This window comes from Anolis sagrei, chromosome 10 (assembly GCF_037176765.1).
Source record: "Anolis sagrei isolate rAnoSag1 chromosome 10, rAnoSag1.mat, whole genome shotgun sequence".
Classification (NCBI taxonomy): domain Eukaryota; kingdom Metazoa; phylum Chordata; class Lepidosauria; order Squamata; family Dactyloidae; genus Anolis; species Anolis sagrei.
In genome coordinates this window covers 1905628-2193985 of record NC_090030.1, presented here as the reverse complement: position 1 = coordinate 2193985, position 288358 = coordinate 1905628, and the positions used below count along the sequence as shown (strand labels likewise).

The 288358-nt window shown below is 44.7% G+C and overlaps 7 protein-coding genes across 8 annotated transcripts in view; 1 reads left to right on the top strand and 6 right to left on the bottom strand.

Annotated features, from left to right (window-relative positions):
* Nucleotides 1-11529: 11529 nt before the first annotated feature.
* On the bottom strand, nt 11530-13599 carry LOC132762824 (voltage-gated potassium channel KCNC1-like; the record flags this gene model as incomplete). Its single annotated transcript, XM_060755997.2, has 1 exon — nt 11530-13599. A coding segment is annotated over one exon (834 nt), but the record flags the coding sequence as incomplete, so codon positions are not given.
* LOC132762823 (voltage-gated potassium channel KCNC1-like) lies at nt 13447-16763 on the bottom strand. Its single transcript, XM_067471493.1, has 2 exons — nt 14638-16763; nt 13447-13524 (listed from the first exon to the last, which is right to left on the bottom strand). The coding sequence occupies exon 1, from the start codon at nt 16761-16763 to the stop codon at nt 15888-15890; it is 876 nt and encodes a 291-aa protein (XP_067327594.1). The 3' UTR covers nt 13447-13524; nt 14638-15887.
* Nucleotides 16764-16813: 50 nt separating this feature from the next.
* LOC137097643 (potassium voltage-gated channel subfamily A member 10-like) lies at nt 16814-17719 on the bottom strand. Its single transcript, XM_067471711.1, has one exon. It carries the CDS (start codon nt 17717-17719, stop codon nt 16841-16843), a length of 879 nt encoding a protein of 292 aa, XP_067327812.1. The 3' UTR covers nt 16814-16840.
* Nucleotides 17708-31899, bottom strand: LOC132762822 (voltage-gated potassium channel KCNC1-like). Its single transcript, XM_060755995.2, has 3 exons — nt 31643-31899; nt 25650-26179; nt 17708-18561 (listed from the first exon to the last, which is right to left on the bottom strand). Exons 2-3 carry the CDS (start codon nt 26145-26147, stop codon nt 17797-17799), a joined length of 1263 nt encoding a protein of 420 aa, XP_060611978.2. The 5' UTR covers nt 26148-26179; nt 31643-31899; the 3' UTR covers nt 17708-17796.
* Nucleotides 31900-33760: 1861 nt separating this feature from the next.
* Nucleotides 33761-41013, bottom strand: LOC132762821 (voltage-gated potassium channel KCNC1-like). Its single transcript, XM_060755994.2, has 3 exons — nt 40568-41013; nt 37032-37530; nt 33761-35598 (listed from the first exon to the last, which is right to left on the bottom strand). The coding sequence occupies exons 2-3, from the start codon at nt 37506-37508 to the stop codon at nt 34738-34740; spliced, it is 1338 nt and encodes a 445-aa protein (XP_060611977.2). The 5' UTR covers nt 37509-37530; nt 40568-41013; the 3' UTR covers nt 33761-34737.
* A 10582-nt stretch (nt 41014-51595) lies between these two features.
* Nucleotides 51596-187654, top strand: OPHN1 (oligophrenin 1). Of its 2 annotated transcripts, XM_067471492.1 has the most exons (24): nt 51596-51962; nt 82778-82873; nt 87702-87763; nt 89553-89624; nt 106713-106814; nt 109951-110061; nt 111077-111181; nt 111267-111396; nt 112663-112763; nt 118781-118872; nt 123357-123435; nt 127476-127509; nt 127650-127712; nt 137362-137436; nt 142174-142258; nt 143576-143634; nt 147689-147794; nt 150450-150609; nt 166912-167059; nt 169722-170033; nt 171072-171237; nt 171816-171866; nt 176423-176475; nt 181544-182604. In XM_067471492.1, exons 1-23 carry the CDS (start codon nt 51809-51811, stop codon nt 176463-176465), a joined length of 2406 nt encoding a protein of 801 aa, XP_067327593.1. In that variant the 5' UTR covers nt 51596-51808; the 3' UTR covers nt 176466-176475; nt 181544-182604. The 2 variants fall into 2 exon arrangements, with proteins under 2 accessions (XP_067327593.1, XP_067327592.1); XM_067471491.1 differs by lacking the exons at nt 51596-51962; nt 82778-82873; nt 181544-182604 and adding an exon at nt 187543-187654 and having other exon boundaries at nt 87707-87763.
* A 37551-nt stretch (nt 187655-225205) lies between these two features.
* Nucleotides 225206-288358, bottom strand: part of AR (androgen receptor) — a 246371-nt gene continuing 183218 nt past the window's right edge. The window contains exons 4-8 of the mRNA XM_060755993.2: nt 258099-258386; nt 245863-246007; nt 236708-236838; nt 235841-235998; nt 225206-233977 (exon numbers count right to left, since the gene is read on the bottom strand). Of these exons, the coding sequence (XP_060611976.2) occupies nt 233822-233977; nt 235841-235998; nt 236708-236838; nt 245863-246007; nt 258099-258386 (878 nt within the window). The 3' untranslated portion in view covers nt 225206-233821. The remainder of the gene's footprint in view (nt 233978-235840; nt 235999-236707; nt 236839-245862; nt 246008-258098; nt 258387-288358) is intronic.

The window sequence follows — 288358 nt, the reverse complement described above, 5'->3', positions numbered from 1 at the left end:
AAGAGATAAAGGTGTTATTTATAAATAGAACATGAAAGAGAAGGAGTAGAAATAAGAGAAGAAGAAAGAGAAGGAGAAAGAGAAGGAGAAGGTGATGCAAGAATAGAAGGAGGAGAAGGAGGAGAAGGAAGGAGGAGGAGAAGAAAAAGAAGAAGAAAGAGAAAGAGGAGGAGGAGATGCAAGAACAGAAGGAGAAGAAGTAGGAGGAGAAGGAAGAGGAGGAGGAAGAGATGAACAAGTAGAAGGAGTAGACGAAGGAGAAGGAAGAGGAGGAGGAGGGGAAGGAGAAAGAGAAGGAGAAGGTGATGCAAGAATAGAAGGAGTTGGAGGAGGAGGAAGAAGAAGGAGGAGAAGGAAAAGAAGAAGAAGGAGAAAGAGGAGGAGATGCAAGAACAGAAGGAGAAGTAGGAGGAGAAAAAAGAGGAGAAGGGGAGGAAGAAGGAGGAGGAAGAGATGAACAAATAGAAGGAGTAGACGAAGGAGAAGGAAGAGTAGGAGAAGGAGAAGGAGAAAGAGAAGGAGATGCAAGAACAGAAGGAGAAGGAGGAGAAGAAACAGGAGAAGGGGAGGAGGAAGAGATGAAAGAATAGAAGGAGTAGACGAAGGCGAAGGAAGAGGAGGAGAAGGAGAAGAAAGAGGAGGAACAGGAGGTGCAAGTACAGAAGAAGGAGATGAAAGAATAGAAGGAGAAGGAAGAGAAGAAGGAGAAGATGAAATAAATAAATATAATGATGATGATGATGAAGGAATAGAAGAAGAAGAAAGAGAAAAAGAGGAGAAGGAGATGAAGAAGAAGGTGATGATGAAAGAATAGAAGGAGAAGGGGAGGAAGAATTAAGAGAAGAAAAAGAAGTAGAAGAAATAAATTCACATAATAATGATGGTGAAAGAATAGAAGAAGGAGAAGGGGAGGGAGAAGCAGAAGAAGCAGAAAGGAGAGGAGGAGAAGGGGGAAGAATTAGGAGTAGAAGATGAAATAAATAGAATGATGATGATTAAAGATAGAAGGAGGAGAAGGAGAAGAAAGGGAAGAAGGAGTGGAGGAAGGAGGAGGAGGAGGAGGAGGAGGAGGAGAAGAAGAAGAAGAAGAAGAAGAAGAAGAAGAAGAAGAAGGAGAAGAAGAAGAGGAGGAAGAAGGATTAGGAGTAGAAGATGAAATAAACAGAATGATGATGATTAAAGATAGAAGGAGGAGAAGGAGAAGAAAGGAAAGAAGGAGGGGAGGAAGGAGAAGAAGAAGAAGAAGAAGAAGAAGAAGAAGAAGAAGAAGAAGAAGAAGGGAAGAAGGAGAAGAAGAGGAGGAAGAAGGATTAGGAGTAGAAGATGAAATAAATAGAATGATGATGATTAAAGAATAGAAGGAGAAGAAGGAGAAGAAAGGGAAGAAGGAGGGGAGGAAGGAGAAGAAGAAGAAGAAGAAGGGGAAGAAGGAGAAGAGGAGGAGGAAGAAGGATTAGGAGTAGAAGATGAAATAAATAGAATGATGATGATTAAAGAATAGAAGGAGAAGAAGGAGAAGAAAGGGAAGAAGGAGGGGAGGAAGGAGAAGAAGAAGAAGAAGAAGAAGAAGAAGAAGAAGAAGAAGAAGAAAGGGAAGAAGGAGAAGAAGAGGAGGAGGAAGAATTAGTAGAAGATAAATAGAATGATGATTAAAGAATAGAAGAAGGAGAAGGAGAAGAAAGGGAAGAAGGAGTGGAGGAAGGAGGAGGAGAAGAAGAAGGAGGAGGAGAAGGAGAAGGAGAAGAAGAAGGGTGATATCGAGCAAGAGTTTAGGGGTCTTTGCCAGGAGGCAAAGACCAATCAGACTCACCAACGAGAGTCCGTAGCCCTGGCGAGACAGAACGAAGCACCCAATATTTTCTCCTGATTTTTCCCAATACAAAGTCTCACCAAGTTGAAGAAAAGCCACCGAGTTGTCTTTATTTCGTCCCAGCTGGTACGGATGTCAAACCGCAGTCCCTTGCCAAAGTCGACATGATTGGCAGAGCTGAAAGGAGTACATTTTATAGGAAATACAGAACTGTCAAATTCAAACTTCCCGCTTCCCGCCCACTTGCCAGCTTCACACTGATTGATTGGAGTCATCAGCTGGAGGGTGCAAAGACAATGGTTGAGGCGGATGGGGCACCCAGATTTTCCCTGAAGGCAGGATGTCCCATTGTTGATGAGTGATCAAGTCACCATGGGGTGCCTTCCTGGGCGGTCATGCTCCGAGACCCAAGAGGCACCATTGTTTTTCTAATGCAATAAGTCTTTGTTGGAGTTCTTAAGTCAATGGGGAATTCATCTCAGGAAATAGGAATTTCCCAAGAGTTTGTCATGCTGGGGTCACGAAAAGGTGGCTTTCTATATTTCATACACAGACACAAATATGGGGGTTCATAAGCTACACATGGGGAAAGGGGAGAGAGAAATTCATAATGACACATCTCACCGTTCATAGAGAATCTAGAATTCTGAAATCATAAAACTCCATAATCATAAAAGGGGAGTCCATGGGGCTTGGGAGGGGAGGAAGATCCAAAAAGTTTTCAAAAGTCTTCAAAAGCTGGAAAAAGTTGATAAAAGTTGTAAAATCCACGGGGGCAAATTGGGAAAGGTGCCCTGGAGTCCATTATGTCCTTATGGAAATGACTGCCAGCGCTGGAGGTTGAGGTCCACGTTGGAAAATGGAGGAAACTACAGATCCCTTCTCATCAAGGACCAAGATGACCTCTTGGGGATCCAAAGGGGTGACTGCGACAGGTTACCTGGATCGACAGGCTCTCTGGGCATCAACGAAATGGTGGCAATGATGTGGTGTCATTGGGGAGCCAGCTGGGCTCCATGTTGAGTTTTTGGAAGCAAAAAGGGTTATTCCTCGGGTGGAGGGGTTAGTGGAGCGAAAGTGAGATAGCCATTAGAATTCTCCCAGGAGAAGAATGGCAATAATTTTGGAGTGATCCGGTGATTCGCAGATACGGGGCCCAATGGGTTTCCGTATCCGTGGTTCAGAGGAGCGCAGTTTCGGCCTCCCAGGATGTGAAAATCGCATCCCGGGCAGGCCAGCAGCCATCTGGGAGAGGAAAGGTTTATGCAGAGGAATGTTTGGAGGCAATAAAAGACACAAAGTAACACTAGGAAGAGGAAAAGTTACAATTAATGGATATTTTATTGGGGGATTTGTTGCAATGTTAGGGAGGGGAGGAAAGTGAAGCAATAAGAAGGTTTCTTGGTTGTAGCTTCTGCTGTGGCCACATTTCATGGAACTTGGCCCAAGCGGACAATAGAGAACTGAGGAACTCCCTGCTGCAGGCCAGATCAGCTTGAAAACAGAGAGTTCTGGGTTCGACCTTAAGAGGAGGAAGAATTAGGAGAAGGAGAAGAAGATGAAATAAATATAATAATGATGAAAGAATAGAAGACGAAGAAGGAAGAGGAGATGAAGGCGAGGAAGAAAGAGAAGGAGAAGAAGAAAGAAAAGAACTACTACTGCTACTAATGGCAGCCCTATGATTTTCATAAGGTTTTATTTTTTGCAAGGAATACTCCTGTGTCTTCGTTTCGTTCCTTTATATCCCACGTTTTCCCCAGGAATGGGACTCAAGGTAGCTTTGCAGACTATGACAGGGAGTACAGGCTGTAAAGCAATGATGCAACCCCAGCAATCTCTCTCTCTTTCTCAAAGTCATGTTTGCAAACTGCGAAACCTCCCAATCCAGAGAAGGTGCAGACAGATCCTTGCAGATAACCGAATGCCGTTTGGCCCTGAGCCTCATCTCTGGCTTGCAACGCAGCGGTTGTAGCTGGAGGCGGGAACCTGCCCAGACTCCTCTGCTTTTTCCACTAACACATTTTTTCCTATTTGAACAGCTGCAATGCCCTCCCAGCTCTTTTGGAACCAAGGTTTCCCCCTTATTTCATCTGCAATGAACTGCAATGCAGTTTTGACACCAATGTAACCGCAATGAACATGCGAGGGCATCTTGGGAGTTGTAGTTTTACAAGGTTTTTCAGAGTCTCACTAAACTGCAATGGCCAGGATCCCATAGCATTGAGCCTTGGTTGGTGTTGCAACTCAGTGTAACCTTCACCTTGCTTCCAAACACCACCACACAAGAGCTGTAGTTTTATAGTTTATTGAGGAAAATATCGAAGTCAAAATAAAGAATAAGCATTGCAAAGTTCCAAAGATTCAGGTAAAATGCAGAATACAGTTCCAAAGATCTTTAGGTAAAAACAAGGTACAAGCAAAGACAATTGCCCCAAGAATCACAATGCAAGAAATCCCAAGCGTGCTGCTTGCCCGCCAAGGTAATCCATGAAGCTTTCAGGCTAATAAGCTACGTTGAACTGACGCTTTTCTTTAGTTTGGAAGAAGCCTAAATACTAGGCCTGGGTAACAACGCAAAAATTTGTTTCTAAAATCGATTTGTATTTGGGGGGGGGGGGGTTGTTTCGATATTTAAAATAATTACAAAATTTTCCTTTTAAAAAGTTCGATATTTACGAAATTTCATAAATGGTAAAAAATTAACGAATCGATTTCCGAAACAATAACAAATCGATTCGTTAATGGCGGACGCGACCGCGAAATACGCTAAAAAACCTCCAAAAACTTCTGAAGCTTCCCTCTCCCTCTGTTCTTGACTGTTGGTGTGATATTATAATTTTTTTTCACTAATTAAACCATAAAACTGGCCCAGACATGCGGAAATAATAACGAAACGACCTCAGAACAATAACAAAACGAATACAATAACGAAATACGAAGCATTTACAAAACGTGTTTAAAAATTCTTTTTTTAATGATTGCTCCAGAATGGTTCGTTATCATTTTGTAATTGGAAAAATTAACGAATTATTAACGAATTACGAATTAACGAAACGAAACCGCCCAGGCCTAAACATTATGCTCTCACCAACATGAAAGCATTGCAATGACCTTGGCCCAAGCTGGCTTCCTGTCTGCCGGCCAGGCGAGAGCTCCGCCTAACCCGCAAATCAAGACGAGTCTGCCGGGTCAGGTCACTATCAAGGCTTTCTGCACTTTAAGTATCAGCGTGGGAAGGAGGCAAAAGCCTCCCCACCTGTTCGCTATCTCCTTCGTTAAAATTCTTTTCTTCTGAGAACTGCTGTGTTGTTGACTCTCCACTGTCTGTGGGAGCCTCAGAAAAAGACCTAGAAGCAGGCCCAGAGATCTGAGGCACAGAAAAAGAGCCAGGATTCTGAATCCCATCATCCTCATCATCAGGGAACATCTCAGCCACAACGGTTGGACTCCATTCATTCTCCAGGGTAGTTGCACCCATTCAGAGAATGAAATGTTGCCCAACTAGAAGTAACTCAGAGGTAACTCATAGGCATGTGCGATCGATTACTACAGTGGTTCTCAACCTTCCTGATCCCACGACCTGTTACAACAGTTAACCATAAAGTTATTTTCGTTGCTGCTTCATAACTGTGAATTGTAATGTAAACATCTGATATGCAGGATGCTTTTTCATTCACTGGACCACATTTGGCACAAATATTCAATATGTCCAAATTTGAATACTGATGGGGTTGGGGTTGGATTGATTTTGTCATTTGGGAGTCGTAGTTGCTGGGATTTATGGTTAACCTACAATCAAAGAGCATTCTGAACTCCAACCATGATGGAATTGAACCAAACTTGGCACACAGAACTCCTGGAAGGGTTTGGTGGGGATTGACCTTGAGTTTGGGAGTTGTAGTTCACCTACATCCAGAGAGCACAAACAATGATGCATCTGGATCAAACTTGGCACGAATACTCAATATGACCAAATGTGATCACTGGTGGAGATTGGGGGAAATAGACCTTGACATTTAGGAGTTGCAGTTGCTGGGATTTATAGTTCACCTACAACCAAAGAGCATTCTGAAGTCCACCAATGATGGAACTGGCCCACACTTCGCACACAGAACCCCCGTGACCAACAGAAAATACTGGTGGGCATTGATCTTGAGTTTTGGAGTTGTCGTTCACCTACATCCAGAGAGCACTGTGGACTCAAACAATGATGGATCTGGACCAAACTTGGCACAAATACTCAATATGCCCAAATGTGAACACTGCTGGAGTTTGGGTAAAATAGACCTTGACATTTAGGAGTTGCAGTTGCTGAGATTTATAGTTCACCTACAATCAAAGAGCATTCTAAATGCCACCAACAATAGAACTGAGTCCAACTTCCCACACTACTGTGTTTTCTTCTGGTCTTTGGTGACCTCTCTGACACCCTTTCGCGACCCTTCCAGGGGTCCCGACCCCCAGGTTGAGAAACGCTGGATTTTTTAAAAGTTTCAAAAGTCATTACAAAATTGGGGAGCACTGGCATTTCATTCCTAAAATGTTTCTAAAGTATCATTGGTGAAAATTTTGTTACTGTGATGAAATTGCATTGCTTTTTCTGTTAAGTAATTGAGCAACTGGGAAAACTTCAGGGGCTCATTTCTCCCCCATTTTTAGAGCAATCATGATGAAACTTGCTATAATCATATCACATCTTTTCCACTGTTAGCCCACCAAATTTCAGAATGTTACACCCATCTACTAAGTTTAGGGGAATTTTTGAATGTCGTACAAACAATTTTTTTTCAAAACCTACAAGAGTGATCTACTAGGATGTTATACACAATGGGCATTGTTGTGGGATACTTTCCCTAAATGCACGGGTTAAGATGGCAACCCGAGGAAGAATATTGCACTATTCAGACTACGTTTCTCAGAACTGTATGGTTTCGGATGCTGTAGTCCCCAAAACATATAACATTTTGGGAGGCTTCGTCAAAGAAGAATGTGTGGCTTGATGTGCAGGTTTATCTCCCCTTGCCTCTGATATCCATAAAAGGAGGCCCACACGGAGAAGCCAGCGAGATACTGATTTATTTAGATGCAGCGCATGGGCTTCCAGATGACTAAGTATTTAGACATTTCCTCGAAAAGCTTGGAATAATCCTCATATAAATCACGCGGCAGCATTCAATGTGACAGCGATGGTAACGCCTTGGGAACCCATGAAAACTTTCCAACAAATTTTTGAGTAAAAAATATGCAACTGGAAAGGCACACAGACATGTGCCTTTCATCTCAAGAACAGAGAAGCATCCCGAGCTCTGAGGATTATTACCTGGGAAGGAATCCCACTGGAGCATTGCAGCGCACCCAAATCCCTGGGAGGAGTCACTCTGGACCGTGCTCTGACCTGCAAGAAGCACTGCCTGAACATCAAGCAAAAAGTGGGTGCTAGAAACAATATCATACAAAAGCTGACTGGCACAACCTGGGGATCACAACCAGATACAGTGAAGACATCTGCCCTTGTGCTCTGCTACTCCGCTGCTGAGTATGCATGCCCAGTGTGGAACACATCTCACTACGCTAACACAGTGGATGTGGCTCTTAATGAGACATGCCGCATTATCACGGGGTGTCTGCGCCCTACACCACTGGAGAAATTACACTGTTTAGCCGGTATCGAACCACTGACATCCGCCAGGATAATGCGGCATGTCTCATGAAGAGCCACATCCACTGTGTTAGCGTGGTGAGATGTGTTCCACACTGGGCATGCATACTCAGCAGCGGAGTAGCAGAGCGCAAGGGCAGATGTCTTCACTGTATCTGGTTGTGATCCCCAGGTTGTGCCAGTCAGCTTTCGTATGATATTGTTTCTAGCACCCACTTTTTGCTACTGCTTAGCTGGTATTGCACCACCTGACATCCGCCAGGAAGGAGCAGCCAATAGTGAAAGGACCAAGGCAGAGACATCTCCAGCTCATCCCCTGTTTGGGTATCAGCCAGCATGTCAACGACTTAAATCCAGACATAGTGTTCTAAGATCTACAGAGACACTCGCTGGAACACCTCAGCAAGCGAGAATCCAAAAGTGGCAGGCTCAAACCCAGAACTGATACCAGAAGAGAGACTCCCCCCTGGGCACACAGAGGACTGGGCGACTTGTAAGGCGCTGAACAGGCTGCGCTCTGGCACCACGAGATGCAAAGCCAACCTCAAGAAATGGGGCCACAATGTGGAATCCACGCCATGTGAGTGTGGAGAAGAGCCAACCAGAGACCACCTGCTGCAATGCAACCTGAGCCCTGCCACATGATGCACCAGGGAGGACCTCCTTGCGGCAACACCAGAGGCACTCCAAGGGGCCAGATACTGGTCAAAGGACATTTAACCAACCACCAAACTCACACATTTTGTATTTTCTCTGTTTGTTTGCTTTGTCCTGTTAGAAATGTAATATAATTGACTGGCTGCCCTGACACGAGAAATAAAATAAACTGGATACTAGGTATTTAGCCTGAAAAGGAGGGCAAAAAAGAAGTTATTTAATGTATTGTGTAGATAAGCTCTTAATTGCAGCCTTCAACAGAGAGAGAGAGACATGGATGCAGGTCTTCCTTTTGTTGTCCAAAGGCGCCCTCTATTGGGGAAAAGGAGGAATTGGCTGTATCAATAAAAGTTCCAATGACAGAAGAAGCAGAGAAAGCTAATTTTGTATTGTCGAAGGCTTTCATGGCTGGAATCACTAGGTTCTTGTGGGTTTTTTCGGGCTATAGGGCCTAGTTCCCCCTGTCCCATTTGGAGGGTTTTTTTAGCGTATTGCGCAATCGCGTCCGCCATTAATGAATCAATTCTAAATTTACGAAATTTCGTAAATAACGAAAAATTTTTAAAGAAAAATTCGGAATTCTTTTTAAAAACGAAACGCAATGGACCCCCTAAAAACGAACGAGTTTAGAAACAAATTTTTCTGTTGTTACCCAGCCCTAATAGGGCCATGTTCTAGAGGCATTTCTCCTGACGTTTCGCCTGCATCTATGGCAAGCATCCTCAGAGGTAGTGAGGTCTGTTGGAAATAGGACAATGGGTTAATATATCTGTGGAATGGCTGGGGTGGGGCAAAGAGCTCTTCTCTGCTGGAGCTAGGTGTGAAGACAAGAGACCATGAAAATGAACAAAATTTGGCTACCAGTATTAAAAAACTCTAAAATTACAACAGCAAAACAGCAGAGAGGAATCAACCAGGCACATCTTAACACCTCTCAAGAAAAGATTTTCCCAGGCTCAGGCAGGCCTTCAAATGCTAATGAAGGTAGTCAGTTGAAACATTCACACCTAGCTCCAGCAGAGAAGAGCTCCTTGCCCCATCCCAGCCATTCCACAGATATATTAACCCATTGTCCTATTTCCAACAGACCTCACTACCTCTGAGGATGCTTGCCATAGATGCAGGCGAAACGTCAGGAGAAATGCCTCTAGAGCATGGCCCTGTAGCCCGAAAAAACCCACAAGAACCTAAAGCTAATCTTGCTGCTTATTATAATTGGGGAATAGTTTCGGAATAGGTAAAGGGAAAGGCTTCCCCTGACATTAAGTCCAGTCGTGTCCAACTCTGGGACTCTGGGACTCATCTCCATTTCTAAGCCGAAGAGCTGGCGTTGGCCGCAGACACCTCCAAGGTTGTGTGGCCAGTGACACGACTGCATGGAGTCCCCTCACCTTCCAGTAGAAGCAGTACCTATTGATCTACTCACACTTGCATGTTTTCGAACTGCTAGGTTGGCAGAAACTGGGGCTGGGCTTCTTACTGCCTCGGGGGGATGAAGCCTGGAGGAGTGGAGGAGCTGATGCTGATATTTAATTACCTTGAGATTATTTTAAAATTTTAATTCCAATTTTACCTGAAGACTGCTGACCTTGAATCCCTCCCCTCTTTTACTGAAGGTTGTGCTGGTGTAGTTAACACAGTCTTAAAGTGAGCACAGTTTTGGGGCCTTTAGCTGCAAGCTGTTTGGAGGCCACCTAAGCTGCCTTTGGAAGTGTTGGTGCATCCAACTTTTCTTGCAATGGTTCATACAAGAAACAATTATAAGGAGAAAGCTTATAAGACTTGTGCGCCAGCTGCGACCGTACCTCGCGAAGGCTGATCTGGCCGGGGTGGTCCATGCCTTGGTCACCTTTAGATTGGATTACTGCAATGCGCTCTACGTAGGGCTGCCCTTGAAAATGGCTCGGAAATTCCAACTGGTCCAACGGGCAGCAGCCAGGATGTTAACCGGGGCTCCTTACAGAGAGAGGTCAACCCTCCTGTTCAAGGAGCTCCACTGGCTGCCGTTCATATTCCGAGCCCAATTTAAGGTGCAGGTGCTTACCTACAAAGCCTTGAACGGTTTGGGACCTGCCTACCTATGTGACTGCATCTCCATCTACGAACCCACACGATCGCTTCAGTCATCTGGAGAGGCCCTGCTTGTGATCCTGCCTGCGTCGCAAGCGCGCTTGGTGGGGACGCGAGACAGGGCCTTTTCTGTGGTGGCCCCCCGACTTTGGAACGCCCTCCCAAAAGATCTTAGACAGGCCCCTACACTGGCAGTCTTCAGAAAGAATTTGAAAACCTGGCTGTTCCGATGTGCCTTCCCAGATTAGGAACCTCCAATACTAAGTCCTAGAAGCACTTTAGTAGAACTAAGATCACTGCACACCGCACACTGCACTTATTTTATAATCCTACATTCCTCCGGCCACATCAGCACTTTTAGTCCTGTACCCACTACTATGGCCGGCCCAGTTTTAATAGTGTCTCGTTGTATTGTTACTGTTTATTGTTTATTCTGCTTAACTGTTTTTTTAATTTGCTTTATGTATTGTATTGTTGTATTGTGTTCTGAGGCTTCGGCCTGTGTAAGCCGCATCGAATCCCTCAGGAGATGCTAGCGGGGTACAAATAAAGTAATAATAATAATAATAATAATAATAATAATAATAATAATAACCTCTACATGGACAAACGCTAGCCACTGAGAAGATACACCTGGCTGTTGAGTCTGCTGAGACTGAGGAGAGGAGGCTTTTTGCACTAGAGAGGAAACAAAGTCAAGCAAAAATGACTAAATTTTTCCCTCTGGAAAAAAATGCACCAGGGGCAGTTGGTAAACCCTGAGGAGGGCCCAAGGATGACAAAGGTAGGCAACATTACTAGGACTGCTGAAGAGCTGAAGGACTGGCCGATTGACACCAAAGGGCTTTTCATAGAATCATATAATCCTAGAGTTGGAAGAGACCTCCTGGGCCATCATCCAGTCCAACCCCATTCTGCCAAGAAGCAGGAATATTGCATTCAAACCACCCCTGACAGATGGCCATCCAGCCTCTGTTTCAAAGCCTCCAAAGAAGGAGCCTCCACCACACTCCGGGGCAGAGAGTTCCACTGCTGAACGGCTCTCACAGTCAGGAAGTTCTTCCTAATGTTCAGATGGAATCTCCTCTCTTGTAGTTTGAAGCCATTGTTTCGCGTCCTAGTCTCCAGGGAAGCAGAAAACAAGCTTGCTCCCTCCTCCTCCCTGTGGCTTCCTCTCACATATTTATACATGGCTATCATATCCCCTCTCAGCCTTCTCTTCTTCAGGCTAAACATGCCCAGCTCCTTAAGCCGCTCCTCATAGGGCTTGTTCTCCTGACCTTTTATCATTTTAGTCGCTCTCCTCTGGACACATTCCAGCTTGTATGTGAAAGACCTATGGTTTAAGCATCGAATAAACTTACTCAAACTTACTCAGAAGCTGGGGCTAACAGAGGAAGCTCACCCTGCTCTCTGGATTCGAACCTGCAACCTTTCAGTCAGCAAGTTCAGGAGCTCAGCATTTTGTCCTGCTGTGCCAACTATTGTCTTGATATAATATATATGGAGCCATGGCTTCAAACTGCAAGAAAGGAGATCCCACCTGGACATTAACAAGAACTTCCTGACTGTGAGAGCTGTTCAGCAGTGGAACTCTCTGCCTCGGAATGTAGTGGAGGCTCCTTCTTTGGAGGCTTTGAAACAGAGGCTGGATGGCCATCTGTCGGGGGTGCTTTGAATGTGATTTTCCTGCTTCTTGGTAGAATGGGGTTGGACTGGATGGCCCATGAGGTCTCTTCCAACTCTTTGATTCTATGATTCTATGAGGCTGGATGGCCATCTGTCGGGGGTGCTTTGAATGTGATTTTCCTGCTTCTTGGTAGAATGGGGTTGGACTGGATGGCCCATGAGGTCTCTTCCAATTCTAGGATTCTATGATTCTATGTGATGGCAGGGTTACAAATAATAATAATAATAATAACAACAACAACAACAATAACAATAATAGTGCCATTATATGTTGTTGGCTGCAATCTTGCGAATGGACTGATCTTCACCTCGAGAAGTATGAGCATACAATTTGAAGTGTGATTCTCATAGTTTGAACACAATTGGAGCAATGCCAATGCATTGCTGGATGTCATTGTTGTGGATGTGGTCAAGACATGTGACGCCAGCTGTAGGTCATAGCATTCTCATCTGCATAACATGCTTCCTTTGCGTCCGGCCAGCATTCAGCTCCATATTTTGCGGCAGACCTTACGACAGTTCGATAGATTTTTGATTTCAGGTGGTTGGGCACCTGCTACCGATCACCTGAAACCCAACGCCACTGCATCCAAGCCACGTTAATCTGTGTTGTCACTTAGTCAAAAAGGTTGCCATCTGAAGTTATCATCAATCCAAGATACTTGAAGGTGTTGGCTTTTGGGAGATCACCCCGTCCATCCGGATTTAGCCAAAAAAGTTGAGCGTTAGATACAAGTAAATGTGGTATCAACCACTGGGTGGTCAAAACAAGGAATGGGTGGCAGGAGAGAGGTGTTCATCACTTCTGTTAGCCAAAGAGACATCTTCAGGAAGGGTCCAAGATCCATGGAAGAGGTCTTCTTATGCCAAATGGCCTTCAGGCAGCCTGCCTCTTGGCCCTCTTCTCCTTGGCCAGCACAGCTTCGTAAAAGCCCTTGAGCTTGACAATCAAGACGACCGTCAGGACAATGAGGGAGAGGACCCCTGTGATGGCTGTGAGGGCCCCCACCACTTGCCCAAATTTGGTCACTGGGTACACGTCTCCGTACCCGATGGTGGTCAAGGTGATCAAGGCCCACCAAAGGCCATAGGTGATTTTGTACATTTGGACACCGGGCTCCCCCATCTCTGCGTAGTAGCAGAAGGAGCCGAAGAAAAAGACCTGGAAGGTGAAAACCACCACGAAGAGGAAGACCTCCTTCAGGATTGCCTTGGCCAGGCTGGGCAGGATCCTCAGCATCAGAGGAGTCTCCACCAGGCGGAAGACCTTCAGGAGCTTGAAGATGTAGACAATGCGGAAGAGACCAAGCCATGCAATGAGATACTTATCTTTTGATGAGAGGAGTTCAATGAGGACCGGGAGGAGGCAGAGGAAGTCCACCACGTTCAGAGGACTCAGGAGGAACTTCTTCTTGCTGGGGCAGATGGCCAGCCGGAGGAAGAATTTGCAGGAAAATAAGAGGATGAAGAAGAGCTCCAGGTAGAGGAGGGGAGTGTCCGCCTTGTGCAAAAAGGTCCATTGGTGCAGGTGGGGGACAGGGGAGGTTTCATTAACGATGGCAAAAAAGCAGGTGGTGTCTACATTGGCCAGGATGACGAGACCGATGTTGAGGAGCAAGGAAAAGACAGCCAAGCCCTGCAAAGAGAAAGGGAATGCATGGTTGGACGTCAAGCCAGAGCCCTTACAAGCTCCTATCCAGACACACTTCCATTAACCAAGCCTTTAACAAAGACACTCCTATGTATTGTCGAAGGCTTTCATGGCTTGAATCACTGGGTTGCTAGAGGTATATAGCCAAGTTCTAGAAGCATTCTCTCCTGATGTTTCACCTGCATCTATGGCAAGCATCCTCAGAGGTTGTGAGACTTCACAACCTCTGAAGATGCTTGCCATAGATGCAGGCGAAACATGAGGAGAGAATGCTTCTGGAACATGGCCATGCCTCTCAATCTCTGAGGATGCTTGCCATAGATGCAGGCGAAACATCAGGAGATAATGCTTCTAGAACATGGCCATACCTCTCAACCTCTGAGGGTGCCTGCCACAGATGCAGGCGAAACATCAGGAGAGAATGCTTCTGGAACATGGCCATACCTCTCAACCTCTGAGGGTGCCTGCCACAGATGCAGGCAAAACATCAGGAGAGAATGCTTCTGGAACATGGCCATGCCTCTCAACCTCTGAGGATGCTTGCCACAGATGCAGGTGAAACGTCAGAAGAGAATGCTTCTAGAACATGGCCATACCTCTCAACCTCTGAAGGTGCCTGCCACAGATGCAGGCGAAACATCAGGAGAGAATGCTTCTGGAACATGGCCATGCCTCTCAACCTCTGAGGATGCTTGCCACAGATGCAGGTGAAACGTCAGAAGAGAATGCTTCTAGAACATGGCCATACCTCTCAACCTCTGAGGGTGCCTGCCACAGATGCAGGTGAAACATCAGGAGAGAATGCTTCTGGAACATGGTCATGCCTCTCAACCTCTGTGGGTGCCTGCCACGGATACAGGCAAAACGTCAGGAGAGAATGCTTCTGGAACATGGCCATACAACCAAAAAAAAACTTACAACAACCCAATCTTGGAGTTCTCATGGACAATAAGTTAAACATGAGCCAGGAATGTCATGTAGTGACAAAAAAAAAGCCAATGGGATTTCGGGCTGCATCAAGAGGAGTCCTAGCGCCTAGATCCAGGGAAGTCATGCTCCCCATGCTTTATTCTATTTGCCTTGGTCAGACTACGTTACCTGGAATCATACTGTGTCCAATTGTGGGCACCACAACTGAAGGGAGAGGTTGACTCTAAGCTGGAATGTGTCCAGAGGAGGCCGACTCAAACGATCAAGGCTCTGGAGAACAAGTCCTATGAGGAGCGGCTTAAAGAGCTGGCCATGTTTAGCCTGAAGAAGAGAAGGATGAGAGGAGACATGATAACCATGTATAAGTATGTGAGAGGAAGTCCTAGGGAGGAGGAAGCAGGCCTCCTTTCTGCTGCCCTGGAGAGTAGAACGCAATGGAGCCATGGCTTCAAACTACAAGAAAGAAAGGAGATTCCACCTGAACGTGAGGAAGAAATTCCTGATTGTGAGGGAGTCCTGTTCAGCAGTGTGTGGTGGAGGCTCCTTCTTTGGAGGCTTTGAAACAGAGGCTTGATGGCCATCTGTCGAAGGTGCTTTGAATGCCATTTTCCTGCTTCTTGGCAGAATGGGGTTGGACTGGATGATGGCCCACCAGGTCTCTTCCAACTCTACGATTCTAGGATTCTATATGATGGCAAGGGTATAAATAATGCAATTATTATTATTGTTATTGTTATTGTTATTGTTATTGTTGTTATTGTTATTAGAGTTGGTTACATGACATCGAATACTGCCATTATATGTTGTTGACTTCAATCTTGCGAATGGGCTGATCTTCATCTCGGGGAGTATGAGCATACCATTTGAGGTGTGATTCTCGTAGTTTGTCCACAATTGAGCAATGCCAAAGCATTGCGGGACGTCATTGCTTTTTAAAAATAATTGTTTGGATGTCATTGTTGTGGATGTGGTCAAGACATGTGACACCAGCTGTAAGTCGTAGCATTCTCATCTGCATAACATGCTTCCTTTGCGTCCGGCCAGCATTCAGCTCCATATATTGCGGCAGGCCTTATGACAGTTTGATAGATTTTTGATTTCAGGTTCTACCGATCACCTGAAACCCAACGTCATTTCATCCAAGCCTGTGTAGTGACTTAGTCAAAAAGGTTGCCATCTGAAGTTATCATCAATCCAAGATACTTGAAGGTGTTGGCTTTTGGGAGATCACCCCGTCCATCCGGATTTAGCCAAAAAAGTTGAGCGTTAGATACAAGTAGATACGGTATCAACCACTGGGTGGTCAAAACAAGGAATGGGTGGCAGGAGAGAGGTGTTCATCACTTCTGTTAGCCAAAGAGACATCTTCAAGAAGGGTCCAAGATCCATGGAAGAGGTCTTCTTGTGCCAAATGGCCTTCAGGCAGCCTGCCTCTTGGCTCTCTTCCTCTTCTCCTTGACCACCGCAGCTTCGTAAAAGCCCTTGAGCTTGACGATCAAGACAGCCGTCAGGACGATGATGGAGAGGACCCCTGTGATGGCTGTGAGGGCCCCCACCACTTGCCCAAATTTGGTCACTGGGTACATGTCTCCGTACCCGATGGTGGTCAAGGTGATCAAGGCCCACCAAAGACCAGAGGTGATTTTGTCCATGTGGCTATCGGGCCCCCTCATCTCTGCGTAGTAGCAGAGGGAGCCGAAGAAGAAGACCTGGAAGACAAAAACCACCACGAAGAGGAAGACCTCCTTCAGGATCGCCTTGGCCAGGCTGGGCAGGATCCTCAGCATCAGAGGAGTCTCCACCAGGCGGAAGACCTTCAGGAGCTTGAGGATGTAGACGACTCGGAAGAGGCCAAGCCAGCCAATAAGGTATTCAACTTTGGATGAGAGGAGTTCGATGAAGACCGGGAGGAGGCAGAGGAAGTCCACCATGTTCAGAGGACTCAGGAGAAACTTCTTGCTGGGGCAGATGGCCAGCCGTAGGAAGAATTTGAAGGAAAATAAGAGGATGAAGAAGAGCTCCAGGTAGAGGAGGGGAGTGGCCGCCTTGTGCAAAAAGATCCAGTGGTGTAGATGGGAGATAGGGGAGGTTTCATTAACGATGGCAAAAAAGCTGGTGGCGTCTACATTGGCCAGGATGACGAGACTGATGTTGAGGAGCAAGGAAAAGACAGCCAAGCCCTGCAAAGAGAAAGGGAATGCATGGTTGGACGTCAAGCCAGAGCCCTTATGAAATACAGTATCAACCACTGGGTGGTCAAAACAAGGAATGGGTGGCAGGAGAGAGGTGTTCATCACTTATGTTAGCCAAAGAGACATCTTCAAGAAGGGTCCAAGACCCATGGAAGAGGTCTTCTTGTGCCATATGGCCTTCAGGCAGCCTGCCTCTTGGCTCTCTTCCTCTTCTCCTTGACCACCGCAGCTTCGTAAAAGCCCTTGAGCTTGACAATCAAGACGGCTGTCAGGAGGATGAGGGAGAGGACCCCTGTTATGGCTGTGAGGGCCCCCACCACTTGCCCAAATTTGGTCACTGGGTACATGTCTCCGTACCCGATGGTGGTCAAGGTGATCAAGGCCCACCAAAGGCCAGAGGTGATTTTGTCCATGTGGCTATCGGGCCCCGCCATCTCTGCGTAGTAGCAGAGGGAGCCGAAGAAGAAGACCTGGAAGACAAAAACCACCACGAAGAGGAAGACCTCCTTCAGGATCGCCTTGGCCAGGCTGGGCAGGATCCTCAGCATCAGAGGAGTTTCCACCAGGCGGAAGACCTTCAGGAGCTTGAGGATGTAGATGACGCGGAAGAGGCCAAGCCAGCCAATAAGGTATTCAACTTTGGATGAGAGGAGTTTGATGAAGACCGGGAGGAGGCAGAGGAAGTCCACCACGTTCAGAGGACTCAGGAGGAACTTCTTCTTGCTGGGGCAGATGGCCAGCCGTAGGAAGAATTTGAAGGAAAATAAGAGGATGAAGAAGAGCTCCAGGTAGAGGAGGGGAGTGGCCGCCTTGTGCAAAAAGGTCCAGTGGTGCAGATGGGAGATAGAGGAGGTTTCATTAACGATGGCAAAATAGCTGGTGGTGTCTACATTGGCCAGGATGACGAGACCAATGTTGAGGAGCAAGGAAAAGACAGCCAAGCCCTGCAAAGAGAAAGGGAAGGCATGGTTGGACGTCAAGCCAGAGCCCTTACGAAATACAGTATCAACCACTGGTTGGTCAAAACAAGGAATGGGGGGCAGGAGAGAGGTGTTCATCACTTATGTTAGCTAAAGAGACATCTTCAAGAAGGGTCCAAGAGCCATGGAAGAGGTCTTCTTGTGCCAAATGGCCTTCAGGCAGCCTGCCTCTTGGCCCTCTTCCTCTTCTCCTTGGCCACCCCAGCTTCGTAAAAGCCCTTGAGCTTGACGATCAAGACGGCCGTCAGGACGATGAGGGAGAGGACCCCTGTGATGGCTGTGAGGGCCCCCACCACTTGCCCAAATTTGGTCACTGGGTACATGTCTCCATACCCGATGGTGGTCAAGGTGATCAAGGCCCACCAAAGGCCAGAGGTGATTTTGTCCATGTGGCTATCGGGCCCCCTCATCTCTGCGTAGTAGCAGAGGGAGCCGAAGAAGAAGACTTGGAAGACGAAAACCACCACGAAGAGGAAGACCTCCTTCAGGATCGCCTTGGCCAGGCTGGGCAGGATCCTCAGCATCAGAGGAGTCTCCACCAGGCGGAAGACCTTCAGGAGCTTGAGGACGTAGACGACTCGGAAGAGGCCAAGCCAGCCAATAAGGTATTCAACTTTGGATGAGAGGAGTTCGATGAAGACCGGCAGGAGGCAGAGGAAGTCCACCACGTTCAGAGGACTCAGGAGAAACTTCTTCTTGTTGGGGCAGATGGCCAGCCGTAGGAAGAATTTGAAGGAAAATAAGAGGATGAAGAAGAGCTCCAGGTAGAGGAGGGGAGTGGCTGCCTTGTGCAAATAGATCCAGTGGTGCAGATGGGAGATAGGGGAGGTTTCATTAACGATGGCAAAAAAGCTGGTGGCGTCTACATTGGCCAGGATGACGAGACTGATGTTGAGGAGCAAGGAAAAGACAGCCAAGCCCTGCAAAGAGAAAGGGAAGGCATGGTTGGACGTCAAGCCAGAGCCCTTACGAAACACAGTATCAACCACTGGTTGGTCAAAACAAGGAATGGGTGGCAGGAGAGAGGTGTTCATCACTTCTGTTAGCCAAAGAGACATCTACAAGAAGGGTCCAAGACCCATGGAAGAGGTCTTCTTGTGCCATATGGCCTTCAGGCAGCCTGCCTCTTGGCCAGACACACTTCCCTTCACCAAGCCCCTAACAAAGACATTCCTATGTCTTGTCGAAGGCTTTAATGGCTCGAATCACTGGGTTGTTGTAGGTTTTTTGGGGCTATATAGCCATGTTCTAGAAGCATTCTCTACTGACATTTCACCTGCATCTATGGCAAGCATCCTCAGAGGTTGTGAGATTAGGGTTAGGGTTAGGGTTATAATTGTCTCCTGTGCTATTTTAATAATATAATATAATATTTATAATATTATAATGTAATGCAATATAATAATAGTATATTATAATTATATGTTTATATTACATGCAATATTACTAATAATATTACAATATAATGGTATAGTACAAAATAGTAATATTTAATACTGATATTGTACTATAGTAATAATATAATTGTCTCCTGTGCTATTCTAATAATATAATATATATTTATAATATTATAATATAATGCAATATAATAATAATTTGATATTATAATTATAAGTTTATATTACATGTAATATTACTAATAATATTACAATATAATGGTATAGTACAATATAGTAATATATAATACTGATATTGTACTATGCTAATAATATAATTGTATCCTATGCTATTTTAATAATATAATATAATATAATATTATATATATATATATATATATATATAATAGTATAATGTAATGCAATATAATAATAATAATATGATATTATAATTATATATTTATATTACATGTAATATTACTAATAATATTACGATATAGTGGTATAGTGCAATATAGCAATGTTTAATGCTGATATTGTACTATGCTAATAATATAATATATTTATGTAATATATACCTGTAAGCCGCTCTGAGTCCCCTTCGTGGTGAGAAGGGCGGCATATAAATGTCGTAAATAAATGAATAAAATAAATATTAGCATTAGGAGTGGGATAGAGCAGGAAGGCTGGAGAAAAACAGGCTTCGGTGTTGAAATTCTACTCCTTCCAAACTTTGGGTGCATCTACACTGCAGAATGAATGTAGTTTGTCACCACTTTAACTGTCACAGCTCAATGCTTTGGAACCCTGGGAGCTGTAGCTTTGCAAGGTCTGAAGCTTTCTCTGTCAAAAAGGGCGGCTACCTCATCACACCACAAATCTCCACATCCCATAGCATGGAGATAAAGTTAATCTGCATTAAATCTTCAGTGTAGGTTTTGACCTATAAAGCCCTAAACGGCTCTGGCCCAGTTTACCTGTCCGAACGGATTCTCCCCTATGAACCATCAAGGCTATTAAGATCTTCCGGGGGGGGGGGGCTGCTCTCGGTCCCACCACCCTCGCAATCACGGTTGGTGGGGACGAGAGACAGGGCCTTCTCGGTGGTGGCTCCCCGGCTTTGGAACTCCCTCCCACTAGAGGTTAGATCTGCCCCCTCCCTCCTGACGTTCAGGAAATCACTAAAAACCTGGCTCTGGAATGTGGCATTTGGGGACTGAACCTAGAACCTTCCCTGGTGATGAATTATGATGAACCGTGACTACGAGCATGACTATGACTTGGACTGGATTGACGATTTGGCGTAGGAAACTGTAATGATGTTATGATGATGTTTTTATGGTACTGTGTTGTACTATTTTAATATGTAATGATTTGTACTTGTTGTTCTTTTATATGATTGTACTTTATATATGCTGTAAACCGACCAGAGTCCCTCGTCGAGGTTGAGAAGGCCGGTATAGAAAACCTCTAAATAATAAATAAAGTGTAGATGAGTGGTTTTCAACCTGGGGTCCCCAGATGTTTTTGGCCTACAATTCCCAGAAATCCTAACAGCTGGTAAACTGGCTGGGATTTCTGGGAGTTGTAGGCCAAAAACATCTGGGGACCCAAGGTTGAGAAGCACTGGTGTAGATGCACCCTTTGTTGGGCCGAAACATCCACCACCATCGTCATCCCCACTGACATCCTCTACTATGTCTTGATGTAGAAGTCCCAGCAGCCCTGGCCAGCATGGCCAATGGCAAGCCCTACGGCAGTGGTTCTCAACCTGGGGTCCCCAGATGTTTTTGGCCTTCAACTCCCAGAAATCCTAACAGCTGGTAAATCAAACTCAACCCCTCGAATCAAACTCGGCCCCCCCAATCAAACTCAGCCTCCCCCGAATCAAACTCAACCTGCCTCGAATCAAACTTAGCCTCCCCCGAATCAAACTCAGCCTCCCAAATCAGCTGGGCCTCCCCCGAATCAAACTCAGCCCCTCGAATCAAACTCCCCCCCCCCAATCAAACTCAGCCTTCCCCGAATCAAACTCAGCCCCCGAATCAAACTCAGGCCCCGAATCAAACTCAGTCCCCCAAATCAAACTCAGCCTCCCAAATCAAACTCAGCCTCCCCGAATCAAACTCATCCTCTCCCGAATCAAACTCAGCCCCGCAATCAAGCTCAGCCCCCGAATCAAACAGCCCCCCTGAATCAAACTCAACCTCCCTCGAATCAAACTCAGCCTCTCCCGAATCAAACTCAGCCCCGCAATCAAGCTCAGCCCCCGAATCAAACAGCCCCCCTGAATCAAACTCAGCCTCCCCCAAATTAAACTCAGCCTCCCCGAATCAAACTCAGCTCCCCCCGAATCAAACTCAGCCCCCCGAATCAAACTCAGCCTCCCCAATCAAACTCAGCCCCCCCAAATCAAACTCAGCCTCCCCAATCAAACTCAGCCCCCACAAATCAAACTCAGCCCCACGAATCAAACTCAGCCTCCCCAATCAAACTCAGCCCCCCCCAAATCAAACTCAGCCTCCCCCAAATCAAACTCAGCCTCCCCAATCAAACTCAGCCCCCACGAATCAAACTCAGCCCCCCGAATCAAACTCAGCCTCCCAAATCAAACTAAACCTCCCCAATCAAACTCAGCCCCCATGAATCAAACTCAGCCCCCGAATCAAACCCCAGATGTTTTTGGCCTACAACTCCCAGAAATCCCTGCCAGTTTACCAGTTGTTAGGATTTCTGGGAGTTGAAGGCCAAAAACATCCGGGGACCCCAGGTTGAGAACCAATGCCCTACGGGAAGCTGGACTTTCACAACAACACAAAGGTTGCACAACTCCCATCTCTGTGTCACCCAGCAAGAAAACATCAACAGATGTGGCCAGCTGTTATGCTATTTCCCCAAAAACAATGGATGTTCCTTCTTCACCTCCCCTTTCCCAAAAGCATAAATGATCACAAACCCAACTGAATCTAGTGAATTGAGCAGGAAAGAAGGAGGGAGATACTTTTGAAACCTGGCTCTCGTGGAATCCGTCTCCACTAAATCCCCCAAACTCATGTGATGAGTGGATTGAATGGGACTATGATTGGGGTCCGGCTAAGGGCCTATTAAAGTCTAGCATGACTGAAGACACCATCCTAAAATTGGAAATGGCATTATGGAGACACAAAAGAGATGAAGATTTTATTAACTTTGGAATCAAAAAACCGCTGAACTGATGTTAAGTAACCTGGGAACTTTTGGTGCAAACAACACATATTTTTTTGTTGAGCACACAGTAATCTTGACCCGGCCTTTTAAATTGCCTTGAACAGGCAGGATTACTTTTAATATATATGTGTTATGGCCAGGCCCATAGCCGGGGGGGGGGGGGGGGGGGGGGGGGGGCTTGAGGGGCTTCAGCCCCCCCTGAAATTCTCAGGGTGTCTTACGGGTACATTATTTAAACTGTTATGTTTATTCATATCATGATATGATCACCATGCTCAATATATCTGATATGCATGGGGTTTTTGGGATAATGATACAAAAGGTTTGCTAGGGTAGATCCTCAGCCCCCCTCCCCCGAATCAAACTCAGCCCCCCAAATCTAACTCAGCCCCTGAATCAAACTCAGCCTCCCCGAATGAAACTCAGGCTCTCCCGAATCAAACTCAGCCTCTCCTGAATCAAACTCAGCCCCTCGAATCAAACTCGGCCCCCCGAATCAAACTCAGCCTCCTCCGAATCAAACTCAGCCCCCCGAATCAAACTCAGCCTCTCCTGAATCAAACTCAGCCCCTCGAATCAAACTCGGCCCCCCGAATCAAACTCAGCCTCCTCCGAATCAAACTCAGCCCCCCGAATCAAACTCAGCCTCTCCTGAATCAAACTCGGCCCCTCGAATCAAACTCAGCCTCCCCCGAATCAAACTCAGCCTCCTAATCAAGCTCGGCCTCCCCCGAATCAAACTCAGCTTCCCCCGAATCAAACTCAGCCCCCTGAATCAAACTCAGCCTCCCCCGAATCAAACTCAGCCCCTGAATCAAACTCAGCCCCCCCCTGAATCAAACTCAGCCCCACAAATCAAACTCAGCCCCCATGAATCAAACTCAGCCCCCTGAATCAAACTCAGCCTCCCCCGAATCAAACTCAGCCCCTGAATCAAACTCAGCCCCCCCCTGAATCAAACTCAGCCCCACAAATCAAACTCAGCCCCCATGAATCAAACTCAGCCCCCTGAATCAAACTCAGCCTCCCCCGAATCAAACTCAGCCCCTGAATCAAACTCAGCCCCCCCCTGAATCAAACTCAGCCCCACAAATCAAACTCAGCCCCCATGAATCAAACTCAGCCCCCTGAATCAAACTCAGCCTCCCCCGAATCAAACTCAGCCCCTGAATCAAACTCAGCCCCCCCTGAATCAAACTCAGCCCCACAAATCAAACTCAGCCCCCATGAATCAAACTCAGCCCCCTGAATCAAACTCAGCCTCTCCCGAATCAAACTCAGCCTCCTCCGAATCAAACTCAGCCCCCCCCCAATCAAACTCAGCCTCCTCCGAATCAAACTCAGCCTCCTCCAAATCAAACTCAGCCCCTCAAATCAAACTCACCCCCCCAATCAAACTCAGCTCCCCCCGAATCAAACTCAGCCCCCCAAAACAAACTCAGCTCCCCCCGAATCAAACTCAGCCCCCCGAATCAAACTCAGCTCCCCCCGAATCAAACTCAGCTCCCCCCGAATCAAACTCAGTCTCTCCCGAATCAAACTCAGCCCCCAAATCAAACTTAGCCTCCCCTGAATCAAACTCAGCCCCCAAATCAAACTCAGCTCCCCATGAATCAAACTCAGCCCTCCCCCCCAAATCAAAATCCTGGCTACAGGCCTGGTTATGGCGACAATTTTTATGCTTATATTGTTTTGCTAATCTTATGTTTATTTTGTTTACTCTGTATGGTATTGATGATGTTACTTGGAAACCACTCTCGGGGAGATGGAGCAGTATATAAAAATGTATTGTCGAAGGCTTTCATGGCTGGAATCACTCGGTTCTTGTGGGTTTTTTCGGGCTATAGAGCCATGTTCTAGAGGCATTTCTCCTGATGCAGGCGAAATGTCAGGAGAAATGCCTCTAGAACATGGCCCTATAGCCCGAAAAAAACCCACAAGAACATAGTATATAAAAATGTTTTATTATTATTTATTATTTACATAGTCCGAAACAATGACTCCTTACATTAAGGAAGTAAACAATATCTGTTTTATGTATTGTCGAAGGCTTTCATGGCTGGAATCACTAGGTTCTTGTGGGTTTTTTCGGGCTATAGGGCCATGTTCTAGAGGCATTTCTCCTGACGTTTCGCCTCCATCTATGGCAAGCATCCTCAGAGGTAGTTTTGGAATTGATGGAACTTCAGCAAGTCTGAGCTGAATGCCAAGTTGTCAGAACAATCACGAAACAACAACAGCAAAAAGTTCTACATAAGGAGACCCTTTTCTCTTCCAAATGTGTGCCGGATCTGCAAGGAATGCAGGATCTGAATATCCGCTGCCTCCTTCCAAGAAGCTAATAGATGGAAAGGGGAAGAGTATGTAAGTGAGTGAATGAATGTGAGTGAATGCTGAGTATGTGTTTCCCCTTCTGTCTGCGGAATCAATATAGCTATTAGAAAACCAGTACTGAGTCTGTGGGCCCTTCCAGACAGGCCCTCCTCTATAACAGGATCTGATCCTGGGTTTTCTGTTTATCCCAGATTATCTAGCAGTGCGGAGTCAGATAATCCAGTTTAAAGCAGAAAACCTGAGATCACATCCTGGGATATAGGGAACGTCCCACTGAAAATGGATTAAAGAACTTTTTTTTCAGGTTCAAAAAGTATTCATGGCACTCAAGGCCCTTCCACACAGCCATATAACCCAGAATGTCAAGGCAGAAAATCTCACAATTTCTGCTTTGAATTGGGTTATCTGAGTCCACACTGCCATATATTCCAGTTCAAAGCAGATACTATGGGATTCTCTGCCTTGATATTCTGGGTTAGATGGCTGTGTGGAAGAGCCCTCCTTTCAGGCCTTGTCTTTGAAGATGGAAGCAGAGCATTAGGCCTGGGTAACAACGGAAAAATTTGTTTCTAAAATCGATTCGTTTTTTGCGGTTTTTTGCGTTTCGTTATTTAAAATAATTACACAATTTTCCTTTTAAAAAGTTCGATATTTACGAAATTTCGTAAATGTGAAAAAAATTACAAAACATTAATGAATCGATTTCCGAAACAATAACGAATCGATTCGTTAATGGCGGACGCGACCGCGAAATACGCTAAAAAACCTCCAAAACCTTCTGAAGCTTCCCTCTCCCTCTGTTGTTGACTGTTGGTGTGATATTATTATTTTTTTCCACTAATTAAACCATAAAACAACCATAAAACTTGCCCCAGACATGCGGAAATAATAACGAAACGACCTCAAAACAATAACGAAATGAATACAATAAAGAAATACGAAGCATTTACAAAACTATTTAAAAATTCGTTTTTTTAAAAAATTGCTCCAGAATGGTTTGTTATCGTTTTGTAATGGAAAATATTAACGAATTATTAACGAATTACGAATTAACGAAACAAAACCGCCCAGCCCTACAGAGCAAGACCTACCATCGCCCATCGGGAAGAGTGGGGCTTCTCCAGGAGGGTCCATATTTGGAATTTCCGGTGGGTCATTCCCTCCACTTGGCTCGTTCCCTCCACTTGGCTCAGAAGACCCTGGCCATCACCAGCTTCCTCTGCATCTCCAAAGTCCTCACATTCTTCTAGTGGGTCCTCCGTCTTGCTGAGCCTCATCCAGCAACAGTGGGGCAGCTGGGAGACTGTGATTTGCCAGAAGGCCAGTTCCTCCTCCAAGGCGGACCTGCAGATATCTGCCGGGCAGTGGAGGTGCCTGGTCCGGCAGTAGCTCAGCACTTGGCGGAAGAGCCGGGGGCTTCGGTCAAAGAAGAACTCCTTGGCGCTGGCGTCGTAGTCAAAGGCTGTGGAGGCCTCGGCTTCAGTGAGGCTGTGCAGCTTGGTCCTGGGGAAGGCCCTCAAGGTGCTGCGGGAGGTCTCGAAGCGGACCCCTCCCACGTTCAGGACCATCGTTTCTGGAGGATCCGCCATCTTGGACAACCCACCAGATGTCCTCAGATCACCTGGAAACACAGTGGCAGCTGGTCAAGCCATTCATTTATTTATTTTATTTATTTATTTGCTTCACTTTTATACCGCATTTTTCAGCCCTTGACAGGCGACTCAATGCGGTTTACAGTGCAATTAAAACACAGCAATACAATAACAGGGGCGACGACGTCGCTCCACAACAATTAACCTCAGACAAGACAAATCAACAAACAACATATATAACGCCTCCGTTAAAGTCAGATCCATTCTCATAGTCATTGTGCCGTTCCTATATTCAATTACCGTCTTCCTTAATTAGTTGCATTGCTTAGCCAAACGCTTGTTCATAAAGCCAGGTCTTGACCATTCTCCGAAACGCCAGCAACAAAGGAGCCTGTCTGATGTCTGTTGGCAAGGCATTCCATAGCCGAGGGGCCACCACTGAGAAGGCCCTGTCTCTCGTCCCCACCAAGCGCACCTGTGACGCAGGCGGGATCGAGAGCAGGGCCTCCCCAGACGATCTTAATGTTCTAGTCGGTTCATAGGTGGAAATGCGTTCGGAGAGGTAAGCGGGGCCAGAACCGCTTACCTCATTCACCTTAACTCTCATTTCGAACCCAACCATTCAAAATCTTCAGGAGAGATAAAGTGGGATAATAATAATAATAATAATAATAATAATAATAATAATAAGTATTATTTATTTATTTCACCGTTTTATATACCGACCTTCTCACCTCTCTTGAGGGACTCAGACCGGTTTCCAACCATAAAAACACATACAATCAGTAAAAACATCATAGTTCATATTACAATAACACATTAAAACAACAAATATATTCAAAACTACAGTGGCCAGTCGTCATACTAAAATCAATTATACATCATCATCCATCCATATCTTAGGGTGTTGTCTCACTCGTCGAAAGTCTGTCTCCATAAACACGTCTTCACCTGTTTCCTGGATGTCAGGATAGAAGGGGTGGTTCTGATCTCCAGTGGGAGAGAGTTCCAGAGTCGCGGGGCCACCACCGAGAAGGCCCTGTCCCTCGTCCCCACCAGCCGCGCTTGCGAGGCCGGTGGGACCGAGAGCAGGGCCTCTCCAGATGATCTTAGTAATCTTGATGGTTCGTAGGGGAGAATACGTTTGGAGAGGTAAACAGGGGGAGAGAGTTCCAGAGTCCAGGGGCCACCACCGAGAAGGCCCTGTCCCTCGTCCCCACCAGCCGCGCTTGCGAGGCCGGTGGGACCGAGAGCAGGGCCTCTCCAGATGATCTTAGTAATCTTGATGGTTCGTAGGGGAGAATACGTTTGGAGAGGTAAACAGGGGGAGAGAGTTCCAGAGTCCAGGGGCCACCACCGAGAAGGCCCTGTCCCTCGTCCCCACCAGCCGCGCTTGCGAGGCCGGTGGGACCGAGAGCAGGGCCCCTCCAGACGATCTTAATAATCTTGATGGTTCGTAGGGGAGAATACGTTCGGAGAGGTAAACAGGGCCGGAGTCGTTTAGGGCTTTATAGGTTAACACCAGCACTTTGAATTGTCCTCGGAAGCTAATTGGCAGCCAGTAGAAGTAGAAGTAGTTTTTCAAGTGTTTCCAAAGTATGGTGACACTCTCACAAGGGTGTTCTTGGAAAAGTGTCTTCAGATGAAGCTTGTCACTATTTCCTTGTGCCGAGGCTGAGAGATAACAGTATGCAACACAATTTTTGGGTTATCAATGTCATCTCCTAATTGGTTCTATCATCAAAATATGGGAAAGTGTATTCAACTGCCAAAACTATGTCTTTGCAGGACATCCTGCTATAGCACATTTTGTTGTAGTTTTTCAATGAAGATCTCATTGAGTCTCAACCAATCCAACCGAGTCTGTGGCAGCCACAAAAAAGAAGTTTCTGGAGTATAACAACTCCTTCCAAAGTAAGGACCACATAATTAAACAGGAATAACACATTCAAATGGAACATTTTTCAAATTTTAATACATGCGTAAGGCCACCCAATGGACTTCCAAGGTTGAACTATGGTCTTCCCAGCTTTATCTACACTGGCCAATGAATGTGGTTTGAACTGCATATGGTCAGGGTTAGACCCACATAATGTAGTTTGAATGGCCCCAGAGTCCTAGTATGACACTGAAAATCGCTACACAATGTTATCTCTCATTTTCTCAGCAAGATGCCATCAGGAAGGGTTGGCAGTGGCCTTTCTCCTAGGCTGAGTGGAGGGTCACTTTCTAGAATGACTGGATGGGTTTCCATGGGTCCGAATCCAACTCTCTACCCATTGCACCATGCTGGCACTCTCTCTCTAGTGCAATGGTTCTCAACCTGGGGGTCGGGACCCCTGAAGGGGTCGCGAGGGGGTGTCTGAGGGGTCGCTAAAGACCATCACAGACAGTATTTTCTGTTGGTCATGGGAGTTCTGTGGGAAGTTTGGCCTAATTCTATCGTTGGTGGGCTTCAGAATGCTCTTTGGTAGTAGGTGAACTATAAATCCCAGCAACTACAACTCCCCAATGTCAAGGTCTATTTTCCCCTAACTTCACCAGTGTTCACATTTGGGCATATTGAGTATTCGTGCCAAGTTTAATCCAGATCCATCATTGTTTGAGTCCACAGTGCTCTCTGGATGTAGGTGAACTACAACTCTAAAACCCAAGGTCATTGTCCACCAAACCCTTCCAGTGTTTTCTGTTGGTCATGGGAGTTCTGTGTTCCAAGTTTGGTTCACGTCCATTGTTGGTGTAGTTTAGAATGCTCTTTGATTGTAGGTGAACTATAAATCCCAGCAACTACAACTCCCCAATGTCAAGGTCTATTTTCCCCTAACTTCACCAGTGTTCACATTTGGGCATATTGAATATCCGTGCCAAGTTTGATCCGGATCCATCATTGTTTGAGTCCACAATGCTCTCTGGATGTAGGTGAACTACAACTCTAAAACCTAAGGTCAATGTCCACCAAACCCTTCCAGTATTTTCTGTTGGTCATGGGAGTTCTGTGTGCCAAGTTTGGTTCACGTCCATTGTTGGTGTAGTTCAGAATGCTCTTTGAATGTAGGTGAACTATAAATCCCAGCAACTTCCAAATGTCAAGGTTCTCAACCTGGGGGTCGGGACCCCTGAAGGGGTCGCGAGGGGGTGTCTGAGGAGTCGCTAAAGACCATCACAGACAGTATTTTCTGTTGGTCATGGGAGTTCAGTGGGAAGTTTGGCCTAATTCTATCGTTGGTGGGCTTCAGAATGCTCTTTGGTAGTAGGTGAACTATAAATCCCAGCAACTACAACTCCCCAATGTCAAGGTCTATTTTCCCCGAACTTCACCAGTCTTCACATTTGGGCATATTGAATATTCGTGCCAAGTTTGATCCAGATCCATCATTGTTTGAGTCCACAGTGCTCTCTGGATGTAGGTGAACTACAACTCTAAAACCCAAGGTCAATGTCCACCAAACCCTTCCAGTATTTTCTGTTGGTCATGGGAGTTCTGTGTGCCAAGTTTGGTTCACGTCCATTGTTGGTGTAGTTCATAATGCTCTTTGAATGTAGGTGAACTATAAATCCCAGCAACTTCCAAATGTCAAGGTTCTCAACCTGGGGGTCGGGACCCCTGAAGGGGTCCCGAGGGGGTGTCTGAGGGGTCGCTAAAGACCATCACAGACAGTATTTTCTGTTGGTCATGGGAGTTCTGTGGGAAGTTTGGCCTAATTCTATTGTTGGTGGGCTTCAGAATGCTCTTTGGTAGTAGGTGAACTATAAATCCCAGCAACTACAACTTCCAAATGTCAAGGTCTATTTCCCCCAAACTGCACCAGTGTACATATTTGGGCATATTGAGTATTTGTGCCAAGTTTGGTACAGAACCACCATTGTTTGAGCCTACAGTTCTCTCTCTGGATATAGCTGAACTACAACTCCCAAACTCAAGGTCAACGCCCACCAAACCCCATCCTCCAACCAATCCTCCCATCCCAACCCCACCAGTATTCAAATTTGGGCATATTGGGTATTTGTGCCAAATTTGGTCCAGTGAATGAGAATACATCCTGCATATCAGATATTTACATAACGATTCATGTTGTTGTTGTCGTTCATTCATTCAGTTGTCTCCGACTCTTTGTGACCTGTATTGTTGAAGGCTTTCATGGCTGGAATCACTAGGTTCTTGTGGGTTTTTTCGGGCTATAGAGCCATGTTCTAGAGGCATTTCTCCTGACGTTTCGCCTGCATCTATGGCAAGCTTCCTCAGAGGTTGTGAGGTCACAACCTCTGAGGATGCTTGCCATAGATGCAGGCGAAACATCAGGAGAAATGCCTCTAGAACATGGCTCTATAGCCCGAAAAAACCCACAAGAACCTCTTTGTGACCTCATGGACCAGCCCATGCCAGCGCTCCTTGTCGGCCGTCACCACCCCCAGCTCCTTCAAGGTCAGTCCAGTTTCATCAAGGATGCCATCCATCCACCTTGCCCTTGGTCGTCCCCTCTTCCTTTTCCTCTTCCTCTTCCGTTTCATAAGAGTAGCAAAATTACAATTATGAAGTAGCAACGAACATAATTTAATGGCTGGGGGTCACCACAACATGAGGACCTGTATTAAGGGGTCACGGCATTGGGAAGGTGGAGAAACACGGCTCTAGTGCCTATGAAGGCAAACATTCCCAAACAAAAGGTTCTTGTGGGTTTTTTCGGGCTATAGAGCCATGTTCTAGAGGCATTTCTCCTGACGTTTCGCCTGCATCTATGGCAAGCATCCTCAGAGGTTGTTGTTGTTGTTCATTCGTTCAGTCGTCTCCGACTCTTCGTGACCTCATGGACCAGCCTACGCCAGAGCTCCCTGTCGGCCGTTACCACCCCCAGCTCCCTCAAGGTCAGTCCAGTCACTTCAAGGATGCCCTCCATCCATCTTGCCCTTGGTCGGCCCCTCTTCCTTTTGCCTTCCACTTTCCCCAGCATAATTGTCTTCTCCAGGCTTTGCTGTCTCCTCATGATGTGGCCAAAGTACTTCAACTTTGTCTCTAGTATCTTTCCCTCCAGTGAGCAGCCGGGCTTTATTTCCTGGAGGATGGGCTGGTTGGATCTTCTCGCAGTCCAAGGCACTCTCAGCACTTTCCTCCAACACCACAGCTCAAAAGCATCGATCTTCCTTCGCTCAGCCTTCCCTAAGGTCCAGCTCTCACATCCGTAGGTGACTACAGGGAATACCATGGCTTTGACTAGGCGGATCTTTGTTGCCAGTCTGATGTCTCTACTCTTCACTATTTTATCGAGACTGGACATTGCTCTCCTCCCAAGAAGTAAGCGTCTTCTGATTTCCTCAGAGGTAGTGAGGTCCAAAACAAAACTCTGGTAGAGAAGCTGGACCCAGTCCTCCAGTCCTTAGAGAATGTGACCTCTCTCGTCCTTCATCAATGAGCATATTGCCATCCTTTCTTCCCTCGATCCCTCCCTGACCCCCTGGTCAACATCGTTTCCCACCTTGCCCTGTCTGTCTCCTACCTGTGAAGGGAGTATTCAGGGCTCAATTCCTACCCAAAACGCAGCCCCTCCTGAGAAGCGTCCCAGAGCAATTGTGTGGATCATAACTTCTCCGCAGCCTTTGAGGCGTGAGCCGTGGGTGGCCGGAGAGTGGGGAAAGAGGGGAGAAAGAGGAGGCAAACAAGGGATGAAGCAAGTTGCAGGAAAACAGGATGTTCGGTGGCCCAGCTCCAAGGTTGGCGTGGTGGGACGCCAGAAAACAAAGCCAACCAGCCCAACAAAGAAGCCCTTGGAGCTGCACCTCCTCCCATTCCTTTCTCTCTCTTTCCTATCAGCAACTGCTTCAAGTGGATAATTTTTTGGAAAAAAAGCAATTTTTATGAAAAAGCAAGTCAACAATCCCCCCCCCCCCCCCGCTGTTTCACAAAGAGACCTGGTTGTCTTGGATGTCCTGCAGAGTCTAAGCTCTCTTGGCTCCATTCGGAGTGGTTGTGTAACAAGAGCATAAACCCACATAAAACTGAGAACAAATTGTTTCTCTCTTCCCCCCCCCCCCCCCCCTATTTTACTAGAGCCAAAGCTTTCCTCTGTTTCCTCTCCCACTTCTTCCAAAAATGATTAATTCCACCTTTCATCATGCCTGCTTTCTACAGGCCAATGGGACTGAATCCTAGTTGGAGTAGGCTCATTGAATCAACGGAATTTGCCTCCACATTGAGTGACAAATTAACAACTGATTGGATTGACTTCAGTTGGGAGTTGCAATCCTATTGTAAGCTCCAACTAAATTAGACTGGAGCTATTGAATCAATGGGCTTAGCTCCATATTGACTCCTCCATCAACAATCTGCTGAATGGGTCTACATTGGTTGGGAGTAACAACCTGATTCTAAACTCCAACGAGACCACAATAGACCCATTGAATGCAAGGGATTTATTTCTATGTTGACTTGCTAGCTAACAGTTGATTGACTGGGTCTACTTCAGTTAGGAGTTACAACCTTATTATTGCAAGCTCCAACTAGGCTAGATTGGAGCTATTAAATCAATGGACTTGACTTCGTGTTGACTCCTCCATCAACAGTTTGCTGAATTTGTCTACACTGGTTGGGAGTAACAACCTGATTGTAAGCCAACTAGACCACAGTAGGTCCATTAAGTGGAAGGAATTTACTTCCATGTTGACTTGCCACTCAACAGTTGAGTGAATGTGTCTATTTCAGTTGGGAGTGACAACCTTATTATTGTAGGCTCCAACTATACTGGAGTGGAGCTATTGAATCCATGGATTTAACTCCATGTTGACTCCTCCATCAAGAGTTTTTTGAATGGGTCCACATTTGTTGTGAGTAATAACCTGATTGTAAGCTCCAACTAGACTACAGTAGGTCCATTGAATGGAAGGGATTTAATTTCATGCTGACTTGCCACTCAACAGTTGATTGAATGGGTCTACTTCAGCTGGGAATGGCAACCTTATTGCTGTAAGCTCCAACTAGAGTAGACCAGACCAGTTGAACCAAAGGGATTTACCTCCATGTTGACTGATCAGTTGGCATTTTTTTCAAAGGGTCTACCATAGTTCGGAGTTACATACCTATTGAAAAGCTCCTACAAGAGTACCAGATCTTCTCAATCACATGTTGACTCATTAGTCCTTTTATTCATCGGCTGTACTCTGGTTGAGTGTGTCCAACAGGATTGAGACCATTGACAAATAACCCAACAATGGTCATGGCTGCCATCACCTCTGTCCTTTTGGAAGGACTCTGCTGTTGGTGAAAGTGCACCCAATGAGCCATGTGTAACTTCTGTTGAAGAATGACCTGGAGAACCTAGAAAGGACATGTCTTCTCAGATGTGGGTAGGTGTAATGTCAGGTATTAGGGTTCCTATTATACTTGAAGATGATGTCTTTCAATGTAAGTCTGGCTGAGCTCTAGAATCTCATTGTCTCTAAGTCTGTGCTATGTCACACGTCTATTGGGAGGAAGACGTAGTAAAGGAGGGAGTCGTTCACATACATCTTGAACTCATCAGAGGATATAACTAATGCATGCCATGGAAACCTGGACTTCAGTGGCCTTTGGACAATAAGCCCCGAAAGACTGAGATGTGAAACAGAGAGCAGACCTTGGCAAGGAGCTAGAACGTTTATTTGAAAAAGTGCAACCCCAAAGTACAGGCATATAATTAATTTTGGAATAAAGTGGTGCATGAAAGCAAAATATGACATATTATATAGTCAGTCTTCGACATTTGCTGGAGTTAGGGTAAAAGGCCCACTACGAATATGAAAAGCCAGAAATAAGACATGTGTGTATGAGACCAGAGCTTCCAAAACACCAGGCTCTCCCACCCAGATTTGCAATTGATCCTAGGATTCATAGCCCATATTTGCCCATATTTGCTCGAGTATAATACACCATCAAATCTAAACATGCCTCAGTTTTGGCTATATAATTTAGCTGGAAAAGGTGTGCATTAGACTCAAGTAAATATGGTATAATACTGCTATTAGCATGTTAAAATACCAGATGTTTGGTTGACCAGATGAACAGACTGCTACTAGGAGGCAATTCCATAACTTTGCACTTAAAACTACTTTAACAGGACACTGCAATTATTAGCAGTTCGAATCTAATACAAATCTGAATTTTGGCTATGTAATTTAGCCAGAAAAGGTGCATATAAGACACGAGTAAATATGGTAACTTCCCAGCTGTGGGTATATATCAGCCTCATAAATTTTGTTTTGCGGTATGGATCATCTACTTATTTTGGGATCCCTTTGGTATACAAAGCCTAGGAAGTTGTGTTGATCCACTGGAAGAAACCCATAACCCACAGCAAGGCAATATCTTTATTAGGACCAACTCAAATATCTTATATCTGTAGTCTAGGCTGCCGTAGTTCAGAGTGCAATGAGTAAAGCTCAGGGGTGATGGATACTGAGGTGCTGAATATTACAGGCTTCTAGAACAAGAATCACCAGGAGAACATCAACCTCTTAGAAGGTGTCTCTCCACAAGTGGCCTTGTATATGTCCTGAAGTGTTGTTCTGCAAAAGAAGACGCTTGTAAACATGAGTCGACCTGGCAATACCAACTTGGGAGTCAGTTTCCGGAATGGTGTATGTGAGATCTTTGGGGGATTGTTGCCTCTTCCCGACCAATGGCTGGAACTTTCTTGGAGGACCTCAATGCTGGTGGTGTTTTCTTCATCCGTTTCACCTTCTCCTTGACAACCGCAGCATCATAACAGTCCTTGAACTTGATGTAGAAGAGGGCGATGGGGACGGCGATGGTGAGGATGCTGCTGACAGCTGCACAGGTCCCAATTACTTGGCTGCATGTCGAGTAAGGGTACATATCTCCATAGCCCACAGTGGTCAAGGTGATGGCCGCCCACCAGAAGGAGCTGAAAAGGTTGTCAAAAAAATTCTCAGGCGACGCCTGTAGAAACTCTGCATAAAAAACGAGGATCCCAAAGAAAATAATTTCCAAGACAAAGACCATCAGGAGGATGAGAGCCTCTCTCAGGAGGCTTCTGGAAGTATAGGACAGGACCCTGAACATCATTGGGGTCTCCAGGAGCTTCAGCATCTTCAAAAGTTTGGGGAAGTACAGAATGCGGAGAAAGCTACTCCAGTACATGGAGCGGCTGCTTGTTACTCGAGAGATAATCTCAATGTAGGCAGGAAACAAAGAGAGGAAATCAGCAATGTTAAGAGGGTTCATCAGGAATTTCTTCTTGTTTGGACAGAACGTGGCTCGTATAGTGAATTCAAGAGTGAACCAGAGGACACAAGAGAGTTCCAGGTAGAAGTAAGGACGAAATATCTGTTTGGGGGAATCGTTGGGGTGAGGGAGTTTCTTGGTTTCTTCATAGTGATAGATCATACCAATGTCAGAGGCGATCAACAGCGCCAGGATGCAGATGCTGATGTTGAAGAGCAGGCAAATGGCAGCCAAGCACTGCAGGGAGAGAAGAAGTCCAGCCATTATCATCCATATCCTCATGTACCATCATATATCAAGGTAGAAAGCTCCTTGGCCATAGATGAGATTGCTCCTCAATAAGGTATTGCTCCATCTATCTTCCTCACATATTTCATTTATGAAGGTTCTGGAGATGATTGATGTTGAGGATAAGGCTGTATGCTTTTGTTTTAGCATAGGATCAAAAATCATGAAACATTTAGGATCGTGTTTGGTGGACCATCTCAACTCAATTTGGGGATGAGGAATTGAAGGATTTCTGGTAGGAAATTGTGGTGATAGGGTGTTGGAGATGTATATCATCTTCACCACTACTATGACCATCACAATAATCATGATCATGACCATGATCATCCTACCCTGCTCTTTAACTAGGAATATCTGTCTGAAATTTGGTTGGTTCTTCCTAAAAGAGAGGAGACATATTGAATCAACTTTTGGTGTGGGAAGTGAATATTTCCTGGATATTGTGATGGAAATAGAAATATTGAAGTGATATGGCACCATGAAGAGAGAAGCTGAGGCCCCTTCTTTACTGTCCTTATAGCCTAGGATTCGATCCCAGATTATCTGTTTATCCCAGATTATACAGCAATGGAGACTCATATAATCCAGTTCAAAGCAGATAACCTGGAATATAAGGACTGTGCAGAAATCCACCGAAGAGTGGCGTGAAACCCAATCACAACTAAATATTGACTTGGGTCCTTTCTCACAACATCTGCAGAAGATCCAGGTTCCTCCTGACTGTTCCTCAAGTTTCACCTTTCTGCATTGAACACTCTAGATTGGTTACCTTGGTGCTGAAGCTGGAATGGGGTTTTTCAAAGAGAGCCCAGATTTTGGGCTGCCAGCGGGCCCTGCAGCTGTCTACCATATAGAAAACATTCAAAGATATTAAGAATATTCAGGAAAAAAACTCTGTGCTTGTCTCTGAGCTCCCTCTTCCAACATTCCCCTCTCTTCCTGTGTTATCGCCCTTCTCTTAAAAGTCCTTTTGAACTCTTACCTACTATTTTCTCAATTGCCGCTCTGAAACTGCCTCTCATGCTGTGCTGTCAGGCTTTTGTTTTGCTTATCAAAAGGCTAGCAGAGAGAGTCATAAGAGAACAAAAACTTCATTTACCTCTCCCTCCTGTTCTCAATTCTACAATGTAAAAATAACCTCTCTCTATATGTTGTTGTAGTGACTGGCTTGACCTTGAAGGAGCTGGGGGTGGTGACGACCAAAAGGGAGCTCTGGCATGGGCTGGTCCAGGAGGTCACAAAGAGTCGGAAGCGACTGAATGAATGAACAACATATGTTGTTGTGAGTTTTTCAGGTTGTAGATTGAACTCCTGAGATTACAAAGTTACTTTAAAAAATGGGGAAGGACACCTTTCTGCATCAAATGCTCTGGATGGGTTACCTTGGCGCTGAAGCTGGAACGGGGTTTTTCAAAGAGAGCCCAGATTTTGGGCTGCCAGCGGGCCCTGCAGCTGTTCCTATTCCCTTCAGCTTGTTCCAAGAAGCCCTGCATATCCTCCTCCTCTTCATCCAAAACTATGGGCTCGTCAGCGTTCTTTAGGGCTTGCTCACAACAAGGAGCAAAGGCGGCCCCTTGGATGCCCCAAAAGGCCATCTCCTCCTCCAAGACCGACTCGCAGACCTCTCTGGGGCAATGGAGATGCTTGGTGCGGTAATAGTTCAGCACCTCGTCGAAGAGGTCAGCATTTCGGTCGAAGAAGAACTCTTTGCGGTTGGGGTCATAGTCCAAAGAGGAGAAGGCCTGTGGCTCCGTCAGTTGGCAGAGTTTGGTGCCTGGAAAAGCCTGGAGAGTGGACAGATACGTTTGGTAGCGGACGCCTCCGATATTCAAGGTGACTTTCTCCTGAGCGGGCTTCATCTTCGACGTCTCTTGTATTAGCCTGCTGAAAAAGAGAAGCATGAAAAATGTGGTCTTTATATCTTCTGGAGCTTTAAGTTTGCAAAGGTGTCCCTTGAATTAGGGGGGGGGGGATCCTCTATATCTGGTTTCAAAGATTGCATATTGAGGCTCTGAATGAACGAAGCTATATATCCTGCCCCATCTCTCAAAGGGACTTGGAGAGGCTAAGACATTAACATAAATAAATGTTCTGTCCCTGGTTTGAAAGTTTCATTCCCTGTTTAATTGTGCAAAACTTACACTGAAAGTAGTTGTTCTACTCCAGAAACTTGATTTTGAGGCTTCTACAAACTAGGTTGAAAGTAGTTGTTCTACTCCAGAAACTTTGTTTTTGAGGCTACCACAAACTAGGTTGAAAGTAGTTGTTCTACTCCAGAAACTTGATTTCGAGGCTACCACAAACTAGGTTGAATTGGTTGACACTCAATTTATTTATTTTATTTACAGTATTTATATTCTGCCCTTCTTCTCACTCTGCAGGGGACTCAGGGTGGATTACAATGTACATATACATGGCAAATATTCAATGCCATAGACACGCAACATATATAGACAGAGACACAGAGGCTATTTAACTTTCCAGCTTCATGAGGGTATGCTTTTTGAATTCTGGCCACTGGGGGAGCTGTTGCTTCACCATCCACTTGTGACACAGATGGAGTACTTCCTCATTCTTTTGCACGCTGCTGGAGAGTTTTTATGGCGTTGTAAATTAGTTAATTTAGCCTCCCCGCATAAGCGGTACCTAAATTTCCTACTTGACAGATGCAACTGTCTTTCGGACTGCAAAGGTTGACAGCAAGCTACACAAAGATTGGAAGCTCACTCTGACCTGGGCTAGCTTTGAACTCATGACCTTTCATGACCTGCAGCCAGCTGCGCCACAGTCCTGGTACAATGATGAGACATCCATTGGAAAACTAGAGCAAAATGTCCTATTACAGGATGTCCTGCACAAACAAAGATTTGGCAGTTTAATCAACTTTTTCCCTATCATAGAACCAATTAGGAAATGACATGTATTATCCAGGAACAAAAATTGTGTTACATAGTGTAATAGTAGTGATTTTCGTGTGGAATTATGGAAAGATGTCTCCTTAATGTTTCAAGGCTACTATATTTTTGCACCAACTTGTGCAAATATTTGTGCCACCTTTCCATGCTCAGCTGAGGGCCCTTCCATGCTGTACATTTATATGAATCAGATGACACTTGAACTGCTGTGGCTGCATCCTGTGTAAACCTGGGATTGGTAGTTTTCTGGGGTTTTGGATTTTTCTGAATAGGGATTCCAAACTCCTTGCCCTACACTACAAATCCCAGAATCCCATGCAGTGTTGACGTAAAAGAGATGGTCCTATTCTTCAATATGAGAACTGCATATTTTGCATTATAGAAAGAAGGTTTCATTTCCACATGATACACCTCTTCCTCTCAAATGGAAAAATAAATACTTGTGTTGTGTAAACATAGAGTAAAACAACAAAGCAAAAGTAGGTTATGGTTCACTACTTTGCAACAATGACCCCTATCATCACCATCACCATCTTCATCATCATCATCATTTATACCCCTCTTTTTCTCTGCACAAGGAAAATCAAAGTGGCTGTATTAGAATGCATTATTATGTTTATGTTTATTTATGTTTAGTTTATTTATACCTTGCTTTATCTCTCCACAAGGAAACTGAAAGTGGCTACGTATTCATTATTAGCATTAGAACATATGCTGCTGCTGATGGTGGCTATGTATCTATTATTATTATTATTATTATTATTATTATTATTATGTGTTGTTGAAAGCTTTAATGGCTGGAATCACTGGGTTGCTGTGAGCTTTCTGGGCTGTTTGGCAATGTTTCAGCAGCATTCTCTCCTGACATTTCACTTGCATTTATGGCAGGCATCCTCAGAGGTTGTGAAGTCTGTTGGGAACTAGACAAGTGAGGTTTATATATCTGTGGAATGATGTCCAGTGTAGGAGAAAGAACTCTTATCTGCTTGAGGCAATTGTGAATGTTGCCACTGGCCACCTTGATTAGCACTGAATGGTCTTGCATCTTCAAAGCCTGGCTTCTTCCTGCCTGTGGGAACCCCTTGGTTGGGAGCTGTTAGCTGGCCCTGTCTGGAATTCCCTTGGTTTTTGAGTGTTGCTCTTTATTTACTGACCTGATTCTAGAGGGTTTTTTTAAATACTGCTAGCCAGATTTTGTTCATTTTCATGGATTATTATTATTATTATTATTATTATTATTATTATATTTATGCCCTGATTTTTCTCTCCACAAGGAGACTCAAATTGGCTATGTATCCATTATTAGTATTAAAATGTATTATTATTATTAATAATAATAATGTTTATTTATACCCTGCTTTTTTCCCACAAGGAGACTCAGAGCAGCTATGTATTCATTATTATTATTATTATTATTATTATTATTATTATTATGTTTATGCTTATTTATATCCAACTGTTTCTCTCCACCAGGAGACTCAAAGCAGCTACGTATTCATTATTATTATTATTATTATGTTTATGCTTATTTATACCCAACTCTTTCTCTCCACCAGGAGACTCAAAGCAGCTATGTATTCATTATTATTATTATTATTATTATTATTATTATTATTACTATTATTATTATGCTTATTTATACCCAACTCTTTCTCTCCACCAGGAGACTCAAAGCAGCTAAATCTACCAGCAACCTGGCTAACAACAACAACACCAACAACATGAACATTGTGTAGCTCTTTGAGAAGACAGACTGCAAAAGCACCAAGCAAACAGGGTCCTTTCCAACGAGAGAATAATGGAATTCAGATCAACTCCTCATCCTATGAAGCAGTGCCATTCTGGTTCAATGTAGAGTGCATAGATCGCATGCTTTTGCTCCTGTTATGAAGTTGGGACTAGTTTATGTGTGGAGGACAGCACTACATCTTTCTTCCTTTTCCTCCTTCTAAAATAGCAGGACTCTTCCCAGGTGCAACCCAGTTTATGACTTTGATCCTTACCTTGAATTTGGTGGATGGGTCAGCTCTTCTCGAAGCTGCAGCCGGCCAGAGGAAAAGCAAGCGAGAAAGAGGAGAAAGGGGCTGCTCCGCTGCAGCCAAAATCCCAGCCCATCGCTGGAGGATGCCAGAAAACACAGCTAGCTTCATCAAACAGAAGAAGCCACAGGAATGCTGCCTGGATCCTTCCCTCGATGCTTTGCTCCTATTTTCCTGGGAACTTCATTGGGACAAGGCAAAGAAAAGGCCTCCGGACAGCATATTCTGTCCTTCTGCTGAGCCACCTTTTCCTTTGTCCCGGGACATTCCTGCTTTTGGACACACATTCACAAGTTGCTGGCACAAAGCTGAGCCAGAATTCACCCAGAAGGAAAACAAAGGGGAATTCATCTTGCTTCATTCTTCCCGAGCCATCTTTTTCTGGGAACAGCCCGATATTTTGTGTTTTCTGGGAAGATGATTTCAGCCAGCTGTCAAATTAAAAGCTTTGCAAGATGGTGCAGCCAGGACAGTTCAAATGCAACAACACTGCTATAAAACACACCTTTTTGGGTGAATTTTAGGGAGGTGGGATTGTTATTATTGTTATTACTTCACTTAATAATAATAATAATAATAATAATAGAGATTATTGCCATGGTTTATTATTTATTTATTTATTTATTTATTTACGACATTTATATGCCGCCCTTCTCACCCCGAAGGGGACTCAGAGCGGCTTACAAGTCATAAGTACATACAACATACTACATAATACATAACTCGCATAGTACTATTCCATCATTCATAACACTAGTACTACATAATATTACATTATTGCTAGGGGAGGGGCGCTGATGTCACAGGGGACAAGATGGCAATGTCCTCCTGGCTCCCCTTCTTTATTCTGGCCCCAGAGTGGTTGGTCCTGAAAAGGTCTGTTGGTTGTTTTGCTTGCTTCCTTGCATGTTGCAAGTCGCTTCTGGTCGCTTCTGGAGTGAGAGAATCAGCCGTCTACGAAGACATTGCCCAGGGGATGCCCGGATGTCTTGCAATCCTGCGAGGAGGCTTTTCTCAAGTCCCATACTTTGCTGCTGAGTATGCATGCCCGGTGTGGAACACATCTCACCACGCTAAAACAGTGGATGTGGCTCTGAATGAGACATGCCGCATTATCACGGGGTGTCTGCGCCCGACACCACTGGAGAAATTACACTGCTTAGCTGGCATTGCACCACCTGACATCTGCCGGGAAGTGGCAGCCAATAGTGAAAGGACCAAGGCCGTGACATCTCCAGCTCATCCCTTGTTTGCGTATCAGCCAGCACGTCAACGACTTAAATCAAGACATAGTTTTCTAAGATCTACAGAGACACTCGCTGGAACACCCCAGCAAGCGAGAGTCCAAAAGTGGCAGGCTAAAACCCAGAACTTCAACCAATGGCTGATACCAAATGAGAGACTCCCCCCTGGGCACACAGAAGACTGGGCGACTTGAAAGGCACTGAACAGACTGCGCTCTGGCACCACGAGATTCAGAGCCAACCCTAAGAAATGGGGCCACAAAGTGGAGTCCGCGACATGCGAGTGTGGAGAAGAGCAAACCACTGACCACCTGCTGCAATGCAACCTGAGCCCTGCCACATGATGCACAATGGAGGACCTTCTTGCGGCAACACCAGAGGCACTCCAAGGGGACAGATACTGGGCAAAGGACATTTAATCAACTACCGAGCTTGCAAATTCTGTGTTTTGTCTGTCTGTTTGTTTGTTTTTGTTAAAAATGTAATACAAATGTCTGGTTGCTCCTGACATGATAAATAAATAAATAAATAAATAAATAAATAAATAAATAAATAAATCTTTATTTGTACCCCGCTACCATCTCTCCAAGGGACTCGGTGCGGCTTACATGAGGCCGAGCCCACAATACATCAACAAAAACAACAACAACAGCAATACAAAACAATAAAATGAAACCCATAAACAAAAAACAAGCAATAAACATTAACAATAGCACAACAACGCTTAAAAACCTATGGCTGAGCCAAATGTAATAATTAAAATATAAAAAAAATAATGCTGAGCATGATCAGGTGAAATATATAACTAGGATAGAATTTCAGAGAGGAAAGGCGTGTGCAGACAATCCTAGATCATTGATAATGATCACAACATCTTCTCTATTCACCACCATTCGTATCTATTTCGAGCATGAGTTGACCAATGTACTATTGTACATTGACTATTGTATGAACATAGTTATTATTATTATTATTATTATTATTATTACAATGGCTTCAAACTACAGGAAAGGAGATTCCACTTGAACATTAGGAAGAACTTTCTGACTGTGAGAGCTGTTCAGCAGTGGAACTCTCTGCCCCAAAGTGTGGTAGAGGCTCCTTCTATGGAAGCTGAATGGCCACCTGTTGGGGGTGCTTTGAATGCAATTGTCCTGCTTCTTGGCAGAATGGGGTTGGACTGGATGGCCCACCAGGTCTCTTCCAATTCTATAATTCTATGATTAGTCACACTAATTAATCCTTAATTCTCGCAACACAAAAACTTCATTTTTGTCCCCAAATTCATCCACTCCTATCCCTCTTATGGAACCCTGGGATTTACAGTTTGATGGGGAGGAACTTTGGGAAGAACAGTCTCCAAAATGACAAATCTCATGACAACCTGGCAACAGAAGGGGAAACCTTGCCCTTATTTAGGAGTGTTGCAGCATAGATTGGAGAGATTATATCAAGAGAGATCCTTTCAGGAGGTCAGAAAAGTACCTTTATTTCCAGCTGGGACTCTGGTGAGGAGTTGTGTCCAAAAGCAAACCAGAGCCCCAATATAGGCATTGACTATGGCTTTTATACCCTCCAATTGCAGGCAAACAAAGAAACATGCTTCTACATACATTGACATCATTCTCTGCGTCACTTTAGCATCATAGGAATATCAAATTCTATCTTCCAACATACAAAAGGCATGTATTGTCGAAGGCTTTCATGGCTGGAATCATTAGGTTCTTGTAGGTTATTTCGGGCTATATGGCCATGTTCTAGAGGCAATTCTCCTGACGTTTCGCCTGCATCTATGACAAGCATCCTCAGAGGTAGTGAAGTCTGTTGGAAATAGTAAAATGGGTTTTACTATTTCCAACAGAAGATCCACCCAGAGGAAAAGTGTTCCTGCCATACATCAAGGGAACCACTGACCCCAGAGGGAAGCTGATGAGGAAACACAACATACAAACAATCTACAAACCCACCAAGAAAATCCAACAAATGCTACGTTCAGCAAAGGACAAGAGGGATCCCCTCACCTCTGCAGGAGTCTACCTTTGTATACCATGCACCTGTGGACAAGTCTACATAGGAACCACCAAATGCAGCGTTGCCCAAACACAAATCAAGGAACATGAAAGGCACTGCAAACTACTCCAACCAGAGAAATCAGTCAGAGCAGAGCACCTGAGGAACCAGCCTGCACACAGCATCGTATTTGAGAACACAGAAATGCTGGACCACTCTCACAACCACCATGTCAGACTACACAGAGAAGCCACTGAAATCCACAAGCATGTGGACAATTTCAACAGAAAGGAAGAGACCATGAAAATGAACAAAATCTGGCTACCAGTATTAAAAAACTCTAAAATTACAACAATAAAACAGCAGAGAGGAAACAACCAGGCACATCTTAACACCTCTCAACAGAACATTTTCCCAGGCTCAGCCAAGCCTTCAAATGCTAATGAAGGTGGTCAGTTGAAACATTCACACCTAGCTCTAGCAGGGAAGAGCTCTTTGCCCCACCCCAGCCATTCCACAGATATATAAACCCATTGTCCTATTTCCAACAGACCTCACTCCCTCTGAGGATGCTTGCCATAGATGCAGGCGAAACGTCAGGAGAAATGCCTCTAGAACATGGCCCTATAGCCCCCAAAAAAACCCTACAAGAACCTATACAAAAGGCATGTCTCTGTATTTCTTTCTAAGAGCAGCATACAGCTTACAGCTTACATTCATCAATCAAGGGGCCTACTTTGACTTGTCAGGAGGGAGGGGTATTGGCTCATTTTGTACCAGTCTCTCTCTCTGGAATGTATAGATAACATGCCCCCTTTCTGGAATGTTCACCTCCCTCTTTCTGTGCCTGGACCCAGATTGCTTGTCCTGTCAGCTTGGGTTTCTGATACAGAGAGAACTTGATTTTTCTATACATTTCAGTGCTTGTAAAGTACATACAATTTATACATAAATAAATATCTATTTTTTCCAATATCTCCTCATCAGCAGGGCAACTGAATGTCCAAAGCCCTGCATGCATCTTGTTCGGCTGGTTCTGAGCTAGTCATTTAGGGAGAGGAAATCCAAAAATTCCCTTTTGCAAAGAGGCTATTCATTCATGCCATCCACAATTGGGTAAAAAAGAGGAGCTGCTTCATCAGCTCCATTGGCTGTCTGTCCATTTCTGAGCACAATTTAAAGTGCTGGTCTTCAGCTATAAAGCCCTATATGGTTCCGGCTCAGTTTATTTGTCCGAACGTATCTCCCTCTATGACCCACCTCGGAGTTTATGATAATCGGGGGAAGCCCTGCTCTTGATCTCACCACCCTCATAAGCGTGATTGGCAGGGATGACAGACAGGGCCTTCTCGGTGGTGGCCACTCATCTGTGGAATGCACTCCCCAGTGAGATCAAGGCGACTCTTTCTCTGCTCTCCTTCAGGAAGAAAGGTTGAGAAGGATGGGATATATATATATATGCTCTGTTCGTTTTGAGTGACATCATAACTCAAAATCCGCTGGATGAATTGCCACCAAAGTTGGCCACTAGACACCTACTAACCCAAGGACTGACCATCACTCAAAAATTGATTTTGTCATTTGGGAGTTGTAGTTGCTGAGATTTATAGACTTACAACCATAGAACATTCCGAACTCCACCAATGATGGAATTGAACCAAACTTGGCACACAGAACTCCCATGACCAACAGAAAATACTGGAAGGGTTTGGTTGGCATTGACCTTGAGTTTGCCAAATAGTCACTGTTGAATATTTTTATGTTGTGTAAATGCTATTTTAGATTGTAAGTCACTTGGAGCACCTTGGTGGAGAGCCACTAATTAAGAAATAAAGTGAAGTGAAGTGAATTTGGGAATTGTACTTCGCCTACATACTGAGAGCACTGTGGACTCAAACAATGATGGATCTGGACCAAACTTGGCACAAATACTCAATATGCCCAAATGCGAACACTGGTGGAGTTTGGGGAAATTAGAATCTCGATATTTGGGAGTTGTAGTTACTGGGATTTATAGTTCACCTACAACCAAAGAGGATTCTAAACCCCACCAATGATAGAATTGGGCCAAACTTCCCACACAGAACCCCCATGACCAACAGAAAATACTGTGTTCTTGTGGGTTTTTTCGGGCTATAGAGCCATGTTCTAGAGGCATTTCTCCCGACGTTGCTTGCCATAGACGCAGGCGAAACGTCAGGAGAAATGCCTCTGGAACATGGCTCTATAGCCCGAAAAAAACCCACAAGAACCTAGTGATTCCAGCCATGAAAGCCTTCGACAATACAGAAAATACTGTGTTTTCTGGTGGTCTTTGGCAACCCTTCTGACACTCCCTCGCAACCCTCCAGGGGTCCCGACCCCCAAGTTGAGAAACACTGTGTGAAGGCCATCCAGTCCAACTCTCTTCTTCACCAGGGCAAGAAAGCATAATCAAAGCCCTCCTGACAAAAGGCCATCACACACTCACACACATACACACATACAGACACACAGATATGTATATGACAGATGTTATATCATAGATTTGAGAGGGACCTTTAAGAAGGGCCATGATATGCTGCATGTTCCAGAGTAGGCAAACCAGACAATCTTGACGTCAACATTGACAAAGAAACAACAAGAAATGATGTTTACCCACAAGCAGAAAGAAATCACATATATTACAAACCAACACTTTCTCATTACTTTATTTTCCAGATCACCAGACTGGGCCACAGCAACACCTGGCAGGGGACCGCTAGTAATAAATAATAAATATTGATAATAAAGGAGCATGACTCTTGGAAGTTCTAGGACGGAAAATGTTCCAAGGGTCCAAACTGGGGGAAAAGGAGATTTCAAGTAATGAATGTATTGTCGAAGGCTTTCATGGCTGGAATCACTAGGTTCTTGTAGTTTTTTTCGGGCTATAGGGCCATGTTCTAGAGGCATTTCTCCTGACGTTTCGCCTGCATCTATGGCAAGCATCCTCAGAGGTAGTGAGGTCTGTTGGAAATAGGACAAAGGTTGTATATATCTGTGGAATGGCTGGGGTGGGGCAAGGAGCTCTTCTCCGCTGGAGCTAGGTGTGAATGTTTCAACTGACCACCTTCATTAGCATTTGAAGGCTTGGCTGAGCCTGGGAAAATGTTCTGTTGAGAGGTGTTAAGATGTGCCTGGTTGTTTCCTCTCTGCTGTTTTGCTGTAGTAATTTTAGAGTTTTTTAATACTGGTAGCCAGATTGTGTTCATTTTCATGGTCTCCTCCTTTCTGTTGAAATTGTCCACATGCTTGTGGATTTCAGTGGCTTCTCTGTGTAGCCTGACATGGTGGTTGTTGGTGTGGTCCAGCATTTCTGTGTTCTCCAATACTCTGCTGTGTGCAGGCTGGTTCCTCAGGTGCTCTGCAATGGCTGACTTCTCTGGTTGAAGGAGTCTGCAGTGCCTTTCATGTTCCTTGATTCATGTTTGGGCAATGCTGCGTTTTCCCAGGCTCAGCCAAGCCTTCAAATGCTAATGAAGGTGGTCAGCTGAAACATTCACACCTAGCTCCAGCAGAGAAGAGCTCTTTGCCCCACCCCAGCCATTCCACAGATATATAAACCCATTGTCCTAATTCCAACAGACCTCACTACCTCTGAGGATGCTTGCCATAGATGCAGGCGAAACGTCAGGAGAGAATGCCTCTAGAACATGGCCGTATAGCCCGAAAAAACCTACAAGAACCTAGATTTCAAGTAATTGTTATGGAGAATACAAGGCTATCAATTGGGAACAGCAGAGGGAGCCCTCCTCAAGTGCCAGATAGAAACACAAGATAACGAAGGAACAATGGGGGCAATAATGAAGTTTGGAACAATGTTTAGAACAATTAGCAGCCTTGACCTCCAAACGGATACATTTATTTACGTGTCAGATCACTGAAGCTGTGATTCCTTGTTTCCCGTTGTGGAAAGAGGAAGCGAGAGGGTTGAGATGACACATCCGCTTCCCAAAGAGGCGCTTGGATACGCTGCGCATGAAATCCCAGCAGAGATGGCGCTGGGCCTTCGCCAAACAGGATGCACAGCGGACTTTTGGATGAGCACAAGAGCATTGCTGGATCCTGTTGTTGTCGAGCCATGATACTCCTCCACCCCCCACCCCCCAGGAAGATTTCTAGTTCACCAAGAACTCAGAAAGAAATATATGGCTTTTCCTTTCAAAAAAATATCCTTTTTGGGTTGTTGTAGGTTTTTTCGGGCTATATGGCCATGGTCTAGAGGCATTCTCTCCTGACGTTTCGCCTGCATCTATGGCAAGCATCCTCAGAGGTAGTGAGGTCTCTTGGAACTAGGAAAAAGGGTTTGACCAAGGTGGGACAAAGGACTCTTGTCTGCTGGAGCTAGGTGTGAATGTTTCAACTGACCACCTTCATTAGCATTTGAAGGCCTGGCTGAGCCTGGGGCAATCTTTTGTTGAGAGGTGATTAGATGTCCCTGATTCTTTCCTCTCTGTTGTTGTGCTGTTGTAATTTTAGAGTTTTTTGAATACTGGTAGCCAGATTTTGTTCATGTTCATGGTTTCCTCCTTTCTGTTGACATTGTCCCCCCCTCGATGGACTGTCACCTTGTCGTGGTGAGGGGGCTTGCGTGTTCCGATGAACCTGTGGGCACAACAACTGGAGTCGTGCACTCCCAGGAGTGGCCGCGGGGGAGGTCCCAGACCAAGCACAGTCCGAAGACCCAAAGACCTCAACGGCGGAGCAGGCGGAGGATAACATGGCACATGTTACAACGGCTGCGAAGGCGGAAGAAGGCTGCAACAGACTGAGAAGCCATGGTCATTGTGTTAAACTACATCACCAGTGGAACCTCATCTGTGAAGACTGTGTGTTGTTCAGTTGTGCACTGACCTCCACACATTAAAAAAACCCACGCACAGGCGTCTTCCAAAGAAAGTAAGTAAGTAAGTAAGTAAGTAAGTAAGTAAGTACATTGTCCACGCGCTTGTGGATTTCAATGGCTTCACTGTGTCGTCTGACATGGTGGTTGTGAGTGGTCCAGCATTTCTGTGTTCTCAAATAATATCCTGTGTCCAGGCTGGTTCCTCAGGTGCTCTGCTATGGCTGACTTCTCTGGTTGGAGTAGTCTGCAGTGCCTTTCATGTTCCTTGATTCGTGTTTGGGCAATGCTGCTGCGTTTGGGGATCCCTCTGTAGACTTGTCCACAGCTGCATGGTATACAATGGTAGACTCCTGCAGAGGTGAGAGGATCCCTCTTGTCTTTGGCTGAACGGAGCATTTGTTGGATTTTCTTGGTGGGTCTGTTGTTGTTGTGTACTTTCAAGTCGTTTTAGACTTAGGTTGAACCTGAGCGAGGGCCGGGTAAATGACCTTGAAGGGCTGTATCCGGCCCCTGGGCCTTAGTTTGAGGACCCCTGCTCTAAACTCTACCGTATCTAGCCCTTTAATAAATTGTATCTATTTTTCATGACTTTTTGCATAACTTGTATCTTTCTGTGTATCTATTTCTTATATATAAAATGTATAAACTTCTTTATAAAATGTAACAAGATGTATTCCAGGGACAGTCGCCTCTCCATTGCCCTGCTGAGATAATCCCTTGAGAACAGAAAGGTTGTGCAAAGCCCTCTGGCCATTTCCCAGGCCAGTTCAAAATCCATTGTTCCTGTATATGTAGAGATAACTAATATTTATTGATATTAGTTATTATTTACTTATAATATATATATATATATATATATATTAATTATTTATAATAAATGTTGGTATGTGTTATTTAATCATTATTTGAGTAATAATACATATTGATATTGATTATTTAGTTATAATGAATCTTGGTATCTGCTATTTAATAAGTATTGATATTTATTAGTAGTCATAATAATTGTTGGAATAAGTTATTTAATAAATATTGATATTAGTTATTTATAATAAATATTGGTATGTGTTAATTAATAAGTAGTAATATCAGTAATTACTGAGTAATAATACATATTGATATTGATTATTTAGTTATATTGAATATTGGTATCAGTTATTTGATAAATATTGATATTGGTTATTATTTATTTATAAGAAATATTTGAATTAGTTATGTATACTAGTTATTATTTAGTTATAATTAGTTATTATTGTGTTGATAAATAATGAGTTATTATTTAGTTATAATATATTGATATATTGATAACTAATATATTGATAACTAATATTTATTGATATTAGTTATTATTTATTTACAATATATATATATATATATGTGTGTGTAATATCTATAAACAATATAATAGAATATTTTAGTTATAATAAATATATTGATATAATATATTGATATTAGGTATTATTTCGTTATAATAAATATATTATATTGATATAATTATAATTTATAATCAATATTAATTAATTAATTAATTTGTCGTGTCAGGACAACCAGTCAAATTATATTACATTTCTAACAGAACCAAAACAAACAAACAGACAAAATACAAAATGTGTGAGTTTGGTAGTTGATTAAATGTCCTTTGACCAGGATCTGGCCAATAATCAATATATAATCAATATAATATAATATATATAATCAATATAAAATAATAAATATATTATATTATATTGATTATATATTGATTATTGGCCAGATACTGGTCAAAGGACATTTAATCAACTACCAAACTCACACATTTTGTATTTTGTCTGTTAATATAATCAATATAATATAATATAATATATATAATCAATATAAAATAATAAATATATTATATTGATTTTAGCTGTTATTTAGCTACAATAAGTATTAGTATGAGTTGTTTAATACCTATCGATATTAGCTATAGTTATAATAAATATTGGTTCGAGTTATGTAACGAGCCTGGAGGCCCCGCCCTTCGGCCAGAGTGAACCCTCTAGCATCCTGGGATCTGTAGTTCGCCACTGATGCTGAGGCTGCCTCCAGTTCGCCCCGCCCTAGGGTTCCCCAGGCTTTGTTGCGGAATGGTCGCGCTATAAGAGGAGAGGAAGGCGTGATTCAGGTGGAGGCGGGAGAAGAACAAAGGCGGAGGAAGAAGAAGAAGAGAGGAGAAGGAGAAAGAGGAGGAAAAAGGAGGAGGAGAAGCAAGAGAAGAGAAAGGAGGAGAGAAAAGAGGAGAAGGATAAGGAGGAGAAAGAAAGAGGAGGCGGAGGAAAGGGAGGAGGAAGAGAAGGGGAAGCAGGAGAAGGAGGAGGAAGGAAAAGAGGAGAAGGAGGCGAAGGAAAGACAGAAGGAGGAGGAGGAGGAGGGAAAAGAGGAGGAGAAAGAGGAGGCGGAGGAAAGGGAGGAGGAGGAGAAAGAAGAGGAGAAGGAGGAGGGAGAAGAAAGGGAGGAGGAAAAAAAGGCGGAGGAAAGGGAGGAGGAAGAGAAAGGGAAGCAGGAGGAGGAGGAGAAAGAGGAGGAGAAGGAGGAGGGAAAAGAAAAGGGAGGAGGAAAAAAGGCGGAGGAAAGGGAGGAGAAAGAGGAAGGAAAAGAGGAGGAGGGAGAGCAAGAGGAAGAGGAGGAGGAAAAGGAGTGGAAAGGGGAGAAGCAGGAGGAGGAGGCGGAGGAAAGGGAGGAAGAGGAGAAGGAGGGGAAAGAGGAGGAGGAGGAAAAGGAGGAGAAGCAAGAGGAGGAGAAACAAGAGGAGAAGGAGGAGACAAAGGAAAGGGAGGAGGGAAAAAGGCGGAGGAAAGGGCGGAGAAAGAGTAAGGAGAAGAGGAGGAGGGGAAGCAGGAGGAGGAGGAGGAGGAAAAGGAGAAGGAGGAGAACAAGGAGGAGGAGGTCCTGACGTTGTGTCCTTCTTGGGCTTGACTAGCCCAGGAGCCTCAGCATCTTCTCCTTCCTTCCTTCCTTCCTTCCTTCCTTCCTTCCTTCCTTCCTTCCTTCCTCTGCTCTGCCCAGGAGCCTCCCTGTGGCCATTCATTCTTCTCCACCCTCCTCTTCCTCTTCCCCTTCCTCTGGGCCATGGGCCACCCTCCCTTGGAGTTCGTGGACTGCTGGCCGGACAGCCCCGACTTCCGCGAGCGGCTCAAGTGCTACGAGCAGGAGCTGGAGAGGACCAACAAGTGCCTCAAGGAGGTCATCAAGGACGGGAGCGCCCTCATCGGAGCCATCCGCAGTGAGTGACCACTCAGGGCTACCCAGGGGACAGCCACCCAGGGGACACCCAGCCCCCTCCTCCCCTCTGCCAGCCCCCTCACAAACAGACATGGCTTCTTAGTGCAAGGGAGGGGCACACACCCCCATCCCTCTGTCCTTCAAAGGCCTCTTTGGGCCCAGGCACAGAGAACCCGCGGATACAGGGGGACAAGGATGACACCTTTGTCACACTATAGCATACAATCCGTAGATACAGGTGGACAAGGATGACTCTATGTCACACTATGGCACAGAATCTGTGGATACAGGGGGACAAAGATGACACCATAGTCACAGAATGATATGGAATCTGTGGATACAGGGGGACAAGGATGACACTATGTCACAATATGACACAGAAATCGTGGATAAAGGGGGACAAGGGGGACACTATGACACAGAAACCGTGGATAAAGGGGGACAAGAATGACACCTTTGTCACACTATGACATACAATCCGTGGATACAGGGGGGCAAGGGCGACACTGTCACACTATGGCACAGAATATGTGGATAAAGGGGGACAAGGATGATACCTTTGCCACAGAGTGATATGGAATCTGTGGATACAGGGGGACAAGGATAACACTATGTCACAATATGACACAGAAACCGTGGATAAAGGGGGACAAGGATGGTACTATATTACACTATGACATGGAATCTGTGGATAAAGGGGGACAAGGATGACACTATGTCACAGTATGACACAGAATCCGTGGATACAGGGGAACAAGGATAACATGATGTCACACTATGGCATGGAATCTGTAGATACAAGGGAACAAGCATAGCACCATGTCACACTATGACATGTAATCCATGGATACAGGGGGACAAGGATGACACCTTTGTCACATTATGACACGGAATCCATACGTACAAGGGGACAAAAATGGTACTATGTCATACTATGACGCAGAATCCGTGGATACGGGGCACAAAGATGACATGATGTCACACTATGACATGGAATCTGTGGATACAGGGGGACAAGGATGACACTGTGTCAGACTAGGATTTGTATGATATGTCTTTTGTAAGATGCCTTCACTGTGTCTGGTTGTGATCCCCAGGTTGTGCCAGTCAGCTTTCGTACAGTATTATTTCTAGCACCCATTTTTGCTTGATAGTCAAGCAGTGCTTCTTGTAACTCAGAGAAAGGTCCAGAGTGACACCCAGGTACTTGGGTGCACTGCAATGTTCTAGTGCTGTGGTTCCCAACCTGTGGTCCATGGACTACCAGTGGTTCATAAGAACTAAAATATGCTCCACGGCCTCACCATTACTACACCGTTGCAACGAGACCAACTGGTCTCGCAAAACCCTCCTCTAGCACCGAGGCTTATTAAATATGGTTTTCTGCTGGGGCAAGCAGAAGGCAACTACAGGATGGTGTATGTTCTGTATCAAAAACTGGAGCTGATGTGGTCTACCCAATGCAGTTTTCTGAATCAGCACCCCAAATAAACAAACCCAATGTAAAGTTGATCAAAAAAGATTCGTAACCCTTCTGGTACTAATGTTGGAGAGTGGTCCCTGGTCAAAAAAGGGTTAGGAACCACTGCTTCAGTAGGATTCCTTCCCAGATGATCCCCAGAGCTCGAGATGTTTGTTTGGAGGTGTTAGCTGGCCCTGATTGTTTCCTGTCTGGAATTCCCTGTCTTCTTAGTATTGCTCATTATTTACTCCCCTGAGTTTTTTAAGACGTCTAGCCAGATGTTGTTCATTTCCATGGTTTCCTCCTTTCTGTTGACATTGTCCATGTGCTTCTTGTGGACTTCAATGGCTTCTCTGTGCAGCCTGACATGGTGGTTGTGAGCGTGGTCCAGCATTTCCGTGTTCTCCAATAATATGTGCAGGTTGGTTCATCAGGTGCTCTTCTATAGTTGACTTCTCAGGTTGAGCCAGTCTGCAGTGCCTTTCGTGTTCCTTGATTTGTGTTTGGGCAATGCTGCTGCGTTTGGGGGTCCCTTTGGAGACTGATTATTGTTCTGTGTACTTATACCCCATTTTCTCTCTCCACGAAGGAGACTCAAAGCAACTTACATTAAATGCACAATTTTAAATTTTCGAACATAGAAGTTTTTCGCCAGCTTTCAGAAAGAAGGACAGCAAGGTATCTTCTGTTGCACTCCAGGCCAGGAAGCCCTCTGACCTTAACACCACACAGCTGAGTAAAATACAAGCAGTTTATTGTAGATATTTAAAAGCAGTAAAAAGCAATCCACAAAAATAGGTAAATCCAATTTATTTATTTGTCATGTCAGGACAACTAGTCAAATTATATTACATTTCTAACAGAACAAAGCAAACAAATAGACAAAATACAAAATTTGTGAGTTTGGTAGTGGATTAAATGTCCTTTGACCAGTCTCTGGCCACTTGGAGTGCTTCCGGTGTTGCCGCAAGAAGGGCCTCCATGGTGCATGTGGCAGGGCTCAGGTTGCATTGCAGCAGGTGGTCAGTGGTTTGCTCCTCTCCACACTCGCATGTCGAGGATTCCCCATTTCTTGAGGTTGGCTCTGCATCTCGTGGTGCCAGAGCGCAGTCTGTTCAGCGCCTTCCAAGTCGCCCAGTCCTCTGTGTGCCCAGGGGGAGTCTCTCATTTGGTATCAGCCATTGGTTGAGGTTCTGGGTTTGAGCCTGCCACTTTTGGACTCTCACTTGCTGGGGTGTTCCAGCGAGTGTCTCTGTAGATCTTAGAAAACTATTTCTAGATTTAAGTTGTCGACGTGCTGGCTGATACCCAAACATGGGATGAGCTGGAGATGTCTCTGCCTTGGTCCATTCACTATTGGCTGCTACTTCCTGGCGGATGTCAGGTGGTGCAATACCGGCTAAGCAGTAGCAAAAAGTGGGTGCTAGAAACAATATCATACGAAAGCTGACTGGCACAACCAGATACAGTGAAGACATCTGCCCTTGCGCTCTGCTACTCTGCTGCTGAGTATGGATGCCCAGTGTGGAACACATCTCACCACGCTCAAACAGTGGATGTGGCTCTTCGTGAGACATGCCGCATTATCATGGGGTGTCTGCGCCCTACACCACTGGAGAAATTACTCTGCTTAGCGGGTAAATCCAATTACGTAGAAAGATAGATAGGAACAAATAGTGCAGGAAATTAGTCCATCAAAGTTCATGAAAACAAATACTCGAACTTCCAAGGTAAACCCCCAAAACTTGAGCATGAATCAAACAAGGCACTTCAGCATGGGAATTACAAGGCACTTAACACAGGACTCTATCCAAGGGACCTTGACTTAATTCCAACATTGCTTCATCTGGCTACAGATTCTGTACTTGGCACTTTTATCCCCTAATCTACTCTATATCCCAAATGGCCAGGAATTGATTTCTTCTCAGCCTTGAATCTGCTATCAGTCTCTCCAGCAATCTGGCAGAGCGCCTGAGAGCTTGGTTTGTTTTTCTTTGCTGTCTGAAAGCACTTCTCCAATCTATTTGCTGAGTCTTTCTCAGGCTCAGAGCCTTGGGAATTCTCTGGTAGCAATTCAGGCCCAGGAAACAGACCATCATCCTCAAACCCTTCAGGAACATTCCCATCAGAAAAGTCATTATGAACAGGAATCCCATTGTCATTCTCTGCATCCAGAGCAACCTCATCATTAGACACATGAACCTCATTGTCACTCCCAACATCCAAAGTACCCTGATCATTAGACACAGGCTGAACTCCAACATCTTCTCTATCACATCTATAGAATTCTTTTAGATCTGACGCACTTGTGGAGAGAAAAAGCAGGGTATAAATAAACATAACAATAGATATGCCCATTCTTTTGTATGGTGGTGATTTCCATGGCCAGTGTGGCACATGGATGCATTCGTTCTCCTTTTCAAGCACAACAGTCAATTGCCATGTCCGCACTTCACAGCAAAAGATGCTTGACTTGACCTTTGGAAACTGTAAGGAAGGGCTCTCTGGCATTCCAAGGAAAGCCACGTGCATGAAGACATCCATGTGCGCATGAGATATGGCTTGGCTGGAAGGATGCATCTTGCTAAACAGTTGTGAAAGCCAAGAACTCCATGTTCTGCTCTGATCCTCCGCTGCACATCTCCGCTCAAGCTTTTGGAGGTCTTTGGCTTTGCAAGAGCTTTGCAAGAACAGCCCCAAATCTGTGCGTCTGTTTTTGGGGGTGGGACGGAGCCATCGCTGCTGCTCCATCTGTTTACCATCTCCGGCGCATAGGTTTAACCACAAGGCGGTCTCCGCACCATCTGCCCAGACTGCCTTGGAAAGCTATTAGGGTCCCTCTTTTGTTTTGGAGGGATCGGTGACGGAATAGTTTGAACACATTTCGCTTGTAAGCTCACTACTCTTCTTTCAAAGTGGTGCCATGGCAAGGGGCTTTTGGGGAAAATATGGCTTTGAGTTGACAAAGGGTCTCCGGAGCAGGTCCGTGTCTGCACTTGCCACTTAATCCAGGATGAAACCAGTGGTTTTGTGGTGCGGATGATGGTATTGCAAGTCCTGGATGCAGTTCAGGGCCTGAAAGGTGCAGAGGCCGGCCTTCAACCAGTTCCAGGTTGACAGTATCAGTGGAAAATGTAGGTTTGTTTGGGTTGCTGTGAATATTTTGGTCTGCATGGCCATGCTCCAGCAGCATTGTCTCCTGATGTTTCACCTTCATCTTCAGAGGTTTCTTCAGAGGTCTGTTGGCAGTGAGGCAAGTGGACTGTACATATCCCTGTGGAATAATGTCCAGTGTGAGAGGAAGAACTCTTGTCTGTTTGAAGCAAGTGTGAATGTTGCAATGAGCAAGCTTGATTAGCATTGAGTAGCCTTGCAGTTGCAAACTCAATCAGTGATGGTATTTATTTATTTATTTGGTTTACTTTTACCCCGCCCTTCTCACCCTGAGGGGGACTCAGGGCGGCTTACATATCCAAGGCACAATTCGATGCCCATAACATACAACAGTAATAAAACAAAATAGCATAAATTAGAAATCAGCAATAATACATTACATCTATAACCGATAAAACCAATAAAACCAATAAAAATTTCATACAAACCAATACAAACCAATTACTCCTTATTGCCGGTTCATGTTCGCTATCTCATAGTTCAAAGTTTCCATTTCGCATTTATCAGTCCTGTTGGTCCTATTTGTCTGGTTGTCCTTACCTAGTTAGCAGATTGCCCGAAGGCCTGGTCCCACAACCACGTCTTTACCTTCCTCCTGAAGGACAGGAGAGATGTCGATGCCCTGATATCCCCCGGGACTGAGTTCCACAGGTGAGGGGGCACCACTGAGAAGGCCCTGCTCCTCGTCCCCACCAGCCTCACTTGGGAAAGCAGTGGGGTCGAGAGCAGGGCCCCCTCAGATGATCTTAAATTGCATAGAGGTAGCCTGGCCTCTGTTGCCTGGAGGCACCCTCTGCTTGGGAGGTGTTCACTGGCCCTTGATTGTTTGCTGCCTGGAGTTCTCCTGCTTCTGAGCTTGATTAGCATTGAGTAGCTTTGAAGCTGTATAACCAAGTTGTTGTTGCCTGGGGGCATCCCAAATTTTGTTTCATAGTCTTATGAGATGGGCCTTTGTGTTGCAATGGATTGGGCCGCCTCTTTTCAAGCACGGGGTGGTGTCACCAAATGTGTCCAAAGGCGTCACCTGCTGCTTTCCTCATTCTGTGGCTCATAAAAGTTGGAAAGAAATGCAAGGTTGAGTTGTAACCATTCGTGGCAAATTCCAGAAAGTAAACACAACTCTGGTTTCCTCCTTTGCAAAACATCTCACCTGATTTGTTTCTTCTCGGCGTGTCAGGATTCTCTGGGCAACTTTGAAACAGCTTGTGTTGTTTTGTCTCTCGGTTAAGAGATTGTTGCAAAAGAGTTGCAAGGAAGCATGGCGATAATAAATACAGAGCAATGCTTTGAGAGCATTGCTTTCCTCCGCACAGAAAAAAGGAGAATGGTTTCAAAACCTTGCTGTTGTTGTTGTTGTTATTATTATTATTATTATATTTATTTATGCCACACTTTATCTCTCCCAAAGGAGACTCAAAGCAGCTTACAAATATGAGCATACCATTTCAAATATACAAAGATGCAAACATTAAAACAAAATGAAACATAACAGTATTAAAATTGGGCTATTTTGTTAATATTTTTTATAATATTATGAATTGATTAAGTTATTGTGTCAGAAGCAAATTGAGAATACAATGTGTATATATATATATATGTGTGTGTGTGTGTGTATTTGTTGTTGTTGCTTATTCATTCAGTCGTTTCCGACTCTTCGTGACCTCATGGACCATCCCAGGCCAGAGCTCCCTGTTGGCCGTCACCACTCCCAGCTCCTTCAAGGTCAATCCAGTCCCTTCAAGGATGCCATCCATCCATCTTGCCCTTGGTCGGCCTCTCTTCCTTTTTCCATTTTCCCCAGCATCATTGTCTTCTCTAAGCTTTCCTTTCTTCTCATGATGTGGCCAAAGGACTTCATCTTGGCCTCTACTCTCCTTCCCTCCAATGAGAAGTCAGGCTTTCTTTCCTGGAGGATGAACTGGTTGGATCTTCTCGCTGCCCAAGGCACTCTCAGCACTTTCCTCCAGCACCACAGCTCAAAAGCATCTCTCTTCCTTCGCTCAGCCTTCCCGAAGGTCCAGCTCTCACATCCGTAGGTGACTGTGGGGAATACCATGGCTTTGACTATGCGGATCTTGGTTGCCAGTGTGATGTCTCTACTCTTCACTATTGTATCGAGGTTGGACATTGCTCTACTCCCAAGAAGTAAGCATCTTCTCATTTCCTGGCCACAGTCTGCGTCTGCACTCATCTTTGCGCCTAGAAATACAAACCCTGTCACGGCCTCCATGTTTTCTCCCTCTATTTTCCAGTTGTCAATCATTCTTGTTGCCATAATCTTGGTTCTTTTGACATTTAGCTGCAATCCGGCTTTTGCGCTTTCTTCTTTCGCCTTGATTAGAAGGCTCCTCAGCTCCTCCTCGCTTTTGGCCATCAGGGTAGTGTCATCTGCATATCTGAGGTTGCTAATGTTTCTTCCAGCCATTTTCACCCCCGCTTTGCCTTCCTCAAGCCCCGCACATCCTCGCATGATGTGTTCTGCATACACATTAAAAAGTTTGGGTGAGAGGATGCAGCCTTGCCGGACGCCTTTCCCAATCTTGAACCAGTCTGTTGTTCTGTGGTCAGTTCTGACAAGGTCTAGTTAGCTTAGCTGAAAATCGAGAAGGATTTGCAGCCCAGCATCTTTGCGCCTAGAAATACAAAGTCTGTCATGGCCTCCACATTTTCTCCCTCTATTTTCCAGTTGTCAGTCATTTTTGTTGCCACAATCTTGGGTTTTTTTATGTTTAGCTGCAACCCAGCTTTCGCCCTTTCTTCTTTCACCTTGTTGAGAAGGCTCCTCAGCTCCTCCTTGCTTTCCGCCATCAAAGCGGTATCATCTGCATATCTAAGGTTATTAATTTTCACTCCAGCCTTGCATTCATCAAGCCCCGCACATCACATGATGTGTTCTGCATACAAGTTGAATAGGTTGGGGGAGAGGATACAACCCTACCATACTCTTTTCCCAATCTTGAGCCAGTCTGTTGTTCCATGGTCAGTTCTGACTGTTGCTACTTGGTCCTTGTACAGATTCCTCAGGAGAGATATAAGGTGATTTGGTATACCCATCCTACCAAGAACTTGCCACCATTTATTATGTTCCACACAGTCAAAGGCTTTGGAATAGCCAATGAAACAGAAATAGATGTTTTTCTGACACTCCCTGCCTTTCTCCAGTTGCTGGCCACTTGGAGTGCCTCTGGGGAACGGTGACCGAGGCGTATGCATCGATGCCCAGCCATTTGGCAACGGCTTCCAAAGGCCTGGCATCATCCTCTGCCTCCTTTTCCTCCTCCAGTCCTGCAGAACTTGGCTGTTGCAACAGTCGCCAAGGCCAAACGCTGTTTGCCAGAAGAGAAATCCTCATCCGTTTGGCTAAACAGGCTGCCTCTTGGTTAGGCACCTTTCAGCAGACGGAGGAGATGATCTTTGAATGGGAATTGGATCCTACAAGAAATGCCAAGCGTCGTAGTTAGGCTAGGCTTCCAGATAAGTCAGCATGTGCATTTGAGTGAGCTCAGTATATCCTATTTTGCTCACTACCTTTTGCATGGAGTTCTTTGCAGCCTGTGTCTAGATGATGGAAAATTCCAGGTTCTGTGTCTCTGGAAAATAGACGAAAGGGCACTCTGGGGGTTTACGATGCCTGTGAAATACGTATTACATTGTGCCAGAAGTGCAAGCAGAGCTGTCGAGTCTTAAACAGGTGGAACATTTGCGACCTTTGCATTAGATTTCTTCAAAAAGAGCAGAAGCAAGCTTTCAGTCACTTTGAGTCTCCTTCGAGAGAGATGAATCAAGGAATACGTATAATAATAGTAATAGTAGTAGTAATTATTATTTGAAACATAACAGGATGAGTACACAACAAACAAGGTCACTATGCTGGCTGTTCTTCTGCCAACCTAGCAGTTTGAAAACATGCAAATGTGAGTAGATCAGTAGGTACCGCTCTGGCGGGAAGGTAACGGCGCTCCATGCGGTCATGCTGGCCACATGACCTTGGAGGTGTCTACGGACAACACTGGCTCTTCGGCTTAGAAATGGAGATGAGCACCACACCCCAGAGTCAGACATGACTGGACTCAATGTCAGGGGACTACCTTTACCTTTACCTATGCTGGCTGTTGTATTGGATCACATGTCGGACACTTCCCAAGTGTCTAGCACTATGTGATGTATCAGTCTATAATAAATGCAGATCCTAGTAGGGTCGCCTTTTGCAGTTGACAAGTGGTAATATTGTCAGTACTGATTGTGTTTAAGTGCAGGCCAAGGTCTTTAGGCACTGCACCCAGTGTGCTGATCACCACTGGGACCACTTTTACTGGCTTGTGCCACAGTCTTTGCAGTTCAAGTATTATTATTATTAGTAGTATTAGTATTAGTATTATTATTCAGAGCCTCAATGCAGAGTTTTGGAGTTTATATACTCCAAACTTTGGCTCATTCTCAGCTGACAGGTGGGAATATTGTCAGTGCCGATTGTGTTTAAGTGCAGGCCAAGGTCTTTAGGCACTGCACCCAGTGTGCTGATCACCACTGGGACCACTTTTACTGGCTTGTGCCACAGTCTTTGCAGTTCAAGTATTATTATTATTAGTAGTATTAGTATTATTATTCAGAGCCTCAATGCAGAGTTTTGGAGTTTATATACTCCAAACTTTGGCTCATTCTATTTTTGTGCCGTCTGTCTCTCTCTTCCAGAAATGGCAAATATGTATTAAGTACTAACAACAGTATTTTATGTTGTAAAATGGTATCACGATGCCAACACTGTGCCTTGGTTGGGATACCATTTTACTACACTCAATGACTCATTGGGCTACTTAGATTAATAGGACGTAAAATATATGTCTTTGATTAAGAACAAGAAAGCGTCCATCAATCCTTGTTATTGTTGTTGTCATTGTCTGAATGATGGCGCCTCTGATGCAAATCGTATCATGGGATTTTCCTGGCAAGAAAATGAGATATTGCACTGAGTCTGGAGCCAGCTTCAGCTGAAAGCATTGCTTCCCAGACTCTGGCCTTCCAAGTGTTTTGGACTTGAATGCCCAGAATCTCCAGTCATTGGCCATGGAAGCAGAGGCTTATAGAAACTGAAGTTTGGGAGTTGCTGATTGAGATGATGGGTTATGATTTTTTTTTTGTTGTATCAGGGGCGACTTGAGAAACTGCAAGTTGCTTCTGGTGTGAGAGAACTGGCCATCTGCAAGGACGTTGCCAAGGAGATGCCTGGATGTTTTTGATGTTTTACCATCCTTGTAGGAGACTTCTCTAATGTCTCTGCATGGGGAGCTGGAGCTGACAGAGGGAGCTCATCTGCGCTTTCCCTGGATACGCACCTGCGACCTGTCAGTCTTCAGTCCTGCCGGCACAGGGGTTTAACCCATTGCGCTACCGGGGGGTCCTGGTTATAATAATAATAATAGTAATAAATATTCTTTAATGTATTGTCGAAGGCTTTCATGGCTGGAATCACTGGGTTGTTGTAGGTTTTTTTGGGCTATATAGCCATGGTCTAGGGGCATTCTCTCCTGACGTTTCACCTGCATCTATGGCAAGCATCTTCAGAGGTAGTGGACTCTGAGGATGCTTGCCATAGATGCAGGCGAAACGTCAGGAGAGAATGCCTCTGGAACATGGCCATATAGCCTGAAAAAACCCACAACAACCCAAATATTCTTTATTTATATTCTTCTCTATCTCCTGGAGGGGACTACAGAATACATATATGGCAAACATTCAATGCCATTATGCAATTAACAAGAAAGACAGACTGTACACAGACAGAGGCAAAGGCTTCCCGCTTCCCACTCCAACATCTGGAGGTACTCTTGTTCCATTTTCCATGCTGAGGAGCTTGTTATCTATGGATGTCTTCCTGAGCAAATTGCCGGCATATCTGCATGGGTGCTTTTTACCTCTCCACCAAAGCGGTACCTTTTGATCTACTCAACTCAAACTAGCATATATTCCGGCATATAAGACGACTGGGCATATAAGTCGACCCCCAACTTTTCCAGTTAAAATATAGAGTTTGGGATATACTCGCCGTATAAGACTACTCCTCTTCCAACACGCACCAAATAAATAAGTTAAAAGCATCAGATTTGATTTCAATATGGTAATTTTCCTATGACTGTCCCTCCTTCTCTGCCTCTCAGATCTCACACATGCGCACCTACACCACTTCACTGTAGTCTTCAGGAGCGAGATCTGAGAGGCAGAGGAGGAGGGACGGGAATAGGACACAAGGGCAGGCCAGACAGGTAAAAAAGGTATGTTTGTCTGGGCCCAGAGCCACTCTATCTCTTTTTTGCCATACCCCAGGCACCCCAGACACCTGCAGCTTGCTCCACCCTTCACTTACACCTTCCCAGTGAGGCGCCCCTTCACCTCACCATCGGGACCGCATTAAGTCCACGAATCTTGATGAATGGATTTTCTTCTGCCCTACTTGGACAGCGTCTCCCTTAATGCTTTCATACAGTCGCTGCATATGGTAAGGACGCATCCACTGCCATTTTTGAGCTCCCCCTGCAATATGCAGCAACCACAGATTCTCCAATCCGGATTGGAAGTTTCAATGCCCGCTCTATAAGACGACGCCCGGCGTATAAGACTACTCCCGCATATAAGACGACTCCCATGCATAAGGCTATTCCAACATATAAGATGACACCCGTGCATAAGGCTACTCCAACGTATAAGACGACACCCGTGCATAAGGCTACTCCAATGTATAAGACGACTCCCTTGCATAAGGCTACTCCAACGTATAAGACGATACCTGCGCATAAGACTACTCCTGCGTATAAGATGACACCTGTGCATAAGACTACTCCCACATATAAGACAACACCCGTGCATAAGGCTACTCCAATTTATAAGACGACTCCCTTGCATAAGGTTACTCCAACGTATAAGACGACACCTGTGCATAAGACTACTCCCACATATAAGACGACACCCATGCATAAGGCTTCTCCAATGTATAAGACGACTCCCTTGCGTAAGGCTACGCCAACGTATAAGACGACACCTGTGCATAAGACTACTCCTACGTATAAGATGACACCCGTGCATAAGGCTACTCCAATGTATAAGACGACACCCGTGCATAAGACTACTCCCGCATATAAGACGACTCCCACGCATAAGGCTACTCCAACGTATAAGATGACACCCGTGCATAAGGCTACTCCAATGTATAAGAAAACTCCCTTGCGTAAGGCTACTCCAACGTATAAGACGACACCTGTGCATAAGACTACTCCCACATATAAGACGACACCCGTGCATAAGGCTACTCCAATGTATAAGACGACATCCTTGCATAAGACTACTCCCACATATAAGACGACTCCCACGCATAAGGCTACTGCAGTGTATAAGACGACACCCGTGCATAAGACTACTCCTGCATATAAGACGACTCCCATGCATAAGGCTACTCCAACGTATAAGATGACACCCGTGCATAAGGCTACTCCAATGTATAAGACAACTCCCTTGCGTAAGGCTACTCCAACATATAAGACAACTCCCTTGTGTAAGGCTACTCCAACGTATAAAACGACACCCGCGCATAAGACTACTCCCACATATAAGACGACACCCGTGCATAAGACTACTCCCGCATATAAGATGACTCCCACGCATAAGGCTACTGCAATGTATAAGATGACACCCATGCATAAGACTATTCCTGCATATAAGACGACTCCCACGCATAAGGCTACTCCAATGTATAAGACGACACCTGTGCATAAGACTACTCCCACATATAAGACAACACCCGTGCATAAGGCTACTCCAATGTATAAGACGACATCCTTGCATAAGACTACTCCCACATATAAGACGACTCCCACGCATAAGGCTACTGCAGTGTATAAGACGACACCCGTGCATAAGACTACTCCTGCATATAAGACGACTCCCATGCATAAGGCTACTCCAACGTATAAGATGACACCCGTGCATAAGGCTACTCCAATGTATAAGACGACACCTGTGCATAAGACTACTCCCACATATAAGACAACTCCCTTGTGTAAGGCTACTCCAATGTATAAGACGACATCCTTGCATAAGACTACTCCCACATATAAGACGACTCCCACGCATAAGGCTACTGCAGTGTATAAGACGACACCCGTGCATAAGACTACTCCTGCATATAAGACGACTCCCATGCATAAGGCTACTCCAACGTATAAGATGACACCCGTGCATAAGGCTACTCCAATGTATAAGACAACTCCCTTGCGTAAGGCTACTCCAACATATAAGACAACTCCCTTGTGTAAGGCTACTCCAACGTATAAGACGACACCCGCGCATAAGACTACTCCCACATATAAGATGACTCCCACGCATAAGGCTACTGCAATGTATAAGATGACACCCGTGCATAAGACTATTCCCGCATATAAGACGACTCCCACGCATAAGGCTACTCCAATGTATAAGACGACACCTGTGCATAAGACTACTCCCACATATAAGACAACACCCGTGCATAAGGCTACTCCAATGTATAAGACGACTCTCTAGCGTAAGGCTACTCCCGCATATAAGACGACTCCCATGCATAAGACTACTCTAACGTATAAGACGACACCCGTGCATAAGACTACTCCCACATATAAGATGATTCCCATGTATAAGGCTACTCCAATGTATAAGACAACACCCATGTATAAGACTACTCCCGCGTATAAGACAACCCCTGACTTTTGAGAAGATTTTCTTGGGTTAAAAAGTATGCCAGAATATACGGTACTAGGTAGGCAGGAGCTAGAGCTAATGGTGGGAGCTCATCCTGACTTGCAGCTTGAACTGAGGGCCTTCTGGTCAGCAAGATTTTCTACCACGATCCCTTACAGGGCCCCTTACCATTGCTATTATGCAATCCTTACAAAGATATTTGCTGCTGTTATTTTCTTTTTGCACATTGAAACACTGAACCCCAAACATCATTCTATGTGCATTATAAGTCTCATTTTTGAGCCTGAGATACAGACTCAGGGTAGGTTTCTAAGGCGAAAAGGCAGCTGAGTGATGGGAACCAATGTTTTTGAACTGCACTGAATTTAATTTTAGTGGGGAGCATTGAGGTCCCCTTTCGTATACCCCAAAAAACTCTTGCACTTTTCCTTAAGGACTTTTAGGTTGCCCTTATCTGTATATAGCAGGCTTGTGGCTGCCGAATGTCCGGAGGCCTTGAATGCTGACAAAAGCCTTGGGAGACAGTGTCTTAAAATAACAAAACCAGCTTTTCTGGTAAACATCACGACTTGTGGCTTTGCAAGCGGCTGGCGTAATTGCAGGAGGCTATTTCTGTCTTTGCATGCCACCCAACTTCTTGTATTAGGAGCCGTTGTGTTGAGGTGCAGCGCCTGAAGCCCCTTCTACACTGCCATAGATAATCCAGATTATCTGCTTTGAACTTGATTATGTGGCACTGTAGAGCAGGCATGGGCAAACTTTGGCCCTCGAGGTGTTTTGGACTCCAACTCCCACAATTCCTAACAGCCGGTAGGCTGTTAGGAATTGTGGGAGTTGGAGTCCAAAACACCTCGAGGGCCAAAGTTTGCCCATGCCTGGTGTAGACTCATATAATCCACTTTCAAGCAAATAATGTGGATTATTCAATTATATGGCAGTGTAGAAGGAGCCAGAGTGTTGGATGGAGGTTGTCAGGTATTATGTTCTGCAGTTCATGGTGGTTGGCGATGGAAGGGTTAATGTAAGTCTTAGTTCTAAAGGGTTGAGTAATCTGTAAGTAAGAGTTTATAGATGAAAGCAATTAAGGGTGGAGGTTTTCAAGAAATAGGTTGCAGCTGGGTGTTTCTGGATATAACTGATCTTTGGGAAAAAAGTATTTGTATTATTTTGGTGGTAGATGCTGCTGGTTTCCCCCCAGGTTTGTGGATTTTCGATATCCTGACTTGTTTCCTGAAACTTTGGAATCCTGGAACCTTGAATCTTTGGACTGGCATTTGACTATGGGATAGACTCTTGATTCCTGGACTTTGCTCATTGAACTCTCTGAATTTGACCACTGGACTGGACCCTTTGACTATGGTGTAGTGTTTGCTATCAGTTTTTGTTTTGTATTCTGTGGCTGAGTGCCATCTTTATGTTTTAGGTTTTGCACTATTAAAACAGCCAGAAAGTAAGTGCACTTTTAATTAAATTGTTTTATACAAACTGGGTTTTTGTTTGGTTCATCTCTGCCTCTGTAAAGGCAGAGCCCTGGCATCGTGACAGAGATCATAGAATCATAGAATCATAGAATCAAAGAGTTGGAAGAGACCTCATGGGCCATCCAGTCCAACCCCCTGCCAAGAAGCAGGAATATTGCATTCAAATCACCCCTGACAGATGGCCATCCAGCCTCTGCTTAAAAGCTTCCAAAGAAGGAGCCTCCACCACACTCCGGGGCAGAGAGTTCCACTGCTGAACGGCTCTCACAGTCAGGAAGTTCTTCCTCATGTTCAGATGGAATCTCCTCTCTTGTAGTTTGAAGCCATTGTTCCATTGCGTCCTAGTCTCCAAGGAAGCAGAAAACAAGCTTGCTCCCTCCTCCCTGTGGCTTCCTCTCACATATTTATACATGGCTATCATATCTCCTCTCAGCCTTCTCTTCTTCAGGCTAAACATGCCCAGTTCCCTAAGCCGCTCCTCATAGGGCTTGTTCTCCAGACCCTTGATCATTTTAGTCGCCCTCCTCTGGACACATTCCAGCTTGTCAATATCTCTCTTGAATTGTGGTGCCCAGAATTGGACACAATATTCCAGATGTGGTCTAACCAAATCCCAGAAGATCAGGGATCGAATCAACATTCAGTCATGGAAACTCGTTGGGGAGCTTTGGGTGAATACAAGAAGATCCTGGGATTGGGAAGAGAGAAGTTGAGTTGGCCTGAAGCCACATCAAACAACACTTACCAAAAGGAGCAGTTAATGGGCTCCATGTTTTAGCCAGAGTCTTACATTCAGCTCTCTAAGGTGCTGAATGTATTTTTGTGGGTGAGGTTCAGCACTCTGGAGAGCTCCTCGAAAGGCCAGACTTTCCTGCCAAATCCCATGGAGTGAATCTATGAACCTGTGGTTACCATGGGGTGGATCTATAGCTCTTTTTGGCCACATATTTCAGATATTTATAACACACATGCAAGGATTCCCCTTGGCTGGGTTGAGAAGCAGTTGAATAAGGAAAAATGCATCTCTCCGTAAAAAAGGGAAGATGGACACTTTGCTTTGGAAGTACAGGAGTGAAGAAGAAGTGATTCCACCAGTTTCCAACTCCTTGCCTTGACTCGGAGGCTGTAAAAACATGGACCTCATTCCCCTGATCAGTACAAGCTCTTTCTGAGTTACAAGCATCCAACTTACAAATGACTCCTAGTCAAGAATGGGACTGAGATAAGAGAAATTGAGAGGAATCTTCCCCTCGGAGAGAAGAGATCCACTCCTGGAAGAGTCGTTATTATTGTGGGGAAAAGGATTCTCAGCTGAACCATTATTCGAATTCTTGTTTCCACAACAAGCTCTGGAGAACAAGCACTATGAGGAGCGGCTTAAAGAGCTGGGCATGCTTAGCCTGCAGAAGAGAAGGCTGTGAGGAGACATGATAAAAAGGTAAAGGTAGTCCCCTGACATTAAGTCCAGTCATGTCTGACTCTGGGGTGTGGTGCTCATCTCCATTTCTAAGCCGAAGAGCCAGCATTGTCCGTAGACACCTCCAAGGTCATGTGGCCGGCATGACTGCATGGAGCGCCGTTACCTTCCCGCCGGAGCGGTACCTATTGATCTACTCACATTTGCATGTTTTTGAACTGCTAGGTTGGCAGAAGCTAGGCTGACAGCGGAAGCTCACGTCGCTCCCCGGGATCCATAAATACATAAGAGGAAGTCATAGGGAGGAGGGAGCTTCAAACTACAAGAAAGAAGATTCCATCTGAACATTAGGAAGAACTTCCTGACTGTGAGAGCTATTCAACAGTGGAACTCTCTGCCCTGTAGTGTGGTGGAGGCTCCTTCTTTGGAGGCTTTTAGACAGAGGCTAGATGGCCATCTGTTGGGAGTGCTTTGAGTGTGATTTTCCTGCTTCTTGGCAGAATGGGGTTGGACTGGATGGCCCATGAGGTCTCTTCCAACTCTCTCATTCTATGATTCTAAGCTACGTTTACAAAATACAATGATCCCAGGGACAGGAAGTGAGGGGGAATCTCCTGAAGAAGGACACAGACAGCAAAGGAAATGCCACAGGGGTATTCGTCCTTCCTTATATTATCCAAAGCTTATATCTCTGTCTGTCTATCTGTCTGTCTCTCTCTGTATCTCTATTGGAGTCCCCGGTGGCACAGTGGGTTAAACCGCTGAGCTGCTGAACTTATTGACTGAAAGGTCACAGGTTCAAATCCGTGGAGTGGGGTGAGCTCCCACCCTTAGCCCCAGCTTATGCCAACCTAGCAGTTTGAACATGCAAATGTGAGTAGATCAATAGGTACCGCTCCAATGGGAAAGTAACAGCACTCCATGCAGTCATGCCAGTGGCCACATGGCCTTGGAGGTGTCTATGGACAATGCCGGCTCTTCGGCTTAGAAATGGAGATAAGCACCACAATCCCAGAGTCGGGCATGACTGGACTTAATGTCAGGGGAAAACCGTTACCTTTGCCTATCTTTCTCTATCTCTCTAGTATGTTGGCACCTCACCAAACGACACCTCCCCTGATCCCACAGCATTGAGCCACCACAGTCATCGTGATCCCAAACTGCATCCATTTTCCAGTATAGTTGCATCCTCCTCATCCATATTTCCTGGGCCAGACAAAAAGGGGATGTACTCCATGTTCTCTCCCAAATCCTATGACTGAAGCAATGACTTCATATGCTTCACGAGAGGCCCCTTGGCTTTGCTGGGCCCAGCAGAGGTTCATCTCTCTCTGGCTTTGCAACAAGGACTCAGAGTGTGGAGCAGACTCTGGCCAATGTTTGGCAGCCTGGCTGCTTCTCCTTCTATGTTTGCTTTGTTTTGCATTTTATAACATGCTGCTGAGTGTGGAAATGAGAGTGTGGATCCCTTTGGGCATGCTCTTTGCAGATTTTCAGACAGGATTGACAATGTATTGTCGAAGGCTTTCATGGCCGGAATCACTGGGTTGTTGTAGGGTTTTTCGGGCTATATGGCCATAGTCTAGAGGCATTCTCTCCTGATGTTTCGCCTGAATCTCTGGCAAGCATCCTCAGAGGTAGTGAGGTCTGTTGGAACTAGGAAAAAGGGTTTATAAATCTGTGGAATGACAAAGGACTCTTGTCTGCTGGAGCTAGGTGTGAATGTTTCAACTGACCACCTTGATTAGCATATAATGGCCTGACAGTGCCTGGAGCAAACTTTTGTTGAGAGGTGATAAGATGTCCTTGTTTGTTTCCTCTCTGTTGTTGTGCTGTTGTAATAGGGAAGCTGATGAGGAAACACAACATACAAACTATCTCCAGACACACCAAGAAAATCCAACCAATGCTCCGTTCAGCAAAGGACAAGAGGGATCCTCTCACCTCTGCAGGAGTCTACCGTCGTCCATGCAGCTGTGACAAGAAGTCTACAGAGGGACCACCAAACGCAGCGCCCAGACACGAATCAAGGAACATGGAAGGCACTGCAGACGACTTCAACCAGAGAAGTCAGCCATAGCAGAGCACCTGAGGAACCAACCTGGACACAGCAGATTATTTGAGAAGACAGAAATGCTGGACCACCCTCACAACCACCATGTCAGACGACAGAGAGAAACCATCGAAATCCATAAGCTTGTGGACAATTTCAACAGAAAGGAGGAAACCATGAAAATGAACAAAATCTGGCTAAAAGTATTAAAAAACTCCAAAATTACAACAGCAAAACAACAGAGAGGAAACAAACAAGGACATCTAATCACCTCTCAACAAAAGTTTGCTCCAGGCACTGTCAGGCCATTATATCAAGGTGGTCAGTTGAAACATTCACACCTAGCTCCAGCAGACAAGAGCCCTTTGTCATTCCACAGATATATAAACCCATTTTCCTAGTTCCAACAGACCTCACTACCTCTGAGGATGCTTGCCATAGATGCAGGAGAAACGTCAGGAGAGAATGCCTCTAGAACATGGCCATATAGCCCGAAAAACCCTACAACAACCCAGGATTGACAATGTTGTGGGTCTCAGTTCCAGTGTTGCTTTGCAAGTACCCTTTTCTCCTTTCCTTTCTCTTCCTTGAAAGAGGTGGAGCATGGAGTGAAGACGTTGCCTGGGAAAAAAAAGGTTTGGCTGAGTCTACTTGGGGAGTTTGTCAGGTTTCCCCATTTGGACTGACTTGGAGAGTGACTCACTTGGCTTCCTGCCTGAGTTAAGATCTGGAAAGGAAAATCTGACATTGCAAAGAGAAGCTCTGGGAAGGAGGCCTAGCCCTGCAAAGGTGGCCCTTGTTTTTGCAACGAGAGACTCTTCCAATTGGGAAGTTGCAAGTTGCATGACTTGTCGCTCGTTGCTCTAAAGCAGGCATGGGCAAACTATGGCCCTCCAGGTGTTTTGGACTTCAGCTCCCACAATGCCTTGCCTCAGGCCATTTCCTTTTCCCTTTCTGCCACTTAAGCAGCTAGAAAAGTCAATCTGCACCACTGGCAAATACATTTTCACCTACGCAAACTCGACAAAATATTCTGTGGGGATTTTCTTAATAATCCAAGCCATTCAATGATATTCAATGATAGCCATTCAATGAGATACAGTGAAGACATCTGCTCTTGCGCTGTGCTACTCTGCTGCTGAGTATGCATGCCCAGTGTGAAACACATCTCACCACACTAAAACAGTGGATGTGGCTCTTCATGAGACATGCCGCATTATCACGGGGTGTCTGCGCCCTACCCCACTGGAGAAATTACACTGCTTAGCTGGTATTGCACCACCTGACATCCGCCGGGAAGTAGCAGCCAATAGTGAAAGGACCAAGGCAGAGACATCTCCAGCTCATCCCCTGTTTGGGTATCAGCCAGCACGTCAACGACTTACATCTAGACATAGTTTTCTAAGATCTACAAAGACACTCGCTGGAACACCTCAGCAAGTGAGAGTCCAAAAGTGGCAGGCTCAAACACAGCACCTCAACCAATGGCTGATACCAAATGAGAAACTCCCCCCTGGGCACACAGAAGACAGGGCAACTTGGAAGGCGCTGAACAGACTGCGCTCTGGCACTACGAGATGCAGAGCCAACCTTCAGAAATGGGGCTACAGGGTGGAATCCTCGACATGCGAGTGCGGAGAAGAGCAAACCACTGACCACCTGCTGCAATGCAACCTGAGCCCAGCCACATGCACAATGGAGGACCTTCTTGCAGCAACACCGGAGGCACTCCAAGGGGCCAGATACTGGTCAAAGGACATTTAACCAACTACCAAACTCACAAGTTTTGTATTTTTCTGTTTGTTTGCTTTGTTCTGTTAGAAATGTAATATAATGAACTGGTTGCTCTGACACGACAAAAAAAAAAAGATATCCTTTTGTTGGAAATTATTATAGCATCGTCCTGGGAATTCCAAATTCCTAGGGTTTATACCAGGAATAGAGTTGTGCCTGAAATTGCCATTTGCAAAATTCCTGAAGAGGACGCTTCTCTTTCTGGTTGGGATTAAGAATGGCATTGAGTTCTATATATGGACTTGGCTTGGCTCTGCGGCCTGACAGAAGTCTTTTATTGTCACCCCAAAATGGTCCAGTTGTGTTCAAAGGCATGTCGCCTCTTCCCTCCACCATGAACTATGCAAAGAATTTGGGGGCCTTGGAGGTTCCTGCATGCGCTTCTGCCTCCGTTCAGCGCCGTCTCTGCTGCAGCGTATTCCGACTAATGTGCTTTCTATTCACCTGTCAAACGCAATCAGGTTTATGGATCTCTCTTTGCTGTGTTTACCAAATATTGCTTTATGGCTACAGTGCAGAAATGTGGCAACTTCTCTGCCTCAAAGCCATTTCCTCGTCCCAAAGGGCTTTTGAGGTGGAAGCTTCAAGAACGATCGACTAGGAAAACTCAGCAGTGTTTGTTTTGCTCCAGTTCCATAGCAGAAAGCCAAGCCGTGTCTGTTATCTTAGTGCCTTTTGTTGGTTTATCAATCGCCTTGGTGTTTAGATATTTCATTCTGAGGCAGCATTTAGTATTATTTAGTATTCTTTGCTATTGCCTGTTACATACAGCTTCGATATCTATTAAAATGTGTTATCGAAGGCTTTCATGGCCGGAATCACTGGGTTGCTATGTGTATTCCGGGCTGCCTGGCCAAGTTCCAGAAGCATTCTCTCCTGACGATTTGCCCACATCTATGGCAGGCATCCTCAGAGGTTGAGAGGTCTGTTGGAAACTAGAAAAATTGGGTTTATATATACCTTTGGGATTATGTCCAGGGTGGGAGAAAGAAAGAACTCTTCTCTTGCCAAAGGCTTTCATGGCTGGAATCACTAGGGTGTTGTAGGTTTTTTCGGGCTATATGGCCATGTTCTAGAGGCATTTTCTCCTGACGTTTCTCCTGCATCTATGGAAAGCATCCTCAGAGGTAGTGAGGTCTGTTGGAACTCTTGTCTGTTGGAATGAAGTGTTGCCATTGGCCACCTTGATTAGCATTGAATGGACTTGAAGCTTCAAAGCCTGGCTGCTTCCTGCCTGGGGGAAATCCTTTGTCAGGAGGGGTTAGCTGGCCCTGATTGTTTCCTGTCTGGAATTCCCTTGTTTTTTGACTGTTGCTCTTTATTTGCTGCCCCAATTTTAGAGTTTTTTTTAAATACCGGTAGCCAGATTTTGTTCATTTCCATGGGTTCCTCCTTCCAGTTGAAATTTCAGTGGCTTCTCTGTGTAGTCTGACATGGTTGTGAGAGTGGTCCAGCATTTCTGTGTTCTCCAATATTCTGCTGTGTCCAGGTTGGTTCATCAGGTGCTCTGCGATGGCTGACTTCCCTAGTTGGATTAGCCTGCAATGCCTTTCGTGTTCCTTGAATCGTGTTTGGGCAATGCCGTGTTTGGAATCCCAACAAAGGATTCCCCCAGGCAGGAAGCAGCTAGCTTTGAAGCTGCAAGGCCATTCAATGCAAATCAAGCTGGCCAGTTGCAGCATCCACACTTGCCTCCTACAGACAAGAGTTCTTTCTCCCACCCTGAACATCATTCCACAGGGATATATCTATATCTACCCCACTGGTGTGTCACAGGTGCATTTTTTGTGGAAGGTATTTCTTTTGGAATTGTATTGTTCGTATCATAGAATTAAGTTATTTGAATCTAGCTCTCCGTCCCTTCGTGAAGTTCCTAAGATACTTTTCTGTGCCAAATGTTGTTTTGTTTTGGGATAACCGATTTAGAGATTTGAAACCGGCCAACAAAGCTCTATCTGTTTATGTGCCGATATCCAGGTCTCTGTGTTTGAGCCAAATGTCCTAAGGAAAGTAGATGGTAAAGTTGGTAAAGCTGGAAAGTTGGGTTGCTGAAGACCTAACTGTTCTTCTAGGCAGAGTTTAGGGAGTCTCTCTGGGTCCATTTCAAGAATAATAGCCAACCATTAAAGGCTTTTGTCAGAACTTGGCACTGGAGAGAATGGACCCCAAAGGATGCTATGATGCTCATCAAGATCCGAGCCAGCGTCCCTCCTTTTGGATCCTCTTGTGTCTCCAAGGACTTGCTATGAATCTGTCCTCCTTCCTTGTTCCCAACCCCTTCTCAGAGCGTCATGTGGAGCATGGGAAGTGCAGTCTCTGCCCCATATGAGCCCAAGCGGGAAGAAGAATGGGCCCTTTGTGGGGTGCTTCCTCCTCCAGCAACGTCGCATAAGGAGCCCCTTTGTGAAGGCAACCCAGAGGCAGATGTTGTTGCAGCCAGAGCGGGGAGGATGGCCTGCTTTCAAGCATCCCGATTGGTCGCCACTCTTTCTTGTCACCGGATGGGAGACCTAGTTCTTTGCTCAGCAGGACGTCGCTAGGGCACGTGGTGAGGCAACGATTTGGTTGGGTGAAGATGGAAGGTGTCACTGCTTTGCTGGGATGCAACTGCACTGTAGACGGAATGCAGTCATTTTTGCAATTCAGTCTTTCATGACTGGCATCACTGAGTTGCTGTGAATCTGTTGGGGTTGATTTCAGCGTGCTTTTCCTGTATGGCAGAAAGGGATTGGTCCCTGGCGTTGATCCTATTATTATTATTATTATTATTTGATACACAACAAGATGAGTCCACAGCAGACACTCTGCTGGCTGTTGTATAGGCTCACACGTCGGACACTTCCCAAGTGTCTAGGACTGTGTGATGTATCGGTGAATAATGTGTGCAGATCCCAGTAAGGTGGCCTTTTGCAGCTGGCAGATGGTAATTTTGCCAGTGCCGATTGTGTTTAAGTGCAGGCCAAGGTCTTTAGGCACTGCACCCAGTGTGCCAATCACCACTGGGACCACCTTTACTGGCTTGTGCCAGAGTCTTTGCAGTTCGATCTTTAAATCCTCATATTGTGTCAGCTTTTCCTGTTGTTTCTCTTCAATCCTGTTGTCGCCAGGGATTGTGACATCAACGATCCATACTTTGTTTTTTAACACGATCGTGAGGTCAGGAGTATTATGCTCCAAAACTCTGTCTGTCTGAATCCAGAAGTCCCAGAGGAGCTTGACGTGTTCATTCTCTGTAACCTTTTCCCGCTTGTGATCCCAGCAGTTCTTTGTCGCAGGCAGATGGTGTTTGTGGCACAAGTTCCAATGAATCATCTGAGCAACGGTGTTGTGCCTCTGCTTGGAGTCTGTCTGCGCGATCTTCTTGCAGCAGCTGAGGATGGGATCTATTGTTTCATCTGCTTCTTTGCAGAGTCTACATTTGGGTCTGTCGTCGACTTTTCAATTCTGGCTTGGATGGCCTTGGTTCGAATGGCTTGTCCTCGGGCTGCCAGAATCAGGCCTTCCTTTGTCTCCTTTTGTTTGTGAGCCACAGCCATGTTTCTTCTTTGTCAATTTGGCTCTCATATTCTCCCAGGAACTGTCCATGGAGAGCCTTCTTCTTTGGCCAGTTTTCTCTTCTGCTCTGGATTGTGTTTTTACGGTATTCCCTCTTTGTCTTTTGCACTTGAAGCAGTTTTCTACTATTGACTTCCCTCAATGTTGGTTCTTAACTTCCTTTCACTCGTGCATGTTTCTCTTCTTCTATTGCTTGTTTCCCTTGCAGAAGCCCTCTCTCTGTCTCCTGATTTTCTGGGCAAATTCTGTCGACATCACTACGCGGATGTAATGCATAGTGGATTGTCATCAGTTTTCTTGTTTTTCTGTCCAGAATTATTATTATTATTATTATTATTATTATTATTATTATTATTAATAATAATAATATTATTATTGCAAGGGCTGGATGGCCATCTGTTGGGGGTGCTTTGATTGTGCATTTTCTGCATGGCAGAAAGGGGTTGAACTGGATGGCCCTTGGGATCTCTGCTGCTGCTGCTGCTGTTGTTGTTGTTATTGTTGTTGTTGTTGTTATTATTGCAAAGGTTGCATGGCCATATGTTGGCGTGCTTTGATTGTGCTTTTCCTGCATGGCAGAAAGAAGGGGGTTGGACTGGATGACCTTTGGGTCTTCCACTGAAATACTGTTTAGTTTATGCCGGTTAAAAAGCTTGCCCATGTCTGAGATAGATAGATAGATAGATAGATAAATAGATAGATAGATACGAGTATACATTCATGCGCACACAGAGAGACAATATAATTATATATAATATAATATAACCCTGGTGGTACAGTGGGTTAAAGTGCTGAGCTGCTGAGCTTGTTGACCAAAAGGTCACAGGTTCGAATCCAGGGAGCAGCGTGAGCTCCCGCTGTTGGCCCCAGCTTCTGTCAACCTAGCAGTTCGAAAACATGCAAATGTGAGTAGATCAATAGGTACCGCTCTGGGGGGAAGGTAACGATGCTCCATGCAGTCATGCCGGCAACATGACCTTGGAGGTGTCTATGGACAATGCCAGCTCTTTGGCTTAGAAATGGAGATGAGTACCAACCCCCAGAGTCGGACACAACTGGACTTAATGTCAGGGGAAAACCTTTACCTTTACCTTAATATAATAATATTTCTTGGGGCTCCACAAAACATTTTTACTTTGAAAAGGACGCTGTGGCTGAAAAAGTTTGAGAAATCCTCTGATTGATCAACATGAGATTGATGCTAAACTAAATTGGCCTTCATTCTATCCGTTTTCTCTCCTTGATCCATTTCCATTTCATGGCTGATGGAGAGTGAGCTCTGTTATGTTATGTTTTGTTTTGCTATGGATGTGAAAAGGGTAAACAAAGCAGAGAGAATGAAAATGGGTCCAATTTTGGAGGAGTTTTATGGGTCCCATGGACTGCGAGAAAAGACCAACCAATGCCTCCAAAGCCATTCAGAGAAGACCTCCTTCAAGCCGACTAGACGGAGAGGGTCTTATTGCGGACATGTCACAAGATGTTGTGACTCACTGGGAATAACAGCATGCCTGTTAAAGCACAAGGCGGGAGGAAGAGATTCTCCTTTGTTTTGGTGCAATTTATTTATTTGTTGTGTCAGAGCAACCAGTCCATTATATTACATTTCTAACAGAACAAAGCAAACAAACAGACAAATACAAAACTTATGAATTTGGTAGTTGGTTGGATGTCCTTTGAGCAGTCTCTGGCCACTTGGAGTGCTTCTGGTGTTGCCGCAAGAAGGTCCTCCCTTGTGCATCATGTGGCAGGGCTCAGGTTGCATTGCAGCAGGTGGTCAGTGATTGGCTCTTCTCCACACTCGCATATCAAGGATTCCACTTGGTAGCCCTATTTCTGAAGGTTGGCTCTGCATCTCGTGGTGCCAGAGCGCAGACTGTTCAGCGCTTTCCAAGTCGTCCCGTCTTCTGTGTGCCCAGGAGGGAGTCTCTCATTTCGTATCAGCCATTGGTTGAGGTTCTGGGTTTGAGCCTGCCACTTTTGGACTCTCGCTTGCTGAGGTGTTCCAGCAAGTGTCTCTGTAGATCTTAGAAAACTATTTCTAGATTTAAGTCATTGACATGCTGGCTGATACCCAAACAGGGGATGAGCTGGAGATGTCTCTGCCTTGGTCCTTTCACTATTGGCTGCTACTTCCCGGCGGATGTCAGGTGGTGCAATACCGTCTAGATAGTGTAATTTCTCCAGTGGTGTAGGGCGCAGACACCCCGTGATAATGCGGCATGTCTCATGAAGAGCCACATCCACTCTTTTAGCGTGGTGAGATGTGTTCCACACTGGGCATGTGTACTCAGCAGCAGAGTAGCACAGCGCAAGGGCAGATGCCTTCACTGTGTCTGGTTGTGATCCCCAGGTTGTGCCAGTCAGCTTTCGTATGATATTGTTTCTAGCACCCACTTTTTGCTTGATGTTCAGGCAGTAAGTAAGAGCACGGTCCAGAGTGACTCCTCCCAGGTATTTGGGTGCGCTGCAATGCTCCAGTGGGATTCCTTCCCAGGTGATCCTCAGAGCTCGGTGCAATGACATTAGTCTTGTTTGAAGTGCTTCCAACGGATGGACGGATGGCATCTGTTCCAAGCCTGGTCTCTCTCGCTCTCTCTTGTCTTCTCCATAATCAGATTAAGAGTTTGCTCATCAAGCCCTCCAACAGCTAGACAGATGGAGGCTGGACGGCTCCGCTTCGGGGTCCCCCCCCCCTCTTTTCCATAGGTGTTGCCAGGAGCTCTTTCTTTCCCCCATCATTGTGCAAAGACAGATGGAAAGGGTTTGTGCAAACGGGCCAAAGAGTGTTGGTTTGGAGGGCTGCAATGATGAATCGGAGGAAGAAACCAAATGGGAACGGCATGTTGTTCTGTGGGCCCTCCCTCCTTCTCTCCCTCCTCCGCCCCAAACCTGGCTGTCAAGCTTTTCCAATGCCGTGATGTCATGTTGAATTAAGGCCAACGACTTTTGCAAATCATTCCTCTTCATTTTGCAAAGAGACCAAACCAAACCTCCTTGCAGCAACTTCTGTAATGTTATTATCCGGCTTTTATTTCACTCCCAGTTTGACCCAAAATCAACTGAGAAGTCTGACACGGCGCTCACCTCACTTTGTGCGCATTCACATTGAGTCCCTGTGGCTGAGAATACAGCCGTCTTCTCATTTAGGTTGCATCCACACTACAGAACGAATGCAGTTTAACCACCTTGGCTCAATGCTAGGGAATCCCTCGGAGTTGTCATTTGCACTCTTTGGCAGAGAAGGCTCAAGGCCTTGCAAAACTACAACTCCCATGATTCCATAGGATGGAGTCAAAGTGGTACCAAGCAGCATTAACACTATGTAATGCAGTTGTTGTTCCCAAACCTCCTCCAAACCACACCAGGACGTAAAGTGGGTCATGGGTACAGATTAAATGGGTACAGATTCATTCCGTCTATGAATCTGCACGCTCTCTTCGTTCATCTGGAGAGACCCAGCTCACGATCCCACCTGCGTTGCAAGTGCGGCTGGTGGGGACGAGGGACAGGGCCTTCTCTGTGGTAGCCCCCTGACTCTGGAACTCCCTCCCCAAGGACATCAGGCAAGCCCCTACGTTGGCAGTCTTTAGGAAGAGCTTGAAGACCTGGCTGTTCCAGTGTGCTTTTCCAGAATAGGAAAACCCCAGCAACACGTCCCAAAAGCACTTTATTAGAGATTAAGATTGTCCGCACATTGCACCTATCCAAAATTCCTTATATATCACTCAGCACACTTTAATCTGTACCCATTACATTTGCCCGGCCTAGTTTTTATTGTACCACGGTGTGCTGTTTTATTGTTTACTGTTATTGCTTTAACGTTTTTGATTTGCTTTGGTTTATATGTAACTAGCTGTACCCTGCCATGCGTTGCTGTGACCTATAGTAAATCTTTTCAAAGTAGAGGTAGATATCTGGTCTATTATGAAAGAGAGGTACCTACCTATTCCTTCCCCCTTTTTCTCCCCCTTTCTCTCCTTTCTTCCTTCTCTACCTCTTTCTTTCTTTCTTTCTTTCTTTCTTTCTTTCTTTCCTTCCTTCTTCCTTCCTTCCTTCCTTCCTTCCTTCCTTCTTTCGCTCCTTGGTTTCATCCTTCTCTCTTTCCTTCATTCCCTCCCCCTTTCTTCCTTTGCCTCTTTTCTTCCCTCCATGTTTCCTTCCTTCTTTCATTTTTTATTTCCTTTTCTCCTTCCTTCTTTACCTCTTTCCTGCCTTTCCTTCCTTTTATTTTTCTTTCCTTTCTACTTTCTCTTCTTGCTTCCTTCGGTACCTCTTTCTTTTCTGCCTTCCCTCCTTCCTTTCTTCCTTCCCTATGCTTACCAAACCCTTCTCATGGGAGTCCTGTGTGCCACGTTTGGTTTAATTCCGTCGTTGGTGGAGTTCAGAATGCTTTGATTATAGGTAAACTATAAATCCCAGCACCTACAACGGAGGGGGGTGGGAGGAGGAGGAGGAGGAGTGCAGGGACGGGCGTCGGTGGGTGTGGGCGGGGCTTTGGCAGAGGGGGGTGGGAGGAGGAGTAGGAGTATAGGGGCGGGGCCTCAGTGGGTGTGGGGGGGGGCTTTGGCGGAGTGGGGAGGGAGATGCGGAGGGTGCATTGGCCGTTTGGTGATGTGCGTGCGCCGGGGACTTTGCGCCATTGTGCATGCTCAGTTGTTTTGTCATTTTGTGAGTGTGTTGTTGTGTTGTTTTTTTGTTTTGATTCGATTTGTTTGTACCTTGTGGGTTGAGGTACGTGCATGGGAATTTTGGTTAATTTTCGTTGGGGGGGGTTTGAGTTTTGCTGTCCCGTTGGACGCCCCTTACAGATTTATATATATAGATTGTTATATTGTGGTTTTGTTGAGGCCTTGGCCTTTGTAAGCCACATCGAGTCCTTCGGGAGATGCTAGCAGGGTATAAATAAAGATAATAATAATAATAATAATAATAATAATAATAATAATGGGGGGGGGGTCAGAGTGCCAGGTTTGGTCCAAGTCCATCAATTGTGGAGGTCGCAGTGGCCTGTGGGAGCCAAATTGGATGAAGGTACTGCAAATCCCATAATCCATAGTCCATCCTTCCCCAAACCAGGGACAGCTGGTCACCTCTCTACAAGGGATTCCCTCAGGCACTGACAAGCCATACCTAAAAAATGTCAGGCCATCAGATGCTGGTCAGGATAATAATAATAATAATAATAATAATAATAATAATAATAATACTTTATTTGTACCCCGCTACCATCTCCCCAAGGGACTCGGTGCGACTTACATGAGGCCGAGCCCACAACAATACAAGCTATAACAACAACAATACATGCAATTAAAATAAACCACATAGACAGTAACATAAGCATTGACAATAGTACAACACACTTTTAAAATGGGTTGTTGTAGGTTTTTTCGGGCTATATGACCATGGTCTAGAGGCATTCTCTCCTGACGTTTCGCCTACATCTACGGCAAGCATCCTCAGAGGTAGTGAGGTCTGTTGGAACTAGGAAAAAGGGTTTATATATCTGTGGAATGACATAGGTTGCTGTAGGTTTTTTCGGGCTATATGACCATGGTCTAGAGGCATTCTCTCCTGACGTTTCGCCTACATCTACGGCAAGCATCCTCAGAGGTAGTGAGGTCTGTTGGAACTAGGAAAAAGGGTTTATATATCTGTGGAATGACATAGGTTGTTGTAGGTTTTTTCGGCCTATATGGCCATGGTCTAGAGGCATTCTCTCCTGACGTTTCGCCTACATCTACGGCAAGCATCCTCAGAGATAGTGAGGTCTGTTGGAACTAGGGAAAAGGGTTTATATATCTGTGGAATGACATAGGTTGTTGTAGGTTTTTTCGGGCTATATGGCCATGGTCTAGAGGCATTCTCTCCTGACGTTTCGCCTACATCTATGGCAAGCATCCTCAGAGGTAGTGAGGTCTGTTCGAACCAGGGAAAAGGGTTTATATATCTGTGGAATGACATAGGTTGTTGTAGGTTTTTTCGGGCTATATGGCCATGGTCTAGAGGCATTCTCTCCTGACGTTTCGCCTACATCTACGGCAAGCATCCTCAGAGGTAGTGAGATCTGTTGGAACCAGAAAAAAGGGTTTATATATCTGTGGAATGACCAGGGTGGGATAAAGGAGGCTGCTTGCCATAGATGCAGGCGAAACATCAGGAGAGAATGCCTCTAGACCATGGCCATATAGTCTGAAAAAACCTACAACAACCCAGTGATTCTGGCCATGAAAGCCTTCGACTATACACTCTTCAAATCTCTTGCTAGGCCAAATGTAATTAAAAAAATTAAAATGATGCTGGTCATGGACGGCCAATTGAAACATTTCCTCCTGGCTCCGGCGGATGGGAGTTCTTTCTCCCACCCTGGGCATTATTCCACAGATGTGTAAGCCCCACTGGCCTAGTTTCCAACAGACCTCACAACCTCTGAGGATGCTTGCCATAGATGTGGGCAAAACGTCAGGAGAGAATGCTTCTTGAACATGGCCAGGCAGCCCGAAAAACCGACAACCACCCTGTGTCAATTCTGCAGTGTGGATGCATCCCAAGTGGCTTAGAGAACAAGAGAGGCCATTGTTGGCCTTGTCAATGGCTTCAACTCACAGTGACCCGCTCAGTGAGAGATTTCCAAGACGAACCACTCCGCTCAAGCCTTGCCAAGCCATTGCAGCTTCCTCAGTTGAACGAATCCACTTGTTCTATCGTCTTTCCCACTTCCTACTGTCTTCTTCTTGGCGTTACTGGTATATACACATATACACACCTACATATACGCCTACACACATATACATATACACTTACACTCATATAAACACACATATACACAATATACATATACACAGAAATATGCATATACACATGCACACTTACATACAGACATACACACACACATATATATGCAAGCACACACAAATATACACATATAAACACCTACATATACACCTACACCCATATACATATACACTTCGCTCAAGCCGTTCAGTGAGAGATTTCCAAGACGAACCACTCCGCTCAAGCCTTGCCAAGCCATTGCAGCTTCCTCAGTTGAACGAATCCACTTGTTCTATCGTCTTTCTCACTTCCTACTGTCTTCTTCTTGGCGTTACTGGTAGTTTCCTGAATTTCCATTTCTCTCATTTTGTGCCATTCACAGGCTATTCCTCCGCCGTGCAGAAGTTCGCTCAGACGCTCCAGTCCTTTCAGTTCGATTTTATCGGGGACACTCTGACCGATGATGAGATTAATATTGGTAAGCGATTCCTTTGCACTTTGGTTGGCGATGCTTGAAAGCTTTGCACGCTCCAGGGAGTTCGGCTTGTTTACTCTTTGCCGTCCAGTGGGCTTTGGCTTACGGTGACCCCATAAGCAAGGCTTTGTCCAAGCGAGACGGTCATTGACGGGCAGATCGAGTCTTGCAAACTCAGGGCAGCCATTGATGGACTCTGGACCCATCTACTAGGCTTGGGCGGTTTCGTTCGTTAATTTCGTAATTCGTTATTAATTCGTATTTAAATTAGCTTACGATCCAATATTGAGCCATGCAGGAATTGTGTGAGGAGTAATAAAGATTCGAAACAATTTTTTCAATTTATTTCATAATTATTTCGTAATTATTTCATAATTATTTCGTAATTATTTTCGCATGTCTGGTGCAAGTTTTATAGTTGTTGTGTGTTTTATCACACCCACAGTCAACAACAGAGGGAGAGGGAAGCTTCGGAAGTTCCCCTTGTCCCATTTGGAGGTTTTTTTTAGCATATTGCGCAATTGCGTCCGCCATTAACGAATCAATTCGTAATTTTACGAAATTTCGGAAATTTCGGAATTTTTTAAAGGAAAATTTCGGAATTATTTCGTAATTATTTTTGCATGTCTGGTGCAAGTTTTATAGTTGTTGTGTGTTTTATCACACCAACAGTCAACAACAGAGGGAGAGGGAAGCTTCAGAAGTTCCTCCTGTCCCATTTGGAGGTTTTTTTTAGCATATTGCGCAATCTCGTCCGCCATTAACGAATCGATTCGTAATTTTACGAAATTTTGTAAATTTCGGAATTTTTTAAAGGAAAATTTCGGAATTATTAAAAAAAACGAAACACAAGGGACCCCTAAAAACGAAACGAGTTTAGAACCAAATTTTTCCGTGGTTACCCAAGCCTACTATCTACTCAGCATCTGAATCCACATATAATTCAGCATCTGAATCCACATTTTCTGCTTTGAACTGGATTATATGGCAGTGTAGATCCAGCGTCAGTCTTGGGGGAATTGGACCCTGCGTCCCATGCAGTTTTCTTCCAACGAACTCTTATCCATTCCCCTGAACTACACGAGAAAGTTGAGAGAAGCTCCAAATTAATATATTCTTCAATCTATTTGTCAATATATTTGGGGGGGGGGGTCAAAGGCAAGACCGCCTTTATTTGCAAGGTCCCATTACATAAATTAAGCATACAATCTATATAAATAAAAATGTAATGTTCGTTTGTGGGATTAACATAACTCAAAAACCACTGGGCAAAGAGACACCAATTTTGGACACAATACACATATAAGGCCAACGAGTGTCCATCACTCCTAAAAACACACAAAAAAACCAGCAGAATGGACTTTAACCCCCCCAATAAACCATATATACATATACACATACGTTCATACAGATATACACATGCACACATACAGACACACATATACATATGCAAGCACACACAAATATACACACCTACATATACACACATATACATATACACTTACACGCATATAAACAGACATATACACAATATAAATATACACAGAAATATGCATATACACATGCACACTTACATACAGACACACACATACACATATATGCAAGCACACACAAATATACACATATACACACCTACATATACACCTACACCCATATACATATACACTTACACTCATATAAACACACATATACACAATATACATATACACAGAAATATGCATATACACATGCACACCTACATACAGACACACACACACATATATGCAAGCACACACAAATATACACATATACACACCTACATATATACCTACACCCATATACATATACACTTACACTCATATAAACACACATATACATAATATACATATACACAGAAATATGCATATACACATGCACACTTACATACAGACACACACATACACATATATGCAAGCACACACAAATATACACATATACACACCTACATATACACCTACACACATATACATATACAGTTACACTCATAAACACACATATACACAATATACATATACACAGAAATATGCATATACACATGCACACTTACATACAGACACACACATACACATATATGCAAGCACACACAAATATACACATATACACACCTACATATACACATACATACATATACATATACACTTACACTCATATAAACACACATATACACAATATACATATACACAGAAATATGCATATACACATGCACACTTACATACACACATAGAATCATAGAATCATAGAATCAAAGAGTTGGAAGAGACCTCATGGGCCATCCAGTCCAACCCCCTGCCAAGAAGCAGGAATATTGCATTCAAATCACCCCTGACAGATGGCCATCCAGCCTCTGCTTAAAAGCTTCCAAAGACACACACATATATATGCAAGCACACACAAATATACACATATACACACCTACATATACACCTACACACATATACATATACACTTACACTCATATAAACACACATATACACAATATACATATACACAGAAATATGCATATACACATGCACACTTACAGACAGACCCACATATATATACGCAAGCACATACGAATATACACATATACACACACATACATTGATGTACTGTTGGGCTTGGCCTCATGTAAGCTGCTCCGAGTCCCTTGGGGAGATGGTGGCGGGGTATAAATAAAGTTTTATTATCATACATATACACCTTCACGCATATACATATATACATACATACACACATATATGCATATACACAAGCACACATATATACACAATATACATATACACATATAAACACAAATACACAATTATACACACATAAATACACACACATATATACACAAATATATACACAGACATAAACACATATATACACACACAAAACACATATACACAGACTGGGCCACAGCAATGTGTGGCAGGGGACAGCTAGTACATATATATATATATAATATTTCCACAGAGGAGGTTGTGTGGAAGGTGGTCCTTTTCTACAGTGATAGCCATCAATGTGCTCCTCTTGAACCTCCTGACGCTGCTGGGACTCCAACTCCCACTATTTATTTATTTATTTGGTACACTTGTATACCGCTAATATCTCAGCCTATACGGCGACTCATTGCGGTTTACAGCATATTTAAAACTACAATATTCCAATTTAAAATATAAAATTAAAATATAAAATACATACATATACATACATAGTATTGGGCCACCAATACAGACCAGAACATCTCATAATTAAAGTCACAATCCAATTCGTTGTCCGAGATTGCTAATCCATGATCAAAACATCATCGCGTCGGGTTAGCCGAAAACTTGCTGGAACATCCAAGTTTTCAGTTTTTTCCGAAATGCCATTAGCGAGGTGGCTGATCTTATTTCAGTAGGGAGGGCATTCCAAAGCCGCGGGGCCACCACAGAAAAGGCCCTATCTCTCGTACCCGCGAGCCGCACCTGTGAAGCAGGCGGGATGGAGAGAAGGGCCTCTCCCGAAGATCTTAGGGTCCTGGTGGGCTGATAGGCCGAGATGCGTTCGGATAGGTATGTAGGGCCAGAACCGTTTAGGGCTTTAAAGGTCAAAGCCAGCACTTTGAATTGGGCTCGGTAGCTAATCGGTAGCCAGTGGAGCTGGTACAGCAGAGGAGTTGTATGCTCCCTGCGCCCTGCTCCTGTTAATACCATGGCTGCCGCCCGTTGGACTAGTTGGAGCTTCCGGGCCGTCTTCAAAGGCAACCCCACGTAGAGAGCGTTGCAGTAGTCAAGGCGGGATGTAACCAGAGCGTGGACTACCGTGGCCAAGTCAGACTTCCCAAGGTACGGTCGCAGTTGGTGCACGAGTCTTAACTGTGCGAATGCTCCCCTGGTCACCGCCGAAATGCAGGATGATGGGAGTTGCAGTCCCAAATGGACTGGAAGGTGGTCCTTTTCTACAGCGATAGCCATCAAGGCGCTCTCCTCTTGAACCTCTGGGTCCTGTTGGACTCCCAACTCCCATTATCCCTCACAAATGGAGGGTGATGGGAGTTGTAGTCCCAACAAAAGTGCTGGACATCAATAGCCATCTTTTCAAACTGTAGCTCTCCCTCCAGATGCTGCCAGATTACAACACCCATCATCCAGTGTCCAAGGCAATCCAGGTGCATGACAGGTGTGCAAATGCACCTGGAGGAACCCCACCAGTATAAGATGCATTCCCTCCCGTATTATGAATCTATTTGCCGGTATTGACGTGAATATTTCATAGTCCATATATAGCAATGAAATAGGTCTATAATACTGAAATTTTAGGGAACTTTGATCTTCTTTTGGGCATCAGTGTAATGTTGGCTTTTTGTCACGTTTCTGTTACCTCCTTTTTCAAAAATATATGTTAAGTGGTTGTGCTATTTCTCCTGTGAAAGCTTTGTCATAAATTGCAGTGAAGCCATCTGGTCCGGGGGCTTTATCTAATTTCAACCCTTGGATGGCCAATGTCATTCATTGCAATTGGATTGTTTAATCATTTGTGTTCCTCCTTTGAGATAGTTGGAAGACTCTCTTTTTGAAGACATTCTTGTCTTTGTTTCTGTGCTATTCCTCTTTTTTTAATATAAAGTTCTTTAAAATATTTTTGGAAAGCTTGCTTTATCTTTTGTTCTTCTTTTATTTCTTGCTCATTTATTTTAAACATTTGAATATTTTTTCTTTTGCATCTCTTTTTAAAGTTTGTTTGCCATCCATTTAGAAATAACTTTTAAAATATAGATATACTCTAATGGTATTGGTAACTGAGTATTATGTTTTGGCTTCCTGGATTCAATCCTTTGATCCGTTGTTTGCCTTCCTTTCCTTTCCAGCTGAATCCTTTAAGGAATTTGCAGAGCTACTCCAAGAGGTCGAACTGGAAAGGTCCATGATGGTAAGGCCCATTGCTCTTCCTTGATGGTCCCAAGGGTTTGGAGGTCTTCATTTGGAGAGTATTTACAGCATTCGGGTCAGGAAGAGACCCAAAAGACTGGGGTGTTGTGTGTTTTCCGGGTTATGTGGCCAATATGTTCTAGCAGCATTTTCTCCTTGCTAAATTGCAACATTCACACTTTCCTTAAACAGACAAGGGTTCTTCCACCCTGGACATTATTCCATACACACACACACACACACAGACATATATATACATATACACATACATACACACACACATACATTCCACTTGTCTCATTGTCAACAGAACTGTTGTGGCTCAGCGTCTTGACAGTGAAGCTGCTACCGGTTGTAGGAGAAGGAGGAGTGATGCTGAGTTAGAGCTGGATCAGCGTCAGCAGAAGCGTATTCGAGATATATTCTTGGCACCTAGCGACACGGAAGATTTTGCAGGGTTTGGACCCGAGGATCTGGGAGAAGGGGATTACCAGGGAGTAAAGCGGGTTGCCAATGAATCTGATAGTGATGAGGAAACTTTGAGTAAACGGCTTAAAGATACAGCTGACAATTCCAGTGCAGATGAACTGGAAGCCAGTAATGAGGAGATGGAGGAGGAATTGGACTGGACTCAGGCTAGGGAAATTCAGGACATATGTAATCAGCCCACGTCCAGTGACAAGTTTGAGGGATTCCAAAATACATGGCAGGAAGGTACATCTTGCAGTTAACACAAGAAGACAATGGATTCCCACCAATACAAAAAACACAAATCCACTAAAAGTTGTGGTACATAAATCACAATGGTCGATATTGCCTAACAGTTTGCCTAACATAAAGACTCTTTATGTTATGTATGTGTAATCTTTGTAAACAACTGGTTGTTGTTCATTATATACTGGGTTATGCCTATACCATTTAATTTTGCCGTTTGTTGAATATTGTAATATACAAACTGTTAGGCAATATCGACCAGGAAGGTACATCTTGGCAGGATCCTGGATTAGATCAACAATGGCAGCGTTGGTGAGGTAACGAGCTAGCAGCTGAGGGAAATGACCCAGATGATAGCGATGATAGCCAATCAAGCGATAGTGACTGCTAATAAAAATGGGAGCTCTGGGATGTGTAGCTTTGCAGAGGACAAAGCGTTGTATCTGGTCTTTGTGCTGCCTAACCTCTGTTTGGGTCCTGGGTTTCCAGTTATTGTGTCTTCTTGTGCCTTGACTTTGGATTGGACTACATGAGTGACTTCTCCTTGCCCCTGACTTTGGAAACGTTCCTGGACCACGCAACTGCTTTCTGGACTTTGTTTACTGCTCTTGCCTGTGTATGGCCAAGGACCGTTTGACTCCGTGTTTATCAACGCCAGCATTTGCTCCTGCTTTCCTTTTTCCCTGAGTTTGAGTCCTGGGATAATCCGGCTTTTCTCCCTCCTTTGTTTACTTGCCTAAAGGCCTTTTGTTTTGTTAACTAGCACTGCTGTTCAAGTGCTGTTAGTCTACCAGAAACTCATTAAAGACTTTTGTTAACCCTTAAACTGCTGTGTGAGACAATCTTTGGTGCCCAATCACAACAAGAACTTCTGAAAATGATCGCCACAGATGCAGGCGAAACATCAGGAAAGAATGATACTGGAACACATTGACCAGATAGCCTGAAAAACCCACAGCAACTCTCCTGAAACCCAGGACAGATTTGGGTGTCCATCTTCTGACCTGGAAGGCTACATCCAATGTTCTCAAACTGAACGAGGACTTACGGAATTTGTGTTTGCTTTCCTTCCGTAGGTGCAAAACGCTAGCGACCTGTTGATCAAACCGTTGGAAAACTTCCGCAAGGAGCAGATTGGAGTCGCCAAAGTAAGTTTTTTCCCCTTTCTTTATGGGCTGAAAGCAAGTTCCTCTGAGGCTGAGAGAGTGTGACATACCCAAGGTTTCTGAGTAGGATACCAGAGCTGAATTCAGTCTCTAGTCTCCAAAAATCCAAGTGCATTATGCAAACCACACTCGGCTTTGAGTGATTCCAAGGAAGTCTGCACTTGCCTTCTTCTGAGGCTGAGGGAGTGTGACTTTCCAAAGGCCATTCTTTGGATTTTGGTGCGCAAAGGGGGATTTGAACCCTGGTTTCTCAGGTCAGTGTAGACTCCTATAATGCTGTTTATTTGGATTGAGCTGGATCATATGGCCATGTAATGTAGTTCAATCTGCATTCATAGAATCATGGAATACTAGAGTTGGAAGAGACCTTTTGGGCCATCCAGTCCAACCCCATTCTGCCAAGAAGCAGGAATGTTGCATTCAAATCACCCCTGACAGATGACCATCCAGCCTCTGCTTAAAAGCTTCCAAAGAAGGAGCCTCCACCACACTCCAGGGCAGAGAGTTCCACTGCTGAATGGCTTTCACAGTCAGGAAGTTCTTCCTCATGTTCAGATGGAATCTCCTCTCTTGTAGTTTGAAGCCATTGTTCCGCGTCCTAGTCTCCAAGGAAGCAGAAAACAAGCTTGCTCCCTCCTCCTCCCTGTGGATTCCTCTCACATATTTACACATGGCCCTCATCATGTCTTCTCTCAGCCTTCTCTTCTTCAGGCTAAACATGCCCAGCTCCTTAAGCCGCTCCTCATAGGGCTTGTTCTCCAGACCCTTGATCATTTGAGTCGCCCTCCTCTGGACACATCCCAATATCTCTTTTCAATTGTGGTGCCCAGAATTGGACACAATATTCCAATTGGACACATTATAACAGGGTAGACGGGGCCTCTGAATCCTGGTTCCATAACACTATGCAACACTGTCTCTCCTTCTCTTTGATGTCAAGGGGCTTAATAATAATAATAATAATAATAATAATAATAATAATAATATATTTATCGTGTCAGGTGCAAACCAAACAATTGTATTGTATTAAAAACACACAAACACACAAAGTTTGCAAACTTGGCATTCTATTAAATGTCCTTTGACCAGTATCTGGCCACTTGGAGTGCCTCTGGTGTTGCCGCAAGAAGGTCCTCCATGGTGCATGTGGCAGGTCTCAGGTTGCATTGTACGAGGTGGTCTGTGGTTTGCTCTTTTCCACAATCGCACGTCATGGACTCCCCTTTGAAGCCCCATTACTTAAGGTTGGCTCTGCATCTCGTGGTGCCAGAGCACTGTCTGTTCAGCGCCTTTTAAAAGTTGTCCAGTTTGCTGTGTGTGTCTCATTTGGTATCAGCCATTGATTGAGGTTCTGGGTTTGAGCCTGCCACTTTTGGACTCTCGCTTGCTGAGGTGTTGCTATGAGTGTCTCTGTATATCTTAGAAAACTATTTCTTGATTTAAGTCATTCACATGCTGGCTGATACCCAAACAGGGGATGGGCTGGAGTTGTCACTTCCCTGGTCCTTTCACTATTGGCTGCTACTTCCCAGCGGATGTCAGGTAGTGCAATACCACCTAAACAGTGTAATTTCTCCAATGGTGTAGGGCGCAGACACCCCATGATAATGCGGCATGTCTCATTAAGAGCCACATCCACTGTTTTAGTGTGGTGAGATGTGTTCCACACTGGGCATGCATACTCAGCAGCAGAGCAGCATAGCACAAGGGCAGATGTCTTCACTGTGTCTGGTTGTGATCCCCAGGTTGTGCCAGTCAGCTTTCGTATGATGTTGTTTCTAGCACCCACTTTTTGCTTGATGTTCAGGCAGTGCTTCTTGTAGGTCAGAGCACAGTCCACAGTAACTCCCTGGTGTTTTGGTGTGCTGCAATGCTCCAGTGGGATTCCTTCCCAGGTAATAATCCTCAGAGGTCGGGATGCTTGTCTGTTCTTAAGCTGAAAAGCACATGTATGCATTTATTAAATTAGATCTATTTTGTATTTATTGCTGACTTTTGAAATGTTCAAGAAGGATCGTATTTATACACTGAATAATAAGTACACTAATTATGATATTTAAATTGTGGTAATGTATTTAGAAACAGATGGCCAAAGAGAGAATTCGAGTTTTCAATTCCTAAATGAATTAGGAATCAGCTGGTTTTCCCTGTAGTAGGCAGTAAGGGCACCACAATTCAAGAGAGATATTGACAAGCTGGAATGTGTCCAGAGGAGGGCGACTAAAATGATCAAGGGTCTGGAGAACAAGCCCTATGAGGAGCGGCTTAGGGAACTGGGCATGTTTAGCCTGAAGAAGAGAAGGCTGAGAGGAGATATGATAGCCATGTATAAATATGTGAGAGGAAGCCACAGGGAGGAGGAGGGAGCAAGCTTGTTTTCTGCTTCCTTGGAGACTAGGACGCGGAACAATGGCTTCAAACTACAAGAGAGGAGATTCCATCTGAACACGAGGAAGAACTTCCTGACTGTGAGAGCCGTTCAGCAGTGGAACTCTCTGCCCCGGAGTGTGGTGGAGGCTCCTTCTTTGGAAGCTTTTAAGCAGAGGCTGGATGGCCATCTGTCAGGGGTGATTTGAATGCAATATTCCTGCTTCTTGGCAGAATGGGGTTGGACTGGATGATGGCCCAAGAGGTCTCTTCCAACTCTTTGATTCTATGATTCTATGATTCTGTTCAACCATCTCAAAGCTCCCTGCTTGGGTGGTGATGGCACGATCATCAGCATAGATGAATCTCTCTGTCCCTTCTGGCTTATCATTTGTGTAGATGTTAAACATGGATGGAGGAAGCACGCTCCCCTGAGGCAAGCCATTCTTCTGCTTTCGCCATTTGCTTCTTTGACTCTGAAACTCAACAAAAAAGCTCCTGTTTTGTAGCAGATTTCCTATGAGGCGGGTGAGGTGGTAATCCTTTGGGATATTATACATTTTTCTCAGGAGGAAATATTATTATTATTATTAGTTCTCATGGTTTTAAGAAAGGCAAAGCATTTCTGCTGCTGTTTATTTTGAAACTAGGTAAAGGATCATATGAGTTTGCTCTGGGATGCAGGGACAGAACGACAATTCAACTACTAAGGCTTGCATCAGAGTAAAGCAAGAACTAATTCAAGTGGAAGGGATTGTGGTAAACACAAGCGACTTTGCAAGCGGAGAAGCCCTCCCTTGCATTTAGTGGAAAAGTTTTGCGTTCTCCCTCAGCTGGTATCAAAAAGTCAAGGCTGCGGATGAGTCAAAGCTCTTGGCTTGAGACCAGCTTGGAAACGGAGACCTCTTGGAGGAGCTTGGATCCGTCCCAGCCCATCTGGAGCCTTCTAAGGAAGACCACAGCGAAAACCACAAGCCCCCCCCCCCCGACCTTTCCATGTGTTTTAATGTTCTAGGATGCACAACAACACAAGGAAGGTACAGCACTGTGTTGGGCTCCGGCTTGGTTCCTCCTCCTGCTTGAGTTTGAAGATCTTCTTGGCAGAAAAGCATCACCGGACACCGCCCTGTGTGCAAACATTTTCCTTTGCACTTGCAAAAAACACATTGGGTTGCTTTTCGTGTTAATCTGCAAAACATTCCTCATTCAAACAGGGCGGAGGACAGATTCCGTATCAGCACTGTTTATTAATGCCTAGGCCAGGGCTTTCCAAACATTTCATGTTGGAGATGCAGTTTTGAGTTGTGTATCATTTCGCAACATAGAATCCTAGAATCAAAGAGTTGGAAGAGACCTCCTGGGCCATCATCCAGTCCAACCCCATTCTGCCAAGAAGCAGGAATATTGCATTCAAAGCACCCCTGACAGATGGCCACCCAGCCTCTGTTTAAAAGCTTCCAAAGAAGGAGCCTCCACCACACTCCGGGGCAGAGAGTTCCACTGCTGAACGGCTCTCACAGTCAGGAAGTTCTTCCTCATGTTCAGATGGAATCTCCTCTCTCGTAGTTTGAAGCCATCGTTCCATTGCGTCCTAGTCTCCAAGGAAGCAGAAAACAAGTCTGCTCCCTCCTCCTCCCTGTGGCTTCCTCTCACGTATTTATACATGGCCCTCATCATATCTCCTCTCAGCCTTCTCTTCTTCAGGCTAAACATGCCCAGCTCCTTAAGCCGCTCCTCATAGGGCTTGTTCTCCAGACCCTTGACCATTTGAGTTGCCCTCTTCTGGACAAATTCCAGCTTGTCAATATCTCTCTTGAATTGTGGTGCCCAGAATTGGACACAATATTCCAGGTAAAGTGGTCTAACCAAGGCGGAATAGAGCATGAGGAGCATGACTTCCCTGGATCTAGACACTAGTATTTTGCTTTTGTCCCTGTGGCTTCCTCTCACATATTATACATGGCCCTCATCATATCTCCTCTCAGTCTTCTCTTCTTCAGGATAAACATGCCTAGCTCCTTAAGCCGCTCCTCATAGGGCTTGTTCTCCAGACCCTTGATCATTTTAGTCGCCCTCCTCTGGACATATTCCAGCTTAGAGTCAATATCTCTCTTGAATTGTGGTGCCCAGAATTGGACACAATATTCCAGGTAAAGTGGTCTAACCAAAGCGGAATAGAGCATGGGGAGCAGGACTTCCCTAGATCTAGACACTAGGCTCCTCTTGATGCAGGCCAAAATCCCATTGGCTTTTTTTGCCACCACATCACATTCCTGGCTCATGTTTAACACAGTTATTTGGCTCCTTAAGGACACATCTGCATAATTTTGAATCGGTTTTAATGGTTATTAACTGGGATTTTTAAAATACTCTTTATATTCAATCGTGTTTTAATGTTTGCATATTTGTATATTTCAAACCAGCTGTCCCCTGCCATGAGTTGCTGTGGCCCAGTGTGTGTATATGTGTTTTGTGTGTGTATATGTGTGTGTATATATTTGCATGTATGTGTATATATGTGTGTTTGTGTATATGTATATGTGTGTATGTGTGTGTATATATATATATGTTTGTGTATATATATATGTGTGTGTGTGTAGTTTTGCACATGTTGTAATGTATTTTTTGTTTCTTAGCTTTTTACGTGTATTCTACTGTGTTTTTCAAGGTTTTTATGAGTGACGGTCACTCATTGGCCTGTTGGGTGTCTTGTGTCCAAATTTGGTGTCAATTCGTCTAGTGGTTTTTGAGTTATGTTAATCCCACAAATGAACATTACGTTTTTATTTATATAGATTGTATGCTGGTGCTTTTATCTTAAGCTGCTTTGGGTCTCCTTCGGGAGAGATAAAGCGAGGTATAAATAAACAATAATAATAATAATAATAATAATAATAATAATAATAATAATAATATTGAGAGCCAAATTGACAAAGAAAAAACATAGCTGTGGCTCACAAGTGGGATTCTGAAAAAGGAGACAAAGGAGGGCCTGATCCTGGCAGCCCAAGAACAAGCCATTCGAACCAAGGCCACCAAAGCCCGAATTGAAAAGTCAACAATAGCTCCCAAATGTAGACTCTGCAAGGAAGCAGGTGGAACAATGGATCCCATCCTCAGCTGCTGCAAGATGATCGCACAGACAGACTCCAAGCAGAGACACAACACCGTTGCTCAGATGATTCATTGGAACTTGTGCCACAAACACCATCTGCCTGCGACAAAGAACTGGTGGGATTACAAGCTGGAAAAAGTTACAGAAAACGAGCACATCAAACTCTTCTGGGATTTCTGGATTCAGACAGGCAGAGTTTTGGAGCACAATACTCCTGACCTCACGATAATGCTAAAAAACAAAGTATGGATTGTCGATGTTGCAATCCCAGGTGACAGCAGGATTGAAGAGAAACAACTGGGAAAGCTGAGACGATATGAGGATTTAAGGATCAAACTCTGGTGCAAGCCAGTCAAGGTGGTCCCAGTGGTGATCTGCACACTGGGTGCAGTGCCTCAAGACCTTGGCCTGCACTTAAACACAATCGGCGCTGACAAAATCACCATCTGCCAGTTGCAGAAGGCCACCTTACTGGGATCTGCAGGCATTATTGGCCGATACATCACACAGTCCTAGACACTTGGGAAGTGTCCGACGTGTGATCCAATTCAGCAGCCAGCAGAGTGATCTTGTTTGCTGTGGACTCATCTTGTTGTGTTTCAGATAATAATAATAAAATCTCAATATAAACATTAGATTGGCATAAAACCTAGAACTATCTCAAAACAAACCATTAAAACCAATTCAGAATATGAACACATACAATATAAAAGCACTACATAAAAGAATTGGCACCCACACCTTGCCTATTAAAATCCAAGACTATTCAATACAATGTCACACATCAAAGATAAACAAGGTATTCGAATTTTGATACATTAGCTAGGTTCATTGGATCCATGTAAAAAAGGATTGGGAAGTCAGTTAGGTCTGTGCCTGTTTTACTAGCTAACAAACCAAACCACTAACAAACTATCTCCTCATTGGGTTGCTGTGAGCTTTCCAGGTTGTCTGGCTAGGTTTCAGCAGCATTCTCTCCTGATGTTTCATCTTCATCTGTGGCCAGTGGCATCTTCAGAGGTCTGTTGGAGGTGAGGCAAGTGGAGTGTGTATATGCCTGTGAAAGAACCTTTGTCTGTTTGAAGCAAGCGTGGATGTTGCAATTAGCAAGCTTGAATAGCATTGAGTAGCCATGAAGCTTCAAAGCCTGGCTGTTGTTGCCTGGAGGCATCCTTTGTTTGAGAGGTGTTAATGGGCACTTGGTTGTTTGCTGTCTGGAATTCCCCTGTTTCTGAGAGGTGTTCTTTAGGTACTGTCTTGATTCTCCAGGCAACAACAGCCAGGCAACCTCTAGGCAGAGACCTGCACTGGTCGACTTTGCAGATTCATGGCCACTCCATGCCAATCAATGGCCACTCAATGCCAATTTTCTAAGATCTACAGAGACACTCGCTGGAACACCTCAGCAAGCGAGAGTCCAAAAGTGGCAGGCTCAAACCCAGAACCTCAACCAATAGCTGATACCAAATGAGAAACTCCCTCCTGGGCACACAGAAGACTGGGCAACTTGGAAGGTGCTGAACAGACTGCGCTCTGGCACCACGAGATGCAGAGCCAACCTCAAGAAATGGGGCTACGAAGTGGAATCCTCAACATGCGAGTGTGGAGAAGAGCAAACCACTGACCACCTGCTGCAATGCAACATGAGCCCAACCACATGCACAAGGGAGGACTTTCTTGCGGCAACACCGGAGGCACTCCAGGTGGCCAGATACTGGTCAAAGGAGATTTAACCAACTACCAAACTCACAAGTTTTGTATCTTTCTGTTTGTTTGCTTTGTTCTGTTAGAAATGTAATATAATGGACTGGTTGCTCTGACACAACAAATAAATAAATGCCAATCAAGCTGGCTAATTGCAACATTCACACTTGCTTCAAACTGACAAGGATCCTGGACATTATTCCATAGGTAGACATACACTCCACTTGCCTCATTCCCACAGACCTCTGGACAAACCACTGAGGATGCCTGCCACAGATGCAGGTGAAACATTAGGAGATAATGCCATACAACCTGGAAAACACAGCAAATCAGTGATTCCGGACATGAAAGCCTTTGACGACACAGATCTCTTCCTCCATTCTTTTTGGAGGAGCAAACCGGCTTCCCTCCCCCTTTCCAGATTTGCTCCAGACCGGACTTGGACCGGTGCCACTTTCGAGGGAGGCACACTTTCCAAGCGCCAGGAATTTCTACAAAGCAGACAATGCGCCAAGAAGCGCCAGGAGGGAAGAGCTTTATCCGGGGCTCTTCTTGCCCACTGAGCAGACTTTCAATCCTTTCTGTTGCCTTCTCCGACTCGCTTTCAGACGGCTTTTTGCGGAGCGTTCAAAGGCCCAACCCTCTTGTTTGTTCGCTTGTATAAACAGGCGCTGGCTTGTTCGCTTCCTCCTTGTAATTCGTCTGTAGCGAGCAGGATCCCAGGAAATGGAGGGATTTCTGATGGTTATTGAACACAAGCTGCAATTTATTTATTTATTTTATTTGCTTTACTTGTATACCGCAGTTTCTCAGCCTAACAGGCGACTCAACGCGGTTTACAACAAAGGTACAACAGTCAACAATATACAATTTAAAACCATAAAAGCATAATACACGATATTGACACAACAATAACACCCCAATGCATCTCATGACTAAAATCGTGATCCAGTTTCGTCGTCCATATTTCCATTCCTGTAATCATCACATTCATTGCACCGAATTAACCAAAAGCCTGTTCGAACATCCAGGTTTTTAATCTTCTTCGGAACACCATCAGCGAGGGGGCTGATCTTACCTCCATGGGAAGGGCGTTCCAAAGCCGAGGGGCCACCACAGAAAAGGCCCTGTCCCTCGTCCCCGCCAGCCGCACTTGTGAAGCAGGTGGGATGGAGAGCAGGGCCTCCCCAGAAGATCTTAGGGTCCTGGTGGGCTGATAGGCAGAGATACGTTCGGATAGGTAACTTGGGCCAGAACAGTTTAGGGCTTTAAAGGCCAACGCCAGCACTTTGAATTGAGCCCGGTAGCAGATCGGCAGCCAGTGGAGCTGGTGCAGCAGAGGAGTGGTATGCTCCCTGCGCTCCGCTCCCGTTAGTATCATGGCTGCCGAGCATTGGACTAATTGGAGCTTCTGGGCCGTCTTCAAAGGCAACCCCACGTAGAGAGCGTTGCAGTAGTCTAAACGGGATGTAACCAGAGCGTGGACTACCGTGGCCAAGTCAGACTTCCCAAGGTACGGGCGCAGTTGGCGCACGAGTTTTAACTGTGCGAATGCTCCCCTGGTCACCACTGAAACCTGGGGTTCCAGGCTCAGCGATGAGTCCAGGATCGCACCCAAACTGCGAACCTGCGTCTTCAGGGGGAGTGCGGCCCCATCCAACACAGGCTGTAACCCTATGCCCTGTTCGGCCTTACGACTAACCAGGAGTACCTCAATCCATGCTTTGTGTAGCTTCTCAGATCTTGCTGCACTGTAACTTCCATCATTTCTGGGCATTGGCTGTGACAAATGCAAGGGACTCCACTTTGGCAGGAAAAACGAAATGCAGAGATACAGAATGGGGGACAATGAGACCTGGCTCGAGAGCAGCACGTGTGAAAAAGATCTTGGAGTCCTCGTGGGGAGGAAGGGGAACATGAGCCAGGAATGTGATGTGGTGGCAAAAAGAGCCAATGGGATTTTGGCCTGCATCAACAGGAGCATAGTGTCTAGGTCCAGGGAAGTCATGCTCCCCATGCTCTATTCTGCTTTGGTTAGACCACACCTGGAATCACATTGTGTCCAATTCTGGGCACCATAATTCAAGAGAGATATTGACAAGCTGGAAAATGTCCAGAGGAGGGCGACTCAAATGATCAAGGATCTGGAGAACAAGCCCTATGAGGAGCGGCTTAAGGAGCTGGGCATGTTTAGCCTGAAGAAGAGAAGGCTGAGAGGAGACATGATAGCCATGTATAAATATGTGAGAGGAAGACATAGGGAGGAGGAGGGAGCAAGCTTCCTTTCTGCTTCCCTGGAGACTAGGACGCAATGGAAGAATGGCTTCAAACTTCAAGAAAAGAGATTATGATATAGACATTATATTTATGGGTTGCTGTAGGTTTTTTTCGGGCTATATGGCCATGTTCTACAGGCATTCTCTCCTGATGTTTCGCCTGAATCTATGGCAAGCATCCTCAGAGGTAGTGAGGTCTGTTGGAAATAGGAGAAAGGGTTTATATATCTGTGGAATGACCAGGGTGGGACAAAGGACTCTTGTCTGTTGGAGCTAGGTGTGAATGTTTCAACTGACCACCTTGATTAGCATTTGATGGCCTGGCAGTGCCTGGGGCAATCTTTTGTTGAGAGGTGATTAGATGTTCTTGTTTGTTTCCTCTCTGTTGTTGTGCTGTTCTATTATTTTTATGTTAAGCAATATTTTATGCCTTTATTATTAGAATTGTCATCATTTTACTAGGTTGACATGGGAAATGGGATAGAACTGACCTTGTGTCTTGACGGCCTTGTCTCCATTTCCCAGATTTGCTCAGCCTCATGTGCTTAGCCCAACTATGTCAGAATAAAACAAATGCCAGACAACAGCAATATAAACCTGGCTTTGAGCGTTGATATAATGTGATGCTGCAGCTCAAAAAGCCAATGGGATTTTGGCCTGCATCAATAGGAGTCTTGTGTGTAGGTCCAGGGAAGTCCTGCTCCCCATGCTCTATTCTGCCTTGGTTACACCTCACCTGGAATTACACTGTGTCCAATTCTGGGCACCACAATTGAAGGAAGATGTTGACTCTAAAATGGAACATGTCCAGAGGAAGAGGGCGACTTAAAATGATCAAGGGTCAGGAGAACAAGCCCTATGAGGAGCTGCTTAAAGAGCTGGGCATGTTTATCCTGAAGAAGAGAAGGATGAGAGGAGGCATGATGAGGGCCATGTATAAATATGTGAGAGGAAGCTACAGGGAGGAGGGAACAAGCTAGTTTTCTGCTGCCCTGGAGACTAGGACGCAATGGCTTCAATGACAGGAAAGGCAATTCCACCTAAACATTAGGAAGAACTTGTGTGAGCTGTTCAGCAGTGGAACTCTCTGCCCCGGAGTGTGGTGGAGGCTCCTTCTTTCATAGAATCATAGAATCAAAGAGTTGGAAGAGACCTCCTGGGCCATCTTCCAGTCCAACCCCATTCTGCCAAGAAGCAGGAATATTGCATTCAAATCACCCCCGACAGATGGCCATCCAGCCTCTGCTTAAAAACTTCCAAAGAAGGAGCCTCCACCACACTCCCTCCGGGGCAGAGAGTTCCACTGCTGAACGGCTCTCACAGTCAGGAAGTTCTTCCTCATGTTCAGATGGAATCTCCTTTCTTGTAGTTTGAAGCCATCCTAGTGTCCAGGGAAGCAGAAAACAAGCTTGCTCCCTCCTCCTCCCTGTGACTTCCTCTCACATATTTATACATAGCTACCATGTCTCATCTCAGCCTTCTCTTCTTCAGGCTAAACATGCCCAACTCCTTAAGCCGCTCCTCATAGGGCTTGTTCTCCAGACCCTTGATCATTTTAGTCACCCTCCTCTGGACACATTCCAGCTTAGAGTCAATATCTCTCTTGAATTGTGGTGCCCAGAATTGGACACAATATTCCAGGTGTGGTCTAACCAAAGCGGAATAGAGCATGGGGAGCAGGACTTCCCTAGATCTAGACACTAGGCTCCTCTTGATGCAGGCCAAAATCCCATTGGCTTTTTTTGCCGCCACATCGCATTCCTGGCTCATGTTTAACTTGTTGTCCACGAGGACTCCAAGATCTTTTTCACACGTACTGCTCTCAAGCCAGGCGTCCCCCATTCTGTAGCTTTGCATTTCGTTTTTCCTGCCAAAGTGGAGTATCTTGCATTTGTCCCTGTTGAACTTCATTTTGTTAGTTTTGGCCCATCTCTCTTCTTTGGAGGCTTTCAAACAGAAGCTGGTTGGCCATCTGTTGGGGGTGATTTGAATGCAATATTCCTGCTTCTTGGCAGAATGGGGTTGGACTGGATGGCCCAGGAGGTCTCTTCCAACTCTAGGATTCTATAAGGCTGGCGCAGGTCCCGTGGGACATAATGCAGAGCTTTATTTTGCAGCCACCAAAATCCACCGACAAGCCACTTTGGGCTTTCTTTCTGCTGCTTTTGAGCTGGCTCCGACTCAAAGCCTTGCGGTGTGTTGGTTTGTGAATTAGGGCCGAAGGAAATCCATTTGATGGGTTGTGAGAGTTGCCAACGTGTTGCAGGCACAGCTGTTTTGGGTCCCGAACGGGAGGCAGCGTGTGCCTCTCCCCTCCTCCTTTCCTCTCTTTCCTTCCTGGTAAGCTCTTCTCTTTCTTAGAAAGAGGCTGAAGGACTGAAGCATTCGAGGAAAGCAGATGGCATCCCATCCCTTTGGCAGCTCTGTTTCCTCGAAGCTCTTGGCCACCAAAGCGATGAGCACTCCGTTCGCCCCGATTCTCCGTTTGCACAAACAGCCAAGGAGGAAACCACTTTGGGACACAGCCTTGTGTTGATTGTGTGTTTACTAAGTGCTGCAATGCTTCATCCATGAAAGAAAAGTACTTACTACTTACTTAGACGATCCCTCGTTGTTCGAATAACATTGTCCTCCAAGTTCGGTGTCCTGGCGGTGGGCCATAGGTGACTGTGGAGCCCTATTCTTGATCTTCATCTTCTCCCACAGTGAGGACATTGGAAGGCAGTCCCAGTTGGGGTTGGCTTGACGTGCCTTCCTCTTGGCACATTTCTCCCTTTCATCCTCCATTCGTGCCTCTTCAAATTCTGCAGCACTGCTGGTCACAGCTGACCTCCAGTTAGAGCGCTCAAGGGCCAGGGCTTCCCAGTTCTCTCTCGTTGTCATGCTACAGTTTTTAAGGTTGGCTTTGAGCCCATCTTTCCATCTCTTTTCCTGCCCACCAACATTCCATTTTCCATTCTTGAGTTCGGAGTAGAGCAACTGCTTTGGGAGACGGTGGTCGGGCATTCGGACAACGTGGCCTTCAGTCCAGCGGAGTTGATGGCGGAGGACCATCGCTTCAATGCTGGTGGTCTTTGCTTCTTCCAGCATGCTGACATTTGTCTGCTTGTCTTCCCAAGAGATTTGCAGGATTTTTCGGAGGCAATGCTGATGGAATGGAGTTGCATGTGACGTCTGTAGACTGTCCATGTCTCGCAGGCATAGAGCAGGGTTGGGAGGACAATAGCTTTATAAACCAGCCCCTATGGATGTCCCGGTCCTCAAACACTATGCTTCATTCGGAAAAATGCTGCACTCGCAGATCACAGGGGATGTTGGGTTGAAAGAAAAGTACTTGTGCATTAGAATATGAAATATATCAGGAGGAAGCCCAAGTCAGAGGTGGGCATCTTTCGGGCTGTTGTTGTCATTATTATTTCTATGGGATGTAACTTCATGCATATTTGCATGAAGTATTTGGTAGAGGTGTGTAAAATTCCATTGGATAATTTGGATTTTGGATAATTTTGGAGATATGGCAGCTGAGAAATGGACTGGGAAGGACCCCTTTGGAACCTTCCCAGCAAAGCCTCGAGAAGGGAATGATGCTGGGGAAAGTGGAAGGTAAAAGGAAGAGGGGCCGACCAAGGGCAAGATGGATGGATGGCATCCTTGAAGTGACTGGACTGACCTTGAAGGAGACCCTGGGGGTGGTGACGGCCGACAGGGAGCTCTGGCGTGGGCTGGTCCATGAGGTCACGAAGAGTCGGAGACAGCTGAACAAATGAACAACAACAACAACAGAAAGAAAAATGGACCACCCAATCTTTTGGCTAAAATTTCCAGAAAGATTTGTTGATTCTGACTTAGGAACTGGAGAGGGAGTTCCACAGCTGAAGGGCCACCACTGAAAAGGCCCTGTCTCTCATTCCCACCAATTGTGCCTGCGAAGGAGGTAGGACCGGATGAACTCAATCTCCAAGAAATTTGGCAGTCTTGCAATCATAACTGTGTCCTCCAAGGCAGCCAGTTTCATCCTGATAGCCATGAACATGATGGAGAGATGAGCCTCTAAATGTCCCCCATTGGCGCCAAAAGAACGAATATTCCTGTAACGGAAACAGAATCCCGAATTCCGGGTCCAAAAAAATCCTGAATTTCCCAATTTTTTCCAAAAGCAGAATGGGGGGCATCAAAAAATGGAACTGAAAACAGTATGGATATCTGCCATTTTGCACACCCCTAATATTAATTACACAACAAAGGTGTCCCTCTTGAAGTATTTAAAAATCTTCTCCAGGCCAATCATAGAATCCTAGAGTTGGAAGAGACCCCACCGGCCATCCAGTCCAACCCCATTCTGCCAAGAAGCAGGAATATTGCATTCAAATCACCCCTGACAGATGGCCATCCAGCCTCTGTTTAAAAGCTTCCAAAGAAGGAGCCTCCACCACACTCCGGGGCAAAGAGTTCCACTGCTGAACGGCTCTTACAGTCAGGAAGTTCTTCCTCATGTTCAGATGGAATCTCCTCTCTTGTAGTTTGAAGCCATGGTTCCATTGCAGAAAACAAGCTTGCTCCCTCCTCCTCCCTGTGGCTTCCTCTCACATATTTATACATGGCTCTCATCATGTCTCCTCTCAGCCTTCTTTTCTTCAGGCTAAACATGCCCAGCTCCTTAAGCCGCTCCTCATGGGGCTTGTTCTCCAGACCCTTGATCATTTGAGTCGCCCTCCTCTGGACACATTCCAGCTTGTCAATATCTCTCTTGAATTGTGGTGCCCAGAATTGGACACAATATTCCAGGTAAAGTGGTCTAACCAAAGCGGAATAGAGCATGGGGAGCATGACTTCCCTGGATCTAGACACTATGCTCCTCTTGATGCAGGCCAAAATCCCATTGGCTTTTTTTGCCGCCACATCACATTCCTGGCTCATGTTTACCTTCCTGTCCACGAGGACTCCAAGATCTTTTTCACACGTACTGCCCTCGAGCCAGGCCTCATCATCCCCCATTCTGTATCTTTGCATTTTGTTTTTTCTTCCTAAGTGGAGTATCTTGCATTTGTCAGTGTTGAACTTCATTTTGTTGAACAATCATCCCATCTTCCATTTGGAAACTTGTTTTGCTTGGGAACTCTGGCTTGGAACTCTAAATGCAGACAGAAATGGCTTGTTTTTGTTGCCTCATCACACTGCTGACTCACATTCCTGGTGTATACATGTGTGAATAAAAATACACACACTGCAGCAAAGTCTTTCCTGCATGTGTATCCTTTCCCCTTTTTGTGGTTTCCTCTTGCGGCTTGGCACCCAGCTCCGTTTCTAAGGCTTTGTTTGGTTGCGGGTGATGCCAGCTCCTCGGTTGTCTCTCCATGAAGTGTGGCGAGTTCCGCTTCATGCCCACTTTGCTTCAGGACTCGTTGGCTTCCTGTTTTGGGCTTGTCGGTAGTTGCTGACATGGAGCATCGTTGGCAGGTTTTGCATTTGCAAGAGTGTTGTTGCTGTTGTTTTGCAGTGTAAATATGGCCAGTTCCCCCATTGTACAGTTCTGCATTTTCCATGCAGCTCTACCCAGTGTAACCCCCTCATTGTTGACATCCACGAAATGCAAAGAGACAGAATGGGGGATGAGGAGGTCTGGCTTGAGAGCAGGACATGTGAAAAAGATCTTGGGGTCCTCGTGGACAGCAAGTTAAACATGAGCCAGGAATGTGATGTGGCGGCAAAAAAAAGCCAATGGGATTTTGGCCTGCATCAAGAGGAGCCTAGTGTCTAGATCAGTGGTTCTCAACCTTTCTAATGCCGTGACCCCTAAATATAGTTCCTCATGTTGTGGTGACCCCCAACCATATTTTTGTTGCTACGTCATAACTGTACTGTTATGAATTCTAATGTAAACATCTGATATGCAGGGTGTATTTCCATTGTTACAAATCGAACATAATTAAAGCATAATGATTAATGATAAAAACAGTATGTTTGGGGGAGTATGGACAATGGATGAAGGGACTGGAATTACCGCCAACCGATTCAGCTCTGACTTTTTGGGAATTGCATTTGTGTGAATTATAGTTCACCAGGCACCAAAGAGCATTCTGAACTCCACCAACAATAGAATTGAACCAAACTTGACATACAGGACTTGCATGACCCACAGAAAATACTGGAGGGGTTTGGGAAAAATAGACCCTAACATTTGGAAATTTCATTTGTGTGGATTTATAGTACACCAGGCACCAAAGAGCATTCTGAACTCCACCAACAATAGAATTGAACCAAACTTGACATACAGGACTTCCATGGCCAACAGAAAATACTGGAGGGCTTTGGGGAGGCATTAACAAAAGATTAGATTTGTCCTACCTTCAGTTCCTGAAGAGCCTTCTTTGCTGCCTGGGCAAGGGAAAGAGGGCTGGGAGCCCCTCGCCCCTTCAGAGGTCGAAGGGCGCGAGAGGCAAGCAGGAAAGGCTCCTCCATGGCCGCGGCCATGGCGAGGGCCTTACACTCGCCCCTTGCGTCCTCCGAGGCCAAAGGGTGCAAAAGGCGAGTGGGAAAGGCCACCTCCATGGCCGCGGCTGTTTGGCTCACACAGTAGCCGGCAGCCATTTTGGGGGGGGGGCAACCGAGGCGGCTTCGCGACCCCCGGAAAATGGCCCAGTGACCCCCTTGGGGGTCGCGACCCCCAGGTTGAGAACCGCTGGTCTAGATCTAGGGAAGTCCTGCTCCCCATGCTCTATTCCGCCTTGGTTAGACCACACCTGGGATATTGTCTCCAATTCTGGGCACCACAATTCAAGAGCGATATTGACAAGTTGGAATGTATCCAGAGGAGGACAACTCAAATGATCAAGGGTCTGGAGAACAAGCCCTACGAGGAGCGGCTTAAGGAGCTGCCCATGTTTAGCCTGAAGAAGAGAAGGCTGAGAGGAGATATGATCGCCATGTATAAATATGTGAGAGGAAGCCACAGGGAGAAGGAGGGAGCAAGCTTGTTTTCTGCTTCCTTGGAGACTAGGACGCAAGGGAACAATGGCTTCAAACTACAAGAGAGGAGATTCCATCTGAACATGAGGAAGAACTTCCTGACTGTGAGAGCCGTTCAGCAGTGGAACTCTCTGCCCCGGAGTGTGGTGGAGGCTCCTCCTTTGGAAGCTTTTAAACAGAGGCTGGGTGGCCATCTGTCAGGGGTGCTTTGAATGCAATATTCCTGCTTCTTGGCAGAATGGGGTTGGACTGGATGGCCCAGGACGTCTCTTCCAACTCTTTGATTCTATGATTCTATGATTGTATGACTGTGAGAGCTGTTCAGCAGTGGAACTCTCTGCCCTGGAGTGTGGTGGAGGCTCCTTCTTTGGAGGCTTTTAAACAGAGGCTGGGTGGCCATCTGTCAGGGGTGCTTTGGATTCATAATTCCTGCTTCTTGGCAGAATGGGGTTGGACTGGATGATGGCCCAGGAGATCTCTTCCAACTCTATGATTCTATGATTGAGCTTTGTAGAGGGACAGGGCCATGCGTTGTGTCGAGCCTTGTCTTCTAGGCTTGGTTTTTCCTCCTTCACTTCTTTTTTCCCTTTGGAAACCGTTGCAGCTCACAATCGAAACCTGTTGCAAACCCTTCCTTTCTAGGAGCGCAAGAAGAAATTCGAGAAGGACGGAGAGAGGTTTTACTCCATGCTGGACCGCCATTTGAACTTGTCCTCCAAGAAGAAAGAGTCCCAGTTGCAAGAGGTAAGCAGAGAGGTTGCCCAGTTGCAAAGACTGGAAGCCCCGGTTGATAGGAAGCTGTGTTGGATTCAGCCAGGAATGCAACTCCCACAGTCCATAATCATGGCTGACCTGGCTATGGTTGCTGGGATTTGCAGTCCAACACTGTTCGGAGGGCCGAATGGCATCTACTTCTTCGGTCCACAATTTTGTGTCCCAATTGTTAAACTTGGCCACGTCTATTAGGGCTGGGCGGTTTCATTTCGTTAATTCGTAATTCGTTAATAATTCGTTAATTTTTTTAATTACAAAACGATAACGAACCATTCTGGAGCAATTTTTTAAAAAAACGAATTTTTAAATACGTTTTGTAAATGCTTCGTATTTTGTTATTGTATTCGTTTCGTTATTGTTTTGAGGTCGTTTCGTTATTATTTCCGCATGTCTGGGGCAAGTTTTATGGTTGTTTTTTGTTTAATTAGTGAAAAAAATTATAATATCACACCAACAGTCAACAACAGAGGGAGAGGGAAGCTTCAGAAGTTTTTGGAGTTTTTTTAGCGTATTTCGCGGTCGCGTCCGCCATTAACGAATCGATTCGTTATTGTTTCGGAAATCGATTTGTTAATGTTTTGTAATTTTTTTACCATTTACGAAATTTCGTAAATATCGAACTTTTTAAAAGGAAAATTTTGTAATTATTTTAAATAACGAAACGCAAAAACCCCCAAAAAACTAATCGATTTTAGAAACAAATTTTTCCATTGTTACCCAGGCCTAACGTCTATTATTGGGCTGGTCCATTGGATCTCAAAAGCTGGAGATTTTCTTTCTTTTGGGGGCAGACAGTGTAGATGACCATAATAATAAGCTCCACGATGGAGCTTCAATGAAAGACATCAAGTACATGTATCATCTCAGACTGGGTTCAGTTTCTGGTCCTTCCAGAATTCCTAGTAGGAATTCTAATAACCGCTGTGAGTCGCCTAAGGACTGAGAACAGCGGTATACAAATAAAGTAAATAAATAAATAAATAAATAGTAGTAATTCCGTCCAAAGACATAGTCCAGAGCTAGCCAGGATTATTATTATTATTATTGTTATTGTTATTATTATTATTATTATTATTATTATTATTATTATTATTAGAAACACAACAAGATGAGTCCACAGCAGACAAGACCACTCTGCTGGCTGTTGTATTGGATCACACATCGGACACTTCCCAAGTCTCTAGGACTGTGACGTTTGGGTGAATAATGTGTGCACATCCCAGTAAGGTGGCCTTTAGCAGATTGTAATTTTGTCAGCGCCAATTGTATTTAAGTGCAGGCCAAGGTCTTGAGGTACTGCACCCAGTGTGCTGATCACCATTGGGACCACCTTTACTGGCTTGTGCCAGAGTTTTAGCGGTCCAATCTTTAAATCCTCGTATCGTGCCAGCTTGTTGTTGTTGTTGTTGTTGTTGTTATTCCTATTTACTTGAAGCTAATGCACCATTGACTCTAACGCGCACCTCCGTTTTCAAAACCCTGAAACCCAAAAAAAGTGTTTACCACATTACACTTATCTAATGCACACCCTAATTTTGGGAAGGTAATTTAGTCCAAAAAGGTGAGCATTAGAGTCGAGTAAATACGGTATTTATACCTTGCTTTATCTCTCCCCAAAAGAGACTCAAGACTTTGGTGGCTTCCTAGGCCCATTCTGTCTCCCTCTCTTGACTGTAGCTTCCTCACTCTCCAAAATGCAATTTTCTGCATTTTTTTTTCCAAAACAGGAAGTCCACTCTCTATTTTTGATGAATAAAGCAAGCTAAAGGAGGGGAACATGCAACCTCAAGCTCTATGTGAGCTGGAAGGAGCATTGTGTGATTCGTTATCCTTCTGGATACTCTCAAGCCCAATGTTTTTTATGGGTATTGTGTTTCCTAGTCAAAACAGACTCTTCGAGGAGCTTCTTTTGGTTTGTAGAAACCATACCAAGAGTTTCCACAAAAAAACCAAAACAAAACCATCTACCGCCAGTCAGAAACACTAAGGAAGCCTTGTTTCATCATCAGATCATACTTGCCCATTGATCAATGGCTTCCTATTTATTTATTTGTTTATTTATTTACAGCTTTTCTATTCCGCCCTTCTCCTCACCCCACAAGGGACTCAGGGCGGATTACAATGTACACATATACGACAAACATTCAATGCCAATTTTTGACATACAAACATATACAGACATACACAGAGGCTAGGTTCTTGTGGGTTTTTTCAGGCTCTATGGCCATGTTCTAGAGGCATTTCTCCTGACGTTTCTCCTACACCTATGGCAAGCATCCTCAGAGGTAGTGAGGTCTGTTGGAAATAGGAAAATGGGTTTATATATCTGTGGAATGACCGGGGTAGGACAAAGGACTCTTGTCTGCTGAAGCTAGGTGTGAATGTTTCAGCTGACCACCTTCATTAGCATTTGAAGGCCTGGCTGAGCCTGGGAAAATGTTTTGTTGAGAGGTGTTAAGATGTGCCTGGTTGTTTCCTCTCTGCTGTTTTGCTGTTGTAATTTTAGAGTTTTTTTTTTTTAGTTTTTTACACAGAGGCTATTTAACAGGGGAGCTGTCGCTTTAATTGTCCATCTGCGACGCTGATGAAGCACTTCCGCATTCCCCGCATGCTTCCCCGCTGGAATGCTTTGCTGGAGTCTTCTTTATGGCCTCATAAATCGGTTAATTTAGCCTCCCCACACTTTTTTAAGGTGGTACCTAATTTTCCTACTTGACAGATGCAACTGTCTTTTGGGTTGCAAAGGTCGACAACATGCTACACCCAATTGGTTGGAAACCCACTCCAATCCGGGCTGGCTTCGAACTCATGACCTTTTGGTCAGAGTGATCTTAATGCAGCTGACACTCAGCCAGCTGCGCCACAATCCTTCCAGCCTTCATCTCTTTCGATTCCTCATTCATTTTATCAAGAGTGAATGAAGTTCAAGTAAAGTTCAGCTAAGAAATTGGAACAACGTGATTCCAATAGTGGTGGAAAGGCACAAAATGCATGGGTTTTGTTTGGAGAAATTATTGTTCTTGGTTGTTTGTGGTGCTACGGCCTCCATGGACATTGCAATAGCATGTTGCGTGACCTCTTTCTTTTTGTCACATTCCTCATCCAGGCGGACTTGCAAGTGGATAAAGAGCGCCACAACTTCTTTGAGTCCTCTCTGGAATATGTGTATCAGATCCAACAGGTGCAAGAAAGCAAGAAATTCAGTATCGTGGAGCCGGTAAGCATGGCAGAAATGTGGGGATGAGCCTTGGTGATGAAGCAATCCCTAGAATCATAGAATCAAAGAGTTGGAAGAGACCTCCTGGGCCATCATCCAGTCCAACCCCATTCTGCCAAGAAGCAGGAATATTGCATTCAAATCACCCCTGACAGATGGCCATCCAGCCTCTGTTTAAAAGCTTCCAAAGAAGGAGCCTCCACCACACTCCGGGGCAGAGAGTTCCACTGCTGAACGGCTCTCACAGTCAGGAAGTTCTTCCTCATGTTCAGATGGAATCTCCTCTCTTGTAGTTTGAAGCCATTGTTCCATTGCGTCCTAGTCTCCAGGGAAGCAGAAAACAAGCTTGCTCCCTCCTCCTCCCTGTGGCTTCCTCTCACATATTTATACATGGCTATCATGTCTCCTCTCAGCCTTCTCTTCTTCAGGCTAAACATGTCCAGCTCCTTTAGCCGCTCCTCATAGGGCTTGTTCTCCAGACCTTTTATCATTTTAGTCGCTCTCCTCTGGACACATTCCAGCTTGTTAATATCTCTCTTGAATTGTGGTGTCCAGAATTGGACACAATATTCCAGATGTGGTCTAACCAAAGCAGAATAGAGGGGTAGCATGACTTCCCTAGATCTAGACACTATGCTCCTCTTGATGCAGGCCAAAATCCCATTGGCTTTTTTTGCCGCCACATCACATTCCTGGCTCATGTTTAACTTGTTGTCCACGAGGACTCCCAGATCTTTTTCACACGTACTGCTCTCGAGCCAGGCGTCCCCCATTTTTGGTATTGTTAGGTATGATCAACAAAACATCAAACATGGCTCGTTTTCATACGAGAGTTTGTATACATATTATACACATGTTTTTCAAGGCAGCGCTCTTGCTCTGAGATTCCTCTCACGGATCTCTTGAACCCATGTGGAGAATTTCGGGTTTTGGATTTTGGAATTCTGGGTGTCTTACTGTTGGATTTGTCACAGAACAAGCTCCTCATATAAGCTGTCCTTTGTTCCTTCTCCAGGTGCTGGCCTTTCTTCACAGCCTCTTCACCTACAACAACCTGACCGTGGAGTTGACCCAGGACTTCCTTCCATATAAACAACAGCTCCAGCTCAGCCTGCAGAATGTGAGTTTGCTCAAACCACTCAAGATCTCCCTTCTTTTTTTGTGCTTCTCTAGAAGTACTTCTGACTTTCCTCATCCTTCAACAGACAAGGAACCATTTCACCAGCACGCGAGAAGAGTTGGAGGACCTCAAGAAACGGATGAAGGAAGCCCCCCAGACCTGCAAACTTCCTGGGAAGCCAACCATAGAGGGATACCTATATTCCCAGGAGAAATGTAAGTGACTGGTACTTTGGTGAGATAATGTTGAAGATCTGCCTCCCAGATCCAGGCATTGATGTTGAGGGTCCACTGGAAGATGCTGGAGGATTTGCAACTATGTCTGAAGTATCTTAGTGGTGGATTCCTACACTGGAAGTGAGTTGGGCTAGATGATCCATGGAGTTGCCTCCAATTCTGTGGTTCACTGAACAGATGACCAGGACAATCCTGGTTAGGACTCACTCTGATTGGTATCCATGGGCCCACCTTTTGTGTATATTGACGTGGGTCAGTCCTACATGAAGCAAGTCATAGGACAGTATCAAGTCAAGACAGCATTGACTATCTGCCAGAAGCATTTTTGTCCAAATGCCTTTGGATTCCCATCTTCACAGTTAGGGTTTCACTCATCCTATTCCTCTGGCCAAGAGGGTCTCAAATTATCTTTTGGCAAATTAAGCTGGCAGGTTAGATAAGAAACCCAAAAAGACCATAGAATCATAGAATCAAAGAGTTGGAAGAGACCTCATGGGCCATCCAGTCCAACCCCCTGCCAAGAAGCAAGAGTAAACTTTGAGCAGAGGTGGGGATGTGTGATCTCAAGCTTCAGCACCTAGCAGTGACTATTTGAACAGATTGTATTGAAGGCTCTTTCACTCATAGAATCATAGAATCAAAGAGTTGGAAGAGACCTCATGGGCCATCATCCAGTCCAGCCCCATTCTGCCAAGAAGCAGGAAAATCGCATTCAAAGCACTCCCGACAGATGGCCATCCAGCCTCTGTTTAAAAACTTCCAAAGAAGGAGCCTCAACCACACTCCAGGGCAGAGAGTTCCACTGCTGAACGGCTCTCACAGTCAGGAAGTTCTTCCTCATGTTCAGATGGAATCTCCTCTCTTGTAGTTTGAAGCCATTGTTCCATTGCGTCCTAGTCTCCAGGGAAGCAGAAAACAAGCTTGCTCCCTCCTCCTCCCTGTGGCTTCCTCTCACATATCTCCTTTCAGCCTTCTCTTCTTCAGGCTAAACATGCCCAACTCCTTAAGCCGCTCCTCATAGGACTTGTTCTCCAGACCCTTGATCATTTGATCAATATTAGACTCAGGTTGAAACTTTTCTTGTATATATTAGCAGTGTTTTTACCTTTGTTTGTGTGCATCTAGCATGGCATTTGTCCTGCTTTTAAGTTATCAGTTTATGAATCTGTTGTGCACTTTTTACTATTAAGCAAATTGGGTCTTTGGACTGCAATAAAGTTTCGTCAAACCCTTGCTTTGCTCTAGGGGCATTGGGGATCTCATGGGTCAAGTACTACTGCCAATATGAGAAGGAGTCCAAGATGTTACGGATGACGCCCATGGAGCAGAAGCCAGGAGCCAAGCAAGTAAGTGGCTTCCTCTGCTGGTTTCTTAGCAAACAGTTGTCATAAGTACTTTTAGAAACATTAAATAGGTTCTTTTATTCTGCTTTCAGTGAGACAGGTTGTGTGAGGCACTTTCAGAGAAAGAAGTAGACACAGTAGACACCAGTAGTGGGTTTTATAATAATTATATTGGTTGCATAGACAAGGGGGGATACTGTTGGCGTGTAGCAGAGTATCCAGAAGCTCAGAATAATGGACTCTGGAGTCTCTGGTAAAAGCAGTTTTTTACTTAAGCAGCTCAAAATAGACAACATACACCATCAGCAGACAGACGTGAAGAAGACAAACCGAAAGAGATAGGAACTAATCCAAACTGCAGCTGGAAGGAAGTTTCTCTCTGGCACTCCCTAATCTTTCACAGAGCAAGAACTCAGGGTCACATTCTCACAGCTTGTTACTTTGCTGTTTAACCCTTCTGTGTCAAACTACATCCTGGCAATGCAATTCAATTATTACAATCACAATCCTATCATATAAAATTACATTTAAACACACATCATACATGAATTACACACTGACAAATACTGCATCTACATTGACACATATACTCTATTCAATCATTCATTCCTCATTCATTCCTCACGCATTCTTACCATTCTCCTTGTTGAATATGATCCGCTTCTTGAGAGGAGACAGTGGCTGTTCATGATGGTGTTCAGAAATGGTGTTTAGTTGGTCTAACAAACTCCTTCTGAGAGAGAAGGGTCCTTTTATGTAGTACTAGCCGTCCCCTGCCACGCGTTGCTGTGGCCCAGCCTGGTGATCTGGAAAATAAAGTAATGTGAAAGTGTTGGTTTCTAATATATGTCATTTCTTTCTACTTGTGGATAAACAGTATTTCTTGCTGTTCCTTTGCCAGTGTTGATGTGGAGAGTGTCTGGTTTGCCTTCTCTGGGACATACAACATATCATTACCCCTCTTTAAGGGTCCCTTTCAAATCTATGATACTGCATCTGTCATATGCATATATGTGTGTGTGTGAATGTCTGGATGGCCCTTTGTCAGGAGGGCTTTGATTATGTTTTCTTGCCTTGTTGAAGGGAGTTGGACTGGATGGCCTTAAGGCAGCATTTCCCAACCTGGGAAGTCAAGACCCCGGGGAGGGGGGGGGGGGGTCACCAGGAGGGTGTCAGAAGGGTCCCCAAAGACCACCAGAAAACACATTATTTTCTCTTGGTCATGAGGGTTCTGTGTGGGAAGTTTGCCCCAATTCTGTCGTTGGTGGGGTTCAGAGTGTGCTTTGATTGTAGGGGAACTATAAATCCCAGTAACTACAACTCCCAAATGTCAAGGTCTATTTCCCCCAGACTCCATCTGTGTTTATATTTGGGCATATTGAGTATTAGTGCCAAGTTTGGTCCAGATCCATCATTGTTTGACTCCACAGTGCTCTCTGGATGTTGGCGAACTACAACTCCAAAACTCAAGGCCAATGCCCACCAAACCCTTCTAGTGTTTTCTGTTGGTCAGGGGAGTTTTGTGCGCCAACAATTCAATTGTTGATGGAGTTCAGAATGCTCTTTGGTTGTAGGTGAAGTATAACTCCCAGCAACTACAACTCCCAAATGACAAAATCATAATTTTTTGAGTGATGGTCACTCCTTGTGTCGTGAGACGTTTTGTTGCCAAATTTAGTGTGATTTCGTTCATTGGTTCTTTTGTTTTTAAGGTACTCATTATGCACAGAACATTTAGATAGATAGATATATAGATATATAGATAGATAGATAGATAGATAGATAGATAGATGTCTTGATGCTTGTAGGTAAACAGTATTTCTTGCTGTTTCTTTGTCAGTGTTGATGTTGAGATTGTCTGATTTGCCAACTCTGGAACATGCCACATAGAATTGCCCTTCTTTAGGGGTCCCTTTCAAATCTAGGATACTATATCTGTGTGTGTGTGTGTGTGTTGTGTGAATAATCTATATCTCTCTATATCTCTGGCTGGATGGCTCTTTGTCAGGAGGGCTTTGTTTACGTTTTCTTGCCCTGGTGAAGGGAGTTGGACTGGATGGCCTTCAGTATTTTCTTTTTTAAAAACGTAAACAAACATTTGCAAGGGTTTGTTGCATATAGTGCAATACTTTCTATCTATTAATGTTCTATAACCATTTATCTCATAATATATTTCTATTAAGGGGTCACAGTCTACTATCTAAATATTACATAGAAAGATGTCATAGATTCTTACTTCACATCCACTTCTTACTTGTCTACAGTCTTATAGGATCCTCTATATACATTTTTAATTTAACTTTACATTAAGGTGTTGAATCATTGGTTGCCATTCATTAACAAAGTTGTCTAATGTTTCTCCTCTTAATATTACAGTTATTTTGTCCATTATCAACATATCTATAATATATTTTTCCCATTCTTCTAAAGGAGGTATATCTGGGGTTTTCCAATATCTAGCATATACTATCTGGGGTTTTCCAATATCTAGCCTTGAGTATTTTCTATTGGTCATGGGGGTTCTGTGTGGGAAGTTTGCCCCAATTCTGTCATTGGTAGTGTTCAGAATGCTCTTTGATTGTAGATGAACTATAAATCCCAGTAACTATAACTCCCAAATGTTAGGGTCTATTTCCTCCAAACTCCACCTGTGTTCCTAGTTGGGCATATGGAATATTCGTGCCAAGTTTGGTCCAGATCTATCATTGTTTGAGTCCAAAGTGCTCTCTGGATGTAGGTGAACTAAAACTCCCAAACTCAAGGTCAAGGTCCATCAAACCCTTCTAGTGTTTACTGTTGGTCATGGGAGCCCTGTGTTCCACATTTGATTCAATTCCTTCATTGATGGAGTTCAGAATGCTCTGTGATTGTAGGTGTACTATAAATCCCAGCAACTACAACTCCCAAATGACAAAATCATTTTTTTTGAGTGATGGTCACTCCTTGGGTTAGTAGGTGTCTTGTGGCCAAATTTGGCAGCAGTTCGTCCAGTGGTTTTTGAGTTCTGTTAATCCCACTAACGGACATTACATTTTTATTTATATAGATTTCCTGTTGATGTGGTTCTGAAAGTTGTAAATTGCTGACAGACAGATTCCATCAGTTCCTGGACAGATGTTGATTTTGCTTAATTGGCTTTCCTTATCAAGGAGCCTTGTAAACATTTCTGTAAAGAGCCACAGTGTTGACTTTCTTACTTAGAAAACCCATCGTCTTTGGCAATGTAAACAAGTTGTTTTTTCTCCAAGACTTCATCAAGTCAGCAATGTCAACAGTTAATCATTTGTTTCCAGTCTCATCAGCAATTTTTAATTACAGTCCACGAGTTCTTCACCTTTTTCTTGTAGTTTCCCAGCCCTCATTCCTTAGAATGGTATCTATGGTGTGAGGACAGGTGACATGGACAACGTTGACCATCCTGTTGGTGATATACACCTCACTTCCATCTTTCTATTCTTGTTGGGAAGGGAAGCATTTGCTACTTGCCCAGTCCAACAACCCTCTTCCCTCAAGAGACTCACTTTCCTCCAAAGTCAATAATAATAATAACAACACTTTATTTGTACCCCGCTACCATCTCCCCGAGGGACTCAGTGCGACTTACATGAGGCCGAGCCCAAATACAACAATACAAGCAACGAACCACAATACAAGTAATTAAAATAAAAACATAGACAATAAAATATACAACATATCAATAAGACAGCACACAATTAAAAACAGTGGGAAGGCCAAATGTAAAATTAAAATTGGAAGTGATGCTGGGACATGGATGAAAAGGCGATACTGGTGTTTGTGGAAGGGCATACAAGCAGACCTGAAGAAATGTAAAGTGCTTTGGAGGACAAAGTGCTATGGGATCATTATTCCAGGAAGGCACACTGGAACAGCCACATCTTCAAGCTCCTCCTGAAGACTGCCAGAGTTGGGGCCTGTCTGATGTCTTTGGGGAGTGAGTGCCAGAGTCAAGGGGCCACCACCGAAAAGGCCCTCTCTCTTGTCCCCACCAAACGCACCTGCGAGGCTGGTGGGATCGAGAGCAGGGCCTCTCCGGATGATTGAAGGGATCGTATATGGAGATGTGGTCACGCAGGTAGGCAGGTCCCAAACTGTTCAGGGCTATGTAGGTAAGAACCTGCACCTTGAATTGGGTCCGGTAAATGAATGGCAGCCAGTGGAGCTCCTTGAACAGGAGGGTTGACCGCTCCCTGTAAGGTGCCCCAGTTAACAACCTGGCTGCCGCCCGTTGAATCATCTGGAATTTCCGGGCTGTTTTCAAGGGCAGCCCCACGTAGAGTTCATTGCAGTAATCCAGTCTAGAGGTGACTGAGGCGTGGACCACTTTGGCCAGATCCGCCTTCCCGAGAAGAACAGATTAGGAGAAACCCAATGAATCATGGAAGTAAGCTATATATCATGTTTCAGGAATGGGTCATCTCTAGCTGGAACTCATCAACATAACTCCTCCTTGTCCTCCTCTTTCCCAAGTTTGAGACTCAAGGTGGTTTTGGTGGGAGAAGGCATTAGGGATGCTGGACCAAAGGCATTGCCAAAGTTGGCCAACTATGTGCTACGGACGTCCTCATGGAATGGAAGATGGTCCTTCATGACTTCTTTCACTTCCATCTTATTGTTATTGGGAAAGGAAGCATTGGCTACTTGCCCAGTCCAACATCCCCCTCCCCTCAAGAGACTCACTTTCCTCCAATACCAGTTGTTCTTCTTGACTAGGAGAAACCCAATGAATCATGGAAGTAAGCTATGTGTCATGTTTCAGGAATGGGTCATCTCTAGCTGGAACTCATCAACATAACTCCTCCTTGTCCTTCTCTTTCCTTAGTTTGAGACTCAAGGTGGTTTTGGTGGGAGAAGGCATTAGGGGTGCTGGACCAAAGGCGTTGCCAAAGTTGGCCAACTATGTGCTAGGGACGTCTTCATGAAATGGAAGATGGTCCTTCATGACTTCTGCCACTTCCATCTTTCTATTGTTGTTGGGAAGGGAAGCATTTGCTACTTGCCTAGTCCAACAACCCTCTTCCCTCAAGAGACTCACTTTACTCCAAAGCTGGCTGTTCTTCTTGACTAGGAGAAACCCAATGAATCATGGAAGTAAGCTATGTGTCATGTTTCAGGAATGGGTCATCTCTAGCTGGAACTCATCAACATAACTCCTCCTTGTCCTTCTCTTTCCTTAGTTTGAGACTCAAGGTGGTTTTGTTGGGAGAAGGCATTAGGGATGCTGGACCAAAGGCGTTGCCAAAGTTGGCCAACTATGTGCTAGGGACGTCTTCATGGAATGGAAGATGGTCCTTCATGACTTCTGCCACTTCCATCTTTCTATTGTTGTTGGGAAAATAAGCATTTGCTACTTGCCTAGTCCAACATCCCCCTCCCCTCAAGAGACTCACTTTCCTCCAATACCAGTTGTTCTTCTTGACTAGGAGAAACCCAATGAATCATGGAAGTAAGCTATGTGTCATGTTTCAGGAATGGACCATCTCTAGGTGGAACTCATCAATAGAATTCCTCCTTGTCCTCCTCTTTCCCTAGTTTGAGACTCAAGGTGGTTTAGGTGGGAGAAGGCATTAAGGATACTGGACCAAAGGCGTTGCCAAAGTTGACCAACTATGTGCTAGGACGTCTTCATGGAATGGAAGATGGTCCTCCATGACTGCTGCCATTGGGGAAAAAAGCCCATAATTCCTTGTTGGATGCTGAGTTGCAACTCCCCAGTCTTACCGTTCATATGTAGTTGTGGATGCTTGTAGGTGGTGATACTTCTTGGGTGGTGGTGATCGTTATCAGCCTCAAGGCAAATACACTAATTAGGATTCTATTCTCATGGCTTCCAAACAAACAGGTCTAAGAACCTCCATTAATCATCCTCTGACTTTGCAAGACTGCCTTGGCCCACTTCTTTGTCCTGATGGATTTGCATTGATTTCAACACTACGCTGTGTTGGCTCTTCTTTGTTTATTAGTTCTACAAAGAGGTTGGCTCTCACTGTCTCTCTTCTCAGGGTCCCTTGCACCTGATGCTCAAGTCGTGTGTGAGGAGGAAGACCGACTCCATAGACAAACGGTTTTGCTTTGACATCGAGACACTTGAAAGGTGAGCAGGAGCAGAGAACCGCTGAAGATGACATGGCAGCTTCATTGGCTCTTGGGTCGACTCTGTCTGAACAAATATGAAGGTCCACCATCATGTATCATGTCACAGTGTGGGGCCATTTCCTTGAGAGTCTTTGTGGTTGTATGGTATCAGAAGGAAAGTCAAACTGAACGTAGTCTGAAGTTAATGACTGGATTTGAAGGACAGAAGCTCCTCTTGCTGTCAAATGGTACGGGGGTTGAATGAAAAGTAATGCCTCCACCTTCGTAATTCCTCAACAGATGGCAGTACTGGTATGCAACAGGTACTGGCTTGTTCAGTAGACTCTCCTCTACAGTTCCATTTTGGCAGAAAGCCTTAGCCTTGAACGGTTGTGTTGTTAAAGTGCGAACTATGGAACCCTGCACAGACTGTCGGTCAATGTGACTTAAGCAACGTGCAGTCATTGAATTCTTGACAGCAGAAGGTGTCACCCCAAAGGATATTCATCAGAGAATGCAAGCTGTCTATAGTGATTGTGTTGATGTGAGTACTGTGTGTCGTTGGGTGAGTAAGTTTAAAGATGTTGAGGTGGGAACAACTGACTTGCATGACAAACAAAGAGTTGGACATCCTGTGACAGCAACCACCGAGTTTCACAAGCAAAAGGTTGACAGAAGGATTCAGGACGATTGTTGTATCACTCAGAGAGAAATGTCAAGCATAATCGGCATTTCTGTTCCCGATAATGAAAGAACATCTGTGGGAACATCACTATGCTTCTGATGAAGACGTTGAGAGAACTGTGAGATGCTGGTTGCGGAAACAGAGTGTTGACTTCTTCCGTGACAGCTTCAGAAAACTTGTCCATCGTTGGCAGAAATGTATCCAATTGTCTGGTGATTATGTAGAAAAGTGATAGTTAAAGAGCACATTCGAAGGATTATTTCTGCATTTGATTTATGAAAATATTCCCATCCAAACTCAAGTAACAAAGGTGGAGGCATTACTTTTCATTCAATCCTTGTAGAAAGGGTTCCTATGGCCTACTTTGAAAAGAATTGAAGATGACATCTAGGAGAGAGTGGTCCATCCGTTTTGCCAGAAAATGGGTGGTCTAAGGAAATCAAGAGTGTTGTTAAGTACAAATAACAACCTTTGGATTGTCGAAGGCTTTCATGGCCGGAATCACTGGGTTGTTGTAGGTTTTTTCGGGCTATATGGCCATGGTCTAGAGGCATTCTCTCCTGACGTTTCGCCTGCATCTATGGCAAGCATCCTCAGAGGTAGTGAGGTCTGTTGGAACTAGGAAAAAGGGTTTATAGATCTGTGGAATGACCAGGGTGGGACAAAGGACTCTTGTCTGTTGGAGCTAGGCAAAAGGGTTTATATATCTGTTTATATATTTGTCAGACTACACAGAGAAGCCATTGAAATCCACAAGCATGTGGACAAATTCAACAGAAAGGAGGAAACCATGAAAATGAACAAAATCTGCCTACCAGTATTAAAAAAAACTTAAAACTTACAACAGCACAACAACAGAGAGGAAACAAACAAGGACATCTAATCACCTCTCAACAAAAGTTTGCCCCAGGCACAATCAGGCCATTGTATGCTAATCAAGGGGGTCAGTTATTATTATTATTATTAACTTTATTTGTACCCTGCTAGCATCTCCCGAAGGACTCGATGTGGCTTACAAAGGCCAAGGCCTCAATACACAACATAACAACACAACCTAAACATTCAACAGTTGAAACAGTCATACAACAGTTGAAACATTCACCCCTAGCTCCAGCAGACAAGAGTCCTTTGTCCCACTCTGGTCTTTCCACAGATATATAAACCCCTTTTCCTAGTTCCAACAGACTTCACTACCTCTGAGGATGCTTGCCATAGATGCAGGCGAAACGTCAGGAGAAAATGCCTCTAGACCATGGCCATATAGCCTGAAAAAACCTACAACAACCCAACAACCTTTGGGACTTGATTTGACCCCAATAGTCACAACAATCAATGCCCTCCTCCAAAGAAAATAGAAGGTGGACAATTCACTCTCATACAATCTGTGTGTTTTGCTTCTCTTGAATTTCCGAACGTTCTCCTTATTGATTTTCTGGACGTTCTTCCATATTGAAGTTTGCAAATAAATGGAGGCTGCTGTTTGTATATTTTGAAAGAAAGGCAAAAGTAGATTTTATGGAAGCTGCACAAGGAATATTTTAAGGAATGTACGAGGGTGGGCATTAGGGCTGGGCGGTTTCGTTTCATTAAAAATTCGTTAAAAATTCGTTATTTTTTTTGTTAACGAAGCGATAAGGAACCATTCTGGAGCAGCTTAAAAACGAAACGAATTTTTCAATTCGTTTCGTAAATGCTTCGTATTTCGTTATGTATTCGTTTCGTTATTGGTTTGAGGTCGTTTCGTTATTATTTCCGCATGTCTGGGGCAAGTTTTATAGTTGTTTTTTGTTTAATTAGTGAAAAAAAATTATAATATCATACCAACAGTCAACAACAGAGGGAGAGGGAAGCTTCAGAAGTTTTTTTAGTGTATTGCGCGATCGCGGCCGCCATTAACGAATCGATTCGTTATTGTTTCGTTATTGTTTTGTAATTTTTTTTACCATTTACGAAATTTCGTAAATATCGAACTTTTTTTAAGGAAAATTTCGGAATTCTTTTAAATATCGAAACGCAAAAAAACCCAAAAAACAAATCGATTTTAGAAACAAATTTTTCCGTTGTTACCCAGGCCTAGTGGGCATCATATGGTGTAAGCTTCACAGTGAGTGGCGACGGAAGTCCGAGGTGGTGTTGGGAAGGAGAGATAGCTGTGTTTGTTATTGTTGCATTTTGTTTGTTTTTGTCTTAGCTGCAATTCTTATATCATTTTGTATAAATAAACTAGCTGTGCCCTGCCACGCGTTGCTGTGGCCTATAGTAAAACTTATCAAAGTTGAGGTAGATATCTGGACTATTATGAAAGAGAGGTCCCTACCTATTCCTTCCCCCTTTCTCTCCTTTCTTCCTTCTCTACCTCTTTCTTTCTTTCCTTCTTTCACTACTTGGTTTCATCCTTCTCTCTTTCCTTCATTCCCTCCCCCTTTCTTCCTTTGCCTTTCTTCCCTCCCTGTTTGCTTCCTTCTTTCACTTTTTATTTCCTTTTATTTCACCACCATCATAACAATAACAATAATGCAATGCATTGCCTCCGGGACCTGACACCTCTCCCATTCCCCCTAAAAGGGTCTCAGAGGAAGAATAGCATCATAATAATCATAAAAATAGCAACCTTTACCCGCCACGTGTTGCTGTGGCCAATCTTCCCTCTTTCTCTCCTTCTTTCCCTCCTTCCTTCCCTCCCATCTTTCCTTCTCCTCTTCCTTCTCTATCTCTTTCCTTCCTTCCCCCTTTTTCTTTCTTTTCTGCTGTCTCTCTTTTCTTTCCTTCCATCTTTCCTTTTCTTTCCTTTTCTTCTTCCTTCTTTCTCTAACTTTCCTTCCTTCCCCCTTTTTCTTTACCTCCCTTTCTCTTTCTTCCTTCTTTCCTTCCTTCCTGTCTTTCCTAGATTTTGACAGGGCGGGAAGGGGCGGGGTGGGGTTTGGAGGTGGCGTGAAGTAAAAGGAGGTAAGATTGGGGTGGGGGAGTGATGGAGCGTGGGGTTGCGTGTGTGTGTGCAGCGGCGGGGGGAGTGATGGAGCGTGGGGTTGCATGTGTGTGTGCGGCGGCGGGGGGAGTGATGGAGCGTGGAGTTGCGTGTGTGTGTGCGGCGGCGGGGGAGTGGGGTTGCGTGTGTGCGTGCGGCGGCGGGGGGAGTGATGGAGTGTGGGGTTGTGTGTGTGTGTGCGGCAGGGGGTGTGTGTGTGCGGGAAGCGGCGCGACGGGGCTTGGAGTGAGTTGTTTTTCATTTTGAGTAGATATGTTTGTACCTTGTGGGTTGTGTTATGGGCATGGGAATTTTGGTTAAGTTTCGTTGGGGGATTTTTGAGTTTTGTTGTTTTGCCATTTTGTGGGTGTGTTGTTGTGTTGTTTTTCATTTTGAGTAGATATGTTTGTACCTTGTGGGTTGTGTTATGGGCATGGGAATTTTGGTTAAGTTTCGTTGGGGGATTTTTGAGTTTTGTTGTTTTGCCGTTTTGTGAGTGTGTTGTTGTGTTGTTTTTCATTTTGAGTAGATATGTTTGTACCTTGTGGGTTGTGTTATGGGCATGGGAATTTTGGTTAAGTTTCGTTGGGGGGGTTTTGAGTTTTGTTTCCTCGTTGGATGCCCCTAAAAAATTTATATATATAGATATTTTTTAAAAAAGAGAAAATTCAAGTTAGAGAGAATGTTCAGAACTTCAAGAGAAGCGAAACACGCAGATTGCATGAGAACTAGTTGGAGAAGTTGACATGATACTCCCAGTGGTGGTTCAAATGCTTTATTTTTAGGTATCGGAAGAAACATGATCAAAACCATTTAATATTGATTTTCTCTGTTTTTGACCTCCCGTTTGCAGACCTGGGCCCATCACCTTGCAGGCTTCATCGGAAGCCAACCGTCGGCTCTGGATGGAGGCCATGGATGGAAAGGAACCGGTAGGAAACACTACGCACCGTCCAAGAGCAAGTCAGCCAGGTCCCACAATTGAGGGGTTCTGGGAGGGGGGGGGGAGATGTCTTAGCCGGGAAAAGGGGATACAATGGCTTGCCAGGAAGCCTATCAGGGCTGAGAAGAAAAAAACAAACATCTTCACACTCCTGGCATAGATAGAACTGTAAGTGGGGCAGAAGGGGAAAGAACATCAAAGAATTATTGTCCAGCCATTTGCAGTTTTCAGGGTTTTGGCTGGTTGAAATAAATGGAAATCCCAGAGGACCTCAGTGTCCAAAGGGACAGATTGTATGCCAGAAGGCGATCCTGTTGGAGCTCAGATTGTGATTGTGTTCCAGGATCAGGGATCAGCCACTGCCAGAAGGGACAGAGAGTTTCCTCTATGCTGATGATCGTGCCATCACCGCTCAAGCAGGGAGCTTTGAGATGGTAGAACAGAAGCTCTCCGAAGCTCTAGGTCAGTGGTTCTCAACCTGTGGGTCCCCAGGTGTTTTGGCCTACAACTCCCAGAAATCCCAGCCAGTTTACCAACTGTTAGGGTTTCTGGGAGTTGAAGGCCAAAAACATCTGGGGACCCCACGTTGAGAACCACTGCTCTAGGTGCTCTTACTGCCTCTTACAGGGAAAACCAGCTGATCCCTAACCCATCTAAAACACAGGCATGTACCTTTCACCTTAAGAACAGACAAGCATCCTGAGCTCTGAGGATTATTACCTGGGAAGGAATCCCACGGGAGCATTGCAGCGCACCCAAATACCTGGGAGTCACCGTGGACCGTGCTCTGACCCACAAGAAGCACTGCCTGAACATCAAGCAAAAAGTGGGTGCTAGAAACAATATCATACAAAAGCTGACTGGCACAACCTGGGGATCACAACCAGACACAGTGAAGACATCTGCCCTTGCGCTATGCTACTCTGCTACTGAGTATGCGTGCCCAGTGTGGAACACATCTCACCACGCTAAAACAGTAGATGTGGCTCTTAATGAGACATGCTGCATTATCACGGGGTGTCTGCACCTGACACCACTGGAGAAATTACACTGTCTAGCCGGTATTGCACCACCTGACATCCACCAGGAAGGAGCAGCCAATAGTGAAAGGACCAAGGCAGAGATATCTCCAGCTCATCCCCTGTTTGGGTATCAGCCAGCACGCCAACGACTTAAATCAAGAAATAATTTTCTAAGATCTACAGAGACACTCACTTGAACACCTCAGCAAGCAAGAGTCCAAAAGTGGCAGGTTCAAACCCAGAACCTCAACCCGTGGCTGATACCAAATGAGAGACTCCCCCCTGGGCACACAGAAGACGGGGCGACTTGGAAGGCGCTGAACAGACTGCGCTCTGGCACCACAAGATGCAGAGCCAACCTCAAGAAATGGGACCACAAAGTGGAATCCACAGCATGCAAGTGTGGAGAAGAGCAAACCACTGACCACCTGCTGCAATGCACCCTGAGCCCCGCCACATGCACCATGGAGGACCTTCTTGCAGCAACACCAGAGGCACTCCAAGTGGCCAGATACTAGTCAAAGGACATTTAACCAACTACCAAATTTGCAAACTTTGTGTTTTGTCTGTTTGTTTCTGGTAGAAATGTAATACAATTGACTGGTTGCCCTGATATGACAAATAAGGGTGCTTTGGATGTGGAGAGTGATGTCAATGAGTTTCAAGATGGCAATGGTTTGGTCAGTGATCTTGATGCAGAGAATGACCAGGAGATATCTGTTCGAAGTGTAGTTTCCCATGAGAATGTCCCTGAGTGGTGTGGGGGATGATGGTGTACTTTCTGAATTGTTACCAGAGAGTTCCCAGTTCAGCACCTGGCCCAGCTGCCGAAATTAATGAGCAAATGTATAGACATGGGGAGATTAGTCAAAACAGGAGAGCTGAACAATGGCTTTGGCGGTCTGCCAGGCTTTGAGAAAAAAAGATAAGTTCTCAGTTAAAATGAAACCAATTTCTGAATGCTAGAGACATAGCATTGTTTACTTCTTGGGAGGAAAGCAATGTCCAATCTTGATAAAATAGTGAAGAGTAGAGACATCACACTGGCAACAAAGATCCATTGCATAGTCAAAGCCATGGTATTCCCTGTAGTAGTCACCTACAGATGTGAGAGCTGGCTCTTTGGGAAGGCTGAACGAAGGAAAAGAGATGCTTTTGAGCTGTGGTGTTGGAGGAAAGTGCTGAGAGTGCCTTGGACCGCGAGAAGATCCAATCAGTCCATCCTCCAGGAAAGAAAGCCCAGCTGCTCACTGGAGGGAAGGAGACTAGAGACAAAGTTGAAGTCCTTTGGCCACATCCTGAGGAGATAGCAAAGCCTAGAGAAGGGAATGATGCTGGGGAAAGTGGAAGGTAAAAGGAAGAGGGGCCGACCAAGGGCAAGATAGATGGATGGCATCCTTGAAGTGACTGGACTGACCTTGAAGGAGCTGGGGGTGGTGACGGCCGACAGGGAGCTCTGGCATGGGCTGGTCCATGAGGTCACAAAGAGTCAGAGATGACTGAACGAATGAACAACAACAAAGAGACATAGCTAATGAGGAGATAAAAGTTCCAAGTGCAGGATATGTAGTCAGATGAAGCATTGTTTGGAATCAAGACATGCTCTATATTCATGTCTTGGTTTCATGTTTCCTGATTCTTTGCATTTTATTTGGAAAGTTTTGCCTTGGTTTTTATGGACTTTGCTGGACTGTTACTCTGAATTACTTTGTTCCTGCTTATCTTCCTACTTAACTGGATTGACCTATTTCTTTAAAGTGGTTTTTACCTTTTAGCTTTTTAATTATCTTCAATAAAAGGATTGTTTTCCGTCCAATGGTGTGGGGTTTAAAGTCAGAGGGATTTTCCTGTCCTGAGTGCAACAGATCCTTTAAGTAACCTGGACCCAAACTATGTAGGGCGTTATTATATAATATATTAGATAATATAATATTATAAGAAATTATAATAATAAGAAATAGTATCTTCCCTATTCCCTTCACTCATTTGCAGAATGGTTTGCAATCCATGTTGGGTGTCTTTTCGAAAACATTATGCTCGTATTGTCGAAGGCTTTCATGGCTGGAATCACTAGGTTCTTGTGGGTTTTTTCGGGCTATAGAGCCATGTTCTAGAGGCATTTCTCCTGACGTTTCGCCTGCATCTACAGCAAGCATCCTCAGAAGTTGTGAGGTCTGTTGGAAGTAGGAAAAATGGGTTTATATATCTGTGGAATGGCTGGGGTGGGGCAAGGAGCTCTTCCCTGCTGCAGTAAGGTGTGAATGTTTAGCTGATCACCTTCATTAGCATTTGAAGGCCTGCCTGAGCCTGGGAAAATCTGTTGCTGGGAGGTGTTAATCTGTGCCTGGTTGTTTCCTCTCTGTTGTTTTGCTGTTATAATTTTAGAGTTTTTTAATACTGGTAGCCAGATTTTGTTCATTTTCATGGTCTCTTCCTTTCTGTTGAAATTGTCCACATGCTTGTGGACTTCATTGGCTTCTCTGTGTAGCCTGACATGGTGGTTGTTTGTGTGGTCCAGCATTTCTGTGTTCTCAAATAAGATGCTGTGTCCAGGCTGGTTCCTCAGGTGCTCTGCAATGGCTGACTTCCCTGGTTGAAGTAGTCTGCAGTGCCTTTCATGTTCCTTGATGCGTGTCTGGGCGCTGCGTTTGGTGGTCCCTATATATATAGGGACAGATATATAAACCCACAGATATATAAACCCATTTTTCCTACTTCCAACAGACCTCACAACCTCTGAGGATGCTTGCCATAGATGCAGGCGAAACGTCAGGAGAAATGCCTCTAGAACATGGCTCTATAGCCCGAAAAAGTCCACAAGAACCTAATTATGCTCGTATATTGCAACAAACGAGTTCCATGCAAATCTGGTATCCTAAATCCTATTTTTTAAGTGTTTGGCAAGTTCTAGGTAAATGGGAGATGCCAGGAAGAGAGATGTGTGAGCAAGTCTAGTTTCCAATAGGCTCACTCAAGCCTTTACCTTCCTCTCTTGCTTGTTTTGCAGATCTACCACAGTCCCATCACAAAGCAGGAGGAAAGTAAGTCGGGCCATCTGCATCTGTGTATGGATGTTGCACCTTGGGACGTCCCCTACTGCCCTCTCTTGACCATAATAAGTATGGCAGTGATTTGCCTTGGGTCACTTCTGAAATGTGTTCTCCTTTTTGCCTCCCCACAGTGGAGCTGAACGAAATCGGCTTCCGGTTTGTCAGGAAATGCATCAATGCCGTTGAGACCAAAGGTAAGTCTTACTGGTCTTGGATTAGTTCGGGAATGGAGCCTGAATTCCGCCTTGGCAGGCTTGGCGAGGATTCAACTTCAACCCAATTGATATAGACTCCTTGCAAAAAAGAAGATGCAGCAATTGAGCCACCAAGTCCCCTTGTCCTGCCCCTTACATTAAAGGAGACTCACACCACGTTAAAGCCATTTCTTTCCATGGGATAGTACTGTTCTGCATCGAGTCCATAGGATGCAAGAGACAGTACTCCAGGTTGGAACCACTCCTTTCCATGCAATATTTATTTATTTATTATTTTATTTGCAGCTTTTCTATTCCGCCCTTCTTCTCACCCCGCAGGGGACTCAGGGCGGATTACAGTGTACACATATATGGCAAACATTCAATGCCAATTTTTGACATACAAACATATACAGACATACACAGAGGCTATTTAACTTTTTCTGGCCGCCAGGGGAGCTGTCGCTTTCATCGTCCATCTGCGATGCTGATGAAGTACCTCCTCATTCCCCGCATGCGTCCCCGCTGGAGTGCTTCTTTATGGCCTCATAAATTAGTTAATTTAGCCTCCCCACACTTTAAGGTGGTACCTAATTTTCCTACTTGACAGATGCAACTGTCTTTCGGGTTGCAAAGGTCAACAACAGGCTACACAATTGGTTGGAAACCCACTCCAACCCGGGCTGGCTTCGAACTCATGACCTTTTGGTCAGAGTGATCTTAATGCAGCTGACACTCAGCCAGCTGCACCACAATCCCGGTGCATAATATTGTTCGGCATCAACCCCCACAGGATACTTACTTACTTAGGCGATCCCTCGTTGGACGAGTAAGATGGTCTTCCATCATGGGTTTCCTTGTGGGTCCGCATGTGGCTGTGGAGCCCTATTCTTGCTCTGCATCTTCTTCCGCAGTGAGGGCATCGGTTTCCAGGTGGAAGGCGGTCCCGGTCGGGGTTGGCTTGACACGCTTTCCTCCTGGCACGTTTCTCTCTTTCACCCTCCACTCGTGCCTCCTCGAATTCTGCAGCACTGCTGGTCACAGCTGACCTCCAGCTGAAGCGCTCAAGGGCCAGGGCCTCCCAGTTCTCAGTGTCTATGCCAGAGTTTTTAAGGTTGGCTTTGAGCCCATCTTTAAATCTCTTTTCCTGCCCACCAACATTCCGTTTTCCGTTCTTGAGTTCGGAGTAGAGCAACTGCTTTGGGAGACGGTGGTCAGGCATCCGGACAACGTGGCCTGTCCAGCGGAGTTGATAGCGGAGGACCATCGCTTCAATGCTGGTGGTCTTTGCTTCTTCCAGCACACTGACGTTTGTCCGCTTGTCTTCCCAGGAGATTTGCAGGATTTTCCGGAGGCAGCGCTGATGGAATCGTTCCAGGAGCTGCATGTGACGTCTGTAGACAGTCCACGTCTCACAGGCATATAGCAGGGTTGGGAGGACAATAGCTTTATAGACAAGCACCTTGGTATCCCTACGGATGTCCCGGTCCTCAAAAACTCTCTGCTTCATTCGGGAAAATGCTGCACTTGCAGAGCTCAGGCGGTGTTGTATTTCGGCGTCGATGTTGACTTTGGTGGAGAGGTGGCTGCCAAGGTAGCGGAAATGGTCGACATTTTCTAATGTTACACCATTAAGCTGTATCTCTGGCATTGGAGAGAGGTTGGCTGGTGCCTGCTAGAACAGCACTTTGGTTTTCTCGATGTTCAGTGACAGGCCAAGCTTTGTGTATGCTTCTGCAAAGGTGTTGAGAGTGGCTTGTAGATCTTCTTCTGTATGTGCACAGACGACATTGTCATCAGCATACTGGAGTTCTATAACAGATGTTGTTGTGACCTTGGTTTTGGCTTTCAGTCTGCTGAGGTTGAATAGCTTGCCATCTGTCCGATAGATGATTTCCACTCCGGTGGGAAGCTTCCCATCAACAAGGTGAAGTATCATGGCGATGAAGATGGAGAATAAAGTTGGGGCAATAACACATCCCTGTTTGACACCCGATTCCACCTTAAATGGGTCACTTTGGGAGCCATTGCTGTCCAAGACTGTTGCCATCATGTCATCGTGGAGGAGCCGCAGGATGTTCACGAATTTGCTTGGGCACCCGATTTTGTGGAGGATGGTCCAGAGAGCGCTGCGATTCACTGTGTCGAATGCCTTTGCAAGGTCGATGAATGCCATGTACAGGGGTTGGTTTTGTTCTCTGCATTTTTCTTGGAGCTGTCGTGCAGTGAAGATCATGTCCACAGTTCCTCTGGAGGGGCGGAAGCCGTTCTGGGATTCTGGGAGAGTGTCTTCTGAGAGGGGCAGAAGGCGGTTTGCAAGGATTCTTGCGAGGATTTTTCCAGCAGAGGTTAGAAGGGAGATACCTCGATAGTTTCCGCAGTCTGTTCTTTCCCCTTTTTTGAAGAGGGTGATGATGGTGGCATCCTTGAAGTCTGCTGGGATTTTCTCGGTCACCCACACTTTTTCTATGAGCTGGTGGAGTTGGTGTGTCAGCGCAGGTCCTCCCTCTTTAAAGATTTCAGCAGGGATCCCATCCGGTCCGCTGGCTTTGTTGTTCTTTTGTTGGCTGATGGCATTGCTGACTTCTTCCAAACTAGGCAGTGCTGCAAGCTCATCCCTGGTTTGTTGTTGCGGGATTTGTGAGAGGACCTCTTCGGCCACACTGGAGCTGCGGTTTAGGAGGCTTTGGTAGTGTTCTTTCCAACGTAGTGCAATTGACTTTTGGTCCTTCAGGAATTTGGTTCCGTCTGATGAGCGTAGAGGCTGTATGCCATGGTTTCTTGGCCCATAGATGACCTTTGTGGCTTTGAAAAATCCTTGAGCATTATGGGTATCTGCCAGGTGTTGGATTTCTTCAGCCTTCTTTGTCCACCAGATGTTCTTGAGTTCTCTTGTCCTTCTTTGAACCTCAGCTTTTGCACTGGCGTAGATCTTTTTCTTAGCAGCACAGTTGATGTCTCTCTGCCATGTTTGGAAGGCTTTCCTTTTCTTGTTGATTAGCTGTTGGATCTCGATGTCATTTTCGTCAAACCAGTCTTGATGTTTCTTGGCTTGGTATCCAATAGTTTCTTCGCAGGCTTGGATGATGGAGGTCTTCAGTTTGTTCCAATGTTCCTCAACATTTTCGGGGTGTACTGTGGGTAGATGGTCCTTGAGTGCTGTTTGGAGATGGGCTCGCCTGGAGGGCTCCTGAAGGGCTTGGGTGTTCATTTTGCGCCTTGTCTTCCTTCCTTGGAGTCTGCGCTTGGGGGCGATCTTGATAGCCATCGTGGATCGGATTAGCCTGTAGTCGGTCCAGCAGTCGTCAGCACCTGTCATGGCTCTTGTGAGGAGCACGTCACGGCGGTCTCTGGCACGTGTGATTACATAGTCTAAGAGGTGCCAGTGCTTTGACCGGGGGTGCTTCCATGATGTCTTGAACTTGTTTTTCTGGCGGAAGAGCGTGTTGGTGATGACAAGGTTGTGCTCCGCACATTTGGTGAGAAGCAGGATGCCATTTGAGTTGCTGTTTCCAACCCCGTCTTTTCCTATGGTGCCTGGCCACAGGTCGAAGTCTCGCCCGACTCTTGCATTGAAGTCCCCCAGGAGAATGATTTTGTCCTCCTTAGGTATCCCCGATAGGACGGTGTCCAGCTGACAGTAGAATTTCTCCTTGATGTCTTCATCGGCGTCTAGTGTTGGTGCATAGGCACTTATGATGGTTGCCCGTTGGTTTTTGGCAAGATCAATTCGGAGGGTGGAGAGTCGTTCGTTGATGCCAGTGGGTGCTTCGGACAGATGTTTCATCAGAGCATTTCTGATGGCGAAGCCAACTCCGTGCATTCTTTGGTCTTCTTCGGGCAGTCCCTTCCAGAAGAAGGTGTAGCCTCCTTTTTCTTCCTTCAGCTGTCCCTCTCCTGCTCTCCGGGTCTCCTGAAGGGCTGCTATGTCGATGTTAAAGCGTCCCAGCTCCCTTGCGATGATGGCAGTTCTGCGTTCGGGGCGTTCACTGCCACTGTTGTCCATCAGTGTTCGTACGTTCCACGTACCGAAGTTCATTTTTCTTTTTTGGCCGCAGGATGGTGACCCCACTGGACGCGGCAGTCCAGTCAGGGATGAGAGAGGCAGACTATGTTTAGGGCACCTTTTCTAGCCCCCTCCCCGTGTGGGGTGAGCAGAGTGGGTCCTCAATAGGGCTGCTCAGTCGCGGATACAGCTGCCGAACTACTCAACTGCCTCAGTCCTTGAGGTAGAACGACTGAGTCCGTACGCACCGCCCATGTGCCAGTCTGTGACTAGGGGCTTCCAGATTTCACAGTCCTGCCCCCGTCGCCACTCGCTGATCGCCATGGGACTTTGGTTGCTTGGTTTTTATTTTCTTTGGAAGACGCCTGTGCGTGGGTTTTTTTAATGTGTGGAGGTCAGTGCACAACTGAACAACACACAGTCTTCACAGAGTGAGGTTCCACTGGTGATGTAGTTTAACACAATGACCATGGCTTCTCAGTCTGTTGCAGCCTTCTTCCGCCTTCGCAGCCGTTGTAACATGTGCCATGTTATCCTCCGCCTGCTCCGCCGTTGAGGTCTTTGGGTCTTCGGACTGTGCTTGGTCTGGGACCTCCCCCGCGGCCACTCCTGGGAGCGCACGACTCCAGTTGTTGTGCCCACAGGTTCATCGGAACACGCAAGCCCCCTCACCACGACAAGGTGACAGTCCATCGAGGGGGCCCACAGGATACAAGAGATTGCTGACAGTTGGGCAATGAAACAGGATAGGAAACTGGATTGTTGTAAGTTTTATGGACTGTTTGGCCATGTTCTAGAAGCATTCTCTCCTGACGTTTTGCCCACTTTTATGGCAAGCATCCCTAGAGGTTGTGAGGTCTGTTGGAAACTAGGAAAATTGGGTTTATATATATGTGGAATGATGTCCAGGGTGGGAGAAAGAACTCTTGTCTGTCGGAGGTCGGTGTGGATGTTGCAGTTGGCCACCTTGATTATTTATTTATTTTATTTGCAACATTTATATGTCGCCCGAAGAGGACTCAGAGCAGCTTACAAGATATATATACACACACACACACACACACACACACACATACACACACACACACACACACACACCAACCAAACCAAACCAAACCAAATCATTTATTTCGATCATTGACCAGCACAGGAAATAGTCACATTTTCATACAAACTTGGTATGTTTGGTTCATTAAAAATATAAATATAACTACTGAAGCACGCACACACACACACAATATATTATATTATTAGCCTAGTGCAATATCAGTATTATATATTAGGTAAAGGTTGTCCCTTGACATTAAGTCCAGTCATGTCTGACTGGGGGTTGGTGCTCATCTCCATTTCTAAGCCGAAGAGCCGGCATTGTCCATAGACACCTCCAAGGTCATGTGGCCGGCATGACTGTATGGAGCGCTGTTACCTTCCCGTCGGAGCAGTACCTATTGATCTACTCACATTTACATGTTTTCAAACTGCTAGGTTGGCAGAAGCTAGGGCTGACAGCGGAAGCTCACGCCGCTCCTCGGAATCGAACCTGTGACCTTTCGGTCAACAAGCTCATAAGCTCAGCGCTTTAACCCACTGCGCCACTGGGAGCTCCATTATATATTACTATATTGTATTATACCATTATATTGTAATATTATTAGTAATATTACATGTAATATAAATATATAATTATAATATCATATTATTAGTAGTATTATATTGTATTACATTATAATATTATAAATATTATATGTATATACAATATATTACATTATATTATATTATTAGCATTTGATGGCCTGGCAGTTTTTAGGCGTGCCTTGTTCCTGCCTGGGGGAATCCTTTGTTGAGAGGTGATTAGCTATCCCTGATTGTTCCTTGACTGGAATTCCCCTGTGTTTGAGTTTTGTTCTTTATTTACTGTCTTGATTCTGGTGTTTTGTAACACTGGTAGCCAGATGTTCATTTTCATGGTTTCCTCCTTTCTATTGAAATTGTCCACCTGCTTCTTGTGGATTTCAATGGCTTCTCTGTGTCGTCTGACGTGGTGGTTGTGAGAGTGGTCCAGCATTTCTGTGTTCTCCAATAATACGCTGTGTCCAGGTTGGTTCCTCAGGTGCTCTGCTATGGCTGACTTCTCTGGTTGAAGTCGTCTGCAGTGCCTTTCATGTTCCTTGAATCGTGTGTTGGGCAATGCTGCTGCGTTTGGGGGTCCCTATCTACAGGCCTGTAGTGAGGGGGTGGTTTTAGGGGTTCAACCCCCCCCCCAAAATGTTTCAGATTTTTTTAAAAAAAAACCCTGGTTTACTCATGAATTTTAACTGGTTACCCAAATCCCCATGCTGCTAAGTCTATGAGATGCAAAAAATCAAGAGTCCCTCCAGAACTGCAAGCACTATCTCAAGCAAATATTGACAATTTATTCACACTGTCATTACTTGCAGCAATAGCCAATGTAGTGAAGGAACCAAGTTGGGTGTGTGTGTGTTGAATGCTCTCATTAAGGAGGCCAGACTTGGTGGAGGTGGTTGACAGGGGCGAAGCTGCAGGCTATTGAAGGTTGCTCTGCCCCCTGCAGCTGTGCTCTTTGCTTCAGTGTGAGCTAGGAGGCAGGTTTCAACCCCCCCCCCCTGAAATTTTCAACCTTCCCCGAAATTTTCAAGCCCCCCCCCCAAATTTTCAACCCCCCCCCCCCCCCCGCCGAAATTGTCAACCCTCCCCGAAATATTTTTCTGGCTACGGCCCTGCCTATCTATGTAGACTTCTTGTCCAGAGCTGCATGGTATCGGGCAGGCTCCTGCAGAGGTGAGAGGGTCCCTCTTGCCCTTTGCTGAACTGTAAGACTGTAGGTTTTATATAGCAATATTAAACGATCACTCACAAGCCGGTTTTGCTTGGAAATGAATATATTGCTTGTATCTCCGCAGCAAAGAAAGACACTACTGACTTTTCCCCACCACCACTTCCTTTGATACACCTTTCCTGCCCATCTCCCCCCCTCTTCTCAGTTTCCTTATTAGAGTTTGTTGCTTCACAAGTTCCAATACAAGGTTTCCAGCGTTCTCTGCTGGCTTCAAATTATCACAGAGAGAAAAGGCAGCCAGGATGATTCAGTCAGGATGTCACGGAGGGAATTAGTGATGTCTTCATGCAGTCAGAAATTGACTACTGACATGAACGGAGCATTTGTTGAATTGGGTTGTTGTAATTTTTTCAGGCTATATGGCCATGTTCTAGAAGCATTCTCTCCTGATGTTTCTCCTGCATCTGTGGCATCAGAGGTTGTGAGGTCTTTGTTGGATTCTCTTGGTGGGTCTGGAGATAGTTTGTAGGTTGTGCTTCTTCACCAGCTTCTCTCTGCGGTCAGTGGTTCCCTTGATGTTTGGCAAGAACAGTTTCCCTTTGGATGGATCTTTGTCTTGACTCTCATGTCTTGTCCTTGGCCTTGAAGCTCTTCTGATGTCTGAGGTGGAGTATCCATTGGCCTGTAAAGCCCAGTTTAGGTGGTTCAGTTCACCTTGAATGAGGTGGGCTTCGCAGATTCTTTTTGAACTCTCTCCTAGGGCTTTAATGGTGCTTCTTTTTGACTTGGCTGATGAATGGGAAACTTGGATGGTTCCCATCACACCTGTTGTTCAGTTGTAACCAGAGGAGTAAAGTGTGAGAAGAGGTAGGAGCTGTAAACACGGTTGCTGGCCCATGCTCAGAGTTCCCTCCATTCAGGACATTTCTGCCTCTTTTCATCCTCGGAATATGTGATGAGCTCCATGCCTCTCCATGCTTGAGAAGAAGCTGAAGTGTCCTTCAAGAGGGAAATGTCTCCATATGATAGGAAGGTTAATCACAATTTTGGACTTTTGCTAATTACTATTATTATTATTGTCGGAGGCTATCATGGCTGCAATCACTGGATTGTTGTAGGTTTTTCGGGCTATATGGCCATGTTCTAGAAGCATTCTCTCCTGACATTTCTCCTGCATCTATGGCAAGCATCCTCAGAGGTTGTGAGGTTGGCCATGTTCTAGAAGCATTCTCTCCTGGCATTTCTCCTGCATCTATGGCAAGCATCCTCAGAGGTTGTGAGGTTGGCCATGTTCTAGAAGCATTCTCTCCTGACATTTCTCCTGCATCTATGGCAAGCATCCTCAGAGGTTGTGAGGTTGGCCATGTTCTAGAAGCATTCTCTCCTGACATTTCTCCTGCATCTATGGCAAGCATCCTCAGAGGTTGTGAGGTTGTGAGGATGCTTGCCATAGATGCAGGTGAAACATCAGGAGAGAATGCTTCTAGAACATGGCCATATTATGATGATGTTTATTTCTAGCCCATTTTTTCCTTCCACCAAGAGACTCAATTCACTCTCCTTTCAGCACTGCCTCGAGTCTCACTTTGGGAAGACGGCAGGCTATAAATAAAGAGATGGATGAAGGTGAGAGGCTACAAAGTCCCTGCTCTTGATGTTGGTCGTGCAGATGTTGCGCACATCTGGAGTTTCATTGCACCAATAAAAATATGTTTTCCTGGGCTTTGATGTGGACCTGAGACCTCAGGGGAATGCTTAAATTAATATAGTTTCCTGAAACGATGCCAATAATTCCAATGCAAAGTTGTTTATGGACCTGGCAGACCTGCGGAGTTTTAAATCATAGTCTCTCATTTTTGGACTTGTAATTCACACTTTTTGCTGGTAACAATTTTCATCCCATTTCGAAAGAGCGGCACAAGATGGCACTGTGGAGCTTCCTACGTCCATAAGGCTAGGCTTAGAATCATAGAATCATAGAATCAAAGAGTGGGAAGAGACCTCCTGGGCCATCCAGTCCAACCCCATTCTGCCAAGAAGCAGGAATATTGCATTCAAAGCACCCCTGACAGATGGCCATCCAGCCTCTGCTTAAAAGCTTCCAAAGAAGGAGCCTCCACCACACTCCGGGGCAGAGAGTTCCACTGCTGAACGGCTCTCACAGTCAGGAAGTTCTTCCTAATGTTCACATGGAATCTCCTCTCTTGTAGTTTGAAGCCATTGTTCCGCGTCCTAGTCTCCAAGGAAGCAGAAAACAAGCTTGCTCCCTCCTCCTCCCTGTGGCTTCCTCTCACATATTTATACATGGCTATCATGTCTCCTCTCAGCCTTCTCTTCTTCAGGCTAAACATGCCCAGCTCCTTAAGCTGCTCCTCATAGGGCTTGCTCTCCAGATCCTTGATCATTTGAGTCGCCCTCCTCTGGACACATTCCAGCTTGTCAATATCTCTCTTGAATGGTGGTGCCCAGAATTGGACACAATATTCCAGGTAAAGTGGTCTGACCAAGGCAGAATAGAGCATGGGGAGCATGACTTCTCTGGATCTAGACACTAGGCTCCTCTTGATGCAGGCCAAAATCCCATTGGCTTTTTTTGCCGCCACATCACATTGTTGGCTCATGTTTAACTTGTTGTCCACAAGGACTCCAAGATCTTTTTCACACGTACTGCTCTCGAGCCAGGCCTCATCATCCCCCATTCTGTATCTTTGCATTTCATTTTTTCTGCCAAAGTGGAGTATCTTGCATTTGTCACTGTTGAACTTCATTTTGTTAGTTTTGGCTTGTTATAGGTTTGCAAGGAATCATTCTTGGCTCCTCCTCTTTTGGTTTTCTTTCCCATCCAGGAATCACCACCGAAGGGGTCTATCGAACTGTCGGGAGCAACATCCAGGTCCAGAAGCTGCTGAATGCCTTCTTTGGTAAGGAAATGTTGTCCCTTGCCAATGCATTTGGTAAAGCAGTCACCTGCAAACCCCAACGCAACACTGAAATCACCCCAATTCCAATCCTGTGTTTCATTTTGTCATGGGATTTGCTGGTTGTGAGTTATAGTTTCCAAATCATGACCTCCCCAAACTGCTGCAAGCTGGATAGCAAGTGTCCCAGAAGCAACCATAAAATACAGCAGGATCCTTTCACAACAAACACATGTACTTCAGTCCGTCTATCCGCAGAGTCCAACTGCCAGCATCTGACCTTATCTACACACATAGAATCCTAGAATCCTAGAGTTGGAAGAGACCTCCTGGGCATCATCCAGTCCAACCCTATTCTGCCAAGAAGCAGGAATATTGCATTCAAAGCACTCCTGACATATGACCATCCAGCCTCTGTTTCAAAGCTTCCAAAGAAGGAGCCTCCCTCCACCACACTCCGGGGCAGAGAGTTCCACTGCTGAACGGCTCTCACAGTCAGGAAGTTATAGAATCCTAGAATCCTAGAGTTGGAAGAGATCTCCTGGGCCATCATCCAGTCCAACCCTATTCTGCCAAGAAGCAGGAATATTGCATTCAAAGCACTCCTGACAGATGGCCATCCAGCCTCTGTTTCAAAGCTTCCAAAGAAGGAGCCTCCCTCCACCACACTCCGGGGCAGAGAGTTCCACTGCTGAACGGCTCTCACAGTCAGGAAGTTCTTCCTCATGTTCAGATGGAATCTCCTCTCTTCTAGTTTGAAGCCATGGCTCCATTGCGTCCTAGTCTCCAGGGAAGCAGAAAGGAAGCTTGCTCCCTCCTCCTCCCTGTGGCTTCCCCTCACATATTTATCCCTGGCCCTCATCATGTCTCCTCTCAGCCTTCTCTTCTGCAGGCTAAACATGCCCAGCTCCTTAAGCCGCTCCTCATAGGGCTTGTTCTGCAGACCCTTGATCCTTTGAGTCGCCCTCCTCTGGACACATTCCAGCTTAGAGTCAATATGTCTCTTGAATTGTGGTGCCCAGAATTGGACACAATATTCCAGGTAAAGTGGTCTTACCAAGGCAGAAGAGAGCATGGGGAGCATGACTTCCCTAGATCGAGACATTATGCTCCTATTGATGCAGTCCAAAATCCCGTTGGCTTTTTTTGCCGCCACATGACATTGTTGGAGTAAAACTAACCCATTTCGTGATGGTCTAATTACATCTGTTCTCCCTGATTTTACTCATCAGTTACTTCTAAACCCACCGCCTTAAATAATTGATGCCGTGTGACGTCTGTATGGGATTTCGTGCCTTCCTCTCAACACGGAAACTAGGAAAAGATGAATGCGATCGCAGTGCTTTTCTAATTGGAGAATCAAACATAAAAGGGATTCGTTCTCCCTTCTGTTTGGGATGCTTTCTGTAGGATTCTTTGATGGAGTCGATGTCCTCAGTTGTCCGTTTCTTGGATAAGATTCCATTTGCTCGTCCAAAACAACGATAATATGTAACACATTTGAATTCAGGGGTTGAGATTTGCATTTATCTCCTCGATCTGGAAGAAAGCGCTAAGCTGAGCAAATCTGAATTTTGCATGGAAGGAACGATAAAAAGGCCTATTCACGCAATTCCTCACATATGATATATTCTGCGCAGAATGTTGCATTTTTCGGGGGAAAAATGCAGCCTTGGTTCTTTTTTTGCAAAAAGATAATCTAATGCAGTGTTTTTCAATCTGGGGGTTGTGACCTCTGGGGAGGAGGGTCACAAGGGGGTGTCAGAGGGGTCACCAAAGACCATCAGAAAACGCAGTATTTTCTGATGGTCATGGGGGTTCTGTGTAGGAAATTTGGCCCAATTCTATCCTTAGTGGGGTTCAAAATTATCTTTGATTGTAGATGAACTATAAATCCCAGCAACTACAACTCCAAAATGTCAAGGTCTATTTTCCCCAAATTCCACCAGTTCACATTTGGGTGTATTGAGTATTGGGTATCCATGTCAAGTTTGGCCCAGATCCATCATTGTTTGCACAGTGTTCTCTGAATGTAGGTTAGCTACAACTCTCAAACTCAAGGTCAATGCCCACCAAACCCTTCCAGTATTTTCTGTTGGTCATGGGTGTTATGTGTGCCAGGTTTGGTTCAAGTCCATTGTTGATGGAGTTCAGAATGCTCTTTGATTCTAGGTGAACTATAAATCCCAGCAACTACAACTCCCAAATGTCATCACCTAGTTTCCCCAAATTCCACCAGTGTTCACATTTGGGTGTATTGCATATTGGGTATCCATTGCGTATTGGGTATCCATTCCCCAAATTCCACCAGTGTTCACATTTGGGTGTATTGCGTATTGGGTATCCATGTCAAGTTTGGTCCAGATCCATCATTGTTTGCACAGTGTTGTCTGAATGTAGGTTAGCTACAACTCTCAAACTCAAGGTCAATGCCCACCAAACCCTTCCAGTATTTTCTGTTGGTCATGGGTGTTATGTGTGCCAAGTTTGATTCAATTCCATTGATGGTGGAGTTCAGAATGCTCTTTGATTCTAGGTGAACTATAAATCCCAGCAACTACAACTCCCAAATGTCATGGTCTATGTTCCCCAAACTCCACCAGTGTTCACATTTGGGCAAATTGAGTATCCATGCCAAGTTTGGTCCAGATCTATCATTGTTTGCACAGTGTTCTCTGGATGTAGGTGAACTACAATTCCCAAACTCAAGGTCAATGTCCACCAAACCGTTCCAGTATTTTCTGTTGGTCACGGGAGTTCTGTGTGCCAAGTTTGGTTCAAGTCCATTGTTGGTGGGGTTCAGAATGCTCTTTGATTGTAGGCAAACTATAAATCCCAGCAACTACAACTCCCAAATGACAAAATCAATCCCTCCCCCGAACCCCACCAGTATTTAAAATTGGGCATATTGGGCATTTGTGCCAAATTTTGTCCAGTGAATGAGAATACATCATGCATATCAGATATTTACATTAGTATTCATAACAGTAGCAAAATGACAATTATGAAATCGCAGTGAAAATAATGTGATGGTTGTGGGTCAACACAACATGAGGAACTGTATTAAGGGGTCACAGCATTAGAGAGATTGAGAACCACTGATGTAATGTATATATACATACAAACATATATAAAGATGCCATTTTTCCTTTCTTGGTGCATTGAGATTGCTTTTATCCCATTAGGGTAAATAGGAAAAGTGTGCCCACTCTTTGCATCCTTGTGTAACCCTATAGCAATAGTGCTTTTGGGGATAATTTGCAAGGCTCAATTGACACATTTATGGGGTGGTGAAGGAGCTCACTCGGGAGCCTGTTAAATGCTCCCCACCAAGATATATTTGCAGGTGGGCTCACTGCTTGCTGATACCACGAACAAAGGAAACGAGAGATAGCGCCAGATCAGTTGTGCCAGCATTTTCGACCAACGATTTCATGTTACGGTCTTGGGAAAAGAAAGGGAAGGGAAACAAGAGCAGGAGAGGAGAGCAATGGACGAAGGGGCCGCCGGCTTGACAAGGGCATAAACTTGAAAAATGGCAACCAGACTATGACAAGACCTTAAAGATGGAAGGGACGGTTCGGGACGAAAACTGAGCCGGGTTTCAGAGACCGGAGGGAACAATGAAGTCATGAGAATGAGGTCAGGCTGAAGACGCCAAGCAAAGCCAGCGAGATTAAAGGACTGGCTGTGCATTGGACCCCAGAATATATATATATATATACACACAGACACACACACACACACATACACATATATACAAACATATATATATATATATATACACACACATACACACATACACACGTGTGTGTAGATGCATATGTATATGTGTACATGTGTGTTTATGTATATGTGTATGTATACATATGTGTATATATGCATATATATGTTTATATGTGTATGTGTGTGTGTCTGTATACATATGTATGTGTGTATATATGTATATGCATATATGTGTGTATATATATGTGTGTATATCTGTGTGTGTATGTATACGCATATATGTATGTGTATATGCATATATATGTTTATATGTGTTTATATGTGTGTATATATGTGTGTGTGTCGGTATACATATGTATGTTTATATGTATATGCATATATGTGTGTGTATGTATACGCATACATGTATGGGAATATGCATATATGTGTGTATGCCTATCAATGTGTATGTATGTGCATATGTATATATGTGATTGTATATGCATATATATGTTTATATGTGTTTATATGTGTATGTATATATGTGTGTATGTCGGTATACATATATATGTTTATTTATATGCATATATATGTGTATATATGTGTGTGTATACGCATACATGTATGTGTATATGCATATATGTGTGTATGACTGTATCAATGTGTATATATGTGCATATGTATATATGTGTATATATGTGAATGTGTATGCATATATGTGTGCATTTATATGTGTGTATGTATACGCATATACATTGCATTGAACTACAATCTGCACCATCATCATAATCAACATCATCACCGTGTTTATAGCTGCTTTGAATCTCCTTATGGAGAGGAAAGTGGGATATAAATAAACATGATGATGATGATGATGATGATGATGATGATGATGATGATGCAGATTGCCATTCAATGCAAAGAGCCGCCTTTGATTGGGCATCACTTTGGCCAATGAGTTTTAGTCATCCATAAGTTGTTGTTCATTTCAAAGGATATTACTGATTGTGTTTCCCTTTCTCTCCCTTTTCCAAGATCCTAAATGCCCCGGAGATGTGGATTTCCAGAACAGTGACTGGGACATCAAAACAATTACAAGCTCGCTGAAGTTCTACCTCAGGTACGTTTCGCCACTGATTATTATTATTATTTTGCGTCATGCTTGAGCAAAAAGTGGGTGCTAGAAACAATATCATACAAAAGCTGACTGGCACAACCTGGGGATCACAACCAGATACAGTGAAGACATCTGCCCTTGCACTTTGCTACTCTGCTGCTGAGTATGCATGCCCAGTGTGGAACACATCTCACCATGCTCAAACAGTGGATGTGGCTCTTCATGAGACATGCCGCATTATCACGGGGTGTCTGCGCCCCACACCACTGGAGACATTACACTGCTTAGCCGGTATTGCACCACCTGACATCCTCCGGGAAGGACCAAGGCAGTTTCAGTGTTGGAAGTCATGGTGAAGGCTGCACGGGTGTGGGGATGAGGGTTTGTTTTGTTTAGGATAGGGGTTTTGGGATGAGTGTATGGTCTGATGTGTGTAAAATGCTATGTGCTGATTTCCTGAATGTTATGGGAAAAAATTGATTAGAAAGCATTGACTGAAAGTAGTGGTAAATAGGCAGAAATAGCAAGTCTATATGTATTAAGTTATGTAAATGATAATAATTTGTACTCAATGTCAAAATTAACTGGTTGATTGCATAAGGTAGATAGGCATGTACACGTCAAAAATATTGGTACCTGATTATATCTGCCACGATTTGCTTTTCTGTTATGTACCATAATCAAAATAAACAGCTTTATTAAATAATAATAATAATAATAATAATAATAAAATGACTTAAATCAAGAAATAGTTTTCTAAGATCTACAGAGACACTCGCTGGAACACCCCAGCAAGCAAGAGTCCAAAAGTGGCAGGCTCAAAACCAGAACCTCAATTAATGGCTGATACCAGATGAGAGACTCCCCCTGGGCACTCAGAAGACTGGGCAACTTGGAAGGCGCTGAACAGACTGCGCTCTGGCACCACGAGATGCAGAGCCAACCTTCAGAAATGGGGCTACAAAGTGGAGTCCGTGACATGCGAGTGTGGAGAAGAGCAAACCACTGACCACCTGCTGCAATGCACCCTGAGCCCTGCCACATGCACCATGGAGGACCTTCTTATAGTAACACCAGAGGCACTCCAAGGGGCCAGATACTGGTCAAAGGACATTTAATCAACTACCAAGCTTGCAAACTCTGTGTTTTTGTATGTTTGTTTGTTCTGTTAAAAAATGTAATACAACTGTTCGGATGCCTGACACGATAAATTATTATTTTGTTAATTGCACTAAGACCGATGACTTGAAAAGAGATTCAACCCCTCTTTCCAGCTTCTCCCAAATGAATGAATGGTTGCCTTGTTTTCCTCCTTTGCAGGAACCTCTCTGAACCCGTCATGACGTATAAACTGCACAAGGAGCTGGTCTCGGCTGCCAGTAAGTCTCCAAAAGGCGTTTTGGGGGAATAGGGTTGGTCTAGATGGCCGTTAGGGTCCCTTCCAACACCAAATATATGCAAAGAAGTCATTTGTGCCTCGTATGTCGTAAGAATCGTGCATATGGGGCGATATTAAGAAACACGAGAGGGGGGAGCCCATGTCAAAAAAATTAGAATCAAAACACTCACCGATGACTTTTGTTACAATTTGTTGAAACTTTTAAAAATTCCCAAAAATCAGTAGATGTGTGAATTTTTCTGAAACTTGGTGAATTTACAGTGCTAAATGGGTTCTACCAACATAACAAGTTTCATGCTGATAGCTCTAAGAAAGAGGGAGAAAAGAGCCTCCGAAGTTTCCCCATTGGACAATTACTTAACTAGTTGAAGTTTCCGAACAGTCTTCAAGGGCAACCCCACGTAGAGAGCGTTGCAGTAGTCACCAGAAATCATTATAATTACAATATGGTATTTTGGATACACTTTAGAAACGATTCGCCACCACCTCTCCTATTTTAGTAATGAATATTGAAACTTTTTCTCGTTGATCGCAGACGCGTAATAGCCATCATTCCGTCTCTGACAATATTTATTGCGGCACTAATTGGATTAGACGAATGCTTAAGCCCGCTGACGATATCGCAAACGAAGCGTGGTCAGAGCATTTCTGCATGAATTAACTCTGCTTTCCCAAAACAATAAACACCCACAGACCCATCCGTTATATAGGAAGAGAAAGCAAAGGAAATAACCTCTATTGATCGCTGGAGCCAATGGGAGCTCGGTGCATCCACACTGTTGAATTAATGCAGTTTAGCACCACTTTAACTGCTTTAATGCCCGGAACTGTACTTTTATGAGGTGTTAGACCTATTAAAGTCCCACTCCTACGAATCCCATAGCGCTGACCCACGAAACTCTATAGTGGTGCTAAACTGCATTAAATCTGCAGTGTAGACGCACCCACTTGGAGCAAAGAATCTGGTCCAGGCTTCGATGGGAAGCTTTTGAAGATAATGAATTTGATTTTGGAGAGAAGATGCTGCTTGCTGCAATCTGGGAATAGGACAAGAAAGGGATATTTTAAAAAATTATGTGGATATATATATATTTATGTGTGTGTGTATATGTATGTATGTATGTATGTGTGTGTATATATATATATATATATAGTGTGTATGTATGTGTGTATATATATAATGTGTGTGTTTATATATATATTGTGTATATGTATATATGTATACACACAATATATATATATATACACAGTATGTATATACACACATATACGCACACACACAAACACACAACATATATATATACACACACAATATAATATATACACACACAATATATATATATACACACAATATATATATATATATACATACAGACACAATATATATATTGCATGTGTGTGTATATATATACACACAATATATATCTATATATTGTGTGTGTATATATATATATTGTGTATATATATATATCATGTGTGTGCATATATATATATTGTATGTATGTGTGTATATATATATATTATGTGTGTGTATATATTGTGTGTATATATATACACACACATACACACAATATATATATATATATATACAATATATATATGCACACAATATATAGATATATTGTATATATATATATTGTGTGTGTGCATATATATATATTGTATGTGTTTGTGTGTGTGTGTAATAATAATAATAATAATAATAATAATAATAATAATAATAATAATAAACCTTTATTTATACCCCGCTACCATCTCCTGGAGGACTCGGTGCGGCTTAGAAGAGGCGGAGCCCAAATATATCAGTTAAAAACAACAATAACAATACAACAAAATAAACTCAAAAACAAAGCAATAAACGTATAATCTATGTCTATCTCTCTCTCTCTCTATATATATATCTAGCAATTAATTCCATACATTTTGATTGTCTGCTGTTTCTGGCCTTGCCTTGCCACCTCTTTGCCGGTTTTATGCTCTTTTAAGCGGATCCTAGTAATTCAATAGGATTCAAAGTGATGCGATAGTCGGGCCCATAAACAAGAGAAATGGCAAATATCAACCCTTGAGCAGATCATCAAAGGCCCTCTTCATGCAGCACATTATCAAAGGCCCCTTTTGGGTTTGGTTTTTTTCCAAACAATGCGTTAAAAATACATAAAAGTGAATGATGACTACGCTCGGTGCAATGCACTTGTGGAGCCGGTGACTAACAGACGGAAAAACGTGACTCAGAGAAAGAGGAAACCAATGCTTTTCAGTGGGGAACAAAGCCCTTCCCAGATGCAGCCAGGTTGCAGTGGGGAACACAGTAAAATGAGCAATATCTCTATTTTGGGGAAAAAAATGATTCAGTTCTTGTTGCATGCTTTCAAGTCATTTCTGACATATGGTGACCTTAACGTGAAACTATCCTAGGACTTTCTAATAATAATAATAATAATGTATTGTCGAAGGCTTTCATGGCCGGAATCACTGGGTTGTTGTAGGTTTTTTCGGGCTATATGACCATGGTCTAGAGGCATTCTCTCCTGACGTTTCGCCTGCATCTATGGCAAGCATCCTCAGAGGTTGTGAGGTCTGTTGGAAGTAGGAAAAATGGGTTTATATATCTGTGGAATGACCAGGGTGGGACGAAGGACTCTTGTCTGCTGGAGCAAGATGTGAATGTTTCAACTGACCACCTTGATTAGCATTTGATGGCCTGGCAGTGCCTGGAGCAAACTTTTGTTGAGAGGTGATTAGATGTCCTTGTTTGTTTCCTCTCTGTTGTTGTGCTGTTGTAATTTTAGAGTTTTTTAATACTGGTAGCCAGATTGTGTTCATGGTTTCCTCCTTTCTGTTGACGTTATCCACATGCTTGTGGATTTCAATGGCTTCTCTGTGTAGTCTGACCTGGTGGTTGTGAGAGTGGTCTAGCATTTCTGTGTTCTCAAAAAATCTGCTGTGTCCTGGTTAGTTCATCAGGTACTCTGCTATGCCTGCTATAGCATCTAATCACCTCTCAACAAAAGATTGCTCCAGGCACTGCCAGGCCATCAAATGCTAATCAAGGTGATCAGTTGAAACATTCACACCTATCTCCAACAGACAAGAGACCTTTGTCCCACCCTGGTCTTTCCACATATATATAAACCCATTTCCTAGTTCCAACAGACCTCACTACCTCTGAGGATGCTTGCCATAGATGCAGGCGAAACGTCAGGAGAAAATGCCTCTAGAACATGGCCATATAGCCCGAAAAAACCTACAACAACCCAATGATAATGATAATAATAATAATAATAATAATCATCATCATCATCATCATCATCTGCTTTGGAGGCTGAGAGTGTGCACCTTGCTGAAATCAACTCAATGGGATTCCATGTATGACCAGGGATTCAAACCCAAGTATCCAGAGGGTGCATCTACATTGTAGCCTTAATGCAGTTTGACACCACTTTAACTCCCCTTGCAGTTCTGCAAGGTCTTGAGTCTCCTTGTGGAGAAAAATAAGGGGGTATAAATAATAATATTTTTTTTCTATTTCGTAAAGCTGGTTAATCAGCAGACATCGAAGGCTTTCATGGCCAGAATCACTGGGTTGTTGTGCGTTTTCCGGGCTGTCTGGCCATGTTCCAGAAGCATTCTCTCCTGACATTTCACCTGCATCTGTGGCAAGAATCCTCACAGGTTGTGAGGTCTGTTGGAAACTATTTAAATTGGGTTTATATACCTGTGGAATGCCCAGGGTGGGAACTCCAGACAAACAATCAGGGACAGCTAATCACCTCTCAACAAAGGATTCCCCCAGGCAGTACGAAGCCGAGCCTTGAAACTGCTAGGCCATTCAATGCTAATCAAGGTGGCCAATTGCAACATCCACATCTACCTCCGACAGGCAAGAGTTCTTTCTCCCACCCTGACAACAGACAACACTGGTTCACTGCCTTGTTATTGTAATATTTATTGAAATGATCCTGCTCGCTATTAACCAAATCATTCCATTTTTTGACCCTGATTCTAACCATCTTTTCCCTCCTTTTCTGTAGAGTCTGAGAACTTGGATTATAGGCTGGGAGCCATCCATGCCTTGGTTTATAAGCTGCCCGAACAGAACTTGGAAATGCTGGAGCTTCTCATCCGGCACTTGGTCCAGTAAGTGAATGGGAAATGCAAGGCGGGATTGGGACCCTAAACTCATTTCCCATTTGGGGAGCAAGGGAGCAAAATGTTAAGTATAAGTACATAGCTAAATGTGGTTGTGGACACAACACACAGTAGAAGAAATAATACAATACAGTAGAAGAAACATCTAATTCACCATGGAAAATGAAAATGGAGGAAGATTGCCTTTTCTAGATATCCAAGTCATCCGCAAACCAGATCAACAATTGGATCACACTGTTTACAGAAAACACACACACACAGATAGATATCTACACAAAAACTCCAACCATCACCCAAGTCAAAAAAGAAGCACCATTAAAGCCTTGGATTGTTGTTGTTCATTCGTTCAGTCGTCTCCGACTCTTCGTGACCTCATGGACCATCTCACGCCAGAGCTCCCTGTCGGCCGTCGCCACCCCCAGCTCCTTCAAGGTCAGTCCAGTCACTTCAAGGATGCCATCCATCCATCTTGCCCTTGGTCGGCCCCTCTTCCTTTTGCCTTCCACTTTCCCCAGCATAGTTGTCTTCTCTAGGCTTTGCTGTCTCCTCATGATGTGGCCAAAGGACTTCCACTTGGTCTCTAGTCTCCTTCCCTCCAGTGAGCAGCCGGGCTTTCTTTCCTGGAGGATGGACTGGTTGGATCTTCTCGCAGTCCAAGGCACTCTCAGAACTTTCCTCCAACACCACAGCTCAAAAGCATCGCTCTTCCTTCGCTCAGCCTTCCCGAAGGTCCAGCTCTCACATCCGTAGGTGACTACAGGGAAGACTATGGCTTGGACTAGGCAATGGATCTTGGTTGCCAGTCTGATGTCTCTGCTCTTCACTATTTTATCAAGATTGGACATTGCTCTCCTCCCAAGAAGGAAGTGTCTCCTGATTTCCTGGCTTCAATCTGAGTCTGCAGTAATCTTTGCACCTAGAAATACAAAGTCTGTCATGGCCTCCACATTTTCTCCCTCTATTTTCCAGTTGTCACTCATTCTTGTTGCCATAATCTTGGTTTTTTTGACGTTTAGCTGCAACCCAGCTTTTGCGCTTTCTTCTTTCTCCTTGGTGAGAAGGCTCCTCAGCTCCTCCTCGCTTTCGGCCATCAGAGTGGTGTCATCTGCATATCTGAGGTTGTTCATGTTCCTTCCAGCAATTTTCACCCCAGCTTTGCATTCATCCAGCCCCGCACATCCTCACATGATGTGTTCTGCAGAACAAGCCTTGGCAGACCATGCAAAAAGAATCTGCGAACCCCACCTCCTTCAAGATGAACTGAACCACCTAAATTGGGCCAAGGGAGACTCCACCTCAGACATCAGAAGAGCTGCAAGACAACTGAGAACAAGCCATGAGAGTCAAGACAAAGGTCCACCCAGAGGGAAAGGGTTCTTGCCAGACATCAAGCGAACCACTGACCGCAGAGGGAAGCTCATGAAGAAGCACAACATGCAAACTATTTACAGATCCACCAAGAAAATCCAACCAATGCTCCGTTCAGCAAAGGACAAGAGGGATCCTCTCACTTCTGCAGGAGTCTACCATTGTATACCATGCAGCTGTGGACAAGAAGTCTCCAGAGGGACCCCCAAACGCAGCAGCAGCATTGCCCCAACACGAATCAAGGAACAGGAAAGGCACTGCAAACTACTCCAACCAGAGAAGTCAGCCATAGCAGAGCACCTGATGAACCAACCTGGACACAGCATAGTATCTGAGAACACAGAAATGCTGGACCACTCTCACAACCACCATGTCTGGCTACACAGAGAAGCCATTGAAATCCACAAGAAGCATGTGGACAATTTCAACAGAAAGGAGGAAACCATGAAAATGAACAAAATCTGGCTACCAGGATTAAAAAACTCTAAAATTACAACAGCAAAACATCAGAGAGGAGACAATCAGGAACATCTAATCACCTCTCAACAAAAGATTCCCCCAAGCACTGCCAGGCCATTATATGCTAATGAAGGTGGTCAGTTGAAACATTCACCCCTACCTCCAGCAGACAAGAGTCCTTTGTCCCACCCAGGTCATTCCACAGATACATAAACCCTTTTTCCTAGTTCCAACAGACCTCACAACCTCTGAGGATGCTTGCCATAGATGCAGGCGAAACGTCAGGAGAGAATGCCTCTAGAACATGGCCATATAGCCGGAAAAAACCTACAACAACCCGAACATTACATTTTGATTTATATAGATAATTAGCTAGTCTCAAAAAACAAAAACTACATTACAACGCATGTGCAAAACCACATATATACACAAATATATACACACACATACACACACACACACATATATATACACACACACAAACACATATACACAGACTGGGCCACAGCAACATGTGGCAGGAGACGGCTAGCATATATTGGTTTCAGTGATTTTAAAGTAGAGATACACATTAAATTTGATGTTGCATTAGATTCGAGTCAGTATGGATATATTCATTAGGGAAAGGCACAGAATTTGCTGAGTCCGCCAGCTTTGGGCAGAAGCATCCCATAGAATCACTTGGAGGACCTCCTTCATTGGATGCAGGGTAGATGAAATGAGGGGCCATACGTCATGTTCAACCTGACCTGAGATATTCAGTATTTCACACCCCTTTTCTTTCCCTTGATCCTCTTCTCGCTCTTTTGTCGGCAGCGTCTGCGAACACAGCAAGGAGAACCTGATGTCCCCGTCCAACATGGGGGTGATCTTTGGCCCCACGCTCATGCGGGCGCAGGAGGACACCGTGGCCGCCATGATGAACATCAAGTTCCAGAACATCGTGGTGGAGATCCTCATTGAGCACTTTGACAAGGTAGGGGTGCCTTCCGGAGACGACGGAGAGCCCTTTCTGGCCCTCCACTCCCAGGGCTCACCGAGATAGGCATTGAAGAGATTTCCGCCTACAGGTGAACTATAAATCCTAGCAACTACAACTCCCAAAGGCCAAAGACTATTTCCCCCAAACTCCACCAGTGTTCACATTTGGGCATATCGAGTATTTATGTCAAGTTGGGTCCAGATACATCATTGTTTGAGTCCACAATGCTTTCTGGGGATAGGTGAACTACAACTCCAAAACCCAAGGTCAATGTCCACCAAACCCTTCCAGTATTTTCTGTTGGTCATGGGGGTTCTGTGTACCAAGTTTGGTTCAATTCCATCATTGGTGGAGTTCAGAATGATTGTAGGTGAATTATAAATCCCAGCAACTACAACTCCCAAATGACAAAACCAATCCTCCCATCCAACCCCACCAAATTGGAGCATATGGGGTATTTGTGCCAAATTTGGTCCAGTGAATCAGAAGACAGTAAGGCAGTAAGAGCACCTAGAGCTTCGGAGAGCTTCTGTTCAACCATCTCAAAGCTCCCTGCTTGAGCGGTGATGGCACGATCATCAGCATAGATGAAGCTATCACAATGAAGAACAGGGACACCAAAGACCCAGAATAGGGACTGAGCCTTTCCAATGTGCAACGTGACTCCTTCCGGCTTAAAGACAGAGAAGACAGTGATTCCTGAGTGCTTTGGCTCCAATTAAAAATGCTCAGAAAACCCATTGAGGGTGATTTCAAGCAAATCGCATTGAGGGGCCGCAGTTTTGTGTCTCACTCCTCATCACTGCCTTCTGTACCTACACCCAGTCAGAGAAAACGAGCTCTTTCTCATCTCCAGAAGGAGCTGGTTTTTAATTAAAAGTAAGACAACTTCTTCCCAAGTCTTTAATTTCTGCCGCGATAAGGTTAAGCTAGTAACGTTTTATTAGAGTGTTGCCTCGCAGTCGCAAATGTTTCGACTCCCAATGTAAGCAAACACTTCAAATGAGTTTTCGGGCAAGTGCGGCGTATATATTATTTGCGCCGTGAATTATGAAGACTCGAAGGACCAGTGGGTCGTTGGCACGGGTGATTGCTCCTCCGGCGGCTCTAAAGCTGATCGCCACGGTGAAATTAGAAAAGTTGATCCCGCTAGAGAGACACATATTGTCGTTGTCACGAAAGCCCCCGACTCTGCGCACTTAAGATTAGGACCACATCGCAGAGCCTCTGAATCATTTAAATTGGGCTTTTATTACACAGTTAAGTCGGTGCAAAACCCCGCCGGGAACAAGGGAGGCATTTCGGAAAGGTTTAGATGGAGGTGTCTTGAAAACGTCTCTGGATTTATGGTTCAACCAACCAAGGTAACACTGCAAGAAGAATAAAAACAAGAGAGAGCTCTGCGCCATCAAAATAGAAATGCTCCCTTCATTAAATGTATCCTCTGGGTTGCAATTATCCGAAATTTCCATTCGAAATACACACCAAGGAATTGTGGAGCAAATAAAAGATTTCTGATTGTGAAAAGTTTTCCAAGTCTTCTTCTCTAGACCAGGGGTTCACAAACTTTTTCAGACTCGGAGCCTTTTTGAAGCAAAAGTTCTCGTGAACCCAGTATCAAATTCCTGTTAAAACCAGTATCAGTTGCCTGGTATACCATCAGCTGGATGGTAGATCATCTCAGCTGAGTGGTAGACCTGCATCAACTGGTTGGTAAACCAGTATCAACTGCCTATTAAAACCAGCATCAACTGCCTGGTAAACCAGCATCAGCTGGGTTGTAGACCAGCATCAACTGCCTATTAAAACCAGTATCAACTGCCTGGTAAACCAGCATCAACTGCCTGGTAAACCAGCTGGGTTGTAGACCAGCATCAACTGGCTGTTAAACCAGTATCAACAGATGAGTAAACCAGCATCAACTGGGTGGTAGACCAGCATCAACTGATGGGGAAACAAGCATCAACTGCCTATTAAAACCAGCATCAACTGCCTGGTAAACCAGCATCAACTGCCTGGTAAACCAGCTGGGTTGTAGACCAGCATCAACTGGCTGTTAAACCAGTATCAACAGATGAGTAAACCAGCATCAACTGGGTGGTAGACCAGCATCAACTGATGGGGAAACCAGCAACAACTGCCTGTTAAAACAAGCATCAATTGCCTGGTAAACCAGCACCAGATGGGTTGTAGACCAGCATCAACTGGCTGTTAAACCAGTATCAACATATGAGTAAACTAGCATCAACTGCCTGGCAAAACATCATCAACTGGGTAGAAGACCAGCATCAACTGATGGGTAAACCAGCATCAACTGGCGGTTGAAACCAGCATCAGCTGCCTGGTAAACCAGCATCAGCTGGGTTGTAGACCAGCATCAACTAGCTATTAAAACCAGCATCAGTTGCCCGGTAGACCAGCATCAAATGCCTAGTAAACCAGCACCAGCTGGTTGTAGACCAGCATCAACTGGCTGTTAAACCAGTATCAACAGATGAGTAAACCAGCATCAACTGCCTGGCAAAACATCATCAACTGGGTAGAAGACCAGCATCAACTGATGGGTAAACCAGCATCAACTGGCGGTTGAAACCAGCATCAGCTGCCTGGTAAACCAGCATCAGCTGGGTTGTAGACCAGCATCAACTAGCTATTAAAACCAGCATCAGTTGCCCAGTAGACCAGCATCAAATGCCTAGTAAACCAGCACCAGCTGGTTGGTAGACCAGCATCAACTGGCTGTTAAACCAGTATCAACAGATGAGTAAACCAGCATCAACTGCCCTACAAACCATCATCAGCTGGGTGGTAGACCAACATCAACTGATGGGTAAACAAGCTTCAACTGCCTGGTAGACCAGCATCCAATGCCTAGCAAACCAGCATCAGTGGGGTGGTAGACTAGCATCAACTGGCTGTTAAACCAGTATCAACAGATATGTAAACCAGCATCAACTGCCTGGCAAACCATCATCAGCTGGGTGGTAGACCAGCATCAATTGATGGGTAAACGAGCATCAACTGCCTGGTAAACCAGCATTAGCTGGGTTGTAGACGAGCATCAACTGGCTGTTAAAACCAGCATCAGTTGCCTGGAAGACCAGCAACCAATGCCTAGTAAACCAGCAATAGCTGGTTGGTAAATGAGCATCAACTGGCTGTTAAAACCAGCATCAGTTGCCTGGTAGACCATCCAATGCCTAGTAAACCAGCATTAGCTGGTTGGTAAATGAGCATCAACTGCCTATTAAAACAAGCACCAACTGCCTGGTAAACTAGCATCAACTGGGTTGTAGACCAGCATTAGCTGGTTGGTAGACCAGCATCAACTGGCTGTGAAAGCAGTGTCAACAGATGAGTAAACCAGCATCAACTACCTGGCAAACCATCATCCGTTGGGTGGTAGACCACCGTCAACAGCCTGCTAAAACCAGCATCAACTGCCTATTAAAATCCGCATCAACTGCCTGGTAAATCAGCATCAACAGATGGGTAAACCAAGAGCATCAATGTCCTGGTAGACCAGCATCAGCTGCAGTTCCAGCATCAACCACGCTTCCTTGTTTTGGATGTAACAGGAAGCCCTGCTTTGTATGCCGAGGAACTTCGGGTACACAAAGTATGAACAAAATGAAACTTGGATGCTGTTGCTGAAACGCTCTCCCTGCCCAACTCTATATTTTTTTTTACAGATACACAAGAGTCTTAAACATGGGATTACGAGGGCAACAATGCTCCTAGTCTGTTGTCTCACCTAAATGTTCTGCCAGTCCTTTGTGATCTGTGGAAAGTAAGGGTGGTGCTGTAGTGGGACGGCACTGGTTTCCGCCCTCTGAAATCTTTAAATCACATCAAGAACAAAGGAACTGTTGAAGAGGAAGGGACTCGTTGCTTTCACTTTGCCCCATTTTGATGTATCTCAGATGTATCTGGCAAGGCGCTCTATATGTTTTTGTCTGCCATTCTTGCAATCCCTTTTTTTTTTGGCACCAACCTCCTGGTTGTAAATTGCAGCGTCCAAATGGGAAGATCAACAGCCATGATGGATCAAGCTGTTCCAAAGAGGCTGCCTGTCAAATGGTAGGAATGAAGATTTATTTGCCACTTAACTCGGTGGAAGAGAGACCAGGCGTCTGAAAGGAACCGAGGACTTTGCAGCGTGCCTCTTGCCAGGAGCCTGCCTTTCCCCCAAATCCCATTATTGCCCCAGTTGTGATCCCAAAGGGTTTGGACCACCTTTGGACAAGGGAAAGGAGGACTGGGGAGGAAAAACTGAACATCATTGGTGGCTGCATTAGAGCTCCATACTTCTTGAACGGTCCTGTAGACATGTGCGCGGATTTTGTTTCCTCCGTTTCCTCCGGTACTTCGGGAACTCGTAACGGTAAGGGCCCTCCCAGTATGAAAACCCACCCAACATGGAACCAGTCTCAGCTCCTCCTCCCCTGTTCAGCATCACGGTTGAATCTTTTTTGAATTGTCCTTTATTTTCCTGATTCTTTCTATTTAGTGGGACTGACTAGAAGTTGGGGACCTGAGGTGAGTGGGGTGCATGTGCATTTGGGGGCTTGGAGACGGAGAGTCACCCTTTCACCTTCTTTCTTCTTCCCCTCCTTCTAATTCAAAAAATATTTCCAAAATATATTAATTATTATTTGTAATAGTAATTCCGAGGGGCCCCCAGTAGTGCAGTGGGTTAAACCGCTGAGCTGCTGAGCTTGCTGACCGAAAGGTTGCAGGTTCAAATCTGAGGAGCAGTGTGAGCTCCCGGTGTCAGCCCCAGCTTCTGCCAACCTAGCAGTTTAAAAACATGCAAATGCGAGTAGATCTATCGGTACCGCTCCTGTGGGAAGGTAACAGTGCTCCATGCAGTCATGTCAATGGCCACATGACCTTGGAGGTGTCTATGGACAATACCTGCTCTTCAGCTTAGAAATGGAGAGGAGCACCACCACCAGAGTTGGAGGCAACTGGATTTAATGTCAGGAGAAAAGTTTTACCTTTACTAATAGTAATTCCAGCAAACAAAAAGAGAAGGGTACCTCTCCTCTAGAGTAGAAAGTAGAAACAGGGTTTTAAAGGTAAGTTTAAGGTAACTGAGCTCCAAGTCATCACTCTTCCTTCCCTTTTGTAAAAACCACTGTTTCTCATCTGACCGTTTTTCAAATGTCATACCAAACCAGGATCAAACCAAGATTATGCAAACTATGGTTTCTGATCTTTGCAATGAAACAGTCAATTATACTTTGTGACTTTTGGAAATGGAAATCTCCACAACCTTTTGGAGATTTTATGATCGTCTGAAAGGCACGACCTTGTTAGAAGTCATAACCTTTTGGGAAATGATGTCATCACCTCTTGGTAAAAAGCATGACTTGTTAGAGTCATAACCTTCTGGGAAAATAGCATTCATGCAAGGCAATTAGGTTTCTCGGCTGTTAAACCGATGTGCCTAAGTATGTCGTTGAACTCTTAGGGACAAAGATATGCCAATGTACAAAAACACACACATATATAGCAGAGTTTTGGAAGTGTTCCTTTAGTTGCCCAAAAACATCTATTCTCCCTTAAAATATATCTGCCTTTAAATCATGCTCTCAAGAGACAAAAATAAGCAGACTTCTTTAAAAGTAATATAGTTGGTTTACTCACAATTTTCATGTATTCAGCGTACAGGTACTTTGCATATCAATCCAGTTACAAATAGATTTGAAGTAGTTTCACCTTTCTTAAAAAGTCTAATGGCTTCTGCGCTACATTCCGTTCCTACTGTCTTCTAAAAGGATACATCTGTTCCTATTGAAGTCCAAAGCATACAGTCTGAAAGCATACTGTTCTAAAATGGAGTCTGAGCCCTGAACAAGCCCAGATATGATCACATGATCTGCAGCTCCTCCCACAACAACGAGCTAAAGAGTAAACATCAAAGGTTGAGAACATACTGTTCTAAAATAGAGTCTGAGCCCTGAACAAGCCCAGATCTGATCACATGATCTGCAGCCCATCCCACAACAAAGAGCTAAAGAGTAAACATCAAAGGTTTAGAACATACTGTTCTAAAATGGAGTCTGAGCCCTGTACAAGCCCAGATCTGATCACATGATCTGCAGCCCCTCCCACAACAAAGAGCTAAAGAGTAAACATCAAAGGTTTAGAACATACTGTTCTAAAATAGAGTCTGAGCCCTGAACAAGCCCAGATCTGATCACATTATCTTCAGCCCATCCCACAACAAAGAGCTAAAGAGTAAACATCAAAGGTTTAGAACATACTGTTCTAAAATAGAGTCTGAGCCCTGAACAAGCCCAGATCTGATCACATTATCTTCAGCCCATCCCACAACAAAGAGCTAAAGAGTAAACATCAAAGGTTTAGAACATACTGTTCTAAAATGGAGTCTGAGCCCTGTACAAGCCCAGATCTGATCACATGATCTTCAGCCCCTCCCACAATAAAGAGCTAAAGAGTAAACATCAAAGGTTTAGAACATACTGTTTTAAAATAGAGTCTGAACCCTGAACAAGCCCAGATCTGATCACATTATCTTCATCCCATCCCACAACAAAGAGCTAAAGAGTAAACATCAAAGGTTTAAAACATACTGTTCTAAAATAGTCTGAGCCCTGAACAAGCCCAGATCTGATCACATGATCTGCAGCCCCTCCCACAACAAAGAGCTAAAGAGTAAACATCAAAGGTTTAGAACATACTGTTCTAAAATGGAGTCTGAGCCCTGAACAAGCCCAGATCTGATCACATGATCTGCAGCCCCTCCCACAACAACGAGCTAAAGAGTAAACATCAAAGGTTTAGAACATACTGTTCTAAAATGGAGTCTGAGCCCTGAACAAGCCCAGATCTGATCACATTATCTGCAGCCCCTCCCACAACAAAGAGCTAAAGAGTAAACATCAAAGGTTTAAAACATACTGTTCTAAAATGGAGTCTGAGCCCTGAACAAGCCCAGATCTGATCACATGATCTGCAGCCCCTGCCACAACAAAGAGCTAAAGAGTAAACATCAAAGGTTTAAAACATACTGTTCTAAAATGGAGTCTGAGCCCTGAACAAGCCCAGATCTGATCACATGATCTGCATCCCCTCCCACAACAAAGAGCTAAAGAAAAACACCAAAACAATAAACACACATACAAGACAGCAATCCGGCTGAATTGTGTACACAACAAATAACTAGTGGAGGCTTGAGAAGGTTGCAAAGGCTACAAAGTCCTGATTCTCTTCCAGATAGAAGAAGTGGATGAAGAACTGCATTGGCCGAAGACGGGCCATACTTCCAATGCTAAGTTAACATGCCGATGCAATAAGAGTTTGAAGAATAAACATTATAATGACAAAACTCCTTCCTCCTGAAACGTAGTTATTTATCCAAGAGAGATGTTTTCCTTTGATATTTTTGAATCTGTCTGGAAACATCCTCCGAGTTGATAGATCGTGCAAATTGAAGTTAACACATCATTGAAGGCTTTGATTGGCAATGACAACCCTATCAGCCGTGCATCTCCACGTTCCAATCCCTGTTGCAAACAATAACGGGTGTTTGTTTGTGTAATTTAGCAGAAAACGGTATTTCTCTGTGTTAACCGTGCGGAAAACCATCTGCTTTCTCATTTATTCGTAAATCAGGCAAACAGGGTTGCGTTCAGGCTCAATCTGTTAATTTGTTTCTGCTGCGTCTCACTAATGAATTGGATGTGGCTTGAAAGGAAATGGAAGCGACGAGGCAAGGAAGAAGCCCGCCCTTGAAATTGAAAATGAATATGCAAACAGAAGGGAACGAGGAAGGGTTTGTGGATGGTTAATGATAGCAAAAGGAAGTCTCCAGTCCATCCCGCCGCCCAGGGATCTCGTTTGCTTCGAGCTCTGAAACTAAAAGCAAACTATTCCATAGTTCTAAAAAGTTGACATTCGATTAGTAGGAATCCACTAGGCCTGGGTAACAACGGAAAAAATTGTTTCTAAAATCGATTCGTTTTTTGGGGGGTTTTGCGTTTCGATATTTAAAATAATTACAAAATTTTCCTTTTAAAAAGTTCGATATTTACGAAATTTCGTAAATGTGAAAAAAATTACAAAACATTAACGAATCGATTTCCGAAACAATAACGAATCGATTCGTTAATGGCGGACGCGACTGCGAAATACGCTAAAAAACCTCCAAAAACTTCTGAAGCTTCCCTCTCCCTCTGTTCTTGACTGTTGGTGTGATATTATAATTTTTTTTCACTAATTAAACCATAAAACTGGCCCAGACATGCGGAAATAATAACGAAACGACCTCGGAACAATAACGAAACGAATACAATAACGAAATACGAAGCATTTACAAAACGTGTTTAAAAATTCGTTTTTTTAAAAAATTGCTCGAGAATGGTTCGTTATCATTTTGTAATTGAAAAAATTAACGAATTATTAATGAATTACGAATTAACGAAACGAAACCGCCCAGCCCTAGTGGCGGGGTATACATAAAGATTATTATTTATTTATTTATTTATTTAGAGCCTTTATAACCCGGTCTTCTCGACCTCCGAAGAGGAACTCAGGCCGGCTAACAGCAGGAAATTCATACACAAGTAGGATAAAACATAATAGCATCATAATACATTAATACATAAAATACATTAAAATACAGATCATAAAATTACAAAAAGCCAAATTGTCTAAGTAAAGTCACAAATTCATCTCCATCTGCCGGTGTGGTCAGCAGTTATTGACTCAATCAACATTCTGCAAATGCTATATTCCAAAGCCAGGTTTTTACCAGCTTTCTGAAAGTCAGGAGGGAAGGGGCAGATCTAATCTCCAGAGCTGAGGGGCCACCACCGAGAAGGCCCTGTCCCTCGTCCCCACCAGACGCGATTGCGAAGGAGGTGGGACCGAGAGCAGGGCCCCTCCAGGAGATCTTCTAATTAGAATTTTATTAATTTTGATATAGATTACAGCGAAAGAGTGAGAACAATAAAGTATAGGAAAGTGAGGAAATGAAGAAAAAAAGAGGAAAAAGAAGAAACAAAAAAGTATACTACAATCCCAAATAACCCCTAAAAACAAAATTCTACAAAAATACACAAAAAAAGAATAACAAAAAAAATGACTTCCATTCCATCTTCTTGGATCATATCTTCTTATTATTCAAAAATATAAAATAAGTTCAGAAGATCTTAACAACCTTGATGGTTCATAGGGGAGAATCCGTTCGGACAGGTAAATAGGGCCAGAGCCGTTTAGGGATTTATAGGGATTTATTTATAGGGATTTATTATTATTATTATTATTATTATTATTATTATTACTATTATTATTATCTCCTGTTTCAGGCTCTTTTGTTACCTCTGAGAGTATATTTTGTTATCCTGTGTTAATAATGTAATCATCGTTACTGTATCAAACCTGCATATAATTTAGAATTTTGTGCAACATACCCTATTTACTTGAATATAACACTCACCTTTTTTTGGCTAAATGACCTTCCCAAAATCGGGGTGCGCATTAGACTCGTGTAATCTTAGTGCTGAGCCAAAGCCAAAGGGGAAGCTGCTTGAGGAGTGCCTGGAGCTTCTATTTGAGGGATGCCATCTCTAATTTAATGGCCATAGCTCAATGCGATGGAATCCTGGGAGTTGTAGTTTGGTCAGGCATCAGCATTCTTTGGCAGAGAAGAGTCAAGACCTCGTAAAACCATAGCCCCCATGACTCCTTAGCATTGAACCTGTCGGGGTAAATAAACAAAACACCTGCTGGGTAGGTATGTGAATTATAGTTCTTCACATCCTCCCTGAGTTGAGCAAGTGACTAATTGTCTCAAGGCAAGCAGTTGAATCAAACCAAAACACTGCAGAGTCTTTATCTGTAGTTAGCAGAGATATACAGCATAGTCTCTGACCCTGTTTGTTGCTTGAGGAGCGCCTGGAGCTTCTATTGGAGGGATGCCATCTCTAATTTAATGGCCATAGCTCAATGCGATGGAATCCTGGGAGTTGTAGTTTGGTCAGGCATCAGCATTCTTTGGCAGAGAAGAGTCAAGACCTCGTAAAACCATAGCCCCCATGACTCCTTAGCATTGAACCTGTCGGGGTAAATAAACAAAACACCTGCTGGGTAGGTATGTGAATTATAGTTCTTCACATCCTCCCTGAGTTGAGCAAGTGACTAATTGTCTCAAGGCAAGCAGTTGAATCAAACCAAAACACTGCAGAGTCTTTATCTGTAGTTAGCAGAGATATACAGCATAGTCTCTGACCCTGTTTGTTGCTTGAGGAGCGCCTGGAGCTTCTATTGGAGGGATGCCATCTCTAATTTAATGGCCATAGCTCAATGCGATGGAATCCTGGGAGTTGTAGTTTGGTCAGGCATCAGCATTCTTTGGCAGAGAAGAGTCAAGACCTCGTAAAACCATAGCCCCCATGACTCCTTAGCATTGAACCTGTCGGGGTAAATAAACAAAACACCTGCTGGGTAGGTATGTGAATTATAGTTCTTCACATCCTCCCTGAGTTGAGCAAGTGACTAATTGTCTCAAGGCAAGCAGTTGAATCAAACCAAAACACTGCAGAGTCTTTATCTGTAGTTAGCAGAGATATACAGCATAGTCTCTGACCCTGTTTGTTGCTTGAGGAGCGCCTGGAGCTTCTATTGGAGGGATGCCATCTCTAATTTAATGGCCATAGCTCAATGCGATGGAATCCTGGGAGTTGTAGTTTGGTCAGGCATCAGCATTCTTTGGCAGAGAAGAGTCAAGACCTCGTAAAACCATAGCCCCCATGACTCCTTAGCATTGAACCTGTCGGGGTAAATAAACAAAACACCTGCTGGGTAGGTATGTGAATTATAGTTCTTCACATCCTCCCTGAGTTGAGCAAGTGACTAATTGTCTCAAGGCAAGCAGTTGAATCAAACCAAAACACTGCAGAGTCTTTATCTGTAGTTAGCAGAGATATACAGCATAGTCTCTGACCCTGTTTGTTGCTTGAGGAGCGCCTGGAGCTTCTATTGGAGGGATGCCATCTCTAATTTAATGGCCATAGCTCAATGCGATGGAATCCTGGGAGTTGTAGTTTGGTCAGGCATCAGCATTCTTTGGCAGAGTAGGGTAAAGACATTGTAAAACCATAGCCCCCATGACTCCTTAGCATTGAACCTGCCGGGGTAAATAAACAAAACACCTGCTGGGTAGGTATGTGAATTATAGTTCTTCACATCCTCCCTGAGTTGAGCAAGTGACTAATTGTCTCAAGGCAAGCAGTTGAATCAAACCAAAACACTGCAGAGTCTTTATCTGTAGTTAGCAGAGATATACAGCATAGTCTCTGACCCTGTTTGTTGCTTGAGGAGCGCCTGGAGCTTCTATTGGAGGGATGCCATCTCTAATTTAATGGCCATAGCTCAATGCGATGGAATCCTGGGAGTTGTAGTTTGGTCAGGCATCAGCATTCTTTGGCAGAGAAGAGTCAAGACCTCGTAAAACCATAGCCCCCATGACTCCTTAGCATTGAACCTGTCGGGGTAAATAAACAAAACACCTGCTGGGTAGGTATGTGAATTATAGTTCTTCACATCCTCCCTGAGTTGAGCAAGTGACTAATTGTCTCAAGGCAAGCAGTTGAATCAAACCAAAACACTGCAGAGTCTTTATCTGTAGTTAGCAGAGATATACAGCATAGTCTCTGACCCTGTTTGTTGCTTGAGGAGCGCCTGGAGCTTCTATTGGAGGGATGCCATCTCTAATTTAATGGCCATAGCTCAATGCGATGGAATCCTGGGAGTTGTAGTTTGGTCAGGCATCAGCATTCTTTGGCAGAGAAGAGTCAAGACCTCGTAAAACCATAGCCCCCATGACTCCTTAGCATTGAACCTGTCGGGGTAAATAAACAAAACACCTGCTGGGTAGGTATGTGAATTATAGTTCTTCACATCCTCCCTGAGTTGAGCAAGTGACTAATTGTCTCAAGGCAAGCAGTTGAATCAAACCAAAACACTGCAGAGTCTTTATCTGTAGTTAGCAGAGATATACAGCATAGTCTCTGACCCTGTTTGTTGCTTGAGGAGCGCCTGGAGCTTCTATTGGAGGGATGCCATCTCTAATTTAATGGCCATAGCTCAATGCGATGGAATCCTGGGAGTTGTAGTTTGGTCAGGCATCAGCATTCTTTGGCAGAGAAGAGTCAAGACCTCGTAAAACCATAGCCCCCATGACTCCTTAGCATTGAACCTGTCGGGGTAAATAAACAAAACACCTGCTGGGTAGGTATGTGAATTATAGTTCTTCACATCCTCCCTGAGTTGAGCAAGTGACTAATTGTCTCAAGGCAAGCAGTTGAATCAAACCAAAACACTGCAGAGTCTTTATCTGTAGTTAGCAGAGATATACAGCATAGTCTCTGACCCTGTTTGTTGCTTGAGGAGCGCCTGGAGCTTCTATTGGAGGGATGCCATCTCTAATTTAATGGCCATAGCTCAATGCGATGGAATCCTGGGAGTTGTAGTTTGGTCAGGCATCAGCATTCTTTGGCAGAGAAGAGTCAAGACCTCGTAAAACCATAGCCCCCATGACTCCTTAGCATTGAACCTGTCGGGGTAAATAAACAAAACACCTGCTGGGTAGGTATGTGAATTATAGTTCTTCACATCCTCCCTGAGTTGAGCAAGTGACTAATTGTCTCAAGGCAAGCAGTTGAATCAAACCAAAACACTGCAGAGTCTTTATCTGTAGTTAGCAGAGATATACAGCATAGTCTCTGACCCTGTTTGTTGCTTGAGGAGCGCCTGGAGCTTCTATTGGAGGGATGCCATCTCTAATTTAATGGCCATAGCTCAATGCGATGGAATCCTGGGAGTTGTAGTTTGGTCAGGCATCAGCATTCTTTGGCAGAGAAGAGTCAAGACCTCGTAAAACCATAGCCCCCATGACTCCTTAGCATTGAACCTGTCGGGGTAAATAAACAAAACACCTGCTGGGTAGGTATGTGAATTATAGTTCTTCACATCCTCCCTGAGTTGAGCAAGTGACTAATTGTCTCAAGGCAAGCAGTTGAATCAAACCAAAACACTGCAGAGTCTTTATCTGTAGTTAGCAGAGATATACAGCATAGTCTCTGACCCTGTTTGTTGCTTGAGGAGCGCCTGGAGCTTCTATTGGAGGGATGCCATCTCTAATTTAATGGCCATAGCTCAATGCGATGGAATCCTGGGAGTTGTAGTTTGGTCAGGCATCAGCATTCTTTGGCAGAGAAGAGTCAAGACCTCGTAAAACCATAGCCCCCATGACTCCTTAGCATTGAACCTGTCGGGGTAAATAAACAAAACACCTGCTGGGTAGGTATGTGAATTATAGTTCTTCACATCCTCCCTGAGTTGAGCAAGTGACTAATTGTCTCAAGGCAAGCAGTTGAATCAAACCAAAACACTGCAGAGTCTTTATCTGTAGTTAGCAGAGATATACAGCATAGTCTCTGACCCTGTTTGTTGCTTGAGGAGCGCCTGGAGCTTCTATTGGAGGGATGCCATCTCTAATTTAATGGCCATAGCTCAATGCGATGGAATCCTGGGAGTTGTAGTTTGGTCAGGCATCAGCATTCTTTGGCAGAGAAGAGTCAAGACCTCGTAAAACCATAGCCCCCATGACTCCTTAGCATTGAACCTGTCGGGGTAAATAAACAAAACACCTGCTGGGTAGGTATGTGAATTATAGTTCTTCACATCCTCCCTGAGTTGAGCAAGTGACTAATTGTCTCAAGGCAAGCAGTTGAATCAAACCAAAACACTGCAGAGTCTTTATCTGTAGTTAGCAGAGATATACAGCATAGTCTCTGACCCTGTTTGTTGCTTGAGGAGCGCCTGGAGCTTCTATTTGAGGGATGCCATCTCTAATTTAATGGCCATAGCTCAATGCGATGGAATCCTGGGAGTTGTAGTTTGGTCAGGCATCAGCATTCTTTGGCAGAGTAGGGTAAAGACATTGTAAAACCATAGCCCCCATGACTCCTTAGCATTGAACCTGCCGGGGTAAATAAACAAAACACCTGCTGGGTAGGTATGTGAATTGTAGTTCCTTCACATCCTCCCTGAGTTGAGCAAGGGACTAATTGTCTCAAGGCAAGTGAGATCAAACCAAAACACTGCAGAGTCTTTATCTGTAGTTAGCAGAGATTTACAGCATAGTCTCTGACCTTGTTTGTTGCTCACTGCTTTAATAAGACACTTGAGCTCTGGTTTTCATCCAAACTTCTTTGGAAGCTTTAATATTCACTTGTTACTTATGTATAGCTATGTATAACATGCCAAAGAGTCTGCATTGGAAGTGGACATGCACATGTCTGCCACTTACTTTTATATGCATAGGGACAACAGGAAATGATACAATTCTCGTCATGCCTGTCAGATGGTAATGTCTCAGCCGTCCCTCTAGATCAGTGGTTCTCAACCTTTCTAACACCATGACCCCTAAATATGGTTCCTCATGTTGTGGTGACCCCCAACCATAAAATTTTCGTTGCTCCTTTATAATTGTAACTTTGCTACTGTTATGAATTGTAACGTAAATATCTGATATGCAGGATTATTATTATTATTATTATTATTATTATTACCCGTACCTTGGGAAGTCGGATCTGGCCACGGTGGTCCACGCTCTTGTCACATCCCGGTTAGATTACTGCAACGCACTCTACGTGGGGTTGCCTTTGAAGACTGCTCGGAAACTTCAATTAGTCCAGCGAGAGGCAGCCAGATTGCTCACCGGAGCATCATACAGGGAGCATACCACCCCCCTGTTGTGTCAGCTCCACTGGCTGCCGATCCAGTTCCGAGCACAATTCAAGGTGCTGGTTTTGACCTATAAAACCCTACACGGTTCTGGCCCAGTGTATCTGTCCGAACGGATCTCCCTCTATGTCCCACCCCGGAGCCTAAGATCTTCTGGAGAGGTCCTGGTCTCGACCCCGCCTCTATCACAGGTGAGATTGGCGGGGACGAGAAGCAGGGCCTTTTCGGTGGTGGCCCCCCACCTGTGGAACTCACTCCCCGGGGAAATTAGATCTGCAACATCGCTCCTCTCTTTTAGAAAAAAGTTAAAAACATGGATCTGGGACCAGGCATTTGGTCAGGCGGGCAGATAAAGAGAGAACTTTATGGATGGCTAGGAAATGACTAACGGACTGGACACGAGGAACTCTGGAAACGAAACGCTGATTATAAGAATGTTTTTATATGATATTTTATATAATATGTTGGGCACCGGTTGCTGATGTTTTAACTGTGATGATCGTTTTAATTATATTTCTGTATATTTGTTTTTGTATATTTTTGTATACTATGTGTAATGTATAAAGGCATCGAATTCTGCCTTCTTTGTAAGCCGCCCTGAGTCCCCCTTCGGGGGTTGAGAAGGGCGGGGTAAAAGTACCAGAAATAAATAAATAAATAAATAAATATTGTTTTCATTGTTACAAATTCAACATAAAATTTGTTGAATTTGTAAAAAAAAAAGTTCACCTACATCTGGATAGCATTGTGAATCCAAACAACTATGGATCTGGACCATACGTGGCACAAATACTCAATATGCCTAAATTTGAACACTGGTGGAGTTTGGTGAAAATAGACTCTGGCATTTGGGAGTTGCAGTTGCTTTGATGTATAGTTTCCATGCCATTAAAGAGCGTTCTGAACTTCACCAACAATTGAATTGAACTAAACTTGGCATACAGAATTCCCATGACCAAAAGAAAATGCTGCAGAGGTTTGGGGCCAAAGGAGGCAGCCTCGCGACCCCTCCGAAATGGCCAAATGACCCCCCTGGGGGTTGCGACCCCCAGGTTGAGAACCACTGCTCTAGATCCACATCTCCAATTGCTTAACACTTTAATGGACTGTGCTGGGACCACATGACTATTAGAACTGTATTTTTCACACAGTTATGCACAATGGAGTTAACAGACAACACATTTCTATCTAACACAGAACCAAGGCAATTAAAGCGGATTAATTCAACAGCAGAGATGCATCCCAAGGTTCTCCTTGAATTCGCTGGAAGTTTTTGTGTTCTAACATTTTTGTTTTTAAATAAGGAATTCTAAGCAATGGCCAGATGTCAGAGAGGGAACTTTATGCTGCTGTGCATTACATTTGGTAACAAACACTTTTTTTGCTTTCGGGGTTTTGACCATTGAGGTGCGCATTAGATTTGATGGTGCATTCGAGTAAATAAGGTAATTAGGAAATGCTAGGTGGATGGGACCGGATGTTGAAAGGTTGTATTCTTTTCCATTCTTTCTCCAGATATATTCTGGGCCGCCTGAAGACAACGCCGCACCACCAGTGCCTCCTCCACGTGTGGCCACTCGGCGCCACAAGCCCATCACCATCTCCAAGCGTCCACTGCGGGAGAGACCGGTCTTCTTTGGCGGCTCCGTGGAAGAAGGCGAAGGTTGGTGGAGCTTGTCTGTGTTTCCGTGTCTATATGCCAAAGAGTGATCTGGTGGTCAGGATCCAAAGATCTGGGTTTGTCTTCCTGTGGCAAAAGCTTGGGAGGAAACATTCAAATGATGTCCTCCACCATCACCGTGTTGCAATAAGTTTCTTGCTCTTCAGAAATGCCACTGGCATAATCTTGCAAACAGGTCTTTTTGGTCCCAACTAACCATGGAGGATGACTTCCAATCCACATGGAAGCAGGCGGTAGCATCCAAAATCTCCTCGTTGGGATTTTCTCCAGGTCTACTATTAGCTATGGATTACAATAATAGAATCCTAGAATCAAAGAGTTGGAAGAGACCTCATGGGCCATCCAGTCCAACCCCATTCTGCCAAGAAGCAGGAATATTGCATTCAAATCACCCCTGACAAATGGCCATCCAGCCTCTGCTTAAAAGCTTCCAAAGAAGGAGCCTCCACCACACTCCGGGGCAGAGAGTTCCACTGCTGAACGGCTCTCACAGTCAGGAAGTTCTTCCTCATGTTCAGGTGGAATCTCCTCTCTTGTAGTTTGAAGCCATTGTTCCGCGTCCTAGTCTCCAAGGAAGCAGAAAACAAGCTTGCTCCCTCCTCCCTGTGGCTTCCTCTCACATATTTATACATGGCTATCATATCTCCTCTCAGCCTTCTCTTCTTCAGGTTAAACATGCCCAGTTCCCTAAGCCGCTCCTCATAGGGCTTGTTCTCCAGACCCTTGATCATTTTAGTCGCCCTCCTCTGGACACATTCCAGCTTGTCAATATCTCTCTTGAATTGTGGTGCCCAGAATTGGACACAATATTCCAGATGTGGTCTAACCAAAGCAGAATAGAGGGGTAGCATTACTTCCTTAGATCTAGACACTATGCTCCTCTTGATGCAGGCCAAAATCCCATTGGCTTTTTTTGCCGCCACATCACATTGTTGTCTCATGTTTAACTTGTTGTCCACGAGGACTCCAAGATCTTTTTCACACGTCCTGCTCTCGAGCCAGGCGTCCCCCATTCTGTATCTTTGCATTTCATTTTTTCTGCCAAAGTGGAGTATCTTGCATTTGTCCCTGTTGAACTTCATTTTGTTCATTTTGGCCCTTCATCTCTCTAATCTGTCAAGATCGTTTTGAATCCTGCTCCTGTCCTCTGGACTATTGGCTATCCCTCCCAATTTGGTGTCATCTGCAAACTTGATGATCCTGCCTTCTAGCCCTTCATCTAAGTCATTAATGAAGATCCTGAACAGGACCGGGCCCAGGACGGAACCCTGCGGCACTCCACTTGTCACTTCTTTCCAAGATGAAGAGGAAGCATTAGTGAGCACTCTCTGTGTTCGTCCACTTAACCAATTACAGATCCACCTCACCGTAGTTTTGCCTAGCCCACATTGGACTAGTTTCCTTGCCAGAAGTTTCCTTGCAATCAAGCCAAAGCACTTATTAAACAACGTATCACAGACACAGAGCGCCAACTAGATCTGGCCTCAGCTCCAACCTTCCTTATCGGTGAAGACAGCAGATATCTTGCCTCCCCTATGGCATATTTAACATACTTAGAGGTTCCTATTCATCAGAGGGCTTTCACCCTGGCCCGATGCCACGCTCTCCCATCAGCTGTACTCGAAGGAAGGCCGCTACCGGAAGATCCCTTTCTCAGAGAGACTCTGCTGCCCCTGTGACTCAGGTCATGTGGAATCAATAGAACATGTGCTCCTCCAGTGCCCGTTCTACAGGGATACCCATGCCAGGCTTATCTTACCCTTGATAGACAAGCACCCAGGCCATTCAGGACAATTTTATACCTCCCTGCTACTTGCGGATACTAATTCAGCTACAACCTACAATGTCGCAAAGTTCTGTGCAGCAGCATACACAATCCGCCAGGGAATGACTAGTTCCAAAAGTCAACTGTGTGTCCAGTAATCTTCTTCCCTGAATCTACAATTTGGTGATGGATCTGGGCATTGTATGTTTTTACCCTGTTTCCCCTTCTGCTCCCTCACCCATATTGTGTTTTTAGTAGTTGTATTTATATTTTTAATGTACCAAACATGCCAGGTTTGTCTGGAAATGTGACACTATTTCCTGTGCTGGTCAATGACCGAAATAAATGTTTTGATTGGTCCCAACTGGAAAAAGTCAGGAGACATCATCTTCAGAACTTCCCAGTTTGGTGCACTAAATGAGATACGTCTGCCCAGGAGTAAGAGAACCACAGAGATTGGCAGGTGGAAAGTGATATGAGGTCGTAAATAGTTTGAGTAAATAGCTAGAGACGCAGTAAATCATTTGGAAACACAAACACAGGTTGTTTATCTCAGCGGCCAAGTTTCGAGAGAGTCACCCAGTACAGTTGTGGTATTCAGGCGGATACCAAACCGGGTCCTTCTCCTAAGTCATAAATCCAGGAAACTATTTCCTGTGAGAGCCTGAGCATTAGGCAATTCCAAGAGTTTGCAGTGACAAATATTCCGAGCAAGGCAAGGGATTCAGAGACCTATCCTCTCATACTATTCTTAGAAGAGTCCCGTGCATAGGTTGGCATGCAAAGATTTCAATGCATATATGTCCTCCCTGCAACTTGGAACTTGTCTTGCTACTTTGGCCCATTATTTCTCCTTACTCTTTGGGTTCCCTTCTGTAGAGCTTGGCCAAAGCCCGACTCCAAATGGCATGGTCATGCCCCACTACAACGAAGCCCCCAAGCCACTCCAACGCAACCGGTTGCCTTTGCCCCGGTCGGGAGAGCAGGACTCTGCAAAACCCGTCTTGGATGGCAAGTCGGAACAGTGCGCAGAGGTAGATGTGGGGAAACTGGTGTCCCGGCTCCAAGATGGTGGAACAAAGTTTGCCCACAAAGCCGCCAATGGAGTGGCACCAGTTCCTGGCTGCCTGAAGGCCTCCAATCTCCATGTGAAAAGGCCAGCTCCGAGACCTGGGATGATGGTCAAAGAAGGTGAGTCTGAGTTGCAGGCTCAAGTGGGTGGGTGTTGGTCAAAGTAGGTGAGTCGGAGTTGCAGGCACAAATGGGTGGGTGATGGTCAAAGAAGTTGAGTCTGAGTTGCAGGCACAAGTGGGTGGGTGATGGTCAAAGAAGGTGAGTCTGAGTTGGAGGCGCAAGTGGGTAGGTGATGGTCAAAGAAGGTGAGTCTGAGTTGCAGGTGCAAGTGGGTGGGTGATGGTCAAAGAAGTTGAGTCTGAGTTGCAGGCACAAGTGGGTGGGTGATGGTCAAAGAAGGTGAATCTGAGTTGGAGGCGCAAGTGGGTGGGTGATGGTCAAAGAAGTTGAGTCTGAGTTGCAGGCGCAAGTGGGTGGGTGATGGTCAAAGAAGGTGAGTCTGAGTTGCAGATGCAAATGAGTAGGTGATGGTCAAAGTAGGTGAATCTGAGTTGCAGGTGCAAGTGGGTAGGTGCTGGTTAAAGTAGGTGAGTCTGAGTTGCAGGCACAAATGGGTGGGTGAGGGTCAAAGAAGGTGAGTCTGAGTTGCAGGCTCAAGTGGGTGGGTGATGGTCAAAGAAGGTGAGTCTGAGTTGCAGGCTCAAGAGGGTGGGTGATGGTCAAAGTAGGTGAGTCTGAGTTGCAGGTGCAAGTGGTTAGGTGATGGTCAAAGTAGGTGAGTCTGAGTTGCAGGCACAAGTGGGTGGGTGATGGTCAAAGAAGGTGAGTCTGAGTTGCAGGTGCAAGTGGTTAGGTGATGGTCAAAGTAGGTGAGTCTGAGTTGCAGGCACAAATGGGTGGGTGATGGTCAAAGAAGGTGAATCTGAGTTGCAGGTGCAAGTGGTTAGGTGATGGTCAAAGTAGGTGAGTCTGAGTTGCAGGCTCAAGTGGGTGGGTGATGGTCAAAGAAGGTGAGTCTGAGTTGCAGGCTCAAGTGGGTGGGTGATGGTCAAAGAAGGTGAGTCTGAGTTGCAGGCACAAGCGGGTGGGTCATTCTTTTTGTTCAGTTGTAGTTGCCTTTCATGATGGCCGATATTTGTAACGTTGCCAACCCAGGTGAGTCCGAAAGCTTCGTCAAAGCACGATCGCCTGGGGAGAAGCCGGTGATCACGCGTCCCCCAATGAGACCCCCGGATCCTCCGTGCAAAGTCCCTACACCCCAGAAACCAGAGCCAAAGCCTGATCTCATCGTAGGAGGACCTGGGGAGGCATCTTCCTCTGTGTGAGTATCCCATTAGAATTGGGTGGGATGGACTTCTGACCAATGACCTGCAGGAAACTTGAGAAAAAATATCTCCTGTGTCTCTGGCCACTGCCTCCAATTTACATTTATTTGCCCTGGCTAGTAAACAAATACTTTTCCTACTTGGTGATTTTGAAGGCATATATGTTAACGATCTGATGCAGTCATTAAGGATGTAATTCTTCCCTACTTTTCTTCCCAAACAAAGCAATTAGTAATGCTTACGATTGTCTTCATGCTATGAAACATTTAGGCAAGCTGGGACCTACGTTGTGCAAAATTCACACTTTGATGCTTTTTGTGCAGAACTTTTTGCGCAGAATGGATTGTTTTATGGAAGATGGAGCCATCTTGTTCTCTGCTGCTCCAGGGTGCATCTACACCGTTGCTTGATGCAGTTTGACCTCACTTTAACTGCCATGGCTCAGTATTATGGAATCACAAGAGATTTCGTCTTTTAGACTTCTCTGCCAAAAAAACTTGCCAAACTACGAGTTTAGCTTTATTGTTACATGAAAAGCGAATGGATCTATATTGGTGTTGTTGTTTTTTTTCAGGGTGGCCTCCAGAACAAAATTCTTCGAATCAGCTTCTTTCAGGAGAGGCAGGTAAGGAGTGGATGGGGGGCTTTCAACCTTTACGAAAAGTGAGGCATTCTGGGATTGGGAGTGGAAATTCTCCAAAGCTATTTAGGACTTCTGCTGAAATCAGGGATCAGAAAAGTCATGCTCCCCATGCTCTATTCCGCTTTGGTTAGACCACTTTACCTGGAATATTGTGTCCAATTCTGGGCACCACAATTCAAGAGAGAGATTGACAAGCTGGAATGTGTCCAGAGGAGGGCGACTCAAAGGATCAAGGGTCTGGAGAACAAGCCCTATGAGGAGCGGCTTAAGGAGCTGGGCATGTTTAGCCTGAAGAAGAGAAGGCTGAGAGGAGATATGATACCCATGTATAAATATGTGAGAGGAAGTCACAGGGAGGAGGAGGGAGCAAGCTTGTTTTCTGCTTCCTTGGAGACTAGGACATGGAATAATGGCTTCAAACTACAAGAAAGGAGATTCCATCTGAACATGAGGAAGAACTTCCTGACTGTGAGAGCCGTTCAGCAGTGGAACTCTCTGCCCCAGAGTGTGGTGGAGGCTCCTTCTTTGGAAGCTTTTAAACAGAGGCTGGATGGCCATTTGTCAGGGGTGATTTGAATGTAATATTCCTGCTTCTTGGCAGAATGGGGTTGGACTTGATGGTGGCCCAGGAGGTCTCTTCCAACTCTTTGATTCTAGGATTCTATGTATTCAGGATATTGCATTTTAATGCTCCATTAGTAGAGAGATACATTCATTTACATTAGCCATGAATTCTGTAATTTGGGAATTGTTTTGTTCAATGGCTAATATGGAAAATTGCTAGAAATGGCACCCAAAATGTGAAAAAGTAAAGTTGGAGAGATGAGCGATTACTTCTCAAAATACAGTTGGAATTGATTGTTCAGAAATGTTTACTTCTATGGGTTTGCTCTTCCCCACAATTTCCTATTCCCACAATCTTGCACAACAATGTACATCCCACAATGAAACAAGGTTTGTACTGTATAATTATACAATAGGAATGAGCAAGTAGCTCTGAGAGGCTGTTTTCTGGCTTCCAGAAGAAGGCAAATCATTTCCCCAAAGCTCCCAACTTCCCTGGGCGAGTATTGTATATCACTTAGGGCTTTTTCAGAGCCAGCTGTTTCCCCAACTAATGGAAATATGAACACACAAGTGTAACGCAAACCACTTTTAATTGGTGGAAAGGCTAGAAACTTTGCTTCTTCTTCACGGGAGGAAGTCTGCAAACTCTTGTTAGGATGTTTCTCAGCACCATCAGCCTCCAGATCTTTCTTCTTGCAGGAAAAAGAAGGAGTAAGAAACATTGTTTGTTTTCTGTTGGGAAAAGAAAACATACGCTATGTACGCATTGCAATTGATAATCCACCCACAAACACAATTGTTGTTGTTCATTCGTTCAGTCGTCTCCGACTCTTCGTGACCTCATGGACCAGCTCACTTCCAGAGCTCCCTGTCGGCCGTCACCACCCCCAGCTCCTTCAAGGTCAGTCCAGTCCCTTCAAGGATGCCATCCATCCATCTTGCCCTTGGTCGGCCCCTCTTCCTTTTACCTTCCACTTTCCCCAGCATCATTCCCTTCTCTAGGCTTTGCTGTCTCCTCATGACGTGGCCAAAGGACTTCAGCTTTGTCTCTAGTCTCCTTCCCTCCAATGAGCAGCCGGGCTTTCTTTCCTGGAGGATGGACTGGTTGGATCTTCTCGCAGTCCAAGGCACTCTCAGCACTTTCCTCCAACACCACAGCTCAAAAGCATCGATCTTCCTTGGCTCAGCCTTCCCTAAGGTTCAGCTCTCACATCCGTAGGTGACTACAGGGAAGACCATGTAGTAACCTACGGATGTGAGAGCTGGACCTTAGGGATTAGAAAAGGATTAGAAAACACAATTAGAAAAGAAAATTCTTCCCCGCAAGCTCTGGTTCCCTCAATGAGTTTCCAAACTTTTATTCAAGGGTGTTCCTCAAAATATATCTAAGGTTTGAAGAACCTATGTGTGAAGATGCTAGCCAATTGTACAAAGGTGCGTTGCTGAGGTTGGCAATAATGGAGGTACTTTACCTCAGGCACTTTTTCATCCCACCGCTGCCACCAATTGAGAAGATGCGCAAACCAATTGTGCAGATGTGGATGATTATGGAGGGAATTAATCTCAGGCCTCAATTGTGTATAAGAATATATTATGTTGTTGTTCATTCGTTCAGTCGTCTCCGACTCTTCGTGACCTCATGGACCAGCCCACGCCAGAGCTCCCTGTCGGCCGTCACCACCCCCAGCTCCTTCAAGGTCAGTCCAGTCACTTCAAGGATGCCATCCATCCATCTTGCCCTTGGTCGGCCCCTCTTCCTTTTACCTTCCACTTTCTCCAGCATCATTCCCTTCTCTAGGCTTTGCTGTCTCCTCATGATGTGGCCAAAGGACTTCCACTTTGTCTCTAGTCTCCTTCCCTCCAATGAGCAGCCGGGCTTTGTTTCCTGGAGGATGGACTGGTTGGATCTTCTCGCAGTCCAAGGCACTCTCAGAACTTTCCTCCAACACCACAGCTCAAAAGCATCTCTCTTCCTTCGCTCAGCCTTCCCGAAGGTCCAGCTCTCACATCCGTAGGTGACTACAGGGAAGACCATGTAGTAACCTACGGATGTGAGAGCTGGACCTTAGGGATTAGAAAAGGATTAGAAAACACAATTAGAAAAGAAAATTCTTCCCCGCAAGCTCTGGTTCCCTCAGTGAGTTTCCAAACTTTTATTCAAGGGTGTTCCTCAAAATATATCTAAGGTTTGAAGAACCTATGTGTGAAGATGCTAGCCAATTGTACAAAGGTGCGTTGCTGAGGTTGGCAATGGCAGGGTCCAATAATGGAGGTACTTTACCTCAGGCACTTTTTAATCCCACCGCTGCCACCAATTGAGAAGATGCACAAACCAATTGTGCAGATGTGGATGATTATGGAGGGAATTAATCTCAGGCCTCAATTGTGTAGAAGAGTATATTATAGAGGAGGCCAATTATTAGTTGTAAATTAAGGTAACTGCCACCAACGTGAGGTATTTGAGTTACCACCAATGAGATCTGGCTCTACAGACGCAGGTTAGATGAGATGAGACGGTTTTTAACAAAAGATAACAAGTTTATTGTGTACAAAGCGTATGGTTGCAGGCTGTTAAATAACTTATAGAACTTTGAATATCACTTGGTTTGTAATACAGTCCACTCTTCCAAATAACACAGCTCGTGGCTAACTTTTACTGAGGTGAAGCTCTTTAGTGGACAATGTTTCCTACTACGAGTAGCCTTCCAATTTGATCTTTCCTTGATCAAATCTCTGATCTCTAGTCCTTCCTTGACTAGGGATCCTAACAAGCTTCCTTTAGTCTTCTTTGACTAAAGAAACTGGCCAGGTTTCTCTCTTCAGCCCTCCTAGACTGAAAAACCTCCAGCTGCTCACACACACCTCTCTCCCAGGCTTCTCAAGCCTCCACTCTCTCTCACACTGGCCCTTTTCCAAAGACGCACATAACTTTTCCTGCTTGGCTCATAGAATCAAAGAGTTGGAAGAGACCTCATGGGCCATGGGTGATATGTTGGGATTCTGGGCAAGTGCAATGTTCAGAAGGTCTTAAACTCAATAAAGTGCTCCTGGGACTTGGTATTGGAGTTTTCCTATTCTGGAAAGGCACATCGGAATAGCCAGGTCTTCAGATTCTTCCTAAAGACTGCCAACGTGGGTGCTAGTCTAATGTCTTTGGGGAGGGTCTTCCAGAGTTGGGGGCAACCACAGAGAAGGCCCTGTCCCTCGTCCCCACCAAACACGCCTGTGATGCAGGTGGGATCGCAAGCAGGGCCTCTCCGGATGAATGAAGGGAACGCGTGGGTTCATAAACGGAGATGCGGTCACACAGGTAGGCAGGTCCCAAACCGTTTAGGGCTTTGTAGGTAAGCACCTGCACCTTGAATTGTGCTTGGTAGGTAAATGGCAGCCAGTGGAGCTCCTTAAACCGGAGGGTTGACCTCTCTCTGTAATGGGCCCGAGTTAACATCCTGGCTGCTGATTGTTGGACCAGTTGGAACTTCCGAGCCATCTTCAAGGGCAGCCCCACGTAGAGCGCATTGCAGTAGTCCAGTCTAGAGGTGACCAAGGCATGGACCACTCTGGCTAGATCAGCCTTCGCGAGGTACGGTCGCAGTTGGCGCACGAGTCTCAATTGTGCAAAAGCCCTCCCAGACACCGCCGACGCCTGAGCCTCAAGCATAAGCGATGAATCCAGGAGGACTCCCAAACTGCAGACCTGTGGCTTCAGGGGGAGTGTAACCCCATCCAGCACAGGTTGCCACCCTATACCCCGGTCAGGTTTTTGATTGACCAGAAGGACCTCTGTCTTGTTGGGATTGATCTTCAGCTTGTTCCTCCTCATCCAGATAGACACAGCGGCCAGGCACTGTGCTTCTTTCCAAGTTGGAGATCATGTTGCAAAGCTTTTCTGGTGGCATTCAAGGAGATTTCTATTTGTAAGCCGTTTTTGCACCTGCTTTCTTAACCATTTTTTCTCCTTTTGTTTCCAGCTCTTCTTCACCTCAAGGCAGGCTCCCGAGCGACGAAGGCTGAGGCCCAAATGGTAGGCTTCATTTTTCACCAAAAAAAGAACCAGGAGAACATGGTTGCTGCGGGTGGGCTCTTTCTTGCGGGAAAGATGGGAAATAAGAGTGGGACGATCCCAACATAAGATTTGTGTTTAATAGGAGGGCGCACGACTTAAAAAAACCCTTCTTCATTTGTTTTAACAAAAATTACGCAAGCCATATCTATTAGGCCTGGGTAACAAGGGAAAAATTTGTTTCTAAAATCGATTTGTATTTGGGGTTTTTTTTTGTTTCGATATTTAAAATAATTACAAAATTTTCCCTTTAAAAAGTTCGATATTTACGAAATTTCGTAAATGTGAAAAAAAATACAAAACATTAACGAATCAATTTCCGAAACAATAACGAATCGATTCGTTAATGGCGGACGCGACCGCGAAATACGCTAAAAAACCTCCAAAAACTTCTGAAGCTTCCCTCTCCCTCTTTTCTTGACTGTTGGTGTGATATTATAATTTTTTTTCACTAATTAAACAAAAAACTTGCCCCAGACATGCGGAAATAATAACGAAACGACCTCAGAACAATAACGAAACGAATACAATAACGAAATACGAAGCATTTACAAAACTTTTTAAAAATTCGTTTTTTTAAAAAATTGCTCCAGAATGGTTCGTTATCGTTTTGTAATTGAAAAAATTAACGAATTATTAACGAATTACGAATTAACGAAACGAAACCGCCCAGCCCTAATATCTATATTTGCTTGGGTACCTGGCATTGCACAGGTTATTTGCAAAAAGTTGATTTTGTAATTTTTACAAAATGCATAATTTTGTGGGTGAACTACAACTCACATCATGCCAGGTTAATAATAATAATAATAATAATAATAATAAACCTTTATTTATACCCCGCTACCATCTCCCGAAGGACTTGATGTGACTTACAAGAGGCCGAGCCCAAATACATCAGTAAAAAAAAAACAACAACAATACAGACAATAAAATAAACTCATAAACAAAGCAATAAAAAGTAACAATAACACCACGACACATTAAAAACCTATGGCAGGGCCAAATGTAATAATTTAATTTTTTTAAAAAATGCTGGGCATGACAAGGTGACATATAACTAGTAGGCTTGGGCGGTTTCGTTCGTTAATTTCGTAATTCGTTATTAATTCGTATTTAAATTAGCTTACAATCCAATATTGAGCCATGCAGGAATAGTGTGAGGAGTAAATTAGATTCGAAACAATTTTTTCAATTTATTTCGTAATTATTTCGTTATTATTTCGTAATTATTTTGTAATTATTTTGTAATTATTACGTAATTATTTCGTTATTATTTCGTAATTATTTCGTAATTATTTTGTAATTATTTTGGCATGTCTGGTGCAAGTTTTATAGTTGTTGTGTGTTTTATCACACCAACAGTCAACAACAGAGGAAGAGGGAAGCTTCAGAAGTTCCCCCTCTCCCATTTGGAGGTTTTTTCAGCATATTGCGCAATCGCATCCGCCATTAACAAATCGATTCGTAATTATACGAAATTTCGTAAATTTCGAAATTTTTAAAAGGAAAATTTCGGAATTCTTTTAAAAAACGAAACGCGATGGACCCCTAAAAACGAAACAAGTTTAGAAACAATTTTTTTCCGTTGTTACCCAAGCCTAATAACTAGGATAGGTACTTGGAGAGAGATGGAGCGAGCAGACAATCCTAGATCATTAGTAAAGTGCGATTAGGGACATGTTGCTAAGGGTTTCCTTATTCTGGGAAGGCACACTGGAACAACCACGTTTCCAGCCCCCTGAAACTCCATCAGTACTTAAAGTTTGTTGTGTCGGGCAGGTTTGCTCTAGATGCATCATTGGTGGGGTTGAGTGTATTCTACACCTCTCACTATGGTGAGTCAGTCCCCTCAAACCCCTCCAATAGGTTGAGTTCATCATGTGGGTTCTGTGTGCCAAGTTTGATCCAGGTTCATCATCAGTTGAAGTCACCTGGCTCGAGAGCAGTACGAGTGAAAAAGATCTTGGAGTCCTCGTGGACAACAAGTTAAACATGAGCCAGGAATGTGATGTGGTTGCAAAAAAGCCAATGGGATTTTGGCCTGCATCAATAGGAGCCTAGTGTCTACATCTAGGGAAGTCATGCTCCCCATGCTCTATTCCGCTTTGGTTAGACCACACCTGGAATGTTGTGTTCAATTCTGGGCACCACAATTCAAGAGAGATATTGACTCTAAGCTGAAATGTGTCCAGAGGAGGGCGACTCAAATGATCAAGGGTCTGGAGAACAAGCCCTATGAGGAGCGGCTTAAGGAGCTGGGCATGTTTAGCCTGAAGAAGAGAAGCCTGAGAGGAGATATGATAGCCATGTATAAATATGTGAGAGGAAGCCACAGGGAGGAGGGAGCAAGCTTGTTTTCTGCTTCCTTGGAGACTAGGACACGGAACAATGGCTTCAAAGTACAAGAGAGGAGATTCCATCTGAACATTAGGAAGAACTTCCTGACTGTGAGAGCCGTTCAGCAGTGGAACTCTCTGCCCCAGAGTGTGGTGGAGGCTCCTTCTTTGGAAGCTTTTAAGCAGAGGCTGGATGGCCATCTGTCAGGGGTGATTTGAATGCAATATTCCTGCTTCTTGGCAGAATGGGGTTAGACTGGATGATGGCCCATGAGGTCTCTTCCAACTCTTTGATTCTATGATTCACACATGAATCACAACTCCCAGAAATTAAGGTCAGCCCAAACCCCTCCAGTAATCAAATTTCAGTATATCGCATATGTGTGCCTGTTTTTCACTCCTTGCGTTCTCAGGTTTAATCTATTTTCCTGGGAAAACTCCCCATGTGCTCAAGGCCTTTTTTCTCAAGGGGACTGGAATTTTCACTTTCCTCTGTTGCCTGGGAATGAGCACAGGAATCCAAAACATCGGCCACATCTTCCTGTAATTCTCTCACAGACTCCTCATTTTGAAACCCATCAACCCCCCCCCCCCCCCCATCCTCTGATCCGTCAGAAAATTCCTCTGGTGCTTGCTGGACTACAACAATAACCAGTACATATTTTCCCCAAGGATGAGTTGCCTGAGGGCTGAGAAAAGCGGTATATAAATAAAGTACATAAATAATAATAAAAAAATAAATAAGTTTCAGAAAGATTTGTTCATCCAAATTTTTTTAAAGAATTTTAAAAATTTTGCTCTAATTTTTATAAAACCCAAGAGATATACCTTCTGGATTTTTTTTCTAAAACAATAGAAGGAGCAGGGCATAATTCCTGCCATCTTTCAGAAAGATCCCCTCATCCACCATTTTTTAGGATTTAGGATTTTTTTAAAAAAAATTATCTCCTAATTTTTTTTATCATATCAGATGCAACTTGAGAAACTGCAAGTCGCTTCTGGTCTAATTTTGTGAGAAAATTAGAGAAAATTTTGTGAGAAAATGTGAGAAAATTGGCCGTCTGCAAGGACATTGCTCAGGGGATGCTCGAATGTTTTATCATCCTGTGGGAGGCTTTTCTCATGTCTCTGCACAGGAAGCTGGAGCTGACAGATGGGAGCTCACCCCATCTCGTGATTTGAACCACTGACCATCTGGTCAGCAGTTCAGCCAGCACAAGGGGTTAATCCATTACGCCACTGTGACTAATGAGAGGAGGAGACAAACACAGCCTGCAGGGGGGAAAAACACGGGTGCAGTTGTTGTTCCCAAATCCCTGGGATTGTTCCAAACTGTAGTTGGCTGAGAAAGAGCATTTATTGATTGATTGATTTCAGTTACTTCTACCCCGCCCTTCTCACCCCCGAGGGGGGACTCAGGGTGGCTTACGAAAGGAGGCACAATTCGATGCCTATGTCACATATACATACATATATAAAAGCAATTAAGCAGTTAACCGGTTAAAAACATCTGTACATAACACAATAGTAAACTAATCCCATGCTCAGTGTTCAGAGTTCCGTAAATCCATTCCGTTCCGTCAATTCCTGCTCATCATCAGGTCTTTCTTTAGCTGCCAGACTGTCCAAAAGCCTGGTCCCACATCCAGGTCTTCAGTTTTTTTTTCTAAATGAAAAAAGGGATGTCGCTGATCTAATCTCCCCGGGGAGTGAGTTCCACAGGTGAGGGGCCACCACCGAGAAGGCCCTGCTCCTCGTCCCCGCCAGCCTCACTTGTGATAGAGGCGGGGTCGAGAGCAGGGCCTCCCCAGAAGATCTTAGACTCCAAGGTGGGACATAGAGGGAGATCCGTTCGGACAGATACGGTGGGCCGGAACCGTATAGGGTTTTGTAGATCAAAACCAGCACTTTGAATTGTGCTCGGAACTGGATCGGCAGTGATGCATCTCCCCTGTCTTTCCCTTTTCATAGAATCATAGAATCATAGAATCAAAGAGTTGGAAGAGACCTCATGGGCCATCCAGTCCAACCCCATTCTGCCAAGAAGCAGGAATATTGCATTCAAAGCACCCCTGACAGATGGCCATCCAGCCTCTGCTTAAAAGCTTCCAAAGAAGGAGCCTCCACCACACTCCGGGGCAGAGAGTTCCACTGCTGAACGGCTCTCCCAGTCAGGAAGTTCTTCCTCATGTTCAGATGGAATCTCCTCTCTTGTAGTTTGAAGCCATTGTTCCATTGCGTCCTAGTCTCCAAGGAAGCAGAAAACAAGCTTGCTCCCTCCTCCTCCCTGTGGCTTCCTCTCACATATTTATACATGGCCCTCATCATATCTCCTCTCAGCCTTCTCTTCTTCAGGCTAAACATGCCCAGCTCCCCAAGCCGCTCCTCATAGGGCTTGTTCTCCAGACCCTTAATCATTTTATCCCATTCAGTCTCAGTCTACTTTGGAAAAAAAATCAATGATACATTCACTATTTTTCTCCAGAATCCCCAAGGGAACAATTTTACGGCGGGGCTCAATTTAGAATTGTAGATACAGTTCGTTAGTACAAATGTATACAACTTACTAATTGCCTTCTGAAATTTTGCACACCCCTAATGTTTACTGTTCTTTGGTGAGACTGATACAGAAGGTATCTGAGAGGTCTGTTCTTCTGAGCATTGAGACCTTCCTTGTCTTCTTCCCTCAGACGTTTTCCGTTCCCGTCCTGGCTGGTTCCAGGTTGATCGGTTCTAGATCTTCTGATGTTCTCCAGAACCATGTCCTTGGAGACTTCTGCTGCTGCGGGAGAAGTGGGAGAATAGTTCCATCTTGGTGTTGGGAAGACACACCGTTGGCTCGATCTCTCCTCGTTTCTGCCGTTTCTTGTGTCCAAAGAGCATGGCTTGGCATGCCCATGTTTGCATGATGCAGCTGGATAGTCAACAGTGCAGAGCCATTCCAACACGCTTCTCCTGCCATCATCTCCTTGACCGTGAAGACATTCCTTGATGTTGATGCACTGGCCATGTCGGGTTACGTTCTCCACCCTCTTTTCTCTCTTAATTTGTACAGACTCGAGGTGTCATGTGTTGTATATATCGTTCAGACATGTGGCAACCATTCCACTGTTGATGGAAGGCAGAAGACGCAGATGGGCCCATCTCTCAGCCAAGCTTCCATCCATCTTCGCTCCTTGGCTTCGGGGCGGGAATGCAGACAACCTTTCTCTGCTCTTCATATGAATGTGAAGTCTTTTCAAGCTCCGGCTCTCCGAATGGCACCAGGAGGCTGGAAGAATCTCTCTCACGTTCCGTCTGATGGCATTTTTGGTAACCTCCAAAGCAGCTGTCGCTCATGGAGATGTCAAGAGGTCCAAATACCTTTCCTTTGGCTCCTTTTCGACGTGAGGAATGGCTTCCAGCTTGACTTGGACTGAGACAAGATGATTGTTCCGTGACATTATTTTATAAATATACATCATTGCCTTGCCAGCAGCCCTGCCATTGGGGTAAGAGAGGGACCATTGGGATGCCAGTTTCTTTTGCTTACACACACGGCAGATTTGGGAGAGTGGCACAGGGATTTGACACATTTCATCCCAATGGCTCATTTTCCTGGACTCAACATGGGTCCTTGTGGTAAAGGGTGGACTTTTGGAGCAATAGGTGTTGCTCTGATATCATGTCTTAACCCCAAAAGGCCACCCAATTTGGGGTGTGTGAGTCAATTCTGATATGCATTAGATTCAGGAGAACCTTTCTTCTTTTTCCAATGGGAAATGGCTTGGAGATCAACATTTTGTTACACTTAGGAGTGAAAAAATGGGGGGTCATTGGGGGGGGGGGGGTGTTCAAATGTAATTAAATTATATTGGGGACATTTAGTGACAGTCAATTTGGGGGGGGGGTGCAGTGAAAATACCGAGGTCCAATGTCCCTTGGGGGGTCCAATTTTGGTACCTACATTCCAAAGTATTGCTCCCCCATCTTCTTTACAGAATCTCCATTCCATCCAATGTTTACCAGGAAAAGCCCTTCTATGGACTCCGTTGCTTTTATAGAACATGATTGGAGTCTCTACACAGTTTTTGGGAACCAAACACACATGGTCTAGATCAGACATGGGCAAACTTTGGACCTTCCTCCAGATGTTTTGAACTTCAACTCCCACCATTATTATCAGCCTCGGGCCCTTTCTTATTCCCCTTCAGCAGCCTCAGTCCTTTTCATTTCCCACTCAGTAGCCCCAGTCCTTGTCCTATCCCCCCTTAGCAGCCTCAGTCCTTTTCATTTCCCCCCTCATCAGCCTCAGTTCTTTTCCTCTCCCCCCTCAGCAGCCTCAGTCCTTTTACTTTACCCCCTCATCAGCCTCAGTCCTTTTCATTTCCCTCCTCAGCACCCTCAGTCCTTTTCATTTCCCCCCTCAGCATCCTCAGTCCTTTTCATTTCCCTCCTCAGCATCCTCAGTCCTTTTCATTTCCCCCCTCAGCATCCTCAGTCCTTTTCATTTCCCTCCTCAGCACCCTCAGTCCTTTTCATTTCCCCCCTCATCAGCCTCAGTCCTTTTCATTTCCCCCCTCAGCATCCTCAGTCCTTTTCACCCTCAGCATCCTCAGTCCTTCCCCCCTCAGCGTCCTCAGTCCTTTTCACCCTCAGCAGCCTCAGTCCTTTTCCCTTCCCCCTTCAGCTGCCTCAGTCCTTTTCATTTCCCCCCTCAGCAGCCTCAGTCCTTTTCTTTTCCTCCCTCAGCAGCCTCAGTCTTTTTCCTTTTCCCCTTCAGCTGCCTCAGTCCTTTTCATTTCCTCACTCAGTAGCCCCAGTCCTTGTCTTATTCCCCTTCAGCAGCCTCAGTCCTTTTCTTTTCCTCCCTCAGCAGCCTCAGCAGCCTCAGTCCTTTCCCCTTTCCCCTTCAGCAGCCTCAGTCCTTTTCTCCCTCCCCTTCAGCCTCAGTGCTTTTTGTTTTCCCTTCAGCAGCTTCAGTCCTTTTCGTTTCCCCCTCAGCAGCCTCAGTCCTTTTCTTTTCCTCCCTCAGCAGCCTCAGTCTTTTTCCCTTTCCCCTTCAGCTGCCTCAGTCCTTTTCCTTTCCCCCCTCAGCAGCCTCAGTCCTTTTCCCTTTCCCCTTCAGCAGCCTCAGTTCTTGTCCTATTCTCCCCCAGCAGCCTCAGTCCTTTTCCTTCCCCCCTCATCAACCTCAGTCCTTTTCCTTTCCCCCCTCAGCAGCCTCAGTCCTTTTCCTTTCCCCCCTCAGCAGCCTCAGTCCTTTTCCTTTCCCCCTTCACCAGCCTCAGTCCTTTTCCTTTCCCCCCTCAGCAGCCTCAGTCCTTTTCCTTTCCCCCTTCACCAGCCTCAGTCCTTTTCTCCCCCCCCCCCCCTTCAGCAGCCTCAGTCCTTTTCCTTTTCCCCCTCAGCCACTTAAGCTAAGGGGGAAGGAAGGGACCTGAGGCTGTTAGGAATAATGGAAGGTGAAATCTGAAACATCTGAAGGGAGGGCTGAAGTTGGCCCATACCTGGTCTTGATGGTGCACTTGAGTTGTCCTTCTCAGGCAACACTTTCCCGAAAGCACTGCCCATTTTCTGTCTTTGGTCCTGCTTCCCTTCCAAGGCATAATGTTGGCTTTTGCAAGATTTTGGGAGAACTTGCTCCTTGTCACCTTCAGACACATGCTATGTTCAGTCTCATAAGTTCTTGCTTGTTGACGACGACAATTACAAATGCACTGCACACCGAGTTGGATCTTTTCTCTCTATGCTATTCTTCATATCCAACCGCTTGACATGGATCCTTCGGTGGTGCTTTAGTTGTGTTTCCCTGCATTGCACTGTAATAGGTGGACCCCAGAATGGGTGGGGAAGGGCTATTGAGGACCCCAAAACCAGATCAGGGATGCTGATCCCTCCAAGTGATCTGTCAATATTGTGGTTGATCCTTCTTCAGCTAGTGAAATGATCAAGCATTAAGAAATATCAGTATCGATTGTTGTCAAATCATGATTGCCCTGGGAATCATGAAGGTTGCCTGTCCATCTTTTCTCTGCTGATGTCTTTGAGAGTAAGTGACACTGAACCCATGGGAGATATGTCTATGCGGACACATGTGTTTCTGGGTGGAGTGATTTCCCATTTTGGGAATGTGTTAATAAAATGATGCACAGAAATAATTTCATTTCTTCCTGGTATGTGGGGATAAACCCAGCAAATGTTTACAGTCCTTCCAAAGCAGAGACCCCAGATTGGCTTGGATTGCAGCTCCCATGATTCCTAATGGTGAGGGATGATGGGCGCAGCAGTCGAGCCACATTTGGAGGACCACACTTTGACCATCCTTCCTAGTCTTTTTCAAAGCTTTGTTGTTTCTGGCTTGGCTAGTTTTGGACCAAACAAAGAAGCAAAAGGGGATCAGGATAAACTCATTATCCTCAACCCATCATTCCAAGGAATCAGATCAAGAGTTGTGCAAAAAGGTGTAGTCGGTGTTTACGGTGAAACCCCAAAAGATACAGTGGAGATGAACTGAACAGCCTTTGGTATGTGAAAGGAGGTCCTTTTCTGCTGAATCCTTGGGGTTATTTCCTCTACATAAAGATCTGGGGACCATATTGATAATCAGGATCGCTTTCCTGTGTTTACATCGGTGTATCTGGTGCCTGCTTTTATTCCAGATGTCCTGCAATTCAGCTCAGTATTCCGTGAATGTCCAAGCACTTAAGATCTCTCCCACCTGATGTGTTGTGTTGGTGAAAATGTGTAGAATAGTTGTGACGTTGCTTATAAAGTTTCCATGGATTAAAAAAACAAAACCCTTGTCTGTGGATGTTATTTCTGAAGGCTTAAAGGTGTGCCATCTAAATACAATGCAGAATGTGGCAAGGAATATCAGGATGCATGTATGCAAAAGTTGCTGGATAGTTAATCCAGTTCAGTGAAGGGTCTCCAGAAGGATAAAGGGAGCAGAAATAGGGAAGTTGTCATCTCGTACATACAGGAAGTCAATAGTCCACACTAGGCTTGGGCGGTTTCGTTCGTTAATTTTGTAATTCGTTATTAATTCGTATTTAAATTAGCTTACGATCCAATATTGAGCCATGCAGGAATAGTTTGAGGAGTAAATTAGATTCGAATTTTTTTTCCAATTTATTTCGTAATTATTTCGTAATTATTTCGTAATTATTTTGTAATTATTTTGTAATTATTTCGTAATTATTTCGTAATTATTTTGGCATGTCTGGTGCAAGTTTTATAGTTGTTGTGTGTTTTATCACACCAACAGTCAACAACAGAGGGAGAGGGAAGCTTCAGAAGTTCCCCCGGTCCCATTTGGAGGTGTTTTTTAGCATATTGCGCAATCGCATCTGCCATTAATGAATCGATTCGTAATTATACGAAATTTCGTATATTTCGAAATTTTTAAAAGGAAAATTTCAGAATTCTTTAAAAAAACGAAACGCGATGGACCCCTAAAAATGAAACAAGTTTAGAAACAATTTTTTCCGTTGTTACCCAAGCCTAGTCCACACACATTAAATACTAGGCCTGTGTGATCAATGAAATAATAATAATAATAATAATAATAATAATAATAATAATAATAATACCACACCTGGTATATAATTAGACCACACCTGGAATATTGTGTCCAATTCTGGGCACCACAATTGAAGAGAGATATTGACTCTAAGCTGGAATGTGTCCAGAGGAGGGCGACTCAAAGGATCAAGGGTCTGGAGAACAAGCCCTATGAGGAGCGGCTTAGGGAACTGGGCATGTTTAGCCTGAAGAAGAGAAGGCTGAGAGGAGATATGATAGCCATGTATCAATATGTGAAAGGAAGCCACAGGGAGGAGGAGGAGGGAGCAAGCTTGTTTTCTGCTTCTCTGGAGACTAGGACGCGGAACAATGGCTTCAAACTCCAAGAGAGGAGATTCCACCTGAACATGAGGAAGAACTTCCTGACTGTGAGAGCCGTTCAGCAGTGGAACTCTCTACCCCAGAGGGAGTGTGGTGGAGGCTCTTTCTTTGGAAGCTTTGAAACAGAGGCTGGCTGGCCATCTGTCAGGGGTGATTTGAATGCAATATTCCTGCTTCTTGGCAGAATGGGGTTGGACTGGATGATGGCCCAGGAGGTCTCTTCCAACTCTAGGATTCTATGATTCTATACAGGAAAGGAGATTCCACCTGAACATGAGGAAGAACTTCCTGAGTGTGAGAGCCGTTCAGCAGTGGAACTCTCTGCCCCGGAGGGAGTGTGGTGGAGGCTCCTTCTTTGGAAGCTTTTAAGCAGAGGCTGGATGGCCATCTGTCAGGGGTGCTTTGAATGCAATATTCCTGCTTCTTGGCAGAATGGGGTTGGACTGGATGATGGCCCAGGAGGTCTCTTCCAACTCTTGGATTCTAGGATGCTATGAGTCTTAAATCATGCCAGTCCAGGTTTGACTCCATCCACTCTTGATGCTGTTTTCATAAGTTATTTTTGCTTGCTTAGAAACTCCTGCCATGATCCGCTTCCCATTGGGAATCAACTTGAGCTGCAATCGTGTATCTTTTCGAATTCGTTTTGGCCGCTCTGTGTTTTGTACGAGCCCCTTGAGCAGAAACCTCTCCTCAACCCTTTTCTCTGCTCTTTGGCTTCTAAAACTCGGGAACGGACTCCCTAAAACTCCCAACTTCCCCTGATAAATAACATACATCTCATTTTGGATTTTTTTTTCAGGTCTAGCTGTTTCCCTGGTTAGTGGAAGTCTGAACACACAACTCTGAGACAAACAACTTTGTTATGGGTGGAAAGACTAGGAAGGTATTTACTTCTCTGGAGGAGGTGAATCATATGCAAACTCCGATTGAAGGCTTGTTCTCTTTTGGGGGAAAAACAACGTGCTCACCTGAATTGATAACAAAAAATTAAAAAAATATCCACTCCTGGGTTGAATGTATTATTTCCTCTTTAAATATGGGGTAAATATTTTGAAAGTAGGTGTTCAGAACTTTGTTTTTGGGACACAAACAATACCAAATTGTTTGAAAATTCATGAGATATTAATTGATAAACTATAGCAAAACAGGCTATAGCAGGATGTCCCAAAAAAAAAAACCACCATTTTTGCAGGGTTGCTGTAGGTTTTCCGGTCTGTCTGTCCATGTTCCAGAAGCATTCTCTCCTGACGTTTCGCCCGCATCTATAGCATGCATCCTCAGAGGTTGTGAGGTCTGTTGGAACTAGGAAAGTGGGTTTATATATCTGTGGAATGATGTTTGGGGTGGGAGAAAGAACTCTAAAAAAAGACACTGTTTTTGCAGGGTTGCTGTAAGTTTTCTGGTCTGTCTGTCCATGTTCCAGAAGCATTCTCTCCTGACGTTTTGCCCACATCTATAGTATTCATCCTCAGAGGTTGTGAGGTCTGTTGGAAACTAGGAAAATGGAATGATGTTTGGGGTGGGAGGAAGAACTCTAAAAAAAAAAAGACACCTTTTTGCAGGGTTGCTGTAAGTTTTCTGGTCTGTCTGTCCATGTTCCAGAAGCATTCTCTCCTGATGTTTTGCCCGCATCTATAGCATGCCTCCTCAGAGGTTGTGAGGTCTGTTGGAAAATAGGAAAATGGAATGATGTTTGGGGTGGGAGGAAGAACTCTAAAAAAAAAAGACACCGTTTTTGCAGGGTTGCTGTAAGTTTTCCAGTCTGTCTGTCCATGTTCCAGAAGCATTCTCTCCTGACGTTTCGCCCACATCTATAGCATGCATCCTCAGAGGTTGTGAGGTCTGGAAACTAGGAAAATGGGTTTTATATACCTGTGAAATGATGTTTGGGGTGGGAGAAAGAACTCTAAAAAAAAGACACTGTTTTTGCAGGTAAGTTTTCCGGTCTGTCTGTCCATGTTCCAGAAGCATTCTCTCCTGACGTTTCGCCCACATCTATAGCATGCATCCTCAGAGGTTGTGAGGTCTGTTGGAAACTAGGAAAATGAGTTTTATATACCTGTGGAATGATGTTTGGGGTGGGAGAAAGAACTCTAAAAAAAGACACTGTTTTTGCAGGGTTGCTGTAGGTTTTCCAGTCTGTCTGTCCATGTTCCAGAAGCATTCTCTCCTGACGTTTTGCCCGCATCTATAGCATGCATCCTCAGAGGTTGTGAGGTCTGTTGGAAACTAGGCAAATGGGATTTATATACCTGTGGAAGGATGTTTGGGGTGGGAGAAAAAACTCTAAAAAAAAAGACACTGTTTTTGCAGGTAAGTTTTCTGGTCTGTCTGTCCATGTTCCAGAAGCATTCTCTCCTGACGTTTCGCCCGCATCTATAGCATGCATCCTCAGAGGTTGTGAGGTCTGGAAACTAGGAAAATGGGTTTTATATACCTGTGAAATGATGTTTGGGGTGGGAGAAAGAACTCTAAAAAAAAGACACTGTTTTTGCAGGTAAGTTTTCCTGTCTGTCTGTCCATGTTCCAGAAGCATTCTCTCCTGACGTTTCACCCGCATCTATAGCATGCATCCTCAGAGGTTGTGAGGTCTGTTGGAAACTAGGAAAATGGGTTTTATATACCCGTGGAAGGATGTTTGGGGTGGGAGAAAAAACTCTAAAAAAAAAGACACAGTTTTTGCAGGGTTGCTGTAAGTTTTCTGCTCTGTCTGTCCATGTTCCAGAAGCATTCTCTCCTGATGTTTTGCCCACATCTATAGCATGCCTCCTCAGAGGTTGTGAGGTCTGGAAACTAGGAAAATGAGTTTTATATACCTGTGGAATGATGTTTGGGGTGGGAGAAAGAACTCTAAAAAAAGACACTGTTTTTGCAGGGTTGCTGTAGGTTTTCCAGTCTGTCTGTCCATGTTCCAGAAGCATTCTCTCCTGACGTTTTGCCCGCATCTATAGCATGCATCCTCAGAGGTTGTGAGGTCTGTTGGAAACTAGGCAAATGGGATTTATATACCTGTGGAAGGATGTTTGGGGTGGGAGAAAAAACTCTAAAAAAAAAAGACACTGTTTTTGCAGGTAAGTTTTCCGGTCTGTCTGTCCATGTTCCAGAAGCATTCTCTCCTGACGTTTCGCCCGCATCTATAGCATGCATCCTCAGAGGTTGTGAGGTCTGTTGGAAACTAGGAAAATGAGTTTTATATACCTGTGGAATGATGTTTGGGGTGGGAGAAAGAACTCTAAAAAAAAAGACACTGTTTTTGCAGGGTTGCTGTAAGTTTTCCGCTCTGTTTGGCCAAGTTCGAGAAGCATTCTCTCCTGACGTTTTGCCCACATCTATATGCATCCTCAGAGGTTGTGAGGTCTGTTGGAAACTAGGAAAATGGGTTTTATATACCTGTGGAAGGATGTTTGGGGTGGGAGAAAAAACTCTAAAAAAAAAAGACACCGTTTTTGCAGGGTTGCTGTAAGTTTTCCGGTCTGTCTGTCCATGTTCCAGAAGCATTCTCTCCTGACGTTTCACCCGCATCTATAGCATGCATCCTCAGAGGTTGTGAGGTCTGTTGGAAACTAGGAAAATGGGTTTTATATACCCGTGGAAGGATGTTTGGGGTGGGAGAAAAAACTCTAAAAAAAAAGACACAGTTTTTGCAGGGTTGCTGTAGGTTTTCCGGTCTGTCTGTCCATGTTCCAGAAGCATTCCCTCCTGATGTTTTGCCTACATCTATAGCATGCATCCTCAGAGGTTGTGAGGTCTGTTGGAAACTAGGAAAATGGGTTTTATATACCCGTGGAAGGATGTTTGGGGTGGGAGAAAAAACTCTAAAAAAAAAGACACTGTTTTTGCAGGTCAGTTTTCCGGTCTGTCTGTCCATGTTCCAGAAGCATTCTCTCCTGACGTTTTGCCCACATCTATAGTATTCATCCTCAGAGGTTGTGAGGTCTGTTGGAAACTAGGAAAATGGAATGATGTTTGGGGTGGGAGGAAGAACTCTAAAAAAAAAAAGACACCGTTTTTGCAGGGTTGCTGTAAGTTTTCCAGTCTGTCTGTCCATGTTCCAGAAGCATTCTCTCCTGACGTTTCGCCCGCATCTATAGCATGCATCCTCAGAGGTTGTGAGGTCTGTTGGAAACTAGAAAAATGGGTTTTATATACCTGTGAAATGATGTTTGGGGTGGGAGAAAGAACTCTAAAAAAAAGACACTGTTTTTGCAGGTAAGTTTTCCGGTCTGTCTGTCCATGTTCCAGAAGCATTCTCTCCTGACGTTTTGCCCACATCTATAGTATTCATCCTCAGAGGTTGTGAGGTCTGGAAACTAGGAAAATGGGTTTTATATACCTGTGGAATGATGTTTGGGGTGGGAGAAAGAACTCTAAAAAAAAAGACACTGTTTTTGCAGGGTTGCTGTAAGTTTTCCGGTCTGTCTGTCCATGTTCCAGAAGCATTCTCTCCTGATGTTTTGCCCGCATCTATAGCATGCATCCTCAGAGGTTGTGAGGTCTGTTGGAAAATAGGAAAATGAGTTTTATATACCTGTGGAAGGATGTTTGGGGTGGGAGAAAGAACTCTAAAAAAAAAGACACTGTTTTTGCAGGGTTGCTGTAAGTTTTCCGGTCTGTCTGTCCATGTTCCAGAAGCATTCTCTCCTGACGTTTCACCCGCATCTATAGCATGCATCCTCAGAGGTTGTGAGGTCTGGAAACTAGGAAAATGGGTTTTATATACCTGTGGAAGGATGTTTGGGGTGGGAGAAAGAACTCTCGTCTGTTGGAGGTAGGTGTGGATGTTGCCATTGGCTATCTGGATTTGCATTTGATGGCCTAACAGTTCTAAGGTCCGGCTTCATACTGCCTGGGGGCATCTTTCTCCCACCCTGGACCTTCCACAAATATATAAACCCAATTTGCCTAGTTTCCAATCCACCTCACAACCTCTGAGGATGCTTGCCATAGATGTGGGTGAAATGTCAGGAGAGAATGCTTCTAGAACATGGTCAGACAGCCCAAAAAACCTACAACTGTGTCTTTTTGGGACATCCTGCTGTAGCCTATTTTGCTATAGATCCTTTGGAAACCTGCCCACGCTTTCCGCCTCCCTTCCATAAACGTTGTCCCATCCTGGTCGCCTCCTCCTTGGCGGCCCTTTTGGCCACATATCTCCATTTGTGCACTTTTATGTCAATGCAGATGAAAGAGGGAACATTAGGGGGATAGAAAGGGGGTTATTTATGGGCTCCTTTTAGATAAAATCAAGCGCCATAAGGATGCAGAGAAGGGGCTCGGAGCCCCTCGGCTGTCTTCGGCTCCCGGCGGTCGGTTAATTTATTAGGCTGGAAAAGTTGCTTTGCAAAGCCAAGGGGCCCAAGGCGAGGGAAGGCGACTCTGTGAGCTTTTCTGCAGAAGACACTGGCTTGAAGGCTTCTCCTCCATGCAAACCTCCACCCAGGATCTCACAAGAAAGGGCAGCAACATGGAGGCAAGGAGGAGAGATGGGCCATTGGTGGATTTTATTAGCACTAAATGAAGCATAGTAGGGCTGGGTAACCACGGAAAAATTTGTTTCTAAACTCGATTCGTTTTTAAGGGGTCCATCGCGTTTCGTTTCTTTAAATAATTCTCCTCAGCCTTCTCTTCTTCAGGCTAAACTTGCCCAACTCCTTAAGCCACTCCTCATAGGGCTTGTTCTCCAGACCCTTGATCCTTTGAGTCACCCTCCTCTGGACACATTCCAGCTTAGAGTCAATATCTCTCTTCAATTGTGGTGCCCAGAATTGGACACAATATTCCAGGTGTGGTCTAATTATATACCAGGTGTGGTGGTATTATTATTATTATGTATTATTATTTCATTGATCACACAGGCCTAGTATTTAATGTGTGTGGACTAGGCTTGGGTAACAATGGAAAAAATTGTTTCTAAACTCGATTCGTTTTTAAGGGGTCCATCGCGTTTCGTTTCTTTAAATAATTCCGAAATTTTCCTTTTAAAAATTCCAAAATATACGAAATTTCGTAAATTTCGAATCAATTCGTTAATGGCGGACGCGATTGCGCAATATGCTAAAAAACCCTCCAAATATGCTAAAAATATGCTGAAAAAACCCTCCAAATGGGACAGGGGGAACTTCTAAAGCTTCCCTCTCCCTCTGTTGTTGACTGTTGGTGTGATAAAACAAACAGCAACTATAAAACTTGCACCAGGCATGCGAAAATAATTACGAAACAATTTCGAAACAATTACGAAACAATTTCGAAATAAGTTGAAAAATTGTTTCGAATCTATTTCACTCCTCACACTATTCCAAAATGGCTCAATATCGGATCGTAATCTAATTTAAATACGAATTAATAACGAATTACGAAATTAACGAACGAAACCGCCCAGCCCTAAAGCATAGTATTCTCTCCCTTCTTCTGGAAGAGAAGTTGTCCACAGCCTGGAATAGGTAAAGGTAAAGGTAAAGGTTTTCCCCTGACACTAAGTCCAGTTGTGTCTGACTCAAGGGGTTGGTACTCATCTCCATTTCTAAACCAAAGAGCTGGCGTTGTCCTTAGACAGCTCCAAGGTCATGTGGCCAGCATGACTGCATGGAGTGCCGTTACCTTCCTGCCAGAGCAGTGATCGGCACACTGGGTGCAGTGCCTCAAGACCTCATGTGGCCGGCATGACTGCATGGAGCACTGTTACCTTCCCAATCTATTGATCTACTCACATTTGCATGTTTTCGAACTGCTAGGTTGGCAGAAGCTGGGGCTAACAGCAGGAGCTCACCCCACTCCCCAGATTCAAATCGCCAACCTTTTGATCAGCAAGTTCAGCAGCTCAGCGGTTTAACCCACTGTGCCACCGAGGGTTTACTGACATTTGCATGTTTTCAAATTGCTACATTGGCAGAAGCTGCAGCTAACAGCAGGAGCTCACCCCGCTCCCCAGATTCAAATTGCCAACCTTTCGGTCAGCAAGTTCAACAGCTTAGCGGTTTAACCCACTGTGCCACCAAGGGTTTACTCACATTTGCATGTTTTCAAACTGCTACGTTGGCAGAAGCTGCAGCTAACAGCAGGAGCTCACCCCACTCCCCAGATTCAAATTGCCAACCTTTCGGTCAGCAAGTTCAACAGTTCAGCGGTTTAACCCACTGTGCCACTGAGGGCTCCTAACGATTAGGATATGCTATTATTATTATTATTATTATTATTATTGACACAGAAGCACAGTATGTCTCAGCAAACGAGATCTATATGCTGGATTTCGTATCACAAAATGACAAGTCAACACACTTCTGATATTATTATTATTATTATTATTATTATTATTATTATTATTATCTGTCTCTCCTTGTGGCTCCAAGCGGGTCACAGCACAGTCAAAACACACAAACACAGGTGATTTGGGGAAGTTTGGAAGTTGTAGATCACCTTTGCTGCCAAACCCAAGTTGCTGAGCAACATATATTTGCATTGCATGAGAAACCAAAAAATGCCATGTTTGGGGCTCCTTAAACATTGTCTGGAAGCCTTGAGAAGCATTCATGCCAATTTGTCATCCCGGAGAAAAAGGATCAAGGCTCGCAATTGCAAAACAGTTGTCCTTTTGCGAGAAGAATGCTTTGCCCATCCACGTAATGGAGGCAGCGTTCAAGGCCTGCCACTCTGCAGGAAAGGAAAAGGCAGGTGGCTCTTTTATGAAATCGTTGGCTCAGATGCTGCTGGCTCCGACCAGAGACCTTTTCTGGTTTAGCGGCTACTGTAAATCTATAGCAAAGTGCAGCAAAGAGCAGGCAATGCTCCATTGGAGACGTCCGGGGTTGGTAATGGACACTGTTTGCAGCATTTACTATTGAGTTTCTTGGACTAGCATTGTTGTGGCTTCAACAGCTTTGAGGCAAGGGGCTGGGGTGGTGGTGGGGGGCATCCTTGAACCAAAACAATGCTTCCTAACATCTATACAATATTTGTTTTTGGTTATGCTCTCCCCTTCTCCCAGTGGAGTGACTTCCGCTCCTTGGAGACATCCAATAGATAGAGAAGGAAGAAAGGGGAGAAAGTGGAAGGGAAAGAAAAGGGGGTGAGGAGGCAGGGAAGAGGAAGGGAAGGGAAGGAGAGAAGGAGCATAACACCCCCGTTACGTCAACGCCACTGGCTACCGATCTATTTCCGAGCACAATTCAAAGTGCTGGTCTTGGCCTATAAACCCTATACCAGTGTTTCTCAACCTTCCTAATGCCGTGACCCCTTAATACATTTCCTCATGTTGTGGGGACCCCCAACTGAAGTCAATACGGACTTTAGGAGGGTCTCCCCAGTAAAGGAGACCCATAGGACCGCACCAAAAAGGGTCCCTAACCTTGGTGAGGACAGAGAAGATGAATTCCGGCAACAAAAAAAATATTAAAAATAATAATAATCCCACCAAAGTGGAAGAAGATGGCGACCGAGGTTCTTTATTAGCGATTCAGCTGGATTGGATGCAATTGCGGGGATAGCTCACCCACAAGAATACCAGTACATTGATCAGAGGCAAATTTATAGCAAATTCAAAGTTGCAGAGTTCAAACTCCCCGCCCCGGCTTCCCTGTTATTCCCTGCCATGATTGGGCGATGGGCATACAGTTGGGAGGCGGCCCTCCCACTCCCGGTGACTCTGGACCAATCAGGAAGCTCCAGTGGTCTGTTGGAACCAATGGGGAGACCTCTGCCACCTGGTGGCGACAGCCAATCAGGAGAGATGGAGGCGGGATGAGGGAGCACAAAGGAATCTGGGAAAGGAGTAAACAAAGGAAATGTCATGTGGCCGGCGAGAGAAAGGGGAAATCTCAAGCCAGCCTGATCTATCAACATGTGTAGACTGGGGTGACTGTTTCTTGGTGGAGATAGCTGAGTTAATCAGAGCGAAGGCAAAAGGTTTTTTGAGGACCTTTTGTCCTTCAGGAGGAAATATGATTAAGATTTTTGCCAAAGGGGCAAGCGGAGGGCTGGGCAATTCCTCCGAAGGCCACCAGCTGCCCAGGCTATTGTTCATGCAAAAGGAAGTTGTGGATAAAAATCATGGAATGTTTGGGGCTTTTGTGGAGTTTCTTCATGTATATAGGGGAAACAAAGGTCAGAAGAAAAGGGGAAAGGTTTCTGCCACACACACAAAAAATCAGAAAACACATCTCATACATCTAAAGCTCATAAAAGGCAAGATTTCATAAGGTTTGTCCATGTGGGGGGAAAGAGTGTCCATAGGGAATGGCTAAAATGCAAGCGTGTTGCACAAAGGTCCTGGCAGGAGTTCTTGACTGGCCCAAATGGACCTGGTGTCTCTGGAAACAAGCTTTGCTCCCCGTCCTTGGAGAACTACAGCTCCCGAGAGAGGCAGAGACCCCAAGGTCTAGCTATTCCCGAAGTTTCATGGGGTCCTCATTGTTGTTAAGGCCTTGGCAAATTGACCAAGACTTAACTCCTATTGTGCAGTCTGGTACCTTTGTCCTCTGCAGAACTATAAGTCACCATCCCTTGTTGGGGGGGGGGGCATGCTCGACGTCACAACCATCGCATTATTTTGCTACTTCATAACTGTAATTTCGCTCCTGTTGTTAATTGTAATGCAATTATCTGATAAGCAGGACGTATTTCCATTCACTGGACCAAATTTGGAATAACTACCCGATATGCCCAAATTTGAATAGTGATGGGGTTGGGTGTGTGTGTGTGATTGATGTTGTCATTTGTGAGTTGTAGTTGCTGGGATTTAGAGTTCACCTTCAATCAAAGAGCATTCTGAACTCCAGCAATGATGGAATTTAACCAAACTTGGTACACAAAACTACCATGGCCAACAGAAAACACGGGAAGAGTTTGGTGGGCATTGACTTTCAGTTTGGAGTTGTAGTTCACCTACATCCAGAGAGCACTGTGGACTCAAACAATGATGGATCGGGACCAAACTTGACATGAATACTCAGTATGCCCAAATGTGAACACTGGTGGAGTTTGGGGGAATCTGTACAAGGACCAAGGAGCAACAGTCAGAACTGACCACGGAACAGGAGGCGGGTTCAAGACTGGGAAAGGCTGCATCCTCTCACCCAACCTTTTTAACGTGTATGCAGAACACATCATGCGAGGATGTGCGGGGCTGGAGGAATGCAAAGCTGGGGTGAAAATTGCTGGGAGAAACACTAACAACCTCAGATATGCAGATGACACCACTCTGATGGCCGAAAGCGAGGAGGAGCTGAGGAGCCTTCTAATCAAGGTGAAAGAAGAAAGCGCAAAAGCTGGGTTGCAGCTAAACATCAAAAAAACCAAGATCATGGCAACAAGAATGATTGACAACTGGGAAACAGAGGGAGAAAACGTGGAGGCCGTGACAGACTTTGTATTTCTAGGTGCAAAGATGAGTGCAGATGCAGACTGTGGCCAGGAAATCAGAAGACGCTTCCTTCTTGGGAGGAGAGCAATGTCCAGTCTCGATCAAATAGTCAAGAGTAGAGACATCAGACTGGCAACCAAGATCCATTGCCTAGTCCAAGCCATGGTCTTCCCTGTAGTCACCTACGGATGTGAGAGCTGGACCTTCGGGAAGGCTGAGCGGAGGAAGATCGATGCTTTTGAGCTGTGGTGTTGGAGGAAAGTGCTGAGAGTGCCTTGGACTGTGAGAAGATCCAACCAGTCCATCCTCCAGGAAATAAAGCCCGACTACTCACTGGAGGGAAAGATACTAGAGACAAAGTGGAAGTCCTTTGGCCACATCATGAGGAGACAGCAAAGCCTAGAGAAGGGAATGATGCTGGGGAAAGTGGAAGGCAAAAGGAAGAGGGGCCGACCAAGGGCAAGATGGATGGATGGCATCCTTGAAGTGACTGGACTGACCTTGAAGGAGCTGGGGGTGGTGACGGCCGACAGGGAGCTCTGGCGTGGGCTGGTCCATGAGGTCACAAAGAGTCGGAGACGACTGAACGAATGAACAACAAACAACAGACCTTGACATTTGAGCAGAGGTAGTGACCTCACTACCTCTGAGGATTCTTGCTATAGATGCAGGCGTAACGTCAGGAGAGAATGCCTCTAGAACATGGCCATATAGCCCGAAAAATCTACAACCCAATGATTCCAGCCATGAAAGCCGACAATTTGGAATTCAATTCCAAATCGAACGAGATTTGAACCATTTCTTTTGATCAACCAAGCCTAGTGGGTACAGCTAGTTGATAATAAAGGTTTTGGGCATGGGTTAATTGTGTCCTTGTTCCAAATCCTGAGTATGGCGAACTGCAGGGACCTTCCATGGTGGGGAAGGAGTCTCATTTGGAGAAGGCCGTGCCCTCCTTCGGCCTCTCCTCCTGACAACGACGGTGAGCCAAATGCTAAAGCCAATTCCGGGTGCCTTGGAAGCAATGCAGGCATTCCACGCAGGCACAACCAACAGGCATCAATGCTCCTTTGCTTTCCTCGCACAAATTGATGAATTTTTCCGGCGCCGTAATCTACAGCTTTACCGCAAAGCCTGGAGAGCCTCAAAGCAGCTTTTGTTGACAGCCTGGAGATCTATGATTGAGCCTTCGGACCAAGAAGCTGTGAGCAAAAGGCTTGGTCATCCTCTGGCCCTGTCATTTCTGACAAATCTTCTCGAGAGTGGCTTCAACTCTTCCAAAGCCTTGTGAATAGGTTTGGAATGGGAGGAGGGCAGGCATCGGATCCTTGCCTTTGTAGCTTTCGGCAGCCAAGAGAAGCCGACCGCGGCTCAGCGCTTGGCTGCTTATGTAACTCCAGAGTCATGATTAGAAGGAGAGGAAAGGCTCCAAGCCATTCCTGGGCTTCCAGGCGGTCCCATGACTCTTTCCCAGCTGTGCAGCCATCCATTCCCAAAAGGAACCGTTCTGGTTTCAGCTGAATCCCATCCAATCCCCAGCTCTGCCGTCCAAGATATCCCCTTCCACTCAAGCCATGGATAACATTTTTCCTGTTCCTGGTTTGAAAGAGTTATTTCCTGTTTAATTGTGTGGTACTTACTTTGGAAGTAGTTGTTCTACTCCAGGAACCTTTTTTGTGGATGCCACAACTTAGGTTCAATTGGGTTGCTGTGAGTTTTTCAGGCTGTATGGCTATGTTCCAGTCAGGGGCGGCTCGTCCATTACGCGAAGTAAGCGGCCGCAGAACACTTTTTTTGCCAGGGGCACAGAGGCGCCTCTGTAAATGCCCCTCGACCACCACTTGAGGAGCGCCCCCTCAGCTCACAACAGCCCTAGCAGTCTGGGGGGAGCCTTGGCTTTCTTGCCTTGCTGCTGGGGGATCCTCTACCCAAAGGGGCCGGGCCCTTGAGTCTCGCCTAGCCCCTCTCGTTCCTGCTCCACCTGGCCACTGGGTGCGCAAGCAGAGCCAGCATTCAATCGTTCTCCGTGTTCGATCCCTTCCCCATGACCGGCTCCCGATTCCCCGGCACTCCACCCGCCTCCTCTCCTCTCCCCAATCCGTGGGTGGGCCAAGGGGCGGAGCTGCCACGTCTGGCCCGCTTCGGGTCCGGAGGCGTGTCTGAAGACCCCGGCGTGTGCACCAAAAGTCGCCTCTTCTCCTGACTTCTTCTTCAGCCATTGGGACCAAGAGAGAGAGAGAGAGAGAGAGAGAGAGAGAGAGCCCCTCCGGCTGGAGGTATCTCCCACCTCCGCTCCCTCCTTTGTTTTTGCGCCTACCTTCAGGAAAGGTGGGCATCTCCACCTTTCTCTCTCTCTCTCTCTCTCTCTCTCTCTCTCTCTTGGTCCCAATGGCTGAGGAGAAAGTCAGGAGAAGAGGTGACTTTTGGTGCACATGCCAGGGTCTTCAGGCATGCCTCTGGACCCAAAGCGGGCCAGGCAAGGGAGCAAGTGCGGCAAGTGTAGTTACTGGGATGTATAGTTCACCTACAATCAAAGAGCATTCTGAACTCCACCAATGATGGAATTGAATCAAATATGGCACACAGAACTCCCACAACAAACAGAATATATATATATCAATGAATAGTGGGGGGGGGGGAGGGGGGGCAAAATACTGTTTGCTTACCGTTGAAAATTACCTAGGGCTGCCTCTGGTTCCAGTAGCATTCTCTCCTGACATTTCACCTGTGTCTGTGCCTAATGGCATCTTCAGATGTCTGTTGGAAGTGAGACAAGTGGAATAATGTGTGTGTGTGTGCCTGTGGAATAATGTCCAGGGTGGGAGAAAGAGCCCTTTCCTGTTTGACACAAGTATGAATATTGCAATTGGCAAGCTTGGAGCCCCCGGTAGCACGGTGTGTTAAAGCGCTGAGCTGCTGAACTTGCTGACTAAAAGGTCGCAGGTTCGAATCTGGGGAGCGGCATGAGCTCCTGCTGTTGGCCCCAGCTTCTGCCAACCTAGCAGTTCAAGTAGATCAATAGAATCATAGAATCTATTGATCAATAGAATCATAGAATCATAAAATCAAAGAGTTGGAAGAGACCTCATGGGCCATCCAGTCCAACCCTCTGCCAAGAAGCAGGAATGTTGCAGATGGCCATCCAGCCTCTGTTTAAAAGCTTCCAAAGAATACATAGAATCATAGAATCTTAGAGTTGGAAGAGACCTCCTGGGCCATCCAGTCCAACCCCATTCTGCCAAGAAGCAGGAATATTGCATTCAAAGCACCCCTGACAGATGGCCATCCAGCCAAAGCTTCCAAAGAAGGAGCCTCCACCACACTCCGGGGCAGAGAGTTCCACTGCTGAACGGCTCTCACAGTCAGGAAGTTCTTCCTCATAGGTACGGCTCAGTTGGGAAGGTAACAGCGCTCCATGCAGTCATGTTGGCCACATGAGGTCTTGAGGCACTGCACCCAGTGTGTCCATCACCACTGGGACCCCCTTGACTGGCTTGTGCCAGAGTCTTTGCAGTTCGATCTTTAAATCCTCAGATCGTGTCAGCGTTTTCAGTTGTTTCTCTTCAATCCTGCTGTCACATGGGATTGCAACATCCACAATCCATACTTTGTTTTTTAACATGATCGTGAGATCAGGAGTCTTGTGCTCCAAAACTCTGTCAGTCTGAATTCGAAAGTCCCAGAGGAGTTTGATATGTTCATTATCTGTAAATTTTTCAGCCTTGTGGTCTCACCAGTTCTTTGTCACAGGCAGATGGTCTTTGTGAGACATGTTCCAATGAATCATCAGAGCAACGGTGTTGTGCCTCTGCTTGTAGTCTGTCTGTGCGATCTTCTTGCAGCAGCTGAGGGTGGGATCTATTGTTCCATCTGCTTCCTTGCAGAGTCTACATTTGTGATTTGTCATCAACTTTTCAATTCTGGCTTTGATGGCATTGGTTCGAATGTCTTGTTCTTGGGCTGTCAGAAGGAGGCTGTAAGGAATCAGGGAAGGCCACCAGTTTGTTAAAGAAGCATGCACCTTCTGCCAAAGCTTTAATATCTGAATTGCTATGAGTGTTATAAAGCAGAAGCCTCTTGGCTTGGAATCACAGGCTTGAGTCTCTCTTGTATGAAATAAAGTAACAAGTTTATTCAAACACTTCAGGCTCCAATGTTTGTAGTTACAATTACTATTTTTGTTGCAAACTTAAGTTTCAGTCACATATAGTATACTTGTTGCACTTTCCTGAAATAGGCTTTCAATGTTTCTCATTTATCAAGATGATATTTGCTTTACACATACAGGACTAAAAGTACTTTCCAATTCAAGCACTACTGGCTTTTCTTTAGGTCCTCAAAACTTGTACTCTATTTGACTAGCGGCTTACTTTTCTAACAGGATTTATTAACTACCATTCATGAACAGGAATCCCTAACTCTCTGTCCTTCACAAACTGCAATCCCTACTCAACTAACTCTCTTTTAAAACTCTCTCTCTAACTCCCCTCCTTTTTGAACTTAACTCCGCCCCTTTAGAATGTCCGGCCCTGCTCTTCCCAACTGTCATTTTGTCTCCCAACCTTTTGAAATCCTGGGGCTATGCTAATCTGCATATGACCAATCAGCCTCCATATGCAAATAAATCCGGTCCCTCTGTTGCTATCCTCTCTTGTCTATAATCTTCCTTATCTGCCCCCTGCGAACATAGATCTATGTACTAAAATTTTCAGACAGAGTAACAAATTCGCTACATACGCCCCTTCCCTATAAAAATATTGCTGGAGGTGAGTGTTTTTAACCTCATCGAAAGCAATATTGTTAACTTATACCTTATCTAACAATCCTATATTCAATTCACATTTAAAACCATATATTTAAATACTTACATTTTTATCATATACCACATGAAAACATTCTTTAATAATGATACTATACAGTTACTCTACCAATATAATTTTACATAAACACATATATTATATATCTTAACAACATATATCACTAATATACATTACCAATAGTCATCTTCTTGCACCCGGTTTATCCAATAAGTCTACATTTAATTCACAGTTTAAACCATATATCCAAATACTTACGTTTCCATCACACATTACATGGCATCATTCATTAGTAACAGTATAATTATCATATAATTTCTTACTACAATCCTGCATAAACATATGCAGTGCATGTTTATATTTTACCAATATACTTTACCATATCTTTACATTTTATATCAATGACCTCAAAAAGAATTTTCCACTTACATTTTAGTATACACATTAGGTCTTATCAATGCCTATGTGAGTTTATCTGACTACATTAGACTTTAAAAGCTAAATCCTTTTCCATGGAATCAGTATTGATGAAACACCTTCCAATGGAACTAACATGTTAACACTAAACCTATATCTATATAGCTTACCTGAATAAAACTATCCTGGAGTCCTCCTCCATGTCCATGACAAAATGTCCACCTTGACATAGTCACATCCTTCAATATACTATACATTGAAGTGAAATTGTGGAGCCTCTACTCCCACTTTCAAACTTGACAGTTTGCCTGTCCCCCGGGCTCTCATCACCTATAGAAGCCCAAAACTCAGCACTCTTTATCTCACAGGCTGCTATCTTAGACCTAAATCTTCCTCTTGAAGACTGGTTCTACCTTTAAAACACTTTCTCAAAATGGATTTCTGTCTTTACCTAAGACACACAACTTTACCTTTCATTAACTTTATCTTCTATACAAATGCCGTAAAACTTTTTCTCCTCCTACATTTATAGTATAATTTCTTAATTTTTTTCTAATAGGCATATTTCTTTTAAAGGTATCCTAGTATTTTACCAATAAACCTTCAAATTGACTTTTGTATTTTCTTATCAATTTTATATAACTTAGACCTATCTGAGATCATCCTCTATCTATTCAATTCTCCATATCAACATCAAATATCCTTGTCCAAATGTGTTTCTATCCCATTAAAATATACGGATGGGAAGTTATGAGTTTTACATCATCCGTATTGATCCTATGAGTTATTAGCTCCTTTTTACCTGGCCCATTCTCAAATACATTTGGATGTTGCTTCAATATACATCTCAACTGACACCTTTGTCCCTCTGACAATTCTAAGCAATTAAATACATCAGGTATTTCCTCTTTTCATTTAACTCTCCTCACCCTTTTCACCAGATAATTTACATTAGACAGTTTCTTAACTATTATATAAGCTAAACACAGGTTGTTCATTACTAAGAGTCTCTCGGTCTTCTCTGAAGTTACAACGCTGTTGTAGAAAGTTCTCTTTTTTTTGTTCTTCTTTACTGCTAGAGTTTTTGTCTTTAACCTGGTCTTCCAATTATCAGGAACAGTTCTGCTTTTATTGAGTTTCAAGGCTTGAACAATGGCTTGCTCTAACATAGCATTAGATCTTAGTGAAGAATCTGGAATTCCTCGAACATCTTTTCTTTGCATTGAAGAGAACTCGCCACCGTTGGATGAATGAACAAGAACACCTTCTCTCTTCATTGCAATCTCATCACTGCAGTCTGGACGAACCTCCAAAGCTAGAAATTGTAGCTTTTTCCTTTTATCACCATTAACATAGTCAGTGTATATTATTTCTCTTGACAGTCCATCAGATTGGTTTTTATCATCTTTCTCTGGTGTATGATTAGATCTTCTCTTTACGTTTATTTTCTTTTCAGTTGTAGGCATTTTAAAGTGTTCAGGTTTGGTAAGGAGGATCTTATCTAATGGTTTATCCTCAGCAAAACGTCTCTCTTCTTTCAGCTTTTTTTTCTCCTCAGAGTTTACCCCTTGCTCTGCAAGATCCATTGTCTCTATATTCTCATCACTGGCTCCAGCTTCCCTGGCAACCATGATGTGCCCCTTGGTAACTTTCTGTACCACTCCTTTGGCCACGCCATCCAGCCTTGAGCCAGCTCCGCCATCTTTGTCTTTCTCATCCACTTGAGCCACCTTCCTGGCTACTTCCCCGAGCACTGTGGCTCTCCTGAGGAGGGACAAATGGCCTGGAGTCCCTGGCCGAAACTTCTGATGCCATTCCACAGCCTGTGCCACGACTTCTATCGCACTGTCTAAATCTCCTCTGCTCCTCAAACATGTCGCCAACATCAAAACTAGGTTTGAGTCATGCCTCAGCACTTCCATATCTCTTACAATCATGTATGCTTCAATGACATGGCCTTGACCCAACTTTTGTATTGCTATATCCAACTTCTCACATTCATTCTCTAATTCAGCCATGCTTTCTTTCTCAGCCTCTTTTTGTTCCTTATCTTTTCCTTGTTGTTCTGCCTCAAATGCCCTTTGCACTTTTGGGTGTGACTCTCCACCTATGACTAAAGCTGTATCTTCAGCCTTGGTAACTGCCATATTGGTTGCTTCTGAGGTAAATTTTTCTCTTGGAGTTTCTGAATCTTCTGGTTATACCAGCCTCTGGTGTATTAAACCACAGTTCTTACTGGATAACCTTTTTCACAGCACTTCTTTAAGCACTGGACCACCTCAGCCACAGTCCACAGCTACTTCTAGGCACTAGATTAGATGTATTCTATGCATCACGTCACTTTCTGAGGCACTAGATTAGTCTTGTCACACGCATCCCGTCGCTGTCTGAGGCACTAGATCTCTTATATGGATCCCGCAACTTCCTTGAGGCACTAGATTTTTTATATGGATCCCACAACTTCCTTGAGGCACTAGATTTCTTATACGGATCCCACCATTTTTTTAAACACCAGATCAGTCTTCTTCTATGGATCCCGCCTCTTTCTGAGGCACTGGATCAGATATATTCTACTCATCCCGCAGCTTTCTGAGGCACTGGATCAGATATATTCTACTCATCCCGCAGCTTTCTGAGGCACTGGATCAGATATATTCTACTCATCCCGCAGCTGCCACCATTTATGTAAGGCGAGGGAGGGAGGACACCAGTTTGTTAAAGAAGCATGCACCTTCTGCCAAAGCTTTAATATCTGAATTGCTATGAGTGTTATAAAGCAGAAGCCTCTTGGCTTGGAATCACAGGCTTGAGTCTCTCTTGTATGAAATAAAGTAACAAGTTTATTCAAACACTTCAGGCTCCAATGTTTGTAGTTACAATTACTATTTTTGTTGCAAACTTAAGTTTCAGTCACATATAGTATACTTGTTGCACTTTCCTGAAATAGGCTTTCAATGTTTCTCATTTATCAAGATGATATTTGCTTTACACATACAGGACTAAAAGTACTTTCCAATTCAAGCACTACTGGCTTTTCTTTAGGTCCTCAAAACTTGTACTCTATTTGACTAGCGGCTTACTTTTCTAACAGGATTTATTAACTACCATTCATGAACAGGAATCCCTAACTCTCTGTCCTTCACAAACTGCAATCCCTACTCAACTAACTCTCTTTTAAAACTCTCTCTCTAACTCCCCTCCTTTTTGAACTTAACTCCGCCCCTTTAGAATGTCCGGCCCTGCTCTTCCCAACTGTCATTTTGTCTCCCAACCTTTTGAAATCCTGGGGCTATGCTAATCTGCATATGACCAATCAGCCTCCATATGCAAATAAATCCGGTCCCTCTGTTGCTATCCTCTCTTGTCTATAATCTTCCTTATCTGCCCCCTGCGAACATAGATCTATGTACTAAAATTTTCAGACAGAGTAACAAATTCGCTACAGAGGCCCTCCTTTGTCTCCTTTTGTGAGCCACATCCAGGTTTTTATTATTATTATTATTATTATTATTATTATTATTATTATTATTATTTTAGCACCACTTTGCCTGCCGTCCCTCAATGCTATGGAACGGTTGGAGCTGAGCCTTCACTGCCAAAGGGGAGTGGTGCCTCACCAAACTAAAACCAAACCAAACCAAACTACAACTTTCAGGATCCCATAGGTAAAGGTAGTCCCCTGACATTAAGTCCAGTCATGTCTGACTCTGGGGTGTGGTGCTCATCTCCATTTCTAAGCCGAAGAGCCAGCATTGTCCGTAGACACCTCCAAGGTCATGTGGCCGGCATGATTGCATGGAGCGCTGTTACCTTCCCACCGGAGCGGTACCTATTGATCTACTCACATTTGCATGTTTTCAAACTGCTAGGTTGGCAGAAGCTAGGGCTGACAGCGGAAGCTCACGCCGCTCCCCGGAATTGAACCTGCGACCTTTCGATCAACAAGCTCAGCAGCTCAGCGCTTTTACCCACTGTGCCACCGGGGGCTCCTTCAGGATCCCATAGTATTGAGCTATAGCTGTTGAAGTGGCATCAAACAGCATCAGTGTCCAAGGTGAATTCCAACAGCTGAGCAATCCAGAAAAGGCTCCGAATTGGCAATGCATTGCTTCTGCTTGCAAATGGAAAGGGAAATGGTTTCTGAGAGCAAATGTGGTGAGAGAGGAATTGCTTCTTTCTGCAGCACAACAACTTGCAAGAGTCCTGTCATTTTATGCAAATTAATGGGAGGGGGGAAAATACACACACACAATGTGAAAAAGAGTCTCTGGCTGCTAAGCATCTCCTTCATGTTGTGCTCGGGTCAGGCAAATGGCTGCAAGATGTTTTTTGTTGTTGTTTGGAAGAGAAATCAATCCCCACGAAGAAGAAGTCGTGTTTCCCTGTTTGGGTGAGAAGGGAGAGCTGCCTCCTGGCAAACTGGAGAGAGCCAAATGGAAGCGGAAAGGAAGCCAAAGAAGAGAGCCGGCAGAGCGCTTCCTTGCAATCTTCCTTCTGCCCTCGGGGTCTCGGAGAGAAAAGGTGGAGAAGTTGTCAGGTTTGCAGCTAAGGCCAAAGCCTCTCCCGCTCCAAAGACAGACCATTTTCTTGCCTTCGCTAAACATGACTAACTGAGTATTGTGCTGGACGGGGTCACACTCCCCCTGAAAGCTCAGGTACGCAGTCTGGGAGTTATCCTGGATTCATCGCTGAGCCTGGAACCCCAGGTCTCAGCGGTGGTCAGGGGAGCTTTCGCACAATTAAAACTTGTGCGCCAGCTGCGTCCGTACCTTGGGAGGGCTGACTTGGCCACAGTAGTACACGCTTTGGTTACATCCCGCTTAGACTACTGCAACGCTCTCTACGTGGGGTTGCCTTTGAAGACTGCCCGGAAGCTGCAGCTAGTCCAACGCGCGGCAGCCAGACTACTAATGGGTGCTGGGTACAGGGAGCACACCACTCCGCTGTTACTCAAACTCCACTGGCTGCCAATTAGCTTCCGAGCACAATTCAAAGTGCTGGTGTTGACCTATAAAGCCCTAAACGACTCCGGCCCTGTTTACCTCTCCGAACGTATTCTCCCCTATGAACCATCAAGATTGTTAAGATCATCTGGAGAGGCCCTGCTCTCGGTTCCACCGACCTCGCAAGCGCGGCTGGTGGGGACGAGGGACAGAGCCTTCTCGATGGTGGCCCCTGGACTCTGGAACTCTCTCCCCCTGTTTACCTCTCCGAACGTATTCTCCCCTACGAACCATCAAGATTACTAAGATCATCTGAAGAGGCCCTGCTCTCGGTCCCACCGGCCTCGCAAGCGCGCCTGGTGGGGACGAGGGACAGGGCCTTCTCGGTGGTGGCCCCTGGACTCTGGAACTCTCTCCCCCTGTTTACCTCTCCGAACGTATTCTCCCCTACGAACCATCAAGATTACTAAGATCATCTGAAGAGGCCCTGCTCTCGGTCCCACCGGCCTCGCAAGCGCGCCTGGTGGGGACGAGGGACAGGGCCTTCTCGGTGGTGGCCCCTGGACTCTGGAACTCTCTCCCCCTGTTTACCTCTCCGAACGTATTCTCCCCTACGAACCATTAAGATTGTTAAGATCACCTGGAGAGGCCCTGCTCTTGGTCCCACCGGCCTCGCAAGCGCGCCTGGTGGGGACGAGGGACAGAGCCTTCTCGGTGGTGGCCCCTGGACTCTGGAACTCTCTCCCCCTGTTTACCTCTCCGAACGTATTCTCCCCTACGAACCATCAAGATTGTTAAGATCATCTGGAGAGTCCTTGCTCTCAGTCCCACCGGCCTCACAAGCGCGCCTGGTGGGGACAAGGGACAGGGCCTTCTCGGTGGTGGCCCCACGACTCTGGAACTCTCTCCCACCGTAGATCAGAACCGCCCCTTCTATCCTAACATTTAGGAAACGGGTGAAGACGTGGCTGTGGAGTCAGGCCTTCGAGGAATGAGACAACACCATAGGACCCTGGATGGAAGTTGATGTAGATCCATCTTATTAGGACGACTGACCACTGTAGTTTTATATTTAGTGTTTTTAAAGTTGTTTTGTAATTTGTGATATATGATATTTTAATGAATGTATATGTTTTTATGGCTGTAAACCGGGCTGAGTCCCTCGACGAGGTTGAGAAGCTCGGTATACAAAGCTGTGAAATAAATAAATAAATAAATATTGGATTGTTGTAGGTTTTTCCGGGCTGTATGGCCATGGTCTAGAGGCATTCTCTCCTGACGTTTCGCCTGCCTCTATGGCAAGTATCCTCAGAGGTAGTCAGGTCTGTTGGAACTAGGAAAAAGGGTTTATATATCTGTGGAATGATGTCCAGGGTGGGACAAAGGACTCTTGTCTTCTGGAGCTAGGTGTGATTGTTTCAATTGACTACCTTGATTAGCATACAATGGCCTGACAGTGCCATTGGAGTGCTCAAGGGCCAGGGCATCCGAGCTCTAAGTGTCTATGCCAGAGTTTTTGAGGCTGGCTTTGAGCCCATCTTTGAATCTCTTTTCCTGTCCTCCAGCATTCCATTTTCTGTTCTTGAGTTCGGAGTAGAGCAACTGCTTTGGGAGACGGTGGTCGGGCATCCGGACAACGTGGCCGGTCCAGTGAAGTTGATTGCAGAGGACCATCACTTCAATGCTGGTGGTCTTTGCTTCTTCCAACACACTGACGTTTGTCTGCCTATCTTCCCAAGAGATTTGCAGGATTTTCGGAAGGCAGAGCTAAAGGAATCGTTCCAGGAGTGGCATGTGATGTCTGTAGACAGTCCACGTCTCGCAGGCATATAGCAAGGTTGGGAGGACAATAGCTTTATAGACAAGCACCTTGGTATCCCTACGTATGTCCCGGTCCTCAAACACTCTCTGCTTCATTCTCTGGCTTCAAACTACAAGAGAGGAGATTCCATCTGAACATTAGGAAGAACTTCCTGACTGTGAGAGCCGTTCAGCAGTGGAACTCTCTGCCCCGGAGTGTGGTGGAGGCTCCTTCTTTGGAAGCTTTTAAGCAGAGGCTGGATGGCCATCTGTCAGGGGTGATTTGAATGCAATATTCCTGCTTCTTGGCAGAATGGGGTTGGACTGGATGGCCCATGAGGTCCCTTCCAACTCTTTGATTCTATGATTCTATGAGTATATACAGTATGTTGTGAGTCTGTGGCATTGAATGTTTGCCATGTATATGTGCATCGTGATCCCTATGGGGCAAGAAGAGCGGAACATAAATACTGTAAATAAATAAATAAATAAATAAATAAATAAATAAATACTTCTTTCTGCCAAACAGCAATTTGCAAGAGTTCTGTCATTTTGTGCAAATGTAACCACACTGTAAAAATAATAATGTATTTATTTGGCCTGTCATACGACCATTTCAGAATAGAACACGAGTTGTTCTGTTGCGCGCTGGGCTTGAAGCGAATTGCTTTTAAAACAGGACGTGCAGCTTTAGCCCATCGGGAAGCCAGGGGGCCCAAAGAGAAATTCGTAAGGATTTTCACCATAAACAGTCTTTAGAGGACTTGTAAAATATAACAAAGTCTTTTATTGGTGAACAATCAACAGAAACTTCTTTTGTCTTCAAAAGGTTAAACAAATGCTTCCAGGCTTTGTGCAACTGGTGGCTTCTAACTGTTACTTTTACTCTAAAGGAAAATCCCTTTCCAAACTTCTCCCAGGCTAACTGTGAACCTAAACCTAACTGACGTGGGTGTCACTACCGGGTTGAACTGTGTCTCAAAGCACCGAGTGGACCTACCAGTAGGCCTGGAGTCACTTCAGCTGGAGTTCTTAGATATTCAAAGCTGTTTTTCCCTCCGAAATTCCTCAGAGCTTTAGGGCTGTTTCCCTGGGAATCTTTGGGAATCCTTTTTGTTGTAACTCAGCGTGTGCCTCATGTAGCTACTAGTGATAGTAGGAGGAAACGAGGCTTGGAAGAAGAAGACACTCAGCAACAGCTGAAGCGCATTAGGGAATTGTTCTTAGAGCCTACGGATGAGGAAGACTTTGAGGGGTTTACTCGTGAGGAAATGGAGGTGGAGGATTACCGTGGTGTAAAGCGAGTAGCACGCAGCTCAGACAGTGATGGGGAATCTATTTCCAAACGGCTTAAAGATGTAGCAGATTGCGGGGAGTTTGACAGCGAGGATGAAGAGCTGGATTGGACCAGGGTCCAAGAAGTGTTAGATGTGGTTAATGCTCCAACTTCCAGCGATGAGTTCCATGGTTTCACAGACACTTGGGTTTCAGATACTGCTTCGCAGGATGCAGTCCGAAGTGCAGAATGGCAGCAATGGAGAAGTCGTGATTCACCTGTGGAAATGGATGCACCTGGAGGTGAATCCAGTGACTCTGATGAGATTTAAGGAGTAGCTTGGGAGCAGTCTAGTTGCAGAGTTCAAAGTGTCGTGTTTCCGTGTGCCTTGTTCCTAAACTCTTGCCTTGAGTTCCTGCTTACAGCTTCGTGGCTTCCTGACTGTGTTGACGACCTTGCCGGAATTGGAATTGTGAGTCTTATCTCCTGCCCTGACCCTTGGACTGCCTTGACCACTCTACGCTCCTGCTTATCCCCTGTGACTTCGTTGGACCGCTCCTCATGCTGAATACTGCTTAATGATTTGTTTGGACTTCGGAATTGACTGAGTTTTGACGCTGACTTCAAGCCTTTTGCCTGTGTTATTCTTGCTTTCCTTTTCGCAGCGCTGACTGCCTGGACCTTTGTTTATTTACATTCCTGCTGGCTGCAAGCTCTTTTGTGTTTATTGCTCTGCTTTTAAGAGCCCTTTTTCATGTGTTAATTGACATTAAAGACCTTCTGTTAACTCTTTAACTGCTGTTCTGCATTGCTGGTCCGCCTGGGTCTTGACACTTTTGCTCTTACGACTGTTCTTCCCCGGGAGGTCTTAAGGGTTGAAGCCTTTGTACAGGAGAAAGTCTGTACACGTCCTGTACATTGACTTTCCTTGCTGAGACTGACTGAAAATGGCTCCCTTCCCTCTCAATTGTCCTGAACAGGGGGCGGAACCAAACTTAACGATGATGGACAGGGGGCCTGCCCTATAACTGCAAAGTTTAACAGGAAGCCACCCTTCTGTAGAGTCCCAAGCCTTGGGCTGCAAGCAAACACTTAATCCAAGGCAAATAAAGTGGGAGCTTCTGATACAGCTGTGCCAGCACACGAGTAAAAAAGAAGACAAAAAGGTGAGGACAGCAGCTGACCTTCTGTTTACAGTCACGAGTCTTATTTTCCTGGTTCTTCTTTCAGGAGCGTCCGCACTGTAGAATGAATGTCGTTTGATCCCCCTCTTGCTATGGAACTGCGGGGGATCGTTGGCAAGAAGGCCAACGACCGTCTCAAACTACAACTCCCATCCAGTTCTTGTGGGTTTTTTCGGGCTATATGGCCATGTTCTAGAGGCATTTCTCCTGACGTTTCGCCTGCATCTATGGCAAGCATCCTCAGAGGTGAGGTCTGCTGGAAATGGGGAAAAAAGGGGGTTTATATATCTTTGGTTAGACCACACCTGGAATATTGTGTCCAGTTCTGGGCGCCACAATTCAAGAGAGATATTGACAAGATGGAATGTGTCCAGAGGAGGGCGACTAAAATGAGGAAAGGGTCTGAAGAACAAGCCCTATGAGGAGCAGCTTAAGGAGTTGGGCATGTTTAGCCTGAAGAAGAGAAGGATGAGAGGAGACATGATAGCCATGTATAAATATGTGAGAGGAAGCCACAGGGAGGAGGAGGGAGCAAGCTTGTTTTCTGCTTCCCTGGAGACTAGGACGCCGAACAATGGCTTCAAACTACCAGAGAGGAGATTCCATCTGAACATTAAGAAGAACTTCCTGACTGTGAGAGCCGTTCAGCAGTGGAACTCTCTGTCCCGGAGTGTGGTGGAGGCTCCTTCTTTGGAGGCTTTGAAGCAGAGGCTGGATGGCCATCTGTCAGGGGTGATTTGAATGCAATATTCCTGCTTCTTGGCAGAATGGGGTTGGACTGGATGGCCCAAGAGGTCTCTTCCAACTCTTTGATTCTATGATTCTATTAATACATTACAACTCCCATGTTTGCATAATCATAGTCAGTGAAAGTGGCACCAAACTGCATTAATTCTCGTGTAGAAGAGGCACTTTGGAAAGCTGTTCTAGTGATGCTAGACGCTGGTCATTTTGGGGCAATTCTTGATTCTTACTTTCCAGTTTCTTCCGTCCCTATATTTATACCCTTTTTGAACTCCTGTTTATTCAGGGGTGAAAGAGCAAAAAATATAATAAAATAAAATAAAAGGGGGGGATCTTTCTCGTTGTTGTTGTTGTTCCTGCCATGCATTTCCCCGTTGACACTGCCTGGTAACAGTGCCTTATTTTAGTTATTATTATTATTCCAGCTATTATGGCAAAGAGGTTGCTAATGCAATGCTGAAGAGTAAATTGCAGCCCTGCCTTGTCCTACGCGGCAATTTTACTTCCTGGAGTAAAGTGCTACGTACACAGCATTATTTCTGGAAAACGAACTATTTCAGACTTCAGGGAAAACAAAATACTTTTGTTCGGTTTGCCCCCGCCTTCACTCCAGGAACACAATTGCGATGGAGGGCTGATGGACACATCAACGCATGAACACGTTGGGCTTTGGGCAAACACGGCCCAAACTTTGTCACCTTTTGCTCACACAGACCCATTAAAAGGGGACACGGTTCTGCCCTGCAAGTCTGAAATGAGCCCCGAGATGTCCATGAAGTGTGTCTTGATCAGTGTTTCTCAACCTGGGGGTCGGGACCCCTGGGGGGGGGGTTGCTAGGCGGTGTCAGAGGGGTCGCCAGAGACCATCAGAAAACACTATATTTTCTGTTGGTCTTGGGGCTTCTGTGTGGGAAGTTTGGTCCAATTCTATCATTGGTGGTGAACTATACATCTCAGCAAGTACAACTCCCAAATGCCAAAGACTATTTTCCCCAAACTCCACCAGTGTTCACATTTAGGTGTATTGTGTATTCGTGCCAAGTTTGGTCCAGATCCATCATTGCTTGAGTCCACAGTGCTCTCTGGATGTAAGTGAACTACAACTCCAAAACTTAGGGTCAATGCCCACCAAACCCTTCCAGTATTTTCTGTTGGTCATGGGTGAACTGTGTGCCAAGTTTGGTTCAATTCCATCATTGGTGGAGATCAGAATGCTATACATTGTAGTTGATGGGATGTATAGTGTATGTATATCTTCCTGCCAGTTAACCTCAACCTTGAAGGTTAACTGGCGTGTGTGTGTGTGTGTGTATGTGTGTACATCTCAGCAAGTACAACTCCCAAATGCCAAAGACTATTTTCCCCACACACACAAACACACACACATATATACACATACACATACACACACACACATAGGCTTTTAATAAACTAAAGGGCCATGTGCCTATATAGCAGTGTTTCTCAACCTGGGGGTCGGGACCCCTGGGGGGGGTTGTGAGGGGGTGTCAAAGGGGTTGCCAAACACCATCAAAAACACACCGTATTTTCTGTTGATCATGGGGGTTCTGTGTGGGAAGTTTGGCCAAATTGTATCATTGGTGAGCTTCAGATTGCAGGTGAACTACAAATTCCAGCCAACTATAACTCCCAAATGTCAAAATCTATTTTCCCCAAACTCCACCAGTGTTCACATTTGGGCATATTGAGTATTTGTGCCAAGTTTGGTCCAGCTCCATCACTGTTTGAGTCCACAGTGATCTCTGGATGTAGGTGAACTACAGCTCCCAAACTCAAGGTCAATGCCAACCAAACCCTTCTGGTGTTTTCTGTTGGTCATGGGAATCCTTTGTGCTAAGTTTGGCCCAATTTCATCATTGGTGGAGTTCAGAATGCTCTGAACGTGTGTGTATGTGTGTACATCTCAGCAAGTACAACTCCCAAATGCCAAAGACTATTTTCCCCACACACACAAACACACACACATATATACACATACACATACACACACACACATAGGCTTTTAATAAACTAAAGGGCCATGTGCCTATATAGCAGTGTTTCTCAACCTGGGGGTTGGGACCCCTGGGGGGGGGGTTGTGAGGGGGTGTCAAAGGGGTTGCCAAACACCATCAAAAACACACAGTACACACACACACAAACACACACATATATACACATACACACACACACACACACACATAGGCTTTTAATAAACTAAAGGGCCATGTGCCTATATAGCAGTGTTTCTCAACCTGGGGGTTGGGACCCCTGGGGGGGGGGGGTTGTGAGGGGGTGTCAAAGGGGTTGCCAAACACCATCAAAAACACACAGTACACACACACACACACACACACACATGCCAGTTAACCTTCACGGCTGAGGTTAACTGGCGGGAAGATCACAACACCAGCATCTCCATGGAAAGGTTACGCTGTGCTCGAAAATGTGTACTTTGGATTAAGTCGGCTCTTTTGTGAGTGCCTCCTGCGAAAGGATGTTGTGTCGTGTTGGTGGGGAGACCAAGGCTGGAGCGGGATTAAAGGGCACTCGGTGCAGAAAGTGGAAAGACACCAAGGGATCGCCTATCGCCTCGAGGGGAGGAACCGGTACGCTCCGGCCTTGGACACAACCTCCCCACTCTGTAGAAATCCTCATTCGCTTGGCCCATCGTCTAGCCTTCTTTTATATCATAGAATCATAGAATCAAAGAGTTGGAAGAGACCTCATGGGCCATCCAGTCCAACCCCCTGCCAAGAAGCAGGAATATTGCATTCAAATCACCCCTGACATCGATCTGCCTGTCTCGCTCTCTCTCTACTAGGCCTGGGCGGTTTCGTTTCGTTAATTCATAATTCGTTAATAATTCGTTAATTTTTCCAATTACAAAACAATAACGAACCATTCTGGAGCAATCATTAAAAAAACCGAATTTTTAAACACTTTTTGTAAATGCTTCGTATTTCGTTATTGTATTCGTTTCGTTATTGTTCTGAGGTTGTTTCGTTATTATTTCCGCATGTCTGGGCCAGTTTTATGGTTTAATTAGTGAAAAAAAATTATAATATCACACCAACAGTCAACAACAGAGGGAGAGGGAAGCTTCAGAAGGTTTTGGAGGTTTTTTAGCGTATTTCGCGGTCGCGTCCGCCATTAACGAATCGATTCGTTATTGTTTCGGAAATCGATTCGTTAAATATTGAACTTTTTAAAAGGAAAATTTTGTAATTATTTTAAATATCGAAACAAAAAAAAACCCCAAACACAAATTGATTTTAGAAACAATTTTTTGCGTTGTTACCCAGGCCTACTCTCTATATATACACATTCATGAGGAGTGTGCAAAAATTTCGTTTTTAATTCGTATTTTGTATCAAATTTGTTAAATTTGTGCATACAAATCGATATTAGAAACAGGCAGGAAAGGTGGTGGGGATGGGAATTTAAGAATTGAAATACTCCCCAATTTTATTTATTTATTTATTTATTTATTGTGTGTGTGAATCATATAGAATCCTAGAATCATAGAATCAAAGAGTTGGAAGGGACCTCATGGGCCATCTAGTCCAACCCCATTCTGCCAAGAAGCAGGAATATTGCATCCAAATCACCCCTGACAGATGGCCATCCAGCTTCTGTTGAAAACCTTCCAAAGAAGGAGCCTCCACCAAACTCCCTCTGGGGCAGAGAGTTCCACTGCTGAACGGCTCTCACAGTCAGGAAGTTCTTCCTCGTGTTCAGGTGGAATCTCCTCTCTTGTAGTTCGAAGCCATTCCTCCATTGGGTCCTAGTCTCCAGGGAAGCAGAAAACAAGCTTGCTCCCTCCTCCTCCCTGTGGCTTCCTCTCACATATTTATACATGGCTATCATATCTCCTCTCATCCTTCTCTTCTTCAGGCTAAACATGCCCAGCTCCTTAAGCCGCTCCTCATAGGGCTTGTTCTCCAGACCCTTGATCATTTTAGTCACTCTCCTCTGGACACATTCCAGCTTGTCAATATCTCTCTTGAATTGTGGTGCCCAGAACTTGGGTCTCGCTCCAGGAGAACAGCAGAACACAAATGCAACAAAAGAAACAAACAAGCTTCCAAAATTAGTCAAGACTGATCATAGAATCATAGAATCCTAGAGTTGGAAGAGACCTTGTGGGCCATCCAGTCCAACCCCATTCTGCCAAGAAGCAGGAATATTGCATTCAAATCACCCCTGACAGATGGCCATCCAGCCCCTGTTTAAAAGCTTCCAAAGAAGGAGCCTCCACCACACTCCGGGGCAGAGAGTTCCACTGCTGAATGGCTCTCACAGTCAGGAAGTTCTTCCTCATGTTCAGATGGAATCTCCTTTCTTGTAGTTTGAAGCCATTGTTCCATTGCGTCCAAGTCTCCAGGGAAGCCGAATGGAAGCTTGCTCCCTCCTCCCTGTGGTTTCCTCTCACATATTTATCCATGGCTATCATATCTCCTCTCAGCCTTCTTTTCTTCAGGCTAAACATGCCCAGCTCCTTAAGCCGCTCCTCATAGGGCTTGTTCTCCAGACCCTTGATCATTTTAGTCGCCCTCCTCTGGACACATTCCAGCTTGTCACATATATCCATTAGGGCTGGGCGGTTTCGTTTTGTTAATTCGTAATTCGTTAAAAATTCGTTATTTTTTTTGTTAACGAAGCGATAACGAACCATTCTGGAGCAACTTAAAAACGAAACGAATTTTTCAATTCGTTTCGTAAATGCTTCGTATTTCGTTATGCATTCGTTTCGTTATCGGTTTGAGGTCGTTTTGTTATTATTTCCGCATGTCTGGGGCAAGTTTTATAGTTGTCTTTTGTTTAATTAGTGAAAAAAAATTATAATATCACACCAACAGTCAACAACAGAGGGAGAGGGAAGCTTCAGAAGTTTTTTTAGCGTATTGCGCGATCGCGGCCGCCATTAACGAATCGATTCGTTATTGTTTCGTTATTGTTTTGTTTTTGTTTTTTACCATTTACGAAATTTCGTAAATATCGAACTTTTTTAAAGGAAAATTTCGGAATTCTTTTAAATATCGAAACGCAAAAAAACCCAAAAAACGAATCGATTTTAGAAACAAATTTTTCCATTGTTACCCAGGCCTAATATCCATCTATATCTATGGCCGGATGGCTCTTTGTCAGGAGGGCTTTGATTACATTTTCTTGCCCTGGTGAAGAGAGTTGGACTGGATGGCCTTAATTATGGGGGTTCTGTGTGGGAAGTTTGGCCCAATTCTGTCATTGATGGGGTTCAGCATGCTCTTTGATTGTAGGTGAATTATAAATCCCAGTAACTACAACTCCCAGATGTCAAGGTCTATTTCCCCCAAACTCATATTTGGGCTTATGGAACATTCATGCCAAGTTTGGTCCAGATCCATCTTTGTTGGAGTCCACAGTGCTCTCTGGATGTAGGTGAACTACAACTCCCAAACTCAAGGTCAATGCCCACCAAACCCTTGTAGTGTTTTCTGTTGGTCATGGGAGTCCTGTGTGCCAAGATTGGTTCAATTCCATCGTTGGTGGAGTTCAGAATGCTCTTTGATTGTAGGTGAACTATAAATCCCAGTAACTACAACTCCCAAATGTCAAGGTCTATTACCTCCAAACTCCATCTATGTTCATATTTGGGCATATGGAATATTCGTGCCAAATTTGGTCCAGATCCATCTTTGTTGGAGTCCACAATGTTCTCTGGATGTAGGTGAACCACAACTCCCAAACTCAAGGTCAATGCACACCAAACCCTTCCAGCATTTTCTGTTGGTCAAGGGAGTCCTGTGTGCCAAGTTTGGTTCAATTCCATCGTTGGTGCAGTTCAGAATGCTCTTTGATTGTTGGTGAACTATAAATCCCAGCAACTACAACTCCCAATGAGCAAACTCAATTTTTTGAGTGATGGTCACTCCTTGGGTTAGTAGGTGCTGTGGCCAACCTTCTCTCCACCTTTCTTTCTCGCCTTCCTTCGTTCTCTCCCACTTTCCTTCGTTCCTTGCTTTTTTCCTTTCCTTCTCTCTTTCCTCCCTCCCCCCCTTTTCTTTTCCTTCTTTCTCTCCTTTCTTCCTTCTCTCCCTCTTTCCTTCCTTCCTTTCTTTGCTCTTCACTTCCATCCCTCCTCCTCTCTTGAAACATAGTTCTAAGGAGAGAATGCTTCTAGAACATGACCCTACAACCCGAAAAACTGAATATTCTTCTCTCATTCCCACTTCTTCCCTTTGTCCTTCGCTTGCTTCAGCAGCTCCAAAATGAGTGCAAAGTGCAGAAGTCGTTTGCAATAATAATAATAATAATAATAATAATAATAATAATAATAGGTTGTTGTAGGTTTTTCATGTTGTATGGCCATGTTCTAGATTAGTGTTTCTCAACCTGGGGGTCGGGACCCCTGGAGGGGTCATGAGGGGGTGTCGGAAGGGTCACCAAAGACCATCAGAAAACACAGTATTTTCTAAGTTCTTGTGGGTTTTTTCGGGCTCTATGGCCATGTTCTAGAGGCATTTCTCCTGACATTTCGCCTGCATCTATGGCAAGCATCCATAGATGCCAGCTTGCCATAGATGCAGGCGAAACGTCAGGAGAAATGCCTCTACAACATGGCCATAGAGCCCGAAAAAACCCCACAAGAACTTAGTGATTCCAGCCATGAAAGCCTTCGACAGTACAGTATTTTCTGTTGATCATGGCGTATCTGTGTGGAAAGTCTGGCCCAATTCTGTCATTGGTGGGGTTCAGAATGTTCTTCAATTGTAGGTGAACTATACATCCCAGTAACTACAACTCACAAGTGTCAATGTCTATCTTCCCCAAACTCCACCAGTGTCCACATTTGGGCATATTAAGTATCTGTGCCAAGTTTGGTCCAGATCCATCATTGTTTGTATCCACAGTGCTCTCTGGATGGAGGTGAACCACAACTCCCAAACTCAAGGTCAATGCCCACCAAACCCTTGTAGTGTTTTCTGTTTGTCATGGGAGTCCTGTGTGCCAAGATTGGTTCAATTCCATCGTTGGTGCAGTTCAGAATGCTCTTTGATTGTAGGTGAACTATAAATCCCAGCAACTACAACTCCCAAATGTCAAGTCTGTTTTCCCCCAAACTCCATCTGTGTTCATATTTGGGCTTATGGAACATTCGTGCCAAGTTTGGTCCAGATCCATCATTGTTTGTATCCACAGTGCTCTCTGGATGGAGGTGAACCACAACTCCCAAACCCAAGGTCAATGCACACCAAACCCTCCAGCATTTTCTGTTGGTCATGGGAGTTCTGTGTGCCAAGTTTGGTTCAATTCCATCATTGTTGGAGTTCAGAAGGCTCTTTGATTGTAGGTGAACTATAAATCCCAGCAACTACAACTCCCAAATGACAAAATCAATCCCCCCCAACCCCACCAGTATTCATACTTGGGTATATCGAGTATTTGTGCCAAATTTGGTCCAGTAAATGAAAACACATCAGATATTTACATTACAATTGATATCAGTAGCTTGGCCACGGTGGTCCACGCTCTGGTTACATCCCGTATAGACTACTGCAACGCTCTCTACATGGGGCTGCCTCTGAAGACTGCCCGGAAGCTGCAACTAGTCCAACGTGCGGCAGCCAGATTACTAACAGGAGCTGGGTACCTGGAGCATGCTACTCCTCTGCTGCATCAGCTCCACTGGCTGCCAATCGGCTTCTGAGCACAATTCAAAGTACTGGTGCTGACCTATAAATCCCTAAACGACTCCAGCCCAGTTGACCTGTCCGAACGGATTCTCCCCTATGAACCATCAAGGTTGTTAAGATCTTCTGGAGGTGTCCTGCTCTCGGTCCTACCACCCTGGGGGGGGACGAGAGACAGGACCTTTTCGGTGGTGGCCCCTCGGCTCTGGAACTCTCTCCCGCTAGAGATCAGATCTGCCCCCTCCCTCCTGACTTTCAGAAAGATGGTAAAATCTTGGCTCTGGAACTTCGCATTCTCAGATTGATGATCGAATCAATAACTGTTGACCACAAGGCGGATGGTGGTGAATTGGTGATTTGCCTTGACGAATTGGCTTTATGTAATTCTTGATCTGTATTTTAATGTGTTTTAATGTATTAATGTGCTATGATGTTATTATTAGGGCTGGGCGGTTTCGTTTCGTTAATTCGTAATTCGTTAAAAATTCGTTATTTTTTTTGTTAGCGAAGCGATAGCGAACCATTCTGGAGCAACTTAAAAACGAAACGAATATTTCAATTCGTTTCGTAAATGCTTCGTATTTTGTTATGTATTTGTTTCGTAATTCAAGAGAGATATTGACAAGCTGGAATGTGTCCAGAGGAGGGCGACTAAAATGATGAAGGGTCTGGAGAACAAGCCCTATGAGGAGCGGCTTAGGGAACTGGGCATGTTTAGCCTGAAGAAGAGAAGGCTGAGAGGAGATATGATAGCCATGTACAAATATGTGAGAGGAAGCCACAGGGAGGAGGAGGGAGCAAGCTTCCTTTCTGCTTCCCTGGAGACTAGGACGCAATGGAACAATGGCTTCAAACTACAAGAGAGGAGATTCCATCTGAACATGAGGAAGAACTTCCTGACTGTGAGAGCCGTTCAGCAGTGGAACTCTCTGCCCCGGAGTGTGGTGGAGGCTCCTTCTTTGGAAACTTTTAAGCAGAGGCTGGATGGCCATCTGTCAGGGGTGCTTTGAATGCAATATTCCTGCTTCTTGGCAGAATGGGGTTGGACTGGATGATGGCCCAGGAGGTCTCTTCCAACTCTTTGATTCTATGATTCTATGATTCTATGATTTGAGGTCATTTCATTATTATTTCCGCATGTCTGGGGCAAGTTTTATAGTTGTTTTTTGTTTAATTAGTGAAAAAAAAATTATAATATCACACCAACAGTCAACAACAGAGGGAGAGGGAAGCTTCAGAAGTTTTTTTTAGCGTATTGCGCGATCGCGGCCGCCATTAACAAATCGATTCGTTATTGTTTCATTATTGTTTTGTAATTTTTTTTTACCATTTACGAAATTTCGTAAATATCAAACTTTTTTTAAGGAAAATTTCGGAATTCTTTTAAATATCGAAACGCAAAAAACCCCAAAAAACGAATCGATTTTAGAAACAATTTTTTCTGTTGTTACCCAGGCCTAGTTATTATGCTTTCGTTTATTTGTATATTGATTCTCTGTTGTTAGCCGGCGTGAGTCCCTCCTCGGAGGTCAAGAAGACCGGGTGATAAAAGCTCTAAATCAGTGGTTCTCAACCTTCCTAATGCCGCGACCCCTACATACAGCCCCTCATGTGGTGGTGACCCCCAACCATAATATTGTTTTCATTGCTACTTCATAACAGCCATTTTCCTACTGTTATCAATCATAACGTAAATATCTGATATGCAGGATGCATTTTCATTCACTGGACCAAACTGGGCACAAATACCCAATGCACCCAAATGTGAATGCTACTCGGGGTTGGGGGAGGATTGATTTTGTAATTTGGGAGTTGTGGTTGCTGGGATTTATAGTTCACTTATAATCAAAGAGCATTCTGAACTCCATCAGTGATGGATTTGAACCAAACTTGGCTCCCATGACCAATGGAAAACACTGGAAGGGTTTGATGGGCATTGACCTTGAGTTTTGGAGTTGTAGTTCACCTACATCCAGAGATTACAGTGGACTCATGCAATGGTGGATCTGGACCAAACTTGGCACGAATACTCAATATGCTTGTTAAGGCCTTGGCAAACTGACCAAGACTTAACCCCTATTGTGCAGTCTGGTACCTTTGTCCTCTGCAGAACTATAAGTCACCATCCCTTGTTAGGGGGGGGGGGGGCATGCTCGACGTCACACCCATCGCATTATTTTGCTACTTCATAACTGTAATTTCGCTCCTGTTGTTAATTGTAATGCAATTATCTGATAAGCAGGACATATTTCCATTCACTGGACCAAATTTGGAATAAATACCCGATATGCCCAAATTTGAATAGTGATGGGGTTGGGTGTGTGTGTGTGATTGATGTTGTCATTTGGGAGTTGTAGTTGCTGGGATTTAGAGTTCACCTTCAATCAAAGAGCATTCTGAACTCCAACAATGATGGAATTTAACCAAACTTGGTACACAAAACTACCATGGCCAACAGAAAACACGGGAAGGGTTTGGTGGGCATTGACCTTCAGTTTGGGAGTTGTAGTTCACCTACATCCAGAGAGCACTGTGGACTCATGCAATGGTGGATCTGGACCAAACTTGGCACGAATACTCAATATGCCCAAATGTGAACACTGGTGGAGTCTGGGGAAAATAAATCTTGACATTTGGGAGTTGTAGTTGCTGGGATTTATAGTTCATTACAATCAAAGAACATTCTGAACTCCACCAACGATGGAATTGGCTCAGACTTCCCACATGGAATCCCCCTGACCATCAGAAAATACTGTGTTTTCTTATGGTTTTTGGCGACCCCTCCGACACCCCCTCGTGACCCCCTCAGGGGTCCCGACCCCCAGGTTGAGAAACACTGCTCTAAATAAATAAATAAATGACAGTTATAAAGTAGCAATGAAAATGATTTTATGGTTGGGGGTCCCCACAACATGAGGCACTCTATTAAGGGGTCGTGGCAATAGGAAGGTTGAGAATCACTGTTCTAGAAGCATTCTCTCCTGAAACATAGTTCTAGAACATGGCCATACAACTCGAAAAATCTACAACAACCCATTGATCCAGGCCATGAAAGCCTTCAACAATATATTTAAAATTCATATTTATTGAAAATCCGCGAAACGGCGAGTCCACGGAAAGCGAACCGCAAAGTAGCGAGGGAACACTGTTCTAGAAGCATTCTCTCCTGAACCATAGTTCTAGAACATGGCCATACAACCCGAAAAATCTACAACAACCCATTGATCCTGACCATGAAAGCCTTCAACAATATATTTAAAATTCATATTTATTGAAAATCCGCGAAACGGCGAGTCCGCAAAAAGCGAACCGCAAAGTAGCAAGGGAACACTGTTCTAGAAGCATTCTCTCCTGAAACATAGTTCTAGAACATGGCCATACAACCCGAAAAATCTACAACAACCCATTGATCCTGGCCATGAAAGCCTTCAACAATATATTTAAAATTCATATTTATTGAAAATCCGCGAAACAGCGAGTCCGCGAAAAGCGAACCGCAAAGTAGCGAGGGAACACTGTTCTAGAAGCATTCTCTCCTGAAACATAGTTCTAGAACATGGCCATACAACTCAAAAAATCTACAACAACCCATTGATCCTGGCCATGAAAGCCTTCAACAATATATTTAAAATTCATATTTATTGAAAATCCGCGAAACAGCGAGTCCGCGAAAAGCGAACCGCAAAGTAGCGAGGGAACACTGTTCTAGAAGCATTCTCTCCTGAAACATAGTTCTAGAACATGGCCATACAACCCGAAAAATCTACAATACCCCATTGATCCTGGCCATGAAAGCCTTCAACAATATATTTAAAATTCATATTTATTGAAAATCCGCGAAACGGCGAGTCCACGGAAAGCGAACCGCAAAGTAGCGAGGGAACACTGTTCTAGAAGCATTCTCTCCTGAAACATAGTTCTAGAACATGGCCATACAACTCGAAAAATCTACAACAACCCATTGATCCTGGCCATGAAAGCCTTCAACAATATATTTAAAATTCATATTTATTGAAAAACCGCGAAACAGCGAGTCCGCAAAAAGCGAACCGCAAAGTAGCGAGGGAACACTGTTCTAGAAGCATTCTCTCCTGAAACATAGTTCTAGAACATGGCCATACAACCCGAAAAATCTACAATAACCCAGTGATCCCGGCCATGAAAGCCTTCAACAATATATTTAAAATTCATATTTATTGAAAAACCGCGAAACGGCGAGTCCGCGAAAATCGAACCGCAAAGTAGCGAGGGAACACTGCACAAGAAAGATTTGTTGGGAAAAGAAGAAAAGAAAAACAGTGTTTGTGCTTCCCAATTAGTTTTGGGAACCGGCTTGCTTAATTTAACACCGAGCAGTTCTGAATCTGCCTTTCCTTGAAAACAAAACGACAACACAGACCAAGCCGGCATCCATCCAGTGTTTTGAGCAAAGAATGTGTCTTGATAAAGAAGACAGCATTCTTTATTACTCGGAGATCAGAGGTCAGGCTTATAATGAAGCCGGAATCGAAATATATTCATACGGCGGGGAGGGGAAAAGCCCACTTGTTTTGCAGGAAAGTCCACCGTCCTTTGGAAAAGCTTCCATTTAGAACTATGTTTCAGCAAAGGCACAAACAAAAATCCATTAGTAGAAAAAATCTGTAAAAGCTTATCTGAACCATTTGCTCATTTTCTCTCGGAATAGATTAGCTTGGCTTCCCAGACCCGCTCCTGCCAAATGATTATAATAATCATAAAATAAAAAATAAAATAAGAGCAAGGATAATTAAATAAACCAAGTCGGCTCTCGCAACCGGGGAGGAATGGGTTCGGTTTGTTATTTCTGTTCCCTGTTTTTCAACCTCGCGGGGAGGAGTAATGAGTAGGCCTGGGTAACAACGGAAAAATTTGTTTCTAAAATCGATTTGTATTTGGGGGTTTTTTTTGTTTCGATATTTAAAATAATTACAAAATTTTCCTTTTAAAAAGTTCGATATTTACGAAATTTTGTAAATGGTAAAAAATTAACGAATCGAGTTCCGAAACAATAACGAATCGATTCGTTAATGGCGGACGCGACCGCGAAATACGCTAAAAAACCTTCTGAAGCTTCCCTCTCCCTCTGTTCTTGACTGTTGGTGTGATATTATAATTTTTTTTCACTAATTAAACCATAAAACTGGCCCAGACATGCGGAAATAATAATGAAACGACCTCAAAACAGTAACGAAACGAATACAATATCGAAATACGAAGCATTTACAAAACATTTTTGAAAATTCGTTTTTTTTAATAATTGCTCCGGAATGGTTCGTTATCGTTTTGTAATTGAAAAAATTAACGAATTATTAACGAATTACGAATTAACGAAACGAAACTGCCCAGCCCTACTAATGAGCCCACAAAGCCATGGGGAGACCGGCCGCAAAAAGAAATATGGAGGCAGACAAGTAGTTATTTTTTTTCCAACAACCAAAGTTCTGAGTTTTTATTGTATTGAGAGCAACAATAGGATTTAAGATTAACCCCCCCCCCCAAAAAATAAACAAAGAGAGAAGGAGCAACATGAAACACAGCATGAAGTTGGCCCTGATGTCCAGGAGCGGCGAGATGCCAACCGACTCAAACTCTTCCAAAGCTCTTCGCTTTCAAACTCACACGAAGCTCTACTCGAGCTTTACGGACCTTCGCAACTCTCACGCGCGGATGGAGTGTGACTTGTCTTTTCGCGAGGTGCAATTCACCGAGGAAAAAAAGAAAACCGTTCCGAGCGAATAGGTCAATAGTCACAATGGAAAAACTCGGTTCTGATCAAGCCTACGTTCCTCCCGACTGACTTGATGTAGCATCGTTGTCACTCCGATCGGCTAAAAAAAAAAGGCAACGTCCACTCCTTGCGACACAAAAGCACCGGCGTGCGCTGGGCCCACAGCAAAAGAATAAGGATTCGTGAGCTTTATTTTTTTTTTAAAAAAAGAGAGACAACTTTTTGGTGTCTCCTAAAGTTGAGGACCCTTCCCAACCCCTTTTGTAGCTTACTCAACTGTTCCGCGTTTCAGCTGGTTTAGATACTCCGCTTAGCTGCGTGAAGACAACTGCCAACTCTACAATCCTGAACAATAATGGCTGTTGGCCAACAGCCCCTATCTAAGGCATATATCTCTATTATCTTTTTTAAAAATATCTCTGTATATGAAGGTCTTAATATTTTGGCTTTTTTTATATATTTTTTTAAAAAGTGCACATACAAACACACAAAACATTTCTTTCATTGTTTTTTTTTAAAGTGCCACAATCATTACAGAATACCTTGCAAACTGCATTATGCAAATTATGTAAATGTTTGTCAGGGACGTTGGCTTTCTTGGCTTTGTTTTGACCCCGACGGAGAGGGCATAAAGCAATGTGCACAATGCAGAACGCCTTTTCCCAAACTTACAAAGGATTGTGGGGTGAAATATCCCACGGAGCTGCAAGATAGGAGAGGTTCACATTGGCCTTCATGCCTTGCTGGAAAAGCCAACGCACCTCAATTGGCACGCATCCGATTTGTGGCAACGTCACATTTCACGGGGCCACTTTCGAGTTGCAATCCCAGCCCAAGCTCCTTGTTTAGCGGGAGAGACACCATCAGAAGTGTCGGTCTTCTACTTCTGAACTTTGTCCCCTGAAAAGGAAAGTTCTCCTTCCTCTCTCAAATTTCTAGCATTGCATCTCAGGACTCTTCCATTAGGGATCTTTGCCTTTCCAGCACTTTATTGAGACCCCCCCCCCCCCCAAACTTAGGTTGGATCTGCACTTCCATATAATACCATAACTGCATTAAACTGGATTATATGGTAGTGCAGATTCACATCATCCAGTTCAATGCAGTTAATCTGTTTCCCGAAACAGCATTATATGGCAGCTTCAGTTTAAATTTAATTTTTTTCTTCCATTTTGTAACCACACTAAAAATAAAAAAAATAGTGATATGACATTTCTTTGTGTAGATTTTCAACCTGAACATTCTCCTGATAGTCTTTACTGACTTCAGTTGTTTCAGTTTGCTCTCTGAGTTGGAATCATATCCCACCCCCCACCCCAATCTACACAGTCATATAATGTAATTTCAGAATTAATTGAACTGGATAATAATAATAATAATAATAATAATAATAATAATAATTCACATAAGAGCTGACTTAGAAGATTTCATTGGAGCAGAGGCCAACAACAAGGTGTCCAGCAACTCTGTAAGTGCGATTACACTGGATCAGTTTCAATTGGTGAGTACTGTTGATGTGGACAAGCTTCTTGGGCAAGTAAGGAAGAGAACCTGCTTTCCTGATCCCTGCCCATCTTGGCTAGTCATCCAGGGAGAAGATGCGATTTGATCTCAAATGCAACAAATTCTTATGCATCTCTCAGGGAGGGAAAACTTCCATCCTGTTTAAAAGAAGCAGTAGTTAGGCTGCTGCTGAAAAAGCCCATCCTGGATATGGTGGTACTGACTCATATTATGAAGTTCAATCTGCTTTATATGCATCTATACTGACCATATCATGCAGTTCAGACTGCATTACATGGCAGTGTAGATGGGGCCATAGAAGAGTTGGAAGAGACCATAAGACCATCCAGTCCCCAGCCTTGCAAAATGTCTCCTCCAACAGGCAAAATTGACCCTATCCTTCTTGGTCATAAATCATTGGTTTCAAAACCCACCACCATTATATTTTCTTCATCTTCTTACTGAAATTTTAACTCACTGCAGTGCTAGAATTTTGGGAAGTGAAGGACAAATCCGTGCCAGAAGCAGTGTTTTCATTTGGGGGCCATGGACTTATAGGAGCCTGATGCATGCCAAGGTTGCAACTTGAAAGGTGGTGACTGCAGCATATACAATCTTTATAGAGCTTGGCTGTTCAAGGTGCACTGATGGCTTTTGTCCACCATCTTTTCCATCTTTTCCCCAAAACAGTGTCAATCCCTCCCGTACCACCCTGGTTCTCTGAAACCTTTAGTGCTATCGAATGGGGAGCAGGTCTGAGACAGCTTCCCTTTGCTCCCCTCCTCCCCCAAGTGCAAATCATGTGTCCCCTCCCCGCAAACCTATTATTTCCACAGTAGAGATCCTCCGCAGCACAGGATCGGTCAAAAATCAGGCATCCAAACTCAGCACGCAAGCAAAGGCCTTCTAAAACACACAGGAGGAAAACAGCGCTCAATTCTCCCCTGCGGAAAGACTGGGACCAAGGCAAAGAAGGGTCCCTGGCCCCCAGGTCTGATTCATTTCATGTTTTGCAAATACAAACTCTTTTTTTCCTTAAAAATCTCTTCCCGTTTATATATACACGTTCTTTGGTAAATGCCACACATTCTTTGGGTGAAATAAAAAACCTGCTGCAAGCGAAGGGCAAAAATGGCTCAAGCTTTACACAAAGTGCGTTTGTATAAAAGGCGGCTTTCCAGGGAGCAAGTGTCCCAAACGGAAGCCTTTCCTGATAAACAACAATAGCAAAAACAGCAACAACAACAAGAGTGAGAACAAAAAAGGATATCAATACACGTAAGGCATCTCAAAAGCAGCCTAGAAGGTTGCAGTGGGCATAGCCTTCCCTCCAATCGCTGTCTTGAAAAGACCACAACAAAATCTCTGTAATAATGGAGAGAGGCCATCACCAAATTGGACAACCGAGCGCAGCCCAATGTTCTACTTGGTTTCCTAAGGGGGAAAAGAGACAATGGGAATAGCCTTCAAGAGATAGCCTTCAGTCCATCTGAATCTGAGAAGAACGGAGACAGAAGATATCTGGTATGTCTCTCAACCAACATATATGTGAAAGGGGTCCAATGCATCCTTCTAACATCATGGGAGGTGCCTAAGTTAAGAGGCAACCCAAAATAGAGGCATTGTTCCCATTGTGAGACCCATTGACACTATAGCCACTGAACTGGTTGACTTTCCCAATGTGTTGGCGCATCATGCAATTGTTGATTCAATTGATTGACTTGAGTCCATCTGAATCTGAGAAGAACAGAGACAGAAGATATCTGGTATGTCTCTCAACCAACATATATGTGAAAGGGGTCCAATGCATCCTTCTAACATCATGGGAGGTGCCTAAGTTAAGAGGCAACCCAAAATAGAGGCATAATTCCCATTGTGAGACCCATTGACACTATAGCCACTGAACTGGTTGACTTTCCCAATGTGTTGACACATCATGCAATTGTTGATTCAATTGATTGACTTGAGTCCATCTGAATCTGAGAAGAACAGAGACAGAAGATACCTGGTATGTCTCTCAACCAACATATATGTGAAAGGGGTCCAATACATCCTTCTAACATCATGGGAGGTGCCTAAGTTAAGAGGCAACCCAAAATAGAGGCATTGTTCCCATTTTGAGACCCATTGACAGTAGTCACTGAATTGGTTGGCTTTCCCAACATGTTGACTCGTCATGCAATCATTGATTCAATGGATTGACTCTAGTTGGGACTATCCAAGAACATTCCAGCTAATGCTCCAACTTCCCTTTGTTTCTAAGGACAAATGGATACAATGGGATTGCCCTTCAGGGGATGGCTATCTGTCCATGTTTACAAAAGTTAAAGGGTATTTTGGCCCTGGATCAGAGAAAGGACGGAGCTGAAAGGTGTCTGGTTTATCCCCCAGTGAAGGAGAGATATGAAGGTGGTGCAATGAGCATTATGGGACATACCAAATTTAAGAGGTAGCCCATAACAGAGGCTCCAATCCTCTTGTGAATCCCACTGGCAATAAAATCATTGTGTTGGTTGGGTTTCCCAATGAATGCACTGGGACTCACCATTCAATAGTTGACTCAATACTTAAATTAAGAGGCACCCTAACATAAAGGCGTCAATCCCCTTGAGTCTCAATACAATAGGACCATTGAATTGATTGGGTTTCCCAACGTGTTGACCCACCATTCAACAGTTATGTTAATGGGTCTACTCTACTTACTAACCATTTGGCTATGGTGATCTACAAGCAAGATGGCAATGATCTCAAGGCTACCTATTGATGCACCAAAAAGTGCCAGGCAGAGAGGCATCCCCTCACTTTGCTTTAGTGTCCTTTTCCTCCCCAGGAAAGTATTTTTTTTTTTTGGCTCTTTGAAGAGCTTTAAAAGTAAGTCACCGATCAGGCAATTGGACAGCATTGCGCTCACCAGGCTGCCTTAAAAGAAGGGCACTTTTTGACATGGCAAAACAGAACGTCCCCCAAAGTACACAATTTTAAAAAATGCATAATAACATCATCATCATCATCATTATCAACAATAACACCAACAAAAACAATAATGCATAAAAGGGGTAATAAAAAAAGAGAAGGGTCTAGGATGGCTAGGACGCTGTCAATGCTTTGGGCGCTCCTTAAAGCTGCCGCAGCAATATCGAAACAAGGGAAGTTGATAGTCCTACCACATCCCCACCACCCCTTCCCCTAATAGCCAGTATTTACATGACATTCACTACAGGCATTCTGGATTTTAAAACACAGAGTTATGCCCCAAATAACCTCACGGACTGTAATGCACAAAAAGCGGAGACGTTCTCCTTCCCGACTCTCAACGATTTCAATTGCCAAGCTCAAGAGAATGGGCAAGTCTGAAGAATCCCACGAAGATTCGTACCCGCGTTTGCAGGCGGCTTCTGATCCAGGGCCAGCGAAAATGCCGGAGGGCTCTCCATTGTCTTTAAAAGAAGTTCAGGACCACTTTCAGAGGCAGCAGTGTGCAAAAGGAGGCTTTCTCTCTCCAAAAGCTTTGCACAAAGAGGGAAAAGTACCTTTAGTTGTAAGGCACAGAAGGATATGTGGCCATGTACATGTTGAGACGTATCCAAGACCCAAATTCCCTTCTGTGGTGAGCAAACCTTGTGTGAAATTCCACAGAGAAGACTCAACGCAAACAGATTGCAGTTCCAGTTTGGTACAAACATCCTTTGCAAACAATTTACAGTTGTTTTAACCACCGAACCATATTCAACATCTGTGTGTATGCTAGGACTTCGTTCAGCTCTTCGGGACAGATGCACAATACATTGTATAAACAATACATCCATTTCCAATCTAGAATTTTAAGACACCTGGACAAGTTGGGGATTTTTCCACATTTGTTAGTCCAAACCCTGGAAAGAGGGTTGCGTTCTCATTTCTAAGTCCTCTGCTGTCACTTCACCCAAGCAAGAAAGGGGAAGCTAAAGACCTTTGCAATATCCACAACATTAGCATAGATATGGTTATAAAGATATATACTATTTATATATAAAAACAGGTAAAGCAGGCAGCGTGGTAAATTGGTTGAGCCAACGGCTGCTCCAAAATCAGCTCAGTTCCATATCAGTGTGTTCATCTTCTATTTTCCATAATTTTCCTTAAAGGAAAAGAGTGGGGAATTACCCCTAGACATCCCCAATTGGCAACACAGCAAACCCAAGTACGTCTACCATTGTTAATTGAGTCCTTCTCAAAATGGTGGGCAAAAGTGATGTTGTATTAACTCCTGATACTATTTTAAGAAGGGGAATTTGAGAGTAGTACAGGATTCTTGTGGAGAACTACTGGTTGCATGTGTTCATGAGTTTTGTGGGCTTGACGTATGGTTTGGAGAAAACATTGCCCACAAATTATGTCAATTTTTAGAAAAAATGGGGATGGGGCAGTGCGGCCCACTCGTCATGCTTTACCAATGCAATAAAGCCACAAAAGAGGCCTTATAATAAAATAACGAAATTACAACACGTCTTTATGCGTGGTAGCACTAGAGGACTGCGATCATCTAGTCATTGCATTAAACATTTCAGCATTTAAAAAGTCTTGTTGCTTCTCCTGATCCATGAAAGCACTATTCAACCCATATGCAACCATTCTCAAAAGTCTAATGTGCGTGTTGTGCGCCTTGTTATGCTGAGAAAAGGCAGAATGAACCAACGGGATGGAGAAATACAATGTCGTTATCATCAGCATAAAGAGAACAGGTGAAACACCCATGAACTCGTTTAGTTGCTGAAGGGGACAGGTCAAACAACAGGTGTCTTTTCTCCCCATCAAAAAATGATTGAAAATGGCTCCAGCTATTCAAAACAAAGAAGAGCTAAAAATCCAATTTCTGTCAACATCTGCAGTCAGAAAATACACACATCTGAGCTCAGCTTGATGGGAAAGAAGGATGTCTTTTTACAAGATAGGGTTGCTTCACGGTCTGCGAGTATTTGGCACAAAAGATCAGATTCTATGACTGCTGGAGAGGACAAAAAAGGGCCCTCGTATCTACTCTCTTTCCCTGCAAAAGGGACTCAAAAGTAATGTGCAGTTTTCAAATGAGGGAACCCTCCAAAAAGTACAGAGTTCTTGTTTGGCTTGGCTTTGGGGACCATCACTGCCATGCTTGAAAAACGCCCCCAAGGAGGAGGAGGAGGAGTAGGAGGTCTTTAGAGGCCTACGTTGTGTACGAGGTGGCGCAAAAAGGAGGTTTCCAGAGGTCCACATCTGGACGGACAGCACCAGGACCCAAAGGGCTGTGTTGGAGGATCTTCTACGATGCAAAAAAAGAGGAGCATTCAAAACTGGAATGTGTTCACATTCACTGGGCAAGGCTTGAATGTTTCCTTTAGGAAAAAAAAACCAATGTCTAGGCTCGTGGTCCACAGAAGACAAAAAAATCATCCAAACTGTCCTCTGTAGTCTTCCGGGCATTGGGAACGGTAAATTCCCCCACAAGTCCTTCTCGATTTGTTTAAGGTGTTGGGTCTTCTTTTTTTATGGGCATTCGGTCCAGTTTAAAATTGGGCACTTTGTGTTGAGTCAATGCTGCCCCCCCCCCCCCGTAAGTCATCATAAGTCTTCTCCAAAAATAGCAGAGAAATGTGGGCTTCGCAGTGAAGCCATGGTGGCAGGCGAGAGATACAGCATCGCGGGTCACGTTGGAGAAACAGTGTGTTCGGAGAAGGGCGAGTTGGAGAGTCGGTGGTCATGGACAGAACAAAGATGGCTGCCCGTGCATAGCCAAGGGTGCAAATGGTCCGTACACGTTTTGTCCTCATGAAAATGGAGTCTGTGTGATGCCCATAGTTGTGGCAACACACCCTTTACTTCTTCTTTGCAAAAGCATCATATTACTATTACATTATCTCGGTCTGCTTCTTTTTCAGCTTAACCTTCAGGTCCAGGGGTTTTACCCATCATTGTTTCTACAAAGACACAATTAGAGTATTTCTCTTGCAATCCTGGACAGAAACGAGCAACCCAGTCAGGAAAAAGGAGGTGGGGGAAAAAAGAAAACCCCTTAAAAGACAAAACTGGATTTTTTTAAAAAACAAAAAAACAGAAAATTACCCAGTATGAACCCTTGCTTTTTTTTCCACTTTGAGTTGATTTTTTCATTATTATTTTTGTTGGTTTTCTTAAAAAAGAGAGAGAAAGAAATGGCTGTAAAGAGGGCAACTCAAAGCTGAGTTGCATGTGATGTGCACATGTCTGTGAGTGTGTGTCTTTTGGACATCTAATGCGACCACAGCAGCGCATGCACACAGGGCCACGAAAGACACTGTAAGGTACTCACAGGCGCATGAATGTAAACAAGGGCCGCGGGCCCCATGCCACAACACCACACGCACAAAACACAAGGCAGAATAGGTTGGGAGGCTTTGCGAGGAGAGGTTGCCCAGGAAAGAAAAGTCAAAAGGAACGAGGAAAAAGGACAAGGAACCCCAGCAGGTAGTCTGTTTCGTTCTTTGTGTTGCGGTGGCTGTGTGTCTCCGTGAACACACAGCTTCCCAAGGCACTGCAGTTGTGGTAGTGCAGAGACTGAGAGGCAGGCAGCGGCTGGAGGGGTCTGCAGGGGACGATGGGCCTTGGGGTTGCCTCTCCCTCTCACTGGCTGTGGAAGTAGATGGGCTTCACTTTCCCAGAGAGGATCTTGGGCACTTGGACCGAGATGATCTCCGCCATCATTTCCGGGTAGTCCACGCTAACCATGTGGGACTTGACCAAGAGGTCGAAGGTGAACTGATGCAGCTCTCTTGCAATCTGTGAGAGAGAAAGAGAGGCACTGGCAAGTGGGACCTAGAAAGCTCTTCCAATTGGCAATTTGGAGTAGAGGATGTAGCATTCTCAGTAAGAAAGAGCTCCATTGCCTCACCAAACTACAATTCCTATGATTCCATGGGATGTAGCCATTGGGGTTAAAGAGGAATTACAATGCTATATTTCCATAGTGTGGAAGGACCCTGTGACCCTTGGGGCTCCCACCCATCCTTTCAGGTCTCTCATGACATCAGAAAGTTTGTTTGTTTATTTATTTATTTATTTGGGGGCTGGACATGGTGTTTATGTCGTTGAGACCAACCTACTCCATAGCTAAAGCTTTCCTGAATCCTCCATCTTTTGAGATGGGACTGAATCGAGCCACAGTGAGATGCAAATAATATTTTACCACCACCACCACCACCACCATTACTACTACTACTACACTGAGGTATAATACTGTCTGGGCTACTAACTAATTGTTTCCAAACCCTGTTTTGGAGGTGAAGATGGAGAGGGAATGATGAAGGTCAGTTCTTGTGGGTTTTTTCGGGCTATATGGCCATGTTCTAGAGGCATTTCTCCTGACGTTTCGCCTGCATCTATGGCAAGCTTCCTCAGAGGTGAGGCCTGCTGGAGCTGGGAAAAAAGGGGTTTATATATCTGTGGAATGACCAGGGTGAGACAAAAGGCTTTTGTAAGTTGGGCTAGGTGTGAATTTTTTCAATTGACCACCTTGATTAGCATACAATGGGCTGACTGTGCCTGGAGCAAACTCTTCTTGAAAGGTGGTTAGATGTCCCTGCCTGTTTTTCTCTCTGCTGTTTTAATTTTAGAATTTTTTAATACTGGTAGCCAGATTTTGTTCATTTTCATGGTTTCTTCCTTTCTGTTGAAATTGTCCACATGTTTGTGGATTTCAATGGCTTCTCAATGGTGGTTGTGAGAGTGGTCCAGCATTTTTGTGTTCTCAAATAATATGCTGTGTCCAGGTTGGTTCATCAGGTGCTCTGCTATGGCTGATTTCTCTGGTTGGAGTAGTCTGCAGTGCCTTTCATGTTCCTGAATTCTTGTTTGGGCAATGCTGCGTTTGGTGGTCCCTATGTAGACTTGTCCACAGCTGCATGGTATACGGTAGACTCCTGCAAAATCTGGCTACCAGTATTAAAAAATTCTAAAATTAAAACAGCAGAGAGAAAAACAGGCAGGGACATCTAATCACCTTTCAAGAAGAGTTTGCTCCAGGCACAGTCAGCCCATTGTATGCTAATCAAGGTGGTCAGTTGAAAGATTCACACCTAGTCCAACTTACAAAAGCCTTTTGTCTCACCCTGGTCTTTCCACAGATATATAAACCCCTTTTTTCCCAGCTCCAGCAGACCTCACCTCTGAGGAAGCTTGCCATAGATGCAGGTGAAACGTCAGGAGAAATACCTCTAGAACATGGCCATATAGCCCGAAAAAACCCACAAGAACTGAGTGACTCTGGCCATGAAAGCCTTCGACAATACATGGAATGATGAAGGTTGGCATGTTTTCCTCCTTCTGCTCCCATCTCCCCAAATCACTTAATTTCGGAATGTTCCACTACACTTGCTCACAGTCTGAAAAAATATCTTTGGTGTGCTGAATTTTATGCCCCTTTTTTACTTAAGGAATACTACAAGTGCAAATTTCCTACATTTTTTCCTTTCTTGGCTGCTACTGTTTTCAGTCCTCCTTACAAGTTTGTTGGTCCTTGGCCTTCCCCTTTCGCTGTGCCCCAAACTGAAGGAAAAGCTGAGCCAAAGCAGATCCTGTGTAAGATATGGCCCAAGGTTGTGAACTGTCTTTCTGCGTGTGTGGCCTCCCCTCCGCTCCACTTACAGGCTGCACTGAGTCGAGGAGCTTTGTGAGCTGGTAGAAGCGCCGAGAGCAGGATGTGGGATTCTTCCTCTTGCAAGCAATGATACGATCAAGTTCCTTGATGTAGTTCAGGCGCAGTTCATCAAAGAACTTCTGGTTCTTCAGACCATCCACTGGAACTGGAGAGTAAGAAGAGTTAGGAGCAAAGAAGAAAACACAATCAGGGAAGAAAGGGGATGTTGCCCTCTGTTCTACCTCCTCTTCATGTAACATCTGTGCATGATGCAGAGCTATGCTATACGAAACCCTCCAACTTACTGATAACTCCTTGAAGTCTCATCAGAAGGTCATAAATACTTCAAAATGAGCTTGGAGAAGTGTCAGGCTACCACAACATAGGTGTAGGGGTTCCTCATCGATCTCAGTGTTGATTGAGATATTGTCAGAGATTTCAGTGATCCAGCTTGCTAGCTGTGATGCTTAGAACAATCATCTGGGAGGCTTTGGGTGATGTGGGGAGGAGGAAGAGACGCCGACACCCCAATGACTGTTAACGTTGGCCAAGGTAGACTTGAAATCTACTGGTTAGTCTCAATTACATCACTTGGTCAATGGGTGACTCAAGGTGTAGGTAAAATCCAATGGGTTAATGGGTCTACTCCACTTGGGACTCACAATTGGCTCATCTAGAGTACACCTGTTGAACCAACCATTGAGTCATGAGCCAACATATAAGCCAAAGGTCACAATATCTTGCTAGAAAGCCTCTTTTAGTATAGGTTGGGAAAAAGAGTTTTCAACCCACTTGGACCTCTACTAGTGGAAATTAGAGAAACATTGCCTCCCTCTGTCTCAGAAAGAAGCTAGCATGGAAGTGAGGCTGCTTACTAATACTGAAGAGGAGCAGAGCCTTCATGCAGAGGAATTCCTGGGGAGTGATCTGAAGCCATCCAAATTCTTGGGACAAGTGCCGCATCCTGACGCATTGGCTGTACATCCTGGATTTGTGCATCCGGTACCTAAGAGGCGGAGATAACAGCAGAGGCCAGGAAATAAGTTGAAAATGAAACTGAGGAATAATGCCACAGCTCAGTTGGGGAGGAAGAAATGTGGGTGTACTCTCAAAAGGAGCCTACGAGCCTTTTCCTTCCCCCAGGTGCCAGCGCAACTAGAACATCCCTGGTAGAATTTACTTCTGTACTATATAGGACAATGCGTGCGTAACTGTTTATTCAAAGTAGGTATGCTCATTGTCTAAAAAGTCCTTCCTCCATGAACAGTTGCAATTCTCCTGTTCACTTCCTGATACAAAAAGGCTCCCTTGGGCCAAAAACAGCCCAGGATCTCCATCACTAAATTATGGAGAAGTTGGCCCTGGGTACGTTTTGCCAAATTGCATTTTATTGCAGTCTTTTTCATCCCAATTTAATTTGTCGAATGCATTTTCTGCATCATGTTAGTGCTAGCTACCTGTTTGTCATTATGGTGCTGATCTGCAACTGAACCCTTGAATTTAGACTCCACGGTGGCTTGAGAAGGGGATCTGGGCCTCAGGAAATTACCCTTACTACTTTTTTGCTTGTCTATCAGGAAATCCCACCTTTCAGCCTCTTTAGCAGCAAATTTTAATAGTTTCAGCCTCTTACCAGGACAGGTGTCATGCCACCATGTGAGCCCCATTAGCACCCCTATCCCATCGCCTCTGATGGCCCAGAGCCTGTCCTGAGCCCCAGATCCTCCTCCACCGGCTGTTATCACAAACACCAGGTGGCAATAGGATGGATAATTGCGAGGAAGTGCTGGTGTCTCTCTGCTAACATTCCACATTGGTAAATTACTATCAGAACAGCACTTCCATTGTGCTGCTTTTGGCATACAACAGCCTCCTCTTGTTCCAGCCACAATTTATTCCTGCTTGTTTTACCGTTCACTGAGCTGTCTGAATATTCCCCAGCATAATTTATTCACCAGGTTAGGCAGAACGCTGCAGGGAAGAAGGAGAGCCACAAAACAGTGGATGTTCATGACAGACAGGTGCAAAGGCTAAGAGTTTGCTTTTGCAGACAGGTTCCCTCCATATGCTTTGAACATTGAATCTCCGAGTCCCAACTAGAGTGGCAAATGATGGGAGTTGTAGTGCAAGACGTTAGGAGGACTGAGGAGAGCTGGATTATAAGGTTGGGTATATATATGTGTGTGTATGTGTGTGTACTGGCTCGAGAGCAGTACGTGTGAAAAGATCTTGGAGTCCTCGTGGACAACAAGTTAAACATGAGCCAACAATGTGATGTGGCGGCAAAAAAAGCCAATGGGATTTTGGCCTGCATCAATAGGAGCCTAGTGTCTAGATCTAAGGAAGTAATGCTACCCCTCTATTCTGCTTTGGTTAGACCACATCTGGAATATTGTGTCCAATTCTGGGCACCACAATTCAAGAGAGATATTGACAAGCTGGAATGTGTCCAGAGGAGGGCGACTAAAATGATCAAGGGTCTGGAGAACAAGCCCTATGAGGAGCGGCTTAGGGAACTGGGCATGTTTAGCCTGAAGAAGAGAAGGCTGAGAGGAGACATGATGAGGGCCATGTATACATATGTGAGAGGAAGCCACAGGGAGGAGGAGGAGGGAGCAAGCTTGTTTTCTGCTTCCCTGGAGACTAGGACGCAAGGGAACAATGGCTTCAAACTACAAGAGAGGAGATTCCATCTGAACATTAGGAAGGACTTCCTGACTGTGAGAGCCGTTCAGCAGTGGAACTCTCTGCCCTGGAGGCTCCTTCTGTGGAAGCTTTGAAACAGAGGCTGGATGGCCATCTGTCAGGGGTGATTTGAATGCAATATTCCTGCTTCTTGGCAGAATGGGGTTGGACTGGATGATGGCCCAGGAGGTCTCTTCCAACTCTTTGATTCTATGATTCTATGATTCTATGTGTGTGTGTATGGGGTGAGATAAGTAGGCTGGAAATATTCCAAAGAAGCAGGAGTACATTTGGAAGAGCTTTGTGAAAATGGCCGGATCACATGGGTCCAAAATCTCACCTGGAATAATGAGATTTGCTTTGGACAACTAGGACCTCTTCTACACTGTTCTATATCCCAGGATCCGATCCCTGATTCTCTTCTTTAAACTCGATTATATGAATCTCCAATGCCAGATAATCTGGGAGAAGCAGATAATCTGGGATCAGATCTTGGAATATACAGGGCAACATGGAAGAGGCCATAAAGGACGAGGAGAAAGATGGAGCTAAGATTCTGCATGATAATATGGCTAATTTCTCTGAATAATATGCTAATATTATTAATTATTAATTAATTATTAATTAATAATACAATACATTGTATTTACATATTACTTGTAAGCTGCTCTGAGTCCCCTCCTGGGTGAGAAGGGCAGCATATAAATGGTGTAAATAATAATAATAATAATAATAATAATAATAATAATAATAATGTTTTTTTATGACCAGCCTCTTGAGACGAGAAAAAGGAGTTGCACACAGATTGCACTACATAACCATTGTGTCAAATTGCACTATTGCGCAACTCGAGACACACAGTGTGCAACCAAATGAACAACCAAAGAAAGGCACACAAGAAAAAAGCAAAAAAAGCCAGTGGGATTTTGGCCTGCATCAAGAGGAGCCTAGTGTCTAGATCTAGGGAAGTCCTGCTCCCCATGCTCTATTCTGCTTTGGTTAGACCACACCTGGAATATTGTGTCCAATTCTGGGCATCACAATTCAAGAGAGATATTGACTCTAAGCTGGAATGTGTCCAGAGGAGGGCGACTAAAATGTCTGGAGAACAAGCCCTATGAGGAGCGGCTTAAGGAGCTGGGCATGAAGAGAAGGCTGAGAGGAGATATGATAGCCATGTATAAATATGTGAGAGGAAGCCACAGGGAGGAGGGAGCAAGCTTGTTTTCTGCTTCCTTGGAGACTAGGACGCAAGGGAACAATGGCTTCAAACTACAAGAGAGGAGATTCCATCTGAACATTAGGAAGAACTTCCTGACTGTGAGAGCCGTTCAGCAGTGGAACTCTCTGCCTCGGAGTGTGGTGGAGGCTCCTTCTTTGGAGGCTTTTAAACAGAGGCTGGATGGCCATCTGTCAGGGGTGCTTTGAATGCAATATTCCTGCTTCTTGGCAGAATGGGGTTGGACTGGATGATGGCCCAGGAGGTCTCTTCCAACTCTTTGATTCTATGATTCTAGGGTCTGGAGAACAAGCCCTATGAGGAGCGGCTTAAGGAGCTGGGCATGTTTAGCCTGAAGAAGAGAAGGCTGAGAGGAGATATGATGATAGCCATGTATAAATATGTGAGAGGAAGCCACAGGGAGGAGGAGGGAGCAAGCTTGTTTTCTGCTTCCCTGGAGACTAGGACGCAAGGGAACAATGGCTTCAAACTACAAGAGAGGAGATTCCACCTGAACATGAGGAAGAACTTCCTGACTGTGAGAGCCGTTCAGCAGTGGAACTCTCTGCCCCGGAGTGTGGTGGAGGCTCCTTCTTTAGATGCTTCTAAACAGAGGCTGGATGGCCATCTGTCAGGGGTGATTTGAATGCAATATTCCTGCTTCTTGGCAGAATGGGGTTGGACTGGATGATGGCCCAGGAGGTCTCTTCCAACTCTTTGATTCTAGGATTCTAGGGTCTGGAGAACAAGCCCTATGAGGAGCGGCTTAAGGAGCTGGGCATGTTTAGCCTGAAGAAGAGAAGGCTGAGAGGAGATATGATAGCCATGTATAAATATGTGAGAGGAAGCCACAGGGAGGAGGAGGGAGCAAGCTTGTTTTCTGCTTAGAATCATAGAATCAAAGAGTTGGAAGAGACCTCATGGGCCATCCAGTCCAACCCCCTGCCAAGAAGCAGGAATATTGCATTCAAATCACCCCTGCCCTGGAGAGAGACTAGGACGCAATAGAACAATGGCTTCAAACTACAAGGAGATTCCATCTGAACATGAGGAAGAACTTCCTGACTGTGAGAGCCATTCAGCAGTGGAACTCTCTGCCCCGGAGTGTGGTGGAGGCTCTTTCTTTGGAGGCTTTTAAACAGAGGCTGGATGGCCATCTGTCAGGGGTGATTTGAATGCAATATTCCTGCTTCTTGGCAGAATGGGGTTGGACTGGATGGCCCAGGAGGTCTCTTCCAACTCTAGGATTCTAGGATTCTACAGCTGGATGTGTCTCTGATCCATACTGCAAAGAATGGAATGTTTCAATGAGGCAGACTCGGGGGCTTTGCAGTAGGTCAGGGAGAAGGTCTTCGGGCACTGCGAAGAAAGGAAGGGCATGGCAGTCCCAGTGGCTCCAAAAAGGACACATGCATGCAATGGGCTTCAGTGTGTCTCACACAGATTGCAAGGGAATTTACCAAAGAATACAACACCAACTGGATTCCAGGTTATCAAACACAGAGTCAGAACCTCCCTGCTCTTTCCAGAAATGGAGGTCACAGCTATCTGTCCCACCCCATTCAGCTGACTCTGCCCTTTGGTTGTGCCTTGGCTGGAATTCTGAGAAGTGGCCTTATCTCTGCTGACAGATAACATCTCAATGCTCAGAAGCCTAGCAGCAGCTTTCCTAAGGAGAAAGGAGGCTTTGGTATGCCACAGACCGGAGCAGAAAAGGGGACGGCACCCGCAGCTGTCAGTGTTTGGTGGGGCCTGATTTACAGCTTGCCAAATTAACCTCCATGGAATGATGAGGCCATTACTCATCTCGGACCGGTGCCATCCGCTTTGGCCCGCAGCCAGACACGCTCTTTGCAAAGTGCTCCTTTCCTTTTTACGAGTGGCAATGCATACACATCCTGTTCTCTAGCCACGGGCTCTGGAGGGGCTTGGCGTACCCTCCCAGGACAGGAGAGAGAGAGAGAGAGAGAGAGGCCCCTGACATTTGATGACTGCGAAGCAGCGGCAGAGAGATTTCAGGAATAGGTTGTTTTCAACTGTGTTGCACAAAAGCGACTGGAAAGAGCGAGAAAAGGGAAAGCAAAAGAAGCTATCGGAGGGCGCTTCCAGACATACCGAAAACCCGCACGGAGAGGGGTTAAAACTAGGGGTGGGCGGTTTCGTTTCGTTAATTCGTAATTCGTTAATAATTCGTTAATTTTTTCAATTACAAAACGATAACGAACCATTCTGGAGCAATTTTTTTAAAAAACGAATTTTTAAACACGTTTTGTAAATGCTTCGTATTTCGTTATTGTATTCGTTTCGTTATTGTTCTGAGGTCGTTTCGTTATTATTTCCGCATGTCTGGGGCAAGCTTTTTGTTTAATTAGTGAAAAAAAAATTATAATATCACACCAACAGTCAACAACAGAGGGAGAGGGAAGCTTCAGAAGGTTTTGGAGGTTTTTTAGCGTATTTCGCGGTCGCGTCCGCCATTAACGAATCGATTCGTTATTGTTTCGGAAATCGATTCGTTAATGTTTTGTAATTTTTTTCACATTTACGAAATTTCGTAAATATCGAACTTTTTAAAAGGAAAATTTTGTAATTATTTTAAATAACGAAACGCAAAAACCCCCAAAAAACGAATCGATTTTAGAAACAATTTTTTCCGTTGTTACCCAGGCCTAGTTAAAACAACTTGCTTCCACATGGCTTCTAGTCCCCACCCCCAACCCAAATCCCTGGTTTTTCCTGCTGCTACCCTGAGTCAAAGCCCCCCATTTGGACCCATAACTTACCAAAGAGACTTTCCGTAAGGCCGTAAGGATTTGTTGAGGTGTTTAACCAATGTGGAATGAACTGGTAAAACTCAGTTTACTCCACATTAATTCACTTTAACCGGAGGCGTCTCGGATTAAAGGCCTGCCTGGAAGGGTCCTGAATGAACATCCTGTTATGGAATATTTCTCCTTTCGTGACCCCTTGGAGATGCCCGTTCTCCCCCTGCAAACATGTGTCATAAAAGTGTTATTCTTAGTCCAGCCCATTATCGCCGAAATGAAGTGAGAGTGGAAAGTTGGCAGTGGCAAACGGCGCACACATGTGAGGCCTCTTGTCCCGTCTCACTACCATAAGAAGGATCGTGCGAGAGAAGCAGGATCCAACGGAAACCCTCATAGGAAGAGGCAAGCCTAATAGGGGTTGGCTGGATGAGACTGAAGACACAACCACACACAGTAGGAATGGACTGCACCTCGTTCAAGTGGCAATGAAAGCCCATCCAAACTCTGCTTAAAGAGCAACAAAGCAGGAGAGACCACCATCCTCTGAGGCAGTTGGTACAACTGCCAATTGCTCTTACCATCAGTTTAGGTGGAATCTCTGTAATCTGAAGCCACTGCTTCGTGTTCTAGTCTCTGCAGAAGCAGAAGAAAAGCTGCTACATGATGTTCCTTCAGAAAAAGATGACTCTATCGCAACATTTGTTGGTATTCTCTTCTCCAGGTTACTGTGACCATCTCCCTAAGTTGGTAACCAGACCTCTATATATCTTGGCACCCTTCTCTGGGCAGCTTCCAGCTTGTTCCTATTCTTTTTTTGCCCGTAACTGTCCACCACGTTCCAGTTGAGGTTTGCCTAAAGCACAAACACTTCACCTGGGTATTATGCTCATATCAGAATTGTATGGGCTTCCTAGAATCATAGAATCAAAGAGTTGGAAGAGACCTCCTGGGCCATCATCCAGTCCAACCCCATTCTGCCAAGAAGCAGGAATATTGCATTCAAATCACCCCTGACAGATGGCCATCCAGCCTCTGTTGAAAAGCTTCCAAAGAAGGATCCTCCACCACCCTCTGAGGCAGAGAGTTCCACTGCTGAACGGCTCTCACAGTCAGGAAGTTCTTCCTCATGTTCAGATGGAATCTCCTTTCTTGTAGCCATTGCCCCATTGCGTCCTAGTCTCCAGGGAAGCAGAAAACAAGCTTGCTCCCTCCTCCCTGTGGCTTCCTCTCACATATTTATTATACATGGCTATCATATCTCCTCTCAGGCTTCTCTTCTTCAGGCTAAACATTCCCAGCTCTTTGAGCCACTCCTCATAGGGCTTGTTCTCCAGAACCTTGATCATTTGAGTCGCCCTCCTCTGGACACATTCCAGCTTAGAGTCAATATCTCCCTTGAATTGTGGTGCCCAGAATTGGACACAATCCTTGGCCATCTCATCACACTGTGGACTGATTTCATGAAGACTGCACTTTTGCTCAAAGGGAACGGTGCCAATGGGAAAGGAGTAGGCAGAGCAAAGACTGGATCAACCTGTACACGGATCTTGGGTTCTGAGAACGGACACCTCAGCGGGGCAAAGGCCAGGAAGAGAGGCCAACAACACACAAACAATATAGGGATGAGAAAGGAAGCTACACCTGGAATGGGGATTCCCTGCAGTGGATAACACAACATTTGTACAAACCGGCAACACTGTTGATCAGGGATGCTGTTGCTCAATAGGTCCCAACCTTTGGGTTTCAGTATTTTGGACTTCAGGCTGCATGGCCAAAGGATATGCTGGCCAGATGTCCAGGAACAGAAGTCCCAAACAGCTCTAATGGTTTTACGTTTCAGGAGAGTAAATTTCAATTGAACTATAGGAAGAGCATCTTGATGGTAAGTGCAGTTTGCTATTGGACTCAATGACCTAGGGCGGTGGAAAAGTCTCCTTCTCTGGACATTTCCCAAACAATGCTGGACAGCTCCTTGCTGAGGATGCTCTAGCTCAAGGGTTCTCAAACTTTTTCAGCCACGGGGCCCTTTTAGAAGCAAAGGTTTCTTGTGGAGCCCCAAGAAATGTCCATATTATATATTATATAATATATATATATTATTAAATGTTTATATAGTATTATAATTTAGTGTGGAGACCCTCAGTTTGCTTCACAGAGCTCTAAGGGCTCCATGGAGCACAGTTTGGGAACTGCTGCTCTAGCTGGACACCCTGCATTGAGCAAGAAGATATATATATATATATATATATATATATATATATATATATATATATATTAGGGCTGGGCGGTTTCGTTTTGTTAATTCGTAATTCGTTAATAATTCGTTAATTTTTCCAATTACAAAATGATAACGAACCATTCTGGAGCAATTATTAAAAAAAACGAATTTTCAAAAACGTTTTGTAAATGCTTCGTATTTCGATATTGTATTCGTTTCGTTATTGTTTTGAGGTCGTTTCGTTATTATTTCCGCATGTCTGGGCCAGTTTTATGGTTTAATTAGTGAAAAAAAATTATAATATCACACCAACAGTCAAGAACAGAGGGAGAGGGAAGCTTCAGAAGGTTTTGGAGGTTTTTTTAGCGTATTTCGCGGTCGCGTCCGCCATTAACGAATCGATTCGTTATTGTTTCGGAAATCGATTCGTTAATTTTTTACCATTTACGAAATTTCGTAAATATCGAACTTTTTAAAAGGAAAATTTTGTAATTATTTTAAATATCGAAACAAAATAACCCCCCAAATACAAATCGATTTTAGAAACAAATTTTTCCGTTGTTACCCAGGCCTAATATATACACACACACACACACACACACACGCACGCACACAAAGGAGCCCCCGGTGGCACAGTGGGTTAAAGCACTGAGCTGCTGAGCTTGTTGATCGAAAGGTCACAGGTTCGATTCCGGGGAGTGGCGTGAGCTTCCGCTGTCAGCCCTAGCTTCTGCCAACCTAGCAGTTCGAAAACATGCAAATGTGAGTAGATCAATAGGTACCGCTCCGGCGGGAAGGTAACGGCGCTCCATGCAGTCATGCCAGTGGCCACATGACCTTGGAGGTGTCTACGGACAACGCTGGCTCTTCGGCTTAGAAATGGAGATGAGCACCACACCCCAGAGTCAGACATGACTGGACTTAATGTCAGGGGACTACCTTTACCTTTTTTATATATACACACACACACATATAGTGTGTGTGTGTGTGTGTGTGTGTGTGTGTGTGTATATATATATATAAAGAAATGTGGACACCCTGCATTGAACAATGGCTATTGGGGCCCCTTCCAACTCTATTGTTTCAAGGCCAATATCCCAGAGTCAGAAGAGACACCTGACAAAGAAAACCAGAACTCACTCATTGAAGACCAAATCCGGTGCGAAGTAGAGCATCCGGGAGTTGACATTGGTGAAGGATCTCCATCCCATGGCAAAAATCATCAGGCCCATCCAGGAATACTGAATGATTGCCATTTGGTCGTCCACGTGCAGATTGCGGAATCCTAGGAAAAAGTGGCACAAGAAAAGGTTGGTCATGTGGCGTAAGAGATGACACCATCACCACCACCACCATCACCATTAGAAATTCTATCCCTTCTTTCCTGCTGTTTGCCTAGTCTCATCTTGAGCTGGAAGTCCCTCTCTGATAGAATAATAACAACAATAATAATACATGATAATAATGATGTCCCAGATGAGTTTTTAATCTGTTTACAAAACTAGTCGGAGGGAGAACTCATTTTTTTTTCATTCCCAAAAGCCAACTTTCGTAATGATGCCTACCACCTGGCACAAGCCAAGCAATGTATAGGAACGCAAGATGTGCCTCTTTATGTCCTGCAAGCCGCGGAGCCAAGAATGCCTTTGCCATTTGCCATCATGCAAAGCACGCAAAGCGGCCCGTTTGTTCCCTCAACCCAACAACAGTCGTAAATCTCGATGGGCAAAATAAATCTGCCCTGCAATTCTCCGAGTTTGATATCCTGATCTTTTCTGTATGGAACGCCTAGGCTTGAAGCAACTGCTGGACCTCATCCAGGGACATTCCTTTCCAGAATCGGATCTTCCGCAACCAAGATGTCCACAGCGGAGGCAGAGCATTCTGGGGGAAAAGGGGTGGCGTTGCTCACATTGGGTCAACCCAGTGTTCCTTGTCAAGATATCTCTCAATTAATTCTTCTGAAGACCCAATGATGCTTGGACTCAAGATATGAAACAGATAGAGAGCTTTGGAGCATCCCTGGATCCTGTTACAGTGACAAATTTAGGTCAACTCTGTAAAGCTATTCAGATGAGAAGACCGCATCAAAGAACTGCAAAATTAAGACTTCCAGATTGGGTTGTTTCCTCTTTACATCACACAAATTGGCTATGATGGGCAGAGGACTTTACCCAAACATCTGAAGAGGCAGCACAGTTTATTTTATTTAAGACTTTCTTTTATTTAAGCTATCTTGTTGTTGTTCATTCGTTCAGTCGTCTCCGACTCTTCGTGACCTCATGGACCAGCCTACGCCAGAGCTCCCTGTCGGCCGTCACCACCCCCAGGGTCTCCTTCAAGGTCAGTCCAGTCACTTCAAGGATGCCATCCATCCATCTTGCCCTTGGTCGGCCCCTCTTCCTTTTGCCTTCCACTTTCCCCAGCATCATTGTCTTCTCTAGGCTTTCCTGTCTCCTCAGGATGTGGCCAAAGTACTTCAACTTTGTCTCTAGTATCTTTCCCTCCAGTGAGCTTTAGTCGGGCTTTCTTTCCTGGAGGATGGACTGGTTGGATCTTCTCGCAGTCCAAGGCACTCTCAGCACTTTCCTCCAACACCACAGCTCAAAAGCATCGATCTTCCTTCTCTCAGCCTTCCCTAAGGTCCAGCTCTCACATCCGTAGGTGACTACAGGGAAGACCATGGCTTTGACTAGGCGGATCTTTGTTGCCAGTCTGATGTCTCTAAGTATATTTGGTTGGTAACTTACATACATGGCTTTTATTTATTTATTTATTTATTTAAAAGTTTTGTATACCGGCCTTCTCACCTCTCTTGAGGGACTCAGACTGGTTTCCAACCATAATATCACATACAGTCAATTTATTTATTTATTGTGTCATCAGCAACCATACCTTTGTGTTACAATTCTAACAGAACAAAACAAACACACAGATTAAAAAGAAGAAAAAACACACAGATTTTGCAAACTTGGTAGTTGGTTAAATGTCCTTTGACCAGTACTTGGCCCCTTGGAGTGCCTCTGGTGTTGCCGCAAGAAGGTCCTCCCTTGTGCATGTGGCAGGGCTCAGGGTGTATTGCAGCAGGTGGTCAGTGGTTTCCTCTTCTCCCCACTCGCATGTCAAGGATTCCACTTTGTGGCCCCATTTCTGAAGGTTGGCTCTGCATCTCATGGTGCCAGAGCGCAGTCTGTTCAGCGCCTTCCAAGTCGCCCAGTCTTCTGTGTGCCCAGGGGAGAGTCTCTCATCTGGTATCACCCACAGATTGAGGTGCTGGGTTTGGGCCTGCCACTTTTGGATTCTCGCTTGCTGAGGTGTTCCAGCGAGTGTCTCTGTAGATCTAAGAAAACAATGTCTTGATTTCAGTCGTTGACGTGCTGGCTGATACCTAAACAAGGGATGAGCTGGAGATGTCTCTGCCTTGGTCCTTTCACTATTGGCTGCTACTTCCCGGCGGATGTCAGGTGGTGCAATACCGGCTAAGCAGTGTAATTTCTCCAGTGGTGTAGGGCGCAGACACCACGAGATAATGTGGCATGTCTCATTAAGAGCCACATCCACTGTTTTGGCGTGGTGAGATGTGTTCCACACTGGGCATGCATACTCATACAGTCAATAAAACATCATAATTCATATTACAGTAAAACATTAAAGCAGCAATTACAATCAATAACTATAATGGTCAGTCATCGCACTAAAATCGTTGCTCCTCATCCTCCATCCATATCTCAGGGTATTGGCTCACTCGTCGAATGCCTGTCTCCATAGCCACGTCTTCACCTGTTTCCTAAATGTCAGGATAGACGGGGCGGTTCTGATCTCCAGTGGGAGAGAGTTCCAGAGTCACGGGGCCACCACCGAGAAGGCCCTGTCCCTTAAATAAAATAAACTATGCGAGGCCGGTGGGACCGAGAGCAGGGCCCCTCCAGACGATCTTAATAATCTTGATGGTTCATAGGGGAGAATACGTTCGGAGAGGTAAACAGGACCGGAGTTGTTTAGGGCTTTATAGGTCAAGACCAGCACTTTGAATTGTGCTCGGAAGCTAATCGGCAGCCAGTGGAGCTGGCGTAACAGCGGAGTGGTGTGCTCCCTGTACCCGTAAGTAGTCTGGCTGCCGGGCGTTGGACTAGCTGCAGCTTCCGGGCAGTCTTCAGAGGCAACCCCACGTAGAGAGCATTGTAGTAGTCTAAACGGGATGTATCCAAAGTGTGGACCACCCTGGCCAAGTCAGACTTCCCAAAGTACGGGTGCAGCTGGTGCACAAGTTTTAATTGTGCAAAAGCTCCCCTGACCACCGCCAAAACCTTTTAAGAACACAATAACTCTTCAGAATCAACCTAAAGGGCATTAGACTAAAGTAACCCCGTTGAAGGGCTCCTTAGGGCTTCAAATGTGATGGCCTTCATCTTGAATTCGGAATGGAATTCGATCAGGGCCAATATGGATTTGCCTCTCTGATATTACGGGTCCTGGTTTGTCTCAGATCTGGCCAGCGTTGTGATTTCACCTTTTTTTGCATCCATCCCAGTTCTCAAAAGACTCAAAACATCCATTCTAGTTCAAGTAAAGACCAAAACAACCACCCGATTCATTGCTCCTTTGCTTCTAACGCATATCTATGGCATTCCTCAGAATGCTGTTTTGTTATGATCATAATCATTCCTCCCAAAACTAGGACTTGAGGCAAATTTCCAAATTTTCTGAATATGAAGAGGTCTGCTGGTGATAGCTTTGTTGGATAGCTATGCATTAATGCTCATTAGCAATTTCCTGGTTTCTGCTGAGAACTTAATAAGCACCATTCCAGAGATTAATATTTTCAGCACATTCTGAAAGTCCTCGACTTCCAAGGTTTAAAAGGCTCCCAAGTACTATTTTTAATGAATCACTACTTTGAATAGAATATTACTGTTATTATCTAATCAACACCCAACAAATATTGTGGCTTTCTTGGGGGAAAAGCTCTTAACGTGCCGTTGTGTCCAATTTTTTTAAATGGATGCATTTTCAAATTGTATTGAATTCTACTGATATATGGATTCTATTTTTGTTAATGTTTTGGTGCTATACAAGATTTTATTTTTTGAGTCCTAGGCCACTGGAGTCTTAGGGCTGGGGATAGAAATAAATCCATTAATAATAATAATAACAATAATAATGTTATGTACAGTTCTGGTTGACAGTCAGTGTGGAACTACAAGTTGAGAAGACATGAATTCAAATGGCGATGTGCGGGGCTGGATGAATGCAAAGCTGGGGTGAAAATGGCTGGAAGAAACATTAACAACCTCCGATATGCAGATGACACCACTCTGATGGCCGAAAGCGAGGAGGAGCTGAGGAGCCTTCTCATCAAGGTGAAAGAAGAAAGCGCAAAAGCCGGGTTGCAGCTAAACATCAAAAAAACCAAGATGATGGCAACAAGAATGATTGACAACTGGGAAATAGAGGGAGAAAACGTGGAGGCCGTGACAGGGTTTGTATTTCTAGGCGCAAAGGTGAGTGCAGATGCAGACTGTGGCCAGGAAATCAGGAGACGCTTCCTTCTTGGGAGGAGAGCAATGTCCAGTCTCCATAAAATAGTGAAGAGCAGAGACATCACACTGGCAACCAAGATCCACTGCCTAGTCCAAGCCATGGTCTTCCCTGGAGTCACCTACGGATGTGAGAGCTGGACCTTCGGGAAGGCTGAGCGAAGGAAGAGAGATGCTTTTGAGCTGTGGTGTTGGAGGAAAGTTCTGAGAGTGCTTTGGACTGCGAGAAGATCCAACCAGTCCATCCTCCAGGAAATAAAGCCCGGCTGCTCACTGGAGGGAAGGAGACTAGAGACAAAATGGAAGTCCTTTGGCCACATCATGAGGAGACAGCAAAGCCTAGAGAAGACAATGATGCTGGGGAAAGTGGAAGGCAAAAGGAAGAGGGGCCGACCAAGGGCAAGATGGATGGATGGCATCCTTGAAGTGACTGGACTGACCTTGAGGGAGCTGGGGGTGGTAACGGCCGACAGGGAGCTCTGGCGTGGGCTGGTCCATGAGGTCACGAAGAGTCGGAGACAACTGAACGAATGAACAACAACAACACTCATTGATGGAAGCATACAGATTCATCCTGGACAAGTCACATTCTCTCAAGAAATCCATACAAGGAAACCCTTGATAGCAATGTAATGGTTTGGATATGGAATCGTGACTCTAGGAAATCCCTACTCGGCCATGTAAACCCAATGAGGAGGATGTTGGAAAAGTCCCACTCTCTTGACCTTAGTGGAAGGCAATGGCAACCTTCCTCTGAAGGTATCTTGCTAAGAAAACTCCAGGAGAGCCTTTGAGGCACATGCTAACAACATTTGTAACATGAGGCATAGTTTGTAGTTTGAGCAGTTTGTAGAGAGGCCTGACGTGTAGTTTGATGTCTGGTGATGGCTTGAGTGTCAGACTACAACTCTAGAGGAGAGCGTTCAGTTCTCCATTTGACCATGGAAACCCATTGGGTGAGTTGCACACCCTAAGCACCCCATGAAGAGAGCCTCCATAAACTGGAAATGACTTGAAGGTACACAACAACATCAAAGTTTGTAATGTGTATGGACGCTATCTGGTGCAGTGGTTTGAGGGTTGTGTTGAAGTGGAGACCAGGGTTGGAATCAAGGCTCAGCCATGGAAGTCTATGGAGAAAGCTGGTCATAGAATTGCTATGGAGGTCTAGAGACATGTCCTCCTAATATATGAACCATTTCTCTTTAATTTTCCTCATTTTATCTTCCTTCATAACCTCACCGGTTGCAATTGCAATAATTTCTGATTGGACCTGGTCAAACAAATAATTATTCCCATTAATCATATCCCATTTTTTGGCATCTTTTCATCCCCAAGTTATTACAGCCTTCCCTGCAAGAATCATTGCTTTGAATGTTGTTGTTCATTCGTTCAGTCATCTCCGACTCTTTGTGACCTCCTGGACCAGCCCACGCCAGAGCTCCCTGTCGGCCGTTACCACCCCCAGCTCCCTCAAGGTCAGTCCAGTCACGTCAAGGATGCCATCCATCCATCTTGCTCTTGGTCGGCCCCTCTTCCTTTTGCCTTCCACTTTCCCCAGCATCATTGTCTTCTCCAGGCTTTGTTGTCTCCTCATGATGTGGCATTCAAAGGACTTCAGCTTTGTCTCTAGTCTCCTTTCCTCCAATGAGCTTTAGTTGGGCTTTCTTTCCTGGAGGATGGACTGGTTGGATCTTCTCGCAGTCCAAGGCACGCTCAGAACTTTCCTCCAGCACCACAGCTCAAAAGCATCTCTCTTCCTTCGATCAGCCTTCCCGAAGGTCCAGCTCTCACATCCGTAGGTGACTACAGGGAAGACCATGGCTTTGACTAGGCAATGGATCTTGGTTGCCAGTCTGATGTCTCTACTCTTCACTATTTTATCGAGACTGGACCTTGCTCTCCTCCCAAGAAGGAAGCGTCTTCTGATTTCCTGGCTACAGTCTGCATCTGCACTCATCTTTGCCCCTAGAAATACAAACCCTGTCACGGCCTCCACGTTTTCTCCCTCTATTTCCCAGTTGTCAATCATTCTTGTTGCCATTATCTTGGTTTTTTTTTATGTTTAGCTGCAACCCGGCTTTTGCGCTTTCTTCTTCCACCTTGATTAGAAGGCTCCTCAGCTCCTCCTCGCTTTCGGCCATCAGAGTGGTGTCATCTGCATATCTGAGGTTGTTAATGTTTCTTCCAGCCATTTCCACCCCAGCTTTGCATTCCTCAAGCCCCGCACATCCTCGCATGATGTGTTCTGCATACAAGTTAAAAAGGTTGGGTGAGAGGATGCAGCCTTGCCGGATGCCTTTCCCAATCTGGAACCAGTCTGTTGTTCCGTGGTCAGTTCTGACTGTTGCTACTTGGTCCTTGTACAGATAAATGGACCAGTACAACCAGAGATTGCTTTGAATAGATCCTGATATTTTGGATCAATCTTCCTGCATCCTAATATCCCCATGAACATCAACTCCATATTTATTTGCAGTGGTATCTTAAATATTTTCTCCATTTTACCTGTTACTTGTTCCCAGAATGTTTTTGCCTTTGGGCATTCCCACCACATATGTGCATACCATCCTTTGCTGAAGCCACAGTGCCAACAAGTTGGGCTTTTACCGTTAATCATGTTTGATAACTGTGCTGGGGTACAATACTATTTCCATAAGAATTTCCTTTCCATTTCTTTGAATTTCTCTATCTTGATTTTCCTAGTGGGAAAAATAGGGTTCTGGATCATGTCAAAATTGTATAACACTAAGGTTTCTATTGCATAATATGCAATACAGGGTTAGTCAAAATGCATAGGCCAAACATACATACAATTGTATGTATGTTTGGCCTATGCATTTTGACTAACCCTGTATTATGCATCAAAGAATATCTCAATTTGCAGAAGGGCTGGTTGCTCCAGAGATGCCACTTAACAAAGCTATTGCGAAAGTGCAACTTTTGTGGCAATTATATTACCTAAATATAATATTCCGACAAGGTTCTGGTCAGACTGACCAACAGCCGACAATCCACCCCACTGCCCCCAAATAGATAAGAACTGTACATGGGATAAAGTTTCTCACATGTGTTCAGCTTCAGTGAATTCTTTCAGAAGTTTGTTTTGTTTTGTTTTGTTTTGTGCAGTGGGAATGTATTCATCAAAGCAGACCTATGTTAAAAGTCTTGCCAAATAACCACACATTTTTATTGCATTTTCCAAAGGCCCCGAAGCTGGACTTCACAGTCGTCCACCCCGAAAACTGTCCCACTCATACAGCAGAACAAAGCAGAGAAACATCTCAAGATGCTCAAAAGATTGTTGTTTATGAAAAAAATAGTAATGACGGGTGTAAATAAATAAAGCAACCATCTTTGGTGCATCTGGAGACGTGTCTCCAATTTTGCAGATTGAGGCTTTCATCTGGACTCCAGAATAGACACGTTTCATAAACACTTCCCAAAACAGGCATGAAGAGATGTCCTATAAATTCTGTATTAGAATTAGAATCATAGAATCAAAGAGTTGGAAGAGACCTCCTGGGCCCTCATCCAGTCCAACCCCATTCTGCCAAGAAGCAGGAATATTGCATTCAAAGCACCCCTGACAGATGGCCATCCAGCCTCTGCTTAAAAGCTTCCAAAGAAGGAGCCCCCACCACACTCCGGGGCAGAGAGTTCCACTGCTGAACAGCTCTCACAGTCAGGAAGTTCTTCCTCATGTTCAGGTGGAATCTCCTCTCTTGTAGTTTGAAGGCATTGTTCCATTGCGTCCTAGTCTCCAAGGAAGTAGAAAACAAGCTTGCTCCCTCCTGCCTGTGGCTTCCTCTCACATATTTATACATGGCTATCATGTCTCCTCTCAGCCTTCTCTTCTTCAGGCTAAACATGTCCAGTTCCCTAAGCCGCTCTTCATAGGGCTTGTTCTGCAGACCCTTGATCTGCTCCCTCCTCCTCCCTGTGGCTTCCTCTCACATATTGATACACGGCTATCATATCTCCTCTCAGCCTTCTCTTCTTCAGGCTAAACATGCCCAGTTCCCTAAGCTGCTCCTCGTAGGGCTTGTTCTCCAATTTTGCAGATTGTTCCTGGGTTTCGGCTTCTTCTAGTCGCACAGCAGCCATGAGGCTTTCATCTGGACTCCAGAATAGATAAGTTTCATAAACACTTCCCAAAACAGGCGTGAAGAGATGCCCTATAAATTGTGTACTAGAAAAAAATGGCAGAATTTGTATGCACATGGTCCTCAATCCTAAGTATCCACAGGAAAACCTACTAGGGAAGGAAAAAAATATCCCCAAATATTCATGCAACTTTTATGATTTTCACCCATGTTTACATTAAGACAAAGCCATTTGGGATGGACCAGTTTCCTCCTAGAGTTGGGCATCCAAGAGACTGCTGTAGTTTAATACAGAACGTCTGTTTTGGAGGGATTTATTCCAAACACCAGACTTTTCTCGGGACTGCCTCACACTCATTGGTTTGTGGACGCGATTCTTACGCATAGTTTGTTTTCTCTTGACAATTACTTTAATGACAAATAATGGAAAGGAATGTCGCTCTAATGGCAACTAATGGAACACAATCAATTAAAGGGGTATGGGGTAGAGTAATGTGGAAAAAAGTGCCTTCGACATGTTTTGCATAATAAATGGCAGGCAACGGAGGCAGTGGGAAGGGGAGCCCAGAAGAGCAAAACCAGTCTCACTTATTGGCACGAACCAAAACCTCAAAGCAAAACCAAAGATGCAAGAAAGGAAACCAAAAGGTTTCCAGACAACTCGAAGTGAAAGAAAAAAAGAGAGGTGAACATCCACACTATAGGATTAGACAGGTTTCGGTGGTGACCAGGGGAGCATTTCATAGAATCATAGAATCAAAGAGTTGGAAGAGACCTCGTGGGCCATCCAGTCCAACCCCATTCTGCCAAGAAGCAGGAATATTGCATTCAAATCACCCCTGACAGATGGCCATCCAGCCTCTGCTTAAAAGCTTCCAAAGAAGGAGCCTCCACCACACTCCGGGGCAGAGAGTTCCACTGCTGAACGGCTCTCACAGTCAGGAAGTTCTTCCTCATGTTCAGGTGGAATCTCCTCTCTTGTAGTTTGAAGCCATTGTTCCATTGCGTCCTAGTCTCCAGAAAAGCAGAAAACAAGCTTGCTCCCTCCTCCTCCTCCCTGTGGCTTCCTCTCACATATTTATACATGGCTATCATATCTCCTCTCAGCCTTCTCTTCTTCAGGCTAAACATGCCCAGTTCCCTAAGCCGCTCCTCATAGGGCTTGTTCTCCAGACCCTTGATCATTTTAGTCGCCCTCCTCTGGACACAGTATTCCAGCTTGTCAATATCTCTCTTGAATTGTGGTGCCCAGAATTGGACACAATATTCCAGATGTGGTCTAACCAAAACAGAAGAGGGGTAGCATTACTTCCTTAGATCTAGACACTATGCTCCTATTGATGCAGGCCAACATCCCATTGGCTTTTTTTGCCGCCACATCACATTGTTGGCTCATGTTTAACTTGTTGTCCACGAGGACTCCAAGATCTTTTTCACAAGGTAAAGCTTGTGCGCCAGCTGCGCCCGTACCTTGGGAAGTCTGACTTGGCCACGGTAGTCCACGCTCTGGTTACATCCCGCCTAGACTACTGCAACGCTCTCTATGTGGGGTTGCCTTTGAAGACAGCTCGGAAGCTCCAACTAGTCCAATGCTCGTCAGCCATGATTTGAACAGGAGCGGAGCGCAGGGAGCATACAACCCCCCTGTTGTGCCAACTCCACTGGCTCCCGATCTGCTACCGGGCTGAATTCAAAGTGCTGGCATTGGCCTTTAAAGCCCTAAACGATTCCAGCCCAAGCTACCTATCCGACCGCATCTCTGCCTATGAACCCACCAGGACTTTGAGATCTTCTGGGGAGACCCTGCTCTCGATCCCGCCTGCTTCTCAAGCTCGGCTGGCGGGGACGAGAGATAGGGCCTTCTCGGTGGTGGCCCCTCGGCTGTGGAACGCCCTTCCTACGGACATTAGACTAGCACCATCTCTAATGGTATTCCGCAAAAAAGTGAAGACCTGGCTGTTTGAGCAGGCGTTCGAATAATTAGTGCAATGATTGGTTAATGAACACTGGAATGGAACAATGGATGACGAATCTGGAACGTGTTTTTGATGACGAGACGACAGTGAATGGGTATCGTAGTAACTGTTTATTAATTGTGTAATGTGTTAGGTTGTTACTGTTTCTATACTGTAGCACTGAATTTTTGCTGTTCGTATTTGTTGTGAACCGCTGTGAGTCGCCTTCGGGCTGAGAACAGCGGTATAGAAGTAAGGTAAGGTAAATAAATATAATTCCATCTTAATACATAGGTTTTGTTCTATGGCATCCTGTGATTTGAAGTTCAGGGAAGAGGACTTAAAATAGTTCTCATCCAGAGAGCTCTAGAGGTTCACTAAACTACATATTCCAGTGATTCCATAATATGTCATTATGAGAGTTAAAGTGGAATCATAGTGCTGCAATTGTGTAGTGTGAATGGGTCTAGAGAGAGGGGTTATCAGAAGTGGCATTGAAGCTAGAAGAACCACAGTTACTGGGAATTGTGGGAATCTAAGCTGAATTTCCAAGCTTAGCCCAAGCAGAAACATCTTCACAATGAAGCTGGACAGATTGGTCATGGAGGTCTTCAGGCCTATCTTCTCCATCCCAAGTTGTAACAAGAGGAAATGGGCCTGAAGATGTCATTGTGAAGTTGTTTCATCTTAATGAAGAAAAATCTTCTCAACCAACTTCATAATATAACAACTTGGGATAGACAAGATTAGGCTTGAAGATCTCCATGAAAAATATGTCCACTTTCATTGGAAAGGTGTTTCTTCACAATGAAGAAATACCTTCTGAATGTAACAACTTCCAACGTAATGTAGGAGATGGGCCTGAATACATATCTCCAGCTTTATTGTGAAGATGTTTCATCACAATGACAAAACATCTTCATAATGTAACAACTTCCAATGTAAGAATTTGGGATGGAGCAGATGGGCTTGAAGGCCTCCATGAAAAAATCTGTTGAGCTTCATTGTGAAGGTGTCTCTTCACAATGTAACAACTTCCAATGGAACTACCTGGCATGGACAATATGGGCCTGAAAGCCTCCATGAAAAATCTGTCGAGCTTCATTGTGAAGGTGTCTCTTCACAAAGATGAAATACCTTCACAACATAACAACTTTCAATGTAACCACTTTGGATGGAGAAGATGGGCTTGAAGACCTCCATTAAAAATCTGTTGAGCTTCATTGTGAAGGTGTTCTCTTCACAATGTAACAACTTCCAATGGAATTACTTGGAGTGGACAATATGGGCCTGAAGGCCTCCATGAAAAATCTGTTGAGCTTCATTGTGAAGGTGTCTCTTCACAAATATGAAATACCTTCACAACATAACAACTTTTAATGTAATCACTCTGGATGGAGAAGATGGGCTTGAAGGCCTCCATGAAAAATCTGTTGAGCTTCATTGTGAAGGTGTCTCTTCACAAATATGAAATACCTTCACAACAAAACAACTTTTAATGTAATCACTCTGGATGGAGAAGATGGGCTTGAAGGCCTCCATTAAAAATCTGTTGAGCTTCATTGTGAAGGTGTCTCTTCACCATGTAAAAACTTCCAACGGAACTACTTGGAGTGGACAATATGGGCCTGAAGGCCTCCATGAAAAATCTGTTGAGCTTCATTGAGAAGGTGTCTTTTCACAATGAAGAAATACTTTCAGAATGTAACAGCTTCTTACATAGCCACTTGGGACGGAGGAGATGTGCCTGAAGGCCTCTTCCTCGAGATGTTCCTTACCTGGCAGAGCCTTTGCCCATTTCACTACATGGACCAGCTGTCGTTCTCCGAGTTCATTCAGACTGGTCAGGAGGGCAGCGAAGGAGTCCGGCTGGTTGTTGTCGTGGCCGGCGCACACCACCCCTGGCTCGATGGCCTCCAGGACGTTGAGGAAGATGGGCTGGCACTCCAGGCCTTCGATGCGAGTCATGGACATCTTGGGCACCTGCTCCTCTGTGGGGCTGGAGGGCCCGGCTCCCTCGGATTCTTCTTGCATCTTCAGGTTGCCCAGCTTCTTCAACTTGCGGGCTGCAGAGAGGGAAGAGAAGAAAGAACAAAATGGTGATGGTGGCTGAAGTGATACTTCCCTTTGAGTGGAAAAGAAAGGTTCAACCCACAGTCACATAACACAGCATTGTTTTGGTTTCTAGGTCTGTTCCTGGGGTTATTTGGGGCTCTGATTCAGATAGACCGCATCAACTCTAGTTTCTCTGATACAGGTGTGCAGAAGGTAACAGGTGTGCAGAAGGTAACTCTAGTTTTTGAGATAGAGAACATATACCATATATGGTATATGTTCTCTATCTCAAAAACTAGAGGGGAAAACTGGTGTCATTTTTGGAATCAGCAGGTCAAATATACCCAGAAAAGGGGCTAATGTTTAAGGCAACTAAATGTGTACTATTGTGTACAAAAAAGTACTCAAAATTTTGTTTTTGTATAGAATTTTTTTCTGTTCACAAAGTGTGTTTCCCATGGAGGAAATAGCATTGTCTATCATGGAAATACGTAGAAAACATGTAGGGGGAATCTTATATGCAACTAGCTGTCGCTTGCCATGCATTGCTGTGGCCCGGTCTGTATCTATGTTCTTTGTGTGTATGTATATGTGTGTTTGCGTATATATATGTGATTTTGCACACGCGTTGTAATGTATTTTTTTGCTTTTTAAGTCTCTTCTGTTGTGTTTTTCAATGTGTTTTATGAGTGATGGTCACTCATTTGTCTGATAGGAGTATTGTGTCCAAATTTGGTGTCAATTCCTCCCGTTGTTTTTTGAGTTCTGTTAATCCCACAAATGAACATTACATTTTTATTTATATAGATATGTCTCTTTTTCCAAGGTATTTTGTAATGTTTGAATATCGGGTGGGGTGGGGGGGGGGGGGGTGGTGGTGGTGGTGAGAAAGTGTTCTGGTTTTCCCATAGTGTGGCCAGCATTGTCCCTTAGGCATTGACATCTCACCCAAACCTATCAACATTATTTCAAATCTATATAAATAAAAATGTCATGTTCGTTTGTGGGATTGTTGTTGTTGTTCATTCGTTCAGTCGTCTCCGACTCTTCGTGACCTCATGGACCAGCCCACGCCAGAGCTCCCTGTCAGCCGTTACCACCCCCAGCTCCCTCAAGGTCAGTCCAGTCACTTCAAGGATGCCATCCATCCACCTTGCCCTTGGTCAGCCCCTCTTCCTTTTGCCTTCCACTTTCCCCAGCATCATTGTCTTCTCTAGGCTTTCCTGTCTCCTCATGATGTGGCCAAAGGACTTCAACTTTGTCTCTAGTATCTTTCCCTCCAGTGAGCAGTCGGGCTTTATTTCCTGGAGGATGGACTGGTTGGATCTTCTCGCAGTCCAAGGGATTAACATAACTCAAAAACCACTGGGCGAATTGACACCAAATTTGGACACAAGACTCCTACTAACCAAAGGAGTGACCATCACTAAAAAAATGATTTTGTCATTTGGGAGTTGCAGTTGATGGGATTTATAGTTCACCTACAACCAAAGAGCATTCTGAACTTCACCAATGATAGAATGGAACCAAACTTGGCACACAAGACTCCCATGACCAACAGAAAACACTAGAAGGGTTTGGTGGGCCTTGAGTTTTGGAGTTGTAGTTCACTTACATTCAGAGAGCGCTGTGGGAATTTTAGTTGCTAGGATTTATAGTTCACCTACAATCAGAGAACATTCTGAACACCAATGATGGAATTGTGCCTTCGATGTGTTTTGTATAATAAATTGCAGACAACGGAGGCATTGGGAAGGGGAGCCCAGAAGAGCCAAACCAGTCTCACTTATTAGCACGAACCACACACAGGACTCCCATGACTAACAGAAAATACTGGAAGGGTTTGGTGGGTGTTGAGTTTTGGAGTTGTAGTTCACCTACATCCAGAGAGCACTGTGGACTCAAACAATGAATGATCTCGACCAAACTTGGCACGAATATTCCATATGCCCAAATATGAACACAGATGGAGTTTGGGGGGAAACAGACTTGACATTTGGGAGTTGTAGTTACTGGGATTTATTGTTCACCTACAATCGAAGAACATTCTGAACCCCACCAAAGAGAGAATTGGGCCAAACTTTCCACACAGAACCCCCATGACCTAGAGAAAATACTGTGTTTTGTGGTGGTCTTTGGCGACCCTTCTGACACCCCCTAGCAACCCCCAGGGTCCCGACCTCCAGGTTGAGAAATGCTGCCTGAAGGCCATCCAGTCCAACTCCCTTCACCAGGGCAAGAAAACATAGTCAATGCCCTCGTGACAAAGAGCCATCCAGCCATAGATATTAGGGCTGGGCGGTTTCGTTTCATTAATTCGTAATTCATTAAAAATTCGTTATTTTTTTTGTTAACGAAGCAATAACGAACCATTCTGGAGCAACTTAAAAACGAAACGAATTTTTCAATTCGTTTCGTAAATGCTTCGTATTTCGTTATGTATTCGTTTCGTTATTGGTTTGAGGTCGTTTCGTTATTATTTCCGCATGTCTGGGGCAAGTTTTAGGGTTGCTGTTTGTTTAATTAGTGAAAAAAAATCATAATATCACACCAACAGTCAACAACAGAGGGAGAGGGAAGCTTCAGAAGTTTTTGTAGCGTATTGCGCGATCGCGGCCGCCATTAACGAATTGATTCGTTATTGTTTTGTAATTTTTTTACCATTTACGAAATTTCGTAAATATCGAACTTTTTTTAAGGAAAATTTCGGAATTCTTTTAAATATCGAAACGCAAAAAACCCCAAAAAACGAATCGAATTTAGAAACAATTTTTTCCGTTGTTACCCAGGCCTAATAGATATCGATAGATATATCTGATTCACATGCACACACACACAGAGAGACATATATGATACTATATATGACAGATATAGTATCCTAGATTTGAAAGGGACCCCTAGAGAATCATAGAATCATAGAATCAAAGAGTTGGAAGAGACCTCCTGGGCCATCATCCAGTCCAACCCCATTCTGCCAAGAAGCAGGAATATTGCATTCAAATCACCCCTGACAGATGGCCATCCAGCCTCTGCTTAAAAGCTTCCAAAGAAGGAGCCTCCACCATACTCCGGGGCAGAGAGTTCCACTGCTGAACGGCTCTCACAGTCAGGAAGTTCTTCCTCATGTTCAGATGGAATCTCCTCTCTTGTAGTTTGAAGCCATTGTTCCGCGTCCTAGTCTCCAGGGAAGCAGAAAACAAGCTTGCTCCCTCCTCCTCCCTGTGGCTTCCTCTCACATATTTATACATGGCTATCATATCTCCTCTCAGCCTTCTCTTCTTCAGGCTAAACATGCCCAGTTCCCCAAGCCGCTCCTCATAGGGCTTGTTCTCCAGACCCTTGATCATTTTAGTTGCCCTCCTCTGGACACATTCCAGCTGGTCAATATCTCTCTTGAATTGTGGTGCCCAGAATTGGACACAATATTCCAGGTGTGGTCTAACCAAAGCGGAATAGAGGGGTAGCATTACTTCCTTAGATCTAGGACAATTATATGTTGCGTGTTCCAGAGTAGGCAAACCAGACAATCTCTACACAACAACACTGACAAAGAAACAACAAGAAATGCTGTTCACCCACAAGCATAAAGAATTACATTAGAAATCAACACTTTCTCATTACTTTATTTTCCAGATCACCAGACTGGGACACAGCAACGCATGGAAAGGAACGACTAGTGTAGAGTAAAAATTCAATTTTATTTCATTGCCCTCTCCTAACATAGATGCAATGGGTCACTTCTTGAACCATATATGCATTAGATCAGTGTTTCTCAACCTGGGGGTCGGGACCCCTGAGGGGGTCGCGGGGGGTGTCAGAAGGGTCCCAAAGACTATCAGAAAAAAGTATTTTCTGTTGGTCATGGGGGTTCTGTGTGGGACGTTTGGTCAATTCTACCATTAGTAGGGTTCAGGTTGTTCTTTGATTGTAGGTGAACTATAAATCCCAGCAACTACAACTCCCAAATGACAAATCTATTTTCCCCAAACTCCACCAGTGTTCACATTTGGGCATATTATTATTCGTGCCAAGTTTGGTCCAGATCTGTCATTGTTTGAGTCCACAATACTCTCTGGATGAAGGTGAACTACAACTCCCAAATTCCAGGTCAATGCCCATCAAATCCAGTATTTTCTGTTGGTCATGGGAATTCTCTGTGCCAAGACTGGTTCAATTCCATCGTTGGTGGAGTTCAAGATGCTCTTTGATTGTAGGTGAACTATAAACCCCAGCAACTACAACTCCCAAATGACAAATCTATTTTCCCCAAACTCCACCAGTGTTCACATTTGGGCATATTGAATATTCGTGCCAAGTTTGGTCCAGATCTGTCATTGTTTGAGTCCACAATACTCTCTGGATGGAGGTGAACTACAACTCCAAAACTCAAGGTTAATGCCCACCAAACCCTTCCAGTATTTTATGTTGGTCGTGGGAATTCTCTGTGCCAAGACTGGTTCAATTCCATCGTTGGTGGAGTTCAAGATGCTCTTTGATTGTAGGTGAACTATAAATCTCAGAAACGACAACTCCGAACCCCACCAGTATTAAAATTTGGGCATATTGAATATTTGGATAACCCGGTGGCGCAGTGGGTTAAAGCACTGAGCTGCTGAGCTTGTTGATCGAAAGGTCGCAGGTTCGATTCCGGGGAGCGGCGTGAGCTTCCGCTGTCAGCCCTAGCTTCTGCCAACCTAGCAGTTCGAAAACATGCAAATGTGAGTAGATCAATAGGTACCGCTCCGGCGGGAAGGTAACGGCGCTCCATGCAGTCATGCCGGCCACATGACCTTGGAGGTGTCTACGGACAACGCTGGCTCTTCGGCTTAGAAATGGAGATGAGCACCACACCCCAGAGTCAGACATGACTGGACTTAATGTCAGGGGACTACCTTTACCTTTACCTTGGATATTTGTGCCAAATTTGGTCCAGTGACTGAAAATACATCCTGCAGATTGGATATTTGCATGACGATTCATAACTAGTGAAATTGCTGTTATGAAGCAGCAACGGAAATAATTTTATGGTTGGGGGGTCACCACAACATGAAGAACTGTGTTAAGGGGTCGCGGCATTCGGAAGGTTGAGAAACACTGCATTAGATGATGATGATGATGATGATGATGATGATACTGGAAATCTACAAGATGGGTTCAAACTCTGGGAACCCAAACAGCATCCAAGGTGTACAGATCTGTAAACAGATCTCTTCTCAGCAGACAGCAACCTTCACATCCCGAGCCCAGCATCCCATTACATAAGCAACCATGAACAAAATACGAGGGAGCCTGTGATTAAGACTCCACATTTCCCTCCAAAACAGCCTGTTTATTGCCTGTATTCTTTTATTATTTATATTCATTTCACGGCAGCTGCGGTAATAATTGGCAGGAGCGTTGCCGCGAAGCCTGCAGAGCCGGATTTGATTTCTCACAGCAGTAAACACACCCCTCCAGCATTTTACATTTGCAGGGATGAAAAGCAGGCGCAAGCAACAAGCAACATCCAAGTTTACAAAGATGCTCTGAGTTATTAATGGAAAGCAACAGTGAGGCGTGGAAAGGATGCAGGAGTTTGCTTTTGCCTGAGCCCACTGGGAAGGGAAAGATTAGGCATGCGAGATTGATACAAAATGTTTCTAAAGTCATTACAAAATTAGAGGGTGCTGGTGTTCGGTCTCTAAAGTGTTTCTAAAGTTGTTGCTCATTCGTTCAGTCTGTGCCGTCCGCCCAGACGCTATAAAAAATAAAACTGTGATGTGCTTCTCTCTATGTCTGAGTGAACTGCAGGTGTCTATATTGAGAAGCTTGAGCTACTCAGCAACTGAGGCTATTACTGGTTTTAAACATCAAAAAAGGATATTTATTTATACAAAGTCCTTGAAGACTTGGCACAGTTCATCAGAGTTGCAAACAAACAGTCAAAAAATGAAACTACAGAGATATTCTTTCTTTTCTTCAGTTACAGAGGTAACTTTCTCTCCAGATGGCAGATAAGATCCTGGAATCTTTACACCCTAACCCTAAGCCGTTGTGGTTAGAAAAAAGCAAGTTTTTTCGCTATGTATAACTTAAGGTTAGTGTTGGGGTTCAGCCTGAATTTGAACCTGATTCTCTGTTTGTACCTCCTGATGCTAATGAAAATATATTTACTGATGCTAATGAAAATGTACTTCTTGATGTCAATACTCCTGAAATTAGTGAGGAAGAAACTTCTGTAGATTTGGAAAACGAAAGTACCAGTGTTCATGAGAATGTTTCAGAGGGAAGCCATGACCTTTCACTCCCTTCTGCACCTGGGAACCTTAATGAGAATAGAAGGGTCCAGATCTGGCAAGACAGAAGTAAATCACTCAGCTTGTGAAGGTCTTCCAGATTAAAAGAAATACAAACAACGGCTTCAAAGCAGGGAGGCGTATCACGAAACCAATTCTTTGGCTTTAAGTGCCTTCCGCCGGGCTGACTTTCTCAGTTCAGGCATCGTTTTAGATTGATGAGTACCTTGGCAGTTCTCCCGGTTTCCCTGGCCATCGTCTTGAAAGATTCCTAGGACACCAAGTATGGTTAGTGGATTGCTAACAGGTTCCAGTATTTTACAGTGTGGCTTTGGGTCTTGATCTTGTTCGTGGACATTCATGTTTGCTGATTTTGCTGTGTCTTTTGATTTTGCATTTTTCCTTTATCTTGCAATCATTTTTCTTCAATAAAAAAGGATTGTTTTTTCACAGTCAAGTGTGGTGGATAGTTATCTTAGGGCCTTGTTACCTGCTCTGGATTGCAACAGTTAGTTCTGGAGACAAAGCAGTGAAGACTCTCTCTAGAACTATATAACTCAATCTTCTCAATTAAGCTTATCTATCTATAATATCTCAATATAGCTCAATACACAATATATAGTGTATCTATAGCATAATATAACTTACTCAATTTAGTTTTTGCAATGGTTTTCCCAGAGCTACCTGCCTGACCATCAGCACATCTGAAGTCTGATTCCAAAATGGAGAGCTCTTCCCTGGGAGAAAAGGCGGTCCCTAGACCCAAAAAGATACCTTTCTGGACCAATAGCAGCAAAGGAGGCCTGCAGACTGGCTTTGCAGACTCTGATACCTTTAGGGCTCTTGCAAAGCAGCTCTGGGAGAAAATGCAAGAGGGAGCACCTCAAGCAACTGTAAAGTAAGGCAAATCAGACTCCTGGGAGACGGAACACAGTCGTTTCCGACTCTTCGTGACTTCATGGACCAGTCCACGCCAGAGCTCCTTGTTAGCCATCACCGTCATGCTTCTAAAGTACTGTTAGCAAAAATTTCATTACTTTAATGAGAGTAATGTTTTTCTTTTTGCTTTTTTGTTATAGTAATTGCACAAATGGGGAAACTTCGGGGGCTCCTTTCTCCCTCATTTTTAGAGCTATTGGAATAAAACATCTTGGAATGATAGAACACATTGACCCATCAGAATGTTTCACTTATCCACTGAGTTGTGGAGACTTTTCAAAGTTTTTTTTAATGTTATAATGTACAGAAAAATCACAAAGTTAAAAATTTGGCATTATAGTAAATTTCCTTTGATGAGAAGCTGGCCACTTTGGAGTGCTTCTGGTGTCCATTGTGCTCCAACTGCATTGTAGTTGGTCATCTGTGGTTTGCTCTTGTCCACACTCACATACCGTGGGCTCCACTTTGTGGCCCCATTTCTGAAGGTTGGCTCTGCATCCCGTGTTCAACTCCTTCCAAGTCACCCAGTCTTCTGTGTGCCCAGGAGGGAGTCTCTCATTTGGTATCAGCTATTGACTGAGATTCTGGGTTTCAGCCTGCCACTTTTGGACTCTTGCTTGCTGAGGTGTTCTTGTGAGTATCTCTGTAGATCTTTGGAAGCTATTTTTTATTTAAGGCGTTGGCATGCTGGCTGATAACCGAGCAGAGGATGGACTGGAGATGTCAATGTCTTGGTCCTTTCACTATTGGTTGCTACTTTCCGGCGGATGTCAGGTGGTGCAACACCAGCTAAACAGTGTAATTTCTCCAGTGGCGTAGGACATAGACATCCTGTGATAATGCAGCATGTCTCATTAGGAGCCAAAACCATTGTTTTAATGTGGTGAGATGTATTCCACACTGGGCACACATACTCAGCAGCGGAATAGCAAAGCACAAGGCAGATGTCTTCACTGTGTCTTGTTGTGATCCCCAGGTTGTGCCAGTCAGCTTTCGTATGATACTGTTTCTAGCGCCCACTTTTTTGCTTGATGTTTAGGCAGTGCTTAGAATCATAGAATCATAGAATCTAAGAGTTGAAAGAGGCTTCATGGGCCATCCAGTCCAACCTCATTCTGCCAAGAAGCAGGAATATTGCATTCAAATCACCCCCGACAGATGGCCATCCAGCCTCTGTTTAAAAGCTTCCAAAGAAGGAGCCTCCACCACACTCCCTCCGGGGCAGAGAGTTCCACTGCTGAATGGCTCTCACAGTCAGGAAGTTCTTCCTCATGTTCAGATGGAATCTCCTCTCTTGTAGTTTGAAGCCACTGTTCCATTGCGTCCTAGTCTCCAAGGAAGCAGAAAGGAAGCTTGCTCCCTCCTCCTCCCTGTGGCTTCCTCTCACATATTTATACATGGCTATCATAATGTCTCCTCTCATCCTTCTCTTCTTCAGGCTAAACATGCCCAGCTCCTTAAGCCACTCCTCATAGGGCTTGTTCTCCAGACCCTTGATCATTTTAGTCACCCTCCCCTGGACACATTCCAGCTTGTCAATATCTCTCTTGAATTGTGGTTCTTGTAGGTCAGAGCACGGTCCAGAGTGACTCCTCCCAGGTATTTGGGTGTGCTGCAATGCTTCCGTGGGATTCCTTCCCAGGTAATCATCCTCAGAGCTCGGGATGCTTGTTTGTTCTTAAGGTGAAAGACGCATGTCTGTGTTTTAGATGGATTAGGGATCAGCTGGTTTTCCCTGTAATAGGCAGGAAGAGCACCTAAAGCTTTGGAGAGCTTCTGTTCAATTATATCAAAGCTCCCTGCTTGAGTGGTGATGACACTATCGTCAGCATAGATGAAATGTGAAATCAGCCAAAGATAAAGGATGAAAATGGCGGCTGAATGGAGTGCAAACTACTTTTGCAACTTTGAAATCGTTCTGCAGCAATTGAAGACAAAGCAGCAAAGAGGAAGGAGGAAGAAAAAAAAACACACATTTTAAAGGGAGCTGAAAAAGTGGATGAATTGGGATGAATCCCAGCAAAATCAGGACCATGATAAGACAAATCCAAGAGTCAGCTTGAAGGAAGAGAAAGAAATGCAAAGGAATGACCAAAGGGGAGGCAGAGGAGAATCTTGACGGCTCAGCTCCAGAGGGAGAAAAGTCACAATAGAAATCTGCTTCCTTCACATTTCTGGTTCCTGACATTAAAGGATATTTAAATAAAACTTCTTTTGGACTTAATTAGGGAAAAATGAGCCCCCAAACATAAAAACGTCAAATCAAAGAACAGCCCCATAAATCAAAGCAAAAGAAAAAAAATCTGATCTTTAAATAAGATGTTTTGGATGATCTACAGGAAAGTGTAATTAAGGGCGGCTGTGCCGTTAAAAAAATGTAAAATTAAATTAACAATGGGAACACATCAATAAAAAAGTAGAGTGAGTAAATCTGGAGGGAAGAATGAGAGAAAAGAAAGCACAGTGTGAGATCTCCTGGCTCGAATGAGGTGGATCAGAACCAAAGGAGAGATTGTTAGAGAGAGAGGGAGGAAGAAGGAAGGAAGGAAGGAAAGAAGGAAGGAAGGAAAAAGAGAGGGAAGGAAGGAAAATGAGAGAGAGGGAGGGAAGGGAGGGAGGGAGGGAGGGAGGAAAAGGAGGGAAGGGAGGAAAAGGAGGGAAGGGAGGAAGCAAGCAAGCAAGGAAGGAATAGGAGAGGGAAAGAAGGAAGCAAGGAAGAAAGGAAAAAGAGAGAGGGGAATGAAGGCAGGAAGGAAGGAAGGAAGGAAAAGGAGAGGGAGGGAAGGGAGAAAGCAAGGAAGGAAAAAGAGAGGGAAGGAAGGAAGGACGGAAGGAAGGAAGGAAGGAAGGAAGGAAAAGGGGAGGGAGGGGAGGAAGGAAAAGGGGAGGGAGGGAAGGAAGGAAGGAAGAAAGGAAGGAAAAGGAGAGGGAAGGAAGAAAGGAAGGCAGAAAGGAAGGAAGAGGAGGGGGAGAAGGAAGGAAGGAAGGAAGAGGAGAGGAGAGGGACGGAGGGAGGGAGTGAAGGAAGGAAGGAAAAGGAGAGGGAGGGAAGGAAGGAAAACAAGAGGGAAGAAAAGAAGGAAGGAAAGAAGTAAGGAGCGGGAGGAAGGAAGGTAAAGGAGAGGGAGGGAGGGAGGGAGGGAGGGAGGGAAGGAAGGAAGGAAAAGGAGAGGGAAGGAAGGAAGGAAGACAGAAGGGAAGGAAGAGGAGACAGAAAGAAGGAATGACTGAATCTCAGCCTCAAAGATTTAAAAAACCCGCGTTAAGTGATCTAATTGCTTAATCTGATTGGTATTGTAGATTTGTTTATGGCACCGTTAGAGTGTTATTGTAATCTTCTTTCTGTGATGCGTTGAGTCCCATCGGCAAGGAAGAAGATAAGAACACCTTCCGATTGAAGTTCTTTATCGTTCAATAGCGTTTGAATAGATTTGCATGCAGCTCTGAGATGAGGTGATAAAATGTGAGATACAGATCCTGAAATCACGGCGGCAAGGTTGCCTTGGGATGGAGAGCTGGCCCTTTGCTTGGAAGAAAGGATGCCAAAGGGAGGAAGAAGAAGAAGAAGAAGAAGAAGAAGAAGAAGAAGAAGAAGAAGAAGAAGAATGGAGGTGAGAAGGTGAGGCTGGTCGAAAGGCAAACATGGACCGATCGCCTGCTTCGTTCGGTCTTTTCTTGCCCTTTTCAAAGCCTGTGTGGTTTGGAGCCAGAAAATCCCTTCAGGCTCAGACCGGGAGCAAGAACTCAAACTGGAACTTGCTGGCAAATCCTTGAGATAAGACGCAACACACAGAGGAAAACCTAGCATTTGCTGTAGTATTAAGTGCCTCCATATCCGGCTATACAGATCAGTGTTTGCATGCAGAGTTCAGTCTCTGAGTTGTCTGGAGATGGCACGTAATTCCTACAATTTAATGTATTGCTGAAGGCTTTCATGGCCAGAATCACTGGGTTGCTGTGAGTTTTCTCGGCTATGTGGCCATGTTCCAGCAGCATTCTCTCCTAACATTTCACCTGCATCTATGGCTTAAGGGCATCCTCAGAAGTCTGCTGCAAATGAGGCAAGTGGAGAATATATGTATATATCTGTGGAATAATGTCCAGGATGGAAGAACCCTTGTCAAGCGTAAGTGATGAGTCCAGATTGCGGACCTGTGACTTCAGGGGGAGTGCAACCCCGTCCAATACCCCGATCCGGTTTATGATCGACCAGGAGGATCTCTGTCTTGTTGGGATTAATTTTCAACTTGTTTGTCCTCATCCAGGCAGCCACAGCAGCCAGGCACTCGTCCAGCACCTGAGGGGCTTCCTTGGAGTTAGGTGGAAAAGAGTAGTAGAGTTGCATGTCATCCCCATAGAGATGGCACCCAACTCCAAAACTCTGGATGACCTCACCCAGCGGTTTCATGTAGATGTTAAAAAGCATGGGAGACAGAATGGAACCTTGCGGGACAGGTCAAAGGCCAGGTGTCCGAGCAGGTGTCACCCTCGGAACGACCCTCCAGGAAGGACCGGAGCCACAACAGAGCCGTGCCCCCCAGACCCATCCCGGAGAGTCGTCCCAGAAGGATACCATGATCGATGGTATCGAAAGCCGCTGAGATGTCCAAGAGAACCAGAAGGGTCACACTCCCCCTGTCCAGCTCCTTACGGAGGTCATCCACCAAGGCAGACCCTTTGCAAGTTGCATTGTGCAAATAAAAGTCTTGCAAAGGCAATTTTCCACTGTGTTCTGCTTCTTCCGAACCTTTTCCTGGCACCAGATGAGAGGACGCGGTTCCCAATAAGCGAGAGTTAGTTATAGTTAGTTACTTACTTAGATATTCAAGAGAACCAGAAGGGTCACACTCCCCCTGTCCAGCTCCCTACAGAGGTCATCCACCAAGGCGACCAAAGCCGACTCGGTGCCGTGGCCAGGCCTGAAGCCAGACTGTGACTGGTCCAGATAGTTGATGTCATCCAGGAAACCCTGGAGCTGAGAGGCGACCACCCGCTCCAGAACCTTGCCCAAAACCGGGAGTTTGGAGATTGGTCTGTAATTACTCAAGACCGTGGAGTCAAAGGAGGCTTTTTTCAGGAGTGGTCTAACCACAGAGTGTTTCAGCCCAGATGGAAAAATCCCTTGCTCCAACGATGCATTAATGATTAATACAAACCAATCAATCAAACCACCTCTTGCCGATTTAATTAGCCAAGAAGGGCAAGGGTCCAGAGCCGACGTGGTCACCCTCACAGCCCCAAGGACCCCCTCCACGTCCTCAGGATGAACAAGCCGGAAAGAATCCCACAAAACCGGACAAACCGATGCCTCGGTCACCTCCCCTGGCACTGTGAAGAAACTTCAGACAACAAGCAATCAAGTGCCAGTGAACACCCCCCAAATAGAGGGTGTCTCCGGGCACCACTCTTCTTCCGTTGGATTTTCTTTGGTCTTCCACTTTGTTTATGTTTTTAAAAATACATTAGAACTGTGCCCTCAATTCACTTCTGATAGGACATATCAATAAAAATTTGCAAGGAAATCATTGTCATGCAAGGCAGGGAGAAAGGATGGGATGTTTACAAAATGCTTTGTTTATTGCCAGAAGGAGGGATGTGTGCAGAGGAAAGCAGCCTCGTAAATTCACATGCTGGACTTCCATCTGCTCTCGCTGAAGCGCAAAACCTGCCACGGGCTGGAAAACCGGCGGCAGAGATTGATCCATCCCCGGGCCCGTCTAGTGCAACAGACACATGCAATATCCAGAGCCATAGGTATGTGGGGATCAAGAGGTCGGGATGCAACCGGTCAAATATGAAGAGCACTTCGGGGAAAGAAAGGCCAGAACGTGTCAACCTGGGAGTTAAGAGAAGAGCATTCAGTAAGATGAGACCCAGAGCTATAAAGCTGGAATGTCCCCCAAAGGACAACCCCTTCTGCCAGGAGGGAGATACATGGGGCATTATTCATCCTGGATGCTTTTCGGATCAGAAAACAAAATGTGCCCAAAGGTGAGCAATGGGAAGGGGTACAAACAGGGGCACTTCTCTCTCCTACAAAATGTTCCTCCATTTCCTAAATGGTCTACTATTATAGAGAACAAAAATCATTTTGGTAATCATTTTGTGCGAGCCTCCCTACTGAGGACATGGCTGAGGTACAAAGCCCTAGAATCATAGAATCATAGAATCATAGAATCAAAGAGTTGGAAGAGACCTCATGGGCCATCCAGTCCAACCCCATTCTGCCAAGAAGCAGGAATATTGCATTCAAATCACCCCTGACAGATGGCCATCCAGCCTCTGCTTAAAAGCTTCCAAAGAAGGAGCCTCCACCACACTCCGGGGCAGAGAGTTCCACTGCTGAACGGCTCTCACAGTCAGGAAGTTCTTCCTAATGTTCAGATGGAATCTCCTCTCTTGTAGTTTGAAGCCATTGTTCCGCGTCCTAGTCTCCAAGGAAGCAGAAAACAAGCTTGCTCCCTCCTCCCTGTGGCTTCCTCTCACATATTTATACATGGCTATCATATCTCCTCTCAGCCTTCTCTTCTTCAGGCTAAACATGCCCAGTTCCCTAAGCCGCTCCTCATAGGGCTTGTTCTCCAGACCCTGGATCATTTGAGTCGCCCTCCTCTGGACACATTCCAGCTTGTCAATATCTCTCTTGAATTGTGGCGCCCAGAATTGGACACAATATTCCAGGTGTGGTCTAACCAAAGCAGAATAGAGAGGTAGCATTACTTCCTTAGATCTAGACACTAGGCTCCTATTGATGCAGGCCAAAATCCCATTGGCTTTTTTTGCCGCCACGTCACATTGTTGGCTCATGTTTAACTTGTTGTCCACGAGGACTCCAAGATCTTTTTCACACGTACTGCTCTCGAGCCAGGCGTCACCCATTCTGTATCTTTGCATTTCGTTTTTTCTGCCAAAGTGGAGTATCTTGCATTTGTCGCTGTTGAACTTCATTTTGTTAGTTTTGGCCCATCTCTCTAATCTGTCAAGATCGTTTTGAATTCTGCTCCTGTCCTCTGGACTATTGGCTATCCCTCCCAATTTGGTGTCGTCTGCAAACTTGATGATCATGCCTTCTAGCCCTTCATCTAAGTCATTAATAAAGATGTTGAACAGGACCGGGCCCAGGACGGAACCCTGCGGCACTCCACTTGTCACTTCTTTCCAAGATGAAGAGGAAGATCTTTTATAAAAACACACCATTATGGGTCTCAGCAATGGAGGCCCATCAAAGAAGATTGTTAGGATGGAGGGTCTGGCCAAGATATAAGGACATCCTGGTAAAAGGGAAAATGGAGATTAAATCTTTTGAACAACTCAAGAACTCTTATGGTAATATAACTTGGTTACACTACTTACAAATTAAAGAATATTTTAAACAAGATCAAAAAATTGGTTTTGACTGGGAAGAAAACACATGGGATAAAGTATTAAAAATACAAAAGAAAATAGTGACAATACTCTATAATAAATTGGTCCAATGGCAAACGGAAACTGAACAGGTGAAAATATGTATGATTAAGTGGGCCGAAAACTTAAGACGACCCATTCAGTTTAGAGAATGGGAGCAAATATGGAACAAAAAGTTAAAATATACGTATGCCATGGACCTGAAAGAAAATTGGTATAAAATGTTTTATAGATGGTATCTGACACCGAATAAACTCAGCCATATGTATCAAAATGTCTCAGATAAATGTTGGAAATGTGGGGAACAAACAGGTACATTCTACCATATGTGGTGGACCTGTAAGGATACAACTAAGTTCTGGGCTTCTATCCATGAGGAAACACAAAAGACGTTGAAGAAGAGGTTCAAAAAGAAACCTGAATATTACTTATTGGGATTTACAGATTCGGATTTTAAACTGGATGAGAATGAAGACAAATTATTTACATACTACACTACAGCGGCAAGGATTGTTTTTGCCAAATATTGGAAGAATGATCAAACACCGACCATCGAAGAATGGTTGGAGAAAGTTAAAGAAATAAGAGACATGGATGAACTAACTTTTTTGATGAGAAAAAATACTGGAAAATGGCTAAAGAGAACAGACTGGACCCTTTTCTATGACTATGAAAAGAAACTTAAAGATAAAAGTATTAGAGGATAAGAATAGATAAGTAAGTTGGAGAAGTAGAGTGAAAAGATCCTGAGGTTGGAGTGGAGGTCATTTTAGATTAGTTTAGGTGTCTTTTTATTTTTATTTTTATTTTGTGTGTTTTTGTGCTATCCTTCTTTCTTTCCTATCTTCTTGCTACTGTTCTCCCTCTTTCCCTGTGTTGATTTATAAAATGTTTAATAAAAATTATTTGGAAAAAAAAGAGAACAAAAAAATTGAATGCTTCTGTTTCTCATCCTTCACTTTGCTGGGTGAAGAAGGGCTGGAGAAGCATCGAATCTGAGCAAAGTGTTCCCTTTTGAGTTAATGGAGACCCGACAAAACCAAGTGAAATAAAGGAAGGAACCAGACAAGGGTGTGCTCACTCTTCACGGCTATTTCTAATGGCGACAGAAGTATTGAATAGAGCAATAAGAGTCGAGCAAGATATCAAAGGCCAGAGTTATATATTAAACACATTTGCAGATGATTTGGTGATATTATTAGACAACCCTTTGCACTCAGGCGGTGATTAAAATAAAGCAATTGAAAGAATGAACTATTTAATTATTTCAGCTAGAAGCTGAAATTTATTGAAAGACAACCATGATAAAGTATGGAAAGAGGCTATGAAAGATTTGCATAGGTAGGTGGAAGGACTTACAACTGTCCGTTATGGGTAGAAACCTGATCATAAAGACAAACAGTGCAATAATTTTGAATATACATTCATTAACTATGAATTTCTAAATAATGTTTATATTTAATTCTGTTTCAATGTTTGTATATTTGAAATTATGTACTAATGTTTTGAGTCCCCTTTGGGAGAGATGAAGCAGGGTATAAATACATATAATAGTAATAATGATATGGATAGATTTGAGTTGAGAAAGAATGGCTTTCTCTCCAGCCAATTCTACTCTGGCTATGGGGCAAACCTTTTTGCCTTTGGGGCTGCATTGTGGGCCCTGTGGAGATGGTTGGGGTGGGAAGGAGAGGGTCTGGGAGAGGGCGGGGCGGGGCCCAGGTCATGTTGACCTCTTGGCATAAGGATGAGGCTGCTCGCCCCATTCTTAGAGCCGTCGCAAACTAGGTTCCTGCGGGAGAAAACCTTGCTAGCACGTCCCTGACGTCACGAGACTCCGCCTCTCGCCCCGCCCCTTTCTCTTTGCCAGCGTGGTTTTTCCTTTGCTAGGGCAGCATTGCCCGCATTTTCTCTCAGTTGGCAGAATTCAACTGAGAGAAAATGCGGGCAATGCTGCCCTAGCAAAGGAAAAACCACGCTGGCAAAGAGAAAGGGGCGGAGAAAGGGGAGGGGCGAGAGGCGCAGGCTCATGACGTCAGGGACGTGCTAGCAAGGTTTGCTCCCGCAGGAAGAGAGTTTGCGACGGCTCTTACGCCAGGATGAAAATTACACATGTGGCAAGTGTCCCAATTCTCCTCCCATGATCTTTGGGCTGTCCTCTTGGCATCATATCAGGAGTAGGGTGAGACAGGCAAAGGTTGAGAGCGCTCTGGAAGGCTGTTAGCCACTACTGTGCCTTCCTTGGGCCGTTCCTCTCAGCCACTTGCACTGTCCTTACGCCGGGAGGGGGGGGGGTGAGACATGCTGTGGCTGAGAGCGCTTCAGAGGGCTCTCAACTGCTGCGTGCTTTACTCCCTTGTCTTTTCTGCATAAGGATGTGGCAAGCTACCATTTTCTTATGCTGAGAGGGCAGGGAACATGAGGAAGGGATGAGATATGCACCCAGGGAGGCGCATCCATTCCCTGGACCTTAGTTTGCCCATGCCCTATGAGGAGCGGCTTAGGGAACTGGGCATGTTTAGCCTGAAGAAGAGAAGGCTGAGAGGAGATATGATAGCCACGTATAAATATGTGAGAGGAAGCCACAGGGAGGAGGAGGGAGCAAGCTTGTTTTCTGCTTCCCTGGAGACTAGGACGCAATGGAACAAGGGCTTCAAACTACAAGAGAGGAGATTCTATCTGAACATTAGGAAGAACTTCCTGACTGTGAGAGCCGTTCAGCAGTGGAACTCTCTGCCCCGGAGTGTGGTGGAGGCTCCTTCTTTGGAAGCTTTTAAGCAGAGGCTGGATGGCCATCTGTCAGGGGTGCTTTGAATGCAATATTCCTGCTTCTTGGCAGAATGGGGTTGGACTGGATGGCCCAGGAGGTCTCTTCCAACTCTTTGATTCTATGATTCTATGCCTAGGCTAACCTGAAGGCAATGCCATATTATTATTCATTCTAACCATTTTGTGTGGGAAACAAGGCTTGTGTACAGAGAATTATCTGAAAGCAAAGGAGTCACAATCTTAGCCAGCTGTGTCAATAATTTTGGGATTTCCAGATATGAGCTAACCTATAAAATCATATATTTTGTATGAGTATGGTTGTGTTGTAAATGTGTTGTAAACCACAAGGCATATGTTGCAAACCACAATGCAAATGAGCGGGTGATTGCTAAAGAGAGGCATGTAGCCGGAGCTATGTCCAAAATCTTGGGTGGCTCCCATCTATCTTTCTGCACTGATCCAACCCCCATCTCGAGTGGTCGAGGTCTTCATTTATGCCTCGTTGGGCCGGAGACAGCTGTCTAGCATTAAGCCTAGTGATACTTGAACCCGTGCCTCTTCTTCAGAGTGCAGCCAAGGGTCCCAATGGCACGAATGCCTTGAGAGGTGAAAAGGTTGCCCATCCGGCCACAATGGGTCTTTTCTTTCCTGGCCATCATGAGTCTATTTCTAGGGGAGAAGGTGATCCATGTAGACAAACTGACTGCTAGCTTGCATTCAGATCCCCCAATGCATTTGCCACAACGTCAAATTCTTTATGCTGGGATGGCAAGGTAAGCGGATACCAAGAATCGACCTCAAAACGACTCCCTTTCCAAGATGTTCCACTCCTGTGTCCTTGCAAGTGATAAGAATGCAATCAGTAATAATTTTCTTCTCAAGGAGCACTTTTTGCATTTTTCTCCCTGCTGTGAAAAAATAAGTTTGGAAAACTGCAATTTCGGAAGTAATTTACAATGTGAAATGTATTATGTGCAAAATCCACACCGTTTTTGTATAGCAAATAGTATTCTGTGCAAAATGTGCACCTTCTTCTTTTGTACAAGGGGTCTGGAGAACAAGCCCTATGAGGAGCGGCTTAGGGAACTGGGCATGTTTAGCCTGAAGAAGAGAAGGCTGAGAGGAGATATGATAGCCATGGATAAATATGTGAGAGGAAGCCACAGGGAGGAGGGAGCAAGCTTGTTTTCTGCTTCCTTAGAGACTAGGACGCAAGGGAACAATGGCTTCAAACTACAAGAGAGGAGATTCCATCTGAACATTAGGAAGAACTTCCTGACTGTGAGAGCCATTCAGCAGTGGAACTCTCTGCCCCGGAGTGTGGTGGAGGCTCCTTCTTTGGAAGCTTTTAAGCAGAGGCTGGATGGCCATCTGTCAGGGGTGATTTGAATGCAATATTCCTGCTTCTTGGCAGAATGGGGTTGGACTGGATGGCCCATGAGGTCTCTTCCAACTCTTTGTTTCTATGATTCTATGATTCTATTCTATGAATCGTCCTTTCCGTGCCAGAAAACAGACTTTTCCCATAAAAGAAATAACATCTCCAGAAGGAAATATTGTTCCCTACTTAGGGAAAAAAATAACCCCAGTTTCCTGCAAAATTTCTATACAAAGTAAGAAGAGATTAATTTTGCACACAATAAGTTTCAAACTGCAAACGTTGCTTCCTAAACTCATCAGAGAGAAAGGCAAAGCCATCAACATAACGAACTCACTTTAAATACATAACTAAGAGTTGACTAGTGCTGATGGATGAAGCCGCTTGCATATTTTTGCTTGGTAATCTTGTTAGCATGGAGAGGGGTTGATTGCATCCATCTCCGCCCCCCCCCCTCCAGAAATCATTTAATGGCATTCATATACAAGATGATCATCAAGTTTGCAGATGACACCAAATTGGGAGGGATAGCCAATAGTCCAGAGGACAGGAGCAGAATTCAAAACGAACTTGACAGATTAGAGAGATGATGGGCCAAAACTAACAAAATGAAGTTCAACAGGGACAAAGGCAAGAGACTCCACTGGGGCAGAAAAAGGAAATGCAAACAGAGAGAATGGGGGACGATGATGCCTGGCTCGAGAGCAGTACTTGTGAAGAAGATCTTGGAGTCCTCGTGGACAACAAGTTAAACATGAGCCAACAATGTGATGTGGCAGCAAAAAAAGCCAATGGGATTTTGGCCTGCATCAAGAGGAGCCTAGTGTCTAGATCTAAGGAAGTAATGCTACCCCTCTATTCTGCTTTGGTTAGACCACATCTGGAATACTGTGTCCAATTCTGGGCACCACAATTCAAGAGAGATATTGACAAGCTGGAATGTGTCCAGAGGAGGGCGACTAAAATGATCAAGGGTCTGGAGAACAAGCCCTATGAGGAGCGGCTTAGGGAACTGGGCATGTTTAGCCTGAAGAAGAGAAGGCTGAGAGGGGATATGATAGCCATGTATACATATGTGAGAGGAAGCCACAGAGAGGAGGGAGCAAGCTTGTTTTCTGCTTCCCTGGAGACTAGGACGCAAGGGAACAATGGCTTCAAACTACAAGAGAGGAGATTCCATCTGAACATTAGGAAGAACTTCCTGACTGTGAGAGCCGTTCAGCAGTGGAACTCTCTGCCCCGGAGTGTGGTGGAGGCTCCTTCTTTGGAAGCTTTTAAGCAGAGGCTGGATGGCCATTTGTCAGGGGTGATTTGAATGCAATATTCCTGCTTCTTGGCAGAATGGGGTTGGACTGGAGGATGGCCCATGAGGTCTCTTCCAACTCTTTGATTCTTTGATTCTATGATTCTATGAGATGACAAAATGAAGACTGTGTTTTATTTGAGGGAAAAGAAAGTCCCATCGTGCCTCAAAACACAGAATCCTTGAAAGGCTAAAATTGGTCTTCTCTTCCGCCCATGGGATTGATCCTGTCCCTGTGTCCCTGACCAATTGTTAATAACTAGTTAATAGCAAACGTCCAACTTAGGGAAACATGCCTGGATGTGGCTGGAAGGAGGGAGGGAGGGAGGGAACGCAGAGTCCAGAGGGGATCTGAAAATGGGAGTCTCTTGAGGGCTAATTCACTGTTACTTTCCAGCAAGCATCAAAAAAAAAAAAAAGAAGATCAAACAGACAAGACGGAACAGGTTAGAGTGACCTGCAGAGGAAGGAGAGGGAGACACACCAAACACACACCGAGAGCTCTTCTTCGGCCAGTTTGTCCCAAATAAGAACATGACCTTGTGAATGGATGATGTCAGCTTGGAACATTCAATTAAGCAGGACACACATCCAGAGAAAAGGAGAGTAACTCTAGGTCGGCGTGCATCCATGTGCATTGATGTGCAGGTGGCTGGGTGCATGGGTGTAAATGCCTAACCCTTCAACATTTCACATGTAACTTGTGAAACATGGGGCCAAACAACACCACAGTGTGTTCAAGATGGCACAAAGTTATTAGTAAAGAAAAACACACAAAATATTAGGGGTGTGCGACTCAGCGTAGACCCATGCCATTTTTGGTCCTATTTTTGGCTGGCCCACCCTTTCTGTTCTGTTTACTGGGAAGTTCCCAAAATTGGGAGGGTGGAGGTTCTGTTTAGATGCCAGTAAGATCCAGTTCATTGATGCCAATGCTCCTTTCTGCATATTTTTAGGCCTATCAGCATGAAACCTGTCTCATTTGTTTTTAACGGACTGGATGAGGGACAACAGATTGAAACTAAATCCAGACAAGACAGAGGCACTCCTGGTCAGTCGTAAGGCCGAACAGGGTATAGGGTTACAGCCTGTGCTGGATGGGGTGACACTCCACCTGAAGACGCAGGTTCGCAGCTTGGGAGTGATCCTGGATTCATCGCTAAGCCTGGAAGCCCAGGTCTCGGCAGTGACCAGGGGAGCTTTTGCACAATTAAAACTCATGCGGCAGCTGCGCCCGTACCTTGGGAAGTCTGACTTGGCCACGGTAGTCCACGCTCTGGTTACATCCCGTTTAGACTACTGCAACGCTCTCTACGTGGGGTTGCCTCTGAAGACTGCCCGGAAGCTTCAATCAGTCCAACGCGCGGCAGCCAGATTGTTAACAGGAGCAGGGTACAGAGACCACACGACCCCTCTGTTACGCCAGCTCCACTGGCTGCCGATCAGCTTCCGGGCACAATTCAAAGTGCTGGTGTTGACCTATAAATCCCTAAACGGCTCTGGCCCAGTTTACCTGTCCGAACGGATTCTCCCCTATGAACCATCAAGGCTACTAAGATCTTCCGGGGGGGCCCTGCTCTCGGTCCCACCACCCTCACAATCACGGTTGGTGGGGACGAGAGACAGGGCCTTCTCAGTGGTGGCTCCCCGGCTTTGGAACTCCCTCCCACTAGAGGTTAGATCTGCTCCCTCCCTCCTGGCATTCAGGAAATCGTTAAAAACATGGCTCTGGAAGGTGGCATTCAAAGACTGAACCTGGAACCTTCCCTGTGATGGATTATGATGAACTGCGACTATGAATATGATTATGACCATGACTGGATTGACGATTTGGCGTAGGAAACTGTAATGATGTAATGATGAGGTTTTATTGTACTGAGTTGTACTATTTTAATATGTAATGAGTTGTATTTGCTGTTTTATCTGATTGTATTTGATATGTACTGTAAACCGACCTGAGTCCCTCGTTGAGGTTGAGAAGGCCGGTATATAAATCCTCTAAATAAATAATAATAAATAATAAATTTGTAGGCCCCATTTCCAACTGCAAGCCTGCCAAAGTTTCAGAACGTTTTGTCAATCCATTGATTTTTTGAAATTTTAAAAAGTTTTTACCCACAAGAGAGGGCTCTGGGCATTGAAGATAGAGTGCCACTCAGCTCCATTAGCTCCCCTTAGCCAAAAGGATCCGGCTACTCACAGGATCTGTATTGGCTAAGGCTCCGGCTGCCCCCCGCCTGGCTCGTTTCCAGGGATCCAGCAGCCGAACCCCCTAAATCCAGCACACCAAAACGATATTGTGCACACTCCTATAAGATATGAGAAGCTGCAATGGTTTGCTTTTGCCAGAGCCTACTGGGAAGGAGAGATTCCCAACCACTGCAGAGTCCCAACCACTGCACTCTATGTCCTAACTGTTGTTTATATACTGCCTGGATGACGTCGTTAACATGTCTTATTGGATTTGTTTTCTTTCTGTGTTGTGATTTGCCCTTTTGATTTGTTTGTTTTGATTTAACTTTTTGGAAGTAAGTGTGATGATTAGGGCTGGGCGGTTTCGTTTCGTTAATTCGTAATTCGTTAATAATTCGTTAATTTTTTCAATTACAAAACGATAACGAACCATTCTGGAGCAATTATTTTAAAAAAACGCATTTTCAAAAACGTTTTGTAAATGCTTCGTATTTCGATATTGTATTCGTTTCGTTATTGTTTTGAGGTCGTTTCGTTATTATTTCCGCATGTCTGGGCCAGTTTTATGGTTTAATTAGTGAAAAAAAATTATAATATCACACCAACAGTCAACAACAGAGGGAGAGGGAAGCTTCAGAAGGTTTTGGAGGTTTTTTAGCGTATTTCGCGTTCGCGTCCGCCATTAACGAATCGATTCGTTATTGTTTCGGAAATCGATTCGTTAATTTTTTACCATTTACGAAATTTCGTAAATACCGAACTTTTTAAAAGGAAAATTTTGTAATTATTTTAAATATCGAAACAAAAAAAAAACCCAAAAACAAATCGATTTTAGAAACAAATTTTTCCATTGTTACCCAGGCCTAGTGATGATACTATGCATATTGTAATTTCTGGTGTAAGCTGCCCTGAGTCCTTTTGGGGAGAGGAGGTAATGTGTAAAGCATTGTTGTTGTTATTATTATTTGAAACACAACAAGATGAGTCCACAGCAGAAACTCTGCTGGCTGTTGAATTGCATCACATGTCGAACACTTCCCAAGTGTCTAGGACTGTGTGATGTATCAACGAATAATGTGTGCATATCCCACTAAGGTCGCCTTCTGCAGCTGGCAGATCATAGAATCATAGAATCCTAGAATCAAAGAGTGGGAAGAGACCTCCTGGGCCATCATCCAGTCCAGCCCCATTCTGCCAAGAAGCAGGAATATTGCATTCAAATCACCCCTGACAGATGGCCATCCAGCCTCTGCTTAAAAGCTTCCAAAGAAGGAGCCTCCACCACACTCCCTCCGGGGCAGAGAGTTCCACTGCTGAACGGCTCTCACAGTCCGGAAGTTCTTCCTCATGTTCAGATGGAATCTCCTCTCGTAGTTTGAAGCCATTGTTTCATTGCGTCCTAGTCTCCAGGGAAGCAGAAAGGAAGCTTGCTCCCTCCTCCTCCCTGTGGCTTCCTCTCACATATTTATACATGGCTATCATATCTCCTCTCAGCCTTCTCTTCTTCAGGCTAAACATGCCCAGCTCCTTAAGCCGCTCCTCATAGGGCTTGTTCTCCAGACCCTTGATCATTTGAGTTGCCCTCCTCTGGACACATTCCAGCTTGTCAATATCTCTCTTGAATTGTGGTGCCCAGAACTGGACACAATATTCCAGGTGTGGTCTAACCAAAGCAGAAGAGAGGGGTAGCATTACTTCCTTAGATCTAGACACTATGCTCCTCTTGATGCAGGCCAAAATCCCATTGGCTTTTTTTGCCGCCACATCACATTGTTGGCTCATGTTTAACTTGTTGTCCACGAGGACTCCAAGATCTTTTTCACACGTACTGCTCTCGAGCCAGGCGTCACGATGATAATCTTGTCAGCGTCAATTGTGTTTAAGTGCAGGCCAAGGTCTTGAGGCACTGCACCCAGTGTGCCGATCACCACTGGGACCCACTTGACTGGTTTGTGCCAGTCAGCTATCGTGTCAGCTTTTCCAGCTGTTTCTCTGCAATCCTGCTGTCACCTGGGATTGCTACATGGACGATCCATACTTTGTTTTTTAACACGATTGTGAGGTCAGGAGTATTATGCCCCTTTGGGGAGAGGAGGTGGTATGTAAAGCATTGTTGTGGTTGTTGTTATTGCAAACAACTTCTGCACTTTGCACTCATTTTGGAGCTACTGAAGCAAGCTAAGGACAAAGGGAAGAAGTGGGAATGAGAGAGTGGGACCATCCCTGTAAAATAAGATTTTACAATTCTCAGCATTTGTTTTACATTTGGTTTAATTGGTTGTAGCTTTCCACTTTTAACATTGCTATCATACCCAGGAGGCCACATTTTTTCAGTTTCCAACTATTCTTCCCATTCTTCACAAGTATGTCTACAAATTACTTATATTTTGCCATGACTTGGCCATGGTAGTCCACGCTCTTGTCACATCCCGCCTAGACTACTGCAACGCTCTCTACGTGGGGCTGCCCTTGAAGACGGCCCGGAAATTGCAACTAGTCCAACGCGCGGCAGCCATGATTTTAACAGGAGCGGAGCGCAGGGAGCACACAACCCCCCTGTTGCACCAGCTCCACTGGCTGCCGATTTGCTACCGGGCCCAATTCAAGGTGTTGGTATTGGCCTATAAAGCCCTAAACGGTTCCGGCCCAAGATACCTAACTGACCGCATCTCGGCCTATGAACCCACCCGGACTTTGAGATCTTCTGGGGAGGCCCTGCTCTCGATCCCGCCGGCCTCTCAAGCACGGCTGGCGGGGACGGGGGATAGGGCCTTCTCGGTGGTGGCTCCTCGGCTGTGGAACGCCCTTCCTGTAGACGTTAGGCTGGCACCATCGCTCATGACATTCCGTAGAAAGCTGAAGACCTGGATGTTTGTGCAGGCGTTTGAGTAATTCAGTGCAAGTGTGGTAATGTGAACATAGGAACGGAACAATGACGATGAATTTGGATCACGTTTGGATGATGAGGCGATCGGGGGGATGGGATTTGTGATAATTATGTATTGTTGATTGCTTATTGGTTATTAATGGAACTGTGTAATTTAACTGTTTTGTATATTGATTATTGCTGTTTTTATGGTCTTTGCTGTCTGGAAACCGCTGTGAGTCGCCCTCGGGCTTGAGATACAGCGGTATACAAGAATAGTAAATAAATAAATAAATAAATAAATAATAAATGATGGATCAGACCTATATGTAGCACAACCCTTAACTCAGTTCCAAGCACGGACTCCATTGAGCTCTCTTTCTCTTGGGAAGGGGCCAAGCGAGCACACTGTTTTCGAACAGCATAGACCAATGATGGAGAGACAGCCTGATTTGGATCACGGATGGCCTATTGAGCTACTATGGTTAAGCGTTGTTGACAGACCTATCACGGCTACCAGTCATCGCAATGACTTTGTGAAAGTGGATGCCATGGCTTCGGGCCAGTTGCTGTACTGCAAGTCAACACTCATTACACGATGGACGCACTATGCCCACTTGTGCTGGATATCAATGCAGGGCAACTGATGGTGCGTCCACCAATGCGCCTGCCTATTTGGCCCATTGCGAAATGGGGAACAATGCAATTCAAGTGGGATACTAACAGCACTGACAAAACTAAGCACCATCCAATAATGAACAGCTCCACGGCTGGCACTCCACTGGTGAATTAGACTAGACATACCAAATGAATTCCACGATGTAACATGAGCCCCCAGTGGCACAGTGGGTTAAAGCACTGAGCTGCTGAGCTTGTTGATCGAAAGGTCGCAGGTTCCATTCCGGGGAGCGGCGTGAGCTTCCGCTGTCAGCCCTAGCTTCTGCCAACCTAGCAGTTCGAAAACATGCAAATGTGAGTAGATCAATAGGTACCGCTCCGGCGGGAAGGTAACGGCGCTCCATGCAGTCATGCCGGCCAAATGACCTTGGAGGTGTCTATGGACAACGCTGGCTCTTCGGCTTAGAAATGGAGATGAGCACCACACCCCAGAGTCAGACATGACTGGACTTAATGTCAGGGGACAACCTTTACCGTTTTAACATGATTTTGGTTCCTGGTTTATACATGTCTTTTCTTAATTGGTTCTATCATAAAACATGGAGAACAGCAAAAATGTTGCTTGTGCGGGAGGGACATCCTGCTATAGCACATTTTGCTCTGGTTTTTCAATGAGTATCTCATCATTGAGTCTCAACCCAGTCAACAATGGGTTGTGGCAGCCACAAAAAAAAGTTTCTGGAGAATATCAACAACTTTCAAGGTAAGGATTAAACAGGAACTGAACATTTTTCAAATCCTGTTACATAGTGTTATTGACACAGTCAACACACAGGCAAATTCATGATTAAATGGCTGTATTCTAGTCTGAAGCTTTAGGTGCTCTTACTGCATATTATAGGGAAAACCAGCTGATTCTTAATCCATCTAAAACACAGACATGTGCTTTCCATCTTAAGAATGGACAAGTACCTCGAGCTCTGAGTATCACCTGGGAAGGAATCCCACTGGAGCCTTGCAGTGCACCCAAATACCTGGGGAGTAACTCTGGACCGTGCTCTGACCTACAAGAAGCATATCAACAAAAAGTGGGTGCTAGAAACAATATCATATGAAAGCTGACTGGCACAACCTGGGGATCACAACCAAACACAGTGAAGACATCTGCCCTTGCGCTATGCTACTCTGCTGCTGAGTATGCATGCCCAGTGTGGAACACATCCCACCATTCTAAAACAGTGCATGTGGCTCTTATTGAGACATGCCACATTATCAGGGGTGTCTGCACCCTACACCACTGGAGAAACTACACTGCTTAGCCGGTATCCACCACCTGACATCCGTTGGGAAGTAGCAGCCAATAGTGAAAGGACCAAGGCAGAGACATCTACGGCCCATCCCCTGTTTGGATATCAGCCAGCACGCCAACAACTTAAATCAAGAAATAGTTTTCTAAGATCTACAGAGACACTTGCTGGAACACCTCAGCAAGTCAAAGTCCAAAAGTGGCAAGCTAAAATCCAGCACCTCAATCCATGGCTGATACCAAATGAGAGACTCCCCCCTGGGCACAGAAGACTGGGCGACTTGGAAGGCAATGAACAGACTGTGCTCTGGCACCACGAGATGCAGAGCCAACCTTGAGAAATAGGGCTACAAAGTGGAATCCACAACATGCGAGTGTGGAGAAGAGCCAACCACCAACTACAATGCAGCCTGAGCCCTACTACATGCACAATGGAGGACCTTCTAGTACTCCTATGCCTGGAACGATTCCATCAGCGCTGCCTCCAAAAAATCCTGCAAATCTCTTGGGAAGAGAAGCGGACAAATGTCAGCATGCTGGAAGAAGCAAAGACCACCAGCATTGAAGCGATGGTCCTCTGTCATAAACTCTGCTGGACTGGCCACGTTGTCTGGATGCCCGACCACCATCTCCCAAAGCAGTTGCTCTACTCAGAACTCAAGAACAGAAAACGGAATGTTGGTGGGCAGGAAAAGAGATTGAAAGACGGGCTCAAAGCCACCCTTAAGAACTCTGGCATAGACACTGAGAACTGGGAAGCCCTGGCCCTTGAGCGCTCCAGCTGGAGGCCAGCTGTGACCAGGAGTGCTGAGAATTTGAAGAGGCACAAATGGAGGGTGAAAGAGAAAAATGTGCCAAGAGGAAGGTGCATCAAGCCAACTCCGACCGAGACCGCCTTCCACCTGGAAACCAATGCCCTCAGTGCGGGAGAAGATGCAGGTCAAGAATGGGGCTCCACAGTCACCTATGGACCCACCACCAGTACTTCGATCTTGGAAGACAATCCTACTCAGACAACAAGGGATCGTCTAAGTAAGTAAGTAAGTAAGTAAGTAAGGAGGACCTTCTTATAGCAACACCAGAGGCACTCCAAGTGGTCAGCGACTGGTCAAAGGACATTTAATAGAATGCCAAGTTTGCAAACATTTTGTGTGCATTTGTGTTTTTTAATGAAATACAACTGGTTTTTAATGCAATGACAACTGATGTGAGAGCTGGACCTGAGGGAAGGCTGAGCGAAGGAAGAGAGATGCTTTTGAGCTGTGGTGTTGGAGGAAAGTGCTGAGAGTGCCTTGGACTGCGAGAAGATCCAACCAGTCCATCCTCCAGGAAATAAAGCCCGACTGCTCACTGGAGGGAAGGAGACTAGAGGGAAAGTAGAAGTCCTTTGGCCACATCATGAGGAGACAGCCAAGCCTGGAGAAGACAATGATGCTGGGGAAAGTGGAAGGCAAAAGGAAGAGGGGCCGACCAAGGGCAAGATGGATGGATGGCATCCTTGAAGTGACTGGACAGACCTTGAAGGAGCTGGGGGTGGTGACGGCCAACAGGGAGCTCTGGTGTGGGCTGGTCCATGACGTCAAGAAGAGTCGGAGACGACTGAACGAATGAACAACAACAACAACCTACGGATGTGAGAGCTGGACCTTAGGGAAGGCTGAGTGAAGAGAGAAGCTTTTGAGCTGTGGTGTTGGAGGAAAGTGCTGAGAGTGCCTTGGACTGCGAGAAGATCCAACCAGTCCATCCTCCAGGAAAGAAAGCCCGACTGCTCACTGGAGGGAAGGAGACTAGAGACAAAGTGGAAGTCCTTTGGCCACATCATGAGGAGACAGCCAAGCCTAGAGAAGGGAATGATGCTGGGGAAAGGGGAAGGCAAAAGGAAGAGGGGCCGACCAAGGGCAAGATGGATGGATGGCATCCTTGAAGTGACTGGACTGGCCTTGAAGGAGCTGGGAGTGGTGACGGCCGACAGGGAGCTCTGGCGTGGGCTGGTCCATGAGGTCACGAAGAGTCGGAGACGACTGAATGAATGAACAACAACAAACAACTGGTTCGCTCCTAGAATCATAGAATCATAGAATCAAAGCGTTGGAAGAGACCTCCTGGGCCATCATCCAGTCCAACCCCATTCTGCCAAGAAGCAGGAATATTGCATTCAAATCACCCTGACAGATGGCCATCCAGCCTCTGTTTAAAAGCTTCCAAAGAAGGAGCCTCCACCACACTCCGGGACAGAGAGTTCCACTGCTGAACTGAACGGCTCTCACAGTCATAGAATCAAAGAGTGGGGAGAGACCTCCTGGGCCATCCAGTCCAACCCCATTCTGCCAAGAAGCAGGAATATTGCATTCAAATCACCCCTGACAGATGGCCATCCAGCCTCTGCTTAAAAGCTTCCAAAGAAGGAGCCTCCACCACACTCCCTCTGGGGCAGAGAGTTCCACTGCTGAACGGCTCTCACAGTCATAGAATCAAAGAGTGGGAAGAGACCTCCTGGGCCATCCAGTCCAACCCCATTCTGCCAAGAAGCAGGAATATTGCGTTCAAATCACCCCTGACAGATGGCCATCCAGCCTCTGTTTCAAAGCTTCCAAAGAAGGAGCCTCCACCACACTCCGGGGCAGAGAGTTCCACTGCTGAACGGCTCTCACGGCTCCTGACACAATAAATAAATAAGCCCATTAATTGGAACACTTAATGATATATGTTTTCTACCTTCACACGGGCCGCGTGTGAGGCAGCTTCAGGGGGGAAACGGCAGCAGAGCGGCTGGACTCGCACCTGGCAGGTGGTGAAACCCTATCTGCCGGCAGACCTTGCAAGCTAATCCCGGAGCGGGGCGGAAGGGGAAAAACAACTCCATTGCTTTGGGTCCCTCTGCTCCTTCGGCGGCGTCTCCAATGCACCCGATGAGCAAGAGAGTCTCTTGTTT

Bases quoted from the DNA above. Each gene is read 5' to 3' on its own strand.
- LOC132762822 (XM_060755995.2), bottom strand. From the start codon at position 26,147: ATGGCGGATCCTCCAGAAACGATGGTCCTGAACGTGGGAGGGGTCCGC. The intron at 18,562-25,649 runs GTAGGTCTTGCT...TTCTCTTTGCAG, and splicing joins ACTCTTCCCGATGGGCGATG to GGCTTGGCTGTCTTTTCCTT.
- LOC137097643 (XM_067471711.1), bottom strand. From the start codon at position 17,719: ATGAACACCTCTCTCCTGCCCCCCATTCCTTGTTTTGACCAACCAGTG.
- LOC132762823 (XM_067471493.1), bottom strand. From the start codon at position 16,763: ATGAACACCTCTCTCCTGCCACCCATTCCTTGTTTTGACCACCCAGTG.
- LOC132762821 (XM_060755994.2), bottom strand. From the start codon at position 37,508: ATGAAGCCCGCTCAGGAGAAAGTCACCTTGAATATCGGAGGCGTCCGC. The intron at 35,599-37,031 runs GTAACCCATCCA...CTCTCCCTGCAG, and splicing joins GTTCCAGCTTCAGCGCCAAG to TGCTTGGCTGCCATTTGCCT.
- OPHN1 (XM_067471492.1), top strand. From the start codon at position 51,809: ATGGGCCACCCTCCCTTGGAGTTCGTGGACTGCTGGCCGGACAGCCCC. The intron at 110,062-111,076 runs GTAAGCATGGCA...TTCCTTCTCCAG, and splicing joins AATTCAGTATCGTGGAGCCG to GTGCTGGCCTTTCTTCACAG. The intron at 171,867-176,422 runs GTAAGGAGTGGA...TTTTGTTTCCAG, and splicing joins GCTTCTTTCAGGAGAGGCAG to CTCTTCTTCACCTCAAGGCA.